The sequence below is a fragment of the Lissotriton vulgaris genome, chromosome 3_1 (assembly GCF_964263255.1).
Source record: "Lissotriton vulgaris chromosome 3_1, aLisVul1.2, whole genome shotgun sequence".
Taxonomy (NCBI): domain Eukaryota; kingdom Metazoa; phylum Chordata; class Amphibia; order Caudata; family Salamandridae; genus Lissotriton; species Lissotriton vulgaris.
In genome coordinates, this window is record NC_141689.1 from 1,742,273,861 (window position 1) to 1,742,562,218 (window position 288,358).

General features: G+C 48.0%; 1 long non-coding RNA gene across 1 annotated transcript; it reads right to left on the reverse strand.

Moving 5' to 3' along the window:
* Positions 1-17,112: 17,112 nt before the first annotated feature.
* LOC147728388 (uncharacterized) lies at positions 17,113-224,198 on the reverse strand. The gene is made up of 4 exons (XR_015309552.1): positions 224,049-224,198; positions 109,764-109,867; positions 41,754-41,844; positions 17,113-17,243 (listed from the first exon to the last, which is right to left on the reverse strand). It is a non-coding gene; the product is annotated as an uncharacterized LOC147728388 (long non-coding RNA).
* Between the last annotated feature and the right edge of the window lie 64,160 nt (positions 224,199-288,358).

The following is a 288,358-nucleotide window of genomic DNA, read 5'->3' on the forward strand; positions in this document are numbered from 1 at the left end:
TTTGTGTGTCGGCAAGGCGGAAAAGTCCAAGGTATCGGGGGCATGTCAGTTCCCAGACTTCAGTTATAAGCAAGGACAAGAAGGGAATTCAGACCCTTTGCCAGCTAATATGAGGGTTAACTTTTCCATCCCCAGTACCAGCCAGAGTCTCTGTAGCCATCCGGAGTGTGCTGGGAGCTGGGCGGAGCACCAGTGTACAGAATATTCTGAGTGGCCGCGCTCAGAGCGATGGCGATCAGTCGGCCCCTCCGGGACTTTAGTGGAAATGTTACAGGATTGGGTAGGCCCAGGAGAATGTATGCAGTAAATAGCGGGAGTTGCGTTTCGAAGTGGGTGTCTATCTCATCAAGAACTTGGGACCAGTATGGTTGAATGCGATGGCAACCCCACAAAAGATGCACAAGAGTGCCCACTTCCCCGCAACCCCTCCAACTCAAGGCACTCTGTCGAGGATCAAAGAGATGGAGGCGCTACAGCGTGTAATACCAATAGGTGGCTACCTTAGTCAGTGTCTCAGTAAGCCCTGTGTGGTGTGCTCAATGTCGAGCCCTATGATAAATGCCGTCCCACTCCTTTTGATTAAGCGTCCGACCCAGGTCCCGCTCCCAGCGTTATATGCGAGTGTAGAAGTTGTTAATAACTGTTCATAGAGGTTGGAGAGGATTTTTCTTAACGGGGGTAAGAGTAACGAGCCACTTCTCATAGGGGGTCAGGAGGCGCTGGGCGCCAGGTTTGACGAGTGGCTGAAGTGCCCAGTGCCTAAGCTGTAAGTAGGGCAGGCGTTCCGATTCCGGGATGCCGTAGTCTGTCTTGAGTTGTGGGAATGGAGGGATTCCTTCTAGGTCGAAAAGGTGGCCTAGGTATCGACATTAAGTGGGACGCCAGGCTGCGAAGGCCTTAGGATTCGTGCCAGGTTGGAATTTTGGATTATTGAATAGGGGCGTAACGGGGAGGGAAATTATGTCAGAGAATGGGTGGTGTTAGTGTGGTCCCAGGTCTCCATAATCGTGCTCGTGATGTATGATGCATAGAGATTGGGTAGCCTATGTGTCTTGAGGAGGAAGGGGATGCCCTGCAGGGGCATGGCTGCCACTGCCTGGTCCGGAAATAACCAGTGCTTCTCTGATTCTAGGCGATGCCATTCCACTGGATACCAAAGCTGCGAGACATAAAAGTAGACCTGTAGGTCAGGGATGCCTACTCCTCCCCTCTCCGGTGGTAGAAATGCAGTAGCATGCTTAAACCGGGGCTTGCGGCCCTGCCAGATAAAGTGTGGCAAGTCTGATTGAGTTTGTTGAATCCAGCCTGCGGGGAAGGGGGGGGGGGGGCGGGGGGCGAAGGGGAAGGGTCTGGAAAATATATAAAATCTGAGGGAGTATGGTCATCTTGGTGGCCGCTATTCTGCCTAGCCAGGAGAGGGTATAGTGCTTCCAATTTCCCAGTTCCTTGCAGATATGTGCACGAAGTCTGGAATAGTTGGTGTCAATTGTGGCTTGTATGGTAGAACCTAATTGTATTCCCAGATATGGGATCGAGGAAGTTGACCATTGTATAGTGTGTTCTTCTTGCAAGTGAGCCAACGTGGGCGGGGAGAGAGATGTTAAGAGCAGTTGATTTGTCCATATTATACTTAAATCCGGAGGCTTGTGCGAAGCAGTGTAGTTCAATAAAAAGGGCATGCAGCGCAGAGACCGGGCTAGAGAGGGAGAGCAGGATGTCATCTGCATACAGGCTGATGGTGTGCACATCTCCAAATTTGATCCCCGTAGTAAGGTGACGTCGAACCCATAGTGCTAGCGGCTCCATATAGAGCGCGAATAGGAGGGGGAGAGAGAGGGCACCCCTGCCTAGTGCTTCTGCCTACGGGGAAGCAGGAGGACGTCTGACCATTCACCCGAACTGTTGCTTTGGTTAAGCGGTAGCAGTTGAGAATTCGCGTGCGCAGTTTCTCACCGAAGCCGAATCTCTGCAAGCTCCAAGTAGGGCCAGTGTACCCTATCGAAGGCCTTCTCAGCGTCAATGGTCAGCAGCATGTACTCCCCTTGTGTACGAGAAGCTTTCTCAATCAGATGTAAGACTCTTAGTGTATTCGCTCATTTGCGTTGCGGAATAAAGCCTGCCTGGTCCGGTTCTACCAATTGGGACATATATGGCACCAGACAGGTGGCGAGTATGCTAATGTAGAGTTTAATGTCCATATTCAGGAGGGAGATCGATCTATATGCGCTGCAATATGCTTTATCTTATCCGGGTTTCAGGATAACTACAATTGATGCCTTCAACATCTCCTCTGGGATGGCTCCAGTTTGTGCAAAAGTGTTAAATAGGTGCCGCAACAGAGGGGCTACTTGGGTGCAAAAGGTTTTATAAAAGGCAGCTGAATAGCCATCTGGTAACTTAAGGCGGGAGAACGCTGCAATAACTTCTTCCGTTCCTATGTCCCTGCCTAGGTGGTCAGCTTGCGCTTGATTAAGAGCGGGCACATGCGCTGCCGCTAAGTAATCGGCGCTATGGTGAGCGTCTAGGGGGTTGCTCGAGTAAAGCTCTGCATAGAAGTCTCGGAAGGCTTCTGCGATTGCCGCATCATCGTGGTAAGTTCGCTCCCAGATGAGAGGATGGTCTGTACGCCCTGTCTCTGCCTTGCTTCACGCAATTTGTGAGCTAAGAGGCGGCCACACTTGTCGCCCAAGTGTAGTGGGAGTGGCGGAGGCAGAGAGCCGCATATTCGGCCCTGTCCTGGTCTAGTGCTGCGAGTTGTTTCCGCTCTACACACAATTGGCGCCAGGCCCTGGCTGCGCCGGTGCATCTGCTCCAGTTCCGCAACTCGCGGAGGGAGCTCGGCCCTTTTTTTTATTTTTTTTTATTGCAAAGTCATATAGAAATTTTCAATCATATTACATAATTGCGCCTACAACCCTGAGGCCGGATTGCAGTATGTTGTACTGATGATCCAGGAGCAGATGTTTTTGGCCTTCTCCGATTGTTGAGGCATTATTGATTACTCAGGATACTTATTTACATGGAACGGATAAAATATACAACGAAATATAATTTGCATTTTGTGTTTTTTGTATAACTAGTAAACTTCACACGTAAGTCAGTATGACCACAATTTATGCATGGTTTGCTATCTGGTATCGACGCTGCCCTGCGAGAGATCAGGTCTGCAATTCTCCCTAAGTTACATCCCGCCCGCACACCCCCCCTTCATTAAATTCCGCTGCATTGTAACCAGCCCCGTTCCCCTCACGTGTGCTGCCTTCCGTTGTTCTTGACTCCTATTCAGTGTCCTCCTCATCCTCAGAGCCATCAAGATCCTCCTCCGGCAATGGCTCACAAATATCCCCTCTGTATGTGTTCCACGGTTGCCAAACCCCATTCCATTTGCGTGGATTATCTCTCAGTTTGTATACTGCCCTTTCCGTTAACATAAGCATATCCATGTTTCTGCTCCATTGCCCCAAAGTGGGGAGTTCCGCTGCCCCCCACCTCTGTGCAATGTCCCGTTTGGCCGTCATGAGGCCTATCGTAGTCCATAGCCGCTCATAAAATGTGAGATCTGTAGGTCCCCATATATTCAATAGGCACACACGCGGGTCCAGTGTGAGTGAGGTGTTAAGTGTTTGAGCGATAGTGCGGAGTACCCGTTGCCAGTAGCCGACAATACGTGGGCAGCTCCAGAGTGTGTGTATGAACGTGTCCTCTTCCCCGCAGCCCCTGAGACAATAAGGATGGTCTGCTCTCTGCAATTTGTGTAATGTAGTTCTCGTATAGTATACCCTGTGTAGGATTTTTAGTTGTACCAGGCGGATCTTGGACGAGATGCCAGCCTCATGCGGAGATGCAATGGCAGCGTTCCAATCGGAGTCATCGAAGTCGCCGACTTCGGCCACCCATTTGTCCTTCAACCTCTCCAGTGGGTCGGGTAAGTTATTAATCAATTTACGATATGTTAAGGAGATTGCGCCTTCCTGCATGAAGTCCGTGAGCAGACGGTCTTCTAGCGGGGAGGACTCTGATGGTGTCTTATTCGGTGGGATCGCCGCCTGGAGGGCATGTCTGATTTGTATATACCTATACAGTTCGTTATCTCCCAGTTCATACTGGTCCTGAAGGGACGCAAACGGGATCACACCCTCTCTAGTCCACATGTCCCCCACAGTCGATATCCCAATGTTATCCCACTGGGTGAAGCCCTTAGTGCGCCGTAGGTGTCCCAATGCCTTGGTGTCCCACAGTGGTGTGAGCTTCGTGATGGTCCCATCCCAGTGTAGCTTCGCTTGCGCCTTGTACCATAGCTGTACGGTATGTTTGGTGGGTCCTATAAGTTTCGCCGCTGTGCCCCGGTGGTATAGAGGTGCTAGCAAACTGTTTGTACCTAGTTGTGCCCTGTCTGACTTGAATGCTGGGTCGTCCTGTGGGGCGTGTACTCACTGGTTGAGGATCTTGAGTTGGGCCGCCCTGTAATACAACTGCATATTAGGCAGTGCAATTCCGCCATCATACCAGCTCCTGTTAAGTTTCGTGTAAGATATTCGGGCTGGTCGGTTTCCCCAGAGCAAACTCGATATTAGTGCTGTTACCCTCTGGAGGAAACTGGCGGGTACTAATTTTGGGGCATTTTCAAGTACGTATAGGAAGCTCGGTAGCGCCATCATTTTAAATAGTGCTGCTCTGCCCAGTAGTGTTAATGGAAGTTCCTTCCAGTGTTGCACATCATTACGTAGTCGAATTAGAGGGGGTTGCAGATTGAGTGCTGAAAACTCAGTGTCGTCTCGAGTGATATGTATTCCTAGGTATTTAAAGGAAGAGGAAGCCCCCTCCAGCAGACAGGAGTCTGGCAGGGGCGGGAGTGGCCCTCTGAGCTCAAAGAGTATCGATTTAGACCAGTTTGTAGCCTGACACTCGCCCGTGTGAGTTGCAGATAGCAAGGAGGTTTGGAAGGCTATTCTCTAAGTCTGTGAGGTATATCAACATATCGTCCGCATATAAGGACACTCTGTCTTCCCACTGTTGATCCCATCTAATCCCCCTAAGGAGCTGCGTACTTCGTATAGTGACCGCCAGCGGTTCTAGGACCAATGCAAATAGGAGGGGCGAGAGTGGGCACCCCTGTCGAGTTCCTCGTCCTAGACGTATGTCTCGTGACGTGTGTCCATTCGCCACTACCCTGGCCACGGGGTCTTTGTATAGTAACCTGATCCACGAAATAAAGACGGGCCCAAAGCCCATGCGAGTGAGCACCGCGAAGAGATAGCTCCATTCCACCATGTCAAACGCCATTTTGGCGTCCAATGACAATATCGCTGCTGGTTCCTTCGACAGTGAGATTCGCGCCAAAACTCCGTGCACTCTACGAAGATTTAAGGCCGTGCTTCTATGCGGCATAAAGCCGGACTGGTCCGGGTGGATCAGCTGACCTAAGCACGGCATAAGCCTGTTCGCCAGCACCTTCGCTATTATTTTGGCCTCTGGGTTCAGGAGCGAAATAGGTCTATAGGACTTACAGTCGCTAGGCGGTTTACCCGGTTTTGGGATGGCGACTATAGTTGCCATCCGTTGATCTGGGGGCAACGTACCTTTTTCTCTACTCTCCTCATACATCTGAAGTAGGAGTTCACTCAGGGATTCCGACATGGTTTTAAACCACTCAATGGGTAGCCCGTTGGGGCCCAGAGCCTTACCCGAGTGGAGGGAGTTAATTGCCAACTGAATTTCATCAGTTGTTAAGGGAGCGTCGAGGTCCTTCGCCGCCTCCTCTGTCAGCGCCGGCAGAGGCACATAGTCAAGGGTGGCTCGGGCTTCATCCTTCGTCACTATTACTGTCAGGGTGTATACTTCACTAAAGTGGTCGGCCAATGCATCTACTATTTCCTCAGGCTGGGTGTGTGCAATGCCATATGCGTCAGTGATTTGCAGTATGTTCCTGCCTCCCCCCTGTTTCTTGTCCAGCCACGCAAGGAGTTTACTGGCTTTGTCCCCAAAGTCATAGACTCTGTGTTTAGTCGCGGCGATGTCCGCCATGGTCACACGCCTCAAATGGTCGTTGAGGCGGTGTTGGTGTATCTGTAGGGCGTGAAGTGTCTTCTGATGGGTCAGCCATATGGGCGGTGTTGGCCCTCTCAAGGCCCAATTCCAGCTCCAAAGCTTCCCTCTTTTGTGCCCTCTTGTGATTTGTTATCGCCGCAATAGCCTGTCCCCTGAACACCGTTTTATAGGCTTCCCACAATATTGAGGGGGAGGCTACCGAGGACTGATTCTCTTCAAAATATAGTCGGGTCGCTTTCTTCAGGTCTTTATTATTTTTGGGATGTTGAGATACCCTGGAAAAATCGGATAGATCCTCCTACGTTTGGTGCCTGTACTAGACATGGTCAGAGTGACCAGCGAGTGGTCCGAAATGCCCCTCGGCTGTATCTTTGCTTCGTCGATGTTAAGGAGGCCGTTTCCTAATGTGAAAAAGTAGTCTATCCTTGAAAGGCTATTGTGGGTTGCTGAGTGGTAGGTGTACTGTTGCTGTTTCGGGTGTAGCAGACGCCACACATCCACCAATCCCTGCGCTTCTAGAAAATTCTGGAGTTTGCTAGGGCCATCTGTGTGTGTTCGTGTGGGGAATCGATCAAGGGTGTTTGTGAGCGTTGTGTTAAAATCTCCGCCAATAAGTAATTCTTCTTCAGGCAGTTCTAACAGGAACTTGCCGAGGTCTGGCAGTGCCACGGCTTGCAGCGCCGGTGGGATGTAAACGGAGACCACGTTCAGTAGTCTACCCTCCCACTGGCCATGTACCGCTGCGAAGCGGCCCTGGTCGTCTATTTTCGTGGATTTAACTATGTATTGGGAGGACTTTCGCAGCAATATGCCTGTGCCCTGTGACCCTGAGGTAAATTCCACGTGTACTATCATGTGGTATCCTCTCCTATCCAGAGCCCATGTGGCCGCCCCCGCCAAGTGTGTTTCCTGCAAAAGAACAAGGGCGGGTTCCTGTCTCTTAATTCCTTGTAGCACCAGGCCCCTTTTGATCTTGTCGCTCAGGCCCCTAACGTTCCAGGACATAATATGCAGTGGGGCTGGCGGAGTGTGACTATTCACCCTGGCCGTAGGAATCGCTGGTGTTGGGGCCCGAAAGAACCCATAGGATGCAATCTCCCTCTTGTCCTACGGAGGAATCTTGATAGGCCGCAAGGCCTTCTCGCTGTGAGTGAGGTGTTGTGTGAGGGCATGCAAGAGGCAGGTGCGACGCTATCGTACCCCCTGCCATCGGGCCTCCCCAATGACATGTGGTGTTGTCCAAAGGCAGTGTCATACCAATCAGCATGTGTGTGTGTCAAAACCATAACTTGTAGGACCAAGTGGTCCCGAACTTTAACCATCCCTTTCCCCCTACCCACCCCCCTCCCTGCCCCCCTGCTATACGGACTCAAAACTGCCCGCCCCCCAACTGAGCAGAGTGCATGTCCCAACCCCCAAACAATGTACTTGCGCGTTGGGGTGAGGGACTCTCCGCAGCCAGCGGTCTCTCAGTCTCACCCCCAGAGGTCCATCACCCAGTGTCCAATGGCGGGTGGCGTGTGGGCAGCACAATAAGTCTAGTAGATTACGAAAGCCCGGAGATCATAGTTCTTCGTTCTCCTCTTGTCCACCTTCGTCTCTTAATGGCGAGCTGCTCTCCGGGCCCCCCCGCGATGCCTGGGAATCCGGATGTCTTCCTACATTACGGCCCTTGGGGGGGTCGGTTGGTCCGCCGAGGGTAAGGGCCCGGCCTCCAACCCTCCAGCCAGTCTTGCACGGCATCAGGGGTGTCAAAGAACCATGTTTTATTTTCTGCTACCACCCTGAGCCTTGCGGGGAAGAGCATGTAATATGGGATTTCTCGTGTTCTTAGTTCTTTCTTCACCTCGAAAAAGGTTCTTCGCCTGCGTGCGACGTCCGCTGTGTAATCGGGGAAGAAGGCCACAGTGGAGTTTTGAAGTCTGATTGGAGGGGACGTCTTGGCTGCCTGCAAGATGGCATCCCGGTCTCGGAAATTGAAAAGTCGAGCAACTATAGGCCGCGGGGACGCCCCTGGTTTCGGTTGACCTCCTGGTACACGGTGGGCCCTCTCCACGGAGAAGAAAGTGGACAATCCTTTTGGCTTAAGTTCATTCGTGATTAGGCTCTCCACATACAAGTCCATGGCTTGTATGTGGATCAGGTGATCAGGTGCTACTGAGTGTGCCACGAGCCAAAAGGGCTAGACTGGGCGGCCGGACTTTTTCAGCCAACGTGACCCGCCTCTGGAATTCCCTGCCTCCTGAGCTGCGAAAGGCCCAATCAGAAACAAGTTTTAGGAGACAGCTTAAGTCGTGGCTGTTCTTGGTGCCTCTCTAGGCTGCAGACTCCCAGATAGCTTTCTTGTTAAGCCCTCATAGCGCCGGGACGCCTCCTAGTTGAGGCAGCTGTTCGCGCTTTATAAATACTGGTATTATTATTATTATTATTATGGCTCTCGTGCCTTCTGACTCCGGTACCCCAATAATGCGGATGTTGTTCCGCCTAGAACGCCCTTCTTGCTCATCGAGTTTCTCACGCAGTACCTTGTTGTCCTTTGCCAACTTCCAGATTTCCTGCTGGAGTTCTGAGACGTCCTCCACGAGGGATTTTGTAACCACTTCCATGGCGTTGACTTTCTCCGACATTTTGTGGAGGTCGGCTCTGAGCAACGTTACATCCGTTGAGATCGAGCCCACTGTCGTCTGTAGCTGAGCCAGTGCCTGCATCACGTCGTCCAGTGTTGCCTTCTTTCCTCCCGGGGCATCTGCAGTCTTGCCCCCCGTCTCTTTCCCTGTCGTGGGGGAGGTAGCTGGCTTGTCGTAGGCATAGCGTTCTATGCGGGTCTGCGTGGTGCCTCTCTTCGGTCCTTTCCCCGCCATACCTCTCGTGACTTTCGGGCCTCTCCACTCCAGCTTGTTCGGAGAGTCTCATCCGCAACGTTCGTGGAGTGTTGGCGTTCTCGCTCACGTGTGAGCGCGATTAGGGAGCTTCCCTGCTGTCCACCGGCACCAATGAGCTGACCCCCCCCAGGCCCCGGAGGATCGTATCGTTCTTACGAACCGGGTGCAGTTAGCAGGGTGCATTCTTGTTCACCAACCGGGCACAGGTAGGGCGCTCCGCAGGGCGAGTTATGCTAGCGGTCTATTGGTGCGCACTGTCTTTCACCGTTCAGAAAATGGCGGCTGTCCTTTACAATCTTGAGCTCTCCTCGGCGTGTGGCCGCCAGACATGCAGTATACGGGTCCGGAGGTGGCGGCCGTGGTGTGCAGATGTCGCCACTCCACCTCAGATTGTAGGCAGTGCCCAGTCTGTCTGCGTGATTACTGGGTCCCGGCCGCCATGCATTACGTGCGGGCACTTCCGGTGCAGGTCCCCCGGAACGGCTTCACTTCCTGTCGGGCTAGTTGATCAGGGAAGGTCCCGGCTCAGATAGTCTGAGTAGGCCAGTCCGCAGCTCCGACGGAGCTCGGTCTCCAGGCATCGGATTTGAACGCCGCTTTCCGCCACTTGCACCGCCCGGTCCTGGGCTCTGGTTCCCTCCTGCAGGGCTTGAAAATTGTGACGGATTACGAGCCGGATAGTCGAAGAGGCCGCCTTAACCGCGGAGCCTGTCCCTTATGCTGCCGCCATGGTCGGCTGCTAGCCACGCCCCCAGCTCGGCCCTTTTTTGACTACGTTCTAGATTGCTGGCTGTAGAGATGGCTATAAATTCCCCCCGTAAGACTGCCTTGAGAGCTGTACATTGTGTCGCTAAAGAGGTGTCTGGGTTGGCATTGAGGGCGAGTAATTTGTGATGGCGGTCTTAATTTTGTCAACTGTGGAGGCCTGGTGAAGTAATGTATCGCGCAAGCGCCAGTGTCTCGGTGGTTGCTGTGTGGGCGGGAACTGAAAGGAAGCAATGACTGGGGAGTGATCTGATAAGGACGCTGTGAGGATTTCGGTGTCAGTTGCAAGCGCTTGTAGTGAGTTGGAACTAAGGAGATAGTCTAGTCTAGCGTATGTTTTATGAGCCCCTGAATAAAAGGTATAGGCCAGACTGTGGGGGTGGAAGTGGCGCCAGAGGTCGATAAGCCCCAGGTCCCGGAGACGGGCCAGCCCTGTTGGGGAAGAGCACCAGCCTGGCTTATTCGCTGTCACGAACGGTCGTTAAGGTTGTCAAATACCAAGTTCAGGTCACCACCCAGTAGCAGGCGCCGTTCCGTATTAGCTGGTGCCTCAGTAAGTGCGTCGTGAAGGAATTGGTCTTGTCCCTCATTGGGGGCGCATACAGATCCTGCTATGAAGGACACCCCAGCCACGAGAAACTGATATGCGAGTAATCGACCCCTAATCTCGGCCACTTTCTGGAGCACTCTACACTGAAAAGAGCGGGAAACGAGGATGACAACCCCGCTGACTTAGTAGGGTTAGAGGAAAATATCTGCGTGGGAAAAGCGCAGAATTTCATCCTATGGTGATCTCTGGGGATAAGATGCATCTCTTGTAGGAGGCAAATGTCAGCTTTGGAGTGTTCCAAGTAGTGAAGGACATCTCTGCGCTTAATTGGGTTATTCAGGCCACGTACATGGAGTGTTAAGCGCAAGCCATGTCATAAGCTGTAGTACTTGCCAAGGGGTGAAGAACTGGATGAAAAAGATCTTGGCCTGCTGTCAAGCGGTCCGCACAACACGAGGGGAGGGGGTGGACGAGGGGACCCATCCCCAAAAAACACTCCAAAAATAAAACACCAAAACGAAAACAGTTCGAACAGTTAAGGTCAGAAAAAATAGTCCGTCATCCCGAGATGCCCAGTCACTCAACAAACTGGGGTCCATAGTGTGACCAAGAGGAGGGTTACCACCCCACACGCCGCCTTGCCCAGGCCCAGCGAGGAAGCATTCAGAAGGTCCAGAGACCCCAAGACATTCTCTTGGTGCTGGAGCCCTCTCCAGTAAGGGTCTCTGATACAACAGTAAGGGTTGCTTGCTGACTCCTGGCTATTTGTGCGGTTTCCGGGGACGCCTCTGTCCGCCCTGCCGCTGCCACCTAGACGGGGATATCTCGGGCCCGACTCGGTGCTACGGTCGTCATCGCTCGGTACAGCGAGGCCCAGCAGTCGGCAAGAGTCTGTAAGTGAGCGAAGCTGGTGGAGTTTGCCATTGTAGCGAAAGAGGAGTCAAAAGGGGTGACTCCAGGAGTATGGTATCCCTTGCTGTCGGGGATGCTCACTCACAGGGCGAAACTGCAGGTGACGTTGAATCGTGATCAGGGCTAAGTTCTGTAATAGCACCAGGGAGTGTCCCTGGAAGGAGATGGGGTGAAGAGATCTCGCTTTAGTGAGAATGGCTTCCTTGGTCCTGAAATCCTGAAAACACACTAGGATTTCTGCTGGAGGGGCATTGGGAGCACGGGTGGCCCAACTCTGTGTCCTCTGTCCAGGATGATTTCAGCTTTGTGGGAGTCGCCTAGAATATGACGAAAGAGGCCCTTGGCAAATGTAAATAGATCTCTAGTGTCCTCGGAAGTCTTTACACCATGGATCTGGATGTTGTGCCTGTGGGACCTATTTTACAGATGTCTTTGGACGTCCACGTGTTGCTCTTGGAGCCCGATTACCTCCTGCTGAAGCATGGTAAGCTCGGTCACAGCAGCGTCGCTCTTCTCCTCTAGGGTGGCCACCCGGTCCCCGACATCATCCACCTCTCTGCGTATCTACTTGATCTCTGCTACAAATTCAGTTTTCACCGTTTGCATATCCACCCTGAGGGTACGGAACAGCGACTCCAGAAAGGCTTTGTAATGGGTTCGTCACCGGAGGTCGTAGAGTGTTTTGAGGTCTCGGTGGCCGCAGCAGCCATGTTGGGGATGGATTGCGAACGACTGAAGATGTCCTTCAAGGGTTTCACCTTTTTGGTACTGGACGTGGTCATGCTCTTCCGTCACCTCCAGACGTGTTATCGAGTGGCGTCGGGAAGTCAGGAGGGCTATGGCTGAGCCAGAGAAGTACCGGCCAAGCAGTGCGGATGGGGCACTAGGTGCACTGCGCGAGCTGCGTCTTCCTACTGCAATCCAGCCTGGGCCCTCCGTGTCCACTGCAAGTTAGGCGTCTCAGAATGGGGGCAGAACAGCACCACCAAGCTCGCTGACCCCTCTGTGCTCCTGCGCTGTATGTGGTCACCGATGGGAAGTGTGGCCGAGGTGCGGTAATAGGAGGCGGGGGCCGGAGGACCCGTCAGCAGGCCAAGCCCCTAGGCAGGGGAGTCACAGGTCTCCGCGGTCCAGGCAGACTCCGCGTCCCCAGGCCCTCTCAAAGTGCGTGGAATCTGTGCGCCACGTGCCCATTGGTCGCCAACATAAAGAGGTAGCCTTCACTAATTCCAAGGGGGCCCTTCTTCAGCGTCACTGCTGGGGGTGCGCTCTTACCGGGAGTCTGCCAGGAGTACAATCCACAGCTTCCAAGCCCAGCTCCATGTGGGCCGCGATCAACAGGTGGTCTCAGGGAGTCGGCCCGATGTTGCCCACCGTGCTGGGGAGAGTCTCACAGTGCAGGCCTGGTGGTCGGGGCAATCCACGCAGCGCCACAGGAAAGAGCCTCGTCTGGGAAGCTAGGGACGCGTCCAGACCACCCTCGCGTTCCTCTGCTCGCTCAATGGGCGCACCCAAAATTTAGGCCGGGGATCTTCGCGGTCTATTGTGCCGTCGGGCTCCCTCAGTTTGTGAGCAGCTCCCAAAGCCGGGCACAGCGAAGGACAGTCTCGGATCTCGAGGATCGTCTGGCTAAGGCTGAAGATGTCCAACTCATCCCCCGGGGGGCCGAGCGCCCGCCGGCAGCCCTGGAAGCAGGTTGGGCCGAGTTCTCGTAGCCGGAGTAAGCACCTTCCGGGGGTCGGTCACAGGTTAATTGCAGCGCTGTAAGGCCCGCGGGTCATCCGGGCTCTCAGTGCGGCTGGTATAAGGACAGCTGGCCTCAGTGGACGGATCTCCGGGCCACCGCGTTGTTGAGGTCGCTGCTTCACTCCATCACAGGGAGGCCGGGTCCGTCACATCGCGGTCTAAGCCAGTCACCCGCGGACACTTCCTTCGCCCGAGCCTCGGAACAGACTCGAGCAGGGTGCAGTCGGGGAGATGTCACAGGGTCGCCTCGGGCTATTTCAGGCCCCGTAGGGACATATTTGCACTGATTTGGGCAGGCGGCGGGCAGGAGCTGAGAGCAATGCGCCCTACCACGCCGCCATCTTGGCCAAGCCCCCCAAGAAAGGATTTAAAGGTAGCACTGTAATAGATGATTTGTTCAGAAGGACTAACTAACAACTCCAATAAAACATGGGAGGCCCAGAATATATTTACATTTTATAGCAACAACAAAAGAAAACCTATGACCATGCCACGCGTGGTCATTGAACCTACACACCAGTCAACTCACATAGGATGACGCTATTGCTGTACTTCTCAATCACTCTTCGGGCGAAGGGGACATGGCATGCTCAGAGATGTTGCTACCCTGTGTCTCGTACTCTTAGTAAAGGCGCCACAGCCTAAAGGGAGTAAGTCTGGTACAGGAGAAGTGTAGCAGCTAACTGGAACACAGGGTAATGGCGGCTATTGTGACGGCAAAGGATGTTTGCCAACGGCAACTACTGAGCAAATCTCCTAGAGCCAAATCAATACGTACCTCTACTCTTAGCATACCTAAGACTGCCATTCAAAGATGCCCACCTTTTTCTAACTACCGTAGGACATAGTGTGGTCTCCCCTGTTGCATGCTCTTAAAAAGCATTAATGGCACAGGAGCCTTGTTTTTCAATGTACCCATGCCACACTGGTTAGTTTTCTAGGTACTGAATGGTTACAGCATACTATCTCGCCAACCATTGCTCACACGATTTCTATAGCACGCATACACAAAATCATCATCACCATCTCTCACACCAACAAAATCTCATTTGACATGCACATAACACCATTCCAGAAACTTGTATGAACTATTATACACCATAACACACACACCATCATATACACCTTAGCATGTAATGCTGAATCCACACACAACTATATTAATATATGAACACTATCCCACACACACACAATTACGGTATGCCACAGACATACACACATTACACCAAAACACCCAACTGCATAGAAAGAGCAAACTGTGAAGGTTGCTAGCTTTGCGGCTGCCTGCTTATTAGTGTTCTGGGTATCTGAAGGGAGCTTGCAGTAGCAATACACAATGTATCTACTCTAGGTGAGAAATGAATGCACTAAGATTATGCCATGACCCATTTTTGCATGTGTGAAGAAGTTGTACTGCTGCTATTTGCTATTGTACCCAGTTTGTGTGTAGACCTTCCAGAGTTGCTGCTGCCATTCACTGCATCTGTTCTTCACATCAGGAAAATCGGCACTCCAGGTCTTACTGTATCTCAGTTGTGTTAGTGAAGACTGGTAAAGGCATTTTCGCTGTAAAACGATTCGATTTCTAAATGCTTTGTCAGCCTGGTGATGCCACAAATTTCCCACACAAAAATGTGTGGAAAAAGTGATTTTTCCAGCTAAATTTGAGGATTGCAGGGATTCTGGGTAAGAAAACTTTGGAGGATCCACACAAGCCATACCTCCCTGGAATCCCCTGGGTGTCTAGTTTTCAGACATGTGTGGGTTTGGTAGGTTTCCGTAGCTGGCCGCCGAGCATGGGCCAAAACCCTGGTGACCCCCCCCCCTTGCAAAACCAGGCTGTTTTGTGATAGGCAATTTTAATATCGCCTCAATAGGTTTTGGGCCCTTGCCCGTCGCAGGTACTTGGGCCTCCCACACGAGTGAGGCACCATTTTTATCGGGAGACGTGGAGGAACGCTGGGTGGTAGGAAATTTGTGTCAGCCCGGTGATGCCACAACTTTCCCACGCAAAAATGTGTGGAAGAAGTGATTTTTTTCAGCTAAATTTGAGGTTTGCAGGGGATTCTGGGTAAGAAAACGTTGGGGGATCCACGCAAGCCATACCTCGCTGGAATCCCCTGGGTGTCTAGTTTTCAGAACTGTGTGGGTTTGAAAGGTTTATTAGGGTGCTAGCTGCGCTAGGACCCAAAATCCAGAAGTAGGCATATTCCGCAAAAAAGTCTGTGCCTAGTGGGCTTTCTGCCACCCTGGGGAGGATGAATATCGGGGGCTATTGACCCTATATGCCCCCAATTGGGGCAGAAAGACTGGCTATTTTGTTTGGGTGGGTGGGGACATTGGGATGCCCACCCTGGCCTGCCCCGCCCCTAACGTTCGAAAAATAAAAATCCCTGGTGCCTAGTGGGCTTTCTACCCCCGCCCGGGGGGTGGGGAAGATAAGGGGCTATTGCCCCATCTGCCTTCCAGGACAGGCAGAAAGACTGTAGCATTTTTCTTTTGGGTGGGGGTATTTGAATGCCCATTCTGGGCGCCCCCCCACCCCTACGTATATATAAAAAATATCCCTGGGGCCTAGTGGGTTTTCTGCCCCCCCCCCCCCCCCGTGGGCAGATCAGGGGCTATTGCCGCCACCTGCCTCCTGGGGAGGGCAGAAAGTCCTATTCTTACTTTGGGTGGGTTAGGTGGGGGCTTTGGCATGCCCATTCTGTGCAGCCCCCATCCCTGGCGTGTAAAAAAAAATCCCTGGGATCTAGGGTTCTTTCTGCCAACCCCGGAGGAGCATATTAGGGGCTACTACCCTAATCTGCCCCCGGTGGGCAGAGAGGCTGTAGGATTTTGTTATTTTGGGTGGGGGTATTTGCATGGCCATTCTGGGCAGCCCCCACTCCAACGTTTATATAAAAGAAAAATGAATGGGGCCTAGTGGGCTTTCTTTACCCCCCCGGGGGGCAGATCAGTGGCTATAGGAAGTCTTATTATTACTTTGAGGGGGTAGGGTGGGGGCTTTGGCATGCCATTCAGGGCAGCCCCCACCCCTGGCGTGTAAAAAAAAATCCCTGGCTTCTAGGGTGCTTTCTGTCCCCCGGGGAAGGGGGCAGAAAGTCTGTTTGGGTAAATAAAATGGAGGGGAAGCAAAGGCTCTTGCCCAAGGGGCCGCTCCGCCCCTTCCTGGTGGCTAGTGGGTGGATCCCTGGGCGGTCCCCAAGCAGGTATCCACTAGGGAAGGGTACCATTGGAAAGGGGGGATCATCCCCTTTCCAATAATACCTCTCCCAAATGCTGGGGCGGCTAAGATAGCCCCACGAGCACCGAAACACAAACTGAAACCAAGTTTCAGTTTTGTTTTCAGTCTACTGACGACAGCGCGCCATGCGCGCAATCGTCATTAGCCTGAAAACCTGTGAGGGCCTCGGGAGGTTAAGGAAGCTCTTCCCCACCTCCCGAGGCACAAAAAAAAATGGAAATCCCTCTGCTGTTTACAGCAGAGGGATTTCGTCATGAGCACAGGAGCACCAGTGCTCATGACGGAACCATTCCGTCATGAGCACCGAAAGGGTTAAAACTTGGAAGCCTGCCCACCTAATTTCGAAGTGCTGCTTCTTTTTGTAAAATTAAAATAAGTAGCAAATTCTGTTTCAGTATCAAAGACTAAAGAGGTCATCAGCGATCTGGAACTTAATGATCAATTTCCAGACAGCAGTACTCGCATTAGCATTGCAAATAACATTTTCAAGTAATTCTACATACACTGCCCAGTGATATAGTCAAGGACTCAGCACACATTTTGCACTATTATTCAATTCAATAATGCTCATTGTATCAAACTTAAAAAAATATACCAATCATTGACAAAGTCAACATATCTGGCATGCACTTTCAGTATTGACTGAAACATTAAAAAACCCTGCTTCAGTAACAAAACAAAACAAAAAAAACAACGCTTTCCTATACAAGGCACCTAAGGAGATGAATATTATTTTGACAAGTCAAAGTGCTTTGAGATGTAAAATAGTACCTCATAAGAGGAGGAATAATACATGAAACAGCATGTAGAGAGTGACTAATAGTCGTATCAAAATTCTGTCAGAAATGCATTAACCTAAGATTGTAACCACATTCCCTAAAGATAATTTGCTTTTATGAAGCCCTGTAATTGAATGAGCTCGTTATTATGCTGTTACCACAGAATGGAATGAAATAAATAAAACATGTTAATAGACACTTTAAATTTATTCACAGAGCTGAAAACAGGTAGTTGACATGAAACTTCTTTGAATAATTAATTATGGCTTTCCATTGAACAGATCTTCAGCGAGTCAATATGCAGGCCAATCCACCTAAAAATGAAACGAAAAGAGATAGGACATGTTACAACTGCTTCCAATAAATGTTGATACAAACATTACTACATTGCAAAGAATGCTCTCTGGTGGGTTCACTAATAGCCAGAACGATGTCAAAAGCTCCAATTCGTTGCTTGACCATTGAAGAGTTTCAGCAGACATTTTAATAAATTGGTGACTATAAAACCAAGTGAGACTTCACCGACTGAACCTTTATTGCGGTTATAATGTTAAGTAGCATGTGAAAACAGACTTCAAATTCATATTTGGGAAAATTAAATATTCTCCTACAAACAGTCAACCTCTACATAATCCCACTGGCAAGCACGTACCCCATATGTGCCAAGAATGAAGTTAGAGTAGTAAATAAATCTAGTTCTTGGGTATGTGGAAAGCAAGTCTAGCCGATTCTAAGAATTAAATATAGGTCAAATTTTTTCTAGGGTGCTATTTATGTATTTTGGCTTCATGTCTCGGGAAAAGATGGATCAAATACTCAGAACTGGACAGAACACATCCTTGTGCATAAATCTGGGAGATCCATATGCTCTCTTGGAAAAACATAATGCAAACACATTAGGTTTCATGAAGGGCACCCGACAGTGGAAAAAGCTTCTATCACAGTTACATTTGTCCAAAATACTAATGGAGTTCAAGTCCTTTCTGATCTCCTCTTTACTGTAAAGACTTTTCCACCTAGACACACAGTTGTTTTCTAGCATCTAGAGATGAATTGTTGCATACAGTAGGCTTTAGAGGTGTTTGGCTAAAGGAAACTCCGCTCCCGAGGCCTCAGCCTACTGATATAACCAGTGTGGTACCCAATGTTGGCAAAGAGCAGGGTTTGTCCAGAGTACCTAAATCGTTACTCCTTGCAGACACCATTATGACAATTGTCTGAAAAAAGCTTACTTGCAAGTTTAGAGAAACAAGAGGTCTTTGAGAACCCAGAGTCAACTAGAACACAGTTGCACAGGAGGGTTTATAATAATGTTTGGGGTTTTATCTTATCCTAAGACATAGGTTTTCAAACTGTGGAATGAACTCCTCTACCCCCCTTGGCGGGGGACTGAATTGTTGTATGGGGCATTTTGGGCACCAGGCTGTTGCCAAGACAAGCTTTTATTATGCCCTTTGGGATCACAGACACATAGCATGCTAATAAATAGCATAGTGATTTAACTGAAGGAAAGAGAGGAGGTGAGCCATTTAGGCAATTAGTAACTTTTTATAGTCAGGCATGCCTTGGATGGGAGTAGGTGTCTAAGTGGGACCTCCATATCACACCAAACAGGTCACACCTCATTTCCGATAAATGATCATGATGGGGATGCTTTTGGAGTGCTTGGTCTAAGAATAGGACATTCAAATTCTAGATTGCACTTTTAAGAGGAATACATTAACATAAATGAAATGTTAGAATTGTTAAACTTGTTCAGTGCTGCCAAGTGGTTCAATTTCTTGGGAAACATCTTCATCCAGTCCTGCTATTTTAGCCAAGAGTGCATTGCATTTAGTGACTTGCAATTCTAAATGCGAAATTACAAGTATGGACTCGATTGATTGTTATTTTACATTCCATATATCTAGTTATGAAAAATGGATAAACGCTACTACAAATCTGCTTGGTCTATATTTGTTACAGTATGTGACCTCCAGCCACAAGACATTATTTAACTTGCTTACAGTACTTAACATTATATTGAATAAATGTGATATTGTTTGCCATTTTGGGGGGATTAACAAATTCATAAGCGCTTTCTAGCACACAATGGAGTGTCCTGTCCACCAAACGCTCAGTCTGCCGACTCATTTAGCTACAGGCAGACCCTACGTTTTCCATCAATGGAACTCACTTTGGACTAATGTGCAGGAAACTTCCTCCGATGGTCTGAAGAAATAGGGGTCAATGGAGAAAGGACAATTCATTACAACCCTGCCCTATCTCGGGTGGATTGGGTAATTCTTTTTTCTTTCTGTCTGTCACCTCCAGGAAAAATCTAGCAGCATGGGACAGAAAAAAAACCATAATCACTCCCCATACCCTGTACCCTGGGTGAAAACTCCCAATGTATGGGTGGGTTGGGGTGAGCCATTAGTTTCTCAGAAACAAACTCGCTTTGGTAGGTTATCACTTAAAAAAAACTATTTCGAAAACATTTGGTGAACAGCCATCAAAATGGATGGTAGCCGTCCACCAGATTGTGTACAATAAAACAAACTGTTCAATGTACAGCGATGATTGCTGGGCTGGTGGTTATCTCCAAATTTGACATACGGTAGTCCGCCAAGATAGCAGAGGTAATGTTTTCAGTTATCCTGAAAGATGGAGAATCGTCCATCAAATTATAATTCAGGCTATTAATTCCTAAATTTAAAGAGTCTGCTCAGTGAAGAAAATCCTTAACTGCCAGAGTTCAAACTAGAGAGCTAAAAAGAGTGGAATGAGATTCTCCAAATTCCATATGGTTCAGTCAGACCCAGGACCATTTGTCTTCTTCAGTGTCGTTTCCCTAGGCCTTCTGCATCATCCAGCTCTTTAAATGTTAATAATCTGTTACCTCAAAAAAGGATTCTCCTTTGAAGACTTAGCTGTTCTAAACAGAGACTCTAAGAAACTGGGTGGGTGCTAGACCATCTAGGCACGAGGAGCAGAAAATCAATCTTCTTTCTTATAAACAGACTTCAGAGTCTAATTCAAACAAATCAGATTGAGGAGTGTGATGCAGCCAACTCTTGTGTAGAGGAACTTGGGGGGATATGTACAAGAAGTGGAGGAGAAAGGCATTAGCCTTCCTGGCTTAACGCATCTCTCCTCCACTTCTGAAACGCAAGGCTGCACCATATATACAGAATGTGGTGCAGCCTTGCATTTCCCCTTGCGATCGTGCTTAGTTTAGCAACTTAGCGCCAACGCAGGCATCCTTGTACCATAGTGCAAGGGTGCCTGCGTGCAGGGGAAGATTGTTTATGTGTAGGAAGGTGTCCTTTCCTGCACATAAACAATCCTAAATTGCCATTCTGTCACTTTCATGTGTGCTGCTTCATTTATTTTCAATATCTTAATTTTGGGGCTGCCTCCTATGTACGCCACCCTTGTACATAGGGGGCAGCGTCACAATGAATGGGTGTTGTGCTGGAACGCCCACCACAACACCCACTGCCCACCCCTTTCACGTTAACCATAGCGTGAAAAGGGGCCTTATGTACAAGGCAGTGTTAAGTCACGTTAAGTGGCTTAACGCTGCCTTGTACATATGGCGCAGCCCCTATCGCCATCACAACGTCACTATAGGTGTCGTTGTGGTGGCTATAGGGGCTTGTACATATGCCCCTTGGTCTTCTGATGAGTCCACAGTACATATCCAGGTTAGATCCTTCGTTGTGTGCGGTTTCACAATGAAGAGCATTCAAAGTTCAGTCCTTTTGTATATAGACTATATTTTCTACAGTAAGATCCCAAAATCATTTGTGGACTTCTTGACCTAAACCTCTGACAGAGCTAACAAAATCCACAGAATTGTTTTTTCCTTGAACACAGAATGTCAAGTCAGACAAAGCATCTGCCATGGATTCACAATGTGGCAGCAACTAGTATTCCATATGTCTGAAGAATTACTGCATCTCGCATCTATACCTCAAAGCATTAAACATTCTCAATAAAAGGAGTCACTGTTTGAGTTTTGATTCAAGATGCAAACAAATCCAATTGCCTCTCTTCTGCAGGTGGAGAGTGGATCCAGTGGCTTTAGGGAGAGATTATTTTGAACACAAAACTGATCACGGTGACGTTCCAAACCTGCAGAGAAAAAGCATCCTGGTTCTATTTACTACACTATGAAAAACCTATGCTTGGCTCCCAATGCACTTAGAACTATCTGCAGCTGCTGTGATTTTTTTCTTCATCCAAATTGCTAGTTCACAACCGTACATGCAAGTTACAGTCTCATTTTTTCAGATTCCTTACAACGGAGAATGTGTAATTTTGGGGTGGTCTGATCTCTTAATAGGAAACTCCAGTCCTTGTTTGGAACTTCTGAGAACTGGGACTTCACAAAGTTTACAAATAACTTTGTAGACCAGGCTGTAGTTGTTGGTCCATAGTTGGTGCATGGATAGGAGGGTTAATCCCATTTCAGAAAATGTCTCTTCGGTTTTACTCTTTCATGGACTCTTGGCCTTTCATGGTTACAGTTCAGCTATTTCCGCTAAACACAATAAAACAGAGAGCAAACAAACTGGAGAACAGCCATTGATTTGTAGATTACTAAACAGTATAAGATTTGCAAAACCCACCATGTTAAAATACACCCCCATTTGGGATATTACCTTGCTTCTACATCATTCTTTTAAACTTGCCAGATGATTATGTTCGCACATGTAAAAAGGTTTCAACCAAACTACCTACGTTCCCTGGTTTTATTTTGTTCAAAAGGGTCTCGGAAGTGAGGTTCTGAATTTTTCTGAAATAGTTTTCTCTCTCTCTGGGCTTCCTTTCTATTACCAGTAGCAAAAAGTAGTTGTATGTATTGTAATTGCATTTATAATAGCGTTTACTACCCCTGGTGAGGAGTCGAATGCCCTTTTACTGCGAGTAGCACGCTACTCCAGAATCCATAAAGGATTAGTGGAGAATTAGTGTAGTGTGAAATATGAAAGTAATTTGAGTGGTGGATAGGTTAGTCAGTTATTTGGATTCAGAAAAATAGTGGAGGGTTAGAGGGGGGAAAAGGTTTGCATTTATATAAAGCTTGCTACCCCTGATGGGGTGTTAAAGCTTAACTACTGAATATTTGTAGGATCCCAAAATATGTATTGTCAGATGTGTAAAAGAATAAAAAAAAAAAACTTCCTTAGGTTAGCTGAACTGATCTAAAGTTCTAGGTTTCAACATTTTATTTCAAACCATGCAGTCCTGCTTTTATGGCAGTTGTCAAAATACTTTCTACAAATAAACAGCTTCTGGTTTTGCTATGAAATGTAGATTTTCTTAATTAACATTAAAAGGAAAGTCCTGATTTTATTAAAGACACAAAGACGACTATTATCTTGTTTTTGACTCTTTCACTGATGATTTCCTGCGTTTTAAGCAAAGCCTACAGCCTATGCTTGTCTGTTTTCTTCTTAGCGCCAACACCTTCCGTTCCAGGAAACCCTTGAGAAGTTATATAATGAAAACAAGGCTGAAACTGAAGTTTGTTTTTGGAGTTTTTCTGTTTTGATTATAGATTCGATTTCAATTAGAAAAATTTAAAGTCCATATGTCACGAAAATGAATGCCTAAGAGGAATATTTAGTATTGCTCAACTTTCTCTTTCTACGTTGATAATGATTCCCAAATGTCCAGGCAGGTGTAGTTTTTTATTTTATTTTATTTGATAGCAGCCCGGGATAAAATAAGGTAAATGGAATAATACCCATATCTATGTCTTTAACAAAATAAGAACTTTCCTGATTTAGGAAAATCTGAATGATGATGGAAAAGACTATAAGGAAATTGGTGGTCAATTTGGAATGGCAAATATCGATGTGCACCAGAGCCCCCAGCACATTTTTACTTTGATATCGACCGCAAAGGGTTCAGATGGTTTGGCTCGATAGGGGCACCACTACATAGACAAGCACTGGCAATGCCATTACGTCTGGCTTTAAAGGATTTTTTCTTTTTTTTTTTTAAAAGACCTTTACTGAATGAATTTACATAGGACATAGATACATACCAGGGCCTACAACCCATCCGGCCGGCTGCCACATACGTATTAAACGTTCAAACTGTTCATTAGTACACAGCCGTAAGGCCGGCAACCCTGGGGTCCGGCGGGCAACATTAAGGTCGCTTCCCATCCATCATCCTCTAAATCGTGTTTTGCCGTTTGCAGGTCTTATCATTTTTATAACCTTTTGTTGTCTGTTTTTCTTGAACATAACTCAAAACTGCGGCTCAAATTGTTATTTGTACCCAACGGCCATTTCCATGCCCGCCTCCCTCCACTGCTTAATGTCCTCGTGCACTTTTGATGTAGCCACCAGTCTGTCACACTCCCAGCTATTCTCTTAAGTCCTTTATGCGGTGCGTCGTCCATCCGCGCCCACTATATATTTTCTCCTCTTCCTCATCTGAACTCAGATCGTCGACCTCAGGAAGAGGTTCACACAGCTCTCCTCTGTATTTATTCCAATCTGACCACACTTTGTTCCATTTACGGGGGCAGGCCCTGAGCGCATATACCGCTCTCTCCGTAAACATCAAGAAGTCCATGCTCCAACTCCACATGGACGTCGTAGGTATGGCTGAGGCTCCCCATTTTTGCACAATGTCTCTTTTTGCTACCATGATAGCTAATGTGGCCCATATTAGTCCATATCTATTTAGGTCATTCGGCTCCCAAATGTTTAATAGGCATTTGCGTGGTTCGGGGATGAGGGAGATTTGTAATGTTTGTGAGATGGTACGCATGACCTGTCGCCAAAATTCTACTATGTTGGGACATTCTTAAAGTGTGTGGTATAGTGTACCCTCTTTTCCGCAGCCACGAAGACAGAAGGGTTGAGTTGCTCTATGTATCTTGTGCAGCATGCACCGTGGGTAGTACATTCTGTGTAGGATTTTGAGCTGTACTAGTCTGAACTTCGCTGATATGCCAACTTCCTTTGAGGAGGCTAGCGCTTCATTCCATTCAGAATCGTCAATATCTCCTACATCTCCCACCCATTTGTCTCGTAACTCTACTGTGGGGTCTTTCAGATTGTTAATCAATTTCTTGTATGTAAGTGAGGTAGCTCCTTGCTGCATGTAGTCAGTAAGTAACCTATCTTCCAGTGGTGAGGAGTCTGGTATTTCTGTGCCTAACGGTATCGCTTGTAGTAGCGCGTGCCTAATTTGAATGTACCTATAGGTTTCGTTCGGGCCTAGTCCATATTGTTGTTGTAGCTGCGTGAATGTGATTACATTGTCTTTTCCCCATAAGTCCCCCACCGTGGAAATACCGATGTTATCCCACTGTGTAAATCCCTTACTGTGTCTCAATTGCCCGAGGGCTTTCGTATCCCAAAGAGGGGTTAATTTGGTGATTTTCCCCTTCCACCCCAGCTTCGCCTGCGCTGCATGCCATAAAGTGATCGTGTGTTTTGTGGGTCCTAACATTCGTGAGATTTGTTTATTGTACAGCGGTGATAGCATTCCGTCCGTTCCCAGCTGTACCCAATCAGCTCTATACGCAGGGTCATTTCTTGGCACGTGTATCCACTGGTTCACAATTTTGAGTTGCGACGCCCAGTAGTATAAGTGTATATCCGGTAAGGCAATGCCCCCTCGTACCAGCTTCTTGTCAATTTATCATGTGCGATGTGTGCCGGGCCATTACTCCACAGCAAGTTGGATACTAACGCTCTTATTTGCTTAAAGTAACGCAGGTATGGTGTATTTTCCAGGGCATACAAAAGTCTTGGTAATGCCATCATTTTATACAGCGCCGCGCGTCCAAGGAGGGTCAATGGCAGGGTTGCCCAGTGTTTGACGTCTGTTCGGAGACGTTCCAAGGGGGGCTTCAGGTTTTTGTCGAAGAAGTCTGAGGCGCTGTCAGTGATATGGATACCCAGATACTTAAAGGAGTCCGACGTAAGTGCAAGGAGGCAGTCCGGCGTGAGCACCGGCTCTGGACCCTTCAGCACATAAATCACCGACTTCGCTCAGTTCAGTGTGTAGCCCGACGTCTTTCCGTGCGTGTCGCATAGAACTAAAAGCGCCGGGATGCTGCTCTCTGGATTAATTAAGTAGATAAGCATGTCGTCGGCATAGAGGGACACTCGGTCCTCCCAGCCTTCCGCCCATCCTATCCCTTTCAGCAATGGTGTTGTTCTAATAAGTATTGCCAATGGTTCCAGTACTAAGGTACTAAGGCAAAGAGCAAGGGGGACAGGGGGCAACCCTGTCGAGTTCCCTGTGCTAGCGGGAAAGTGTGCGAGATGTGACCATTGGCAATTACCTGAGCAACTGGTTTGGTATAGAGTAGTCTGACCCAAGAAATGTACTTGGGGCCAAAGCCCATGCGGGACAGGACAGCAAATGGGTATTCCCATTCCACCAGATCAAACGCCATCTTGGCATCTAGAGAGAGGATCACCGCCGCTTCCGACAGGGAGTGGGCTTGGGCCATCGCTCCATGCACCCGTCTAAGATTGAGGGCCGTACTCCGGTGGGGCATGAGTCCCGATTGATCCGGGTGGATCAACAGTTGCAAGTGGTTCAACAGTATTTTCACCAGTAGCTTCGCTAGAATCTTTGCTTCTACGTTAAGTAGGGATATGGGGCGATATGTGGAGCATTCCGCCGGTGGTTTTCCGGGTTTTGGTATAGCTACGATCGTCGCGGTACGTTGATCTAATGGGAGTTCTGTCCTTTCCAGGTTGTCTAAGTACATTGCCAATAGGGGCTCACTAAGGGTCTCTGACATGCTTTTGTACGACTCAATGGGTATCCCGTTGGGGTCCAGTGCCTTCCCCGATTGGATCGCCTGGATTGCACATTGTATTTCCTCTCCCGTCAAATTCGCCTCAAGTTCTTGTATTGCCTCTGGCAGAAGTGTGGGAATCTCTACGTTATTAAGGGACTCCATTGCCGCCTGCGCTGTGACTTCCCATTCTGGGGTGTATACTTCCTGAAAATGTTCCGCCAGAGTGTGCACTATATCTTCTGGGTGTGTTTGCAGCTGCCTCTCCGGATTATGCAGATGTTGTATGTCTCTACTACCACTTCTCCTTCTGTCTAGCCATGCCAGCTTTTTCCCTGCCTTGTCCCCGATGTCGTAAATCCTATGTGCGGTGCTAGAGATTTTGTCCTTGACTTTCGACTCGAGGTGGGCTCGGTATTGTTGTTGGCGTAGTTTCAGTGCATGTGCAGTCTCCGTTGTGGGACTGGTCATGTGCGTCATGTTAGCCTCTTGGAGTGCCAGCTCCAGCTCCATGAGCTCTTGCTGGTGTGCTTATTTATGTCCTGTTACTGCTGTGATCGCGCGCCCCCGCAGGACTATTTTATACACCTCCCACAGAATCGATGGGGAGGACACCGACGTTGTGTTTTCTGCAAAGTAGTATTTGGTTGCTGTTTTGAGGTCTCATTTGATCTGGGGTATCGTGAGATAATTGGGATATATGGGATAGATGCTCGCGCGTTTCTTCCCTTTAGTGGTGAGGGATAGCAATACGTTATGGTGTCCACGTCTCTCATCCCATCACCGAGGAGCAAAAAATAACCTTTACGGGGCAGACTATTGTGTACCTGAGAGTGATATGTGTATTGCTTCGTCGTGGGATGGACATGGCGCCAGGCACTTCTCAGCCCCATTGCCTCCATGAAACTTGGGAGGGCAGCGGAGCCCGATGCGCGTGCCCTGATGGGAAGAGTGTCTAGTGTGGGGTCTATGATGTCATTAAAGTCCCCCCTATGATCGTATTTCCCATTGGGAGATTCAATAGGAATTCCCCTAGTGCCGGCAGTGTTATGGAGTGGAGTGCTGGAGGAATATATACTGACACTACATTCCAGAGTTTACCCTCCCATTGCCCATGGACCGCCGCGAAGCGGCCCTGATCGTCTATCTTGTGTTGTATCACAATGAAGGGGGAAGAGTTTTTCACTAAAATACCTGTCCATAAGGACCCCGCCGTAAACTCGGCATGCGCCGCCATTTTGTAGCCTAGTCGGTCAAGAGCACAGCATGCTGTCCCCATGAGGTGTTTCTCCTGTAGTAATATTAGTGCGGGGCCTTGGCGTTTAATCGCTTGCAGGCCAGTCCCCTCTTTATTTTGTCCCCTAGCCCTCTAACATTCCATGTGAGTATTGGAAGGGGGGGCACCGCCCTGGAGCGCGTCACATCGTCAGTGACTGTTGTGTGGGTCCGGTGAGCGATCCAGTGATCTTAGGATCATGCCTGGTTGTCGCACCATTTGCGGTGACTTGCACCTGTTGCCGTCTGTGGATCCGCATTGAGTGAGTCTGACATGGTGTACCATAGGGTGCAAAGTTTGAGCCAAAACTAACAAAACTAAACCCCCCCTCTACCCCCTTCCTAGTGTGATTAACTGTGTTCAGTTTTAACTTGCAGTTTGCGCTTAACAACTAAACAATCCCCCCATGCCTCCCTCCTCCCTGCTTACCGGACCCGAAACTGCCCGCCCCCCCAACTCAGCAGAGTGCTTTACCCATCCTATGAACAGTTACTTGCTTGCTGGGGTGAAGTGTCCCCCGGATCAGACTATTCCCCTGCCCTCTCCGGTCTCACCCGGGTCAGTGTCCAAGCCCGGTCCCCCCGATAAAGTCTCTTTAATGTTTCATCTTGCACTGTGCAGGGAGTTCATTATTCCACTCCGTCCTCTGCATTAAGGTGTTCCAGTGTAGGCGACCATGTCGAGCCATCCCTGCCCGAAGCCTGTGATCTCGGTTTGCTGTCTCCTCGTAGGTTCTGGTTCGTCCTATGAGAACGGCGGGGCAATCCTACTTGTCTCCATCCTTCCAGCCAGTCACGGGCCGACTCTTGTGTGTCAAAGAACCAAACCTTACTGTCTGCTACTACTCTCAGTCATACTGGAAACAGCATTGAGTACGGTAATTCCTTGGCTCTCAGCTCCTTCTTGACCTAAGGATAGCTACTACGGGCCGGCTCATTCTGGGAGGGCGAGGGAACAGGGAGTGTGTGAGATACGCATCAGGAGGTGAGTGTAAGGGGGTGAGAATGAGAAGTGACAATTTGAGGGGAAGGAGAGATTTGCGAATCTATGATAGAAGGGGGGAGAGGGCTGACAGTTTGAGTGTTTAGAAGTGAAAAAGTGAAAAAGTGAGGAGAACTGATGTAAAAGTGGTGGATGCGAAGATATCAGATTAAAAGTGAAAGACACTGAGTGAGCGTTAAGTGAGAGTGTGAGCGACGCTGCTTCAGAATTAAGACTGGGAGGGATGGGGAGAGAGAGGTGTCTGAGTGTATAGGGAAGTGAGAAGTCAGATTGTAAAGGATGGGAAAAACTGGTGCAATTGTGAGAGGTGGTGTAGAGACTGGGTGTTACAGAGGGCAGTGCTAATCCAAAGGATGGGGAGAAAGAACTGAAACTGTGAGAAATGAAAAGATATGTAAGGGAGGATAGTACCAAGAAGTGAGACTGCAAGAGGTGGGAGGTAGGAGTTGTGATCACTTTCGCAGCCGTTTGATGTTCTCAGTGGTTGTGAGGCTCACTGTGAACATCAAAGCGGCCGCAAAAGTGATCACGCAGGCTGACAAATGGTTCGCGCGCCCGGCACACATGCACTGTACCCGATCCGCCTGCAGCCTTTGGGAGCACTTTTAAAAGCCCCTTACTTAATATCTCGCAGAGCATCGCTTACGCGATAGCTAGGCGAGACCTAAAAAAGCGAGATGAGCCTATAGAGATAAAGCTTTTGGCTGTACTTTCAAACAGCAAGCATGTTGAGTCTGACGTACATTTATTTACTGTGTAAGATGAAGTCAAAGTACCCGGTCACCTCCCTTGTCACCTCCTCAGCCAAAAAAAAAGCCTTACAAATCTCTATGTTTTCCAGTAAATAAAGAAACCTCTATTCAGTGATCTGTATTTTAACAAGTCCATGCTTTTAATCTTTGACATCATCTTGAAAACTTCAAAATAACAGCACTTAGTGTATGTTTCCATATGCTTTAAGGTTGCGGTGCATATTACCATTAGAAAGCTTAATAATGATGTAAGCAAAGATCTGAAGACTTAAGAAGGAGAACAGTGTATTAGATATTGAAATGACATCTCTGTCTGGCAAACATATATATCCTTTGCACATGAAGTTCTGCCATTACTTGTACACTTTAAAGTGCATATATTTGGAAAAGTCAATTCATACAGCTTTCTGTGGCACAGAGTTTGGAAGCCCTTATTTGCTCCTGGTCCATGCACAGAAAAATAAGAACTGTACCCAGGGCCGGCTCTAGGGCGGGGCGATCGGTTCCACCGCACCTTGCGCTGACTTGGGGTGGGGGCGCCCAGTTTATTGTTTTTAAAAGCACCAGATGCCACATTCCTTGTCCCAGCAATTTTGACCCATAATAGTACAGAAGGTTAAATTGCCTGCTGCAAAGAACGTGTCCCATTTATATCATAAAGTGCATACACTATAAATAGGTCAATGGGTTATCACTTTTGTCAGAGAGATCCTTTTGTTACTTGCAGTTTAAGAGTTAAAATGCTAACATAGAATAGTGAGCTCTTAACTGTCCTCAAAGAGCTGCATGCAAACTGCAATGAATATATTACAGTTACAAACTATCAGGGGTGCTATGTACCCCGGCACAGCCTCCCGACCTAACCTTCTAGCTGTCCAAACGCTGATACTGGATTATTTTAAACAAAGGCCTGCAAACGAACATTCTCCTACACAGTCGCAAAGCACAAGCACTTTACAAGAAAGAGTACCAGAGAAAAGAATGGAAACCAAGTAGTCTTGGTGATTTGAAAGAGCTAGTAGGGTGACATTCTCTTATTGGACGTGCCAATGGGCAACGCCCAATTGCAAACATGATAAGTAGCCCCATGTCAAAAGCTGGCATTTACCTATTGCACTCTCAGATTTTTTTTTACCGCTATGAATTGCGATTTCCTTTTTTAACGTTTTATTGTAATACAACGGTTTTAATTGACTTATGCAAACAAATAAATAAAGTTAGATGTTTTTTGCAGTCTTTTCGAATCCTAATATTGCAAAAAGAGTTAATTTGGGTAGAAATCAATTCTGATTATTAAAGAAAACCCCTAACAATGGTGTTACATTTTAAATTCGGAATTTGTGCTTTTCCAGATCACAGACTCTTAAATTATACTGCCTCCCTGTATGGATGATATGGGAATCCAACACCTTGTAGGCCTCTGTCTTATGTAACATTTCGTGGCGAGGTGGTCATGAGGGTGCCAACAAACATGGTCGCACAGGGCGCCACCAGTACTAAAGCCGGCCCGACTGTACCATCAATACTGTGGCTCATACCCTGCAGAGAGTTAGCAGAAAAGTAAATATTTGAAAGTTTTGCCAAACTGAAGTAACTTTAATAAATCGGTCTTCTAAGTTGTTTTGATTCAAACCTTTCAGTTTAGGTATCGACCCACTATGCAGGGCTTTATTTTTAGTAGTGCCAGCCCTCCAATCTGAGGGAGTACACTGGTTTATAGTGATTAAATATTTATGTAGACAGCAAAGTCTAGCTTGGTAAAAATACAAAAAAAAAAAAAAGCTTGGGGAAGCATTCTGAGTAATCCAAACACGATTCACTGTTCCAAGGGCAGCCAGTTGAGGTTTCTAAGGGCAGCAGAGGCCGTTTTATTTTTTCAGCTGGTCCATAAGTCTTGCAGCCGTGTTCTGCAACCTTTGCAGCTTGGAAATATTATATATTTAGCTATAAACTACTACAGTAATCCAACTCTGAGGAGACACAGATTGAAACCATGAGCATGCATGTTGGGTCTCAAAAGGTCTAGAATAAAATAACATGAATCGCAAACTACATTAATTTCAACACTCCCTGAAAGAGTGTAATCCTAAAAACCACCTACTGTTTTCTTACTTTTTGTGGGAATAGGGGGTACTCTAGTAGGTCAGTATGAATTGTCCCAACAGTCTACATTTCTTCCCAGTAATAGCAGCTCTTTTATATCAGAGTTTAGATAAAGATTTAGGAAGTTATGGGCCATTCAGATTTGCACAGCACGAGGGCATTGGTTTAGCTTATTTGTTGACCTGGAGGTAATAATAATAATAAAAACATTTATTAACCCCTTGCATGCTGATGACGAACCCCAGCCGTCATGCACTACGGTGTTCGTGTGCTGATGACGGCTGGGGTTCGTCATGGCCCGCCCCTGTTCATTTGTTTACAGCACAGGGGCGGAAACAGGCCAGCAGTGAAGGGGTTAAGCGCCTGAATACACTAGAAACAGTGCGTCTCCGCGCTAGGATGCATACCAACACTTACTCCAACCCAAAAATCAAACCATGGAAAAGAGAATAAGGGTAGGAACCCTGAATGAATGCTAATCGTCAGGAAACAGGTAGGTCTTCAATTTCTGCCGGAACCTGGATTCCGACGGTTCCATCCGCAATTCAGTAGGGAGTTCGTTCCAATGTTTGCTGGGCAAAAACCTGAAGGAACGACCACCCATTCGTGCTTTATAAATGCGGGGTATCGAAAACTGCATACTGCCCATAGATCTCAATAGGCGATTTGGACGGTGGATAGTTGACATCCTATGGAGGTAGGTCGTGTGCAATACGATGACTAATGCACATGGCCTTGAACCGGATGCGTTCCCGCATGGGGAGCCAGTGCAAGATCTGTAATGCACGTTTTCCCGAAGACTTCCTTGGCAACTTTAGGACAAGCCTGGCCGCCGCATTTTAGACGCACTGCAACTGATTCAGTCCCTTTTTACTGAGGCCACAGAGCAGTGCATTCCCATAATCCAGATGGGACGTGACCAGGGCATGGATTAGGATTTTCCTTACTGTAATAGGTAGAAGATCCAGGATTTTACGCAGGACCTTCAGTATGCCGTAGCACCTCCCCGCTATCTTACCTATGTGTTGGGAGTATGAGAGGTTGGAATCCAAAAGAACACCCAAGTTCTTCACAGTATCAGAAGGGGAGGGTGTAGGACCCAAGTCAGCAGGTCACCAAGCTGATGTTCAGATTGAAGGAGAGGTACCAATCACTAGAAGTTCGGTCTTATTCCCGTTCAGGCGGAGGCAATTGCTCTTCATCCACGCTGCCAGTGCCACAAGACAAGCAGAAAAATGATCTGCCGTCTCAACCGGGTTATGAGATAGAGTAACCACCAATTGCGTATCATCCGCATATGATACAATACCCACCCCATAAGACTCCACCATCCTGGCCAAGGGTTCCATATACAGGTTGAATAGCACAGGGCTGAGAATGGAACCCTGCGGGACCCCTTGTTTCAAAGTTCGGGCGTGGATCTAAAGGGGGGACAATGTATTTGGAATTTTCTATCCGCCAGGAAGGAAGCCATCCATTTGTGCGCCATCCCGGCAACTCCTATGCCGCTCAGACGGGCAAGAAGTTTAGGGTGCGATACGGTATCAAATGCTGCACTCAAGTCCAGCAATATCAGGGCGGCGGTCTGTCCCTCATCCACTTTCTGGCGAAGCAATTCTGTGGAAAAAAGGAGGGCAGTTTTCGTCGAATACTTTGCCCTAAAACCAGATTGGGAGGAGTGTAGAAGATGGTTATCCTCCACAAATGTAACCAACTGGTTGTTCACCAATTTTTCCACCACTTTGGCACAGAATGGTAGAAGGGAAATGGGCCGAGGTTATCCAAGTGGGAGATACTCAGGTTAATCTTCTTTTTAATCGGGACTACCTGTGCAAGTTTCCATTCATCAGGCACCTGTCGTTCTTGGAAGGAGAGGAAAGCCAGATTACCTATATGGTTCCCTAGGAGGTGAACATGGTTCCTAATAATTTTAGGAGGGATAACATCCGTAGGGGATCCTAACTGGATGCTCATGATTATCTTTATCAATTCCTCCCTCGGGGGCACCGTGAGTTCACTAAGACATACATTCTTAGTAAGCCCTGAGTCGATGTCCCTGGCCGAAACTTTTTCAGCTGGACCCTGCTGAAAAGACACGTATATCTGCTCCACTTTATTAACAAAGTGATCGGCGATAGATTCACAAATCTCAGTGGAGAGGAGGTCTTTAGTCTATCCTAGTAAGTGTCGTGAGCTCCTTATAGATTGAAAAGAGCTCCTTGGAAGAGTTTACGGCAGATTCAATCCTCTCTTTGAAGAATAGTCTTTTCGCCTTATTAATCTGCCCATGGTACTCCTTCAGGCTGTTCTTGTATGACTCTTTACAGACCTGGTCAAAGTCTTTGCGCCACAGGCGTTCTAATTTTTTACATCTAGCTTTAGCTGCACACAGTTCCTCGTTATACCAAGGGGCAGACCTAGTCTTACGTACCGGAGCTTTTAGAGTCCATGGGGCCACCTTGTCTAAAGCCTTGGATATCCATACCTCATACTCCTTCCTCGCTTCCTTAAAAGTTTTACTAAGGGGGGCTTTCCCTGTATTAGCGTAGATTCGAATGTCTCCTGACTAAATTTTTTCCAATTCCTTCGTTTGGGTAGGATAGGACTCTTGGGTATTTCCCTACTGGATCTGCCTGCTATTGTAAATGGAATGAGATGGTGGTCAGACCACAAGATTCTAATAGGGAGAAACACCCTAATCCCATTCCAATTGGAGAATATAGGATCCAGAAGATGACCCGCCTGATGCGTAGGCATCTCACCCGAAAGAGTGAACATCAGGGGTTTCAGAGAGGAGATCATGGATTGGGCCTCTGCACATTTCGCATCCTCAAAATGTAAATTGAGGTCGCCTGGTACAAAGAATTTACTATGGCGTAAGGCCGGTTGGGTCACTAATTCCAATAGGCTTTCAGCAAACTGTGTAGAACCCCCAGGAGGGAGATATATGAGATAGCCCATGATAGTAGACTCAGGGAAGATTTTGATAGAAAAAAGACCAGCTTCACAGTGACTAATTTTTACTTGTTACATTGAGCACTCAAACTTAGTATTATATACCATTGCAATGCCCCCCCCCCTCTTTGGACCCCTCTATCAATTCTCAGCAGACTGTATGCTGGTGGAAGGGCCTCCAAAATCTCAGGAGCCGACGCTTCATCCAGCCATGTCTGTTAAAAACACCAGATCTGGCTGGTGGTCAGTAAGGACATCATAGATGTCTAAGCTATGTTTTTTAAACGAGCGGCAATTTACTAAGAACCCCGTTAGTTGGTCCTCACTCTTGGTTTTCATCAGGGCTAAGGCAGGGTTAAAATGGCACACCCTGCACTTCTGCGCCCAGTTTACAGGTGACATACTATGTATACAGGGCCCGTTCATTACAGGGCGGGGACGAGACAGTTGGTCCGCTGTATACTTTATGATATTTACCGACTTCCCAGAGTTGGTGGCAGGGCCACTGGCCCCTGGCCGCGTTCGGTCGCGGACGGGCGCAGACGTGCTTGGCGCGCACTCGGCGCGCTCGCTGCGCTCGTCTGCTGCGCTGTTGTGGCCCTGACCTCATTATAAAGGGGTCGGCTTGAGAAAACTAGAGCGCTGAGGAGTCAGTAAGTGGTGGATTCCTCACCCTCCGCGCAAACGCCCACAATGGACGCGGCAGACCGGGGCGGGATCAAGAAGGATAGCGTACTTTGGTGAAAAAGCAAGTAAACAGTAAATAACAATTTTAAAATAGATCTATAGATTTTAGCAGCACAATAATAAAAACGAAATATCCATTCTTTAAAATGCGGGCACAATTCACCTCGTGAGCCTCCCCTTCACCCCCCTGCACCGTGGTGGGGATTAGTTTGACAAGCTAAAGGATGTCAATATTATACAAGAAAGGGATGTACTCTGCCACCCTCCAAAATAGACTGTGGATTCCCTTCACATGAAATTGCTCAACTTCACTTCTTCTGTATGAACCTCCAGAAAGGACTTAAACCAATAAAAATCGATGATAGACCGGCCCACCTCCTTCAAACTCTTAATGCACTTTAATGTCCGCCCCCCCGCCGCTCCATTGCCACCGAAATTATATGCGGCGAACCCCAGGGCTCCTCCCTCAGCCCGATAGGGTTTAACATCTACATGGCACCCCCTAGCCCACGTCGCCCGACAGCACGACCTCAAAATCATCTCCTACGCCGATGACACCCAGCTGATCATCTCCCTCACCAAAGACCCTGACACCGCCAAACTAACCTCCAGGAAGGAATGAAGGCCGTTGCCGAATGGATGAGGAACAGCCGACTGAAGCTGAACTCGGACATGACGGAGGTCCTCATCCTCGGCTCCACCCCTTTAGCCTGGGACGACTCCTGGTGGCTGACAACACTAGGAACAGCCCCGACACCCACCGACCACGCATGCAACCTAGGAGTTATCCTCGACTCCACCCTCTCCATGGCTAAGCAGGTCAATGCTGTCTCCTCATCCAGCTTCAACACCCTCCGAACGCTCCGCAGGATCTTCAAGTGGATCCCCACCGAGACGGGAAGAACAGTCACCCAGGCCCTCATCACCAGCATTTTGGACTACGGAAACGCCCTCTACGCAGGAACGTCAGCCAAGCTCCTGAGAGGATTGCAACGCATCCAGAACGCCTTGGCACGTCTGATCCTCGACATCCCCCGCCGCAGCCACGTCACACCCAACCTGGGAGACCGGCACTGGCTCCCCGTCAACAAAAGGATAACCTTCAAACTCCTCATCAACGCACACAAAGCTCTCCACAAGACCGGCCCAGCATACCTTAACAGACGACTCAACTTCTACACCCCCACCCGCCTGCTCCGCTCTGCCAGCCTCGCCCTGGCCACAGTCCCCCGCATCCGAAAAACGCCCGGCGGCAGCAGATCCTTCTCCCACCTCACTGCCAAGACCTGGAACACCCTCCCCACCAACCTACGGCAGGCCCAAGACCTACTGGCCTTCAGAAGACCTGGCTCTTCGATCACAAGCAGCACTCCCCCTTCCCCCCAGCGCCTTGAGACCCACACGGATATTTAGTGCGCTTTATAAATGCCATGATTGATTGATTGAATGTCAAGTAATAATTATACTTTTGGTGCCTTGAAAATATTTTCATCATTTTAAAAAGTAAACTGATAGAGTAAAGGGCAATCACACTTTCTCAAAAATATTGCATACTTTGTTTGGGTGCAGCTATATACATTGTTCGAACGGTTTAAGCTCTTGCTTGAAGTCTCTATTTGTAATTGTATTCTTTTTAGGTCTCGGCCTGCGATGGCTACGCAGACATGCGCAGTCAAGCTGGCGAGATTTAATGACTTAGAGTACGTTTCACTAGTGAGGTTAAGCCCCGCCCCTCTTTTCCATTGGCTGGCGTCAACGTTCATGCTAAACGGTGGCCAGCCATTGGAAAAGAGGTACCAGTGACGTACTTCTTTCTCTTTTAGCCCCATCTCTTTCAGACTGGCTTCCTTGACTTACTGCTGTGGTAAAAGGTTTCTTATCTTCTTTATGGGGCGAAACAGATGGCCCCATAAAAAAGATGATAAACCTTTTAACACAGCAGTAAGTCAGGACGAAGCCGTTCGAGCGGGACAGCTCTGAAGGAGAAACATGGCACCCGCTGTTTACTTTTAAAATGTTACAAGTAAAGCGTGGGTGCCGCGATTACACTAAAATGAAAGAAATAGAAAAAACATCTCTTTCTTTCATTTTAGTATAATCGCGGCACCCGCGCTTTACTTGTAACATTTTGAAAATAAAAGCGCGTGTGCCGCGATTATACCAAAATGAAAGAAACAGATGTTTTTTCTATTTCTTTCATTTTGGTATAATCGCTGCACCCGCGCTTTACTTTTAAAATGTTATACTCTATTATACCAAAATGAAAGAAATAGGAAAAAAAACCTTATTATTAACACTCCAAACAGCAAGCTTGTAGTACAACCAACCCACCGGCTTCCCTACAAACACACATCAGCCCTGAGATAAATATGTTTAAGTAAAAATTTAACATTCAGCAACTGAAAAGCTACTCTGTCCATCACCACATATGCATGCAAAATTGTAATGTTTCTCGAGCCTTCTTTTATCGGGCACAGCCTTAAAAAATTAAGTGGTATCGTCCCCATGAGGTGGGAAGGGGTGGTGTTTTTTTTGTTTTTTACTAAGGAGCCTTGAGAGGCGCTACAGAATGTAGTGGGTAAAGTTGCGAGACAGGGCTGTCACCACCCCGCTGCAGCCGTGGGAGAGGAGGCCCCGGAGGAGCAGGCACGCCAGCTTGCCTTTCAAATGAACCCACGGAGGCAGGCAGGCGTAAAGTGCCCGAGCGCCGCCACCTCCATAATGAGTGCTTAATGAGCCGAGCGGCCGGCCACACTGTTTGCACTCCTTGTAAACAGGCCTCGAACCCTGCGCCCAGCTGGGAGGGGCACCCTGGGCACAGGGGAGGGGCTAGAGAGAGGTGCCAGGAACGAGGTGCCTGGAAAGCCAAGGAGGGGGAGAAGGGCAATAAGGGTGCCAGGCACTGTGGGCATGCAGAGAGGGGGTTAAGCTATACACAGGCGGAGAGGGCCAGGCATTGCCTCCGTGCATACCGAGAGGGGCAACACGGTAACTGGTACTATGCACGCAGAGGCATACCATAGAGGCACGAGAAGTGCCAGACACAGAGTGTGCCCGTAGATAGAGGGGAGCGGGGGTGCATGTAGAGGGGCGGAGGGCGGGAGATGTGCCAGGCACTGTGTGCGTGCGAAAGGAGAGTAGGATACGGTGCCAGGCACTGTGCACGCAGAGGGGAAAGACCCTACGTGCATGTAGAGGGGTACCGTAGGGAACCGAGAGGTGCCATGCTTAGTATGTGTTCGCAGAGGTACACTAGGTGGTGGTGGCTTGGGAGAGGGGGGCTAGAGCGGTGCATGAAACAGTAGGGGCACAGGGAAAGCTGGCCCAGCGATACACAGAAGGAGAATGGTCCGCCGAAGGGGCTCGAGAGGTGCCAGGCACAGCGTGTACGAGCAGCAGGCACCAGCAAGGGGAGCCACGGGGAGTGGGCAGCGGGGGTGCCTAGCTGGACACTGGGACCGTCGGCCTAGAGGATGCCCGGCTCTGAATGTTCACATGAAGGGGTGGGGGTGCTGCCCATAAGCGCAGCCAGCAGCTGTTGGAGGGGTGCCAAGCACGGTAGTGCGCACACAGGAACGCAGGAGGTGCCTCACCAGAGTCTACAAATGGAGGGAATGAGGTGTGGCACCGAGTGGGCGACCACAGATGGACAGGTAGAGAGATGGCCGGAGAAGGGGGAGACACCGGGTGAGTCAAGGCTTCTCCCACGAGTCCGTGCGCACTCACTTATGCATGGGTTCGAGGAGCGCAGGGTGGGTGGGGGTGAGGTCTAGAGAGATGCTCGGTCGTGAGCCGGGCATTGAAACGGCTGGGGCGAGGATTGTGCCAGGCACTCAGTGTTCACACAGGTGGGCACAAAAAGGGCAGCCAGAAGTGCGCCAGTCGTTGGATGTGCGAACGGGAGAAGGGGCTATGCCCACCACCTGAAGCAGGTGCCAGGCAATTCTGTGTGGCGATATAGGACGGGTTCAGTCCAAGGTTACACGACGCCCGCAGGCGGCATCTGGTTACCAAGCTCACACAGGGGGCACGGTGCAGCCGGGCCTGAAGGATCGACAGCATGGATCCCGTTACTTGGTCACTGGCCACGCGTCTTACAAGGCTGCGCAAAAGACTTATATTTCAACATCTCAAAAACATCCAAAGGCTGTAGGAGGATTACGTCATGTGGGGGCTACGCGGACGATAGTGGTACAATTAAATACAGCTGGTGCAAGAGTGATTCTGTGTCACATGCCATCTTCATGGAGAGGTGTGTGAGTGAGATTATATATATATATATATATATATATATATATATATATATATATATATATATATATATTATATATATATATATATATTTCCAAACCAGCCTCGTGGAAGTCTACTCCTGCACATGGGAGGCCTGGAGTACCTCCCCCATCCCCTCCCTCGCACATGACTCGCTTTGAACTCTAGGAGCCGCAGAAGCAGCACAACACTGCCGGGTGCCAATAACTCACCCCCTCCCTCACAGGTGGAAACATTCAACGTCATCGTTTCTTGCTTGTCTATGCCATTACCAAGGTATTTCCGCCCGAGCCATCGGGTCAAAGGGCTTCCTTCCCTGGTGGACCTGGTGTGAGGGCAGAGCCAGCTTGAAGGCGGCATCTGGGGATACAAGTGGCCCACAGACCACTCCATCAAAAGGGCATATGCTGGTACCAGTCTGGGCAAATCCCTGCTCGTAGGCCTGTCTGGGGTACCTGTGTCCCCAGGTGGCCTCTCAGACCTGGATGTCGCGAACCTGCCCACGTATATTACTGCCAGGCTTTCGACGCTCTGTGGGCACGAGGCTCCTTTGGCGTGATGGTACACCGCGGATACCAAACAACCAGACCGGTGCCCGCCATTCACAGAGGCCTCCCTCCCCAGCTGGTGTATTCTGCAGAACATGCCCGGGCGGCTGGGGAAATGTAAGTGTGTGTGTGTGTCTGTGTAGGGGGGGGGGGGGAGATCTATTTAGAGCAGTTACTGCAGACGAGTTGCCCTCCATCGTGGTGTCTGTCAGCGATGGGTATCCCCGGAATGTACATGAAAGGGCTCTCTCTGGAATATGTCTGCTGAGATCCTCCCTGGAATATGCCTGCTGGTGCCCAGCACCCGAATGTGCCAGTCGAGGCCCTCCCTGGAATGTGATTGCTGGGGGCCTCCCTGCAATGTGTCTGATGGTGGCCTTGCTGGAATGGGTCTGCAGAGCCCTCCCTGGAATGTAGTTTTAGGACCCTCCATGGAATGTCTGGTGGGGCCCTCCTTGGAATGTGCCTGCTGAGAAATGTTGTTGCTTGGGTCCTCCTGCAATATCAGATGGTGTGTGTGCCTGCAGTGTGTGTGAGAGAGACAGCAGTGTGAGAGACATCATATGTGTGTTCTAGGGACAGACAGCAGTGTGAGAGAGACAGCAGTGTCAGAGACCTTTTATTTATGTTTTGGTTTTTGAAACATAAATAAAACGCATTGTTATTTGCAATGCCAATACCTCAAACTCGCATAAATATGCGACCTATTGCATTGCAAATGCAATAGGTCTCGCATTCGCGAGAGATTAAGCTATTGGCATTGTAAATGACAATGCCATTTTTTTATCTGTTTTCAAAACCAACACACAAATGAAAAATTTGTCATTAACAATGCCAATAGCTCTAACTTTTGCAAAGGCGAGACCGTTGCATTGTAAAGGCTTGTTTATCTTTACACTGGCATTTTAGCTGGATGCGGTTGGGTATTTTGGATGGGATATCAAAGAAAGCTGAATTAATTTGATTACTAATTATTAATTTCTACGTTTTTAATGATCATAAGTTGTGGTCTTGAAATCACTTTGCAGCAAATGACTTACCATTGCGTTAATTTTTTCCAGGTTAATGATTTGTTAAATCTTTATGCCTCTGTGTCAAAAGAATGTATACAATATGTATTTTTAAACAGGATGTTTGGCGACATAGATGAAAAGTTGACTTTAAAAAGTCAAACTCATTGAATTTTTTTTAAGTTCACCTAGGGGTGATGCTTAAGGAAAGCACGAGGTGGGCCAGAGCTCCAGATAGGTGGAAGGTGGTTAAGACCTTTCTACCCAGAACGTGCATACTATAAAAAATTTAAATAAAATGTATTTGTTCTTGTTGGAAAAGTGAGCCCTGACTAGAAAATAGCGGATTGGGCATTGAAGGAGAGTTACAAACGACTTTCAGTGAAAAATGATTTTGCCCTTTCTTCTTTTTAATCTATGGCTTGAGTTCCACTTCACTTGGAAAATATTAAGCTACTTTTTTTCCATCACTCTCATGTACCCCTAGATGCATCAAAGTTGTCATTTGCGATTCCTTATTTGCGAAAAATAAGGAATCGCAAATGGCAATGCATCAATAATTTCGCAATTTTATTGAGATTCGGTAAAAATCGCAATTTTTACCGAATCCCAATAAAATTGCGAGTTTCAAATAGTGAATTCCCAATTCCCATTCATTCCTATGGGCTGAAATGCCCATAGGAATGAATGGGAATTGCGAATTCGCAATTTGAAATCGGAATGCAACAAAGCCTTTCAAGGGTGGAGAGGGGGGTCCAAAGGACCCCCCCCTGCACCCATGAAATGCACTTTTACATGTGAGTTACATACACACATGTCCTAAGGACATGTGTGTGTGTAACGTAGACGTTTAAAAAATGCATTTTTATGCGTTTTTACACATTTTTGCAAATTACCACGAAGTTCAACTTCGTGGTAATTTGCATTTGCAATTTGTAAAATCGCAAATGTTGTGAGGATGATGCATTGCATTTAAGGAATCGCAAATTTGCGATTCCTTAAAAGCAATCGCATTTTTGGAACTCGCAAAAAATAGCGAATTACCAAAAATGCTTGATGCATCCCAGAAACCAATTTAGGAAGTGCAAACGGCCGATTTTTGCGATTCGCACCGTTTACACTTCCTAAAAAGGTTGATGCATCTAGGCAATAGAGTTTTATTTATTTAATGGAGGGTTTATTTAAGCAAAACATTTTCTAAATATTGGATAGTCATTTTTCTAATGAAATCTTGCTGGAGATATTAAGAGGAGTATTTTATTTTTTTACAAAAAACAAAATACTATGCATCATTTTCAGACTGCAACAAAGAAGCATGCAGATTGTACTGTGTCAGGACAGTTTTCATAGTCAATTAGATAACAAATTCATTAAATTGACTAAAAATGATCAAGATAAACATGTTTTTACCATTGCCCTTTCTTGAGAGAAAATGTTTCAAACACTTACCACGGAGCCAGAGGATAAAGTTGCATTGGGTTTATTCTATTCCATTTAAGCGTTTGTAGTCTGCAACATGTTCAGCATGCTGTCTGAAAAGCTAAAATAAAAAAATAGAATCTGGTGAATAACACACAAGCAATGTAAACGCAATTCTATTTACAAACCTAATTAGAGCTACATAACAAATACTCAAGCTCCATGTGCCAATGCCATTGTTTGCTTCTAAAGGATCTGTCTACACATTCTCTTTATTCTATATGAGAAACCAGTTGTAGTCAATATTGGCATCCTGGTTGTTAACAATCACCAAATAAATTCAAGAGAAACAATTTATGTTAAAGTCACAGGAGAATATGGTATCCTAAATCTGCAATAACAGCCTAGCGTACCAGAAACTAAATATCGTCAGTTCACCAAAGAATTCCAATGGATCTGCTCACAACTTCTTCACCCTCTAACTCTCCTTAAAACAGTGCAAAGGCAAATAAACAAACTAATCTTAGGTATTTGATCCTATGATCTCATTACCGAAATACACAAACCCCTTTATTGGCTCACTATTGTTAGGCATTCTAGCTTCAGGGTGTCCACTTGACATACTAAGGCATTCATCACAGCTCTTTGAGCAATATGGCAAAATACTCATTATCTAGAAGCACGGCCTTGAAACACAGCACTACTACGTCTGGAAACTCAGCCATTCAGAGAGCAGCAAACACTCAACTAGTCCATTGCCAGCTGAGCCAAAAAAGGAAGTTTGAATTTACAGTTGAATTGCGAATTGTCCATCAACATAAAACACTTTATTTCATGAAGTATCTCAGCACTAAAGACTCAGTATCACACTATTGTTTTCTTCGTTATGCCTTTACAATCACAATCCATCTCAGTAGTATGTACTGCTCGATGCACTATGTCATTACTTTTTCTGTTGGGTAAGCCCTCAAACAAGGCCAAAGATACTGCACAGTACTCCAGTGACTGCATCACATAAGGAAATGTTCAAGAAATCAATAAAGTAAAATAGTTGCAGTCAATGGCATGGGTTCACATAAGTTTATGAATGACTTACTATTTTTTACAGTCAATGTGTCTGTAAATGTCTAGTACAAAAACAATACAAATATTTCTCAGTACAGTTTCACGTAAACAGTACAAACTACACAAACCAAGTCAAGAAGATCACAAGATATGAAGATTTGCCTGCTGATTAGAGTAAAAATATATGGATAGTGTGAGCCAATCATCTCATCTTAAAGAAAAATATATTGCCTTCGACTCAGACACTAAAAGTGAATCTCCTTAATTTGTACGTCATCTAGAAGTGGCCAAGAAGAACTCAGTTGAGTGTCACTAAATTTCACTTTAATTGTATTTATATAGCGCTTACTACCACTGACGGGGCGTAGAAGCACCTTTCGACGAGTAGAAAGCTACTCCTGAACCCAAAAAGGATTAGTGGTGGATTAGTATAGAGAAATATGAGTTAATTTGAGCAGTAGACATGCAAGTCTGTGAGTTGGATTAAATAGGATAATGCAGGGATAGAAGAGGGAAGAGTCTAGAAAGTGTTATTTGGGAGGCCGCGGTTGTAAGATGAGGTTTAGGATGAGTCAAAGGAGGGATGCAGGAGGGTAGAATTTAGAAAGTGTTTTTGGAAGAGCAGGAAAATCATAGTAATAAAATGGGGTTTGGGGTGAGCAGAGGAGGGAAGAGTCTACAAAGGGTTATTTTGTAGATCATAGTAGTAGAAAGATTTGAGATGCGTCGGAGTGGAGGTAGAATATAAATTGAGTGGTATAGGGCGAAACATTGAGTAGTGCACTGAAGACAGTGAAAGGTTATTTTTTTCTACAGTAGGAGTAGAGTAATACATCTATAGCTACATAACTAAATAGAAAGGGTATACATGTATAAGGAAGACAATATATTGAGATTTAAATGTGTACTGTATACTCAGAATTTCAAGTGTTGCTGTACTTGGAGCCAATACATTTTTTTTATTTGTATAACTCATTTTTTAAATAAATTTTTTATATTTTCCTCAACATTTCATGTGATGCAAAACAGAATGTGTAAACACGTCGAAATAGGTAAATGAGAAGACATTTTTAACCAAAAACCTGATGTATAAATACTTAAGTGCTGTTGAAATCCAAAAGTCATGATAAAATGGTTAAGTGAACATACGTTACTTCTTTATGATATTTAAAACAAACTGATAAGAAAAGTTTTATAGTCTAAGATTAAAATAGTACATAGCGATGAAAATACTTTCCATGGCACCAAGATTAGGAAACACTGTGTGGCTGAAGACGGAGATCCTAAAAGATTCAGCTGCAGCCAGAGACTACAGTCCATTCAGAAGTAGGTAAGGTAAGCTCTAATGCACTCAACTTTCTAACAGCCAAGGTTTTTCAACCAGTTGAAACCTACATTCTCCTTTATACTTTGTCGCCTCGAGCTACCGTCTAATGGTTGGGCTTTTATTTGATACTGCCTCTTACATGCACCCAGCATTAGGTGAGGTCTGAGCAATCACCCTTCTTCTGTATGTAAATTATTAAAAAATAATAATAATAACAAAAGAAGTACAGCATTATTTGTGCAAAGGGCTGTTCATGCACCCACCCTCACAACGACCTTTTGCAGACCTCTTCCTTCACTGCTGTGTGGTTGAGACTGCCTATAAGGCTCAATCATGAGTAGAGCCAGCAGGGACCTTCTCTTGGAAGGCAGAAGCTGTGTATCCTAACAAGTCCCGCCTGCTGCTGCACTAATTGTTATCCAGGTCTTCAGAAAACAGAGCCTCAGAACTGTCCAAACTGCCACGGGTGTCAGAGGTAAGTTCGAAGGGCATGATTGGGGATAGTGGGCACAATGTGATCAATAGTCAAAACATACTGAAAATCGGCATGGATGGAGAAAGGTAGAAAATGTAAGGAAAATATATCTACTCGTGGAAAATTGGCAGACCATGTAAAATTGTCTACGCCATGTCATAAAACTGCCTCAACATCTACAGCTTTTTAGCGAATTCATGTACCAATTGTGCGAAAGATATTTTCATTAGCCACCCTATTCCCAAACACTTATGTGGGAATGGTGAACCCCCAGGTTCTTGAGACAGGCAAAGCTTCCCAGGAATATCATGGAACTATTAGAATACTACATGAAATTCTGCTTTAAAATGCACCATTAGGTTGAGTGTTTCCCTTAAAATGTTGTAAGGTTTGTGCAGAGGTGATGGAGGACAGCAGTGTGAGGTCAGTGGAGTGGGGTAAATGGGGGCGGTAGCAATCTACACATCCCCGATGGAGGTTATTTGATCTGCCCCTTTACATGGTGCGCTTTGACATGCGTGTTTGCTCCCCATCACCTTTAAGGTTCAAACAGAGTTACTGGTGGTTAGGCAAAATAGAGGTTTTCGTTCTCAAACTCAACTTAAACAAAAGTGACTTCTAAGCATTACAGTGTAGGTAAAACGTGTGTCAGAAGGGTTATGTATGAATTGGCACTACTATAGAATACTCCGGCTAACCACAAGCCAGTACTTCCTAGCTAACCTGGTTACATAAAGTAGTGTGCTGGTTGAATTGTTCCTTATCTGTGGGCTGTAAACTGTAGATTGTACAAGAAGGTGCGATTATCTTTCCAAGTTCTATGCAAGCGTTGCGGGATGATTTACTTATCTTGGAAATAGCCATGTTTTCAATTGTCTTCTGAAGTGTATATGATCCTGAATGCTTCAAATTGTGGCTGTACATATATTATAAAGAACCTGCATACTGAAAATGGTGTTGACATAATATCTCAAAAATATTAAAATCAACCAACATTTAGAAACATTTCTTTCAAGCATGACCATGAAGAGGTATTACAATACTGTATATATGACACCCTCCATGTTCCGTTGACCTACAGTTTTAGGTCGTTGCTGGCATCGGTGAGGCACTGTATCAAGTGACGGGAGTACCCCACCTACTCCTATTAGGGAGTTTGAGGCGTCCTTTAAGCGGGATTACTCTGAGGGTGAATTCTAAATGCACTAGTTTTTAGGCAGCCTCTCAAGCATTGTTGCCCTGTGTCGTTATTACTGTTTGGGAGCATAGGCAAACTGGTCCCTTACTTGCATAGGGCCATGGTACGTGGTGATAAAACAACCCCTTGAGCTCATGCGGCCATAAAATGCATACCCAAGCAAACCACAATACAGAAAACAAGCAAAAGTTAAGTGCCTCTGGTGCCAAAACAGGCACAAACGCTTGTTGCTCCCCAGAGGCTCTATTCAACAATTGGCTCTACTGTCTTTTTATAAGAAAGCTCTTAGTACTCGATGCTCCACAACACACCTGTTGCGGGCTTATCTCTTAGCCTACCACTCCCTCTTCTCTTTATTCAGTTATGTTGTCTTACATAAGAGAGTTTATTTCTACTGTTGCACTGCGAAATAATCTGCCATCCCTATAACAAGGTCGACGCTGAACCAAAGTTCTCTATGTATATATGTATACATTATAGATTTATGATAGGTTTTGATGATATGAAGCTTGTGAAACAGCTAAAACTTTATTTGAGACATCTCTAAATGGAAAAAGTCAATTCATTTTGTGTTGCGATTATACAATGATTTCCTCATACTCTGCAGGAGTGCAACGCTGTTACAGGATAGGTTCCTATTGCGATAAGTCCATTAATTAAGCCACTATAGCCATACACCAATGGAAATAGATAAATATTAATCCTTGCCAGAGTTGAGATCTCCCTTACAGGAAAGATAAAAAATCCTTCCCTTCTCCTCCAAAAACAGCAACATTGAGAACAAAAGGTTAGCTGTACAAAGCCATTTTGCATTTGAGAATCGTGTGATTCACAAAATCACAGGGTTTGTTCCTGCAAATTCGCTTTTTGCTAGGTACTAAACCTATTTCTGATTCATAAAAAAGGTCAACTGACCGATTATGAATCACAATTAAGTATAAAAGCAGCACCCACTCCCAATTGAGATTCCAAATGGTATTTGTGAGTCGTTTGTGACCACTTCGAAAAGTTACCAACTCCTCAATGTAGGTGGCAACAGGTTTGAAAAGGAATCACTTCCCTGTTGGGCAGCTTCCCCTTTGGGAATTGTGATGTATGACCTGGGAGGTGATAAAGGATGTGGGGTAGAGGGGCTTAAGGGGGATTTCAAGAAAGCATTCACTCCTGAGATTTGGCAAAGTGAAGCATGGCTGCATTTTACAAATCCATAGTGAAGGATTGAACACAATTCCGATCTATGCTCACCCTTAACTTATAGAAGTCACTATTTTAATGGTCATGAATTATGAAGCACCCTTTAGACTACAAACTGCCGATGAACTGGAAGCGAACAGGTTATGGAGACGGCGAGGGCATGGGTGGCATTAGTGGACATACTGGACAGCCAAGCGACGACACTGACGTACCCCCCTGACGGTGAGGGCCCTGGGATGGATGATTGAGGGCGTGGGTTGCTGGGTGACCCGGACTGACGCTCAGGTGACCTGACTGCCAAAAGGAGCTCCTGAACAGCGAGACCCCGGTGTGGAGCTACAGCACTGAGAAAGATCAACCCGGTGCGCTGTTACACTACCCAGCATTACCATGCAGGAAATCCGGTGAATGAGCGACATGCCTGGGGGGCGGGGATTTTGAGAGGGGGGGTCCTCCTTTTGGTTTGTCAGCGGATACACAAGGAGCGGAATATTGTGCTGAAGACTACCTATTAAGAGCAGTAACGAGCACCACAGACAAAGATTTTAGGCCACAATAGGGGCGCCATCTTTTCATCACGTTGGTATGAGAATAATACCCCCTTGCGGACTAGTAGCCTGAGAATAATATGTATAATCTGCTAAATTGTAATTGGACTCGGATTGTAACTGCAATCCTATCGTTGCGATGCTATTGCTTATAATATCATAAATAAATACAAATCTATTTTCATAAAAATAAATAATTAATTATGAAGTACCCCTGCATAAAATGCTCATATGCGCTAAACTTTAATGCTCTTGGTACACAGCATATAAACAGGAGATGTTGCGCGAGGTGCTTCACAGTACACAAGGAAATTATGTACACAGTTGTATGCAATTTTACATTCACAAGTTGCTTTTAAGGTACCAGAAAGAAGGAGCCAGAGTATGACAGATATAATAAAGCTCTAAAGTGATTTTTAAACACAGCAATGGGAGTATGTTCAGAAAGATGCATTAGTGGCAGGTGCATAGAGGAGCGATCACTTAAAAGTAGCACAAACAGCCTACAGCGCAAATACCATAGCAAACAGAACAAGCACTGGCGTTGCCAATAGGTCTCGCAGTAGGAAAGTTGGAGCTATTGGTTTTGTAAATGACAAAGCCCTTTATGTATTTAAAATGATAACCAAAGTGAAAGGCATTGTTATTTGCAATTGTAATGGCTCCAACTGTCGTACTGCGAGACCTATTGGCAACGTGAGTGGCGTTGCACGTGTGAGTGGCGTTGCACGTGTGAGTGGCGTTGCACGTGTGAGGGGCGTTGCACGTGTGAGGGGCGTTGCACGTGTGAGGGGCGTTGCACGTGTGAGGGGCGTTGCACGTGTGAGGGGCGTTGCACGTGTGAGGGGCGTTGCACGTGTGAGGGGCGTTGCACGTGTGAGGGGCGTTGCACGTGTGAGGGGCGTTGCACGTGTGAGGGGCGTTGCACGTGTGAGGGGCGTTGCACGTGTGCGTGGCGTTGCGTAGTTGCGTGGCGTTGCGTAGTTGCGTGGCGTTGCGTAGTTGCGTGGCGTTGCGTAGTTGAGTGGCGTGGCGTAGTTGCGTGGCGTTGCGTAGTTGAGTGGCGTGGCGTAGTTGCGTGGCGTGGCGTAGTTGCGTGGCGTGGCGTAGTTGCGTGGCGTGGCGTAGTTGCGTGGCGTGGCGTAGTTGCGTGGCGTGGCGTAGTTGCGTGGCGTGGCGTAGTTGCGTGGCGTTGCGTAGTTGCGTGGCGTTGCGTAGTTGCGTGGCGTTGCGTAGTTGCGTGGCGTTGCGTAGTTGCGTGGCGTTGCGTAGTTGCGTGGCGTTGCGTAGTTGCGTGGCGTTGCGTAGTTGCGTGGCGTTGCGTAGTTGCGTGGCGTTGCGTAGTTGCGTGGCGTTGCGTAGTTGCGTGGCGTTGCGTAGTTGCGTGGCGTTGCGTAGTTGCGTGGCGTTGCGTAGTTGCGTGGCGTTGCATGTGTGCGTGGCGTTGCATGTGTGCGTGGCGTTGCATGTGTGCGTGGCGTTGCATGTGTGAGTGGCGTTGCATGTGTGAGTGGCGTTGCATGTGTGAGTGGCGTTGCATGTGTGAGTGGCGTTGCATGTGTGAGTGGCGTTGCATGTGTGAGTGGCGTTGCATGTGTGAGTGGCGTTGCATGTGTGAGTGGCGTTGCATGTGTGAGTGGCGTTGCATGTGTGAGTGGCGTTGCATGTGTGAGTGGCGTTGCATGTGTGAGTGGCGTTGCACGTGTGAGTGGCGTTGCACGTGTGAGTGGCGTTGCACGTGTGAGTGGCGTTGCACGTGTGAGGGGCGTTGCACGTGTGAGGGGCGTTGCACGTGTGAGGGGCGTTGCACGTGTGAGGGGCGTTGCACGTGTGAGGGGCGTTGCACGTGTGAGGGGCGTTGCACGTGTGAGGGGCGTTGCACGTGTGAGGGGCGTTGCACGTGTGAGGGGCGTTGCACGTGTGAGGGGCGTTGCACGTGTGAGGGGCGTTGCACGTGTGAGGGGCGTTGCACGTGTGAGGGGCGTTGCACGTGTGAGGGGCGTTGCACGTGTGAGGGGCGTTGCACGTGTGAGGGGCGTTGCACGTGTGAGGGGCGTTGCACGTGTGAGGGGCGTTGCACGTGTGAGTGGCGTTGCACGTGTGAGTGGCGTTGCGTAGTTGCGTGGCGTTGCGTAGTTGCGTGGCGTTGCGTAGTTGCGTGGCGTTGCGTAGTTGCGTGGCGTTGCGTAGTTGCGTGGCGTTGCGTAGTTGCGTGGCGTTGCGTAGTTGAGTGGCGTTGCGTAGTTGAGTGGCGTTGCGTAGTTGAGTGGCGTTGCGTAGTTGCGTGGCGTAGTTGCGTAGTTGCGTGGCGTAGTTGCGTGGCGTTGCGTAGTTGCGTGGCGTTGCGTAGTTGCGTGGCGTTGCGTAGTTGCGTGGCGTTGCGTAGTTGCGTGGCGTTGCGTAGTTGCGTGGCGTTGCGTAGTTGCGTGGCGTTGCGTAGTTGCGTGGCGTTGCATGTGTGCGTGGCGTTGCATGTGTGAGTGGCGTTGCATGTGTGAGTGGCGTTGCATGTGTGAGTGGCGTTGCATGTGTGAGTGGCGTTGCATGTGTGAGTGGCGTTGCATGTGTGAGTGGCGTTGCATGTGTGAGTGGCGTTGCATGTGTGAGTGGCGTTGCATGTGTGAGTGGCGTTGCATGTGTGAGTGGCGTTGCATGTGTGAGTGGCGTTGCATGTGTGAGTGGCGTTGCATGTGTGAGTGGCGTTGCATGTGTGAGGGGCGTTGCACGTGTGAGGGGCGTTGCACGTGTGAGGGGCGTTGCACGTGTGAGGGGCGTTGCACGTGTGAGGGGCGTTGCACGTGTGAGGGGCGTTGCACGTGTGAGGGGCGTTGCACGTGTGAGTGGCGTTGCGTAGTTGCGTGGCGTTGCGTAGTTGCGTGGCGTTGCGTAGTTGCGTGGCGTTGCGTAGTTGCGTGGCGTTGCGTAGTTGCGTGGCGTTGCGTAGTTGCGTGGCGTTGCGTAGTTGCGTGGCGTTGCGTAGTTGAGTGGCGTTGCGTAGTTGAGTGGCGTTGCGTAGTTGAGTGGCGTTGCGTAGTTGAGTGGCGTTGCGTAGTTGAGTGGCGTTGCGTAGTTGAGTGGCGTTGCGTAGTTGCGTGGCGTTGCGTAGTTGCGTGGCGTTGCGTAGTTGCGTGGCGTTGCGTAGTTGCGTGGCGTTGCGTAGTTGCGTGGCGTTGCGTAGTTGCGTGGCGTTGCGTAGTTGCGTGGCGTTGCGTAGTTGCGTGGCGTTGCGTAGTTGCGTGGCGTTGCGTAGTTGCGTGGCGTTGCGTAGTTGCGTGGCGTTGCGTAGTTGCGTGGCGTTGCATGTGTGCGTGGCGTTGCATGTGTGCGTGGCGTTGCATGTGTGAGTGGCGTTGCATGTGTGAGTGGCGTTGCATGTGTGAGTGGCGTTGCATGTGTGAGTGGCGTTGCATGTGTGAGTGGCGTTGCATGTGTGAGTGGCGTTGCATGTGTGAGTGGCGTTGCATGTGTGAGTGGCGTTGCATGTGTGAGTGGCGTTGCATGTGTGAGTGGCGTTGCATGTGTGAGTGGCGTTGCATGTGTGAGTGGCGTTGCATGTGTGAGTGGCGTTGCATGTGTGAGCGTTGCGTAGTTGCGTGGCGTTGCGTAGTTGCGTGGCGTTGCGTAGTTGCGTGGCGTTGCGTAGTTGCGTGGCGTTGCGTAGTTGCGTGGCGTTGCGTAGTTGCGTGGCGTTGCGTAGTTGCGTGGCGTTGCGTAGTTGCGTGGCGTTGCGTAGTTGCGTGGCGTTGCGTAGTTGCGTGGCGTTGCGTAGTTGCGTGGCGTTGCGTAGTTGAGTGGCGTTGCGTAGTTGAGTGGCGTTGCATGTGTGAGTGGCGTTGCATGTGTGAGTGGCGTTGCATGTGTGAGTGGCGTTGCATGTGTGAGTGGCGTTGCATGTGTGAGTGGCGTTGCACGTGTGAGTGGCGTTGCACGTGTGAGTGGCGTTGCATAGTTGCGTGGCGTTGCATAGTTGCGTGGCGTTGCATAGTTGCGTGGCGTTGCATAGTTGCGTGGCGTAGTGGCGAGGCGTAGTTGAGTGGCGTGGCGTAGTTGAGTGGCGTGGCGTAGTTGCGTGGCGTGGCGTAGTTGCGTGGCGTGGCGTAGTTGCGTGGCGTGGCGTAGTTGCGTGGCGTTGCGTAGTTGCGTGGCGTTGCGTGGGTGAGTGGCGTTGCGTGTGTGCGTAGTTGAGTGGCGTTGCGTGGTTGAGTGGCGTTGCATGTGTGAGTGGCGTTGCATGTGTGAGTGGCGTTGCGTAGTTGAGTGGCGTTGCGTAGTTGAGTGGCGTTGCGTAGTTGAGTGGCGTTGCGTAGTTGAGTGGCGTTGCGTAGTTGAGTGGCGTTGCGTAGTTGAGTGGCGTTGCGTAGTTGAGTGGCGTTGCGTAGGTGAGTGGCGTTGCGTAGGTGAGTGGCGTTGCGTAGGTGAGTGGCGTTGCGTAGGTGAGTGGCGTTGCGTAGGTGAGTGGCGTTGCGTAGGTGAGTGGCGTTGCGTAGGTGAGTGGCGTTGCGTAGGTGAGTGGCGTTGCGTAGGTGAGTGGCGTTGCGTAGGTGAGTGGCGTTGCGTAGGTGAGTGGCGTTGCGTAGGTGAGTGGCGTTGCGTAGGTGAGTGGCGTTGCGTAGGTGAGTGGCGTTGCGTAGGTGAGTGGCGTTGCGTAGGTGAGTGGCGTTGCGTAGGTGAGTGGCGTTGCGTAGGTGAGTGGCGTTGCATGTGTGAGTGGCGTTGCATGTGTGAGTGGCGTTGCATGTGTGCGTAGTTGAGTGGCGTTGCGTAGTTGAGTGGCGTTGCGTAGTTGAGTGGCGTTGCGTAGTTGAGTGGCGTTGCGTGGTTGAGTGGCGTTGCATGTGTGAGTGGCGTTGCATGTGTGCGTAGTTGAGTGGCGTTGCGTAGGTGAGTGGCGTTGCGTAGGTGAGTGGCGTTGCGTAGGTGAGTGGCGTTGCGTAGGTGAGTGGCGTTGCGTAGGTGAGTGGCGTTGCGTAGGTGAGTGGCGTTGCGTAGGTGAGTGGCGTTGCGTAGTTGAGTGGCGTTGCGTGGTTGAGTGGCGTTGCGTAGTTGAGTGGCGTTGCATGTGTGAGTGGCGTTGCATGTGTGAGTGGCGTTGCATGTGTGAGTGGCGTTGCATGTGTGAGTGGCGTTGCATGTGTGAGTGGCGTTGCACGTGTGAGTGGCGTTGCACGTGTGAGTGGCGTTGCACGTGTGAGTGGCGTTGCATAGTTGCGTGGCGTTGCATAGTTGCGTGGCGTTGCATAGTTGCGTGGCGTTGCATAGTTGCGTGGCGTAGTGGCAAGGCGTAGTTGAGTGGCGTGGCGTAGTTGAGTGGCGTGGCGTAGTTGAGTGGCGTGGCGTAGTTGCGTGGCGTGGCGTAGTTGCGTGGCGTGGCGTAGTTGCGTGGCGTTGCGTAGTTGCGTGGCGTTGCGTGGGTGAGTGGCGTTGCGTGTGTGCGTAGTTGAGTGGCGTTGCGTGGTTGAGTGGCGTTGCATGTGTGAGTGGCGTTGCATGTGTGAGTGGCGTTGCGTAGTTGAGTGGCGTTGCGTAGTTGAGTGGCGTTGCGTAGTTGAGTGGCGTTGCGTAGTTGAGTGGCGTTGCGTAGTTGAGTGGCGTTGCGTAGTTGAGTGGCGTTGCGTAGTTGAGTGGCGTTGCGTAGTTGAGTGGCGTTGCGTAGGTGAGTGGCGTTGCGTAGGTGAGTGGCGTTGCGTAGGTGAGTGGCGTTGCGTAGGTGAGTGGCGTTGCGTAGGTGAGTGGCGTTGCGTAGGTGAGTGGCGTTGCGTAGGTGAGTGGCGTTGCGTAGGTGAGTGGCGTTGCGTAGGTGAGTGGCGTTGCGTAGGTGAGTGGCGTTGCGTAGGTGAGTGGCGTTGCGTAGGTGAGTGGCGTTGCGTAGGTGAGTGGCGTTGCGTAGGTGAGTGGCGTTGCGTAGGTGAGTGGCGTTGCATGTGTGAGTGGCGTTGCATGTGTGAGTGGCGTTGCATGTGTGAGTGGCGTTGCATGTGTGCGTAGTTGAGTGGCGTTGCGTAGTTGAGTGGCGTTGCGTAGTTGAGTGGCGTTGCGTAGTTGAGTGGCGTTGCGTGGTTGAGTGGCGTTGCATGTGTGAGTGGCGTTGCATGTGTGCGTAGTTGAGTGGCGTTGCGTAGGTGAGTGGCGTTGCGTAGGTGAGTGGCGTTGCGTAGGTGAGTGGCGTTGCGTAGGTGAGTGGCGTTGCGTAGGTGAGTGGCGTTGCGTAGGTGAGTGGCGTTGCGTAGGTGAGTGGCGTTGCGTAGTTGAGTGGCGTTGCGTGGTTGAGTGGCGTTGCATGTGTGAGTGGCGTTGCATGTGTGCGTAGGTGAGTGGCGTTGCGTAGGTGAGTGGCGTTGCGTAGGTGAGTGGCGTTGCGTAGGTGAGTGGCGTTGCGTAGGTGAGTGGCGTTGCGTAGGTGAGTGGCGTTGCGTAGGTGAGTGGCGTTGCGTAGGTGAGTGGCGTTGCGTAGGTGAGTGGCGTTGCGTAGGTGAGTGGCGTTGCGTAGGTGAGTGGCGTTGCGTAGGTGAGTGGCGTTGCGTAGGTGAGTGGCGTTGCGTAGGTGAGTGGCGTTGCGTAGGTGAGTGGCGTTGCGTAGGTGAGTGGCGTTGCGTAGGTGAGTGGCGTTGCGTAGGTGAGTGGCGTTGCGTAGGTGAGTGGCGTTGCGTAGGTGAGTGGCGTTGCGTAGGTGAGTGGCGTTGCGTAGGTGAGTGGCGTTGCGTAGGTGAGTGGCGTTGCATAGGTGAGTGGCGTTGCGTAGGTGAGTGGCGTTGCGTAGTTGCGTGGCGTTGCGTGGTTGAGTGGCGTTGCGTGGTTGAGTGGCGTTGCGTGGTTGAGTGGCGTTGCGTGGTTGAGTGGCGTTGCGTGGTTGAGTGGCGTTGCATGTGTGAGTGGCGTTGCATGTGTGAGTGGCGTTGCATGTGTGAGTGGCGTTGCATGTGTGAGTGGCGTTGCATGTGTGAGTGGCGTTGCATGTGTGAGTGGCGTTGCATGTGTGAGTGGCGTTGCATGTGTGAGTGGCGTTGCATGTGTGTGTGAGTGGCGTTGCATGTGTGTGTGAGTGGCGTTGCATGTGTGTGTGAGTGGCGTTGCATCCGTGGCGTTGCGTAGTTGCGTGGCGTTGCGTAGTTGCGTGGCGTTGCGTAGTTGCGTGGCGTTGCGTAGTTGCGTGGCGTAGTTGAGTGGCATTGCGTGGTTGAGTGGCGTTGCGTGGTTGAGTGGCGTTGCGTGGTTGAGTGGCGTTGCGTGGTTGAGTGGCGTTGCGTGGTTGAGTGGCGTTGCGTGGTTGAGTGGCATTGCATGTGTGTGTGAGTGGCATTGCATGTGTGTGTGAGTGGCGTTGCATGTGTGAGTGGCGTTGCATGTGTGAGTGGCGTTGCATGGTTGAGTGGCGTTGCATGGTTGAGTGGCGTTGCATGGTTGAGTGGCGTTGCATGGTTGAGTGGCGTTGCATGGTTGAGTGGCGTTGCGTGGTTGCGTGGCGTTGCATGTGTCAGAGGCTAAATGTAGCACACGGAGACCTCCAGCGGTAAGACAATCAAAAACAACTAAGAAAACATTTCACAGTATGAAGAGATCAAACTCATGAACGAGCGTGATACACCTCAGCTAAAAATCATGATAAATAACAACACACATTAGAAGTGAAACTGCAAGTACAGAAGGACCAGCTTTGCTTGTTTAAAACTCCCACTTCAGGCAGATGAGTGTAATATGTAAAGCGTCTTGTGCACATGAGCAGATCGGAGTCTGGAAGCAAATACAAACAAGAGGAATGACTGAGGCGCATTGGTGTGAAGCACATCAAAGGGCTTCTCCTCCCCTAATTAGGTGAGGAGAAGCCGTTCCGGGAAACTGAAAGTACGGCCGGCCTGTGGCCGGCCATGAATAATTAGGGGAGGAGAAGCCCTTTGATGTGCTGGGCTGGCTGGCCCTGAATGCGCGTGCATGTTATCACGTGGTTCACGTGAACAGCATGAAAACCGCGGGGCTGAAAGCCCTTTGGTTTGAAGAGAAAATAGCCGACTTGAATTCTCCCCATTTCCCATTCCTGCGGAATGGTAAAGGCGAGACCTAAAAACGCTCAACCAATGACAAAACCAAATGTGATATGGAGAGTCATTTGACAAGCGGCAGCCGGGTCTGTTCACATGTCCTTGCAGTGCATTAAACAATGTCCTCTAATACAATGCCCAGCTCATTAGGCCACGCGCCTAGCCTCCTGGGAGTGTGTGTCGCCTGCAAGAGTTACGTGCACCCCAGCATGAAGCTGTGACGGTCTCCATGGCATCAGCTGACTGATTGATTAATTCACCTTCCACGTCTGACCTCAAGAGACAAAGGCTTTGACGAGGCCACCTCCTCCAGGGAAGTGTTTATAATATACCTTAATTTTTTTTAATAAAATCAGTTTTATTGGCATTTTCAACAAATAACAGTACATTAGTAGCCATTGTGAATGAGGCGTAACATCCATTATTTATACGTCTTGTCATGGATTACAGTAACATCTAAATACATGTCACACCAGGTATTGTCATACAGGATGCAATTTGTAGGTCTCGCCTGGCATGCAGCGCATGCGCGGCATGCAGCGCATGCGCTGCACGCTCTGCGAGGGCTTCTTGAAATCAATACGATTTGAGAAGTTGGCTTTCCGCTCCGCCTGTAATTTCCATTGGCGTGCGTCATTTGACATCACCAATTATGCTCAACGGGGTGTAATGATTGTCCAGGAGGCTTTTTAGTCCCTCCTGGTTACCACTCTGTCCACTTTTGGCTCTGCCCACGTGGACAGGATCCTTTACTTGCAGAGGGAGACATTGTCTCCTAATTAGACGCTAAGGCCTTTTTTCTTGGATTACCGCGTTTATAATCTAGAATGGCTGACGCGCCTTTCATTTCTCTGGCGCGGCTTGTTCACATTTACTTTGGAGAAGGAAAAATTTACGAATGGCCTGGGCTGAGGTGGCATACAAATAAAAGACCCTCCCCATATTGCATCTATGGGGTTCGGCTGCTTTTTGTTTGTTCTTTGTTGGGGAAAATCAGAAAGATGTTTGGTGGTTGTTTTTGCCCGAGACAGATGAAAGCAAAATGCCGGCTTTTCACCTTCCCTGCTGCAGGCCCTCTGACACGGTGCACGGTGGATTGGATGCTTTCAGGGAGACAGCAGAAGTTGGCAGCAGAGGGGACCCCGGGAGAGGCAGGCATCCGGCGCTGGGAGGTTCATCCCTCGGGAGGCAGCCAGCAGGCCACGGCCGTTCCCCCCCCTTCTCTCTTCTTGTACATTGATGTTTTTTTTTATTGGTTTTTGACTTTACTGAAATCTTCCTATACCTTGCAGGAGCAGCAGTGGAGGGTGTATTGCATGTTCCCCATCATTAAGCAGGGGTCTTAACATATATATCAAATAGGATGCTTCCATAACATATTTACCTTTTCAGAGAAGGGGTCGGTTAGAGTAATACATTTTAGGCCCCATGAAACTGGAAGCAGAAGTGAACGTTGACCGGTAGCAGTCAACTAGGCCCTTTCTGTATTCCTAACCGGGAGGTGTTTGCACAGGGCTGGCTGCACGTGTAGCGGTGTCTGTAATCTGAAGCTGGGATTACAGAACACAATTTTATTTACTCTTTTACACTTTAGTATGTAACGTTAAGGAGTGGCCTAGCTACTTGCCGTCTTATCGCCTTCTAAGGTTTTTGCGCGTGTTGCCGGTTTTCAGTGATTTATTTACATGTACAGTTGCCGCCAGTGCCTACTGCGGTCCCCGGAGCGCGCATCTCGCTGTCCGGAGAGCTGTGAATATCCGGTGAGGGCTGGAGTCTGCTGCCGTGGTGTGGGGGATGGGCAATGCCGCACTAGAAGGTGGCAGTAGTGCAGCACGTTTGGAAGCACTGCTTTCCTTCCCCCTCCCCTGGCAATAAGTCATGTAAGGTTACTGTGCTGGTTTCCTGGACGGGCTTTCAGAGAGCTGCAGCTTGCAGGAAAGCGCATATGGCAGCGTCCTGGTAATCCTATCCTAGCCGTCCACTAATTTGAGCACTGTATTCCTCATCCGAGGGAATACTATGCAGCTCAACATAAATACGCGTTTGGGATTCTTAACAGTAAAAATAGCTTTTACTGCTCAGGCAAAAAAAAAAAACATATCTAGGTGTGTTAGCTACAAGCGGGACTTTATGTGGGGCGGGTCCGGGTCCATAGCTGCCAAGGTTTCAAATAGGTGTGTGTGACATTTTCATAATTTTTGTGCAATTATGAGTGACATTTCAATGACCATAAGTGACACTTTCTCTCAAGCAAAATAAATCACTGAAGAAGAGGGAAATATACAAATATCAAAATTTAACATACTTGAACAACGAGAAAAAGATTATTTTAAAGTTGCTGTAAAGCACCAGATATTGAAGGGCGCCAATCTAGTGCCATTGCAATCTGGTTGTACTGATGAACTGGGCTGGATGGCCCCTGTGCTGGAGAGATCGTTGCTTTATTCGGCGCAAGGGCATGGCGCCGCCCATGGCGGTATAGTCAGGCAAATTGCATGCAGAGCTAGCATGGTACCCTCTCCCACACCCCGACTTACATTTCAGTAATGTGCACTAACGCGTCACTGCTTAAGCAGAGACACACTGCTGCTTTACCGTACAGATCCTAGAGTACACTTAAGGAAGCCGCTCAGTATGGAGCCACCTTTATAGCCAATGTAATAGCAGTCAAGTGGAACTAGATACCGGGCAGGCACGGGATGTAAAAAAAAAAAATATCTTGCAGCGGGTAAACGACAAGTCATTTAAAATGCTTTTGCTGTAACTTTTGCTTGTTTCGGCAGCACTCACTGGGGAAGGTTAACCAGCGGCAAGATGCTAATTCCCCAGTGGCAATGTGTGTATTTCTAAATTCGGTATTCCACGCACCAGGACGTAGGGCGATCGTACGTGCTGAAGTGCGCAAAATGCAGAGGGCGGGTCACTAAAACAAGTAGGGAAACGTTATCAACTGGCGAGCCACGGCAAGGATTGTTGCGTGAAGGCAACGTGGAGGGTAATTTTTAACGACGTCTTGCAGGGATTGAGACTTCAATCTTCAAGCAACTATTTCTCCCTAGTGCCACGGTGTGAACTTTGCCCCCCCCCTCCCCCATAGTAGTCACTAAATAAAGGTTGTCAGCAGCTACATAGTCCGTGAGAGGTGTATGCCAGGGTGGTACAGTCGTCGCAGCATCACATTATGTTGATTTATTTAAAATTTCAGCACGGCGGTGCGAGAAGGACTGCCATTTGCCGAACAGTAACTGCTGCCTGACCCCCACTGCGCCACAGGCGGCAAAAGGACGTGACATACTTCGGCTATTGAAGGAGTCGGCTGCTAACAGTATCCGTACTCCATTGGGACAAATTATTACATTGTAGCAGTACTGCACGGCTCAGCCAGCCAGCCTGCTGGAGAGGCGAGCTACCTCTCCAGCTTTAACTTTCAGATTATCATTGGAATTAGCAATGCTAGGTCTCCACAGCCCGTGGGCAAGCGCTAATAAGTGATAATGCATTTTAGTGAGGTGATGCGGACCACCTCACTAAAATGCGTCTAATGCGTGATGCGTGGTACTTGGCAGGGCTGTCCGGCTGGTGCTCAGCACCGTACATCGGCCACGCCCCCCTTTCAGAGGCCCCCCCAGTTATTTCATCCTACTTAAAGCCCTGCCTACAAGGATGAAACTTTCGAAGCCCCTAAAAACGCCCTACATTATAAGTGACCATATTGCCATTTTAGTCATCAGCACACAAATTATATTTCTAAAATGACAACTCCTAGTTGCCTGTTTACAACAGCTGTTGAAGTTTTATGCAAAGCTTCTCGGTTTTCCCTAAGGGGTTGTTTGTGTTACTAAATACTTGTAAAAAGGAACTTACTACACCAACACCACCAGCACTTCTAAGAAACATGGTTGTCCATATTATACACACTATCCCATTTTTCTTTGGATTTTAATCATTATATATCTGTTTTTTTCATTAAAACATGTATCCCTATTTAAAAACGTGAGCTACATTATAATAACACCTCATCTGCCTCTGAAAATACAAAACCATAAAAATAAATCTTAATTTCACTGGCGACGTAGGAGGACAATAATCACAAAACTAGAAAACATTTTTATGTTAATTCTTTTTTAATAGGGTCGTTCAGTTGTACATAATATCTTCTGGTTTATTTATAAGTTAACAAATATGCTTATAACACTTTTTATACTAACTTTTCGACATGCTGCACAGCAGCCACAATACTCTACGGCAGAGCTTCAACACAATGGCAAAGCCAACATCTCTAGCTAAACACTTATAAGGTCCCAAAGGCGAGACGTATTGGCTATGCCAATAGTTGTTCTAGAATGGTAGGCAGGGCTAGATATGAGTCCATTGCATGGTGGTCAATGGGCCGTGCCTATGGTAGGTTGATCGCTCTCAGCTTCAGCCCTGTGTATTAAATGGTTCTATATGCCAGCAAATGGTTTAAATGGGAGAACTGGGGTAATATAACTGGGGGTACACCGTGTCTAATGTTTATCACCTAAGATGGGCCGTACAGTATTTCAGAATTCAAAGTAGTGATGGATGAATGCATGGCAAACAAACAAACAAAGAAGACTTATGCATTAATAAAGATGTGTGGCAAAGGTATTGCGTTGTAACGGTTGCGTTGTAAATGCTGTTTCCCCTTTAGAAATGCGCCCACCAACACTGCAAAAAATACTTGACAAGCAACATCTCGCTGGTTATCAAGGGGTAAAAGAAAATTCTGTTAAATTGCCTGAAATTGTCCACAGGTAAGACTGAGGTCCTCATCCCCGGTAGCCAGCCTTCTATCTGGTCACCTGACTGGTGGACAGTTTCTCTAAGTTCTTTTCCTTTGCCAAGCCTGGGATTAAGAATTTAGGCACGTGGTTTAACATCTCAGCTTTGACAGCCAAATCACGGCCTTGGCAGGGAAGTGCTTTGGGATACTGAAATTTCTCCAAAAAATCAACAGCTTGCTGCATCATTTCACCCAGCAGACAGTGATACAAGTTATAGTGATCTCCCAGCTGTATTATTGTATTGTCCTTTATTTGGGAGTTTCCTAGACTCTAGCGGGTTCAGAACGGGCAGCCCAGCTTTTAGGAAATCTCCCGAAGTGGGCTTCCATTGGCTTGGCCCTTGTCAAACTTCATTGGCTCCCAGTGAAGAAAAAAAAACTAGTTTTCAAGGCCCTTTGTATCTGCTACTGAATTATCAAAAGGGAGGTGCAGCCTCCCTGCACCCATTTATCACACCTTACACTCCTTTGAGATGTCTTGTATCCTCTGATGCTTTGCTAGTGCGGGTTCCTGGAGTGGAGAGAGCTCGCATGGGGGTGGGGGGGCTCTTTCAACTTCCTTGCATCTTAGTTATGGAACGCTCTCCCACTTCAGCTGAAGTTATCCAAGAAAGAAGAACATAAGTTACTTACCTGTAAACTGTGGTTCTCCAGTATTGGTGTCTTTCATAGATTCACATGCTTGAATATTCCCCGTCGTCGAAGTGGGAGTCCCACGGTACATAAAATAGCAGTAATATATGCATGTATATATGAGAAATATTATAAATAAAATATACATACATATAATGCAATAAAAATGTAAACTTAAAAAGTACCATAGAACATAATAGGCCCATTGAAAAGCCCAAGGGAGAATTCACTTTAGTAACTTATAGGAGTCATTATGTGTTGGTCCACATTCCAGCCAATCAGGCTGTAGCCTCCTCTAGAACCTTCTCCTCAGAAGCCCAAGTCCTCAGATTTTCGTAGCACAAGTAAGTATAAATGCTTGAGGAGAAGAGAGCCTCTGAGGGGAGGATGGGAGGGTCGCATGTGAATCTATGAAAGACACCAATACTGGAGAACCACAGTTTACAGGTAAGTAACTTATGTTCTTCTCCAGTATTAGGGGTGTCTTTCATAGATTCACATGCTTGAATAAGAATAGAAAGCAGTAAAACATACATTAGTCATAAAGGAAGATACAAATTAAGTTTAGGCATAACTTATCACTTAATAAGCAATAAAAAACCAAAACATGACAATACCTTTATGACTGGAGGCGGGTAGCAACAGAGGCTCACCTTTATCGGAAAAGATTCCGCAGCACCGCTTGACCCACTGCCGCATCCGCGGCATCTGTTGATTGCAGGCAGTAGTGCTTCATGAAAGTATGGCTGCTGGACCAAGTAGCAGCTCTGCAGATTTGTCTTAGAGGTACCCCCGCAAAGAGGGCAGCAGAAGTTGACACAGCTCTCGTGGAATGTGCTCTAGCAGGAGCAGGAAGGGGCTTGCCAGCCCGTTGATGACAATAGGATATGGCAGACGATATCCATCTGGTGATAGTCTGTTTAGTTACGGGTTGTCCTTTGCATACTGGGCCATATGCAACAAACAATTGATCAGACTTTCTGAAGGCAGCTGTGCGTTGAATGTAAAATTTAAGACCGCGCTTCACATCCAGAGTGTGTAAGGAGCGCTCCGCTGCAGATTGAGGTGCAGGGAAGAAAGTCTTAAGAACAATAGGTTCATTGAGATGAAAGTCACTGGGAACCATAGGAATAAAACTGGGATTTGTTCTCAAGGTAACAGCCTCGTTGGAAAATTGCAAAAACGGTGGCTGTATAGTAAAGGCTTGAATGTCGCTGACGCGTCTAGAAGAGGTCAGAGCAAGTAACAGAGCCACTTTCCACGTGAGGAACTTCAGATTGGAAGAATGGATGGGCTCGAATGGAGGCAAAAGCAGCTGAGACAAAACTAGGTTGAGTCGCCATGAAGGTGGGGGCCGACGGATTGGAGGGAACATCCTAAAAAGGCCCTTGAAGAACTGTCTTATGATCCTGGAAGAGTACAAAGATGTTATGCCATCATGACGGAAACGAGAGATAGCAGCCAGAAAAACCTTAAGGGTGGAGTGAGATAGTCCTGATTTTGCTAGCGACAAAAAGAATGGCAAAATTTGTTCTGGCTGAGCACGCATGGGATCTAGTGATCTAGTGGAACACCAAGCGCAGAAACGCTTCCATTTCAGCTGGTAAGTTTTGACAGTAAATTGTGCTCGAGCATTTGCTAGCACTGTCCTACAATCTTTGTCGATATTCATGTGTGCAAATTCATTGTACTCAGGTTCCAAGCATGAAGTTGAAGGTATGCTGGATCCGGATGGCATATTTGACCTTGATGCATTGTGAGAAGATGTGGCAGAGGATGCAACCGTATCGGTTGTGTCAGAGAGAATAGGAGGAGATCTGAGAACCAAGGACGTCTCGGCCATTTGGGTGCGATCAGGATTATCCGACATGGTTGGAATCTCATTCTGTGTAACAGACGAGGAATGAGCGGCAGAGGAGGGAATGCATAACTGAAGGCGTTCGACCAATTTATTGAAAAGGCATTCCCACTCGACTCCTTGTGTGGATGCCGGCTCGCAAACCTTAGACATTTCCTGTTGAGAACAGTTGCAAAGAGATCCAACTGCGGTCGGCCCCACTGTCGGAAGATGTAATCCAACGTTGGTTGGTGGAGTTCCCATTCGTGGTTGTCCGAGAGGGCTCTGCTGAGCGCGTCCGCCAGCACATTGGCCACACCTGGTACATGGATCGCTTGGAGATGTATTTGACGTTGGAGAGCCCAGTCCCATATTTCCTGTGCCAGCTGTGATAGCACGAGAGATCTTGTGCCGCCCTGTTTGTTGATGTAGTGCATGCTGGTGGTATTGTCTGTCTTCACCAACAATGTCTGTCCCTGCACTACTCTTTGAAAGGACTTCAAGGCCAAGAAAATCGCCAGTAGTTCTAAGCGATTTATGTGCCAAGTGCGCTGAGACGCCGTCCACTTGCCTCTCACGGACATTCCGTCGAGATGAGCACCCCAACCTTCTAGGGAGGCGTCTGTCGTCAGTGTCAGTGTTGGTTGTTCGTCCTTGAATGAACGACCTGTTGCTATGTTTGGAGGATGAGCCCACCACTCCAAAGCTCTTTGTATGCGGGGCGTCAGATGGATCTTGTCCTCGAACGACCCTGATACCTGCTTCCACTGGCTGTCGAGTTCTTCTTGAAGGACTCTCATGTGCAGTCTGCAGTTGGGAATCAGTTGAATGCACGAGGAAGCCATGCCGAGGAATGATTTGTACATCCGGACAGAAACGTACTGCCTTGACTGTAGGAACTGAACTTTCTGCAACATTCGGCTCTGACGTTCCTGTGAAACGAACACTTGCCCTAGCCGAGAATCGAGCGAGGCTCCTAGAAAATCTCGTTGTTGAGAAGGGCGAAAGTGTGACTTTAGGCAATTGATGGAGAAACCTAACGTTTCGAACAGGGATATGCAGACTTGTGTGTGTTCTTGTGTCAGTTGGAAAGTCCTGGCTTTTATGAGGCAGTCGTCCAGATATGGATAAAACTGGATGCTCTGTAAGCGCAGGTAAGCGGCCACCGGGGCTAGGATCTTGGTAAATACCCTCGGTGCCGATCGAAGGCCGAATGGAAGGACCTTGAATTGATAATGAAATTGGCCGACTGTAAAACGAAGGTATTTCCTGTGCCTGGTGTGAATAGGCACATGGAAATATGCATCTTGAAGGTCTATTGTCGAAAAGAACTCTCCTGGAATGAGGAAATTCAAGATTTGAAGCAGGGTTAGCATCTGAAAAGTCTTTGACGCGATGAACTTGTTTAGAGCCCTCAGATCCAAGATGGGGCGCCACTCTCCTGATTTTTTCTTTACTAGAAAGAAACGGGAGTAGAATCCCTTGCCGCGTTGACATTGCGGTACCAATTCTATGGCTCCTTTCCTGATCAGAAGCTGCACCTGGGCCAACAGTTCCTTGAAATGGGGAGAAGGTGGGCCCGAAGGCGGGCGAGCGGGGGGAAATTTCGTAAATTCCAGGGTGTGGCCTTTTGAAACTACATCCAAGACCCATCGGTCGTTGGTGATGTTCGACCAGTTGCAGAAGAATTTCGAGATTTGACCTCCAAGATGCACAATCCTCTCACTGTTTTTTGCTGGTGTTCGCACCACCTCTGTAGTTGGACTTCCGATGGTAAGGTCTGGAGGTGGATGAACGATTTTGGGACTGATAGGATCCTCTTTGTATGTTGTCGTAAGTGTATCCTCGATATTGGCCCGTGCCTCGAAAAGTAGAGGTTCCTCCTCCTCTACCACGTGCCCCACGAAATGGCCTCTTTCTGTATTGAAGAGTTGTTAAGGACTTCGCTGTGTCCGTGTCCTTTTTGATGAGTTCCAAAGCATCATCAACGTGCTTACCGAACAGAGACTCGCCATCGTAGGGCAAATCAAGCACTCTGGATTGAACTTCCGGACGGAAGGTTGTTGACTTCAGCCAGCCTTGGCGACGCAAAACTGCAGCACCCGCCAATTGTCGGAAGCCAGTAGAGGCTATATCGACGGCACAGTCTATTATTTCCGTTGAAATCTTTTCTCCCTCGAGAATGATGGCCTGTGCTTCATCCCGGATGGAGTCGGGCATTTGGGGGAGTAGACCAGCGATCTCGGACCACATTTGACGGTCGTATCGACCCAGAATGGCTAAGGCGTTGGAAGCTCTTACCGTTGTCGCTGCCATTGTGGTAAATTTCTTACCAATTGAGTCCAATCTACGGCCATCCTGATCCGGGGGGGAAGTCAGGGGTATGGCTGGATTTCGAGACCTTTTTTGTGCCGCCTGAGTGATCACTGAGTCTGCTTTAGGCTGTGAAACTAAGCAGGCCGGGGAAGTAGGCGGTGCTTTATATTTTTTGTCCAGTCTAGGCAGAACGGCTGGAATGGAGTTAGGACGTTCCATTAACTTTAGACCCTCTTCCCGTATGTGGTCAATGATAGGGATGGTATGAGTTTGACGTTGAGGCAAGTCTTTAAAGTCATACAAAAAACATTCCGCTTGTTGCGTTTCCAACGTTAAGTGGAACCTCCTTGCTGCACGAACCATAAGGCTGTGGAAACTCGCGATATCCACTGGTGGCGAAGTTCTTGGTGATGTTGGTGGAGTAGAGGGTGTCTGTGCCCTATAATTGTCCCAATCCTGCATTTCCTCATCATCAGTGTCATTATCTCCAGTGTTTTGTGGAGTTTGACCCTCATTATCTGTATCAGGAGCAGCACCTAAAGGAGACGTAGGTGCAACAGTCGCTTGAGCTCGAGGCCTAGGTGCTGGAGACTGTGGTTGAGGCACTGGAGACGGAGGGTGTGGAGCTGGAGGCTGGGACCGCTGCACTTGGGGTGCTGGGGAAGGCGGCAGCGATGGTGGAAATCTACGATTGTAGTCATCCAGCATATGTTGCAGGTTTTTCACCATAGACATAGGAATCTGTGTAAAGCGTTCGTAATTTGGTTGTTGTGAGCTATCCAATGGAAAAAGGACATTCCCATCTTCAACGGTATTATCCGCATACTCATCCTCATCGCTGTAGTCCTGACACTTTATGTGTAAATTCGATGGACTGGTTGCTGGTTGATAAAGTTGATCCACTTCTGAATCATTTCCAGATTCCTCTGCTCCAGATTGAAACAATTTCTCCGGAGGTTGAGATCCACTCCTAATAGGACATAGCTGTATAAGTGGGACAGACTTGAGGGACAAAGTAGAAACCACCTTGAAGGTGGTAGTAGATTGTAGAGGTTGTTGTGTCGTCAACGAGCCAGTCGACGAGAGTTGTATAGCTTTAACACCCTCTAGTTGTTTTTTCGTTGGCGCCGCTGCATCCGGCGTAGGATTTTTATTTTTGGTAGACGATGATTTTTTGGTCGTCGACGAGGCAGTCGACGAGGCCGTCGACGAAATTGCAGTCTTTGCCGTCGACGAGGAGGTCGTCGGCGGAGCAGCCGTCGACGGGGGGTTCATCGTCTGAGTCGATGGTATCGTCGACGGGGTTGTCGTCGACGAGGATCCGGTCGTCGACGATGATGCCTTGGTCTTCGTCGACGGGAGAGCCGTCGACGGTGGTTGCGTCGACGATGGTTTCTTCGTCGACGGTTTGATTGACGAGATCATAATAATGGATGAGATGGGTCTCACCTCCTGGCTGCTCGTCGACGAGATGATCATCGTCGTGGCAGAACTAGTCGACATGGAAGAAGTAGTCGTCGACGTTGAAATTGCCAAAACAGACTTCGTAGACGCTGAAGACGTCGACGGACGCGACGGACGCGTCGACGAGCCTGTCGACTAGCCAATGCCCGTTTTAGAAACGGAGGGCATGGTCTTGGGTCGAGACGCCAGAGAACCAGGTCCCGTTGGCGCGCCCTGAAGCAAGTCTTGTGAGGAGACATCCTTGGAAGATCCCAACTTTTTACTCTTCTTAAGAAAAGGAGAGGGGACTTCAGTCTCAGACCCACGCTTCTGAGAGGTTTTCGAAAAACCAGATGACATACTCTCAACATCGGAAACGATGTTATCAGATGATTTCAACTTCTGTAGCCACAGAAGTAGACGAGCCTCTCTGTCCCTCAAAGTATTAGGAGGAAATTTGCGACAGAGTCTGCAGGTAGAGACAACATGGTCCGGATAAAGACAGTAAATACACTTACTGTGTGGATCCTCATGAAAAAGGCGAAGTTTCCCACAGGATGGACAAGCCTTGAACAGAGTTTTCTTTGAAGAAGACATTTTGAAGAGAAATATGAAGAAACTTGAAAGAAACTGAGCAGAGCTCAGGGAGACTCCCTTCACACGACGTGCGGTAGAAAATCTGAGGACTTGGGCTTCTGAGGAGAAGGTTCTAGAGGAGGCTACAGCCTGATTGGCTGGAATGTGGAACACATGACTCCTATAAGTTACTAAAGTGAATTCTCCCTTGGGCTTTTCAATGGGCCTATTCTGTTCTATGGTACTTTTTAAGTTTACATTTTTATTGCATTATATGTATGTATATTTTATTTATAATATTTCTCATATATACATGTATATATTACTGCTATTTTATGTACCGTGGGACTCCCACTTCGACGACGGGGAATATTCAAGCATGTGAATCTATGAAAGACACCCCTAATACTGGAGAACTTCTATTCTGCAAAAAACTAAAAACAAGGCTTTTTAGATAGGTGGCTCTTCTGTTTCATTTACGTTTCATACGTTTCCGTTCGGAAACTTGCCCTTACAGCTGGTAGACTCCTGAAGGAGTAGCTATGCGCTTTATAAGTCTATTTCATTTCATTTGAATAACGCTCCATCTATACATCCCACCTTTAACCTGGCCATCCACACCACATTGTCACTAAATCTGTAATTGTTCACATCAAGGAGTACAATAAACCCGAAATCCTACTCTTGTTGAGCCTACCCTTCTCTCACTACCCTTTGCCTACCTTTCAAATGTGTGATTGCAGCACTGAATCTCAGTTTCCCTATCAGAACTTTCTATATTATCTTTAGTTGAACATTTCAACTTTGAGATACCACTCTTTTTGATTTCCTAGAATGGATTTTCTTGGAACTACACAATTCACCCGCTCTTGCATGAGCAAATGCCATTCAGCAGCACCCTTAGTTTCTAATCAGGTGACCACCCTAGGAGCAATCAAAAAAACTATCAGTCTGCCTTCACACCTTTCGAATATAAGCGTAAAATATCTTCCTGAAATCCATGTAGACTCCATCCATGGTTTTGCCTTAAAACAAGCAGAGACAAATCATTACATAAATCCATTTAGCTTATCATGCATGACCTCTTACAAAACTAAATTACTGTGCAGGATACATTTATGGCCTGTAGAAATATCTTTCTAGCTAATTCTTAATCTCTCTTCTGTGCCATAACAGCAGATGAAGACCACCAGTGGAGCTTTGCGCTGTGGTAGTCTAAACACAAGATATGCTCAGAAGACGACTGCTCAACTAAACGTCATTTCAGAATCCCAGCTTCCTTTACTTGCGCTCACAGGATCATGGCTAACTCATGATGAAGCCTACCTACGAACTATGCAGAAGGATACCTCTTAGCCATTCTCGTTCAGATTGCTAAATGGGAGTTGCTGCACTATTGTTGAACCCTTAAATCACAGTCACAAACAATCCACACATATACTGCACAAAAACCCATATGGAACTGCTCCTTTCATAACAATTCTTGCCAGTCAAAAAAAGCGAGAGATTGAGTACTTACATCACACTATTACAGGAAGTGGACGCTTACTCAAGCCCACCCACCTTCAGGATGTAATCGATACAGTAAACAAGGAACAGCTCATGCCTATTATGGGATTATGTGAATATTATTTATAGGTTCATAATGAATTTTGTGTAGAGCACTGAACAAAATACTGTTAAAGAATACACCATTCATATAGGGGAAGTCATGTCAAAAGTGTTTTTATATCAAGGACGAAATAGCCTTCACTAAAGCCTTGAATTGTTTTAAGCCCAGTTTAAAGTGTACCATCACAGTAGACACCAATGATTACCATGCTGACCTTGTACTAAGCCAGTTCAGTAACCAAGAGGAGAGTACAATCGCATTTGTGATAACAGCATTGAAGCTAGCTGAATGTTGTTATCGAGTGAAAGAAAAAGAGGCAATGCCAGTTTGTATGCGGTAACACAACATAAAACACTTGCATACATTTTATCATCAGTTGGCAAAATGGGTAAACTGCTCTTCTTGTTTGAGGAGGTTAACTGCACACATTAATGAGTGTCAATTTGTTATTTCCCACATCGATGGCAAGAAAAATGTGAGTGCAAGTTCATGGTTGCCTATTAAGTGAGGATGTGCAATTACATGATGATCTTTATGACTGCATTATCACCATTGTGGATGTGAGAGAATGTACAGATGTGTGTATCAGTGAGGATGAAGGGGCCCAGAAAACCAGATCCTCCATCAATTTTTCATCCCTCCTGGAATCATGAATATACATCTCCTTCATCAAGGCCTACTCCATTGTGCCTCTCCTCCGCCCATAAAGCAATATAGGGACACGTCGTACCCCACCGGCTAATTGTTCTGTGTTTTTTTGCCAACACCAAAGAGAACTGTAAAAACCTGTGTGGCATTTTCTCCCCCTTGGGACACATTATAGTGCTCAAAGGGCAGTGGTGCAGGGAAGTATCTAACAATCCCAGTTGCCCATTTCAACCATAAAGTAACATCAACCCAGAATTCTTACACCTTTGGACAGGTCCAAGCTAAAAGTAAAAAGGATGCTCTATCTAACCCACGGCTCAGGTATTCAGTAGATCTGGCCTGGTCATTTTACTCGGCTTGATCAATGTCAAGTGCAATGCACAAAATTAAATCAATTAATTTAAATCAGGCATTACCCGAGACCGTTTTTACCATCTCACAGGTCACTATCCAGTTCTTGTTCAGGTTGGTATGATTGAATAAAGTGGAAATATGAAATGTATTTGTGGAGATACTAAAGAAATCGCTCATAGGACTTTTTCGGGTGATATGATCATAAGGAAGCAGTGATAAGAAAAGTTGGAACTCTACTTTTCAATCCGGGAGCTCCACCATGAACCCAGCTTAATTTCAAGTTGACTGATAAAACAGAGAGGGTTCCAAACAGATCAGAAAACATTAGTATGCCAGTCTGTAGGCTTTAGATGCTTGCTTGGAAGAAATTGGGAGACATGGCACAGAGGTAGTTAGCAGGGCTTACCAACTGTAGTGCACAGCAGCTTAAGGGCACACTACTCTCTAAAAGACTATACATTTGAAGTTGCGAAAAAGTTCAGGTTTGTGGTCCTTGTAAGGAAAAGTCTGACGACAGCTAAGAACATCACCATAAAACATATAACAGTCACTGGAGACAAGTAATAGTCCATTTTTACTGGATTGAGAGTTAATGTAAGAAGGCCGTGCCTCATGCTGAGCAAACAGGTGAACTCAGATTCCCTTTTTACCCACATAACAATGGCGCTAATAAACTCAGATGGAGCAAATGACTTTGTTCTTTGCACAGTCAGCAAAGTGGGGGAGACAAGGTGATAGCCAAGAGCCAAAGTTAACGAGCCTACACACCAGCACTACTGCAAAGGAACCTCTCAAATCTGTAGAGGGCACTGACCGAGTTTTGAAATGGAAAATGGAGTAAACAAAGTCAGAAAGCAAAATATTGAAAGAATGGCAAAATGGTGCAGCAGTCTACTTGTTTAGAGGGAAAAATACAAAGGTACATATTTTAATAAAAATGCAATAACGTTCTCCTTTTTCCACGCAGTCGTAATGAACCCCAGAAAATGACCGGGAACTTCCAACGATGTAAAGAAGGAATGGTTGGCCAAAAAGCATCAGGCATCGAAATCTAAACTGGTGACATGAATAGTCTTAACTGATGCAAGAAAATATGTTTTGTGTACAAACGCAGCATACGCTTTTCTTAAGAAATTGAGGATACAATAAAGCAGACAGAGGGTAAGAATATCAGTTAATATTATACATAATATGTATGCAATTTAATACAGATTTTTTGTCTGCTTGATTTGAGTTTTGTTTCTGCTCCACAATGGCTGTTGGTGAGTTGGAGAGCTTTACATTTAAAAAGTCAGTTTAAAAACATATTTTAACCTCATCTTGCCTCCAATACCCACATTTACTGCTTAGCTTTCAGCGTTGAAATGGCAACAGGAGTCTTGTCATCTCTGAATTTGAGGAGAAGGTTGGAGGGGCTAAAAACTATTGGTCAATCATAGTTCTATAATGAAAATCAGGTTTCAATGGTTGCGATGTTTTTCTGTAGTCAGCCATGTATATTTTATCTTTAATTATATCCAATAACATTATTATTATTTCTACAGCAAAGTATTCACTTGGCACTAACCAGAAAAGAATAATCATTGAAGATCCAGACACCTGCTGACAAGATGTTAGCAGTATAATCCAGATTGAAAGACCATTCAAAAGGCTAGGTGGTTCATATACACTGAAACTAGATTTTTCATGTGAAATAGAAAATATTGCTTTCCCATAAAATCAACAAAGGCTCTGTTTGGCATAGGTAACGATCAAATGTTTGGATTTTCCCAAACGCAGTTTTGAGTAAGTCAAAGTTTATTTAACTAATAATAAGAAAGACCAAGACGGACAATTACATTGGTCTATTTTGGACTTTATGCAGGCTGAAAGTATTCTAGCATGAATGTCTTTGGTAATGAGGTGAGAATTTGGACCTATTAAGTTGAATCCGTGAAAGTAGGATAGGATACCAGTGTTTATTTAAGATTGACAGCAGAAATCCTGATTGAGATGGGTAACTAGAGACTTAATATTCACAGAATGGGAAGGTGGATAGACCGTATATTTGGGCCAGATGTAATATGGCCAGCGATGTTTATTTTATCAGCCAGCCAAGTGTCTCCACTAAGCTTGTAAAAATGACTTGCCATTTTTTTCCACATTTATGTCAGGCCCCTGACAACAATTAATTAGACTTTTGAGTATTATGCCTTTTTTTCCATTTTAAGATTTTGGACCATCTTGAGAATAGGTTGCCATCTTTGATTGGGCAAACTTCAACCGATTATCATTGTTGTATGACCGCATAATTGGTGCTCATTTCCATTTTAAAGTATCAACAGTCATTTTTGTTGTTTTATACAAACAAAGTAAAAGAGACACATTTATGTCTAGTGGTTAGTAGCAACCTCTATAGTATCAGGAGATTGAGCACATAACAATAATCTGGTGATTGGCTGAAATGAAAGAGAATGTGAGCTAAAAAAGTGTATATCTAAACTGTGCTAGGTATGTGTATTATACCGGTATATATGTGAAGCACGTTGTAAGCTTGGAATAACATCCTATATACGACGGTACGCAGAGTGTTTGAATCAGAATCATTCGCAGGAGAATTAGATCTGTTTGGGCAAACGTAAATAAACATTTAAAAATATAACGGGGGAACAATCTGCATATAGCTTGGCATGCAGATATTACCAGATATACAACTTTCCGTAGTGTCCAAGAAAGTAAATGTAAATGTGGGAAGATTGAAGGAAATGTAAAGAAGGGAACGAAAGAAAGGCTGTGACGTTGGGTTATCTGAGGAAAACAAACACTTTTATGTGAACATTGTTTGTGCAACCATGGAGAAGAGTAGCCGAGAGTTTATTAGTCAGCCCATATGTAAAGTTATGGGATATGATTATTGGGATGTTATGATGGTACTTAAGGATCATGGAGATTTGATCTTCTGTAGACCGAGATCGAGTTTGTCTCATAGTTGTTTGGATACGTCGGTTGAGTGCAGGTTTGACAATAGGGTATTGTAGGTGATTCTCGAGAAGCAGAGCCAAGCCCATCAAGTGTGAACTGAGATATTCTTAAAACTTTTCCATTCAATCAAAGGGCTAGAACTAGATCTGCTAGTAGCAAGTTGTTGTAGTTTAATGTGAGGGTTGGAGAGACTGAAGACATGGAGAGCTGCTATGATGAAGTCTAAACCTTAAAATGTTTGAGTATGTACGTTTGCATCTCTTCACAGAAAGATCTGATGAACATACAACTGTTTAGCATGTTTTGGTTAGCATGTTTTGGTGATCCTATATAACTTTATCTCAATTACAGCATTTATTTTTGTCTACTAGCCCTAGTTTGAAGAGTCACGTATGTGGTCCAGAATGAATTATGAATTACAGATTCTGGATTGAGATAGAGAAGGGTGTAATTCTGGTTTTGAAAAAATGTTAACTTAGTTGGTCCAGGGAACTGGAGGGGAATGAAATCAGGCTAAATAGATTCTTAACTATTAATTATTTTTTTAGTAGGCTTGGTTTTCTTGGGTGATAACATTTTATACACGTTGGAAGCCAAGTGGCCAGATATAATGATAATATTGTTAAGGATAGATCGGTCTAGATGGTATAGCTTACCTGGTGGGCTTATTTTCACTTTAATTTTAAAAACTGTAGAAATTCATGTTGGATAGTTGGTGTTTGCTATGGAGATTGGCAAAAGGTCACAGGATTATTACTCGAGCTAAGGTCTTTAACTAGCACGTTCCTTTTTTGTTTTTTGCCCAATATGACCAGTAGAGTATGCTAAGGCTTAATTTTATGGTACAGTTTTGTCAGAAAAGAAATATATGATCTATTTGTTTCATGTTGCATATTTGACAAGTATTTTAAGTGCCTGTACAGTATTATTTACAACAGTGTCAGACTGTTCTATTATAATATAGTGAATTATTACACAGGACATGACATTGAGGGGGTATGATAAGTCTTGATCAGTAAGAAACCAAAGAAATCATGGAGAACAATTATCTCTGAGTCACCAGATACCTTGAATTATACACCGTCTTCATGAAGTTCTCGGAGTGTGCTATGAGGAGAACAAATCCCTTGTAATAGAGTTGATCAGTGGGGCAATCATCATTCTATAATCCTTCCAGCAAGCACCCTCCCTGTAGTAGATTTTGGGTATGTGTCACAAAATTATTCAAACAGGGGGTCCTAGGGAAGATATTTAAAGACCAAACATATAATGTCTAGATTGGGGATATAATACTAACACAAGAAAAACCCGACAACAACATACTAATCTGATTCGATTAAAGGAGTCATTTTGAAGAGGACAGGATCCCATCACCCACCGAGGTGGCATGCTTCATCATCTGGGATATCTTCTTAGTTGCAAACCCTAGTGCAACTAAGGGCTGCAACCTTCTCAACGATAGAAGGGAGCTCACGGATGTTTTTAAAGAGCAGCATAAGATGGAATCTACTATGATCCCAGGATGAGGAGCCTCAATTCTTGATTAGAGGTGATGGTTTGCAGTGCATGTGACAATTGTGTGTGAAAAAAAGTGATTTAAAATTGGCTACCAGGACACAGAACAACTTTAATAGGAGCTATCCTGGTGTCAAAACTAAAACAGTGCGTGTACAGTTTCCAACAAATAACTGTCAGAAGTCCACAATTATGACTGGTCTACATGTTCTACATCTTTCATCCTACGGATCCTCTGATCCAGGCTTTCATCAAGACCTTCGAAATGGAACCGCTACTGCAAATACTGTGCTTAGTGTGCAAAACTGGTAGAATCTCAATCAAAAGTGGTTGGTTCGATACAACCTACAATCACCTGCGAGTCCAAAATGTGGTTCACTGTCACAGGAATATTGGACACATTCCCGTCTTCATGCGGGTGTGCTCCTCACCTCACCTGGCATCCGCTCAGGAAGTGAGGCCCCGCTCTGTCCGTCGGTACCCCTGGCTGGATATGAGCTGGAAGGGGAGGTCAGTACATTTTGGGTACCCAACAGTCAATAACTCTTTCATTTTGTCAGGGTTTGTTTAGTTACAAGTCATTGACTGACACATTGTTGCAAAACCATATACCCAGGTATTTTATAGTTTTACTTTGCCATTTTAATTGTGTAGGTCGTATAATGGACGATAAGCAGAAGTTATATGAAGTGAAGACCTCCATTTTATTCTTGTTAAAGGAGTAGCCTAATACTACAAATTAGCTGTTGATACCCCCCAGTATCCTCAGATTAGCATTTTTAGGCTCCTCAGTAAAGATAAATATATAATTTGCATAAGGAGCAGCAATTAGGTTACCAGATGTAATGGGATACCATGGATAGATCTGCTCTTAGGAGAAGTTTCATTAGCAGAAGAAATAATAAGGGGAGGAAAATAAATCCTTGTCTTGTCCGTTGTGTAAGAGAGAAGGGATTGGAGAGAGTACTATTAATCCTTATGTGTGGCTCTGGCATTGAGTAGAGGGCAAATCCCATGTGCATGACATCCTCACCCAGATTGAAGTTGTTAAGGACACTTTGTTGAGTACCTTTTCCACATACAAGGCACTTGCAACAGCCAGGGATTTCAATGTTTTGGCTTTTTCTATCACATGGCAAAAAAGACATATCATCATATGTGAATCTTCCAAATAGGAATCCCTTTGAGTTCGGTGAATCATTGTGTGTCATACCTTATCTAGTATTGTTGCTAGTATTATAGCAAACACTTTGCATTCTATATCTATAAGAGATAAGGCACTAATGTTTTGCTTCTAGATGGTCTTTAACTTCTTTCGGAATGACTACTATTGTAGCGTTTACAGCTATTTTCCCAGATCCGCCAAACTGGATATAACGGGCCTTAAGTCCTTTAACCGCATCGCTGCTGCGGCGATTTTTGCGCTGTGCGGCTTTTTTTTAAAAGCCGCGTTACATGACGAGCTCAGCTCGTCATCAGCACACGCCACCCGTGGGTGATGACGAGCTGAGCTCGTCATCAGCATCGAAAGGGTTAATGATGCTTATTGAAAATGTTTCATAGAACTTCCGGTTATCCCATCTGGTCCAAATTTTAGTGATTGTATTGTCTTGATTCCTGATGGTAAAAGTAGTTTAAATTTTTTTTTTTTACTCTTTTTTTTATTTATTCATTTTTTAAAATAAATATATGCAAATAAGCAAGGCATGAAACATGTTATACAAAGTGTCAGTTAAATTAAGGGAGGAAAAATACACTGAACAGCATTCGATATAAAGAAAAAGGAATGGGTGGGGACAAGGGTCAAATGTAAAAACATAATAAAATGGTCATAATTCATGGGTCAGGGGGAAGGTGGAGCATCAATGTTATCGACTGCAGGCGGTATACATATATTCCCACAATAACTATTCCAAGGTCCCCACACTCTACACCACTTCCGGGGACGGCCCCTGGCTAGGTACACAGTCTTTTCCCTGAACATACACCAATCCATGTTTTCCTTCCATAAGTCCACAGTAGGAGGCCTCTGGGACCCCCACAACGGAGCAATATCTCGCTTAGCAATCATGGACCCCAGGGATGCCCACTGAGTCTGAGCTACATTATAATCCATAGGTTCCCAGACGTTCAACAAGCAGCGTCTGGCCTCCGGCAGGAGAACACCACCAGTCACTTCCTTCATGACCTCATGGACCCCACTCCAAAAAGCAGCAATCTTGCGACATTCCCAAATAATATGAAGAAAGGTAGCAACCTGCCCACATCCTCACTTACATAATCCCTCCTCAGAAAAGCCCATCTGGACCAAACGGAGGCCCGTGACGTAAATTCTGTGGAGGATCTTAAGTTGTACCAGTCGGAGTCGAGCTGGAATCGCGACCTCCTTGGGAGAGGAGATCGCAGATTGCCAGTCCTCGTCATCCAATTCCAGGCCGTCACGGGTCCACGAATCCTGGAGATGTAGCAGGAGATCAGGCCTATTATTAATTAATTTCTTGTAAACAAGGGAGATGGTGCTGTCAGGGAACATGGCCATCCAACAGCCTATCCTCAAGTGGGGACGACTCCGGAATCACCTCACCCAAAGGGAAGACCGACGTTAAAGCATGGTGAACCTGGACGTAGTGAAAGTACTCTGTGTCACCCAATTCAAACTCCATCTTTAACATCTCAAATGATTTCACCTGGCCCTTCACCCAGAGGTCGCCCACCTTACTCATACCGATAAGGTCCCATCTATCGAACCCCTTGGTTTTCCATAACTTCCCAAGCCTGTCCGACCTGAAGAGCGGGGTTGCTAAGGTTAAACTATCTTTCCACCCCAAGGAAGTATTAGCATCCTGCCACATACGCACCGCCGTCTTTGTAGGCCCGACAGTCTTGACCACCGATTTTGAGTAGAGCGCCCTATAATAATTACCCCCGGGCAGCAGCCATCTGTCCATAGCGAAAGCAGGATTTAATACAGGACCATACATACCATGGTTGATGGCACCCAATTGAGCAGCCCAGTAATAGTGTTTGATGTCAGGGAGAGCGATTCCCCCGTCATACCAGGGGAGCGTCAGTTTGGCAAGAGCAATACGAGGTCTACCGTCCCATATCAACTTCCTCTGAAGGTCTTCGACAGCACGAAAGTAGCTAGCAGGGACAATATCAAGAGTGTTCTGGAGAGCGTGCAAAAAACGAGGCAAAGACATCATTTTAAATAGGGCCGCACGGCCAAGTGGCGGAAGCGGAAGTTTACGCCAACCCGCGACGTCCTGTTTCAATCTAGCCAGAGGTGGGAGAAGGTTCTGTTCATAACAGGCCATCGGATCCAACGAGATAAAGATACAGAGGTACTTAAATCCCGTCAGAGTCACCTGAAAAGGGCAGGTACGTGGGAAAAGAGGGACATCACCAGAGAGAATGTATAAGTAGGATTTCGCCCAATTGATAATCAAACCAGAATTTCTACCAAAGGAGGCCAAGACATCGCTCAGAACCATCAATGACTTCCGGGGTGAGGTCAGATACAGTAATATATCATCCGCGTACAGCGAGATGCGATCCTCGAATTCAGGAGACCATTGAATACCCTTCATCGAGGGTTCCCATTGGATCCAATGCAGCAAGGGGTTCTAGGGCTAGGGCAAACAATAACCGAGACAAGGGACAGCCCTGGAGAGTGCCTCTTCCGAGACGAAACTGAGTAGAAACACGACCATTCACTACAATTTGTGCAAGGGGGTCTTCGTAGAGAAGCCGCACCCAGCCAATAAAACTAGGTCCAAACCCGAACTTAGCCAACACGGCCCATAAGTCCATTCCACGGTATCGAAAGCCATTGTGGCATCTAATGAAGCCAAGACGTCCGGCTCACGCAACGTCGCAGCTCTCGAGAGAACGCCGTGCAGACGCCTGAGATTCAGAGCAGTATTTCTATGCGGAATGAAACCAGATTGATCCGGGTGTATCAATTCACTGATAACGGTGATCAAGCGGTTAGCCAGCAATTTTGCAAGGATCTTAGGTTCAGCGTTCAAAAGAGAAATCGGCCTGTACGATGTACACCTGTCTCTCGGTTTCCCTTCCTTATGAATCACAATGGTCACGAGATGTTTATCACTGGGTAGAGAACCGCACTCCCGAGATTACAAGAACATATCTCTTACATAGGGCGCTATCTTGTCAGGCCGCAATTTGTAAAGTTTAATAGGCAGGCCGTTAGGACCCATAGCCTTTCCCGAACGCAAGGAGCGAATCGCAATAGCCACCTCGTCTGCAGTTATTGGAGCATCCAATAGATGTGAATCTTCCTCCGGCCTATCCGACACAGAGGCATATACTGACTGAAAGTGATCTGCGAAATACTGAACGATCTCTTCAGGGTCAGTAACCCGGCAACCACTCGCTGTCTCAATCACGGGCACCACACGACTAGCCCTATCCTTCTTATCCAGCCACGCTATCAATTTGCCAGCTTTATCTCCTACGTCATAAAGCCGTCCCTGCTGTCTACTCATTGCCTTAGCTGCGTCAGTAACCAGCGCCCTATACTCCAACTACTTGAGCCGCAAAACATGCGTCTTAGCACGCGTAACTTCCCGTTCCAGGCCGAGCTCAAGATCCGCTATCTCCGCCTCAATCTTAACCACCTCCTCGTCTCTCCGTTTCTTAACACCTGCGATTAACGACAGGGCCTGGCCCCTGAGAACAGTTTTGAAAGCCTCCCAAAGGGACACCGCCGACGAAACCGAGCCCTCATTCTCAAGAAAATAGTGATCGAGAGATTTCACCAGGTCCGCACGAGTTTTAGGGTTCCGGGGGTACCATGGGTTGATCGGGGCTACCCGACCCTCCGTCCCAGGACTAGACCCCAAACAGAGCCATAGTGGAGAGTGATCAGAGATCCCCCCGAGCGAGATGCTTGACCTCGGTAACAGAAAGCGCCTGTGCAGCCGGGACCAAAACATAATCAATTCTAGAAAGACTACTGTGCGCACCCGAGTGAAAGGTGTACTGCCGCTGAACGGGATGCAACAACCTCCAACAATCTACCAAGCCCAGAGTATCAGTGAAGTCATGAAGCCAGTTCTGCGCCCTCTTAAGATCTCTAGGTGGGTCCCGATCAGCCATACCAGAAGCCACAGCGTTAAAATCACCACCCAATAGCAATGACCCCTCGGGGAGAGCGAGGACCACCCGTCCAAAGTCCGCGAAAGTAGTAGACTGTAGGCCAGGGCGAACATAAACGAAAACTAGGGAAAGAGTTCGCCCCTCCCACCTACCCGTTAGAGCGATATAGCGCCCCCTGTCATCTAGGACCGTTGCATCGATCTCCAATGGGAGAGAAGTCTTAATCAGAATACCAACCCCCCTTGAGCCGCAGGAAAACCCGGCATGGGCGACCAGAAGATACCCCTTCCTATTCATTTTTTTTTTTTAAATATATCTTATATTCGGTGCAAAGGAGAAAAAAATACAAGCGTATGCCATACAGAGTCTCGATGTATGAAGATTCAATAGTCAAAGAAATGCATACATAGATCATGGAGTAGATCGCAAAGTACATCACAACAGTTCGCTGAGAAAGTCAACGTTCAAACAGTGCGTGATCATGCTGTCTTAGTTATTGTATCCTGCCAATTAAGCAACTTCAATAAAAGCGTAACGGGAAAGGGGTATCAAACTTGGGGTCGTGCGGCGTGCGGTGCAACAGTTGGTGGGGTCTACGGAAGGGGGGGGCGAGGAGAGAGGGGGGGAGGGCCCGGTAGTAGTGCGTCAGCAGATTCGTGTCTGTTCTTGTATGTTCGGGAGCTATGCTGGCGATGCGGGAGGGTGGCAGCAATCCTGGCGCGTCAGCAGGGCCGGGGGGGGGGGAAGAAGAGGGGGTGTCTAGGGGTCAGGTGTATGGGCGTTATGTCTGTCGTCTGCGGCGTCTGGAGTGTGGTGGCCATCACTATGTTCCCCATCTGGGGGTGTCTGTCTCTCTGGAGTCTCTGGTGCCTGGGGCCCATTGTGGAAGGAGCGGATCATGTCGTCCCAGAGTGCCGCTATGGGGTATTTACACAATCCCGCCGTCTCCTCATTATGTAATGATATGCTTTCCGCTTTCGCCCAGTTATCTAGCGAAGCGCGCCAGTGTTCCGCCGCTGGTGGTGCCGCCCGTTTCCAATGCTTTGTGATGAGTCTTTTGGCCGTGATGAGGCCAAGATCCCAGAAGCGGGAAGGCACCCTGTTTAATTTGGTCCTATGGAAGAGGCCCAGTAGGCACGCCTCCCACGAGAATGGGATCGGCATCGCCGTGCATCGCTTCAGTAGCATTAGTATCGATTGCCAGTATGCCTGAAGCTGGGGACAGTGCCACAGCATGTGGAGGAGGTCTGCTCCCTCCGTGTCACATCTCGGGCATTTGGCTCCCGTGCCTGGGAAATACGAGTTTATCTTGTCCGGGGATAGATATGCGCGGTGTAGGACATAAAATTGGATCTGTTTGAAGCGTGCATTACGGGGAATATTGCGGGGGCCTGAGAGTATCACCGCCCACTCCTTGTCCGTCCATGCCTTCCCTCTGTCCACCGCCCATTTGTCCCGGAGAGGTTGCAATGTGGTTTGAGTGTGCGAGAGTAGCGCCTGTGTCAGCCAGTGTACCACATGCGTCCCGTTGCCCATCACGTGCATGCACTGAACTAGCTGGTGTGTGGGCGGTTCGTCAACGATGTTCCCCCATTTCTGCGTGAGTGTCTGCAGTATTGAGGCATGTTGCAGGAATTGTCCCGCGGGCAGTCCCGTGTCAGCAGTCAGTGCCTCGAAGGAAAGTAAAGCGCCATCCGCATACAAATCTGTCATTGTTTCTATGCCCGCGCGTGTCCACTGTACCAGTGCCGCCTCTGTCACTACTGACTTGGCCTTGGGGGTACCCAGGAGTGGCAACGCTGGCGCGTATGGTATGGTGGTTCTGGTGAGGCGTAAGCATCTGTTGTAACATTTCGCGGCCACAGCTACATGCAGTTGCGAGTGTTTCCTAGGGCTCGTCAGTGGGTGGAACAGGGTATGTATCTGCAGTGGGGAAAGGATGTCTGTGGCCGTAGCCGTGTCCTCGAGGTTCCTGCCTGAAATCCAGGCCACCGCCCATTGCACCTGTGCTGCTAGATAATAGAGCTCTAGGTTCGGGACCGCCATGCCGCCTTCAGTGACCGGGTTGTAGAGTTTCGACAGTGCTACTCTTGGCCTGCCTGTGTTCCAGATCAGATCTCTGAGCATGGACTCCAGCTCCCTGAATATACGGACAGGGATATAGAGTGGGAGGTTGGCAAAGTAATACAGGAGTCTGGGGAGTATTATCATTTTCGTTAAGGTCACCCTGCTTGGCACATTGATGAGAAGAGTTTTCCAGAAGGCGACCTGTGTTCGAACAGACGTTATGGCCCGTGTCAGGTTGCCGTCCAGAATGTCCGGGGGCGTCCTATATATATGAATGCCCAGGTACTTGAACGTGGTTTGGTACCATGGCAGTCGTTCATTATTGATGTGGAGTACCGGGTCCGGAGTGTCGGGGGTGAACGAATATGCCCCCAACTTGGCCCAGTTGACTTTGAGGCCTGACATCAATTCGAACGTGCGGAATATGTCCGACAGTTCCGGCGGCACATTATCAAGGTCTTTGATATACAAGAGTAAGTCGTCTGCGTATAGTGACACGACATGCGTGCCGTCTGCTAGCGGGATGCCCCATCGTGCACCACTGGCGCGCAGCCGTTCAGCTAGTGGTTTGATCGCCAGGGAAAATAGTAATGGGGAAAGCGGGCAGCCTTGTCTGGTGCCTCTTCTGACATTTATGGACTCTGAGATCAGTTTCCCAGTGCGTACTCTCACCTCAGGCTTCCCATATAGCAGGCCCACCAGTTCTATAAAGTCATCACCCAGGTCAAACTTACGCAGCACCGCCGATAAATAAGGCCATTCGACAGAGTCGAACGCCTTCTCCAGGTCCAGCACCAGGCAACCCGATCTTGGCCACATCTGGGCTGCGTATTCCTGCACCCGGAACAGCCTCCGAATGTTCTGGGAGGTGCATCTCGTTGGGACAAACCCGTTCTGGTCCTTGTGCACCAGGGCCGGTACCAGGGCCGCTAGTCTACGAGCCAATGTTGATGCCAGGATTTTGTAGTCCGTGTTGAGCAGGGCTAATGGCCTATATGACCCAAGGAGCGTCTCTTCCCTGTTTGGTTTGCGAAGCGATACCAATATTGCTTCGTTCATGGATGCTGGTAAGGATGAGTCGTCTAGAGCTGCCGAATATGTTCTGAGCAGTTCGGGGATGATGATGTCAGAATATGCTTTGTAGTATTCTGCAGGCAGTCCGTCCGGGCCTGGGGTCTTCCCGTTAGAGAGGGCAAATATGGCCTCACGTAATTCCTCCGCTGCCAACGGCGCTCCGAGTTCATCCCGTTGGTTGTCAGTCGGGGCGGGAAGTGTGAGTTCCTCTAGGTATGCCTGGATGTCTGGTTGCGGATTGCCCATTTGTGACCGGTATAGTGTCTTGTAATGTGCCACGAAGGCAGCATGTATGCCCGCTTGGGTGTATACCACGGTGTCTGCGGTAGGGCTAATGGCCGTTACTGGGGCGGAGCGGTCTTCTCGCCTTATCAGCCAGGCCAGTAATTTGCCCGGCTTGTCGCCGTAGCGGTGTGTGCGTGCCGAGTGTGCAGTGAAATTGACCTGTTTCAGTCTGCCTATCAGTCTGTCGTGTTCCGTCCTAGCCTCAAGCAGCTCTGTATCGTCCCCTCCCGTCGCCTCTTGTTCTTTTTGCAGCAAATCCCTTTCTAGCCGTTTCAGGTCTGCTTCCAGCTGTCGGCGGGTGTGTGCTTGGGTGCCGAGGCATAGCCCTCTCAGGACCACTTTGAACGCGTCCCATTCTAGCTGGGGTGTGGAGGCAGTGTTGTTGTTATCTTCGAAGTGCTGTGCTGTTTGTGCCCCTATCGAGGTTCTGAATGTGCCGTCAAGCAAGAGGTCTGGTTGTAGTCGCCAGGTGGGGATTGGCGGTCTCGGCTGTTCCCAGGCGAGTGTCATGAGGTGTGGGTTATGGTCCGAATGCGTGCGGCCCATGTATTGCGTGTCTCTGATCGCCGGCAGTAGGTCTCTAGATACCATGTACCTATCTAGGCGTACATGCAGGTTGTGTGCCCCTGAGTGGAAGGAGTAGGCCCTGGCGTCTGGGTTGTGGCTGCGCCATGCGTCTTGTAGGTCCCATTGCACGGACCAGTCTAGGAGGGCTCGCGCTGCGTGATGAGCTGGAGAATTAGGGAGTGGAGGACGGGAGCGGTCTAGGGAAGGGTCCAGCGTACAGTTATAGTCCCCGCCCAGTACCCACTGTGTGCCATGCCATGGCGCCAGGATGTTGGATAGTTGTGTTAAGAAATCCTGTATCCCTGTGTTGGGTGCATATATCGAGGCTAGCACTATCGGGTTCCCGTCTATCCTGCCCCTGACCGCTACATGTCTCCCCCCGGGGTCCACCAAGGTGTCCTGCACTATCCATGGGGTGCCCGGGCGTATCCACACCAGCGCCCCCTTAGCGTAGGAGGAGTGGTGTGTGGCATATAGGTGGCCACGCCATCTGCGGCGTAAGGTGGTGACTTCCCTTGCACAGAGGTGCGTCTCTTGTAGGAGAGCAATATGTACGTTGTGGCGTTTGAGGTATGAGAATATTTGATACCGTCTGGACGGTGTGTGCATCCCTCTCACATTCCATGTGCATATATTGATCACAGACATTGCATTGTATTGACGGTCTCCCCAGAGCGGCCTCCCCGCCCCACCCCCCGCCCGCCCGTTGTTCGTAAGGAATATTGTTTGACCCACACGCCATTGCAGTATTGTGAAGGGGGAAAACAGGCAGTTAACTTGGCCAATAGAACAGTTAGCCAATGAACATCGCAAACATGCGAAATACCAAAAGGTCGGTGGGCAAACGTGCTCCCGTCCATGCTCTCAAGGAGAGTAACAAAGTTTAGTTCAGTTCTGGGGGCGGCCTTGCAGTGCTAGCAGTAGCAGCTGGTTAAGTGTTTGTAGAGTCATCGTATAGGGGTTGCTCCCCTTCCCGGGGGGTGTGTGGAAGCCTAAGTCAGCCTCAATCTTAAAAGTTATAGGTGCAAAACCAACATTTAATGCCATACATTACGTGTCTTGATTAGCGTGCAGCAGGACGGCTGGCCACAGGAGTGGGGGGCCGGCCGCTCAGCGTTCATTGGGTCATCTCCAGGGCAAATCGTAGCTCACCGCTTTCCAGGGGCCTCGTCGGGCCAGGTGTGTGCAGTCTGGGCCTGCGATCTCCTCACGGATGGCCTTTCGAGTGCCTTGTGGGAATCCCGGTGGATACGTTCAGGGAGTCAGTTAGCCGATGTATTCCGATGTTTGGGGGGTGACATCCGGTCCAGGATCTGTCACAGGAGAGTCCGACATTCCGTATATTGCTTCGTCGTCGCTTGGGAGGTCTTGTGTGCCGCTGCCAGTTGGTTCGCTGGGCACTGGGGAGTGGCTGAGTTCCCGCACAAGTCGGAGGGCTTCTTGCTTTTCTTGCTGCGTAGCGTCAGTAGGGGGAGACATCTTCCGTGGCCCGCTCGTATGCCCCTGCGCCCGCTGCTTCGGGCGGCGTCGTCTCCTATTCCCGCCAGGTTGGCGTCCATTTGTGCGGGCTGCCGGGGTCCTGGGGGCTGTGTCTGTGCCGCTGTCCAGCCATGCCTCCACTTCATCTGGGTCTGTAAAGAAATGGGTTTTCTCTCCGGCTATCACTCTGAGTTTCGCGGGGGAATAGCAAGGAGTACTGTAGGCCCTGCTGGCGCAGGCGTTTCTTCGCCGCTAGGAAGGATTGTCTCTGCCTCTGTACTTGTATGGTGTAGTCCGGGAAGAACATTACTTTGGTGTTTTCGATTCTCACCTCATCAAGTTTGCGCGTTTCTCTCAGTATGGAGTCCCGGTCTCTGTAATTCAGGATACGGAGAAGCATGGGCCTTGGGTTGGAGCCTGTTGCCAGGGGTGTGGTCGGAACTCTGTGGGCGCGCTCCACCACGAATTGAGGCGAGAGTGAGCCCTCAGGCAGGATGGATGTCAGCCATTTTTCCATGTGTTCCTCCGGCTTTCTCCCTTCCCATTTCTCCGGAACGCCGACCAGGCGTACATTATTCCTCCGCGCCCTGCCTTCTGCATCCTCGGCCCGGTCTTCTAGGAACTCCACTCGGTTCAGCAAGTCCTGTATGTGGGTATGTGTCTGACTGGCCTGGGGTTGGAGCTCCTTCACGGTCCCCTCCAGCGTCGAGGTGCGGTCAGCAAGGGTTTTGTGGTCTGCGCGGAGATGCGTGAGGTCTATGGCTACTCTGTCGATCTTAGTGGCCAGGGAGGTCCGTGTGAGTTGAATAGATTCTTCCAGCCGCTCCATGGCTGCTAGCATGGTATCGAGTTTCGCTGCCGTTTGGTCCTGGTCCGCGGTTTTGCCGGTTTTATTCATTTCGCCTTTAGGCCTCGCGCCCCCAGTGCCGGTCCGCGCCCTGGTCCCGCCAGACATCGGCATCCGATGGGGAGTCCGCCTTTCTTGTCCCGGCTTGGTCCTGTCGAGTCTGGCCAGTGGCGGGTGGGTGGTTGAGGGTCGTCGGCTTCCGGTGGGGACTCGGCAACTGATGTCGGTAGATTCTGCTTGTGTGGTGATTGCGTGGCACTAGTTCACCCCTGGGAGGATAGACAATTGTTGGGCGCCTCGCTCCTCGGTGTAGCGCGGTTTGTCTGGGCGTCGCTGAGCTTACAGCGTAGTTCCACGTTGTGCCCCCAGTGAGTCACGAGCTTGTTTGTGGCAAGGGGCTCAGGCTCTGTGTGCATCCATGTGGGCTGTGCGCTGTGCCGGCGTGGTGACTGGCTCCGTTCGTGTGGCAGCCGCTCGGCGTCCAGCCTCACTCGGGGCGCAGGTAGTGCAGGTCTTCGTTCCCTCAGGTCGGATTCAGCACATCAGGGCGTCGCTATTCCCACTGTGCGTGCCCGGGGCAGCGCCGGTGGGTTGCGGGCTGCGCTGCGTTGTGGAGCCAGGACTCTATGTGTGCCCGTGGGTGCTGCCGGCGACCGGGGTCCCGTGTGTCAGGTCTTCGTTCCCTCAGGTCGGGTTCAGCACACCAGGGCGTCGCTAATCCCACATTGCGTGCCCGGGGCAGCGCCGGCGGGTTGCGGGCTGTGCTTCGTCGTGGAGCCAGGACTCTATGTATGCCCGTGGGTGCTGCCGGCGACCGGGGTCCCGTGTGTCGTGCGCCTTGTTTCTGGCGGTCGCCGGTGAGTGCCGAGTAGCATGCCCCAACCTCCACTGTCCTCCAGCTCCCCAGGTGTCCAAGGCCCAGCCGCTCACCTCTCCGCTCCGCTGTGTGTTTGGGTCTGTGCAGCTCCCGTCGCAGGAGAGACGCGTCCAGGCCTAGCGGCCACCGCCAGTTCCAGGGCACTCCCGCCAATCCGCCCTAGTAGGCGCGTGAGGTGTCCGGCCGTGCTAGTGCGGTCGCCGCACCCCCGTGCCTGTTCGTCGTGGGGGGCGGACGGCCTCCGGTGCGTCGATGTGTGGTCCGCTGGTGATTGGTGTTGGCCCCGTTTTCGGGCCTACCGCGTCTTCCGGATCCTCGGCGTTTCCTGGGTCCGCGCCCGGGCTGGTGGCAACGTTCTCTCGGCCGCGGGCGGCCGGCACCTCCCGGTGCGGAGTTACAAGCCCGATCCGCGCCAAAATTGGACAGGCGCCGCGTCGGAGCTGGTGGGGCACTCGCCGGTGGTTTTCAGCAGGCTTTGTGCAGAACTGTCCCGGATAACAGCGCCGGGAAGGGGAACTCAGCGCGGAGCTCTACTCACAGGCGACCATTTGCTTCGCGTGCTAAGCCACGCCCCCCGATACCCCTTCCTATTCATGGCATGACAAGTATTACCTATCAAGTGAGTCTCCTGAAGAAGGACTACATCTGGGGAAAGACGTTTCAACAATTGCAGCACTACCCCGCGTTTAATCCTATCCCCCAACCCGTTCACATTCCAACTCATCAATTTCAGCCCTCTACCCACCATCCGAAAGTGAAAGTTCCAACCCCAATGAGAATCCAGCACTTCGATCGGAAAGTCTAACAATACATTGCCTTGCAGAAAAACAAACACACACCCCAACAAGAACCCCCCACCAACATCCTGTTACAAACCCCCCCCACCCTGCACCCCTGCATAAGACTAAAAAGCCACCCCAACTTGCAGTGTGCCTGTCGCCCCCACATCAACTAAGCTACAAAAAAGTAAGTCAGAGGAGGAAAGAGACCTGCCAATAGCCCCGCAACCCCCCCGGATGTCACAACCATTCATATTACAATAGTAGCGAACCACATTTCGAGGCCAACTGGGGGACCCCAGAAACCAGGCAAAGGTGTTTATTCCTGTTCCATCGGTCCGCCTTCTGCCCCTCCGGATTGTTCCTCTGGTGCAGGATGGTTCAGTAGAGTGTCAAGTTAGTCTGCCACTGCATCAGGCCAATCGAAAAAATAAGTGCGCTCAGCGTGTTCGATTGTCAACTTGGCCGGAAAAAGCATAGCGTACTTTAGGCCCATATCACGCAGTCTCCTCTTTACCCCCAGGAAACTAAGTCTCTGCCTTTGAACAGATTGGGTAAAGTCCGGGTAGAAGTTGATTGTAGTGTTCTCGAACTTAGTAGGTCCACTCACCCGCGAAGCCTGCAGAATAGAGTCTCTGTCGCGAAAGTTGAAAATCCTTGTGATCATAAGCCGCGGTAGGGCACCCACCTTTAGCTTACCACCCGGCACTCTGTGGGCCCGCTCGACCATGAAAAATTTACTTAGTCCCTTGGGTGCAAGATGGTTAACAACCAAGTTCTCGACGAAGAGGTCAGCTGCAGAGTCTTCCGCCTGCTCCGGGACATTGATAATGCGAACGTTGCTCCGCCGAGCACTCCCTTCAGAATCCTCCAGACGACGAATAAAGATCATTGGAGGCCCTCAGATTGCGGACCTCCGTCTGCAGGTCAGCAACATCGCTCGTCAAACTGGAGGTCTTAATGTCCAACGACTTGACTTTCTCGTTAGTTTTTGTCAGGTCCGTACGGATCAGATTAACATCGATCGCCACAGTGTCGAGTTTATGGGCGAGGGTCTCCATTTGTTGCCCAAGGGAGGACTTGATCCCATCTATGGCGGCCATAACTTCTTGTAGGGTCGGTTCGGTTGCCGAAGTCGGAACATCTCTAGTGTCCTCTAGCGTTCTGCCCGGTCCGCTAGGAGATCCCTTAGTTTGGGCATAACGGTCCATATTGTTGGTCTGGGTATAGCCAACCCGCCTGGTTGTCTTGAGCTTCTGCTTTTCACCCTCTGGTTTCCCCGCCATTGCGGAGTACAGACAGACGTGAGGCAGATAGACTAGGTAGGAAGATGGCGGTCCAGGACCTCGGGACCGTGGCCCATCGTCACTCAGGAGGGCACACACCAGGTATCAAAGCAAGAGCCTCAAAGCGGTGAGGAGGTACACTCAGATGTAGCAGAGAATAGCCGACCTCGGCACTAAGGGGCCGCTTGCTGTCGAATCTCCCTCAGGGAAAGGCCAAATCGAAAGTGAAAGTCAACCAGACCAGTCGACCCCACCACCTCAGGCTGATGTTCGACTGCAGCTCGGGCACTGTGCCAACTCAACAGCTGGGCATCACGGAGGCGTAGGCCGCAATCTTCAGAGCACCACAACTCCGGTCCCCGGGGTCCGATTCGGAATCTGAAAGCAAATCTCGCCTCACCCGTGGTTCATCTTCACAGATATGTCAATGAAGGACAGGATAAACAACAGGATAGATGTGGGAGGCTACGTGGGTCTCTGGAGCCCTGTGTTCACGCGGCCATCTCCTCCTTTTTTTACTCTCCTAATCTAGTGGGGGAAGTTAGATCCTTATAAGATAATTGCTTGCGATGTGCTTACCTTATTTGTTATATAAATTACTGTAGCATTGGAGGAAAACCTCTAAGATTTCTTTAGTTGAAGAGTGAACTTTACAACTGTTATCTTTAATGCCGTCAATAGATATTTAGTTTTCACTGTATTTTTAGTTTTCCAGCATTTTGCCATCTCGATTGCTCTTTCAGAATTTAAAAGTCCTATTTCTAGTCACGAAGCCATGGGCTTTCTTACTCTGGACTTAATTATAGTCATATCTGAGTTTTATATGGTCTGAGAGTTTGTCCACACCCATGGTGTGTAGAGATTTGTGTTCTGAGAGCTTATCTTGGTCTCAACCACATTAAGCACAATAATTATAGCTGTTCTAATTGTTGCTTTTAAGGTTTCCCCTAGAAGTTGCTTGGGAGTATCAGCCTTTTTGTTACCCACAATTACCATGCAGTACGATTTCTTTTTTCCCCCCCCCAGACTTCGCTATTCTCATTCTCTAATAAACTGTTTAATCTCCATTTCTTAAGCTTTGGTCCAATTCATTCTAGTTTATATTCAAATGACATGTATCAGTGGTCAAAGAAAGTAATTGGTTTAATTTTTGAGATGTGAGCATTGGCAAAATGTGCCCCGTTAAAAGATAAATCTGTCCTAGAGAATGTGCTGTGGGAGCTAGAAAAAAAAATGAAAGTCCTTAGAAGTAGGATTTTGGAGTCTTCTCTCCACACGAAATACACCATTTGCCAGTGTCATCTGCTAAGTCCTAACTTGGCATTCTAAATCCTTTCCAGAATACCATCCATAGATAAACTGAAGACACCCCCCAACAATCATTCCAATGTTGTCTTAAAGTTCAGTGATAACTTTAAGATCTAGTGAGAAGGTGGGTGCGTATCAGTTAGCAGCACAGACGTTAATCGCAAATATGTCTGTGTTATTCTTTTTCACCTTTGTGATTAACCATCTGCTCTCTGTAACCTTTTAGTTCAAGATCATCCGTAGGCCGGATATTATGGAGATTAGAGTCACTTATTTGGGGGGGGGGGGGGGGGTGTTTGACAGTTTTTTTTTTGGGACTGCTGAACATGTAGAATCCGCCACCAATAATGATCACATATGAGATGCTGACCTGTCACTAATACAGCCCCTTTGAAGGAGGACTATGTCCCCTCTAGGTTTGTACTCATTCAATTTCCTGTTCCTAACGGGCTGGTTTAGTCCGTTTGTGTTCAGGGAAAGCACTCCTACATTTTGGCTAGCCATTTTCGTTTAGATGTTATGTTACGTTACTGTACAGACAGGGCCAGCTGTTTGACGCAAACTTATTTGGTACAGCAGGTCATTCACGACTCGGGTCTACTTTGAAACAAGCAAGCTCTCTCCCAGTGGAACTTCATTATGTTAACATGTCTCGCATAGAAAGTGTGGCTAAGGGTTACCAAGACAATGACAAAGAACAGTAATAGGGATAACCTGGTTGTTTCAGCAATAAGTCTTTTCCTTCCCTGCTCGGTTTCTCAGGACTTATTAGGTCTGTTTTTTCTCCATCTGCTCTCCTCCTCGTCTTGTGAGGATCCATCAGCGCCGGGACACTCCTCGGAGTAGCCGTGCGCTATAGAAGCACCCTTTTAACATAACATAACATAGATAAAGGCTACGAAAGAAGAGCATAATTGAGAAGAGTTTCATGAACAAACAAAATAGTTGGTTGTCACCCCCACAGCCAACCCATGGCAGTCTGACACTCCAATGACATTTATCTAGCGAGATGAAGCTCAGAGCAATATTTTGAAGACAACAGGAAATAGGAGCAAGTAATATTTATGCACATATCAATAACTTTTAAACCATATTGAGAATGAACTGAGCATGTTCATAAAGGTGAACATCTTACTAGAGCTATTGAAGCAACAAGTACCTCACAATCAGAACCTCTTGTCTAGCCAAGTATGAGATTAATGAAAAAAGATAACTTATTAGTGAAGTCACTGATCCCTTGAGTATAACTTAGTAAAATGCTTGTCCTAGAATCCTGGATATAACCTAAGAACTGCATAGCAATTGCTTAAGTAACAGGCTGGCCTGACAATGTCAAGATCTGGGCAGAAAACCTGTAATGGGAGATGTACCTAAGAAATCACTGAGAAAGCTTAAGATAATCTGGAAAGTTCTTACTTCATGACAGAAAAAGGGCTGGTATTTCAGCAAGCGTTGTTTAAATCCTAATGTTCAGGAGTCCATATTGGACTTTGATAGATTTGTAGCTCTTCATAATCGTGAACAATCAAGGCTCTCCCATTATAGATTATTCTGACTCTAAAGGAGCCTATGAAAGAAAAGGAGGTGGAGCGGTCCTTCAGCACATTCTATAACATCAAAAAGCCTTTCCTCCGGGCAACTGTTTCTTTGGCACAGTATTGCGTGATTCCAGTTTTTGCCTCATTCCAGCGGAGGTTTTGAATGTACGTCATGAAATTTAGAAACATTGAGTTGCTATGTGAAATCACAGATCGTAACATGGAACCTGTTCAGGGCACTTGTTTACTGCACTGGTTCCCGCATACCTCTAAAACAAAAGTGACGAGCAAATTTATAGATTTAGGCATGTTATTAGCTAAGAGAGAGATCACTGCACACTGGAAATCAGCAAGAGGGCCCAGCAAGGGGAGGTGGAGAGCGGAATTACTCAAATGGGCGCTGAGTGAAGGTACACTCAGATTACAACAGGCCATAGGAACTAATAATGAGAAGGCGCTGGAAGCAGCAAGGGCGTGGGAAACCTTGGATGTTGCACTACAGGCGCCTGAGATAGCCTTGGAGGAGGGCTCGACTCTGGATGGTCCAGCAGGTTCGCCTGGCTCCACAGGAAGTGCTGAGTAACCCTGGCTGCACTCTACGGAACGATTATTGGGCTCCATTACTCTTATGTTAACCTGTACTGTACTACTGTTGTTGACTAGACAGTTCCAGGAGGGTCAGATGTTTCTATCTTTTATCGTTAAAAGTAGTTAAGCCACACCGGTGGTAGGGTAGGGGTGGAGAGGGAGGGAGTGAGGGGCCGAATGGTTTGAGACCTTGTAAGATGTTACACAGTTATTATAACAGAGATGGTACATGATTGCTCACTGGAATTGAACCCACAGCTAAGCTGAATGTCAAGTACCAATCAGCTAGGGACGGCTGTTCCTAAACGATGGATGTCAATGTAGTTTTTTTTTTTATTATTGAGAGGCCGGGAACGGGAGAATGGACAGGTGAGGCAGTGGGTTCATGGAATGGAAAGTCGCAAGCTGTCGTACTTGCCAACTTATTTGAAAATCAATAAAAATACATTTAAAAAAAATGAAATTGAGGAACATTTTGGTGTTTGTAGCATAATGGTTTCAATATTAAAGATCTGGCAGTCTCATCGATTTTAGCTTGTCGTGTGACATCTCTCCCAAGGCTACTCTATAAGCTCTCTTTCTCTCAAAATCTATCTCAATTGAGATGACCAAAGCTTTTGGAAGCCATTTTCTATAAATTCAGCGAAGTAGCTTTCGCTATCCTCAATACCTTCCAGAAGGTAAAAAATTCACAGGTTTCCCTTGTGCTTTCTGTCCTCAAATTAATTTAGTTCGTTTTCAAACCAAGTAACCTTCGTTAAGGGCCTTGGTTTGTTTCTTAGTAAAGAGTTCCTCATCCTCAATGCGACTGATCTTGAAGTCTGCTTCTGTGACTCTTGTTGTGAGTTTCTTAAAATCCTTCCTGATGCCTAAGATTTTATTTCACATCAAGTGCATATTGGTTTTTGTGCTTTAGGCCAACTCATGTAAAGCAGATAGTCTGTGTAGGATTAGGTCCAAGTTAGAATTATCTAATTTGGATTTAATTTGGCAAGTGTGCAATTGGTGGGTCAGACAAAGTACCCTTCTGGCCTGTCTTGATGTCGTAGGGTTCTTTGTCCTTTAAGTCTGCCATGTGTGCTGGGGTTGTGCAAGCCAGTGTCGGGCAGCGTTTAGAGTCACGAATGGCACAACAGCATAAGTAAATCAGCATCATTTAGATATCCACTGTGTGAGAACCCAAAACATTTGCTCAATTATTTGGTGTGATTCAGGCAGAATCAGCAATCAGCTATTCTTAGTCTCCTGCATCTGGGTTTACTAGACAAAGAGTGAGCTTAGGCGTTGTTAGCCGAGACAGCGCTATTCAGTGGACCTATTTGCCTGAACATGGTCCGAGTTAAGAAAGTAGAATTGCCAGTGCTGTATACGAACAGGCCTATAATCAAGTGCAGGTAGCCATTTGTTAATACTTTGAGAGTTCTTTGTAGCAGAACACTTTATAGTATGACAGCCAGACTTTAAGAAGCCGCCAGCACTCTGGTTTATTTCAGCAGGAGCTTTTAGCTAAATCTGCTGCAGTATGCACATGGCCATTTGAGTTACCACAAAACTCAGGTCACGGGGCGAGCAGGGAATAGCCTACCAATAGTGTCCCACCACCAACATCCTTGGAGGTTATATCCTTGCTAGTTGATGACTGATGTCAGCATTGTTAAACAGGTGTTGTTGCATTGCAGCTTTCCAGACTCAGTGAGTGAGTGCTGAGCAGAGTATAAAGATGTTAGGCGTGTCTTAAGGGGAACTAGGTGGTTCCAACATGCTGATGGCAAGTATCAGCTTTATTTATTTATTTTAAGAGTTTTATATAGCGCTGGCTAGACCCGTAGGTATCAGAGTGCTTTACATAAGGATCAACAATGTTACAACAATGATATCAATTACATGTTATATCAAATATATGCGACACCTTAAAGAGGGAGAGACAAAATAGAGCAGAAAGGGGGCGAGGGGGAGTGAGAAGGGAGAGGAAGAGGGGGTAGAGGTAAGAGACGAAGAGAAAGCCTGCCCAATGACCGACTAGGTAGGTGACAGCCAAGGAGGGAATCAACAGCCAATCACCCCTATAGCTCTCAAGGTAGCTCCATCGGGAGAGATAGATAGATAGATAGATAGATAGATAGATAGATAGATAGATAGATAGATAGATAGATAGATAGATAGATAGATAGATAGATAGATAGATAGATAGATAGATAGATAGATAGATAGATAGATGACAAGAAAAAAAGCAGAGTTACAGTAAACGATGAGGGGAGAATGGGTGAGACAGAGAGACGGGGAGAAACTGTGCCCAAAGTCCGGCTGGGTAGGTGACGGTCAAGGGGATGAACCAAGACCGATCTCAATAGCTGAACAGAGCAGCTCCAGCGGGCGTCGGACATAATTCTCGGACTCCGCTGTCAGGCTAGGCATCGATCAGATAGATAGACAGATAGATAGGAGGAGAAGGAAGAAGCAGAGTTACAGAAAAACGCTGAGGGGGGAATGAGCGAGACAGGGAGACGGGGAGAAACTGTGCCCAAAGTCCGGCTGGGTAGGTGACGGTCAAGGGGATGAACCAAGGCCGATCTCCTCAATAGCTGAACAAAGCAGTTCCACCGGGCATCGGACATAAAGCTCGGACTCCGCTGTCAGGATAGGCATCGGCTAGATAGATAGATAGATAGATAGATAGATAGATAGGAGATAAGAACTCAACTGTCAGGGTAGCGATCAGGTGTATTCATAGTATGTCAGATTATCCAGACGCCATCTTGAGATCATGCAGAGACCTGGAAGGGTTATGTAAGGAAAAAATCAGCTCGGGAAAGCAAGTTATCCCTGGGGGCTATGTAAGGGTAAGGAACCCATCACCCTCAGCTTCAAGTAAATAGTGGCCCCAAGGACTAGAAGGAAGCCCTAGATATACACCGGCATCAAGTACTATGGAGCCGACGGGGGAGGGGCCCAACTGTGTGCTCCGAATGGAACAGTCTGCTGCACACCTTCACTGGCGGGGGCCGGGCCTCCCTCTCTCCCTCACCTGCATGCTTCAAGGGGACACCTGACGATTCACAAGGGGGAGCCTCACCCACAGTGGGCCCGAAATTCTCCGCAGTTGCGACCAGCATCCCCACCAGCACCGGCACTCAAGCCTCATGGTTCACAGACTCACCGGATGCCAGAGTGGGGCCGTTGCAGCTCACAGGAGGAGGTTCGTCCGCTTTCGCCGGTCCGGGGTCCACGGCTTACCTCAATTGGCAATTTCGCTATCAAGCACTGCAGGCACACAGTGGGGCACCAGCGCTCATAGCAGCAGTCCGCTAGGGCGCCACTCTCCATGACGCGAGGTGCGGGAGCCGCCGTCTTGATCAGCAGGGTCAGACAGAGTCTCCGTCCCAGGGAGCCGCCATTTCAGAGTCGGCCAGCCGAGATCAACCGCATCTCAATCCTCCCGCCTCTCGTAGACCGCGCCACGCAAACCTGCCGAGCAGCATCAGCTCTCCACTCTCTCATAGCGAAGGTGCAGCAGGCCGCGCCAGGGGTCCTCACGCCGTTGTTAACCCCGTGGGCTCGGGGGACTCCCCTGAGCAAAATGGCTGCCTGCCTCTCGTTGCCCCCGCCCGGCCTCCGCAGCCCGCGGCGGGTTTTACCTCTCCATATCAGTTTCAGAATGAACGTCTGAGCCTCTATGTATTTTAGCGGGCGGAGGTGTCTGATAATAGGTTTGAGCATAGAATGGATGACCATTTTAACGTTTACAGCAAAGTGATTTGATTATCAGATTTATAGAGCGCACGAAGGAGGAGGTTGTCTTGGCGCTAGAAATGACTGACTGACTGAGCGGGAAAGCGTTGTGCGTACACCAAAGCCAGAGCTAAGCGGAGAAGAGCCAGGTCTTTAGGTTCTTTCTGAAAGATAGCAAAGATGGGTGGGCTGTTTTTTATTTCTGCTGGAAGTTTATTCCAAGTTATCGCTGTGTGCAGTAGAAAATCCCCCCCCCCCCCCCCCCCCCCCCCGACATCTAAGTTGTTTAGCACTGCTGGACCTTAGCGTCCTAGGTGGTTCATACTGTACCATGTTGGTTTTCAGAAAATGCGGGACTGACCGATGCAAGGCTTTGTATGCCAGGCAGGCTGACTTAAATTGAATTATTTTCTCAACCGGTAGCCCGTGTAGACTTCTGAGTCTGGAGGCCACCGGCTCGAACCTGAGGATGTTCAGTATCAGCCTGGCAGCAGCGTTCTGTAGACGCTGAAGTTTTAGAAGTAGCTGTTTTTGAAGCCCTGCGTATAAAGCGTTCCCATTATCCATTTTGGACAGGGCCAGCATAGTTACCAGTGTTTTACAGGTGTCAGATGGGATATATGGCAATAGTTTTCGAATCAACTTCAACGTGAACCAGACGGATGAGGCGAGTTTATTAATTTGGGCCTTAAACGTGAGTTTAGAGTCAAACATGAATCCCAGGTTCCTTACGCTGTCCACTGGTGACGGGCAGCTGCCTAAACTGTCAGGCCACCAATTTGGTGACCAGATATTGATTTCGGCACCCAGCAGCATGACCTCAGCCTTATCGCCGTTTAATTTCAGGCAGTTTACTTGCATCCAGAGACTAACCTGATTCATGCAGAGCCGGAATTCATCATCCGTCTCTGAAGTATTGTTGGATATAGCCACCACTATTTGTGTGTTGTCAGCGTAGGATATTGGAAGGAAATCGTGTTTTTTGATAATATTTGCTAAAGGGGCAGTGTAAATATTGAAAAGGGTGGGGCTTGGAGAGGAGCTTGGGGATTTGAATGATTTTGAAGAGAATTCCCCAAGCTGCACCGTGAAGGATCTTTCTCCCAGAAAGGAAGCCAATAGTGCAGTCGCGGATGAGTGAAGCCCTATTTCTTCTAGACGGGACAAGAGTATATCATGATTGACGGTGTCGAAGGCTGCTGACAGATCTAACATAATCAGGGCAGCCTTCCCACCTGCGTCCAAGATCCTCCTGACCTCCTCCGCCGCCATAATCATAGTGGTTTCGGTCCCATGTTCCTCCCGGAACCCGTATTGTGATATGTCGAGCGCCTGGGAGTCCTTAATAAATCTTGACAGTTGGGAGTTCAAGTGTTTTTCTAGAATTTTTGCCGGGAAGGGGATTCTCGAGATCGGTCTGAAATTAGCTGGGATTGAAGGGTCAAGGTTAGGCTTTTTGAGGAGTGGGAGAACGGAGGTGGCTTTCCAAACCTTAGGAAAACAGGTGGTCTCAATTATCCTAGTGAAGAGCAGCCAAAGTTCCTTACTGAGCAATTCTGTGAACATGTGGAGAACTTTGGGAGGACACGCTTCCATGGGGCCCCCTGACTTAGTGGTTAGTATGAGTTGGAAAACCTGTTCCGCTGAAGGGGCTGAAAACTGAAACTCTGATTTAACTGGCTCTGCGTGTTTTCCTGTATCGGGCTGCGAGTCTCCTAATGTGTGTGTGTCATAGTTGGGGATAGAGATCGAATCGTCGATGAGCTTCACTTTATCCGTGAAAAAGTGGCCCAATTTATTGCAAAGCCCTGTACTGCCTTCTATCAGTTTTGCCGCAGTCTTGGTGAGTTTTTTGACCGTGGCAAAGAGCTCTTTACTGGAGTTATTGGCCTCCCTAATTTTCTTTTCAAAGAAGGCCGATTCAGCTATAATTTCTTATAGGTGGCTAGTGTCTTACAATAGATATCTTTCTCCATGTCCTCATAGTTAGCCCTCCATCGTCTTTCAGCCCGCCTACATGTCTGTTTTTGTAATCTGAGCTTCTCTGTGAACCAAGGCTCGGAGATGTTTCTCCTCTTAACGGGTTTAGTTTTAAGAGGTGCGACTGACAGCATTGCCGCTTTGATCCAGTTATTCACTTGGTCCGTTGCAAGATTGCTATCCTGGGATAAACCGGACACCGTCGCGTCAAGCTGCGCGTGAAGTGTGGCAATATCAATTTTGTCCCATTCTTGGAAGGAGAATTGCTTGCCCTGGTGGGCCCTAGAGGTACTGGTCTGGCTAATAGTTAGGGTAAAACTGACGACTTTGTGGTCCGATCAGGGGAACGGGATAACGTTGACTATTTTGATATTGGGGTTAGAGGAGAAGATCCCATCTAAGGTGTGGCCAGCGGAATGAGTTCCTTGTTGGACCAATTGGGACAGACCACAGCTAGCCATAGTCTCGGAGATGAGTTTCGCGTTATTATCTGTGTCTTTTTCAAGGTGGATATTGAAGTCTCCCATGATGGTGTAGTCAGCCCCTGCAAGTCTAGATTCAAGAGCAGGGCCTAGGGATTGTGATAGGGGGTTTCTAGCCTTAGGCGGCCTGTACAGAAAAAGGCAGTCAAATGTCTAGTTGTTTGTGATGCCGATTTTAAAAGGAAAAGCAGAGAACTAGGATTAGGCGGACATCTTGTTTTGGCATCAGCCAACCTCCCCTGCACTTAGCCATGGGCAAGATACCAAACTGCTTATATGCTTGGGCCAGAACTCCCTACACTATAGTGTAATGCAATTTCAATCTCAAACGTGAGCTCAAATCCAGAGGAAAAAAGTGTAACACTGTCTCACCTTTTGTCAGGTGGTTTCAGCAAGAAAGAAATGCCTAAAGGAGGGGTTCTTTACCGTTTGACTTGTGTGGATGTCTACTGTATGGAAACAGTGTTGATTTAATAGTTTATAATGTTGCTCCACCTAAGAGCCTAAGCCAAATATAATAGAGACCATATGACAAGTGACTTGCCCCTTACTTTTAATAAATGCATCTCCATGCAGTGATACAACGTGATGGACTAAGGTGAAATTCCTCCACATGCTAAAGAAATACACTTACTTGAATTTTGAAGAAACGTTATCATTTTTGCATGAAGCTAGTTGTTTGATTTACAAGCCAAATATTTTCAGGCTCGGATTGTTCACAGGCACTTAGTGCCCAATGAGACCCGTGGCTCTGCTCACCCTATTATTTGAATTTCTAAACGCTGCATTCCAGCATCTAATGTACATTTTTTTTACTCCAAATGCATGCTTTCTGGTTACTAGTGTTTACCAGTGCTTTAACTAGTGCCAACATTCGTCCGTATTAAATTACTTTTGCTGTACTTGCACTGATCCCACAAATGAAGCTATGGTTTTCAACGAAATTTTTTAATCCCTCAATTTGAAATTCCTTATAACAGAGTTTTAAAATGTTCAGTTTTGCTTTGTTTTGTTAATACATATTCCTTTGATCTGCTAATAATACTTAATTTGCGAATCAATCACGAACCCCCTTGGTAGGCATTGCAGAACCCCAGGCGTCCAAGGACCACACGGGAAGAATCACTGCCCTAAAGAATTCTGTGTATGTGTTGTGTGGAACAATCAACCAGACAATTTTTATCAGAGATAACATTAATTGACTCACCTGTGAACAAGAGGAATCAACTCTCTGGGTTTGTCAAGATGTAGGCCATACCGTTCAAGGTTAGTAGCTTGCTATTTAGCCCGGCATTATGGCTAACAAATGGTGGCCAAATCCCAGTTCCCAAAACTTGCATTTAGCTAGCAATCAAACCCCTGATATATTGGCTGGCAAGAACAGCTAGTTCCAAAAGCAGGATTCTGCTAAATGTTAGTAGATGAAATGTACAGTCAGTGGATTCAGCTTCTTTAATCACTTGGCAATGGCCTCATGGAATAGTTCACAGTTATAGGGTGGTCAGCAGGTCTAAGTAGTAAATAAGTAGATCATGCCCTTTAGAGTAGCTATGAGTTTATAATCCAATAGGAAAGGCAATTAGCAGAAGAGATCGGTAATGATGCACCCTTTGGAAAAGGGACTCCTGCATAGTTTTTTCTGGATATGGTTCAACACAGCACCCACTGCATAAAGACAAGGAAGTATAAAGAAGTTTTAGGAGATTTAAGATATGGTTGACTGAATAGATAGCAGCAAGGAGTTGTGTGCAGTAGGATCGGCAGGTAGGATTAAATGAATTGGTTTGCATGAGTGACCCTCTGGAAAATTGAGCAGAAGAATGAGGCCTATTTCCTCAGCAGTAGTGAAACCAGAAGAACTTTAAAGTGGTTTAACGTGAAGCAAACAGCCAAGAGAGGGTAGTACTCACTCTGGGATCACTCTACCTTAACTCTACGTTTTAAGTATGGAGATCAGATGCCCGCCCCTCTCCGGGGGCAACTAAACTTCTGACTTATGAAAAAGTAAGGGTGGATACATTAACGGCGCTCAGCTCCTTCCTGGAAACCAATGAACTCCCTGAGACGCCCATACATATTCTTTGGGAAACGCTAAAGGTGGTTTTGCAAGGACACTCAAGGTATATCGGCCGGTTTCAACAGAGAGCGAAGGGTGAAGTGAGAAAACCTGGAAGCACAGATCAAAGACATGGAGTCGGCACATGTCAGGACAGGTTCAGTGGCAATTTGCCGCCAGTTGAACGCAACAAGGAAACAGCTGGAGGCGCTAGTTATGGGACATGCTGAGTATGCCCTTTTTAGAATACATTAGACTTATTATGCAAGGGGAAATAAGGCAGGGCGCATGTTGGCCCACCGCCTTTGCGCCCATGCGTCGGATCGGAGGGTCCCCGAGGTGCGGTCTGCTGATGGCTCCCTTTGTTCCTCTAACGCGGAGGTGGCGAACGCCTTTCGAGATTTCTATCAGACGCACTCCCTTGCGGAGCAGCTCCACGAAGTAGACATTGCGGTGTATCTAGACCCGGTGCCGACCAGGTGCACCTTCGAAGCGTTGGAAAAAAACATAAGCAAGCCGGAGGTCCTCCTAGCAATTCAGAAACTAAAGTCTATCAAGGCCCCTGGCCCGATGGTTACGGAGCAGAGTTTTATAAACTCTTTGGGGTACAGTTAGCTCCTATCTTGTAACAGGTGTACAATTTACTGAAGGAGGGGGAGACGCTACCGGAATCAATGCTTCAGGCCAGCATCATAGTGATCCTGAAACCAGGGAAAAATCCTACGGAGTGCGCTTCTTATCACCCAATTTCGCCATTGAACGCTGACGCAAACATCTTCACCAGCATCCTGGTGAGCAGGTTGGCCCCCTATGTGCAGGGACTGGTGGATTCTGATCAGGCCGACTTTGTCCAGGAAAGAGGATGTAGCAAAAACACCAAAAGATTGTATCATCTACTGGACAAAATTCAGCGCACACAGGCCCCAGCCCTTGCGTTCACTATAGATGCTAAGAAAGCATTTGACTGAGTTCACAGGCCTTACCTAAACAGAGTCCTGGAGAGATTCGGATTTGGGCCCAGGCTTCGGGGTTGGGTCCACTCCTGCTACTCTGCCCCCCAAGCGAATGTACAAGTTAATGGTATTAAGTAATCCGCCTTCCCTATTACGAGAGGGACCTGACAGAGTTGTCCTCTGTCGCTACTACTTTATGCGCTCTACATGGAGCCATTCGCTGAAAGAATAAGGCTTAATCGACTCATCTCTGGGGTCGGAATGGGTGGCAGGGAAGATGAGATAATAGTTTATGCTAATGATGTGCTTCTCACCCTCACGGACCCCAACATTTAGCTGGATGCGGTTTCCACTGAGATGGAGAAGTTCTGTGTGGCCTCCGGCTTCAAGATCAACCCTCAGAAGTCCCTGCTCCTAGGCCTAACCATCCCGGACGTAGAGCGCACTCGACTGCAGGGCATATACCCATACCAATGGGCAGAAGATACCATACAGTACCTCGGGCTCCGCGTGCACTTTACAACTACAGCCACCGCTGCTTATAACAATGGGGCCCTCCTAACACTTGCAAGGCATGACCTCGCCAAATGGAAGACGCACAAGATTTCATGGCTGGGCCGCCTTGCAGCAATCAAGAGGACACTCCTGCCTAAGCATCTTTACACCATGCAAACACTGCCCCTCCAGCCCCCTCCACTGGTCTTAGATATGATAGAATCCCACCTGTGGGGGCAAGAGTGCACGTTTATCCAAGACCCACGCTTACCTCCCCCTGCCTGCTGGTGGCTTGGGCATTCCGAACCTGCGGTGTTACTATCAGGTAGCCCAGCTCTGGTACATGGTGGAATTGTCCCGTCCACTCACTGAAAAGCATTGGTGCTTCATCGACCAGGCCATCGCAGCCACCCACATTTGGAAGATACCCTGTGTTAGACTTTGCATCTTTGGCATGGTTTCCCCTGACTTTTTGCCTCTACCACCTGTATTTTTGATGCTGTGCTGCATTTCGTTTTTCTGGCTTAGATGCTTTGGGCACTTTGCCACAGTTGATCAGTGTCAAAGTGCAAGTGCTCCCTGTGTAAATTGTTGTTACAATTGGTTCTACCCCATTGGCATATTTGATTTACTGGTAGGTCCTTACTAAAGTGCACTAAGTGTGCCGAAGCTGATAAATCAAATACTACTAGTGGGCCTGCAGCACTGATCGTGCCACCCAAATGAGAAGCTCTGAAACGGTAACTCAGACCTGCCACTGCACTGTGTGCGCAGTTGTTATCTGCCATGTCGACCTGGCAAGTGCACCCACTTGCCAGGCCCTAACCTTCCCTTTTCTTTCTTACATGTTAGTCACCCCTAAGGTAGGCACAATGTACCCCTGTTGTCAGGGTGAGTAGTGTAGTTCCTATATTCCGAATAGGCTCTGCGCATTGGAATAACAAACAATAGTTTAGACGTAGGATTGAGGTCGACTAGGTGAACATGTTAGACTTAATTGTGTGTGCAAGCTAGCACACAGATCAGTAGAAACTCTCGAGTAAACAAGAAGGTGTTTAGCTTTCCTGAATAGACAAGAAGGGATTAGCTTCTGACAACCGCATAAACATGACAACTTTGCTCCCTCCAGAATAAGGAGTATATCTCCAGAGTCGCGGAAACAATAGATAGCTATTTTACTCAGTCAATCGTGCATGCTTCGTTTCACCAGAAATGCAGAGAAATAGAGAGACAGGCGTTTTCAATAAAAGGGTTATTTATTGAGCAGTCTTCTTTCTCATGCAAGAGAAATGAATTGCCACAATTGCAATACTTGTCATAAAGTAAAGTGCGTACAGTAAAAGGAGTATTATGAAATAATACTGTAAAAGCATTTATATGGTTGCTAAGCCATAAGATACTTAAAATGGATAAAATACATACAATGATAAAATAATGACTAAACATACTCAACTGGTGTTTCTAAGAAACGCCTACCCCGGTGTACCTAACCTAAGCCTAGTACGTGGGAAGGAGTAGATGAGTTACCGTTTTTGCCAAGAATCTGAATCAAGAATTCTCTATGGGTTTAATCAGCTCCGTACCTTGGGTATAGAATGAAGGAGGTCTTGTATCTCTTTCTCAGGACTCGATCTCCCAGCAACCCACGAGGGTGTCAGGGAAGCACTGGAGCTGGATTTCTCGGCAGGAGAAAAGACAGCTTCTCTTTCAGTGCGTCAGCAGGGAGGGTCGGCTTCTTTCAGCACTCGCATCAGCAGGGTGTAGGGCAAGTAGAAAGCCGATCTGCTCCAAACCACCATGTGTTGCTTAAGGCAGATGTTGGTATATTTATACCTGGAAGGTGCTGAGTTTGACGTAAGGTTGGACATAAGACGTCACTAAGAACTGGCAGTTCTTTCAGGACTCCAGGAGTTCTAGGACAAATCAAAACAGAAGCAGGGGGAATTCCCGGGTTGCTGGAGGCTTGGTTTGTTTAAGACTGCATTGGCTATGACTTAATATGGATATGATTCTTATGCCTTTATAAGGATATGATTTGTTATAACCACATAAGGGCATAAACCGGGAATGTCTTAATTAGGGTCCTAGATACATTCACAACAGGTGCAGTGTATGAGAAAGGTAGGACATACCCTGATGTGTACGGCATGTCCTGATAGTGAACTACTGCCAATTTAGTTTTTCGCTTTTGCAAGGCTATCTGTTGCCATAGGATAGAATGGGGAGTTTGTTTATATCATCGTATAAACATAACTACCCCTGGGAACAAGATAGGAAAATACAGTTTAGTATGCCTGAATTTATAATGTTAAAATGCATCTTTTAGTGAGGGTAATTTTTACATTCTGTGTTTGAAAATACCACTTTTAGAAAGTAGGTATTTTCTTACCTCGCCATCCAGTGTGCCTCTGCAAGGATGTGGATTCACTCACTGGGTTTGGAGTATCAGTGGGTGGGAAGGAGCAGTGGCAGAGCATTTAGAATAGGGGGGGGGGAAGAGATTTCCTCTCACTTGAATGGGACTGGTCTGCCTTCCACAATGATATCTCCAGCTCCTGCCAGGCAGCTTCACCAGAGCGGACAGAACTGGGGTTGGCTAGGCACAGACACCCTCTGCCTTCAGAAAACAAAGACATTTATTGTATAAAAAGAGGGGCTCAGACTACAGAACTTTAGACTACCTCTGGAATCAAGCGGAAACGTTGCCAAGGAGAAGAGCTGGAGAAACTGAGGAGAAGAGCTGGAGAAACTGAGAAGTACTGCCCTTGCTGTGTTTCTGTGGTTGGCCTGAAATTGCTGTTTCTGCCCAGGAAAGGAGAAGGACTTTGCTGTGTGCTGTGTCTCCTGCTTGTGGAAAGTCTCCAAGGGCTTGAGTAGAACTTCCCTCCTGTTTAGAAGTCTCAAGAACACAAAGACTTCACCCCCAGCTCCCCTGAACTTCCTTGCTGGGAGTTCTGACCTACCAAGAAGTGCCTGTGACTGTGTGGGGACTCTGGAGGATGTTTCTGGTGGTGGGAGCTGGAAAAGCAATAAGACGACGAGAAAATCGACGCATTGCTCTTTTTCCGACAGTTTTCCGACACAGCGCTGTAGTGTGTCAGAGTCCACTTGCTTACCAACGCTATCCTTTTGAAGACTTGCAAAGGAACAGAAGATGCTAGCTTCCCAACTCCCGCTTCCAACCAATCAGAATGATATCATGACTCCAACGGATTAGAAAGGGGGAAGGGGGAAAGTGAATAAAATAACAAAAGAGGTAACAGAAGAGACTGGTCCGGACCCTCTGGTGTTCCGCTGGAATCTTCTATCAGCTATCGATCAGCCTCTCGAAGAGCCCTAGGAATACTAAACATATGCAAGACAATAATTTCGCTGAACCTGTAATCTACTCTGACTTCCCTAGCTTTTCTTCTAGGATAACCTACCCGAGGATCAAGGATGACCTGCTGCTCTTCTTATTCCTGAAGTGTAGTTCTTGGAGTTTTGACTGCCTATTCTGTGTTTCCAGATATACAGCTCTATCTCCTAATTTCCTTCTTGAAGTTGATCTTGTCGTTGTAGGAACTAACTTCTGTAAAGTAATTGACTGGTTATTATCTCTTACTCTATACCCAGAACTATGTATTATTATTATTATTATTTCTCTCTTAACCTACCAGTGTTGTTTTAACGTTGCCTTATAATTCTCTCTCATATACTCTTCTTATTTACAGGGTGCTTTTCCTGAACTAGGTGAATTAATCTCATTCCATTCTATTCAGGTAAGTTTTCTTTCCTTCTTCTTCTTCTTCTTATTTACTGGTACTGAACCCTCTCTAACACTGTCCCTATATCTTTCAAGGTTGTGATAGAAACTCCACTTAGCAAGGCTCAGAGAACTGTTTGTAACATAACGGATGAGCAAGTCTCTAAATTATCTCCAAATGTTCAGTTCATTTCCTTGTAGCCTTTACGTTGCTTTAAACAATATTTACAGTCACTCACTAAGCACAGTTAACAGAAATTTCTCCACTTAGCTCTGGCTTCTTTTCTGCTCCAGCCGTTCTCCCAAATACTCTCTCTCCTCTTATCTGTAGAACGATTGACTGGAATTTTCAGCTCCGGCTCTGTACACCTCGCTGACACGTTTTAATGACTGAGCTCAAGTTTCTATTTCAGAAACGAACCCTGCCTGGAAACGCTCGCCGAGCCTCTCTGCCGTGTCACACCAAGGTCAAGACTCCGAAGCCTCAAACACACACACTTCTCTTGCTGGCAGACGTTTTTCTTTGAATTCTTTCAGAAACACTCTTCAAACGCGACCTCTGTGACAAGATTCTTCAGTGAAGTGCGCAGTTTTGAAAGAGCGCGCGCTGCACCTGGACTCCTAATCACGCACTGGAAGAGACTAGACTGCTAACCTAGCATTCCACGCATTCCATAAACGGGACCACGTGATGTCTCGGCTGGTGCCCCGTTTACTTGTTCTTAAGCACTTTGAATCAGTACCATGCTTACAGGGAGGAGGGATCCTGACATAGTGTGAGAAGAACCTCCATGCATCACCGCGCCGCTGCTGAAACCGATGCAGTGTCTGTCACCGCTGCAAGAATCGACACATCGAGGGATCACGGCTGAAGAAATCGATGCAGCGCCGCCAGACACCGCCGCGTTTGCCGACGCATCCTGGATTTCCAAGCATCATCCCTGTGCGGCAAGTTTTCTCCGACGCATCACCCGTGAATCGGAGTCGTCTCAGAATCGACGCATGTTTCCCCCTACAGACTGGACCCGATGCACCGCTCCCCTGTGCCCAGCGGAACTGTTGCATCCCATTCACGAAGGTCTCAGGAATCAATGCATCTCTGTTTTTTGACGCTTCCTATCGCTGCGGCGGTTTGGCTTGGGGAATTTTGTGCAACGACAGGTACTTTGCAAGGAATCACACATCAATAGTTCTCTTTGGACTCAGTTGCTAAAACCTTTTGAAAGTCATTTTTCTTAACACTTGTATGTTGGATTTCTGGTGTTTTGGTCTTGTTACGTTTAGATACAGATACTTTATTTTTCTAAACCGGTGTGGTGTCCATTTGAGTTGTTATCACTGTATTACTGTGTGTTTGGAGTACAGATACTTTACACATTGCCTTTGGGATAAGCCTGTCTGCTCATGCCAAGCTACCGAGGGGGGGAGCAGAGGTTATCTAATGTGTATCCCCCTTTCCCTGACTAGAAGCAAGGATCCCGATGTGGACAAAAGGTACCTATCTCTGCCAACTAGAGGCACCCATTTCTAACAAGCTGGTTGCCGAAAACACACATACCCATGGGCGTGTATGTCTCCCCAGTCACGCGGGCCACAGTGGGGGTGTACGGCAACAAAATCGTCTTTCTACTCAAATATTGGCACAAACTTCCTTGATTGGAAACCCATATTTCCCACCAGCACTCACAGGGGCAGTGTTCAAGTCCTGGCAGGAAGCCAGCTGTAAGCGTATAGGCGACATGTTTGACGCCAACGGGCCTATGTATTTCGGTACTTTGCAAGCTCACTTCAACCTATCACACTCGACACAGTGGCAATACCTTATGGTGGCACACTGGGTTTCTCAGCCCCGCTTCTGGGTGCAGCGAAACAACTCTTGCTTGCCAGATGGGGAACGGACATGGTGCCAAAGCACCTGGATTGGCTACACAAGGTCTGGGACATACTGGGCATGGAAAAGCCGACTGCTATAGCCACGCAGCAATTGCCTTGTTTCAATAAAATGTGGCAACCCTGCATACAATATCTGTTGGATGAATTCCAAGAACTGTTCTGCCCTCAATACTTCAAATTATACGCCTAATGACACAGACACCAGAGGCGGATACATGACGCACCACAGTCAAAAGGGAGCCATAAGGTAGACTCCACTCCCGTGACAGCCCCATCTCCCTTCTTCCGTCTTAGGCTTTATTTTATTTCACTAATTCTTTTCAATGTTCTTAAATGACACCCATTGTACGTTTAAAGTCCCATCGCCGCCGGACTGTGGATGTAGGCGGCTCGTAATGTACGCAATGTTTCAAAAATAATAAAGAGATGTTAATCTTAAAATAGTGATATAGTTACCAGGCAGTGATGAACATTGTTGAGTCTTAGTATGGCTAATATTGGAACAACATCAAGGGCTTAGCCAATAGTGGCAGATACTGTAGATGGGGTTATACAAAATGTTAGCTTGTCAGACCAGATATGATATGATGAATGAAATAATTTGTTCCAAATGATTTGTCTAATATTGTTGAAGTGAGAGAAATGGACAGTGGTGTACCATAAAGAACGTTCAGTTGAGTTGTGCTGCCTGGTAGACTATATCAAGGATTCAGCATGGGTGACACCTCAAACAAGTTCATCTGAAAGCCCTATCAGTTACAACAATCGGTCAATGTAGCCAGCGATATCAAGTGTGCTGGTCTATTCTGTTGATGGGTCTTTCCAAGGTTTGGGCAAATGGTGTGCCGGTCGTCGAGTCATGCAGACTAAAGCCAATTAACTCATGACATTTCTGATATTGATGGCAGAACCTGTGGAACGGTTAGTTAGATCGTCTTGCATGACTGAAAGGGTTGGAGGGACTGCTTCTACTGTAACAGTCCAAGCTAAATGCCTCAGAGAAGATGCACATCTCAAAGAGTTGTCTGGAGACATGATATGTACCTTACTCACACATTTGTCTGCTCTGAGACGCACACTAGACCTTCCACCAGCTGCTTTGCCTCATCCTCACACTATTCCCGGAGGACAACACACTTGCAATATTCCAAGCTCACACAGAAACATGGTTATTCCAACAGGTTATTAGGAATATTAATGAAGTTATTTTGTTGTCTATTAATTTTCCTCCTAGGTACTGATGCACAAGAACATAAACGAATAAACTACCCTTTCTTTACATAAAACCAATTGTAACACTGGTTAGAAAAAACATACATTAGTGAGTTAGCCACTTGTGACTTTGAAATTCAAATTACAGGCTAGAAAGCGAGCCACTTGCGAGTCGAAAAATAAAACTATGCGCTTTATAAAAACATTTTTTCTCTAGGTAAGAAAACGAACTTTTTTTATGTATCCAGCCACAGTCAAAACATTAATTCTCTCCAGAAATAACGTTTGGAGAGCATTAAACAAAGACAAACTTAACATAACCAAAAAACTGTAGTAATGTTAAAGGTATCCGAATTCAATAACAATCCCAATTAGGTTTTCCAATGGTTTGTTGAAAATCAATGAAGTCAACACCATTGAGGCCAGTTTATATAATCTGTGAATTTTTAACATTGCATGCCTAGATTACAAAAAATCCCCCAAAAATCCAGCTTTCCGTAGTTATGTCACTAAAAGTTACTTTTTTGTGTGTTTTTTTTTAAATATCGTTGGAGACCAACAAGCAGCGAGCTGGATGTAAAACCCAAATACAACATAGAGGAAGAACATTAGCTGTTATCAAATAAAGTCCTCATATAGTTAGTAGTGATCTTAGTACCTTAGTACCGGTCCTTCAATGAAATCTTGTAAATAAAGAAAAACTGAAAATGTAAACTTTCCTGTAGGTAGGGTGATGGAATCCTAAAATTGCTCAACTGCCACACTGACCACGCCATTCAGTATTAAGCATCTGGTCTGATATTCTGACAAAGCATAAGTCCACATTAAGCTAAGAGGAAGCTCTTCACACATACTTTGGAATACTAAGGGATGAACTGATCCAGTCTGCAGACAGTGGACCACACATAGGATATCACAATTTTTTGTCTGCAAATTTCCTATAAGTTAATGGGTTTAAGAAGTAAAATCTTTTCAATGCGAAAAAAAACAAAACAATAAAACAATATAAACAATTTAAGAGTAAAAACAATATCCGATTTTACTGTTTTATCGGTCTTCTTTAAATGCTACTCTTTTTCCCCTCGACTCCTTAAGTTTTGGCAATCCTTGTAGGTTTGTTGATGCAATACTTACCAAAATCCAGAGAGCTGCAGTGCTGCCCAATGCCAACCCTACTCGTAGCCAGTTTGGTTTGGTGGGATCAGGTCTACGTGCTGTATATGCAGACCGTGTTAATGCTGAAAGAAAGTGTAAAGAAAAAGTGTATGGTTATTAAAGACGGGTAAACTTCTCTCAATTGTTAAGTAAAAGTTAAAAAAACAGAGAAGTCCACCGGCCTCCATTTTGCCTCCCGAATTCCCGACTCATATCCTGCTTAGTCTTTAGTAGTGTTATTTGCTTTAACACTATTACTAAAATGTGTTTGTTCCATTTATTTTTTTAAACATATTACTGATTTCAATACTACCACTCATGCTGAACAGACGTGTCAAGCAAATATCTTTTGGTGAAATCCACCCCCTGTCACACAATTTTCTATAACCCACTGTTCTAGAACCACACCTCACCTGGAATGCCTTACTTTCTTCTACAGGTTTATCCTTTAATCATACAATGAAGGTGCCTCCCGGAAAATATTTGACTTTGTCTCAACTCAACAGAAGTACCAGCTTCCCATTGTGTACTTGGTACCCTAATCCCTGACTTATCATACGTGCAAGACAGAGCCAAGTTGGCTCATCTGGTCCCTAGCAGTTTAAAGTTGGTGGTTCCAGGGGCAGTATTATACACCATTTCTGTGAGTGGCACTGCTATTTTTCACACCAGCATGCATGGACTCTGCATATAACTACTAAAGATGGCATGCATTTGGCGTGCAGAATACATAATCAAAACAATATTATTACGCTTAGGTACCCCTTTGTTGCAGGTTGGTAGAGCACAGGAGAGGATTTCAATAACGCATGTGAATAAAATCACTCTGCACCAAGCCGAATAAGTGGGCACTCTAAACCGTCTTGCCTTCCTTCAACTTTCTCTTTTCCTCCACAGTTCAGGTGCACTTTTATCTCAAATGGTCCTTCCGATTCATTTGCTGTGAACTACACGTTATTTTGCAATACTAAAGTTGGGAGAGGAAATATAGAGCACCTGCACTGAGAAATTGCTAGACTTTACACAACACTACAGCCTAGAAGAACCCCAATAAACCTGTGCCCTATTAGTTAGCAATTCTTTGCTTGTATATATGTATTTATCTAACTTGTACTACACAAAACTAACTACAAAGCACTGATACCCTGTACAAGTAAGGAATACTACAGATTAATTTAAGGACAACCTTAAGCAGGATAGCACCAAGCAAGGGGGTACAAATTGATCAGGGAGACTAAGAAGGGCGTTCTGGGGAAATGGCAAGTGGACAAGGAGGCAGGAATGCATGTAGAAGAGGTGTGGTTGAAAGTGTGGGTTAACTAACGAGTGTTTAATCGCCTTGAGGCGTTCCCTGCTTCTGTTGGAAGCTTTGCTGAAGAACTTCTTGTAATAGGAATCCTTTGCTTCCGATATGAGCCACCTGTGCTTGGTGTGGTGAGTGTCCAGGGTAGTCTGATCATCTGGTGTCTCTGCTCACCTACATTTCTATCTTTGTCCTCTCATTCTGCGGTTGCGGTCATCAAGCGCTTGGCTGTACATTAATGGTGAAAAATGGTATTGGTGCAACAGGGTTTGATTGGGAATTGGGTGTCTTCTAAGCTGCTAAACATAATTGAAGTATCAGAGCAAAGAGGGAATTAAGCTACTACCTCAACATTGGGCAATGAAAGACTTTAATAATAGCTGCATGCCTGACCGTGATCCATTACCTTCCTCTGGCTCACTGTGTCATACAGGATACACATTTAGCAAGGTTAATCTTCTAACCTTACGGATGTTAAACATTATAAGCAAAGCATGGTTATGTTCACAATCAGAAAAAAAGGGTTATATCCCGAGCTAAAAACAAATATTCAAGTCCATCAAATAAAACTCCATATGTTTATTAGTCTCGATTTATTTTCCAATCTTCATCAAAGGAAAAACACACTAGCCGCCAACACGTGTTTCGTCTTGGTCTGGTAACCAAATGACTTCTTCAGGGCTAGAAACATTACAATAAATATAATCAACACACAAAAGATCCAAAGTATATCTAACAAGATAATTAAATAAGTCTGGAGGTGATATAGTACATGCAAAACCCCAAAATCCAAATTTCAAAAGCAGTACACAAAGTGGCCTGGAATAGCGTCAACTGTCAGCTGTTCATATTAAAACATTACCCACTCATTTGTATGGTAGGTCCAAGACAGATGAAATAATCTTTGATATGAACCTTAATTTTAACGAATATTCATCATCCCCCTTCTAACATTTGAGAGTTATTACTCTAAGAGGATTGTCTGGCCAGTTGTTACTTATAGATAAACCACCAGGAAACAGAGAAGAGAAATAAGCCACACATGTGTCTATAAAGTGAGCGAGACAACATGCAGCTTGGATTCATAAAAATCGATGCAGACACTGTGATGTCAAAAACATGTGATCATAATCCCATGGATATATGCAAAACATGAGAAGAAAAAGAAGAAAGTAATCTGAGAACCAAGGGGTTAATAAAGAAAAGGAAAAAAAAAAAGAAGAACATTTTAAAAAATATTGTTGGCTCACCTATAGCTAGGCTCGGTATATGATGGAAAAAAGGGCATAGAGGTAGGCCTTTTTTAAAAATCTCAAACGCCACCACGACAATCTAAAATAAGATATGTTGATAGTCATTGTACATGATGTATATAGAAAAATATATTAGCAGGGTTGACAGAACAGGAGTAAAATTGTGTGTTCACTATTTAGCCAGATGGCTGAGAAAGACCGTACACTCACTATTGATATGAAGAATCTTTAGTCCTTAAAAAATCTCGAATAATAATAATAATTCCATAGGTGCCAAAGTTCGGCCAAAAAGTATGTTTTCATCCAATTAAGGCGCTCTGTATAAACATCGTCCTGGAAAGGTAAGATAGTATGGACAATTGGGAGTGTAATGTCCATGATTAGTAAACGGGTTTGTAACAGTATCAGTTGTTACATCTGCTTATTTAATCTAAAAAAACATCAGGCATATAGCAAGGCCTGTGTTGAGAAAACTGCCTCTTTACGGATGACTATTATGTGTACATCCACGGGGCAAAGTTTGTGTGTGTCCAAAAGTACATCTATTATTTTAAAATAATCCCATCTAAAAAAGGTCCCCAGGCTTAGAACACGTACGTAAACTCACCTTCAAGTACGAAGTTCACGGCGTTCACAAGACAGGGAGAAAAAAAAACGGCGTTAAGCGCCCACGACATGTTAGAAGCAACCTTATTTTGGGTTGCTATGGCAATCAATATGGAAGAGGGACTATTTCCGTGGATGTGTTGCTGCCATTCGCCGATGGTTAAGATGAGCGCCATCTTATAATATTCAGTGAATAGCGCATTTTAGCATGCTATATTATAAAACAGATCATAAATCAAATAATGAGCGTATGTAACCAAAGATATTAGTGAGGTGTCCAAGGCCATAAATTAATTGGTTAGTTGCAAACCGAAATACATTCAACTACTGAAAACGTCTACTGTTACAAAACAGCCATGTAGTCACTAAATTGCAAAAAAATGTAAATAGAATTCGTCACCATTAATAAAGATAGATAAAGGAAAGAGAAAGCATCAGAATTAATACTGAGTAGTTACAGAGAAACCATAGGTTAGAACAAAAAAATTATATATGCTTATACCGCCTATGGAAGAATAGTACAAGGGTTAATTAGCTGGGCATAGTGAGAAAATACACACATCAGAAATCGAATGGGCAGTATTGTAAACGACAGTTGTATAGCACAAAACATGGAGCACATCAATACTCATGTAAAACGTTTCCTATACATCCTCAGTTCTCATATTATATTAGTCCAAAAAGTTATAATGGAGCACAAGGTTATAATATGGGCGATAACAAAAGCGGGGCCCTGGTTAACAGTGTTTACACCGAAATAAGCAACATTATAAGACCCTATTAAATATACAGACTATATTCATTTTCGTTAGTATGACAAATAACCTTATACAACATATTCGATTTGTATCTCTAATTAGTTGGTCTACCAGGTTGTTCTAAGTCATGAATACCTCAAAAGATGTCCATATTGAAATAATTTAATTTGAAAGGGTTCATATGAGTTGGGATAAGGGTCAGACGATGAGGGCGTATACATGCATTCTAGTAGATATTCAACCTAAGAAATATTGCATCTCATTAAAATTCAAACCCCGTTCCACCGCATGTACCCTCATGATCCAGCGTACCTCCTGTTGTCTAAGTTTCAATTCACGGTTTCCGCCTCTTTCATCCATGGACACCATCTCTATACCGTGGAATGACATTGTTAAATGATCAGTCTGAGAATCCCACTTTAAGGCATGTGCTGCTATTGGCACTCTATCATCTCGATTTTTTAGAGCCCTAAAATGTTTGGCAACCCAATCCTTTAATCTCCTAATGGTACTTCCAATATATACCTTCTTACATTTACATAGGATGGTATATATAACATAGGTGGTGTTACAATCTATGTGCGTTTTGATGTGAAAAGTGTCAGAGTCATTCTATTCAAAAGATCGGGTGCCATGGAGAGATAGTCTGCACATACTGCAATTCCCGCACCGAAATGAACCCTTAATCAGGGAATGTAACCAAGATGGTTTGCGATAAATTTTAGGGTAGCTAGGGCTAATCATATTCCTAATAGTCAGGACCCTGCGATAGATGATCGATGGATGGGAATGAATGTATTCTTTCAACGAAGGGTCGGAGGTAAGCATGAACCAATATTTATTTAAAATCTGATAGATCTGTGTTTACCAGACACTATAGCCTGTAATGAGTCTTATTGGATTCTTAGATTTACTTGAATCCATCTTCTTTGATTGCAGAGTCTCTGATCTCTTCAGTTTAAGAGTTCTGTTCTTGGCCCTAATTACCACATCATGCCTGTACCCTCTAGATAGAAATCTGTTTTCAATATCAGAGGCACAAGTTAAAAAGTCAGTCCTCGCTACAGTTGCGTCGCGCTCTGTAAAACTCCCCATAGGGGATTGCATTAATTTGGGACTTTGGATGAGAGCTGCTCCCGTGTAGGACAGCGTTACAGGATGTCTCCTTCCTAAATAGTTTGCTGCATAATCTACCCTCATGTACATAAAGTGTCAGATCAAGAAAGACTATCTCAGTGTGGTTATAATTGATGGTAAAAGTCATATAGTATGAGTTGTTGTTCATATATGCAAAAAAATCCAGAAGTTGTGTCTCACTGCCTGTCCAGATGAGTAGAAGATCATCAATATACCTTTCATAATAATTAATATATTGATGCCAGCGGGCACCGCCAGAGCCCCAGACATGCACAGTCTCCACCCACCCCATATAGAGGCAGGCAAAAGACGGGGCAAATCTAGAACCCATGGCGACCCCACATTTTTGGCGATACCATCTGTCATTAAAAAGGAAAACATTATTGTCCAGAATAAGTGTTGACATTGTCAATAGCATGTTAGTGTGGTCTAATAATTCCACTGGTCTTCTATAAAGAAAATGTTCCAGTACTAATATACCCTTTTCATGTCCGATGGTGGTGTGCAACTGCGAGACATCCATGGTAACCAATATCATTTCCAGATCCCAGGTAAACTCATTTAAAATGTTAAGAACATTCTTTGTGTCTTTAATATACGATGCCAGACCCAATACATAAGGATGTAAAAAAATATCCACAAACTCCGCTAATTTTTCTGTTGGTCCCCCTATGCCCAATACTATAGGTCTCCCTGGTGGGGAGGCTGCATCTTTATGTACCTTTGGTAAGGTGTACAGGCATGGGTAGCGGGGACGATCTACCGTCGGATATTTAAACTCATCAGTTCAGATGGTTTCTTGACGGCATTGTTTTAAATAGTCATTGATTTTAGTAATGACAGAAAAAAATAGGATTGGATAGTAATTCAGCATACCAGACTATTGTCTAATTGGCTAAGAATCTCCTGGTCATATTTAGATTTGTCCATCACGACAACATTCCCTCCCTTGTCAGCCTCTTTCACTACAAGGGAGGGATCTTCTGCCAGTGTCTTCAGTGCCAGTTTTTCTCGGGAGGTTAAATATGGAGGTACGCTGGATCATGAGGGTACATGCGGTGGAACGGGGTTTGAATTTTGACGATGAGATGCAATATTTCTTAGGTTGAATATCTACTAGAATGCATGTATACGTCCGCATCGTCTGACCCTTATCCCAACTCATATGAACCCTTTCAAATTCAGTTATTTCAATATGGACATTTTTGAGGTATTCATGACTTAGAACAACCTGTTAGACCAACTTATTAGAGATACAAATCGAATATGTTGTATAAGGTTATTAGTCATACTAACGAAAATGAATATAGTCTGTATATTTAATAGGGTCTTTGTTATCGCCCATATTATAACCTTGTGCTTCATTATAACTTTTTGGACTAATATAATATGAGAACTGAGGATGTATAGGAAACGTTTTACATGAGTATTGATGTGCTCCATGTTTTGTGCTATACAACTGTTGTTTACAATACTGCCCATCCGATTTCTGATGTGTGTATTTGCTCACTATGCCCAGCTGATTAACCCTTGTACTATTCTTCCATAGGCGGTATAAACATATATCATTTTTTTGTTCTAACCTATGGTTTCTCTGTATCTACTCAGAATTAATTTTGATGCTTTCCCTTTCCTTTCTCTTTCTTTCTTAATGGTGACAAATTCTATTTACATTTTTTTGCACTTTAGTGACTACATGGCTGTTTTGTAGCAGTAAACATTTTCAGTATTTGAATGTATTTCGGTTTGCAACTAACCAATTAATATATGGCGTTGGACACCTCACTAATATCTTTGGTTACATACGCTCATTATTTGATTTATGATCCGTTTTATAATATAGCATGCTAAAATGCGCTATTCATTGAATATTATAAGATGGCGCTTATCTTAACCACTGATGAATGGCAACACCACATCCACGGAAATAGTCCCTCTTTCATACTGATTGCCATAGAAACCAAACATAAGGTTGCTTCTAACATGGCGTGGGCGCTGAACGCCGTTTTTTTTTTTCTTGTCTTGTGAACGCAGAGAACTTCGTACTCGAAGGTGAGTTTACGTACGTGTTCTAAGCCTGGGGACCGTTTTAGATGGGAATATTTTGAAATAATATATGTGCTTTTGGACAAGTAAACTTTTCCCCGTGGATGTACACATATTAGTCATCCGTAAAGAGGCAGTTTTCTCAACACAGGCCTTGCTATATGCCTGATGTTTTTTAGATTAAATAAGCAGATGTAACAACGGATACTGTTACAAACCGTTTATTAATCATGGACATTACACTCACAATTGTGCATACTATCGTACCTTTCCAGGACGATGTTTACACAGAGCGCCTTAATTGGATGAAAACATACTTTTCGGCTGAACTTTGGCACCTATGGAATTATTATTATTATTATTCGAGCTTTTTTAAGGACTAAGGATTCTTCATATAAATAGTGAGTGTATGGTCTTTCTCAGCCATCTGGCTAAATAGTGAACACACAATTTTACTCATGTTCTGTCAAACCTGCGAATATATTTTTCTATATACATCATGTACAATGACTATCAACGTATCTTATTTTAGATTGTCGTGGTGGCATTTGAGATTTCTAAAAAAGGCCTACCTCTATGCCCTTTTTTTCCATCATATACCGAGCCTAGCTATAGGTGAGGCAATAATATTTTTCACAATTTTCTATTTTTTTCCTTCCTTTTTTTCTCTTTTCTTTATTAACCCCTTGGTTCTCGGATTCCTTTCTTTCTTTCTTCTTTTTCTTCTCACGTTTTGGATATATCCATGGGATTATGATCACATGTTTTTGACATCACAGTGTCTGCATCGATTTTTAAGAATCCAGGTTGCGGGAGGAGCTACGACACCAACCAAGATGGCCGCATAGTCTCCCGGCTCCGCTGACCTCCGTCCTACGCTCTATTATCCTGTTGCTTATCCTGCTTACCTGCACCGGATCCGTTTGAGTGATCCGACCCGCATTCCATGGGTGCAATCCCGGAGTTTTTCTGCCGTTGTGGAACGGAGCTACGTCGAGTGTCGCATTGAGGCCTAATCCAGCAGGGAAGCCGGGGTCTCGAGTGCTGGTTCTGCCGGGTCCGAGTAGAATAACAACGGACTGCTGAATGTGGTTGGGTCCTGTCTCTGGAGCACTCTGATTTTTTTGATCGTTCCGCTACTATCAGCTGCCTGGTGCCCTACAGTAGGTGAGGTGACGAGTGACGCACGGTGCTGTGTGGGGGGTCCCTGACCGGGGGCTCGGCATTCACATCGCCGGTTCCCCCAGGTCGGTGCCTCGCTGCGTACTACTGCTCGTAATCGTCAGTCCCTCATGGCTTACTCCTGCTCCGCCTAATATTGCCCCGGAGAAGGCGCCTCTCCGTGGGGACCACCATGTTGGAGGATGAAAGGCATCTAGCGGAGCAGGCTCGAACTGGCCCGTCTCTGCGAACGGTGCTGGAGGCACTCATGGCACTTAAGGGGACTATTGAAGTCCAGACTTGCAGTTTGTTGCCTGCGATGGATGGACTCACAAGCCCGAGACCGGATCCTGACTCGACACTCGCGACCCGGCAACCAGCCCGCTTTTCAATAGACGTTTCGGAGATGTATCTTGACCCGGCCCTGGAAGCAGAGTTTGCCCCTATTGTATTGGATCTACCTGAATGTATTATGCCTGGCCACCCACTGGAACCGTTGGAACCCCCGATTGTGTATCTCTCGGAACATTTACATGTCGTCCCCATTTTGGAACTTTCCACTTTCGATCTTTTGCTGTTTCGGACCGTGTCGTCTCCCCTCCCCCGTCTGTCCTTCAAGATGGCGGATGGGGTAAAGCTTGGCTTCGAAGGCAGGGAGGGGCAACATTGGTACCAGCCATCTGCATCGGGACCTGCCGTTCTTTTCTCATCTGTGTACTCCTGTTTTGTAGCCTTTTGCAGTACTTTGTGGGAATGGCTTTACTTAATTGACGACTTCAGTGAATTTGATCGACGGGGCCAGGGTTGAGATTTTTATCTGGGTATCTCATTGTGGCACTATGTTTACCGGGATTGTTTTTATTGACCTAACTGAGTCCGGGCGGGGCTGGCTATGACGGGGGAAGGAGACCGGGAGTCCGTAGAAATATGCCCTCCTCCGCTTTCCCTCATCGAGTGGGGTTCTTTGCCTTTTCTTCTCTTTCCCTTCCTTCTATATTTCGGGTTCTGGTTACTGGGTGACAGGCACGCTGCGAGGGGGTGGCCGTAGTCATCAGCAGGGGTGCAGGGTGGGGGGGTAGGGGGATGGGTGTTCGTTATTATTTTTGTTCTATGGCCTCTTTTTCCTTCTCTTCCCTTTTCTTCTTTTTCCTTTTCCGGGTTAGTATAGTGGGTTCGGCTTTCTTACATCCTTGTTTCTACATCTGTACCTTGCCCCTTTTTTGAGGTTTTGGTGCTATGGGGCGGACGATAATGATGGCGTAGACGAACAATAATGTGCTAGCTTATCCTGAGGCCGTATGTCTTAACGCCGTTGACTTACATTATAGCGAGATTATTTTGGACACGTTGTTCTTTTGCTCGCCCCCCTTTGTGATCCGAGACACTGTACGATACCTGATCCTTTCTACTTATTTTTTTTTTAATTAAATTTGTACTTTATTACACCTTCACATTGTGCACACAGCCTTTATCGCCTACAACCCGGAGGCCGGCGGCTACAGTAGTTCACACCCAGATCCCTGAGTAGAGGTCACACACACAGCCACGACGCCAACAACCCGGAGGCCTGGCGGCGCAGTGGTAGGAGAGAAAGAAACATGAGTTAATATCGAATTATGGAAGCAACTGATGACTGACCTCAATATGACAAAACAAAACCCAACCAGTAGCGTTGGTGTTGACACTTCATATCGCAGTTCAGTGTGCAAAGATAAATCAATCTGAATATACATATTAAACCAACTTCATGAAGACCTGAGGATAAAGTCTCCTGGTAGGGAGAAATGGAGAGGTGTAGTAAACCACTAAAAACCCACCCAAAAACAAAACCCCCACCCCACGAACTAGCCAGACTACCTATTCCCGTGTCCACTCGCCCGCCCCCACCAAGTACCACGTCTACAGTCGAACTCAGGACCCATGACTACTGACCCAAGAGCCCAATGGAACGATGCAAGGTTTGAGAGAGACTGAGCGAACCACCACCCAGTACAGCCGTCAGAAGTATCCACCCAGCACACTGCACAGGCAAGACTTAGGCGGGATCCCCCACCCCCCTTCAGCACGAGAACACTCAACCACAATTCTCATCAGAGTCAACCATCATCACCCCACCCTCCTGCAGCTCATCCAACTCCTCCCCCTCAGGATCTGACTCACTATCCCCTTGCGCGCTCTGGAATTCCTTAAATAACCCCCAGAAGTTCTTGGGGCGACTTTTCGGGGGAAGCAGTTCACTGTACACCTCCGACTGCGTGCAACAGTAAAGCAAGTCTGCCTCCCAGCGCTTTTTAGTAGGAACCAGCCCCCTCATCCAGCACAACGCAACCAGACGTTTGGCCGTCAGCAGCGCCATGTCAGTCAGGCGTCTCAAGGCCACTGGCAGCGGTTTAGAGAAACCCAGCAATGCCAGCGCCGGGCAGGGCAAAATTTCCACACCCAGGATAGAGCTAAGTTCCGTGAAGACCTCTCCCCAAAACTTATGGATACTAGGACAAGTCCAGGACATGTGGAGAAAGTCAGCCGTAGGGAAATGACAGCGCTCGCACTCCGCTGACTCCCGCAGCCCATACCTGTGTAGTCTATCCGGCGTGTAATATACCCGCTGCAGGTACTTAAAGTGAATTAGGCGGTGCCTACTGTTAAGCGAAATTTTCCTAGTGTTCGCGCAGCAATAACGCCACATCTCGTCCGAGATAGGAGACTGAAGGTCGGCCTGCCAGGCCAATCGGGCCCTGGAGGGGGGGCACTGCCGGTGCCCATCACCTAGTTTCTTAGGAGCAGTGATCAATTTACGGGAAGAGGGCGTCTTAATTACATACGTGAGCTCAGGCACTTCCTGCGGCTCTGCCAATTCCAGGCCCGGTGTTACCAGCGCCGCTCTACGAACTCTGTGGTACTGAAAGCTATGCAATAGCGTCGCCCCAGGGCAGGACTGGAGAGCCTGCTGCGACGTCTTCATAGTACCATTTAAGAAGAGATCCCCCACCTTGTCGATGCCTAACTCCCGCAACGCTTTCAGGACGCCCTTCTCCGTTAGCGGGGCTAACCATACTGCCCACTCCACTCGCAGTAAGGGTGAGTACAACAGTTCACTCTCTCGGGAGCGAACCATTGCATGCCAAGCGTGGTTTGTGGCAGCAATGGAATCCAAGTTACCGACCCTTCGATCGGCTGGATAGCATATCGTGGCCGGGAGAGGGGTAGGGTCTGCAAAGAGGCGCTCCAATTTCACATGTGGGATGCCAGGGTCCCCATGAATCCAAGTATGAAGATGTGTCCCCTGTGCGATCCTGTAGTACCACTCCAGGTCCGGAGCCCCAAGACCCCCTTGTTCGTAAGGGAGAAGGAGCGCTTGCCATTGAACCCTCGGCTGTTTGCCCCCCCATGCAAGTCGTATAAGCGTTTGGGTAAGCTGCCGAAAAAAGGCCTTAGAGAGGACCACAGGTATGTTCGTGAAGAGAAAGAGGAATCTGGGGAGCACCACCATTTTCATGAGCGCTATCCTACCCATAAGGGACAGCGGGAGCCTGCACCACACCTCAACGTTATCCACCAGTTTGGAATAGGCAACCCCATAATTCTCTCTTATCAGGACCTCAGGGTCAGTGTGGATGCGGATCCCCAGATAACGTATGGAGTCCGTGGTCCATTGCAATGGGTACTCCGAGTCGAATGGGAGCGTTACCGGAGTCAAAGGCAACGCCACTGATTTATTCCAATTGACCTGAAGGCCCGACAAGGCCCCGAACCTCACCACTTCCCGCAATACCGCCGAAAGATTTGCTTCCGGGTCACGGACATACAGCAGAGTGTCGTCTGCATAAGTCGAGATACCAATCTGATACGATGGAAAGTTGATTCCCTCGAACCTGTGATATTCTCTTATAGCGCAGGCCAGGGGTTCTGCCACCATGGCATACAACAGCGGGGAGAGGGGACAGCCCTGTCGGGTGCCCCTGCTAATCTCGATCGGGGCAGTGACCAAATTCCCTATCTTTAGTCGCGCAGTGGGTTTGTAGTACAGAGCTCCCAGCATCTACAGAAATGGTTCTCCGAGCCCATACTTACGAAGGACTCTGAGCATGAACGACCACTCTACAGAGTCAAAGGCCTTTTCCATGTCTAGGAAAATGGCCACGGCCTTATTTTCCTGCCGGACATGCTGAATAGTACCCAATACCGTGCGGATGTTATAGGTTAGGTTACGCGTCGGGACAAACCCGGCTTGCTCCGGGGCGACTAATTCCGGAACCAGAAGCGCCAAACGTGTCGCTAGAACCTTCGCATACAGTTTCGCGTCCACGTTAATTAACGATAGCGGCCTGTGAGAGCCACATTCATTGGGGGGTTTGCCTGGCTTCGGGATGGTTATGAGCAGCGCCTCCCTCATAGATTTCATCATGCTGCCTTGTTGACAAATATCGTCAAAAAGGAGCATCAGGTACGGGACCAGCTTATCCTGAAAGGCTTTATAAAAAGCCACCGTGAGGCCATCCGATCCAGGAGCGCTACCCGACCTCATACCCTCTAGCGCCTCCGTTATTTCCTCTTTCTGGAATGGTGCCATTAGAAACTCTCTCTGCCAGTCGGCCAAGAAGGGCATTTGTATGTAACTCAAGTAGTCGTCGATTTCCTCCTCAAGGTGGCCGGACTTCGACGAGTACAGTGCCGTATAGTAAGTATGGAATTCCGCCAGGATATCCTGCTCCTCCGTCACCACGTCACCCCTAGCCGTCACCAACTCCCCGATCACTAAGGGCGGCCTGCTGTTGCGCATCAGTTTGGCAAGAAGAGAGCCGGGGCGGTCTCGTTCCCCATACGCGCGCGCCGTGGCATATTTACCCATGTGTTTTATTTCCCTGTACGCCTCGTCATAAAATTCCTCTAGCAGGGGTTTAAGTTTGTCCGTGACTTCAGCAGAACCCGTACCTCCCACCTGCCGTTCCAGATCAGCTAGCTGTGTCTCAAGCAGTTTCAACCGTTGCCTGATAGCCTTGAGTACCCCTGAGTGTTTAGCCATCGTCATCCCTCTGATATATACCTTAAATGTATCCCAGAGCACCTGGACACTATCCACCGACCCCACATTAGTTGAGAAAAACACCTCTATGTCCTCAGCCAGTTCCCCTCTGAAGGCTTCATCTAGGAGGGAATATGGGGGGAATCTCCAGGTAAATGGGGGAATCCTTCTAGCTGGGGCAACCAGGAGCAAAAGTAGGGGCGAATGATCAGACAGCGTGCGAGGCAACACAGTGCACCCCTTCACCGAATCAAGCAGGGATCGGGAGATGAACCAATAATCAATCCTCGTATGGAGGTTATGGTAGGCCGAGTAATGAGTGAACCCGCCCTGCCCTGAGTGCCTATGGCGCCACACATCTAGCAGGTCAAGCTTCACAAGTTCCGTTAACAGGAGCAGTGCCGAGGCAGCCGGGGACCTGGGGGGACCCGCCGACCTGTCCAATTCTGGGTTCAAAACTAAATTGAAGTCCCCCCCCCCCACAGCATCCTAGAGCCCACATACAGTCTACAGCTGTCTGCCAGCGAGGCATAGAAAGCAGGAGAGTCATAGTTGGGGCCATATACATTCACAAGCAACAAATCATGTCCTTTCCCCACACAACGAGCAATCACATACCGACCCTCCGGGTCCACAGCTACCTGCTGAAGCGACAACTGAGATTTAGGATTAGCCCAGGTGATCACCCCTCTTGCATGCGTGGTGAACCCTGCAGCAACACATGCGGTCCCCAGCCCCCTCGTCTGCAACATAGGACTGGACAAAGGCAGGTGGGTTTCCTGCAGCAAGGCGAGATCAATCTGGTGTCGCTGCAAGTAGGCCAGGACCTTCCTAAGTTTACGAAAGTCGTTAAGTCCTCTCACATTCCAAGATAACAATCTCAGAGAGCCTGGGCCGCTCTCCGGCCCTAGAGACTCAACATTCGCCATTGTAAGACAGAGAGCTCATCAGAGTAGAGCAGACGGTACGGAGGACACACTCCAGTAGTTGGCTCAAACAGACCCCCCCCACAACAATCCCCGAACTTCCCACAATGCATGAGCAACAATAGAAGAACAGGACAAACGTCTACCCACCCACAGCCGACCAACCCCAACCCGGTCAGACAGAGCACGTCACCACCCGCCCTGAACCCTCCCCAACACACTACAAACCCAAAGACCCTCTAGAGAGTCAAGAGCCGAAAGCGTAGGGGCAGAGGTTCCCAGCCAGACAGCAATTCGATCAAGCAAGGACCATATACCTCTGTAGCCCCCCCACCTCACCCCCTAGTATCGTTCGGTACCCCCCCCAAGCCCTAGAAAAAGCAGAGTGACAAATAACAAGCCCCTCAGTCGTAGGGTAGCACCCCCAATACGAAAGTCAATCAGTAAACCATGGTAATATCACATCCCTGCAGCACGTCCCAAGCAGCAAAAACCACACTCCACAAAGTCAAATAAGGAGGTTCATAGGACCTGTAGTTGTAACGCGACATGCACCGGAGACCTAGCCAAGCCGGGCACAGGGTCGTAGGGTGGATCACCCCTGGCCGTCCAAAGAGGCGGCGGCCTCCTCGTCTTCACGTTGACCCCTCGGGCTGTTACGTTGTTCCTTGGCCCATTCCTTGAGAGATTTTTTCAGGTCCGCTGGGTCCGTGAAAAAATGCGAGTGCCCCTGCTTATTGATCCTGAGTCTCGCTGGGTACAACATGGCGTAGTTTAGCCCCATGTCTCTCATCTGTTTCTTATAAGGGGCAAAGCGCTTTCTTTCCTCCTGCACTCTCGCCGTGAAGTCAGGATAGAGGGAGATGTTCATGCCCTCAAACTGTAGATCCCCTTTCTCCCTTGCCAGCCGCAGTGCCAAGTCTCGATCCCTGTAGTTCAAGAGTTTTGCAATGATCGGCCGCGGTGGAAGGCCAGGTTGCGGCTTCGGTCCCAGGGTGCGATGGGCCCTCTCGACGATGAACATATGGGAGAAGACATCCTCCCCTAACAGCGTGCGGAGTAACTTTTCCACAAACAGCTCCATCTTGCCAGTATTGGTAGACTCCGCCACTCCCGTGATGCGGACGTTGGAGCGCCGTGAGCGTGCTTCCAAGTCCTCGGTCTTGTCTTGTATGACCTGGAGCAGGCGGCTAAACTGTTTTCGATCCTTATCCCATTCCGTCTGGGCCTCCTCCGCCTCCGTCAGCCGCCGCTCCGCCATATCCAGCCGCTCAGCATGTTTGTCCACCCTCTCAGACATGCGGTCCATCCTGAAGGATAGAGCGTCAATTTTCGTGCCGATCGCCGACATACTGTCCTGTAAGCCCTTTTCCATGGTGCAGAGCATTTCGCGGATGTCCGCACACAGCGAGCTATCAGCAGTCGCAGACTTCGTGGAGTTCTCCGGAGGCGCCCCTTCAGCACCCCTCGGCTTCCGCAGCTCGAACGAGAGTTTCGGTTGGTTCCTATCTCCCTTCCCCATAGCGTCGTTTATGGGCCGTTGGCGAGGCACCCCAGTCAGTGCCGGCGTGGTGTAATGGGGGCGCCGGGGGAGCGAACTCCTTGGAGCAGGTTGTTGCGTAGCAAAAAATGAAGCCGGGGGGCGTGGCCGAGACAGCGATGTGAGCGGACGCGTCTCGTGCGAGCTCCGTCGCCCGCTGTGTAATCAGCTTGTTTTAGCGACGTCTGGGGGGGGTTCTTTCACCTGGGGGCCCCCCGACTACTGCGAGCCCTGCCAGCGACATCTCCCGGAGGCGAGTCCTGATTGTTGGGAACCCCGCTGCAGACGCCCGGAGCCCCGGGATCTCCGCGATCGGCCCCTGGCCGCCATCTTGCCGCAGGGTCTGCTGCTGAGTCCCCTGGCCCGGCTCTCCCGGAGCGGAGCCGATCACCGACGCTGGCGAGGAGCTGGTGACTCCCTGAGCCCTCCACGTGGCGAATCTCCCTCCGTGGTGCAGATCGCTGCCTGGGCGCACCATCGAGGCTGCTGGCGCCGGGCTGCCCCCGGCTGAAGACGCTGTGACCGCCCGGGCGCTACGATCACGAGAGGCCCCGGCTTGGGCGGGAACGAGAGGCCGGACCCGGAGAGGACACCGGAGGCTTTCCCCTCACGAGCCACAGCTCCAGATCCTACATCCGCCGCGGGACACTCCTGGTGAGCTGCAGCCTCCGCGCCGCCCCCTCCCCCTGTCTGTCCCTGGCGGGGTCTGGCATCAGGAGGGCCTTGCTTCAGCCCTGACCGCCATCTTGTTCCCCTGATCGGCTGCTTGTGGGGCTGCGTCTGGAGGCGGGTGGCCAGCTCGCTCGCCCACGCGATCCCCTGCCCTCGAACACCCTGCTGCCCTAGCGAGTCTTGACGGAGGGCTGTGGGACTACCCGGGCACTGCACTTGGGGAAGGCCCTGACCTAGGCGGGAACGGGAGGCCGAGTCTTGCCACAGCCATCGGAGGTTCTCAGCCTGTGGGACCCGGACCCTGGCCACCGCGGGACGACTGCTGATAACGATCCTCCACCACTCCCCCTGCCTGCACGCCGCCTTGCCTCCCCGGCAGAGCCATCTCACTCGCTCACGCAGCCCCCCTGCACACTGGACCCCTGCTGCCCTGGCGTGCCTTGCAGACTGACAACGGGCCAGCCTTGTCTCAGGCTTGTGGAGGCCCTATCACACCCCGCCATCTCCTGCCTTGCGGTCTAGAGCCCCTGATCGGGGGCCCTGGGTTGCTGGATCACTCGGGCACCTGTGAGACCTCCCTTGGACTCTCCTCCACCGCGGACCGGGGGCTACACGCAACAGCTTGCCCTCCCCCCCGCTATCCCTGGACGCCCTGAGTGGACCATGACCCGTGGCAAAGGGAACAAGCCGGACCCCCCAACGGCGACGACCAGAGGTGCGTCAGTGGCTTCCATGTGGGGCAAGGCGGGCTCGCCGCCATCTTCCGGGGGCCCCTCAACATCAGGGGGGAAGCCTCTGCCGCCTGCCGACTCCCACCCCCCAGTGACTCAGGCCTTCATGTCCTCCTTCATGGCTGACTTAAAGTCCGAAATTGGGTCCCTCAGGACGGAGGTCCACTCGTGCGTCAAAGAGCTGCGCAAAGAGGTCACCGACCTCGGCGACCGGGTTGACGGTCTGGAGAAGACGGTTGACTCCCGCACCGAAGACCTGGAGCAGATCTGGCAGAGGGTGGCGACCCTGGAAGAGCAACATATCCAGCTCCAGATCAAGCAGGAGGACCTGGAAAACAGGGGGCGCCGCAACAACCTCCGCATACGGGGTTTGCCACTCGGAGAAGAGGGGACTGATACCATGGCCTACGTGGCCCTACTCCTGCACGTGGTGTGGGGCGAGGAAGACGCCCCCCCGCCGCGCCTTGATCGCGCACATCGAGTCTTTGGAGCGGGGGGCAAAGCGGGCCTCCTGCCCGACATTGTCACCAGGCTCCACTACTTCACGGAGAAGGAGGCCATACTAAAAGCGGCTAGAGACAACCCGGACCTGCGGTATGAAGGCCACAAGATCCAGATCTTCCACGACCTGGCTCCCACCACGCTCCACAGGAGGAAAGTCTTCCGCCCGATCACGGAGAGACTCCGGGCCCTCAACGTTTCCTATCAGTGGGGACACCCTTTTGCCCTCATCTTCAGGTGGGAGGGCAAACGAAGGGCCCTCCGGTCCTACCGAGAAGCGGCGCAATTGCTTGATATGCCGGGGTCCCCGGACCACAGCCCATCCCGCTCTCATCACCCGGAGAGGGCCCCTCCGCGCCCAGACTGGTCCACTGTGCGCAAACATCGCCGGTCCCCCCCAGTGGATAGCCTCTCCGCCTCGCAGACCAAACAAGACATTATCGCTCACATTCGCTCCCTCGAGGGCGACCGCGAGGAGCAGGCCTCCCAGCTTCTCGCCTCCGGCACTGAGGGAGGGGACCGTCCTTCAACTCCAGAAGACCACTGAACATGATTAACGAGACTCATGCTGCCCTAAATCTGCACTCGTCCCCTGGGCACCTGAACCTGTCCTACCACGCCTCGGTGACCTGACCCTGCTGTTCTTGGGGATGGGGTTCCCCTCCTCTCTAGAGGGCCGCCTCCGCGGCTTCCCCCCCCCCTGTGGGGGTCAGGGGGAGCGGACGATGGACTTCGCCCCTTTCGGGCCCTGCATCGCATCGCCGAGCTTCAGTGCCCTCTTGGCGCCTGGTCTGAACTTGAGGGCCCCCCGGCTCGAACCACCCCCGGACTTCCTTGTGACAGCGGGGTGGACGGGCTGCGAGACGACCGGATTTCATTTCACTCACCCAGATCTCCGCTCCCTCCCTTTGCCCCGTAGGAAGTGACATTCCTGTGTTCATCCGAACCCTCGGGTAGAGGATGTCCGGTACCTGGGACAATGTACAATGGCCCTGTTGGCCTGTTTTAGTTGTATTTCTTCTCTACGCCCTTTATCTTCCTTCTCTCCCTTTTCTTCCTACTTTTCTCTCGCGCTACTCTTTCTTCCTGTTCTCTCCCCGCGCTTGCAGAGGGGTGGCATGGTGGGACCTATGGGGGTTGGCACGCTGGGGGCGAGGTGAGGCTGACACTGCCCTGTCTGCGGGGGGGGATGCTTCATTGGTACTTGCGCAGCTCCGCCCCCCCTTAGTGCGATGACAGCGAACATCCCCACGCCCTTGAAGGTCCTATCACTCAATGTCAAAGGGCTCAACTCCCCCAATAAACGGAATCAGATATGGCGCTATCTCCTGCATCACTCCCCTGACATTATCCTCCTCCAGGAGACGCACCTTCTAAAGGGGGATACCAGGCGCATGGCGCACCCTAGATACCCCACATAGTTCTGGGCCTCCTCTGACACTAAGACGGCGGGGGTGGCAATCCTCTGCAGGGCTGGATTCAGACGGGGACCCACGAAACCCTTCAAGAGTGCTGACGGGCGTTTCCTCCGAGCCACGGTGCAGATGGGTTGTGCAAAGTTCACCCTGGGATGTGTATACGCGCCCAACCAGTCGCAGGACAAATACCTCCAGGCGCTCCTGCGAGACCAGTTCCCATCAGGCGACCCTAGCGTGATCTTGGGCGGAGACTTCAATCTAGTGTGGGACCCTGAGTTAGATCGGGCGGGGGCCTCCTTTAATGGCACGGGGGCAATGTCCTCTACCCTTAGAACGCAGCTTACAGCCCTGGGACTCGTGGATGTGTGGCGCTACTACAACCCGGGAACCCGGGACTACTCCTTTTATTCACACTCCCATAGGACATACTCCCGTATTGACTATCTTTTCACCTCCCTTGAATTGGCCCGAGACTCCTTGACTGCCGCTATATCCGACATTTCCCTATCGGACCACGCACATGTGGAACTTTTGCTACAAGATCCCCTGGCCCATGCCCCTCGTGAGCGGAGGTGGGTACTCCCGCCGAGTATCCTTCGGGACCCGGAGGATGTTGCCAGCATCCGTGACGCCATAGACTCGTACTTCGCTATTAACGATACCCCTGACTTGCCCTTCCATACGATCTGGGATGCCTTCAAGGCCACCATTAGGGGCCACATTACCTCCCTGGCGGTGGCGCGGAGGAGGGAGGCGTTTAAGCTGGAAACCGACCTGGCTAGTGAGATCAAACAAGCGGAGGTTCGGGACAGGGACTCCCCCTCACAGGCGTCTAAGAGAACGCTCGCCAACCTCAGGGGGCAACTCCGCACGCTGCGCACCAACAAGGCAGAGCGCTCCCTGCTGGCGCTCAAACAACGCTACTACGAGGGCGGGGACAAAGTTGGACGCCTGCTGGCAGGCAGGCTGCGAGCGCGTGCAGCCAGGGCCCACATCGCCAACGTCAAGCGGCAGGATGGCACCTGCGCCACTTCTGAAAAAGCCAAGCAGGAAGCCTTCGTCACCTACTACTCCTCCCTGTATGCTGAGGAGCCTACCTCTGCGGAGGCGCGGGAGGCCGTTCTTACGGATTTTGAGGGGTCTCCGCTGTCCCCGGCATGTGCAGCTACACTAGAAGGTCCCCTTCAGGAGGAGGAAATAACGGAGGCCGTCAAGGACCTCCCCACTGGGAAAACCCCAGGACCAGACGGTCTACCGTTGGCCTTCTACCGCTTATTTCTGACCCAGCTCCGCCCGCACCTGCTGCGGCTGTACGGTTCCTTCTCTGACACCACTGGCCCGTCCCCCGATATGGGCCTGGCGGAGATCGCCCTGATCCCCAAGCCTGGGAAAGACCCTGACCTGTGCGCCTCCTATCGCCCCATCGCCCTCCTGAATACCGATCTTAAGATCTACACCAAGATCCTGGCCAAACGGCTGGACCCGTACATGCCGGGATTAGTAAACCCGGACCAGGTGGGATTTATTCGGGATCGACAGGGGGCCGACAACGTGCGCAGGCTGGCACACTTAGTGGGGAAGGTCCGGCATTGGGATATACCGGCCTGCCTCCTCTCGCTAGACGCAGAAAAGGCCTTTGACCAGGTCGACTGGACCTTCTTGCGAGCGGTCCTCCAGAAACTTGGTCTTGGCCCTAAAATGATCTCTAGGTGCATGGCCCCCTATCTCGGACCACAGGCCAGAATTCGGGTCAACGGCCAACTAACACCGCCGCTCTCGATTCACAGGGGCACGAGGCAGGGATGCCCGCTCTCGCCGCTCCTGTTCGCCCTAGCGGTGGAGCCGCTGGCGGAGCTGATTAGGCGCACTCCTGACATTCACGGAATCCCCCACGGGGGACGTGCCAACAAAGTGGCGCTGTTCGCGGACGATCTGATCCTTACTCTTACGCGCCCTCGGGACTCCCTCCCGGCGGTGCATGACGCCCTCTCCCTATTTGAACGAGCATCTGGCCTTAAGATTAACCACACCAAATCCTGGGCGCTTAACTTCACCATCCCTGAGGAGGAGGTCAACTTCCTGAAAGAGGTTACACCCTACCGTTGGGCGGAGAACCACATCAAATACTTGGGTCTGGACCTAACACCCCACCTGGACTCATGGTCCGTGCAGGAACTGGGCATCTTGCTGCAAAGAAGTCCTGGCGGACCTGCGGAAATGGAAGCCCTTGATGATTTCCTGGCTAGGGCCGCTCAACGCGGTCAAGATGTCGGTCCTCCCCCGTATTCTATATGTTTTCCAGTGCCTACCCACCCCAATCCCGCTCCACTGCATTAAGAGTCTCCAACGCGACCTCACGTCCTTCATCTGGGGTGGTAAGCGGCCCCGGTTTTCACAGAAGGTCCTCATGGAACCGAGGGACAGGGGTGGCCTCGCCTGCCCGAATCTTCTCCACTACTACTGGGCGGCGCATCTTCGGTTCGTCATAGAATGGGGTGCACGCGAGAGCGACAAGCACTGGTTCCACATGGACCGGGTGGTCACGGGGCGCACCATATGGGACCTGCCTTGGCTACCGCGCGTGGCGCGATCCAGGAGTGCATACATGGCGGTCCCGACGAAAACAGTTCTTGACGTCTGGGACAGGGTGGCGGTGTCCAAGGGCCTAACCACGTTCCCCTCTCCACACACCCCCATCGCTGGTAACCCGCACTTTGCCCCTGCAGCCCGGACCCGCGCTTTTGAGAGTTGGACACAAGGGGACTGCACAGTTATAGGAGACCTCTTTCTTGGAGGGGCACCTAAATCATGGCCCGACTGCAGGGAAGAATTCGGTCTCCCCTCGACCGCCGGCCTACAGTATGCCCAACTGCGCCATTGGACTATGGGAGACGACATGTATCGGGCTGCCACCAGGGCCTACACGTCATTCGAGAAACTGGCACGCTCCCTCGGGGGGCTGAAAAGACTTATCTCCCAGATCTATAACATCCTGCAGCACCCCATCGCTCCACCCGCGCACCCCTACCAGAGATAATGGCAGTCGGTGACCGGCGCCGATATCACGCCTTCTCAGTGGGCCCGGCTGTGGACGGACATCCCTAAAACCTTTCGCAGCATTCCGCAGAGGGAAAACGCATGCAAGATGCTAACGCAATGGTACTATACCCCCCTGAGACTCAGCAAAATGTTCCCTACTTCCTCGCCGCTATGCTGGAGGTGTGGCACTGCGACTGGCGACTTCGTACACATCTGGTGGTCATGCCCTACTCTAGCTGTCTTCTGGAAGGAGGTCCTCAGTCACATTAAGAGGGTGTTGGGTTTCCCCCTACCTGAGGAGGTTTGCACGCTCCTGCTGGGCATTCGACCCCCTGCACTTAGGGCCCTCACGCGCAGCGGCTGGATCCTCACACTTCACATGTTAGGCGCTGCCAAGCAACTCATTGCTCTGTACTGGAAGCGGGCTGAGGCGCCGCCGATAGCCTCCTGGTTTGTGCGCCTCTGGCAGGTCCTGACTATGGAGCTGCTCACGGCGCGGATACAAACGAGGGGCGTGCGCTTCAAGGCAGTGTGGGAACCCCTCGTGCGCCATCTGTGCTCCATCAGCTATGCCCGCCACATGCCCCCCAGGCTTCGTGCTCTGCAGTTATTCGAGGACGCCCTCATCTCTGCTGACCCGAGCAGACTAGGCCCTTAACTGCTCCCCCCAGCGCAGGCGCTGTTGCGCTCTAACACACCGCACACCCGCTTGCGTTTTTGCCCCCCAACCGGCGACTGATATCTTCCCCCCTGGCCCCTCTCCCTCTCGCTACTGCTCAATCTTTTTCCGACTTTTTCTTCCTTCCCACTTGCCACTCTGGCTTCCGCCCCCCTACGGGGCAGTTTGGGCCCCGTTGGGCCTTTGGAAAGCGTGACACTACAGCTCTTACTTCCATACGCGCCTCCCCCGCACAACGATGCAACATCCACACATGACCACCTCTTGCTATCACTACCCCTAAGCCACGCGGCCGGCCCCTTCTGGGGGTTGTAGGCAGGGCGCTGTGTTAATGCTCCAACCCCCCCCGGTTGCTCACGCCTTCAAGTTCTTCTATGCGCGGCCGGCCCTGACACGGGGTTGTAGGCTTATCGCTGTGTTCACAATAAAAATAGATTTGAACAAAAAATGAAGCCAAGATGGCGGCCGCAGGCAGCTAGCTTCGGGCGGGCTCAGGAGACGACGAGGCCCTTCACCGGGCACGCACAACCGTGTAGATCTCACTGATGACGAGGGGATAGTACCAACACACTCCAGCACACTTCCCGGCCACTGTGCCACGGCGGCCCCCGAGGCGTCCCAGATGGAGGTGTCTTCCGCCAATTGTCTTCGGGAGGATATAGCTCCCCGCCACGGGGTTCCCGGGCCTCGCCGGCGTACCTCCAGGCCACAGCAGTTGGGCCACAGTAAATGCACCTCAGTGAGCAGTGCGACCACATCCACTCTCCAAAGCACAAGTTAAAGTCACTCAGCAGGAACCACAGGATAGTCGCCAATCCGGTAGACCGAGTCCACACCGGCACCACTCGCCGCACGCAGCGTGACGCAGGCCGGGCAGCTCCTCAGGATAGTCCGTGGTCTGCGGCCTGGTCCGTCACTCCGACCTCCGCCGGCCAGCGGGGCGAAACCACAACCGATTTCGATCGGGGAAGGTGCCCCCGCCAACACAGGGGGCAGTTGAAGCGATACCCACAATTTTTAGGGCCAGCCAGGTGCCAAAAGGATAGTTTTGTCGGATATTAACAGGGCTCAGGCGAGGAGCTCAGCGCTCACACGTCTTTCATGGACGCCGGCAAGCTCCGCCCCCGCCAATCCTTTCTACTTATTATTGTAAAATGAAAACCTCCTATCCTGTTTTCGAACTGAACTGCTTTTGCAACTGACGCGCTTTGTGGTTGGGGTTCTATGCTCCCCAGGGAGGCGGGTTCGAAGTTGGATAATAATAACGTACTGAAACGCTAGCGGCCAGCCCTGGGGGTTGTAGGCCCTTGTCTGTATCTGATTGCAAATGTTAAATAAAGGTTTAAAAAAAAAAAAAAAAAGAATCCAGGCTGCATGTTGTCTCGGTCACTTTATAGGCACATGTGTGGCTTATTTCTCTTCTCTGTTTCCTGGTGGTTTATCTATAAGTAACAACTGGCCAGACAATCCTCTTAGAGTAATAACTCTCAAATGTTAGAAGGGGGATGATGAATATTCGTTAAAATTAAGGTTCATATCAAAGATTATTTCATCTGTCTTGGACCTACCATACAAATGAGTGGGTAATGTTTTAATATGAACCGCTGACAGTTGACGCTATTCCAGGCAACTTTGTGTACTGCTTTTGAGATTTGGATTTTTAGGTTTTGCATGTACTATATCACCTCAAGACTTATTTAATTATCTTGTTAGATATACTTTGGATCTTGTGTGTGTTGATTATATTTATTGTAATGTTTCTAGCCCTGAAGAAGTCGTTTGGTTACCAGACCAAGACGAAACACGTTTTGGCGGCTAGTGTGTTTTTCCTTTGATGAAGATTGGAAAATAAAATCGAGACTAATCAACATATGGAGTTTTATTTGATGGACTTGAATATTTGCTTTTAGCTCAGGATATAACCCCTTTTTTTCCTGTCTGACAACTGCGATTTGCCTTCAAGTCACATTGTTTGGTTCATGGTGGGTGACCAGGACCTTATCCTTCGAGCTGACCAAGATATCGATCTTTAACTTTGTTTCTTCCCAGCGCAAACTATCACTCAGTCACCTGTGTTCGTTCCTAATGTTCAGAAACAGGCTCAGCATAAAAATTATCATCTTCCTGGAACACCACCGCACTGTGCATGTACTTCAATAGAACATTTCAGTTTAACATTTTCAATAAATTTTATTTTTTGTCAGAGTAATACAGCAATACACGACACTCTAACGTCCACTTGCCAAACACAAAGCACACCAACACCATATGGATTGTCCAGTGATAGAGAAAAATTGAAAAATAAATAAATAAATCTTACAACAATTCAGACAACTGTCTCTGCACAATAATTCTGAAAGCACGCAAGTTCACCCTTCCCTGTGCCACATTTACCCTCATATCCTTTATAACCCTTGAGATCATAACAAAACACTGCCCACACTAGACAGATGGAAGGCTCAAAGAAGGCTGAAACTCTTTCTACACTAGCACTTCTAATCCCCTTTAAACTTCCACGGAACTTTAGAATTTTAGCATTTTGGCTTTTGATATGTCTTTCAAAGAACGTTTGTCACTTTGCAGAATCAATCTGCAATTGCCCTAGAGCATGATTTGCACATTTCTTTGTACAATTTTTATTTTCTGAGTTAATGCAATACCTTTATCATTCAAAACATTAGCAAATGCATAAGGCAGAAGTTTATATACCTCTCTTCCAAGGAGTGTCACTGTAGTCAGTCTTCTTATTTTTGTTAAGTGTAACACTCAATAACGTATTGAAATACCACACTTCACTTAAGTGTGCGGCCCACCACTGCAGAGAACCTCATATTTCTTAATTTTTCCTTTACATATAATCCTGCTATAGGTCCAGTACTGCCAATCTAGCATCAAGTGTATGCTTATTTCCATGTTACATTAATCAAACCTACCCATTCCTAAATCCTCCATACTTATGGGCAAACACACAGCATGTGCAGAAAGGGGCGGGGTGTAGACATCCCCTTGGGATTGCTCTACACCAGAATGAAACCAGCATTTGCAATGCAATAGGTCTCGCATTTACAAAAGTTTGAGCTATTGGCATTGTACATGACAAACCTTTTATCTATGTATTGGTTTTGAAAACTGATAAATAAAAGGTATTGTCATTTACAATGGCAATAGCTTAAACACTCGCAAATGCAAGACCTATTGCATTGCAGATGCTTGTTCATAAAATGCTGCTGTGTGCTTTACATCCTAATGCATTTTGTAGTACAAACACTCCGAATTATACCAGGCTCTATTAGAAACAGAATATATTTAACTTGATAAGTTTCGTTTTTGGATAACAGTTGTAAATGAAGATGATATGCATAAACATCTCTCCAAAACTTGATTGGCCACATACCAGCACCGATATGGGTTATAGACAGGGAGGGCTACTGGAATTATGTGATTTTTGTGTTCAGTGCGTTTTCCGCATAAATTATTAATTTAGCACACAATCCATGATCTTCTGCATAATCTGCAGATTTTGTCAAAAAAGTGTTGCTAGATAAAGCAGATCAAAAGTTACTAAAAATGCAGCAACCCAGGGGCAGACAAGCCTCTAATGGGTATGCTAAACAAATCTAGTATTGGTCTATGTTGCATTGATCCACGATATATTTTATTATTTCATATGTTGCGGACTTGGTTCTTTGCAATAAAAGAATAAATAAAACAACAAAAAGCGGTGACATGTGTTGCTTTATTTGGGTGTTTAACTGATACTGATGAGGTAAAACATTTGCCGAGACAGTGTTAACCGGAGGACAAAGGACAAAATAATGAAGTAATACCATCACAAAATGTGCTGCAATACGCCACTCCATTCGCCGTTTTTGTTGCGTATTTTAGTCAGATCTGCTGCATAATTTGATTGTCCGCTGCTGCATAATTCCACAGGCCCTGGTTATAGAGGAATGCATGTACAGGCAACACATGCAGCAAGGGATATATAACAGTCACAGTGACACTGAATATACTAATACTTGGACCGAGAGCACACTGAAACTAGGTCAGAGAATACACTGGTGGAGGGAGGGTGGGGGAATAGGCTGATAAATGGAGACAGACACTGGAAAAGGGATGTTAAGAAATCGGCGCATGGAGGGACATATTGAGACCAGGAACACCCGTCACTGTCCTACTGACACCGGAAGTGATGTTCTTCTCGACCCAAGGGTTTCCACGCTCTATGTGCCACAAAGAGTGCCCACAGACCTTCCTCCTTGTACAGTCCTCACTAACTGCAGGGATCCCACTTGATGGGCCGAGACACTGACTGTGTATGCCCGCACTCAGTGCACGGAGCCCTCACCCACTGCTCAGGGAAATGCTGAATACAGAGTCCTTGGTTACCAGCAAATTAGGAGTTCGGATTTCCCTAATAACCACATTGCCACATGCCGTTTTTTTTTTTATTTCAATTTTTGCACAAAATACATTTCACTTTATACTATCTACTTAAAAGCTTGGCTGGAAAACTGTTTTCCACGTAATGATACAGGACTACATGGGCGATATTACATATTCTTACCGTATTTATGCTTGTAGCGTATAACAGTCCTCACAGAAAGCATCATGTGTGAACACCTAATTTTAACCTTAATTTGGTTGGTAAGCATGCCCTTTCCCTAACAGGAAAGCACGCTCAATGTACCTCACATTATCCCCCTCCAAGGGCATGCAAAGGCTGTGCAGAACCATATTGCGGGCCCTCCCCATGCCGCCCCCCACACAGCACAACACACCTTCTGGCCTCTGGGACTGCAGGGAGAGAGCTAATGCCAGGGCACTACCGGCAACAAAACCTGCGCCAGGCCAGCGTGTCCCGTGGAGAATGACACCCATACCATAAAGGGGGGTTCACTGCCAAATGCGCCGAAGTAGACTACTGACCCGACGTGTTGGCGGCACGAAAGGGCCTGACCAGACGGCGTGGAACCTATGGATGCACACTACACACGCCGATAGACCGAGGGCCGAGCAAACCGCCCCAAGTACCACTGCAAACCTCCTTTTCGGCCAATACAAGCCCGAGGCTCGGAGCCCAGTGCACGACTGGCAAGTCTGTACGCCCCTGGCTAAGATGATCAGCAGCCAAGAAAGCCCGCAAAGGTCCTCCCTGCCCCACAAACTTACCGCGCACGACGCCAACCACTTGGTCCTGGGTACATGCCACCAGCGGAATACTGTAAACACAGCGTGTCCAGCGGGGGCAAAGGAGGTCGACACAAAGCCAACGAGGCCAATCACCGACCGTATCGGAGATAAAACCAGCACGGCGCAAGACCAGATGACGTGTCCGGTGCGCCTACACTTGTGGACACTAGGGGCACTATTGCCCCGGAGTCGATTCACATGGGGGCGGTGTGAAAAAGATGGCACGAAGCCCAGCAAAAGCCGGACCACGAGAAAAGGGTTCCTGCGGGTAACATGGGTTCCCTGGGCAAGGAGGTCACCGGTCGCACAATAACCCGGGATGGCGGGATCAAACTTTGCCAACCGTGCAGTGTGCCGGAAAAGTGTAAAAGGAGAAGCTTTCCCCTCAACATAATACTAATGAAATCCAGCCAGCAGCCCCTACCCAATCTAAACCTTAGACTCTTCGTCTGCTAACCTGTACCAGTCAAAGGGCCACGAGGCCACTAGTTAGTGCTCTGCATAGAATTTAGAAGGCTATTCATTCCCTTGAGATCAGTACTGAGTTTTGGCCTGCTCGACAGGTCCACGTTGTTTCCTATGCCACCTAATAGGAAATGTCAATGGTGAATCAAAGAAGCGGACCACATTCCCGATGCTTGTGCCCCCTTAGTACTGCCGCGCTCTGAATCTTCCTCCAAACCCTGAAAGAATGGAGCTGGGGGCGGCCCCCGCTACGTATGTTGCACCTGAGGCAAACACCATGCCATACACAAATCTCATCAACAATGCCGGCACTGCGCATGTTGCGCATGCTGCGCATGGTAAAGTGATTGCTCACAGCTGGCTTGCCGCAACTCCAACCACTCGTCTTCAAGCATGACAAGACAAATGGGTCATACAGACACAAGTAGGAGCAAAAGCACAGACAGGGCTGCGAGCCCCCATCATGCTGTTGCTGATTAATAAAGGTTAAGGGGGGGAGCAGCAGAGAACGCCGGAACCGACTTCTGCCCAAATAAATACCCCTCACTCACTTCACGGGTGAGAAAGCTGGGTCCGTATTAACGAGATTCAAACTTGTTAACTCCCCCTTAAGAGCTGTCATTAGCTTTAACCTTGCCAGCAAAAAATGGGGCCCGAAAGGGATCGAACTTGTGACCTTTGCGTTAGTAGCACCATGCTCTAACAAACTGCGAAAATATATACAGGAAAATGCAGCTTAACTGCCATTGTCACAAACAGTTTGTGTATAAAATAGTACTGAACCAACATATAAATACCACCAAGTTACGCAGAGAGTGCAACATCCAGTCCAGATGGGCGAGCCGAAAAGGAGACAGGGAGAGAACAAACAAGTTTCACTTCAAATAGAAAGAGAGCGTTTAGCATAAAGTGTGACGCGTGCAAATAAAAAGCATGGGCGGAGCTTCCACTCAACTTCCGAAATCACCTAGATTACAATAGATTTTGCAGAGCGAGCCGCGCATGCGCTGCAACGCTAGGCAAGACCTAAAAGAACTAAATCCAATCAGAAAACAGTAAACAAGCTTCCAACACACCCTCCTACATCACGTGAAACAAAGATGGCGTGGGGCAGTCAAGATGGGCCGTCCCAAAAAGCAACAGGGCGGTAACCAAAAAGCCCGATTCCCAATCACAAGCCAGCGTTTACCCTAAACTATGACGCCAGCCAATTGAAAACCTGTACAAAGAAATAAAGACGGAGATCTAACATTTACAGACCCTAAACAAGCGCACCTCGGGCCCTTCTGTGTGCGAGTGTGACCACCAATATACGAAGCAGTCTAGATGGGCCGTACAAAAAGAATACAGGGCGTGCGCGGCTAACACCAGAGCAAGCACCGAATGCGTGCTGCAACGCTAGGCGACACCTAAAAAGGGCTGTGACACCATGGGAGGCGTCACCAGTAGCCGCTAAAAGCCCTACAGCCAAACCCCATCTATTTTATATTCATGCAAGACTTGCCGTACGATAAAAATACAGTGCGGTAACAAAAAAGCACAAAATCCAATTAGAAAACAGTAAACAAGCTACCAACACACCCTCCTACATCACGAGAAAGAAAGATGGCGTGGGCCTGTCCAGATGGGCCGTCCCAAAAAGCGACAGGGAGGTAACCAAAAAGCCCGATTCCCAATCACAAGCCAGCGTTTACCCTAAACTATGACGCCAGCCAATTGAAATCAAGGGTGTGGCTTAAAGTCCCCTTCTAAAATACTGATAACCAAGGCTCTCGCAGATCGAGCCGCGCATGCGCGCAAGACCTAACAATTAGGTTTACAGAATGGTTAAAATCCTCTAAGGCTTTTCTTTTTCTATATACTAGTGTTCATGGTTACCGTGAGAGATTATTTAGAAAAAGACCAAAGAGCCTACCTATATGGCACAGTTCCTTAAAAGTGTTTGCAAGCTCCTGGTATTTTAAGATTATCACAAAGGCCATGCTCTGTGAAATGGTGCATGCAGTGGGTTCAACACGCCCTGTAAGCAGGTCTGCTGTTTGTAATCTTTTTTTTCTTCTAGAATTTAGGTTATGCTCTGAAAGGAGACCATGCTATCCAAAGTATTTCACCCCATGCAGTGGCAGCATCTTTGGTCATAGGTATTACATACATCACTGACCCAAGAACAGTGGTGCTGGAACAATTTTCAAAGTGGGAGTGCTATTAATATTACACCACACATATGGATTATGAAAAAACAAGCATCAGACAAAGAATAAGTGTAGCAAAGTAGCCACGTCCATTCAGAAGCCGAGCAGTAAGGGTATGTGTTCAGAGGTGCATTTTGGAGTGCGGTTTTGCAAACATATTACTAAAACATGGTTTTGCATTACCCAATAAATGTGAACAGACATACAGTTTTACCGATCAAACTTGACTGTGCACAAACTATAATGTTCAGAAAACGTGTTTCAGCGAATATTTATCATTTGCGCATTCCAACTAAAGTGCAGCGAGTAATTTTGAGCCTATTAAAATCTTCCATCAAAATTCGGAGTTGAAAATGGTCATTTGTGGAGTAGGAGCTTCGCCGGCGATCAAGATGGCCGCGTGAGCTCGGAGCTCCGAAGACCTCCCGATCCTCCGCAATAATCCTGATGCCTATCCTGTCCCACAATTGTGGGAATCGATTGCTGAGTGGGTCCTGATCCGGCGCCCGCTTTCGGGGTGAAAATCGGACATTCCTGGACCCCGTTAGCTCGACGGACCTCGGTGGCTCCGCCCGTGACACTGGTCTATTGCTGTGGTGCGCAGCGGTGCTCCCATGTGGGCGCTCCTTTGTCTACGCCTGGATCCTGCGGTGTGTGACTCCGATATCTGAACTCCCTGAGACTCGGTTGGTGTATCGGACCCTGGCAACATCATTGAGTGTGTGGCGCACCTCCCGCTGGACTTCTTGGTCCCTGTTGATCATTCTGTTGGACGCGCCAATATGGCGGGCAGGGGGGACCTGGATAAAGGCAAGTCCCAACGAGTCAACAGAAAGCCGACCCAGTCCCAATCTACCATCCCAGAGCGCTTCTCCCAGTCGAAAGGCTCGCCGGTTCTGGCAGGCCGTGCTAAAGATCCGACTAGGGATCGATCGCCGGAGGATTCTGAGATAACGCTTCGGGACGTTATGGGTGCTATCACGGGAGTGCAATCAGAAATGCATACTCTCCGAGAGGAACTGTCCAGTAAGGTCGACTCCCTGAAGATTGAGTTGAACCTCATCAGAACTGACCTCGGGAAAACCAACGACCGGGTCAAGTCGCTGGACCTTAAGACGACTAGCCTGACCACTGATGTGTCGGATATACAGACGGAGGTGCGTGGCCTGAAGCTGGCGAACGGTATGCTGGCGCGCCGGCTGGATGATTTCGAAGGCCGTGCGCGACGCCAGAATGTCCGCATTACTGGGGTCCCGGAGAAGGCCGAGGAGGACTCGGTGGAACTTTTCGTGGAGGATCTGGTGCTTAAGAACTTGATGCCCGGAGGCTTAGGTAAGTTCTTCTCGGTGGAGCGGGCCCACAGGATACCGGGGGGACCGCCGAAGTCAGGCGCCTTCCCTCGCCCTATTATCGCACGGCTCTTTAACTTTAGGGACAGAGACGCTATCCTGCAGGCATCGAGGACCGCGGGCCCGTTGCGTTTCCAAAACTCCGAAGTTAACTTCTTTCCGGACTTCACCCAGGCTGTGCAGAAAAAACGTCAGAGTTTTACTGGGGTGAAACGGCGATTGAGGGAAATGGGCCTGCGGTACTCCATGCTCTACCCAGCCAAGCTTCGGATTGAGCGTGACCACCGGACCTTGTTTTTTGACTTTCCGGATGAGGTGGGACACTGGCTGGACACCCTTCCCCAGGAGCGACAAGAACCGGCTGACCAGACGGAGGAGGCTACCGGAGGCGCGGAAGCACAGGAGTGATGGTTTTCAGTTTGACTTTCCGCTAGCTGGGTGACCGTATGGGACCTCAACTTCAGACATTGCTGCTATTGGTTTTGACTTTTTTGTCATTAATATGGGGGATGACGGGGGGCGATAGGATGTCTCCTTTCTCCTCTGTAGACTTCTTGTAGATTAGTTAAGGGGCGACAGGCACACTGCTAGTTGGGGTGGATTATAGTCTAATGCAGGGGTGCAGGGTGGGGGGTAGTTGGGGTGTGATTTTTCAACTTTCTTTTCTGTCTTCTTCTTTGTTCTGGCTGAGGGTTCCCTGGACTGTTATGTCGTTGTGGTGGGCGCCATTACGGGGGGTGGGGAGGGGGTGGAGCTTCCTTGACGATGGGGGGTAAATCTTTAAACTTGTTGAGCTGGAATGTCAACGGGTTAGGGGACCGCATTAAGAGGGGTGTTGTTTTGCAGATGCTTAAACGCTGTTCGCCTGATGTCATTTTCTTACAGGAGACCCATCTAGTGGGACACACTTGCAAAGCACTGAGCAGACGTGGATTTAAAATGGTGGCACACTCGGGGTTCTCCTCGGGATCACGAGGGGTGGGCATCATGGTGCGCATGTCCCTCCCGTTGGAGGTGGAGTCAGTGACTGCGGATGAGAGAGGCAGATATGTGGCTGTGGTGGGCAAATGGGAGGGCCGTACTCTGGTTTTGGTTTCAGTTTACATTCCCCCGGGGTTACAGGAAACTACTTTTAGGGATCTGGCTGCCGCCATTTTGGGACTCCCCGAGGGCCTGTTGTTGGTGGGTGGGGACTTCAATTCTGTTGTGTCCGGGACCCTGGACCGCTTCCCATCCAGAGACCTGCGTCCTTCCCAGTCCTGGTAGCCTGACTTTTTGGGTTCGATGGGGTTGGTTGATTGCTGGCGGTTGATGCACCCCTCCCAGCGACAGTACACGTTTCTCTCCGGCGCACATGGTAGCCTATCTAGGATAGACTACATTCTCACCCCGGCTGCCCAGGCGCAGTCCGTATCCACGGCGCGTCTCCTGGCTAGGGGTATCTCGGATCATTCCCCAGTTTGGGTTTCCTTTGATTTTCAAATCCCGCGTCATCGCGAGTGGCTCCCATTAACCCGTGGTACTTCCGTGACCCGAAGTCCAGGTCGCTACTGACCAAAGCAATGGACCGGTACTTTGCCGAAAACACTGGCTCAGTTGACTCAGCCGTCTCCCTCTGGGAGGCTTTCAAGACCGTGCTGCGCGGCGAGGCCTTCTCCTTGATTGCGGAGGCTCGCCGCCGGCGGGATGAGGATGTTGTTCGGCTGGAATCCGACCTTGCGGAGCTAAACTCCCAATTGGAGCTAGACCCATCTCCCGAACTGCTTCACACGCTCTCCCTTAAACAGTCCGAGCTCCGCGCGTCTGCCACGGATGCGGCGAAAGCCCTGAGCAGGGAGCAACAAGGTAGGATATACGACGCGGGGGACAAGGCTGGTAAGCTCTTGGCGTGGCTAGATAGAAGGGAACTTGCGTCTCGAGTGGTTCCGGAGTTGGTGGGCGCGGAGGGCGTCACCTTGACGGACCCGGCGGCGATAGTTGGGTCCTTCGCGGACTATTTCGAGGAGGTCTACGCCTCGGCGGACCCTCTTCCGGAGTCTGCGTCGGCCTCCTTTTTGGAAGGTATAGAGCTTCCCTGTCTCTCGGACCTTGAGCGAGACGACATGGACCGGACGCTGACGGCGGACGAGGTGGCCTTGGCTATCAAATCCTTGCGTTCTGGCAAAGCGCCGGGGCCTAACGGCATCCCGGTTGAACTCTACAAACTCAGGGCTGACTCGCTTGCCGGACCTTTGTTGAACATGTTCCTCGAGGCCCGTGCTGTAGGAGAACTCCCCCCAGACCAGCGGTTGGCTACCATCGTAGTGCTACACAAGGAGGGGAAACCGCGCGACCTTTGCCGGTCTTACCGACCCATCTCCCTTTTGAACGCTGAGCCTAAGATTCTGGCTAAGATACTGGCTAACCGACTAGTGGGCGTGATCTCGGACCTGGTCCACCCGGACCAGTCCGGCTTCATACCGCACCGGAACACTGCGCTCAACCTGAGACGACTTCACGCAGTAATGGCACGTGTGCACCTGATCCGTGAGCCTGCTGTCCTTGCCTCTCTCGACGCCACTATGGCTTTCGACTCGTTGGAGTGGAATTACCTGTGGGCTGTACTGGCCAAGTTGGGGTTTGGACCCGCATTCATTGGCTGGGTCCGACTACTGTACTCTGCACCACTGGCCAACGTGGCGGTTAATGGTCGGCTGTCGGCCTCTTTCGCGCTACGCAGAGGCACTAGACAGGGTTGTCCGCTTTCCCCGCTTTTATTCGCTTTGGCACTGGAGCCATTGGCGGCGTGGATTAGAACGCACCCCGATATCTCTGGCATATCGTGGTCCCCGGGGTTTGAGGACCGGGTGTCGCTCTATGCTGACGACATCCTTTTGTACCTCACTTCTCCCTGTCACTCCCTCATAGTGGCTTTCGATCTCTTGAGGACCTTTGGAGCCCACTCGGGCCTGGTGATCAATTGGGCTAAGTCCTCGCTGTATGTACTGTCCGGAGATACGCCGCGTCTCCCCCGGGGATGCTCAATCCAGGTGGCCCAACAGGGCTTCCGGTACTTAGGCATCTACATGTCGCGGGACTCCCGAGCCCGTTATTTACACAACCTCCTTCCACCGTTGGAGCGGCTGCGCCGGGACGTCGAGGGCTGGCGGAAGTTGCCGATCTCCCTTATGGGCAGAGCCGCCCTTTTTAAAATGATGGCGCTACCTCGCTTCCTGTATGCCTTGCAGAACACCCAGGACCCTGTGACAGCTAAATACTTTGCGCGAATCGAATCCCTCCAACGAGCGTTGCTGTGGGACGGCAGGCCGCGGATTTCGCTGGCCAAGTTGACTATACCGAGCTATGATGGGGGTATTGCGCTACCCGACGTGCGGCGATATTACTGGGCGTCTCAACTTGCGGCAATCAATCATGGCCTCTACGGCCCAGCGGTTAACCCAGGCTATGCTATGGATCGGTGGCTCGTGGGGGACGGGAATTACTACAGAGCGTTATACTCTAGGTCTCTGGATCGGAAGCTTACGGGTCCCACTAAGACTATGGTTCATATCTGGCGTGCAGTTACTAAAACTTTGGGCTGGCACAATAGGGTTACTTTGGCCACCCCGCTGTTTGACTCGGACGTACTGGGGAAGCTGTGGCACACGAAGGGCTTCGACAGGTGGGACACCATCGGGATATCCAAAGTTGGGGACATGGTGGCCAGGGGTAGGGTCAAGTCTTTCGATGTGTTGCAATCAGAGTACCAACTGGCGGCAACGGAATATTTCCGACATGCTCAGCTTAGCCATGCTCTTTCCCCTTATGTATCGGGGGCGGAAGCGATCCCCGAATCATCTCCCCTGGAGGATCGGGTGTTGGACGGCCATATGCCGGACAGCGCTATCTCCCTAACCTACAAAAAGCTTATTAATGTGCGAGTTGACTTGCTGGTGCGATTGAGAGAGCTTTGGGTGCATGATGGACTTGAGGTGGATGATGAGGATTGGCAATCGGCGATTTCCTCCCCCAGGGTGGTGGCAATTTCGGCGCGTCTCCGCCTGGTGCAGCTGAAGATACTGCATAGGGTGTATGTCACCGGCCCCAGACTAATACACATGGGGCTGTCAACGGATGGCATGTGCCGAAGGGGTTGTGGAATGCTTGGGACCTTCCTACATATCATATGGGAATGCCCTTGTGTGACCCGATATTGGGCGCGTGTACATGCCGTGATGGAAGAAGTAACTGGTGTGACCCTGCCGGCTGAGGCCCGGAGATGTCTCCTTAACATCTGGGGCCCGTCTGATTATAGTGTCGCGCAGACTCGGTGGGTCACCCTGGGCTACATGGTGGCCAAAAGGGATATCGCCCAGAAATGGGGTGCGCCAGCTCCCCCCTCGCTCAGCCTCTGGGAATCAAATATGGACTGGTGCATGCTGCGTGAGAAGACGGTGTATGTGGCTAGGGGTAAGCCTAGAATGTGGATGTCTGTGTGGGGTGCCTGGAACTCCTATAGGGGCGACATCTGCGACCCCCCCGTGGAACTCGATTCCGAGACCCTGCCTTCCCCGTAGTACTCCCTACCCGGGACTCCACTTTGTCTCCTGCTGTGCTACCCCCCACGTAATTCACAGTTGTCATTCTTCTTGTGCACAACCTTGGGTGTTGAACCTCCGACCCCCTCCCGCTACAAAAGCCCGCCATATCTGTACTGTCCTCAGCCTTCTTCTCTTTCTTTTCCGCTGTTTATCGTGCTTCCTGCACGCATTTTTCTCTTGGCCCTTTCGGGGCCTTTCTATTTCATGGTTTATTTATTTTTAAGTTCACTCTTATTTAAAAATTAAACCTGATTGCTTCTGATTATTGTTTTGTGCGCGACCTTTCCTGTTGACTTCATGCTGCCTGGCCTCCGGGATGTATGGCTGAATAGCGGTGTACTTTTTCTACAAATAAAGGTTTTCCAAAAAAAAAAAAAAAAAATTGTCATTTGTGCTTTCCTTGCTGTTGATATATTTTGAAATAATTGTACAGTTCATTTGCATGTTTTTAAATGTGCTAGAAAAAGAAATGACATTTTCCTTTTACACTCCCCGTAACCCAGAAGACTGTCAGATAGTTCGCTTTACACAATCTTTTCACTATGGAGTCGGAGTTAGAGAAGTAAACACCAATACCCGTTGTAAAAGAAGGTGCAGCAGTCTGTCAGAAGAAGGAGCCTTAAATTTGAAAAATGCAGAAGAAAAAATATGAAATATGAAGGCATCTTTATGGCTCATTCACTTCTTGAACTCCAACAGGATTAATTTGGGGATACTGCAGGCTACCCCTCTGCCACGCTTCTATTTCCAACGGCTGTGCACCAGATAGTAATGAACAGCAACGGACACACACATTAAACATTAATGGCCCCAACCAATAAAAATCCTCAGTGGTCCCAAGCAGTAAGAAATGACAATGACACCAGGCAGTGATGAGCATCAGTGGGCCACACACTACTTACTGAACATCAATGGCACCGGGCACAATTAAACATCAGTGGCACCTGCTGACAAAACGTGGAAACTGTTTTATCTATATTTTTTGGAGTGTATACCCTGTTGAAAGGGGTGACAAAAAATGTCAGTTAATAATCCTCTGAGAAATTCCTGTTGTGAGCCCTACACAGAAAGTTTAGGTAGAGTGAGGGTAGTCTCTGTTGGTGGCTGTTTAATACAGATGTCCTTCGAAGTGGAACGTCCTAGCAGTGTGAACGATGGAAGCAGGTACCCCCCATAAAGGGCGCAGGAAATGGAGAACTGCCAGGGAGCACGTGGAATTGTCATCTTTAGAGTCAGTGCTCACACTGAAGAAGTTGAACGCAAAGTGGAGGTCAGCTTACTGCCCTCTGGTGCCAGGATATTTTGGCAATCTGCGACAAATACAAGTCATTTGAAGCGCCTTTCAGAGCTTCAAATTTGGAAATAGCACAGGTCTGACTCGGTATAGAGTTAGCTGCTTTGACCTTAACCTTTTCATTATCCGACAGTCCAAGTAGAGCATACCCCCTCGCTCTACTCCCCCGCACTTTCTATCTGGCTATATATGCATGTATTTGCTATTGTCACTTCCACGAGAGCCACCACGCAGTTTCTTTGACTGCTAAATTCGTTTTTTGCTGCGTAATAATGTAGAATTTTGCTTTAGAAGAGCTTTTTGCTCCAATTCACTTCTTTGTGGAAAAGCTGCAGATTTTACTGTGTGAGCGTTAACATTTTTTATCTGGATGTTTATGTTGACAAATGTGTTGTTTTACAAGTTTCCAGCATCTGCTGCAGGCGACGTTTTAAACTGGCTGGTACTCACCAGTGCTGCTGAGTGCTAGAACTTTTTTTTAATTTTTTCCTTTGGAGTACCAGTATCTCTTGTCCAACAAGGAGAAACCAGTACTCATAGGGACCTTGTCAACTGGGCACGGAGGCAAGAAATGTTACTGTACTTCTCGCCTCTGCAAGCAGAACCAGGTGTCCGAGTGAGAGAGGGCTTAAGCTTCAGAGGCCCACTGTAATCAGTCAATTAGAGAGCAGATCTATTCTCACACTAACGCAGACGCTGTGCAGACCAACGTAGCGTGGAGCAAGCCAACCATCAGCTTCCGCTGCCCACCGACTGATTAGTTCAGCTGGGGTGTGCCGAGGGACATGGCAGCCTGCTATGCTCGCAGCATTTGGGTGGCTGTGCCCACCTCTGCTCGGTCTCAGTCTGTCCTCATACTGGCCACGCTTCCATGTAAGGTGTACCAGCTGCCATGAACAACTTATCATCCCATCCCTCACACAGGTCCATGGGAGACATGATGAAAGCCATAATATAAGCAGGGCACGAGACCTTTGTATAGCTGTATCTGTGTAGATGCACTGGGTTAGCTTTGCTCTAAAAGTCTTGTCATCAATACAAATGGCATTAAAATGGAGCACGAACCTCATGTAGAATCAGGATAAAGAGGCAACTCTTCATAATTCAACAAGCATTTACAATGCAATGGTCTCGGCATTATTAAAGGTAGAGCTATTGGCATTGCGCATGATTTTTTTTTTTTAATCATAAAGCATTGTCATTTACTTTGCCAATAGCTTAATCGTTAAATAAATGGCATTGTCATTTACAATGCCAATAGCTTAATAGCTCGCAAATGCATGACCTATTGCATTTACGCCCACACAGAGCCACACACACAAAGCCACCCACACAAAGCCACCCACACGGTCATTCACATAGAGCCACCTCCACAGAGCCACTCTCACACAGACAGAGCCACCCACACATAGAGCCACCCCCAAAAATAGCTATCCACACAGAGCGCCACACACACACACAGAGCCCGCACACACACACACACAGAGCGCCACACACACACACAGAGCGCCGCACACACACACACACAGAGCGCCGCACACACACACACACAGAGCGCCGCACACACACACACAGAGCGCCGCACACACACACACACAGAGCGCCGCACACACACACACAGAGCGCCTCACACACACACAGAGCGCCACACACACACACACAGAGCGCCACACACACACACACACAGAGCGCCACACACACACACTCACAGCCCACACAGCCCACAGCCCACACAGCCCACACAGCTCACACAGCTCACACAGCCAACACAGCAGGCACAGCGACAGTTCGCTTTAGCCCCTCCTCACACTTGTTTGGTCTTCCCCTCTCCCGCCCGCCTCTTACCTTGCCTCCCCTGGGCAGGGGGCCTTCGGAGACGGCCAGAGCCCGGTACATGTCGCCCGCTTTCCAGCTCCCCGGCGGGCGGCTGATCTCAGAGTCCGGGTGCTGCGATGAGGCGAGCCCCTGAGGCTGCTGGCGGCGGAGGGTCATGGAGGGCTGGAGTTCCGGGGTGGGGTGCTTTATAGCGGGACGAGGGTCGGTCCTGAGGGGAGTTACAGGCAGAAGGCAAGAACGAGGAAGCCCGAGTTTGTGCCTCCGACGCCTGGAGCTCGGAACGGGGGGAGGGAGAGCGCAGGGCGGCGGAGGAGGGCAGCAAGCGCCGCCGAACGCCGCTTCATGAGGCGAGGGGGCCCGTGCTGTACTTGTGCGTCTCCCCGGGCTGAGAGATCAGCTGATGCGTCAAGCGCACGACAGCCCATAGTCGTTTCCAAACGAAGGACATCCCTCACCTTAGACATTTCTCAGTTTTACACACTGGTCAAACACACCGCACATCCCGATGTAGGTGTCACACTCTCCACTTAAACCTAGTGAATATTTATGCTTCGGAAGGCTGTGTTTTAAATTACATTTTCACAGTCCACCACTCGACCAGAACAAACCCGACTCGGACCGTCTGGCGCAAGACATTAATGATCTTGGGGTGAAGATACAGTGCCCCATCATTTCGTGTGTGGTGTAACTGAATGAAAAAGCTCATCTTTCATCCATGGCCAGGGCACAACCCGCGCAAGACGGAGGTGGCCCCTGACCAACTAGCTCACAGGCTTCTTTCACTTACCAGCCAAAAACGCAGCCACCACTATTAAACAGTGAATGAGCCTCTCCATTGCCGCAGTGATACTAGGTTTCGCCTTCCTGATCCACCACTGCTCTTCCTTCAAGCAATAGCAATGCCTGCATTCAGCAAAGCACTGGCCAGGGTGACCCCCATGCCACCGCAGCCAATCACAGTCCACGCAAAGAGGTCCCGGAAGATGAAACAACCAATAGAAAAGTAAAGGTTTCCATTCCGAACCTGGTGTCGCTATAGAAATAGAGGAAGGGAAAATACCTAGCCACGGTTTCCAAATAAATACAGTGGCCATCTTGAAGGAGTCAGAAATCATTACATAGGTTCCAAAAATTATTAATTACAGAAAACACATGAGCAGAGGCGAACTTTATGTAAGAATTCAACCCTTTTACCTAAATTAAGGCATGTGCGGAAAACAATAAATTTACCAAAGAATTGAAAATGTAATTTTAATGGCACTCGGAAGCGCTAACATTTGTCTTTTGATAACATTACCACCGAAATGATCAACATTTTGCCTTTAATGGTAGTGGTGTTGATATCTCTCCGTAGGGAAAGGTATTTCTATGAAAAAAAAAATTACTCCATTTTCAAAACGGACGCCAAGATTACCAAACTGACAAGAGTATCAGGAATCCTTGTAAAACAAGAAAAAAAATGGCATCCGCAAAGCTCCGCAAATTTCAGATTCGGGGACGTGGCTTAAAAGTGGAAAGAACAGCACGAACACGCCCCCGAATCGGATAGAGACGGAGCTTCTTTCGAGGGACGCCTCTCTCCTCCAATGGCTGGCCTCCGTTTAGGAAGCCAGCCAATGGAGGAGAGACGAGGAGAGAGGCGGGTTTAAAGCACCCACTGAAAGACATTAATTCTCCGACTTCCGGCTGGCAAGCCAGCCGCCGGTCCGAGACCTAAAAAGGGGTCATTTTTTAACATGCGAAAGCGTTTACTTTACTTAGTACATTAGTCATTATCACCTCATGTAGTGCCGTTTATCAGAATTTTCATGACCCTCATTGCAATGCCATAAAAGAATCAAGAGGCAAGTCAGTTGTCATGTGCTCAGCTTCACAATGTGATGATGGAGGAAAAAAGGGCACATTGAAATAAAGTAGCTGCTCAGGATCAAACAATTTGGTCAAGCAGGGAAGCTGTGACAGATCCCAGGTTTTCTGGTTTCACTGTTACACACGGGCACACGTATTCACATGACTTGTTTAGAAAAGTGTTTCTTCTCGCACCTTAGCGGGCACCATGTTATTGTTGTTGTATGAATCTTTCCATCCTGCAAACACCGTTCTGACTCCTAGAAGATTCTGAACAGGAGAAGCAGCTCCCCAACCCCCCCCCCTCCCCCGGCCAGCAGACCAGCAAGTCTGAGCCCTCCTCTCACACCTGCCCAGGCCCCTTACGGCCTTGCTGGGTGCACCCCAAATCATTCTCCTCCATCTTGTGAATTGCAGCCTACCTGTGCCCCAGATTGCAGTGAGCAGAGTCCAGGAAGTGGTAAAGAGACAGACTAGTGCTGTCTCTTCCCAAAAACAAAAGTTGTTTAAAAAACGATTTTCCCTTTCTGTGATTACTGTCTTTGCATGTGGTTGTTACAGTTTAAAATTGCAGTTGTGACCTGCCTGTGATTGCATATTTAATCACCTGTTTTGTGTTTCAAACTTGTGGTTTTCTCTGCTCGTGATTGCTTGCATTTAACGTGTTGAATTGTGGGATTTGCAGTCCAACCTCTGTAGTTTGCCCCTCTCATTCCTTGATGACAAATCTGTTTTCCCTCCAAATTTCTCCTTTGCTCTGTGCTAAGACCTGTGTGTTAAAACAGTGCACCCCCAGCCACCATTTTGTGTTCACAAGCCAGTGAGGCCAGCCCCCCTGTTTCCCCCCCCCAGGCAACAGGGATATTCTAAATCAGAGGGTGCTTCTGTGAGCCGTTTAAACTGTATTTACTGGGACCTGTGCACTTCGTTGTTTGGCCAGCAGGGGGCATAACGTTTTTTTCAAACAGTATTGTTAGATTTAGTGAAGCCTTTACCTGCAGAAGTCCAAAGTGTGGATTGAGCCTGTCTGTGTCCTAGGAGATTCTGAACAGGAGAAGCAACTTCCAACTCCCTGGCCAGCAAACCTTGTCTGAGGTCGCTGGGACCTTATATGGCCTGCTAGTGGTTGGTACATGTCTACACTGATTGGTGGTTGTATCTGGTGTATCTATTGGGTTAGGGTTAATGTCCTCATTGGTTGGGTATTTGAGGGTTCTGATTGGTTTCTGGGTCTGTGATTCAATCATTGTAGGGTTGAGGCTAGGGCTAGGATTTCTATTGGAAGTAGGGACTAGGGCTTCCTATGTTATTGGTTGTTGGGAGTATGGTGGGACTAGGGCTAGGGTTAGACCTTTAATTGGAAGTAGCTATTTCTGGTGTGATTGGTTGTTGGACTAGTTGTGGGACTAAGAGTAGGGTTAGGCTTTCGATTGGAAGTAGGGACTAGGGCTACCTGTACCGTTGGCTGCTTGGACTTGGGTTGGGACTACTGGTAGGGATAAGGCCTTTATTGGACATAGAGATCAGGGTTTTTGAACTGATTGGGCCCTTGGACTAGGGCTAAGATTGGCAGTAAGGTCCTGGTCTCCTATTGGTTCTAGATTTTTGGGCTAGTGTTGTGATTGAATAGTGTTAGGGCTAGGGTACCCATTGGCTGAAGAGGTCACCTGATTACTAGGGCTATAAAAAAGGCCAGGCTTATGGCGTCTCAGCCCGGGCGGAGAGGCTAAGGGCGGAGAGGACAAGGGTAGTTGCCTGTTTGAGCATGTTCGAGACTGGTCGGGACTAGGGCCAGAAATGCTGCCCTTTTTCTCATTTAGCGATACCCAAAACTCTTTTTTACTCATCCAAAATCCTCCTCCTATTGCTAAGACCTAAATAAAATATATATAAATTTCACTCTTTTATCCCTCCACTATCCTTTTCAATCGAAATTAACAGACTAACATGTTCACTTCTCAAATTCCATATTAAACTATACTAATATACTACCTAAATAACTGAATAACATATCCACTGCTCAAATTACTTCATATTTTTTTTTCACTATAATAACTTTCAACAGTAATCCTTTATGGGTTCCGGAGTGGCGTGCTACTCGCCAGAAAAGCTATTCAACACCCATTAGGGGTAACAAGTGCTATATGAATGCAAATCTTTCTTCCCCTTTTATCCCTCCGCTATCCTTCTGTATGTATAGGCATTTATATAGCGCACTACTTACCCGGAGGGTCCCAAGGCGCTTCGACCGCTGCGAAACCCTTCCTGGCTTCCCTGAGAGATGGTCCCTTAATGGGTATCTCCAGGGTGAGACCAGGCATCCCCGGCGGTCTGGTGGGGCCGTTAGTGAAGATGAGGCAAGCTAATGCCCAGAGTTGCCGAGTGTGATCGCTGATCAGAGTGGGCACCGAGGCGAGAGAATTATCGAGTCCGCTGACCCTGGTCCAGAAACCTGCCGCGCCGGGAATCGAACCCTGGTCCCGGGCCGTCCTCTGCTCTCGGGTCTGCCGCCTCTAACCAGTGAGCCACACTACTTCACCACATACTACTTCTCACTCCAAGTAACTGACTAATATCCACCACTGAAATTACTTCATATTTCACCATATTAATTCACCACTAATCCTTTGTAGGCTTCCTGAATAGTGTGCGTCAACAAGCGCTACATAAATACAAACCTTTGTCCTCCTCTATCCTTCTGCTATCATTCCAAATCCAATTACCTGACTAACCTATCCACCACTTAAAATGTACTTGCACGTTTCACTATACTAATTCAACACTAATCTTCTATGGGTCCCGGAGTAGCGTGCTACTCGCTGAAAAAGCGCTTTAACGCCTCGTCAGGGGTAGTAAGCGCTATATAAATGAAATACAATACAATACTCGTGCCTTCAGCACGGCCACCGACTTTCCTGTTTGGACAAAACACGCACGTCTCAACGACAAATTGGCTGGATACTGCTGCCAGTTTCTTCTGCTTACCTTTTAAGTGGAGCACTTTGTTAACCTTTCTTTCTGATTGGAGGCGAGCGGATTACCCTGCTCCTCTGAGGCTAGAAACCCCGATTGAGTGCATTAAGGAAGGGCACCTACGAGGCAGTTACGCTGGTTCTGTACTTGGTTTTCTACAACCTCTCACACACGCAATCATACAAATTTTCTTGGCTCATTCAGCTATTCTTCACTTACTTATCAGATGGCACCACAGTGATGTATAAAATGTGACTTTTAGTGTGCATGCTTGGACACACAACTTTCTTCAATCGCCTACCCCTCGAGACATAATTTTGAGTTTCACTTTTTACTCATTAATTCCTATTCTCATATTATTAATTCCTATTCTCATATTACAAATGTCTCGAGGAAATAATTCACACCAAGAACCTCCAACATTTCTAGACAATCCTGGGAATCCTAAATTGGAATGGAAACAATAGATTAAAGTGTTTAAAAACTAGTAAGTGGCTATTGATGGTGTGGAATACATTTCAGCAAGGAAACAAGCCATATTATATACGGTTGTTTGGCACTGAAGGGCAAAAGGTCTTTGACAATCTTCCTGTTATTCCTGCTCCCGGGGAAGAGGCTGCTGGTGATGCCTCAAAATGTTTTTGTTGAGGCTGAGAAAAGACTAGAAAAGCAATTTACTGCCGAACCTAAAGATGTTTTAGTTTGTTTAACATTTTATTCCAGGAAACAAACTTCTGAAGAGAGCATTGAACAATATGTGGCTATTCTGCGAACTGTTGCTGTGAGAATGATAGTGACCAATATTTAAGGGATCAAATTGTACTTCATTGTAATTCTAACCCTACCCTGGAACAAACTGCTAACATTGCTCAAGTCATAGAGCGCTCGGTTACCTCGGTTACAGCTTTATCTTATGCATCCCCAGTATCTAGTATTGCAAACAGTACAGAAGTGAATGCAGTAAAGAATATTAGAAGTAATAAGGTTAACAAACCAAATGCTTGTTACAGAGGTGGCTCTTATAACCACCTGGGTAATAATACAAGTTGCACTGCTATGGGAAAAAGGTGTAATAAATGCAGGTAAATAGGTCATTCGATGAAAGTATGCAGGAGTTCCGCTTCCAGAAGTGGAGAAGTGTGGCTCAGGGGTTAGAGGCGGCAGACCCGGAAGCTGAGATCGGCCCTGGACCAGGGTTCAATTCCCCGCCTCGGCGGGTCTTGGGCTCAAAAATTCCACGGACTCGATAATTCTCGCTCCGGTGCCTTCTCGACTCACAGGTTCACACTCTGCGACTCTGGGCAATAGCTTGCCTAATCTCCACAACGGCCCCTCGCGGCGGGATGCCTGGCTTTCACCTTGTGGATACCCTGCCGGGGTTATCTCACAGGGGAATACCAGGACGGGTTCCCTAAGCAAGCGCCGGGAAACCCTTTGTGGGTAGCTGTGCGCTATATAAGCATGTCACCTATAAAAGTGAGGAAAGAGTTAACAATGTTGCCATTGTAACTTTAGAAGCACATTTTCTAACGTTACTACTTCCATAGTTAACCAGGATGCTGCAAGTGTTGCAAGAGAAATTGATCATTTTGCAAAGTCCTTATAGGTACGGTGAGTTTACAGATTATGGTGGATTTGGGTTCACCAGTAACTGTGCTTTCTGAAGAAACATTTAAATTGCTTTGGAGTAACAAGGTACTGGAAACTCCTGATATCAAAGCTGTAGCCTATGAGGAATCTGAAATCCTTACCAAGGGGTACTTTGTGGATGTCTTGGAATTTTCTGGGAGGTCAATTTCCACAAAAATGTATGTCGCTGTTAATAAACGTGATATAATGGGCTGGATAGTCCAAAGGAGGCTTGGCATTGTTCTAAGACCGGGTAGCACTGTGCTGGTTATGATTGTGGAGAGTGTTCTCTCAGAAGTTTACAAAATTCTGCAAAAGTATAGTGAAGTATTTTCTGACAGCATTGGTACGGTTAAGAATTTTGAACACAAGATTGTTTTGAAACCTAATGATGTACCAGTTAAACAAAGTCAGAGATGTTCCTCTTTTGATTAGACAGGATTTGAGATTACATTTATATCAGTTATGTGCAGGAAAAATAATTGAACCTGTCAATGCTGCTGAGTGGGTCAGTGCTGTCGTTATTGCTTAAAAAAAAAAAAAAAAAAAGGAAGAATTCGTCTATGTGTGAACTCACATGCTTTGAACAAAAATATTCTAGTAAATTGCTGTCCCCTCCCTAAGATAAATAAGTTAATTTCTACACTGGATGGGGCTACTGTTTTCAGCAATATTGACCTGAGAGTAGCGTACCATCAAGTCATACTTAAAAAAGATTCTCAAGCTCTTTGAACTTTCATCACACCTTTTGGAGCTTTCAGATATTTACATTTGCCATTTGGTCTTGCATCGGCGGCAAGCGTATTCTAAAAGCGAATGCTTTCTTTGTTAAAGTATGTGCAGGGCGTTTCGGCTTTCCAGGACGACATTCTGATTTTTGTCAAGGATATTTGTGTACACAACTGCATTTTGGACAAAGTGTTGAAAATGTTGTCCAACTATGGAATGACTGTGTCAAAGAATAAGAGTACGTTTTTGACGGATAGCGTGGAGCATTTAGGTCACCACATAACTGTGCAAGGTATTAAACCAAAAGAGGATCTAAGCAAAGCCTTGAAAGATGTTCGTGCACCTAGTAATAAGGACAAATTAAGGTTCTTTTGAGGATTGAATGAATACTTAGCCAGACTCGTTAACGGGTATGCCACTCTCATGAATCCATTAAAAAAATGCTAGGGAAAAGGAGAATTTTAGCTGGGGTTTGTTAGAAAAAGGTGTATTTCAGGAGATAAAGACTATTTTATCATTTTATCCAATGTTCCTGCTTTGAAATCCTATGAGAGTGGTCATAAATGTATCATAACTATAGATGCTAGTGCTGTAGGTTTGGGAGCAGTCCTGTGTTAATAAGTAGGTACATCTGAAACCACCGCTGCTTTTGCCTCCAGAGTTCTGACCTCGACGGAAAGGAAGTATATCACTATAGAAGGCGAAGCACTTTCTTGTGCGTGGACATTACAGAATTCATAACCTATGTTTGGGGTACACCTTTCACCTAATGCACAGATCACAAGCCTCTTATGTATTTACTAGGGATAAAAGGAACTTCTTGTGCTTTTTCCAGGCTCATCAGAATTATGCCTAAATTACAAGAGTATAACCTAGATGTCATGTATATACCTGGAGCTACCAACTCCAGGGATGATTGCTATCTAGGTTGCCCACTCATTTAGAAGGAGCTAAGGACATTGACTTATATGAGAATTAATGCATTGTAGCTAATGTAGATATGGTGCAGCTGTGCAAAGGTAATATATCTGAAACAGAGTGGGTCACAGATTCTAACAAATATGCTATTTTAGGCACAGTACAAGGGTTTGTTCAACAGGGTTGGCCTCATGTTAAGAACCTCAAGTGGGACCAGTTTGTGTTTTTGCCAACTAGCTGACCAACTTATTTTTGAAAATGACATCCTTATGAGGGGTGCGAAAGTTGTTGTTTCTAATCAGCTTAGGGCCAAAGTTCTTGAGTTAGGCCTCAAAGGTCATTTTGAAGCTACTGCTACCAAGAAACCTTTGAGATGTTATTTTTGGTGGCGTACTATGGACTCAGATGTGGATAAATGTGTAGACAATTGACAGGAGTGCATATTATCTAATAAACACTGGAAGGCTCAGATACCCTCTTGGTCACAACATCTCTACTCCAAGGTCCATGGCACAAATTAGCTCTTGATTTAGCTGGTCCTGTAGTGTCCCTACCATTTGATAACAAGTATGTGATTGTCGTCATAGATTATTTCTCAAAGTGGCTATATTATGACTTTGTGCAAGAAACATCCACAAAAGAAGTTATCAGATTCTTGAACTGAATTTTTCCTTTGGAAGGGTATCCGGAGTAACTTGTCACAGACAATGGTGTGCAACTTGTGTTGGAAGCTATGGAATCCTTGTTAAGGAGTAGAGGAATTAAACACTACAATGTACAATTTACCCTGTTATAATGGAGCTGTTGAGAGGGCCAATTGATTAATCAAGGAAGGTATTCAAACTGCTCTCAAATGCAACAAAGATGTGTGCATGTTTCTCCAGAACAAAATTTGGGCATACCATAATACCCGCATAGCGTCACTGGTGTTTCACCATTTTCACTGTTACGTGGCAGACAGACTCACACTGGTTTGTGTCCCCATTGGCTTAAAGATGAAGCACCAAATAGATTAAGTGAGGTAGTTCATCTCAAAGAAGTGAAACTAGAGTACAAAAGTCACAAATGAAAACCAAAATGTTTCATGATAGTAAAAAGAATATTATTACACCACGTATCGAGATTGGGTCATGGGTCATGTTGAAGAAGGGGGGCGTGGCTTGGACACCGACTGGGATGGCGGCGTGAGCCTATAGCTCCGTGCCAGATCCCGTATTTCTCCTGAGATTCCTCGCCTCTAAGCCGGCAAAAAATCCGAAAGTCTGCCTTTCACGTCGGACCGACCAAGGCACACTCCGGAGAACGAGCGGTTGGCCCACGGAGGTGCGGGGAGCCGACGCTGCGGTCCCGGACAGCTGGGGACAAAGACTTAAGATGGCGGCTGCCCGGACTGGCGAAAGCGGATCGGAGGAGAGCGGCGCTCTGTGAATGCGGTGAGGAGGAAGCCGCTGCCTACCGGGAACCGCAGTGAGGGAGCCTGCCTCACGGAAGCAGCCGGCGGCCGGCAGCGGAGGAGGACGGGAGGGTTCTCGGCCGTGACACGGCCCTGCGATCAGGGAGCCCATCCCCCCCACCGCGGACCTCGAAGGCTCGCTGGAAGTGGAGCTGCTCAGCGGCTTAGCACGGCGGGGACAGAGGCGGCGCCCAGACGCTGGCGGACGAGGAGAGCACCGAAGCTCCTGAAGGAGAGGCACTGTGGGCGGGTGCAGACCGGCGTGGAGCTGCAGGGTACGACCTAGACCCGGGAGGGCTTGAGGGCTGCAGCACGGAGTGCACCCGGCTCCTGCGACGGACGGGGGCAGGCGGCTGCCGTCAGAGCGAAGCTGCTGTTGAGCTGTATAAGGAACGGGACAGGCCTGGGTGACACCGGCGCCCGCAGCACTGGGCGGCTGAAGACTCCTGCACTGACTGGGGGGCCGGTTAGAGCTGGCACCTTCCTGGTCGACTGGGGTCGTCTCACTTATTTTCCCCGCTCCACGCCCCACCACTGAGCCGACAATTGGTGAGAGACAATCCTGCACCTGACACAGGAGGCGGAAAGGTTGGCCCGAGACTGACCGGTGCGGGACTACAGGGGGGGCTCCCGGGAACGGGCAGAGCCGGGTGGACCACTCCCGGAGGGAATAAACGGAGGTCGGCCATTTTAGACACAGGCGCAGAACCCCTCAGGAACGTGCACTCTGCACTCCAGAATGGATGGCCGCTGCCTGGAAAACACGTGGTGAGGAGCCTGGGAGCACGAGTGGCATCGCTGCCTGGAGCATAAGCACCACAACCGCGTAATACGCCCGGAGGCCCTATTGGGACACTGCACGTGGGGCTCGGGATGGCCACAGTCGGAGGCGCAGCAGAAGCGGAGCAGAAGCAGGGCCAGGCAACTATGCCGGACATGGATAGCACTTTCCAGGAGAGCCCGGAGACGTCAGCACAGGAACGCAGATTGAATACACGCCTGGACAGCATATTGGAAGCGATTACTGCGACCAAAGAGTCTCTGCACCAGGACATTGCGCAGGTGGCTACAGGACTGGGCCTGCTGAAAGCAGACCATGCCAAACTTTCTGATAGGGTGAAGGAGAATGAGCAGCTGCTCCAGGAACTAAAACCGGCGGTGGTCACTGCAGAGCATAAACTGTCCGATATCCTTACCCGACTGGCAACGCTGGAGAAACGGGCGGAGGATTCCGAAAGCCGCAACCGTCGAAACAACGTAAGGGTAGTAGGCCTGCCGGAAAAAGTCAAGGGGGACGATGCAGTGGCGTATATGGAACAATGGTTCAAATCAGTGGTTGCTCCGGATGGCCTGTCTCCCTTCTTTTCGATTGAAAGAGCACATAGGGACCCTGCCCGCCACCCATGCAGGGCCGGCCCCCCAGACCGATGGTAGTCAGGCTCCTGCATTTCAAAGATCGTGACCTACTGATACAAAGGACGCGGGCCATGGGACCCTTCCAGGTGGACAATAGCTCGGTAACGGTTTTCCCGGGCATCTTTCCTGGCAGTGAAGAAAGAGCTGAGAGAGGAGGGGATACAATACTCGCTGCTCTTTCCGGCTCGACTGAGAGTGATCCTTGATGGCACGACCCAATTTTTCCAGACCCCTGATGAGACATGGTCCTGGCTGGAGTTATACCGAGCGGGTTTGGACCGCCAGAACAGAGGGGGAAAGGAGAAGCAGAGGACAATTCAGGTTTGTAAGTCTCAGCGCATCCGCACACGCAACAAACTTAAGAAGGCAATGAGAGCGGACCTGATGGCAGCGGACCGCAAGGGAGCGCTAGCTGCAACGGCGATTATCACGGGGTCACAGCAGGAGAAGTTGTTGGAGGACTCTGATTCGGAGGAAGGGGAGAGAAAATCTGGAGAACTTTCGGAGGTTGATAGCACTGCAGGGCCGATGGTCACACCACAACCGCGGATGATCTGTTTAATGAATAGTTTTGGGGCGTGATACTGGCTCTATTGGAACAGACAATTCCTGATGCTTGGCGACTGGCAGGTACTCTGTTGTGATTATTATGTGGGATCAAGGGCATGGGGTGAGGGCTGGGCGTGCCCCGGGTCGGCCCTGAGACACACCCCCGCTGCCCTTAAGGCTTTCTGTGGTGACTACCACAGGATAGTGCACAGTGTGTGATGTTACAGGTTTGGATGGGGGCTACAGCAGTGTTGTTAGGTCCTGTCCTGGGGTGTGGGGTTGGGGTAGTTTGTTGGGGTGTTTTGGGGAAGGGGTACTGCTGCATTGGTGCGGGATGTTTTTTCATATTATTGAAGTGGGGGGGTGATGGATGCGATGGGGTCGTTACCTGATTTGAAGTGCCTCACATGGAATGTTCGTGGACTCAGGACTATGTCTAAGAGATACAAGGTGCACGCTTATTTGGTGAGGAGAGGCATCCAAATAGCGCTGTTGCAGGAAACTCATTTAACCAAACTGGAATGTAGTGCATTGCAGAAGAGATGGCGTGGACAAGTGTTTGGCACCTCTTACTCGGCGTTCGCGAGAGGGGTGCTGATATGGGTCAGAGCGGGGGTCCCATTCCAAGTCACGAGTCAATTGGTGGATCCTGGGGGTAGGTTTGTGATGGTGGAGGGGAGGCTATATGGCAGGGAGGTGGTCCTATGTAGTGTTTATGCCCCCAATGTTGATCAGGCCCGATATTTTGATACTCTTACGGGCTCGCTGGCTCACTTCCTGACGGGCCCCATCATACTAGGGGGGGGGGATTTTAATTCTATCACGGATGTGACATGGGATAGATCGCACCCGCCGCTGGCCGACTCCCCTGTGCGTAGGCTGGCAGCACACAGGAAGGATTGGCAGGAGAGATGGGGCCCGATAGACGTGTGGAGGGAACAGCATCCTAATGTTAGAGATTACTCCTTTTTCTCAGCACTGCACGCACTACATGTCAGAATTGACTCCATCCTCTGTAGTGGCCCCCTGGCTGCCGTGGTGTCGCACACTGAATACCTCGCTAGGACCATCTCGGACCACAATCCCTTATTGATAGCGATACGATGGCAGAGGGCAAGGTCAGCGGTCCCAACATGGAGGCTGAGGCCTGATACCCTTGAGGACTCAGTGTTTAGTGACGGGGTCCGCCAGGGAGTGGTGCTTTACTTTGAAGAGAACGAAGGGTCAGCCGCCACGAGATCGGTGGAGTGGGATGCAATGAAAGTGGTGATGAGGGGGGCTTGTATGGGCAACTTCTCAAATGCGAGGACGACTGTCTTGGCGGATCTGGGGAAGGCGGAATGTGTGCTGAGAGACCTTGAACGGAGTAGGCCTGAGAGGCCGGATTTGCAGCATCGACTGCTGGAAGCGAAAGAACTGGTGGCGAAAGAAACGGAGCGTCTGAGATGCTCTGATTATAAGCTGTATCTTACTAAGGTGCATGCGGAGAGAGATAAGGTGGGCACACTGCTTGCGAAACTTGCTAACCCGGAGCCTAGGGGCAACCCGGTCATGGGCATTAGAACTGAGTCGGGGGAGGTGGTCCACTCGCAAACGGCAATACTGACGCGCTTTCAGAGGTACTATATGAGCCTCTATGATACGCAGTTGGAGGCGGAGCCGGCCTCAATAGGAGACTATTTACGCACTGTGCAGCTTCCGGTGTTAGAGGAAGAAACGGCGAAGGCTTTAGGCGGACCAATCACTGGAGATTAGGGGGGCTATCAAGCAGATGGCTAGGAACAAGACACCGGGGGTGGACGGCCTCCCAATTGAATTCTACGTGAAATATGTTGACGTGTTGGCACCTAGGCTGCTGACGGGTGTACTCAGAAGCTGTAACTCTGGGTCAACTCCCGAGCTCCATGAGGGAGGCACTGGTGGTGCCGCTGTTGAAGCCTGGTAGAGATGCGCTAGATGTGAGATCCTATAGACCCCTCTCCATGCTGACTGTCGATTACAAGATCTTGAGCCGCATCCTGGCCACCAGGTTACTGCCACACATGACCACGCTGGTGCACGACGATCAAGCGGGGTTCATTCCTACCAGGAACACAGCTAATAACACCCGCCGGCTGATCCGCATTTTACACGACGCCTTAGGCTCGGACCAGGCCTCGGCTGTACTATCGGTAGATATTGAGAAGGCCTTTGACAGCCTTGAATGGTGTTATCTAGATGGGGTGTTAGAAAAGTTCAGACTAGGTGGAGGCTTTGGGCGGTGGACAAGGGTTCTTTATTCTGCTGCAACTGCTAGAGTGAGATTGGGGTCGGTCGTGTCACCCGCCTATCCGGTACGCAGAGGAACGAGGCAGGGGTGCTCGTTGTCTCCCCTTCTGTTCGCTCTTGCAATGGAACCACTGGCGGCGCAGGCTAGAACGGGAGCTTCATTTAACGGTATTAAATATAATGAAGATACCCACCATATCTCGTTATATGCGGAAGATCTGTTGCTGTATTTGGAGGACACAGGGGAGGCTCTCGGAGGAGCCATGGAAATGCTTTCATTCTTCGGCGGATTGTCAGGACTTAGGGTGAACTGGGCTAAAACATGTGTTTTCGCATTGCGAACGGATATGCAATATCCCCCTCTGGCAGTGGATGTGGTCTGGGAAGACAAGTGCTTCACGTACCTGGGAGTCAGAATCTACCAGGATGCCGGGAGTCTCCTAGAGGGTAACATAGGTCGATGCATCAGTGGACTACGGGGATGCATGTCCTTCTGGGCCTCCCTCCCTCTATCGGTGCAGGGTCGAGTGGCATTATTAAAAATGGTAGCTCTGCCGCGACTGCTGTACTATTTTAGAACCTTGCCAATCTGGATCCCCCAGCGGATCTATAAAGACCTGAGGTCAATGACCATTGATTTTCTCTGGGGACATGGCAGACGCAGGGTGGCGTTGCACAATATGACCAGACCCAAACTCGAGGGAGGGATGGCGGTGCCCGACTTTGAATTATATTACCTGGCGGCCCAGCTACAGGTTCTGACACAGAACGTTGCACGTGAATTCAGAGGCCCGGACCAGGCCCGGGGGAAGGGTATCCAGAGGCACGTCCTGTCCTATATAATCATGCATCAGAAATTGGACTTAAGAGAGCTCGCCATGGAGGAGAAAACCCTCCGGTTGTGCTGGCATAGGAGCCTGAAGAGGGCACGGGTCACACGACCTTATGCTCCGGAGATCCCCCTAGGGATGCTGACGGGGCTGCCACACGGGGGTGACTGGTCTCCGCTGTTGGAGTGGGAGGAGTTGGGCCTCCAAGTGATTGGAGATCTGTATGTGGAAGGGCAGCTGGCCCAATTTGGGGTGCTGCAGGAACAATTTGGTCTCCCGGACGGGGGGTTTCTCTTACACGCGGCGATCTCTGCAGCGATGCAAAAACACTGGAAGGTAGGATTGATGGAACCGGAAACGACTATGGCATGCCAGTATGTGGTAATGGCGGCGGGCACGATCAAGGCAGTCACTTGTCTTCACTCACGGATGCTGAATGAGGGGCTAGAACCACTCACGACGCTGAAGGCCAAGTGGGAGGACAGCATAGGCAAGCCCATCCCGGACACGGTCTGGGGCCACATACTGGGGCGAACGTGGAAGGGTAGTAGGAACGGCAGGTTCCAGCAGGTGCACTTTTTCATACTGCATAGAGCCTATTTGACCCCGGGGAAACTCCGACGGCATTTTCGGGTGCAGGAGGCGGCATGCCAGAGGTGCTCAGCGCCTGGGGTTGATCTGGATCATATGTTGTGGAGCTGCCCGGGGTTGGGTACATACTGGCCGGAGGTGGGTGAGCTTCTGAACGCGATTACAGACAGGGAGGTGGAGTTTGATATGGCGGCATGCCTGCTACTTTGGTTTCCCCACACAGCAAAAACGAAAATTACAAGCAAGTTTATCGATCTAGGGCTTATGCTGGCCCAGAGAGAGATTACATGGCGCTGGAAGTCCAAGGAGGGCCCTTCTATTAGGAGATGGACGAACGAGTTGTTGAAATGGTCTAGGTGTGAAAGTGTGCTGAGAATGCGACAAGCCACCAGTACGGGTAATGAGAAGAGCCTGGAGATGGCTAGAGCTTGGGAGATGATTGTGCAAGCTTTGTGTGACTACTTGACGGAGGATGAGGATGAGAGACTTCTTGCGCATGGGCTTCCATGAAACCAGGGGCGTTTAGATGTAATTCCTATTGATAGCGAGCCATCCTGTCCGGAACCCACAGTTATTACCCGCATCAGCAGCAGCAGGGGGGAGGGAGGGGTATAGGGGAGTTATTGCATCACCCAGATAGGAATGGGCCAGACACCGATAACAAGTACTGTAGTTAGCGTCCGCAGGAGGGGTTACGGGCACACTGCAGGGACCCTCAGGGGAAACCGGTTGGTGGGCGTTACCAGGTGGTCAACTTGGGGAGGTATTAGCGGAGACCGGCTACATTGATCCTGTGGGTCAGAGCGGTGCCCACAGGGGGTACACGATTCTGTCTAGGGGCAATTGGGGCAGGGGGGCGGGGGGGGGAGTTGTTGGGGGGCAAAAAAGCAGGTACTACATTGTGCTGATGGCCGGAAACCACTCTGTAACACTCATGACGACCTTATGTTGGAACTCGTTGCTGCGCCGCCCGGCCTCCGGGATGTGGGCTGAAGGGCCGTGTACAACCTTGAGAATGTATAACGCCTTGTACCGAGGTGGTGAGGATGGTCGTATTGTTGCAATACTTTGTTGATAATTCTGCAATAAAAACACATTTAAAAAAAAAAAAATGGGTTATGTTGAAGAATATGAAACCAAAAAATCTAAAGTAGAATTCAATTTCAAGGGCCCTTTCAAAGTTGCTAAGGTTGCTCGCTCGGTTGTTAATAACTGGAAATCCCCTGTCTTTTCTCTTGGTAGGGGCACCTGGCAAGGTTCCCCCCTGTCGCCGCTCCTCTTTGCCTTAGCTTTGGAACCTCTGGCAGCATGGATCCGTCAGGAGCCCGCCATTAGTGGCCTTTTGGACATATGGGTGGGAGGACTGCATATCATTGTATGCCGACGACATCCTGCTTTATCTCCCCTTTCCGGTGGCGTCTCTCAATGTGGCGATGGATATATTCAAAATTTTTGCCGGGTTCGCAGACTACATGATCAATAAGTCCAAATCGGCGCTCTAACCCCTTCCCTGTTCGGCACATTCCCCTGCTGTGCTGGGGGGAGGGGAGGGGGCGCGTGCAGCGCTCCCAAGCTCATGATGAGCTCAGCTCGTCATGAGCTACAGTGCTCCTGTGCTCATGACGAGCTGAGCTCGTCAAGGCCGCACCCGTTTCTTTAGAACGCTCAGCACAGCAGGGGAATTAGCCCAGCGTGCGAGCGTTCTAAAGGCCATGACGAGCTCAGCTCGTCATGAGCACCGGAGCACTGTAGCTCATGATGAGCTGAGCTTGTCATGAGCATGCAAGGGGCTAAGTTGTTAGTGGGCGTCGACCTCGTCTTCCCAGTGGTTGCCAGCTGATGGAGGCCGTTGACTGCTTTAAGTATCTGGGAATCTGGGTATCTAAAGACCTGTCGCGATTTTATGACACTAACCTTCGGCCGCCACTTGCACGTCTTAAATCTGACATCCAGCACTGGCAATAACTCCCCTTGACCCTCCTGGGACGTGCGGCCCTATTCAAAATGATGTCCCTCCCCGTCTCTTGTACGTGCTACAAAATACGCCCCTTCCAGTCGCTGCGCCATACTTCAGAGAACTGGAGGGTACAGTGTGGATGTGCTATGGGAGGGTAAACCACCCCGCATCACCACACAAACTCACACTGGGGTGGTTTGAAGGGGGCATTAGGCTCTCAGACATGAAAAGATACTACTGGGCCTCCAGCTCGCTGCCATTAATCAATGCACTTATTGACGGCATGATGACCCGGCATTTTGGATCGATCATTGGCTCCTCCCCGGGGGTGGGTTTGAGGGTGCGTTGTATACAAAAAAATAGTTTTGTCCGGCCCGACCAAACATGGCGTGTAAGTATTGGAGGACACTACTAAAAGCCTGGGTCGGGAGGGCAAGCTCACTCAAGCTACGCCGCTTTGGCGTTGTAACCAGCTGGTTCAGCTGTCGCGCTGCTTGGGTTTCGACAAATGGGATATCATTGGTATTTCCAGAATTGGGGACCTTTGGAAATCGGACAATGTCATACCCTTCTCCCAATTAAGTCAGAAGCTTGAAATGGCCAACTCTGAGCAGTTCCGATACTTCCAAATTAGGCACACATTGCTTGCAGTTCTCCCTAAAGGTACAGTCCTCCCTGATTCCTAGTCTCTGGAGGACAGGATCCTAGATGGTGATTTACCAGAGAAAGCCCTATCTCTCATATACAAGAAGCTTATTAACAACATGACCGATCCCCTAACCCGCCTAAGAGGTAAAGGGGATCAGGACGTCGCTGGCTTGGAGGATGAGGAGTGGCGGGCCGCAGTGGCTTCTTCCCGTGAAGACTTCGATTGGTCCAGCTAAAGATCCTCCATAGGACATTTTTGTCCGGACCCTTGTTGGTCCATATGGGCTACGCCAAAGACAGTGGCTGTGTACGACAATGCGGGCAAGAGGGCACCTTCATCCATACACTCTGGGAATGTGTGACAATTCAGAAATTCTGGGAGGGGGTGGTACTCATGATGGAGGAAGTATTGGGGCAGCAGATACAGTGCAACATCAAATTGATTTTGTTGAACATATGGGACCCCACTGACCTTACCGCCAAAGAGAGGATCTGGGTCACTTTGGGTTTCATGGAGGCCAAGCGGAATATCGCACGACTGTAGAGGGCTCCGAACCCACCGTGTATAGCTGACTGGGCCAGGGATATGGATTGGTGTATAGTGACAGAGATACCTATTTATGTTTCCAGGGGATGCCCGAAGAAGTGGTCGCAAATATGGGGTCCATGGAACACTTTCCGGGGGGAGATATATGTGCCACTGGGGAGTCGAGATGATGTTGATAATGTTGGATAATGTGGAATTCCCGAGGACAATCATATTGTACTGTGGTAAAAGGGTCTTGATGTCTTATTGCACTGTGTGTTACTGATTATATGTGAAATGCTATGACCTTATTGTCTACATGCCAAACTTTTTCAATAAAAAGTTTAAAATGAAAATAAAATAAAAAGGTTGCTCACTCATCGGTATTATTGGAAGATGGGCGATGGTGGGCCATAAAAAAATTGGTTCTGTTGAGTGAATTTCAGAACAAAGTTGTTAGGAGCCATTTACAGCAATCTCAAAGGGATGCTTTATTTTTGCCTCCCTTAGACTCATGTTTCACTGAGTGGGGTGATGTTCACTCTGATGTTCAGCAGCTGCAATCTCAAGTTGTAAGTGACCAACAAACTGCTAATAATGTGTGTGTTAGTTCCCATGTGGGTCCAAGCATTGTTGGAGGCTCTGTAAGGCCATATCTTGCAAACAAATATACCACTAAAAGTGATAGAATGTCTAAAAAAAACTTTGTATTTACAGGATTTGGCCACGTAATGTATTTATTTACTGGTTTGTTATATATATTTTTTTTGTTGAAATAGGGGAGATGTGTTACATGCTGACACACGCTTTCATGCGACTTCTTTAGTGCAGGTTTCTTCTTGCGCCTTAGAGGGCGCCACGTTATTGTTGTATAAATCTTTGTATCCTGCAAACGCCGTTCCATGTTCTGCAGGCCCTTTGCTGAATCGGTTGTGTCTAATGCCATTCAGTAATGGAGCTGTAAGGGAGTTCTTGCCGAGGTGCCCGAGGAAAAGGTGGAGGAGAGGAGCGAGGAGTGCACGCCATTGAGGCTCCACACAGCCACGAACCACTACGAACTGCGGGGGCCGCGGCGGACACTGTAGGCATCTTATCCCCCGCCCCTCCCTTCCTTCCTCGAGAAGACGCAGTCAAGCGGCAGCGGCAGCGGTGACACTGGACTGAGCCGCGAGCTGCCACCTGCGAGGAGCTGCGAGGAGGGAGCAGCCCTGCCGTGGGGAAGGGGGGGCCACGAGCGGTTCGTCTGGACCGCGAGCGCTGGCATCGGCAGCTGGGACACCCACCCCCACCTCCACCGCATACCTCCAACACTACTCCCACAGCTCAGAACGCTGAAGCCGGCGCCTCTGCTACTGGAGGCGAAGTGCTCTCTTGTGAGCTCCAAGTACCCCGCGCTGGGCTGGTCACTTTGCAATCCCCTTCAAAGGAGCCGCAAATCATTTCTCAACACGGCAAGAATCCCTGGGCCCGTTTGAGCGCGGAAGTTAGCTGCTGAGCTGCGAGCTGCGAGTAACCCCACAGTGCGGCGGAGAGTCACCCCACAGTGCGGCGGAGAGCCGCAATCTGCCACACAGCGACACAGTGAAACCCACGGGAGGCAGAGGTCTGGCTTGAATGACCAGCTGGGATAGCCGCCTGCTAGAGAACCTGGGACACGAAGAACACTCCAACTGACCCAGGTACGTGGCCACACGACAAAGCTACCCCAGTAGGAAAGCATTTTCTGCCCTCCACGAAATTGACAAAGAACACTACTAATCAGCTGCTAATTAACTGGATGTAGCCTTCAAACATCTAACTGATCATTTCATCTCTAATGAAATTGCAATCTGAAGTAGCCCACACCCACCGTCACTCACCTACCAAACAATCCAAATAAATAAACTGCCACGGGTAAATAGACTTATTCTCTTTGATTCACACGCAGTGGTGAAAAAGAATTCAAGCCAAGACCCCCCCCCGGAGCAATGAGATCCGGTAAAGAAAGAAAGTATACTGCTCCCAAGCGAAGGAAGTCCAAACAACTAGACGCAGCTGGGGCTCAGGGCCACGTCAAGCACACCCTAAAATCTCAGAAACTCAAGAGCCTAACTCTACGGGATTATTTCAGAAAGACCCCGCTTAAACCCGCAGAATTAACACAACAATCAGAGCAATACCCGCAAGCCTTGGAGGCAACCACCTTTACAACCTCTGATCCCCTAGGGTCTGACCTTAAAGCATCACCGAAAAATTGGGTATTCAACACAATGCCAGCAAAAGAGCCGCCAGATATTTATTATTTCGGTTCCACCTGTACCAACCAAAACAGGGAAATCACCCAAACAGTTTCTCTTACTCCGGAGAAGCCCTCCACCCCTCTGGCAGACGATAACGGGACAGCCCTTCCACTGCAATCACAGCTGGGAGACATAATGCATTTAATAGAAGCCTCTCCCTTGTTGCTACAACTTCCACATTTTCCGATCAAGCCACTCACGGGCTTCCTACAGCAAACAACGACGGCCCAAATCCATGGGCCACCGCAATTTAATGGTAGCTGCCAACCTCCAAACTCGCTAACTTCACCAACAATAAAAACATTAACAGAACCAACAGACGCAAGTCCATTACACAAGTTATCTCCACCCTTCGGCCAAACAAGAACTCTATGTCAAAGCAAATCAGCGCAGAAGGCAGCAAAGGATCAATCCACGCCGAATCTGTCACTTTTCTTTAAAACCACCTTAAATTCCCCAAACCCAAGTCTCACTCCAGATGACAAACCGAACACAGAAGAGGACACTACGACCAGCGCTTGGCCCCAACTACTGCAGACCCTCCAACAAATTGTGACCGCTCTTAACTATCATTCAATAAAATTAGAGGTCCAAGTGGATCTACTAAACACCTTGGCACTCTTTACGTCAGGGATTGACGGCAAACTAGATCAATTGAATTCATTAATCTTAAGAGCGCAAGCTTCCGCAAACCTTGCACAACCAACGTGCTGCTGCACTCCAATTATCAACTCCCTTTCCCTGCTCCCAGATTGCCTCTCCACAGTTACCCGGGAAGTAAAGCAGCTGAGGGGGGGTAACGTGTCAGCCATATTGCAACCTGCTAAACATCAAGAACAGGACAAACCACTGAAGGACTGTGGAAACAAAAACACAAAAACCTAAGGAAGAAGAAGCGGATACTAAAAGATCCACTAACCGCCTTCCATCAACGAACGATCATTCCCATAGCGCTCCAATAAATCCAACCTTGACGGTTGAAAACTGCACTTTTCCATCATCAACCGGGCCTACAAACCAGCATGCCAAATCCGAGGACGGACGAATCAACAGTCCTGATTCTTCGCCCGTTCCATCAGTCCTGGTCTCTCCCAGGCCGATTCCCCCCTGCAGCAAAAGAGAGCGCAAACGCCAACGAAAAGCAAGGAATAAACTCAGGCCTAACTCCAACTTGGCCCATCAGAACCTCTTCCCCATCTTCTCGATAGCCGAAAACAAAAAATCCTCTCCAGACTCCAACACAGAGGCACCGACAACAAACCCAACAACAACCTCAAATGGACCAACTGTGGACTTACCCATCCAACAACTGGCGAGGAGCCCTCAGAGCCCAAGTTCATCAACAATTGCCCCGGCAATGAAAACAGAGGGCAGTGATCCTGCAACAAGCACAAGGGTGAGTCCAGTCAGGTCAAGCACAAGGGTGAGTCCAATCAGGTCAAGCATCACTGGGCAAGAGACAGCGGCAGGAAAATCTCAGCCTTTAATGGATCTCCGCCCTTCTGAGAATGAAAAAACAACGGCAAAATTGAGTCTTACTAAAACCATTTGCAATGATATAGCTGCCCGGATCAGACATACTTCACAATCAAAACAGGCTCCCTCGGGGGCGTGGCTAGCAGCCGATCATGGCGGCAGCATAAGGGGCGAGCTCCGCGGCTGAAGCGGCCTCTTCGTCGATTCGACACAAAATCCGTCACTTTTGCAAGCCCCACAGGCAGGTACCGGATCCCAGGACCGGGCGGAGTAAGCAGCGACAAGATCCGACATACGCTGCCAGAGATACGTCGAAGCCTCGAACCGGCCTACTCACACCTCCAGAGCCGGGACCTCCCCTGGTTGTTAACCTAGCAGGAAGTGCATCCTGACCGGAGAACTTAGACCGGAAGTGCCCGTGTGGCGGTGGACTCAACAGATCGACTGCAATTCGGAGAGTCGGAGACAGCGATCCACGCGGATCGAGGAAGTGGTGCTTGACGGAGGGGTCGCCGGAGTCCAGAAAGTCTCGAAGGTCATCACCAGCCGCGCCGAAAGCCTGGACATCGACAACGGAGTGGGCGACCGCCATCTTTTGATCGGAACAGTCGCTACGCACTTGGCGACAACCGACGCACCTCTCACCCTGGAGAAAGTCGCTGGACCTGATCCTTACTGAACCGGACTGGCCGGGGGTCCACACCGATCCTCCCAACCTGGAGCGTAGGGGCACGAGGAGCACGACACTTGGCGGCATGGCGGGGAAAGGCCCTAAGGGAGGCGTCACACAGACTCGAATAGACCGATTTACCTCCGACAAACCCACCGGGTCCCCGGCAGGAAGGGAGCAGGGTGGCAAAACGGCCGACTCCCCAGGGGGGAAAAAGGCCACACTGGACGACGTCATGCTCGCACTGGCCCAGCTGCAAATGACCGTTGGCGGAATCTCCACGGACGTCACCCTACTTAGAGCGGACCTCCACAAAATGTCGGAGAAGGTAAAGAACATGGAGGTGGTCACGAAATCTCTGGTGGAGGACGTCGCAGAACTCCAACGTGAAATGGGAAAGATGGCGCAGGACAATAGAATGCTCCGGGAGAAGCTGGATGAGCAGGAGGGGCATTCTAGGCGCAATAACATCCGCATTATAGGGGTACCGGAATCAGAAGGCGTGAAAGCGATGGATCTCTTCGTAGAGAACCTGATAACTAACGAACTGAAGCCGAAGGGACTATCCAACTTCTTTTCGGTGGAAAGGGCCCATCGAGTCCAGGGTGGCCAACCGAAACCGGGAGCTACCCCGCGACCCATAGTGGCACGCTTGTTTAACTTCCGTGACCGGGACGCAATCCTGCAGGCAGCCAGATCCTCCCCTCCCCTCAGGATCCAGAATGCCACCGTTGCCATCTTCCCTGACTATACAGCGGAAGTCGCCCGTCGGCGACGAACATTCTTCGAAGTGAAAAAAGAGCTAAGGTCCAGAGAACTGCCGTACTCAATGCTATTCCCCGCAAGATTACGGGTGGTAGCGGAGAACAAGACCTGGTTCTTCGACAACCCGAAGAACGTACAGGAGTGGCTCGAGGGATGGAGACCGGGTCAGAACCACAGACTGACACATCGCTCCAAGAAAGATCGGACTGAAGGCCAACGCCGGGACTCCCAGGCCTCGGGAGGGGGACCGGACAACAGTGACTCTTTGGGAGCTGAAGGCGGCAGGGAAGAGTTCGAGGAACAATGACCACTTGGAAAACATTCATATTCGCTTTTGTGATGAGACTTTTACGCTGCGAAGCACTTCCCGCCATTGGACACTGGGTGAAGGGCCTCCGGGGGTGTGAATGAGAGACTGCCGGCTGCGGAGAGTCCCTCACCCCGACGCGCAAGTACACTGTTTGGGGGATGGGGTATGCACTCTGCTAAGTTGGGGGGGCGGGCAGTTTTGAGTCCGTGTAGCAGGGGGGCAGGGAGGGGGGGGGGGGGGGGGGAGTTGGGTAAGTTTGCACTACGGGACTTTTCGGTCCTACAGGTTTATGTTATAAGCACACTTTTGTATCTGGGCATGTCTTATGTAACTGGAAACTTCTGGTCCACTCGGGGCACAGGGAGGTCTGATTGGGAGTATCAACCACGCCTGCCCTACGCCTGCCACTGTGTGCAACATCGCCTGGGGCGAGGGGGCTCCATGGCGACTCACTGGCTTTTCTATGGCCGCAACGGATAGTCAAACCACGACGAACCCACTGGTTGTCATGTCCTGGAACGTAAGGGGCCTAGGGGATAAGATTAAGCGAGGGCTGGTCCTGCAGGGGATAAGGAGACGGGGGCCGGCTCTCATTCTCCTACAGGAGACACACTTGACGGGAGCGGCCACGAAGGCCCTAGATAGGAGAGGCTATCATATGATAGTGCATGCTGAGTTCACCTCGGGGTCCCGTGGCACGGGCATCCTCCAGAAAAAATCGTCCAAATTTATTGTCAAATCTACTGCAACGGATGACCATGGCAGATTTGCGGCAGTACATGGCCAGTGGGAGGGGAGGCTTTTAAACATAGTTTCTGTTTACATACCACCAGCCCTACACTCTGAGGCCCTGCCGGATCTGGGCAAATTCCTGCTGACCCTCCCTGATGGAGAACTGCTCATAGGTGGGGACTTCAACATGACACTCACGACCACCATAGACCGTTTTCCCCCACGTACACACGTAGAAGGACCCAACAGGCTCCAGACATTTCTGAATGCACAGGGGTTGGTGGACATATGGCGCGCTCTACACCCTACTCAGCAGCACTACACGTACTACTCGGCCACACACAGTCTTTCTAGAATAGATTATTTTTTTGCTTTGATCAATGGTCATCTTACTGTAGCGGAGACGGATATACAGCCACGGGGGGTCTCAGATCACTCGCCACTCACTTTGACACTCACCACTACGGCCATGAAACGACACAGGTTATTCCCGATCTTCCCTGGCTATCTTAAAGTGCCTCAGATCAACAAGGACCTGAAGAGGGCAACACGGCTCTACTTCGAGGAAAACCGGTCCTCGGTGGACTCCCCCTCTATATTATGGGAGGCGTACAAGACAGTATTCAGGGGTCAGGCCATAGCCGTGATCGCGAATCACAAGAAAGCGCACAGACAAGAGGCCCTAGATATAGAGTTGGGCCTCGAGAGGGCCAACACAGCCCATATGGCTAATCCCTCGGAAGACACGCTCCATGACCTCCAAGTCCACCAGCGCCGCCTTACAGAACACATGCGCAAGATCACGGCGTCGGACATTGCGGCTACACAGCATAGGGTGTATGACATTGGGGACAAGGCCAGTAAGTTGCTGGCATGGTTGGACAGGAGACAGGGAGGGGGGAAGAATATCCTACAACTTACGGACTCACATGGCAACAACCACACCCGCCCCGACGAGATAGTGGAAGTCCTCGCCGATTATTTTACCGAAGTATATAACCCAGAGACAGTGGTGAGAGAGGGTGAGGTCCGGACTGCTCTGGCGCACGTTCCCTTATCAGAACTGACAACAGAGGTATCCAAGGAAATAGACGCACCTCTTACGGTGGAGGAGATTCAGCTGGCTATCGGCGCCCTCCATCCGGGTAAGGCGATGGGCCCCAACGGGATCCCCATTGAATGGCTGAAAATTATGACCGAATCCCTAAGCACACCCCTACTCAATATGTACGAGGAATCTAGAGTGAAGGGTACGCTGCCGCCAGATCAACGGATGGCAACTATTGTGGGGATACCGAAACCTGGTAAGCCCCCCAACGAATGCTCGTCTTATAGACCAATCTCCCTTTTGAACCCGGAGGCCAAAATTATTGCTAAGGTGTTGGCGAGCAGGATTCTACCGTGTCTGTCCCACCTGATCCACCCGGACCAGTCCGGCTTCATGCCACATCGTAGCACTGCTTTAAATCTCCGCAGGGTGCATGGAGTATTGGCGCGAGTTCCACTACTGCAGGAACCGGCTGCCATCCTTTCCTTGGACGCCAAGATGGCGTTCGACATGGTGGAATGGAGCTATCTTTTTGCAGTGCTTGCGCGTATGGGTTTTGGCCCGGTGTTCCTTTCATGGATACGCATGCTGTACAGAGACCCCGTAGCCAAGGTGACGGCCAATGGCCACATTTCGAGGACCATCTCCCTAGGCCGAGGTACACGACAGGGATGCCCGCTCTCGCCCCTTCTCTTCGCTTTAGTTTTAGTTTTAGAACCACTAGCGGTTACGATACGTACCACCAAACTCCTGAAAGGAATACAATGGACCCCGTTATGGGAGGACAGAGTATCCCTCTACGCAGACGACATGCTGATTTATCTTACGGACCTAGAAGAGAGTCTACCTAACCTCCTCTCTCTCTGTACAGCTCATGGGCGAATCTCGGGTTACACCATCAACTGGGCCAAATCCATCATTTTTGAACTGCGGGGGCCGCTTCCGCCTCTCCCAGACTCCTGTCCACTAGAAATGGCGCATTCGTCCTTCAAATATCTGGGGATTCATATCACCCGAGACGAGGCGGACTTCGCATGACTGAACTTACAGCCCCCCTTGGTACGGCTTCGTGGGGATGTACGCCATTGGAAGGACCTCCCCCTAACGCTACTAGGACGGGCAGCGCTATTTAAAATGATGGCTCTGCCACGTTTCTTATATGTACTGGAAAACGCTCCGCATTTGGTGCCAGATAGCTTCCTCCAGAAAATAACGGCACAGATCTCAGGCCTGTTGTGGGGCAATCAGCCAGCCCGAATTTCCCACGCCAAATTAAACAGGGGGTGGTACGACGGGGGAATTGCACTCCCAAACATACAGCTGTACTACTGGGCGGCTCAGCTCAAAATCCTTAACCAGTGGATACATGCCCCGCAGGATGACCCAGCGTTCAAGGCAGACAGGGCACAACTGGGTACGAACAATTTACTGGCCCCTCTGTACCACCGTGGAGTGGCGGCAAAACTCACTGGGCCTACGAAACACACAGTTCGCATATGGTACAAGGCACAGGCAAAGTTGAAGTGGGATGGCATCATCACGAAACTTACACCTCTATGGGACGCGAAGGCGTTGGGCCATTTGCGGCGCTCCAAGGGCTTCACACAGTGGGACAACATCGGCATCTCCACGGTGGGGGACATGTGGACGAGGGAAGGGGTGATCTCCTTTGCCACTCTGCAAGAACAATAAGAGTTAGGGAACACAGAGCTCTACAGATACATTCAGGTCCGACACGCGCTACAAGCAGCGATCCCGCCCGACACCTCCCCACCCGAATCCTCCCCTCTGGAGGACCGTCTACTTACTGACTACTTGCAGGGAGGGGCGACATCGCTAACATACCGTAAATTGGTTAACAATATGCCTGATCCACTGGGGAAACTGAAGGACAAATGGATGTTGGAGGTGAGTGATCTAGACGAAACTGATTGGAACGCAGCCATGGAATCCCCACGTGAAGCAGGCATATCCTCCAAATTTCGCCTAGTGCAGCTAAAAATCCTACACAGAATCTACTACACCCGCACGATGCTTCATAAACTGCACAGGGCTGATCATCCGTACTGCCTTAGAGGCTGCGGAGCAGAAGGAACCTTCATACACACGGTGTGGGAATGTCCACTGGTTGTCAGTTACTGGCAACGGGTAGTACGCACAATGGCTCAGGCACTTCACACCACCCTCACTCTAGACTCACGGCTCTGCCTGCTGAACATCTGGGAGCCGACTGACCTCACCTTTTACGCAAGGACCTGGGTTACAGTGGGGATGGTAACAGCGAAACGGGACATAGCTCAGAAGTGGGGGTCGGCTGATCTCCCCACACTGGCCCAATGGATCCGCAACATGGACATGCTTATGTTTACTGAAAGGGCGGTGTACAAACAGAGGTAATCCACGTAAATGGAATGGGGTGTGGAAACCCTGGAACTCCTATAGAGGGGATATCTGTGAACCACTGGAAGAGGACGACCTCGACGGATCTGAGAGTGACGAAGAACCTTGATTGGGTGTGTGCATGCATGTAGGGTGTGCGATATGGATTTGGGCGGGACCTAATTTCGGGAGGTGGTGGGGGGGGGGGGGTGTAAGAGATGGGGGGCTTCGATACAACTGATTGCTCTCTTTACAGAAGGACTGTGCTGCGAGTTACGAAAGATATTACTTCAAGTACGTGCCGGACTAAGTGTGCTATTTTTACTGTTTCATGTTTGTTGCAAGAAAAAAGGCAAAACTCGGACGAATAGTAATCAACAAAACACAAAATTGCAAACTGTATTTCTACGACACATGTATATTCCTATTCATCACGTCGCCGAGGAGGCCAGAAGCGCATTGGAACTAATGTGGGTAGTCTACGTTTTATCATTTTCTGTATATTGTATGACCTCATTCACCCAGTAATTATATATGACTACGTGACTGATGATGATGTAAATGCCATCTTTGTTTTGCACCAAAAATAAAAAATTAAAAAAAAAAAAAACAGGCTCCCTCCCAACCACCACAGAAGCCATATCAAAACAGATTTGATGCAACAATCAAAAAACTGATCCCCAATCACACAACTGCCCCTGAGCCGCAAAGCGAAAACCAATCGTGTCATCGGACTTTATTAGCCCCTGAGTACAAATCTAAGGGGCGGCACGACATTCTCAACAGATCAAATCTGCTGAAATTAGCGGAAGGCATACCGGGGCTAGTGGGACTGGATACGAACAACATTGAATCCATTGAATTCCTTCCCCCACGAGGAAATCAACCCTCTGAGGTCACTGTTGTTACTTTCACGCAGGCAGGCTGGGCAGGAGCCTTCCTCGAACACAAGGCCACACTGCGGAATTGGGGGATTAGAGTGCACCCTTACTCAACGCCAGGGTATCCAATCACACTGCTATCAGGAGCAACTACAACCAACAAGCCGGCCTGCACCAAAAATTCAGAGAATGGGAGGCTGTTTTCTGTTCTAAAAAACGCCTCAGGGCCAGACACAGAACTTAAATACCCTGAAAAAGCGGCGACAAACAACGAACCAGATCACGCCTGGGGATGGCTGCCAGCTGTGCTGGCCACCAAAAGCAGAAACTGACCACCTGCGACAGGACCATCAGCAAAAACACACAAGGCACTAAAACCACTCCCTCCGCCAGGGGTACAACAGCACAGTGAGGCCAGTGGCAAGGGGGAACCACTTTTCTCACTGTGCTCATGGAACATCTGCGGCCTACACCATAAAATCCAAAACGAAGACATCATGTCTTTCCTGGGGGAACACGTGGCAATTGCCCTGCAGGAAACCTGGGAGCTAGAGGGTCGCCCCATTGAAGGATTCATTGAATATCGGAAGCAGGCACTGAGGGATAGCCGCTTCGGCCACCCTAAAGGCGGGCTTTCCATATACATATCCAACGACCTAAAAGGTGAATTGAGTCAACTTAACCTGAAAGAAGACTGGCTACTGGGGGTCAAAATCAAATTACGGAACAGACAGCGATTGCTCCTACTCATAAATGTGTATATCAATCCTAACACCCGCACAAAAAAAGACCACCTGGCCAGATTTTTTATTTTTTTATTTTATTTCCTCATATTGCGAAAAACTTTATGTGTATGGAAAATTTGGATTCTGCCTCTCAAGCTTTTGTACCGTCACTGCCCCATGTTCGCTCTTGTCTGGGGAGTTTACCCTTATCTTGCTCAGTCAGAGGAGTTCCTTTTGCCATTTACATATAAACATATCTGTAGTCGAAAGGAGGGGAGCTAGCCACCTTGGCTACTCTATGAGTATCATACTCATTTATCCAGATTATGCTTTCGCTTTAATCATAGGACGGTGTGTTCCTCAGAGGTCAGATGTTTTTCCATAATCTCCCAATATTTATACCTCTTGCTAGTTTTTCCCCTTCTATCTAGTTTATTTGTCTTAATAGCTGAGTTCATCCACTCTCCATGTGACAGAGGTGATGGGCCAATCCACTTAATGCAGATCTCTCTTCTCGCAATCACCATTAATACAAAGAGTAGCTTTGCTTCCATTACCGTTAATTTTACATCCCCTATTGTGTTACAAATACCAAAGAGAATAAGAGTTGTACTTCCTTTTAGATGTTTCAGAAATATTGAATTTAACGTCTTACCAACTTCTTCCCAGAATATTCTTAGGGATGGGCAGCTCCAGAACATATGGACATCATCTGCCCTTTCTTCTCCACATTAGGGCATTTTTTTATACCTGCATTTTTAAATTTTGAAAGTTTTTTCGGTGTCCAATAGGCTCTATGTAAAGTGTAAAGATGATTCCTTTTCAACGCCGCTGATTTTAGTGTTGACCAACATTTCCCTATTGAGTCTTCCCATACATTTGTTAGATCTTCTATAATCAGGTCTTTCCCCCAGATTTGATTTGCAGTCTGGGAACTTTCATCTTCTTCCGTTATCAGGGACCAGTACCACTTGGCTGTCTCCTTGTTTATGGGTAGGATTTTAATCATTTCTTTTTCTAAGGTCTTGCTATCTTTGTCATGTGTTGGTATTGTTTTTGCCCAACTACTTAATTGGTAAAACTTAAATTTTGATATTGATCCATTTGAGATCTTATGCATTTCTTCCCATGAGATTAATGTAGACCCGTTTAGAAGTTGACCCCAGTGGTTGATATTGTTTAGTTTTCAAGGGGTGGCCATGGCATCTTTTAAACAGTCCGGTGTTCCGGGGGAGTTCCATATCGGTGCCATTGTACTATAATAAGGGATTTTTAGGATTGTTCTAATTTGTATCCAAAGTTTAACTGCTTCCTTTATTGTCTTTAGCTTAATTTTCTTGAAGTACTTTTGGTGACCAAATTTGAAAAGAAAGTGGTCTTCAGATTCGGTCATTGCTTGCAGGTGTTCCGGGTAGTACTGGTGTATTTTTAGCAGTGATCGTATGTTTTTAAATTGAAATGCTCTATAGTATTCTGTTAAGTCTGGACTTGCTATTCCTCCTTTCTCCTTCTTAATTTTTTCCACGAAATTCTGGTTCCCTTGGAAGCCCATATAAAACTCGCGAGCTCTCCCTGGAGTTTTTTTAGTGCGACTTTAGTGAATTCCAATGGGATATTATTGAACAGAAAAGTATATTTTGGGAGTATAGTCATTTTTATAATGTTAGACCTTCCTATAAAGCTTAGCGGAAGGCTAGACCACACTTTAAGCAATTGTCTTACCTCTCGAGCCACACTATTTAGATTGTTTTGTGCAATTTTATCTAAATTTTGGTTTACCAAGATACCCAAGTATTTTATCTCTTGTTTTATGTTGGGGCTGTTAAATTGTGTGTTTCATGTCATTATTTCTGTTTTCATGTGGTTGACTAGATATCCTGACACTTGTCCGAAGTTATTTATGATGTTTTCTATAGCTGGCTTAGATTTTACATAATTGTCAGTGAATAGCATCAGATCGTCTGCGTATAATGCTAACTTTTTTACCCACCCTTGATTTTTGAATGAAGTTATTTCCTTACAACTTCTAAGTTTGTTTGCCAAGGGTTCTATGTATAAATTGAAAAGTAGGGGAGAGAGTCAATCAATCAATCAGTGACACTTATAAAGCGCGCTACATACCCGTAGGGTCTCAAGACGCTGGGGGGGGGGTGCCGCTACTGCTCGAACAGCCAGGTCTTCAGCTTCTTCCTGAAGGAGAGGTGGTCTTGGGTCAGGCGCAGTTCGGTCGGGAGGGAGTTCCAGGTCTTGGCGGCCAGGTAGGAGAAGGACCTTCCTCCGGTAGTCGCTCTTCGGATGCGGGGGACGGCGGCGAGGGGGTGGTTGGCTGATCGGAGGTGGCGTTTGGGAGCGTAGAAGTTGATCCGGCTGTTGAGGTAGCTCGGGCCTTGGTCGTGTAGGGCTTTGTGTGCGTGGGTGAGGAGGCGGAAGGTGATTCTTTTGTTGACGGGGAGCCAGTGGAGGTCTCTCAGATGTCCGGTGATGTGGCTGGTTCGTGGGATGTCGAGGATGAGTCTGGCTGAGGCGTTCTGGATCCGCTGGAGTCTCTTCTGGATCTTGGCGGTGGTACCGGCGTAGAGGGCGTTGCCGTAGTCCAGTCGGCTGGTGACGAGGGCCTGGGTGACGGTCTTCCTGGTCTCGGTGGGGATCCACCAGAAGATCTTCCGTAGCATGCGTAGGATGTTGAAGCATGCCGAGGAGACGTTGTTGACTTGCTAGGTCATGGAGAGGGAGGAGTCCAGGATGAAGCCCAGGTTGCGTGCATGGTCTGTCGGTTTGGGTGCGGTGCCCAGGGCGGGGGGCCACCAGGAGTCGTCCCAGGCGGAGGGTGAAGAGCCCAGGATGAGGACCTCCGTCTTGTCAGAGTTCAGTTTCAGGCGGCTGATCGTCATCCACTCGGCTACCTCTTTCATCCCTTCGTGCAGGTTGGCTCTGGCGGAGGCGGGGTCGTTGGTCAGGGAGAGGATCAGCTAGGTGTCGTCGGCGTAGGAGATTATGCTGAGGTTGTGTTTGCCTCCGATGGCCGCGAGGGGGCTCATGTAGACGTTGAAGAGAGTGGGGCTCAGAGATGATCCTTGAGGGACGCCGCAGATGACTTCGGAGGCCTCTGACTTGTACGGTGGTAGGCAGACTCTCTGTGTTCTTCCGTCGAGGAAGGAGATGATCCATTCCAGCGCCTTGTCCTGGATTCCGATGTTGCTGAGGTGCTGTACTAGGGTGCGGTGGCAGACCGTGTCGAATGCCGCGGAGAGGTCTAGGAGGATGAGGGCCGCTGTTTCTCCATTGTCCATCAGGGCTCGGATGTCATCGGTGGCGGCGATGAGGGCGGTCTTGGTGCTGTGATTGGCTCGGAAGCCGGACTGTGAGGGGTCGAGGGATCCGTTCGTCTCACAAGGCGGCCATCTGCTTGTTGACGGTCTTCTCGATGACTTTGGCTGGAAACGGGAGGAGCGAGATGGGGCGGTAGTTCTTGAGGTCGGTGGGGTCCGCTGTTGGTTTCTTGAGTAGAGCGCTGAGTTCGGCGTGTTTCCAGCTCTCAGGGAAGATGGCGGTGACGAAAGATGTGTTGATGATGTCTCGCAGGTGGGGTGCGATGACAGTGTCGGCCTTGTTGAAGACGTGGTGAGGGCAGGGGTCGGTCGGTGATCCGGAGTGGATGGAGTTCATCGTGCGGATGGTGTCTTCGGTGCTGATCGGGGTCCAGGCGTGGAGGGTGGTGGTGGGGGGTGGTTGTTCGGTCATGGTGTGCGTTGGTTGGTTGTTGAAGCTGTTGTGTATGTCCGCGATCTTGTTGTGGAAGTATGAAGCGAGGGTGTTGCAGAGGTCTTGCGATGGGGTGATGTCGTTGTTTCCTGCGCTGGGGTTGGAAAGCTCTTTCACGATGTTGAAGAGTTCCTTGCAGTTGTGTGCGTTGTTGTCCAATCGGTCCTTGAATACTGTTTTCTTGGCGGCGCGGATCAGCTGGTGGTGCTTCCGGGTGGCAAGCTTGAAGGAGGTCCTGTTGTCCGGTGTCGGTTCCCTTCTCCAGACTTACGAGGGCTCGGCAGTTCCTCTTGGAGCTCTTGAGTTCGTCGGTGAACCACGGGGCTTTCTTGCTGCCGGGTCTGCTGGGCGGGGTCCTCAGCGGGGCGAGCTTGTCTGCGCAGATGCTGATCCACTTCGTGAGGTTGTCGGCGGCCTGGCTGGGGTTCGCTGAGCTGGCAGGGGGGTGTTGGCTCAGGGAGGTGGCGAGCTGGTCTGCTGTGATCTTGTTCCAGCTTCTGCGGGCGGCCTGTTGCTGGTGGTGGTGGGTCGTCGTTTTCTTAAAGGTGAAGTGGACGCAGCTGTGGTCCGTCCATTGAAGCTCTGTGGCGTGGCTGAAGTCGATGTCTGTGCTGGAAGAGAAGACTGCGTCGAGTGTGAGAGTGGGCACCCCTGTCTAGTGCCTCTGCCAATTTTGATATTACTCGCAAGGCTGCCATTAACCAGGATTTTTGATCTAGGGTTTTTATAGATTTCTCCTACTGCGTGTTGAAAGGAGTCCCCCAAGTTATTTTTAATCATTATACTATTCAGGAATGCCCAGTTTACTCTATCGAATGCCTTTGCAGCATCGACAGTTAATATTGTGAGAGGGATGTGTTTTGATGTGGCTATGTCTATAGCGCTAATGAGTTCGTGTGACAACTCATGTAATTGCCTTCCTTTTGTGAAGCCCTTTTGGTCTAGATGTATGATTTTCGGAGTGAGCTTTCCCAGCCTTTTTGCCATTATTTTAGTAAATATTTTGTAATCTGCGTTGAGCAGAGATATCGGCCTGTATGATTCACATTTTTTGGGGTCTTTACCTGGCTTTAAAATGATTGTTATTACTGCATCGTTCCATGTATCTGGCATCTTTTCTTTGTGTTTAAAAGATAAGTTTATCAGCTCTGTTATATGTGGAACCAGGGTTTCCGATAATGACAGATACAGTTCATTTGGCAATGCATCTGGGCCTGCAGCTTTCCCTTTCTTCAGGGTTTTTATTATGTTTTTAACCTCAATTTGTGAAATTTCTATATTTAGCTCGTTTTTCTCCTCTTCAGATAATTTCAACATTGGCGTGTCTCTTAGATATTCCTCTATCTGTTCCTTAGATGGGTTGACGTCTTCAGTGTACAGTTCCGAGAAGAAGGTTTTAAATTCGCTTCCGATTTCTTCTTCCGCTGAGGTTAGGCTTGTTTGATCTTGTTTCCTTAAGGTTTTTATCTTGTTTCTTACTGCATCGGTTTTCAATTTCCATGCAAGCCATTTTCCACATCCCTCTCCGTATTCATAGTTTGCTAGCTTGCTTGCTTCCCATTTTGTTCTTGCCCGTTCTTCCAAAATATCACTTAGGGAATCCTTCTGTCTTTGTCTGTCTTTTAGCAAGCTTTCCTTTTTGTCGGGATCTTTTTCCACTAGTATTTGAGTATCTAGAGTGTTTATATTTTTTTCTAGATCTGTTATTTCCGGTTTCATTTTTTTTGATCTATGTGATCCAAGGTTAAGCAGCTTGCCCCTTAATACGGCCTTATACGTATCCCATACAATTTGTTTTGATGTTCCTGATTTATTGTTTTCGAAAAAAAAAATTCTGTTTCTTCCTTGAGTGCTTGTACGATTTCCGGATCTAGAAACATGGCTCTTTCCACCGTAAACCTTTTCTGTATGTGAGATACTTTAGTTTTTAGTGTTAGCTGTACGGCGGAGTGGTCTGATAGGTGGGCTGGAATGTGGCACAAGTTTGTTACGCTTTCAGAAAGGCTTCTGTCTATTAAAAAGAAATCAATTCTAGATCTGTGTCCTAGTTTTTTATTATGTAGTGTGAAGGGTTGGCTCTTGTCTCCTTTTCCTTTCCATATATCTGTAAGCTCTAGATATGTCTTATAAAACCCAATCCACTCCCTCATTATTGGTAGATTAGGGAAATTGGAGTTTCTTCCTGGGGGAGACCTATCAGTTTTTGGATCTAAAATGAGATTGAAGTCTCCTCCTAGGATTATTGGAGTGTTGGCTAGTAACAGATGCGTATACAGTTTCTGTAAGGGTTCAGGGTCATCCAGGTTGGGGCCATAGTAGCCTGCTCTTGTGAAAGCGGAGTTCCCTACTTTTATTCTTGCTATTGCCCACCTACCTTTACTGTCAACCTCTGAAAATTCCATATTTGCATTTAGGGATTTTTTAAAAACAATGGCTACTCCCTTGATGTTGCATCCTTGATTTGTGCAAATATGCATATCCACCCATCCTTGATTTTTCATTATCTGATCCCACTCCTCTTTCACTCGGTGTGTCTCCTGTAAAATCAAGATTTCACTTTGAGATGTCTTTAGGTATTCTAGTATTTTGTTCCTCCTACTTTTCGTTCTCATGCCATTTACATTCCAGCATAATATTTTAATGCTTCTGCTGGTGTCTCCCATTAATTTTATTTATTTTTTGTGCTTTTAACCTTAACCTTAATTTAGGTTTGTCGGTTTTAATGACTTGGATATTAAAATCTTGATGTTCCATTCTTTTCCATTTTTTCCCCAAATTTGAGGATTATTTTTTTGTTTTTTTCCCCCAGTTTGCTCCCCACCCATTTATTATTTTGTGAATTTTTTTTACTTTTTTGGTTTTGTGTTTCACTCTTACCCTCCCCGAGGAAGCCTCCTTTTCTTTTCCTTGGGGTTCTCGTCTTGACCCCTTTGGGCTCCTCAAACTAGACCTGGAATGACTATTTTTAATACTTTGCGCCGACGTCTAGTCGTGACTGTTTTACGAAACTTTGCTGTGTTTTCCCTTTCTTGATCTTTGCTACCATATCAGCTTATAGGGTTTTCCATTCGGACATTGTCTCTCATTAAAGTGAGCAGATTTTTCACTTCATCCGGGTCTCTAATATTTCGCATTTTGTTGCGCCACATGATTCGAAGGGAGGGTGGAAATTTCATTTGTACTGTTGCCCCTAATGATTGTAACTCTGGCATGAGTTTTCCCAATTCCCATTGCCTGTCCTGGGATGCTTTGGACATATCAGATCTAATTCTGAAGGACCATGAGCCTTTACTTAAATTTCCTTTTTTCAACGCCTCACCAAGAATCTTCTCTTTCAATGTGTACGTCTTGAAATTTATAAGAATCTTCCTTGGAGTTTTCCTCTCCCTGGCTTTTCCAAACGGGTCTCTGTGGACTCTCTGTATGTCTTCTTCCAGAACTTCAGCGTCACACCCTGGGAAATGCTCTACCAGGAGATTTACAATAAATTTCTTTATATCGGGACCTTCTTCATTTTCTGGAACATTTAAGACTCTTATATTGTTCTTCCTTGCCTGATTTTCGAGAGATTCCATTTTCTCACTCATATGTTTTCCCTCCTGTCTCAAAGTGCATAATTCTTTCCTGTTGCTTTCCACCCTGGTGTTCAGTCTGGTTATTTCCCCCTCGATAGCTGTAACCCTCTCTCCTAAAGCATTTAGTTTACAGTCTAATTTTTCACAGACTTCTTGAATCTTATTTTGCTTCAGATATGGCGAATTTTTCTCTCATTTCAATCCATATTTTCTCCAAAAGCTCATCAGTAGTGTTTTTAACTCCTGTTTTTCCAGCCCTCCCGATTTCCTGTATATCTTCTGTTTCCCCTGTTATGATTGTTGTGCCGGTTGTTGGGGCTATTTCATCCATGTTTTGGGGATAGCAATGGTTTCTGGACTTTTCAACTTGTTTTTCTGCTTGTTCTATTTCTAGATTGAAATTGTCTGTTGATTTGGAGGGGATATTGAAATAGATCATTGGGTTTTTACACTGTAAAGTGGGGGGGGGGGGGGTTCCGCTTTACGAGATTGATCTTTCCTCCCCTGTGGTATGGCAAGCTCGGGCTTACTCTCTAGTACTCCAGGAAGGGCTATGTCGTCCTTTTTGTTGTATGTCTGTTGCTTTTGTACCTTAAAAAAGGTTCTCAATGAGGGTGTAATCTTTATTTTTGGAGGCGAGTCAGGTTTGTCTCCAAATAATTTCACCTTGTCAGTTGGCTTTTTTTTGGGCTCAAGAGATGTTTTTTTTGCTTTCTTCCGAGTTACTTCTTTAAGGGTAATGTTCCTGGGGTATTGTTCTTGTTTTAGGAAATTCTTGTTTCTTAGGCTATAACTTGAGACCACAGTTACCATATATTTCTTTTTATCTTTATTGCTCTGTTTGGCAGGATTTTGTGCTCCCTCGCTCTTTTGATGGAATTCTATATTTTTATCCTTGTCCTTATCCTTATCCACTCTGGTCGCTCCAACCTCTCCAACCACTCCAATTGCTCCCCCCTCCTCTAATGATATTCTACTCATGTGTTGCCTCGCTCTATCCGCTTGTGCTTGCTCTGAAACTCTGAGCTTAAAGCCACAAAGGCACTGTTCTTCGCCTAAACGTTTTTCCTAAAAGAAAACTTTGAGAGGGGTTCTCTCACAGATCCTGATATGGGCTGAAAGGGAACACTGCTCACCTCTGTCTTTACCGCTGCTGCCGCCGCTAATCCCCCGGAACAGAAAACCGAGCCTTCCAGACACTCTCCTGTGGGCTGCTCTCGCTCTTCCTGCCTCCGCCCAGATCCCGGTGCAGTTTGCGTTACTCTCCAAAGCAGCAGCTGAAGCCTTTCTGTTTCGTTCGTAGGACCTTTCTTGCCCTGAAGCACCGCCAAAGCCTCCGAAAAGTGAGTAACCGACCATTCCGGTTTTTCCGGGCGTTTGTCAGCTTTTTTTTTTTTCAACCCGCTAGTATCCGCTCATGACTATCCGCTTGTGTGCATACAAACACAGTCTGATCATGCCTCCACGAAGTTTTCGGTTTTGCTCTGCTTGCTCTGCTTGTTTGTGTAAACCTTGTGGGAAAAACCATTACGTTGTGTTGGCGCCGTTCGTACCGCACCCCATGTTGTCCAGGTCCAGGTCTTTTCGTTTGAGGAGCTCTCCGACCGAGCGTCCTACCCGGCCGCCATCTTCCTCCTCAGTCCACCTGGCCAGATTTTGCGAAACAATGAACGATATAGCCACAGAATATCCCAACTCGGACCGCATCATCACTGGAGATTTTAACACGAACCTTTTCCAGGGGAATATAGCAGACTCAGACGGATCTAATCTGACCAGCATTATTGAGGATGTTCCCCAATCTAAACCCCCCCATGCAAACTTCCAATACATTAGGCGAGACCACCGTGTTGAGACTTTACAACGCAGAGTATCTGGTGGTGAATGGAAGATCAGCAAGCGATTCCCCCCCAAACTGGACCTGGTCAAATGGAAGAACAAAATCCTACCTGGATTTCGCTATTTGCAAATCGGAGTTCCTGTCCAATCTGGCCAGCTTCTCCGTCCTGCCAAGACTTGAGAGCGACCATAGGCCATTGGTCGTTTCCTTTGCCACAAATGTAGTCCTCCACAAAAAGGCACCATTTACATACAAAGGAATACATTCCGACAACCTAAAACGTCTGAAATGGAGTGAGTCCAACGGACAGAGCATCCTAAAAACAAGCAAGGATTTTATCATGTGTGCTCTTGACCAAAAGGCCTCTCCTACAGCAACATGGTCGCAGCTATGTACATATCTGATCAGACTATATCCAGCGACAAGGCAGGGTCCAAACCGTACACCACCAGTAGGAGTAACAGCACTCCCCATGATAAAAACATTAAAGAGAACGAGAAACAACGCACTGAGGTTGTTCTTAAAATCTCCAGAGAACAGCAGCCTCCTCGACACATATCGTCAAGCCCAAAAGGCATTTAGGAGGGCAGTTACCCAAGAGAGAAAGGATCAGGAAGCTCGATTCTGGGTTAAACTGGTATGGGAAAGTAAACAACAAAATTCAAAGTCATTTTGGTCACTCATTAACAATATCGATCGGAATACAACATCCTTCGGATCAGCGAACATCCAGGAAGCAGACTGGATCTTGTACCTAACAGAGCACTTCCAGGCACAAGACAATCCTGATTGCCCTGGATTAACATGGGTCTCTGACACTGGCACAGGTACAACACTGAATCCTCCACTCGATCAAATGCAGGGGCCTTCCTCACTCGAGGTACTGTCAGAAGAAAGAGTAGTCAATGCCTTAAATGGAGTAGAGTGGTTCCGGATGATTTTCTGCTCAAAATATTGAGTAAGTGCATGAGTAGTTTTTCGATCTGGTTTAGATGAACTTGCTTTACTCCTGAGGCGGAAGCCGGGAGATCACCCTTTTAAAACTTGTATTTCTTGTGTCACTATTTCGCCGAATAATTGATTTTAATCTGCACTCACCTGCCTGGCTCCACCAGAAACGGGCTATAGAAACGCCTAAAACAGCGATCTTCGCTGCAACAAACAATTGTCAAAGCTAACTTTCCTGCCGCCATTGACGGCGAGGACTCGAGGCCACGCCTACCCTAGGCCCCGCCCACCCGCCCAACCCAGTATAAAACGCTGCTTTCAGCGCCACGATAGCAGAACTTGCTTTACTCCTGAGGCGGAAGCCGGGAGATCACCCTTTTAAAACTTGTATTTCTTGTGTCACTATTTCGCCGAATAATTGATTTTAATCTGCACTCACCTGCCTGGCTCCACCAAAAACGGGCTATAGAAACGCCTAAAACAGCGATCTTCGCTGCAACAAACAATTGTCAAAGCTAACTTTCCTGCCGCCATTGACGGCGAGGACTCGAGGCCACGCCTACCCTAGGCCACGCCCACCCGCCCCTTTCCTCGCCCTCAAAAGATGTGCAATCACCGGACGCGCAGCGGACGGGCGCAGCGGGCGCGCCGTCAGCGCGCCAAAGGCGCGCCAAAAGCAAGCCCGTCTGGGCCCGTCCGGGCCCAGACGGCCTTAGGCCTAGCCACCATGCCCAGTCTGCAAAATCGCATCTCATACTCCAGAGGCTCACTGCTTGCCTGGAACCCGGAAAAACATCCCCAGTGCAAATACGTCCTCAAGGAAGACACCCCTTATGTAGGATGCATCCTCTGCAATAGACCCGAGGAAACGGAACGACACCAAGGGCTCCGGCTTGGCCTTCTGAATTGCAGATCCTTAGTGAAACATGCCCACGAAATCAACATCCTCGTCCAGGATTCGAGGTTAGATTTACTGTTTCTGACGGAAACTTGGCTGACCCCGCATAGTGACTTCGATGTGGCCAATGCAACACCCCCCGGTTACCAAATATGTTGCCTGAATAGACCTATCGGTAGAGGTGGCGGCCTAGCCATACTCTACAAAGACCACCTCAAATGTAGAATCGAGTCCGGAACTGTTAAAGACTGCGAGAACGGCCACTTTACAATCCAGATCTCACCATCTACCTCCCTTTCGGGACTGCTAGTGTACCGGCCACCAGGCTCCCTAGGCGAATTCACCAGTACTTTGATGGACCACATCTTACTCAAGACTATCTCAGTCTCTAACTTTCTCCTCTTAGGGGACCTGAACATGCACTTTCTGGACCCCACGGATAACGCCGCAGCAAACTTGCTCGCGGATCTCACTACAGCTGACCTCCATCTGCAAAACCCCAAAGCCACCCACGAGAAAGGTCAACTCCTGGACCCTATCTTCTCCAACATCGGGAACATGTACGCCCAGGACCCCACTCCCCTGCCTTGGACAGACCATATGCTGATCCTCATGCACTGGTCACTCGAAATGTCACCAGCGCCCAAACAGAAAACAAGGATACAAGCCAGACGATGGCACAGGTTAATACCAGAGGAATGGGAGGCCAAATTACGCGATACCATCGCCCCCCTGTCCACGGACCCAAACACCGCGGACAGAGAATTCATGGATTGGCTAGTCCGACCCTTAGATAGCTCCATTCCACTGACTAGCACTCTTAAACACGTGAAAAGAATCAGCCCCGCTCCCTGGTACACACCCGCCCTCACCGCCCTTAAAAAACAATGCAAAAAGTCAGAACGTACGTGGAGAAAAAACAAGTCAATAGAAGAGAAAAGTGCTTATCAATACTCCATGAAAGCATACAAACTAGCCCTACAAGACGCCAAAAGGGCTTACTATGAGGAAAAAATAAAAGGCTCCTCCTGCTCATCCAAGGAGACCTTCTCCATTCTCAAGGAATTCCTCCATGTCCCGGACCCCCCACAGAAACCCATGGACCCCAAAGCAGCGGAGGAAAAATGCGTCAAGCTGGCCTCCTTTGACGAAAAAAATTAAAAAAATTCTTACCTCCCTCCCGCCCACCAACGCATACTCCATAGAGAGAGCCAAGGAGCAGCTGCCCCCTTCCGACAAGCCCTTTCTGGAGTCACTTGGCCCAGTTACAGAAGAGGAAGTAAGGGTCATACTCACCTCAACCAAGAGCGGAGCCCCTAGCGACCCAGTTCCCATACGTTTCGCTAAAAACATCCCGCAGACCATAGTTCCCCAATTGACAGCCCTTCTTAATATTTCGCTGGAACAGGGAGAGGTCCCTTCAAACTGGAAGGAAGCTGTCGTCAAAGCGCTTCTCAAGAAACCGTCGCTTGACCCTGCAGACCTTTCCAACTATAGACCTATCTCACTCCTCCCTTGGATAGGTAAAGTCGCCGAAAAACTTGCGAATAAAAAGCTGTCCCACTATCTTGAGTCAAACCATCTCCTCAACGACTCACAGACAGGCTTTAGACCAGGTCAGGGCACGGACACTGCTCTTCTCGTAGCAGTAGAAAGAACTAGGGAAATCATCGATACAGGAGGATCAGTGGCAGTGGTCCTCCTAGACCTAAGTGCGGCCTTTGACACGGTCAGTCACCAGGTCCTAACCCAACGTCTCGGGAATATTGGGGTTAAAGGCAGAGCGCTGAAGTGGCTATCGTCCTTTCTCTCCCGACGCTCCTACCAAGTATGGGAAGGCGAAAGCCGCTCCCCCTCCAGTGCGGCGTGCCTCAGGGCTCTTCCCTGAGCCCCACGTTGTTCAACGTTTACATGGCCCCGCTGGAGGAACTCGTCTCACCCTTCGGAGTCACTATCGTCAGCTATGCTGACGATACACAACTGGTTGTGACACTCTCCCACCCCAAGCTAGAGCCCTCCAATCTCCACGACTGCCTCTCCATCGTACATCAGTGGATGAGTGACTCTGCTTTGAAGCTAAACGGCTCCAAAACAGAGATCCTGCTCCTAGGACAAAAATCCACGAACCTCCCCTCTAACATCTGGCCCGCCTGCATGGGTGAACCCCCCACTCCCAAGAAGGAGGTCAAGAGTCTCGGAGTGTGGCTGGAGACCGACCTTACCTTCAGGACCCAGGCAAGAAAGACGGCCGGCATATGCTACGGCCTACTTAAATCTTGCAGGAAGGTAATTCCACTACTACCTTTCCCGTCGCGTCTCATGCTGATCCAGGGCCTAATTTTATCCAGGCTGGACTACAGCAATGCCATCTACCTGGGCGCCCCAGAATCCACTCTTCAAACTCTGCAAAAAGCCCAAAACGCCGCAGCCCGACTCCTAACAAACACCCCAGCCAGATCATCTGCCAAGCCCGCTCTTAGGAAGCTGCACTGGCTCCCTATCAGGGAAAGGGTCATTTTCAAGGCCCTCTGTCTTGCCCACAAGGTTCTCCACAACACCGGCCCTCCCATACTAAACAACTGGATCACCCCCTATAGACCCACGAGAGCGCTTCGCTCGGAGCACGGAAACCTCATTACGAACCCCAAGGTGAAAAAGGCCCGCATAGGTGGACGCCGCTTCTCGGTCAACACTGGAAACAAGTGGAATGCACTCCCTTTGAGCCTCAGAACAGAACCCAACCTCCTCCGGTTCAGAAAAGCCCTCAAAACTCTACTCTTCCCCTAAGCTGTCACTCCTCCTGACTACACCCCTTCGTGAGTAAAAAAGGTTCAGCGCTGGGATACCCACTGGGTGACTACGCGCTCTACAAAACTATAAATAAATAAATAAATAAATAAATAAATAAATAAATAAATATGCAGAGAGTAGCGAAATAATAACCCATTTTAATATCATCTCTAGCATAATTAAGGAAGCACTGTGGGTTGCCAGGAAAAATTCCCTAAAGTCCAATAGGAAATGGTTTGATAAAAAGTGCACTAAAGCCTTAACAAATCTTAGACATGCAATTCACAAAAGACCACGGGATGTAATCCTAATTAGAATTGCAAGGAGGGATTATAATGTAGCATTGAAGGACAGGAAGGCCTCGATAAAAAGGGAAGCATGGGACAACTTATGTGCGGCGTCAAAATCAAAGGATCCGGCTGCTTTCTGGAGGGTCATTAACACCCCCCTCCTACATGAACAAAAAGCACGCATGGAAATCGCTGTTTCAGAAGATGAGTGGGTGGCTCACTTTTCCTCCCTCTATAAGGTTGTGGAACTAACCCTTGACACAGGCCAGGACGCAGTGTTGCTAAATTTAGATACATCTAGAACCCTGGTTGTAACCCTTCCTGAAGTTATTGCGAGCTTGAAGGCGACTAAGGGGGGTAAGGCGGCTGGACCAGACGGCATACCAGCTGACCTCTATAAGGCTAACATCGAACTATGGGGGCCACTGCTAGTTCAGCTCTTCAATGCCGCTTTGGCAAATAGTCCAATTCCTACTTGGTTTACATCGGTAATAGTCCCAATTTTTAAGAAAGGGGATAGGCTAAGTTGTACTTGCTATAGGCCAATTTCCATATTGGACTCTTCCATAAAATTTTTGGGGAGAGTGATTTTAGCTAAATTGCAAAGCTGGGCTGAAGATAATGGGGTGCTAAGCGATTTTCAATTTGGGTTCCAAAAGGGTCTAGGGACCATAGAGCAAGGATTGAATCTTTTCACCTTGCAACAGAAGTATATAAAGGTCAAAAAACAACGTCTATACCTCACATTTGTTGATTTATCATCAGCTTTTGACTGTGTGTCACATATTAAACTATGGTCAATCATGGCCGAATTGGGGGTAGACAATGCCATTATATGCTTTCTGAGAGATCTATATTCCAGGGCCACCGCAAGTGTCAGATATGGGAAAAATGGTGAATGTAGCAGACAATTTGGGATTGGTCGGGGTGTGCGCCAAGGGTGCGTTCTAGCCCCCTTTTTATTTTTGTTATATATAAATGGAATGGAGAAGCACCTCGTGCAGGAGGGCAGGGACATGCCTATGGTGGGAGGTAGGCCTGTCCCTGCCCTGATGTACGCTGATGATGCTGTTTTGATGGCACGCACCCCAATGGCTTTACAAACTTTGGTCACATCCTTTAACAGTTTCATGCTTGGTTTAGATCTGAAAATCAATTGTTCTAAAACTTTGTCTATGTATTGTGGGTCAAGAACAAGCAAGCATCTGAAGCCAATTTTTATAAATTCCAATCCCTTAGAAAGGACCCCCACCTTCCCATATCTGGGGATATTGTTTCATGAAAGTGGCTCATGGACTACTGCAATCCATGCTAGATCTTTGTTATTTTCTAAAACTATTATGGCCCTAAAATGCTTTATGAAAAAAGTAGGGAAAAAACCCATAAAGGAGATTTTAACTGTTTACAATGCGACTTGTATATCTGTAGTCACCTACGGTGCAGGATTATGGGGTTACTCAAATATTAGCTCAATTCAAACCATGGAAAATAAGTTTTTATGCCACATTCTTTCCGTGCCCGAAAGTACTGCAACGATGATATGCCATGCTGAATTGGGAATACCTTACGTTACTGATACTATTAAAATTCAGCCAATCCTCCTTTGGCATAGGGTTTGGACAAATGATGAATGTGTTGTTAACCGGGCTATTTTAAAGGATATTTTAGCATTGGACATTATCAATGACTTTAAATGGATATGCTACGTCAGAAACTTTCTTGAAAAATTAAGTGGCCCCCAATACTTTGAGGACCCACAATCAATGGAATACATATCTAGAAGAGATTTGAAAAATCTGTGTATGGCGTACCTCAGGGAAAAAAGACATATAGAGGAGGCGAGAAAAAAAGACTGTTTCTGCCCACCAGCACATTTTATGCGGAGAGAAATTGCAGCCATATTTATCATTGTACATGCCCAACCATGAACGCTTCCTTTTGACCCGATTTAGATTTAATATTGTTTTTAGGACATTATCGTTCCCCGTGATGAACTGTTGGTCGAAGGATTTATGTCTTTGTCCATGTGATGATGTATCCCAACAATCCGATATACATATATTATTTTTCTGTAAATTTTATACTTATTTCCGAAGGAAACTTATCATCCCTATCCTCAAAGATTTAAATGTATATAGATGTCGCCTAGCGTTTTTAGAGTGCCAGAAAATGGAAACTGTTTTTATGGTAGCCTCACTTGCTGAATTTTTAAAATCAGTTTTTAAGTGTCGTAAATCAATTCAAATGGATTAATTCTCTATATTGTACACATGAATTTAATTTTGTTGTTTTCTTTTTTCTGTGATTTTTAAAAATGATTACTTGACCCCTTGTAAATTGTACCTTTCATGCTACTTTTATGGTTATGTTGCTTTTATAACCGAATAAAGTACTTTTGAATCTTGAATCTTGAGTAGTCAATGCTCTGACCAAAGGGAGACAAGATGGAGCACCAGGCCCGAATGGCCTGCCGCAGAGGCTATTCAAGTCCGATATCCCTTTCTGGTCCAAAGAGCTATCAAATCTTTTTAACTACTCCCTAACCCACCAAACCATCCCGGATTCCTGGAGAGGTGCTATTATCCATCCCATCTATAAAGCCGGACCACGAGGTAACCCAAACAACTATAGATTAATTGCCCTGTTGGACATAGAAGCAAAACATTTTGCAGGCCTCATCCTGGAGGATCTTAGACAATGGGCAAAGGAAAAAAATGTGATTCCTTTCAAATCAGACAGGGTTTGTTGCCAAATCAGGAACATTGACAAACTTACTGGCAACCTCCACCATCATCGACAAAGCCCTCACAAATTCCAGGTCGATTTTTTGCTGCTTTGTCAACTTCAAAGCAGCTTTTGACAGGGTGCCTAGGGCAGCGCTGTGGCAAAAACTGAAGCAGTGGGGAATCCCAGACAACATCTTGAATCCCATTATCCTGCTGTACTCCAATACATGGGTCCGAGTGAAGCTAGGGTCTGGCGCGCATCTCTCCCGGAAAATCGGGACCTCTCGTGGTGTCAAGCAAGGATGCGTGCTGGCTCCCCTTCTCTTCAATCTATTCATAGCGGACCTATCAAGCACGCTAGAGGAAGTAATTAGTCATCCACCAAAAGTAATAGGCACGGCATTATGCAATCTTTTATATGCCGATGACTTGGCATTGTTCAGTCTCACCAGAGTGGGGCTACAGAGACTTCTGGATGCCTTAATGCAATACACGGTCAACAACCAATTAGAAATAAACATGAAAAAAACTATGGTTGTCCCGTTTGGCAAAAAACGCTACAGCGGTGGAGGCTGGACAATAAACAAAGAAAGCATCTCAATCGGCCAATCATACAAATACCTAGGGGTCCATTTGGACTCCAGGGGCAGTTTCACCAAACAGAGTACTGTGATTGCAGCCAAGGCAACAGTGTTAATGATATCCCTGGCTATCGAGGAGACTCTCAGGCCCCACGGTTTTGCCCTTACTGGAAGTGCTTAGAGCAAAGATCGGCCCCACACTTTCGTACGGTATAGAGATCTTCAAGGGAAATATGAATAAGTCTCTAAACAAACTGACAACCAAACTCTATAAGAAACTGCTCCACCTGCCGAGTTCCTCCTTGCCAGCACAGGTCAGACTAGAGATGGGCTTAACTAACTATGAATCCTCTAATGTTGGCATTATCTTAATCTGATCCACAAATTAAGGAAGGCAGAAGCTGGCACCTTGGAATTCTTGGTCTGGAATGAAATTAGTGTGAGCAATCCGGGAGGAACATATGGCCGCCTCCTAAACGATTACATCCAACAAACGTCTGCTGCGGATCTCTGGGCCCTCAACCCAAGCCAGACTGCCTTCAAAAATACAATTAAAAAAGTTATAAGACTGAAATCCCTGATCATGGACAAAGCTCTCCTTGCGAAAAGTAACCATGCTTGGGCAGTAGCCAACTCCTATAAACGACTTTATCCGGCCAATTAGCTTTCGATAACATTCTCTTATCATCTAAAGCGATGCCTGATCGCCCTAAGACTTGGAGACTGGCGCTTCCTACAAAATCTCCCTGTAGGGCGCCAAAAAAGGGCTGACCAAACGTGCAGAGGGTGCGGGTCAGCTAATGAAACTTTTTTGCACGTGCTCTGTATATGCCCCTTCTTCATGCCCCAACGCAGACGCCTACTCAGGCCGGAATGGAACAGGTTGGGAGTTCGGACTTGCAGACATGCCATTACTGCTGCTCTGTCCTTAGAGAACACTGACTTAAACATAAAATTGGCTAAATTCGCTCAGTATGCCTACAGGCTTTTAGAAAAATTGGACCACTGTGCAGAATAATGTGCACCTAACCCCACCGGCATTGTCTGGGAGTGCTAACCTTTAAATTGACATGCTGCAGTAAGCACTGATAAGAAAGCCACATTGAATTCTGTTTTTATTCTCTTTCATCTTTTAAATCATTTTTAAGCTGTAAGACTGTATTAATGTGCTAGAAGAAACTTTTAAAGATAGGTTTTATATATCTAAATAAAGATGTTATATATCAACATCTTCAGTGAAGGTCATTACATGCATTATTACCAAAGCAAAGTTCTGGGCGAGCCTACGGAGTTCGCACTATGATTGTGAAGGGCAGAGATCAGTTGCCCGCAGTCTTTCACACAGAACCCACAACTTGAAGCGTTTGATTCTTCATTTCACCCAGGGTGCAAGGCAGCAGGATATATGGGCTGACCATCAAGAACCTGTAGAGTGCTGTGAAAGTTCTCGTAAAGGGACATAATGTACAGGACTTTTCAAACTGTCTGCTCTAACAACAGACTGATTATAAAATCATTAGCATTGCATCCCTCTCAACACTTACACAAGACATTCGGCTGGGTCTACTCTGCCAGCCCTTCAGAAAAACAACCACAGCTCTAGGAAGCACATACATATTACTCTAAAGTTGTCAGAAATGTCTCAGTTGCACACCAAGAAATCCCTGATTTTATTTAGTGTCTAGACCCTAGCTCCATCCCTTTCCTGCCTGTGGCACTGCCCTAAATGCCACCCTTGGTTCACCACACAGTTTGAGTATCTGCATTTCTTTTTTCCCCATTTAAAGCAATGGCCCTGGGCCATGTTATGAATAGCTAGCCTGACCCTTCTGAGAATGTCATGTGACAACACGGTTGCCTTGTTTGCATTTCCAAGGGTGTATGTAGACAGGATAAGCCCACCCAAATTATTAAAGTTGTGCTTCATCAAGTAAGATTCTCCAGAGACCCCATCCACCAGAGGTCCATCCTGTTCCACTCCAGCTAACCGCTCTCAGGTTTGAGCATCAACATTCTCAGCTGGAGTGATCATACACAGTTCTCATTCTATATTTAAAAGTTATACATCACGTGCATATACCACACACGTCCCCCATAATAGTAAATAAAGATAAACCGTACATGCTCTACATAGAAAGCAAATGACAAGGTAACAAGCAATAAATACATATATATACATATATATATATATATTCCTGTATAACAAATGATAAACGTGGTACAAGAATAGACAAAATCTTGTAAACGAGCCAGCCTCCAATACACACTTCCGCTCCTCCTTTTAGACAACATAAGATCCTCTTTGTCTTCTGTTGCAATTGCACTCTTCCTTTTAGCAGATGGTCTACCTTGCAACTCCTTGGAGCTTTTAACCAGAAGCAACACCATTCTTCCCCGATTTCACACAAGACGCTTTCTTCCACAAAGCAACCCTACCAAGGTTCCAAAGGCGATGAGCCCATGTTTTCACAGCATTACGAAAGAGCTTGGTAACTCTTATAGGCTGAGTGAACTTTTCTAACAAACCAACCTTCCTTGAGTTTTTTTTTCTTTTAAAAACATTTTTATTATTTTCAGCACCTGGAAAGAAGTACAGAGCAAGTACGTCACTGTCAAGCAAAAGGCCCCACACCTCCCTTCACCCTCCACCCTACATATTCCAACAAAAGGTAGAGTCTACCCATCAATAATCAAATGCAGTAATTGTCGATCAATACTTTTGTAATACATAGTCTCTCGAGCTTGCGCGGCTTTCTTGTGCGCGCCTCCTAATTACACAGAATCGGCAAGTCTCATAGTCCTCCGTCCAAAACATGGTAGCACCTCCACTTGCCCCATACTCTACGAAATTTCTTCGGGCACCCTCTCGCCCTATACGTGACCCTTTCAGATGCCATGTACAAATCCATTCCCCCCCTCCATTCTCCTAGTTGGGGTGTATCCAGCGCCCCCCATTTCCTGGCCATGTCCCTCTTGGCTACTACCAGCGCTAAGGCTAAGAAGATCAGTAGTGGACGTGGCAGGTCCACATCATTCGACATCCCCAAGAGAATGAGCTTCGGGTCCAGTGGGATTTCCAGCTCTAGTACCTCACCCAGTTCAGCGGTGACCTCCCCCCAATAGGTTTGTATAATTGTGCACGACCACACTATATGGAAGAAATCTCCATTTGCCATTCCACATCGCAGACAGCTAGGGTCAGACACTCTCCCCATCTTAAAGAGCCGCAGTCTGTCAAAGTATACCCTGTGTAGGATCTTAAATTGTATTAAGCGAAGTCGCAAATTAATCGCCACCTCCCTAGGGTGCATCAACACTACCCCCCAGTCTACATCATCCATCTCTCCCACTTCTCTCTCCCAAACGGCTCGAAGTCCAATCAGCCTGTCCGGTTTATTATTCATGATTGACTTGTATGTCAGGGAGACAGCCTTTTCCGGGATCTGTTCCTGTAACAGGCGGCCTTCCAGAGGGGCATATTCAGGGAGTGCCTCTTGTAATGACCTTTCCGCCTGCCAAGCATGCCTGAATTGTATATATTTGAAAAACTGTGAGCGGTGTAGCCCAAATTCCGCCTGTAGGGACTGAAATGACTTCAGAGTCCCGCCCTTTACCACATCTCCCAAGGTGGAAATACCAATATCATCCCATCCTCGGAAACCTTTTAACTTACTGAGTTCTTTCAGCCATGAGCAGTCCCATATCGGGGTCTGCCTCGAGGGTCTATGTGTCCATCCCATAGCTCTTGTGGCCTTCTGCCACGCTCCTATTTTGAGTCTAGTGGCCGGTAATAGCCGGGCTCGTCCCTTCCCCTCATATGTCGTGCAAGCAATTGTGTGTGCCCATAGTGTGTCCTGGGGTGCTTTCCCAACCATAAGTCTGACCGCAGTACCGCATGCACTTCTGAAAAAATCTTGGGCTGTAATGGAAAATACTCGTTTTGAAATGCATCAAGAAATGTCAGTAATGAGACCATTTTGAACATGGCCGCCCGCCCGCCCGCCCAAGAAGTGTCAGGGGGAGCAATTGCCATCTACTTGCATCTAGTTTAAAGTTGCTAGCCACACGGTTAATATTGCGGTCATAGGAGATATTCCTGTCCTTTGTTATAAATATCCAGAGGTATAGGAAACCCACATCAGTCGTCTGGAGTCTTTCTGGTAGCTCAGGCCATTCTGTCCATCCCCGGGGATCGTAGAGTGTCGACTTATGCCAGTTGATTTGGTATCCAGATCTGGCTCCATACTGGTCTAGTTCATAGGAGAGCGCCGGTATAGTAGTCTCCGGCTTCGTTACATACAACAGCACATCATCAGCATAGAGGGACAATTTCTCCTCTTGCAGCCCTGCCTGCTCCACTTGGAAGCCCGTCACCCTAGGGGTTTTGCCTAATTGCGCATGCCGCGACCTTGATAGATAAGGCAAACGGGAGGGGCGACAAGGGGCACCCCTGCCGGGTTCCCCTCGGTATGGGAAAGGCCTTAGACAGCGCCCCATTGACCCTGACTCGGGCACTAGGGCCTGAGTAGAGGAGGCGAATCTTGCGTCTAAACTTGGGCCCAAAGCCCAGATGCTCCAGGACTCCCTCTAAGAAGGGCCAATGCACTGCATCAAACACCTTCTCAGCGTTTAAAGACAGGAACCAGTGAGGCTCCGCCCAGCCCTCCACTTCACATAGCCAGTTATGTGTCCTACGGAGATTGTATCGTCGCCCTTCCCGGGATGAACCCAGTCTGGTCCATATGCACCAGGTGCGGTATGACTTGTCTTAAGCGAAGCGCCAAGACCGTGGCATAAAGCTTTGCCTCAACATTTAGCAAGGAGATGGGACGGTAAGATGCGCATTCATCCGGCGGCTTTCCCACCTTATGAATAGGGACAATCGTGGCCTGTCTGAGGTCTAGGGGGAAGTGGCCCTCCTGTTCAGCATCCCGGAACAGGCCCAAGAGGTGTTTAGTTAAAAGGTCTGCCATCTTTTTGAAAAACTCCGCGGGGAATCCATTGGGGCCTGGGGCTTTACCCGCTCAAAGTTTCATGAGTGCTATTCTAACCTCCTCGAGCGTAATATCGGCCTCTAAGTCCTCGCAGTCTGCCTCGTCAAGCTTTGAGATTTCAATAGTCGCTATATAGGTCAACGCATCTTTCTTGGTCCCCAAATCACGGGCCTCATAAAAAGCCCCATAGTAGTCAGCGAAAGCGTCTGCTATCTCATCATCAGTACATGCCCATGTATTCGAACCTACCCTGACTGTCCACCTATCTCTCTTCCTTGAGTTTTTTTTTATCTTCACCCAATCCAACCTTGGTGCTCTTCACAGCCATCCTTGCATAAAAGCCTTTCTTCCTTTTACACAAAACATTTTTCTCCTTCATTACTCATATTCCTGTTTAATTCTCTCATCCACATTTGCGGCTGTAGCGCCTTTCTATGTAAACTTGTTCACCCGTGCTGGACTCACCATGTTGTTAGGAAATCTCTTTTTTAACAAGAAAGAAGTGACACCCATTGACGAATGAAGAGTTAGCCTGTACAAGCAAACCATCCTTTTCAACTCTTCCATCCAATTTAGACCATTAGCTAAAGCTTGCAGCAAGCAATCTTTGGCTACTTAAAGCGTCAAAGTGCTCGATCGTGCCTTTTGATTCAGAATAATATAGAGCCGTCTTCCTATGTCGAATGCCTCTTTCTATCAAAAACTCTCCCGTAGCATTCAAGGTCAGTTGGACCCCATTGTCAGTCAGCAAGGAAACCAGAAACCCTTCTCTTTCAAATAACTCTTCCAAATCCCATCCTCGTCACCAATGTAGAAAAGATAAGACCACCCGAAGTATTCAATGAAGTTGTCCTTAATGGAGTAAGATTCTCCAGAGACCCCATCCCCCAGAGGTCTGTCTTGTTCCACTCCAGCTAACCACTCTCACAAGTTTGAGCATCAACATTCTCAGCTGGAGTGGTCATAAACAGTTCTCATTATATATTGAAAGTCCAACATTTTGTGCACATGCCACAGAGTCCTATAGCCGGAGCATCCTTTGGTTAATGGAGCTTACTGTAAAAAGTTTAATTGAATACCCGTTTTGTGCCTGGGAGGGCCCGGTACCAGAACTCCTGCTCTTGAAAATGCAAGCCACACCACTCAAACAAGAATCAATAAGAGCTACTACTTAGTATGGCATGCTTACACTACAGGATAATTATCGATATTGTAGTTATTTAAAATGCAGCATTGTATCTGCTGAAATATGAACTCCAACCAGTTCATGTGGCTATTGGTTATAAAAGAAAGACTGCACACCTACATTATGGTTTTCACTACAAAAGTACTTGTTGGTTTGATTAATTGTTACAAACACTTCATATGGGAAGAAATGTACTAACATATGTAAAAAAAAAATGGTATTTAAAGCAACTACTAAGTCCACAGATGTATCTATGGGTAAGCTTCTGTTTCACAAAGAGAACATTACATGATAAAAACATTGTTAAACGACCAGCACAGAATTGTTTTAGCTGGCTCAAACACATGCATTTTTAGTAAAGTACTGGTTTAGAAAACTATTGTTTTTGCCAAGCCGGAAACCAAGAAACATTTAACGTTACAAGCAAAGTACTCCAGCTTGTGAATTAGTAAAAATACTATTGTGGCACAACCGAAAGAGAGTAAAAGCCACTTCCCGCAGGTGTTTCGCTCACAGACCTATCAAAAGCACTTCAACCAGTAGTATTGAAACAAAAACGATGGGAAATGTAGTGTCTTCTGAGTTAGAAATGATGGACTCCGCAGAACAGTGACGTAAGTGCGTGGGTGATAGAATGTATAAAGACGTGTAAAATCCGTTTTTGTGTGTGGCATGATCATTTGCATGTACCTAGGCTGGGGAGGACGCTACAACTGGCGACGAGATAGGGAGATTACATAAACCTCACGCCCCGAAAAACAGAGTGCTCTGCCAGAGAGTTTGCCATTGTCTAGCAAACTGCTTGTGCGTGAAACGCGTTCCTCAGTTTAAGGGAAAAAAAATTGAAGTTTGTCAAATGTGGAGTCAAAGAGCCACTCCAGGAGGAGCCAAGATGGCGGCGGAGACGGACGTGTAGTCGCCCGGCTCCTCAAGCCTGTGATTCCTGCGCCACTATCCTGACCTCAATCCTGCCACGGCGCTACTGCGGGAGGACGAGAGAAACGCGCTGTTGTCGGGGGTGTTTCCCCGGTGCCCCTACCTGCCCGCTAGCTGACGAAATCGCGGTGCTGACGCGATCGCCATTGCCGAGCCCTGAGACCGGACCCAGTGTTGCTTTGTTCTGCCGGGGACGGCGGACCCCCTGAGGGTCGACGGCGGAGCAGCTTTGTCATCCCTCCCCCGCCGGCCTGGTGGTTATGACGGCGTCTGCTTTGGCCCCCCTCTACTGGACAGTGTGCTTCGACCGATTGTGGGTCTGAATTGACGCCCCTCCTCGGTGCGGCGCCGAGGTGAGTCGCGCTTCTCCTTTCCTGGCCGGCACGGACCTGGCCGCTTTGATTTGCTTTGCGCTTCTCCCTGTTGGAGCCCGCGCGAGGGGGGCTCTTGTGTGTCGGTACCAGCCGGTGGCTGACTTGCGTTCCGCTGGGGACGCCTTTGCACTGTCCGTGTGGACTTGCCAGGGGGACCGGTGAACTCATCAGGATACCTAACATGGCGGCTGCTCCCCCTACAGAACTGGCGGAAGGCATCATGGCTCCCGACTGGACTGCCCCGCACAGTCTCGAGGGAAAGGTGGATCATTTTGGTGCACCCAGGATTGTGGAGACAGTAGAACACCAGCCTGCTTTCACCTATGCCTCCGTTCTAGCCGCGATTTCCGACTTGAGGGCGGACTGGCGCAAGTGTTCCCAAGCGCTTGGGGCAAAATTGGATGGAGTCGCTACTGGATCGGGGAGTGTTCTGGATGTTGGCTCTTCTTGTTGCACCGACCAGCCCCCCCCCTGCATCGACGGCGATACATTGTTTCCGCGGAACTGTACAATGGAGCAGCTTTCACACAGTGCTTACTCCAACGGACCATCGTCAGCTTCGCCTGTGGAGGCTACATTGTTTCCCGTCCTGCCACATTTCACGCAGTCGGATACTGTGTCGCTGTGTTTGTGCAAGGCTCTGCTGGCAAGGCAACTGTTTTCGTTGACTGTGGTTGTCACGCACGGTGCACCCTCACTGAGTTACTTTTTGCTACCCCAGGCTGACATGGAATGGTTTGTTTTTGGTTTGCCATCAATGTGTGGGATAGGAGGGGTCCATTTTGTGCTTGGGGAACTTTGTCTTGTCGAGGGCGGCCATCTTACCCCTTTGTCCATGCGGGGGCGGGACTATTTTCGAAGCCATGCTCAGGGGGTCGATTGAGATCCGGCCAGGGTTAGGGAGGTTCTCTCTGGTGTACTGTGACTGAGGGCGGAGTGGGGACCCGGGTTGGGACGCTTCCTCAACGCGCGCTGCTGTGCTGTGGATTTTCTCTCCTTATTTCCTATAGTTTATGACGATCCTGTTTTCCTCGTTCTGTGAAGGGTGGGGGGTATTCAGTGGCAGGGGATCACGGAAGTCTCTGTGCTTGGCCCTCACCGGGTATTTTGTTGTTGATTGTGGCAATTCCTAACGTGGGGTGGGGGTGGGCACGACCTGTTGTATGCTTCACTGAAGGGGTGGTCATTCATGTGCCGACTCGGTAACTTTGCCGTGATTACTCCTGTTCCCCCCCCCTTTTTTATTGATTGTATGCCTACCGATTTCATTGCTCCGCACGGCGTAGGGGTTGCGTGGGCTGGGGGACCCGGGTGATTCGATTTTGGGTGGGCTCCTCCCCGCCTTCCCTTTCTTTTAGGGAGTGGTAGAAGGGTTTATTCTTTCTTCCTCCCTATATTTCAAGTGTGAACTTCCTTTTTCTTTTCATCTTCCTTCTCTTCTCTTCCTTTCTTGGTCTATATTTCGGGTTCTTTAATGGGCGACAGACACACTGCCGGGGGGGGGGGGGGGGTAGGCCGTAGCCTCCGCATTGGTGTAGGGTGGGGGGTTATTTTTAGGTTTCCTCATTTCATGTCTATGGGCCTTATTTTTTCTAATTTTCTGCGCTTTTCTTACCTTGTTTCTGTTTTGGGTCCGTGATAGGGGTTAGCAGGGAGTGGGTGGCGCTGTGGGTGGGGCGTAAATACTGATTGAAGTTCTTGTTGTTCCTTTACGCCGCCACATTGCCCGGGGTTTTAAATTTCATTGTTGTTCCATTGCTGATGCTGCCTGCTCATGTTGTGAAACTAATGTACGGACTCAATTCTCCTGCGTTCCTACTCTTCACTGCTTATACTTTGACCGAAAAAAAACTTTTATAAAATTAACCTTCACTGCTCCTTTTCCTCGGCGGCATAATTTCATTCTGTGCCATGTTCATTGATAGTAGCTAAATCACCTGATGACGCTGGGGAACTGTATTGCTTGCACTTGTGCTTCAAATGTATCGCGGCCGGCCTGACGGTTGTGGGCCCGTATTTGTCTTACTTATGCACAATAAAGGTTTTCAAAAATTTAAAAAAAAAAAAAAAAAAGAGCCACTCCAGCCAGTGCAAGGCCTGTGAAGAAAGTGAAGACCTTATAGAAAGTTGGCTTGTGTCGTTATTAGAAATGGGGTCTCTAGTTGGCAGAGGTTTACACTGTCCAAGTAGGAACCCTCACTCTAGTCAGGGTAAGGAAGTCACACGGCTAAGATAACCCCTGCTCACCCTGTTGGTAGTTGGCACAGAGCAGACATGCTTATCCCAGAGGCAGAGGCAATTTTTAAAGTATTTGTGTGTGTTTGTGTCCGCACACACACAGTGAAAACCCTAACAAAAGGACAACACACCAGTTTAGACAAATAGCCATTATTTATCTGAATACAGCAAGACCAAAATGACAAAAATCCAACATACACAAGCAAATATATCACTTTTAGAAGAGTAGGTATAGTCCATAAAAATCAATGGATGCACTTGTTTAGGACAAAGCACCTGAGATGCGTCAAAAATGTAAGAAAATACAAAACACAGGGGATGTGAAGCATCGAAAAAGCAGGTGATGCGTTGGTTCTGTACTGCTACAGGGGAGGTGAGGCATTGGTTCCTTACCACTAGGCAGGGGAGGTGATGTGTCCATTCCTTACTGTTACAGGGGACGTGAGGCTTTGTTTGCGGATAAGATGCGTCGGTTCCTTACTGCTGCGTGGAGTTGAGGAAAAAATAAGCTCCCAGAGACAATGCATTGAGAAACCAGTCGTGCTACGTAGGTCCCACAGCAATGAGGCAGACGCTGCGTCAAAGTCAGAACGGTGCGTCGCAGTCTTCAGTGATGTGGTACTCGAAACTCATGCAGCAGCAGTTCGTCTGATGAACAACAATAAAAAGCTGGGGCCTGCGTTGTAAGCCTCGGTCATTGCGTTGAGTGGGTATCATGCTCAAGTGCTGGCAGTGGAGATTCATCGAGTTGATCAGCGTCGGTTCAGAATGATGCTGGGAGTCGATACGTGGATTTTCTTCTTACTATTACCAGAATTCACTACCAAGGGCCCAGGAACTGTATTTGGCACCACTTGGCAAGTCAGGACTCTCAGCATAAGAGCTCAGGTACTGGCAGGTGAAGTCTTTGATGACCCTGAGACTTCTTAACAGGAGGCAAGCGCAACTCAAACCCTTGGAGAACCTTGGAAGCAGGATACAGAAAACAAAGTTCCGTCCTTTTATACTTCCAGGACAGAAGCAGCAGGCCAGCACAGCCAAGTGGCAGTCTCTCCTGAAAGCAATCCAGCTCTTCTACCTGGCAGAATGTCCTCAACCCAGAAGTGTTCTGAGCATATGGAGTCAGAGGTCCAGTACTTATACCCATTTCCACCTTTGAAGTAGACAAACTTTAAAGGAAAGCCTTTGTAGTGCATAAAACCATGCCTTTCCCTGCCGCGCTCCAGACATACTTCAGGGGGGAGGAGACTGCTTTGTGTGAGGAGTGGACAGGCATAGCCATATTCATGTGTCAGTGACAGGTCCACCCACCACTCTAGCTCAGGAATGCCCATCAGCCTGGTAATTGACCATCAAGATATGAAGCGCACACCTCAGCTACCTTTGTGTGACTGTCTACATTGAATGCACAAACATCCCAAATGTCATACTAACCCAGATGTGTATTCAGAGACAGGCAGAGGCCCAGAATGGTTACAGTACGAAAATGCCCACTTTCTAAAAGTGTCATTTTCAAACTTGCATTTTCAAAAACAACTTCACTAAAATATATATTTCAAGAGACACAAAAATAATTTTCTATCGGCTCCCAATTGGCAGATACACTTGTAAGATGTTATAAGGCAGAGACAATAATAACCTATGGGAGAGAGATAGGCCTTGCTGTAGTGAAATGCTAAATTAGCAATATTTCACTAACGGGACATGTAAAACACAACAGTACATGTCCTACCTTTTAAATGCACTGCATCCTGCCTATAGGGCTACCTTGGGCCTACCTTAGGGGTGAGATACGGTCAACCTAAGGTTTGGGCCTGGCAAGTAGGTGCACTTGCCAAGTAGCAATGGCAGTTAAAAAAAAACACACACACACACACACACCTACTTGTGTGGGTAGCACAATCAGTGTTGCATGCCCACTAGTAGTATTTCACTTACAGGCCCTGGGCACACATGGTGCACTGTACTAGGAACTTACTAGTAAATGAACTGTGCCAATCATGGAGAACCCAATTACACCTTGTTTTGGAGGAGAGAGCATATGCACTTCAGAACTGGTTAGCAGTTGTAAAATGCCCCCAAGTCCTAAAGCCAACAAAAAGAAGGTCAGAGGAAGACAAAATGCTTGGAGAGAACCCTGAAAAATGGCCAGATCCAACATTTGGCTAGAAATGTGCTGGTAAAGTTGAGACAATAGATACTGCCCCACAGCCTAACACAGAGCAGTCATTCATACAGTACTACAATGCTGAAGGCAGTGACAACCAGGTACGGAAAGTGCAACGAGTTACGACAACCAGGTGCAAGGTGTGAGTAGAAGCAAATAAATGCAGAGAAACACTAGCAGCTGTGATAACCAGGTATATAGAGAATACGATCTTGCTTACCAGAACCAGAGTATAGACAGTGATCCGACATCAGCATCAGGTGCCACAACCCAAGCAGAAGCACAGGGTTGGGCTCACGAGGCTGGTGAATAACGTTGGACTGACTGAAAGACAAGGAGTGGTGGTTGAAATAGTGAGATTTATTTTCTAATTAGCTGCCCAACAAAGCATGAAAAAACGGCACCTTCTTTTGGCCACCGCTTCTCTGTGATACTGCCGAATAGCAAAATATTGGGAACAGATTTATTTATTTATGAAATTTGTTGAGCGCGAACAATTGCCCATGGGCGTCTCAGCGCTTTGGGTGGGGCAGAAAGAAAGGAAAAGCGGGATTGATTTATTGATCAAAGAGCCATGTTTTAATTTTTCTTCTGAAAATGATAAGAGTAGGAGCAGACCAGGTCTCTAGATCAAGAGAATTCCAGAGTTGAGCGGTTTCAATGTGGAAGCTGCGATCTCCCCATGCAACTGTTCTGGTGCGAGGGACTGTCATGGTGAAGTTGTTCATGGAGCGAAGTGATCGATTGGGGACATGAAACGTGAATGGATCGATAAGAAAGTGCGGGCCTTGTTTATGCGCAGCTTTGTAGGCCATACAGCGTGCTTTGAATTTTATCCTGTTGTTGACTGTGAGCCAGTGATAGTTTTTTATAGTGTTACCAATGGATTTGAATTTGGGGGTGCCGGAAAGTATCAAATTAATTGGAGCCTCAAGGGGATGGAAGAGGGAACAGGCCGCCCCTCACTCAAAACTGTAATAAACAACAAAATGGCCTCTCCCTCCTGACACATTTATTATTCCAAATTTATATACAAGAAATGTAGTGGTAAACAATTTCTACTACCACAAGCCCACCAATTTTAGGCTATTCATAACTGTATATGTGTCAGAATTTATTAAGGTGCCGGAAAGTAGTCTGGCCGCAGCTTTTTGTATAGATTGTAACCTTTTAATGACCTTCTTTTGGGCATTCATTAAAAGTCTGTTACAATAGTCCACCGAGGACATAACAAATGAGGTGACCAGGGCTTTACCAGAGTTGGGGGGAAGAAATGGAAGAATCTTTTTTATAGCTTTCAGTTTAAAGAAGGAAGATGACACAGTAATATTGACATGGGCTGAATAGGAGAGTGTATTATCTAAGGTTATACCGAGGTTTTTAACCTTGGTGACAGGGGGAGGGGGGCCTAGATAGTAGGCCACCATGCATCTGACCATGAAGGAGTGAGTTTGCCAAAAGTCATAATCTCTGTTTTGTTAGAGTTTAATTTAAGACAGTTAGCTGACATCCAGTGACTGATGGCTAGCATGCCCTGTTGGAAACTGGCAGCTATTTTTCCTCAGTCTTCCTTGATGGTGAGAACCAGCTGGGTGTCGTCAGCATAGGATGTTAGGCTCATCCCCAGTCCTTAATTACCCTTGCCAGATCAGTGACGTAGATATGAAATAGGGTTGGACTAAGGGACGAGCCTTGAGGAACACCACAGGGTAAGGTCAGTTGTTCTGATGAAAATGTGTCTAACTGAACTGTCTGAGTACGACCTGTTAGGAAGGATCTTATAAGAGCTTTGGCTTGGATGCCAATGGCATTGACACGGTCGATCAAGATGTTGTGATCGACCGTGTCAAAAGCCACTGTGAAATCCAGCAAGATGAGGACCGCCGCTCCTCCAAGATCAAGTACTTTCCTAATCTCATCGGTAGATTTGATGAGTGCAGTCTCAGTACTGTGAAGTTAACGTAAGTCGAATTGACTATCGTCCAATAGAGAGTATTGTTCTATGTATTGTGATATTTGGAGATTCATCAATTTTTCGACTGCTTTTGCTGGAAATGGCAGACTGGCTATTGGACGATAGTTATTGGTGTCCTCCGGGTCAAGGTGGGATTTTTTGAGAAGGGGTTTGAGAATTGTATCCTTCCAGATTGCGGGGTAGACTCCAGTGCTAAACAAGATGTTGAACATGTTAGCAAGTTGGAGTGCAATGAGATCTGAAATGGGAAGGAGAATGGAGACTGGACACGGGTCCTTGGCTGATCCGGAGTTGATGATTTTCATGGTTTCGACGACTTGAATAGGGTTGACTTTGTGAAATTGTGAAAAAATGGGGTGATTGGTGGGGGCGGGGTTAGGACAGGGGTCAGACTGAGTTTCTTGTGAAAATTTGGCATAGATGCGGTTTACCTTATCGTAGAAAAATGTGGCTAGGTTGTTACAAAATGCCTGAATCGGTTTAGGAGTAGTTTGTGGAGGTAAATGTGATAATCTGGTTACTACTCTGTAAAGTTCTTTATTTGGTCTGCCTAGATCGAAATCTCGATTATTTTATTGATTCACTGGAAGAATTAATTGATAAAAAGATTAAATATCTAAAGAATTTGGAAGATGAAGAAGTAAAAGAAGTGATAAAGGAAATACCACACAGTGGTGAAGTGATGTACAGTCAAATCAAAGAGGTGCTGAACATAAAGTTCAATCCAATGCCAGATGTCTACTATGAAAGGTACATCTTTAACCGAGAAAGGCAGAAAGCTGGTGAAACACTGGATTAGTTTGTAGAAAGACTTGATTTTCTCATCAAGTTCAATGATGAAGAGGCCATGCATCTTGGAGTAATTAAATGGTTGCCTTTCTTATTCCATCAGACGACGAATACTGAAAGAGACACTCAGCTTGGAGCAATTACTCATGGCTGCAGGGGGCAGGAAGAAAGAGCTGCCAGGCAAGCAGCTAACATGGAGGCCAGATTGGCTCAAAATAAAATCAGTGCTAAGTGTTAAATGTAAGTTAGAAGGCCATAAAGTAATGTCTCCAAAGAAAATTAAGTTGTCTTTTCAATGTGGATTTTCCTCTCCACCTGAAGGTAAATGTCCTGCCATTTGACAGGGATGCAAAGGTTGCAAGAAAGCGCACCATTCTGTAAACGCTTGCAAAGAGAGGGAAAGATCAAGTGCAGCACATTGAGAAAACAAAATGGATGCTAGAAAGTTCAAAAGATGTTCCAACCACACCAACAAGGCCAAGCAGCAACAACAGTTGAGGCAAGAAGAAACTAAACGAGGTCGATTGTCGTCAAATTCCTCCTCTAAAAGTTAAATCACTACCATTGTCAAGCAACAGTGAAGAAGATGGGTGTGCGATGTCAATGTTGACTGCTGGAAAACATGCACATGTAGGATTAGCTTCTTGCAAGGAAGACTGCCTGCTGAAGCTAGATCGACATGAGGAAGTGCGAAATTCATTTGGACTCTGTCCCAAAATCAAACTTAAAAGTGAATGGGTACTCCATACCTTTTATCATAAACAGTGGCACATCGATAAACATTATGCCACTGGAAAAATACAATATACTGTTTCCAGTGCCCTGTTTAACCCTGTCGAAAACCAAAGTGTATACATGGGCTGCTTTGACGCCACTGCAAAGTCAAGGTTCATTTATAGCAACTGTGAAGCACCAAGAGACGAAAGTATAAGCACCAATTCATGTACTACACAGCACTTTCCTCAAGTAAATGTTTACTCCATTTCAGCACTGCTACTGGCATGGGGCTGATTTCTGTAAACTATAAAGTCAATGCCTATCATGAGATAGTGAATCAGTTTTCATCCTTGTTTCATGGACTACGAAGACGTAAAACAAAGAAAGTGCAACTTCACATAAATGAGGAGATTCGTCCTGTTGCTCGATGACATCATTGAATTGCATATCATTAACAAGAGGCAAAAGAGAAAGAACTTGAGACACTATTAAAGCATAACATCATTGAGGGATCCACTGGTCCGACGTCCTGGGTACCACCCATAGTGGTAATGCCGAAGGATAGTGGAGGAGCTGAGCACATCTGTGTTAATATGCGCCAAAGGATTGAAAGAAAACGACAACCAGGTTCAAACATTGCTAACATGATTACGCCGTTGAAAGGAGCTAAAGTCTTTTTCCGCCTAGATTTGAACAAAGGGGATCATCAACTCAAACTGAAGGAAAATTGCAGGTACATTACTACCTTTTCGACTGTTTATTTAGATATAAAAGGCTATGTTTCAGAGTGTCATCAGCTGTAGAACTCTTTCAGGATGTAATTGGTCGCAAAATACAGCCAGTCACAAATGCTTTCAATTATAGTGATGACTTACTAGTTTTTGGAGCTAATCGAAAGGAAAACGATAAAGCTCATACACAAGTGTGTTGTATGCTTGTCGATGCAGGTCTTATTTTGAATGTTGCTAAGCGCGAGTTTCATAAAACCAAATTCAAGTTGCTCATATCTTTTGTGATGGGGCGAATGACTCTGGATCCAGATTATGCTGCGATCCTTTCTTGGTCTGGCCAGTTACTGCTCAAGGTATATATATGATTTTGCCACTGAAAGGGCCACATTGAGAGTCTTAATAAAACAAAATGTTCCAATTTGATGGTCACGTGAATGTAAAAAAAGCTTCAAGAAAATCAAGCATGCAATTGAGAATGCCACTGAAATGATACTTTGATCCGAAATCGCAGACGGAAGTTGTTGATGCACGTCCAGTGTCAAGTGAGGTTGGGAGCCAGCCTTGTCCAGCACGCTAGTCATTCCAATGTCCCAAGACATAATGTGGTACTGCTAGCCAGAATTTGTCATTGGCTGAACGTGCCTATCCACAAGCTGAAAATTAAAGCCTCGCTGTGGTGTGGGTTTGTGAGCATTTTCATGTTTTCCTGTATGGGAAGCAGTTCACGGAAATGCAAAAATGTACAGGAAGAACTTTCAGTCACCCCAGAACACATTTTACAAGTATCGAGAATTGTCATACCTTAGAATCTGAGACAGCAAGTCATTCAACTGGTCCATGAGGGACATTGTGGAGTTGTTGCTACTAATCAAGCTCTACGGGAACAAGTGTGGTTCCCTCATGTTGACCTAAGAGTTTAAAAAGAGTTAAGTGCATGTCATTTGTGCAACTGCTTGTAATTCAAAACAACCCTGCATCTGTTAAACATATCTGATCTTCCAAAGTAAGCATGGGACAAGATTGAAATTGATTTCTTTGGACCCCTTGACAATGGACATAATCTATAAGTAATTGTTGATAAATATTCACAATTTTCCCTTGTGGACGATCTGTCGTCAACTCAAGAAAGTCATTGAAAGATTGGAAAGTATTTTTGCAAAATGGGGTGTTCCTTCGATTTTGAAATCGGACAGTGGCCCGCCTATCAACGGTCAAGAACACCTCTCTGACCACAGGCAAATGGTTTTGTCAAGGGGGGCGTGGCCAACTGCCGAACATGGCGGCAGCTTAACTCGGGAGCTCCGCAAGGCAATCCGGCCCGCGCAATAATCCGCATGCACATCCGTCTACTGACCTGCCCGAAGGGGTGAAATCGGCTTCGGGAACCGAGCGGCGCACAACGAGCCGCCCCCGGCGCAAATCCGACGCCGGGAAGTGCTCCATCCGCCGACAGCGAGACGAGGCCTACGACAACTCGGCAGCACCGGCCTACAGTACGGAGGCAGGCCGACCGGAAGCGCACCTTGCCCGGCCGGAAGAAGTCAGCCTCAGCCGGCGCCCGCACCTCCCCGCCTGGCGCCAAGCTCCATCACAGCGCTCTCACAACGCCACACTTGGGAGCGACCTCCGGTCCCCCTGAGCCACGACTTCACAGATATCAAGGGCGGGCGAGGCCCCGCACAACGTCGAAGCAGTCCTGGATCTGCGCTACCGGGCGGACGCCCAGACACATACGGCAAGGTAGGGCGAAGAACGCCTGGGTCGACACGGCTCCCCCGCAGCTCTGAACATTACTCCGGACCGCCGTTGGGCAGAAGGGCCGAATACACCGTAGTGGCGCCAGTCTCCGGCTACCCATTGCAGCCCTAGAAGGCGGCGAGGCGACCCACGTGGAGCAGGGAACATTACGGTATGCGAGAGATGCACACGCCGCCAACAGCACCACGAGAACCCTTCTGCTGACTCCAACGGCAGCCACAGTAAGGCTAAACTTCAGGCGGGGATAGACCTGGGCCCTGCGGTTCCCGCTCCTTTACCGGCGACTTCGACGGCGAACATCAAGGGGAAGGCCTACACGGTAGGTGGCCGGGCCGGGAACAATTGAAGGACCGGACACTGTCCACCCAAGTAAGCCAACATGACGGGCAAAAACACAAGGAGCATGACAACGACGCAAGCAAAGCTTGATAAATTTGCCTATGCCCAGAACGGCCACTCACAGGGACCTGGACGACATTCCGCCGGTGCTTCCGCCGGTGCCTCCTCTGACGCCAATGGCACTGGAAAAGTCACACTGGAAGCCATAATGAGAACTCTCACAGACGTCCAGGCGACGGTAGGCACCATCTCCACTGAGGTGAACCTGCTACGAGCAGATTTTAAGAAAATGTCGGAGAGGGTGTCGCGAGTGGAGGTAGTCACGAAATCCCTCATTGAAGACACTTCGGACCTTCAGGTGGCGATGGAGCGACTAGAAAGGACCACTAAACAACTACAAGAAAAATTGGATGACCAGGAAGGACGCTCGAGAAGAAATAACGTCCGCATCCTAGGCCTTCCGGAATCGGAGGGGAAGGGGGCCATGGACCTGTACATCGAAGACCTCATTAAGACCAAACTGCAGCCTAAAGGCCTGTCCGCCTTCTTCTCCATCGAGAGGGCTCATCGGGTCCCGGGGGGTACGCCCAAACCAGGAGCCGCGCCGCGACCGGTGCTGGCCAGGCTCTTCAACTTTAGGGACAGAGACGCCATTTTGCAGGCGGCCAGGGTGGCGCCGCCGGTGAAAATCCTGAACTCCACGCTGGCGTTCTTCCCAGACTACACGGCCGAGGTGGCCAGGCGTCGAAAATCCTTCAATGAAGTCAAGAAGACGCTGCGTGACAGGGAACTACCCTATTCAATGCTCTTCCCCGCCAAACTGCGGATTGTGGCTGAGGGGAGGACATGGTTCTTCAACAATCCTGAGGTGGCACGAGAATGGCTGGATGGCTGGAGACCGGCGGGCAAGCCTCACCGCCCACACAAAGACCGCCAGGACCGCCGTACTGAGAGGACGCCGGAACACCGTGCGGCCAGCCCGGCCACTGAGCAGGGCGCGGCCGGGGGCCTGGAATCCGATCTCGAGAGGGACCCGTTTGACTCAGGTCAGCCTAGCAGGGGCTGAAGGACTACGATGGAAGCACCAAGATCTGGACACAGCCCTTGGGACCTTGGGCCGATGGATCTGAGTAGGGCGGGTTTTGGCCGGAGCCTGTAGGGGACTCACCAACCCCACAAGCAAGTAAGACTAGATAGGGGGGGGACAAAAGCACTCTGCCAAGTTGGGGATGCGGGCGGGAATTCGTCCGTGGTGCAGGGGAGCAGGGAGGGGGTGGAGGGATGGGAGTTACGAGGTTCAAGTTAAAGTTAAGTTTTATGGTCATCATCATTGCAATCTTACAAACCACAGGAACACTACTCACTATGGGCGGCATGCGCCGCCTCCGCGTTCTGGCTTCCTTATCCTGCTGCACATAGAGAACACGGTTCATGCACTCAAATGGCACGACATGATCGAGCTACACCCGCATTGGGTACCCCTGTAACGACAGTGGTGCCTCCACTGAAGCTCCTTACATGGAATGTCAGGGGGTTGGGGGACAAAATTAAACGGGGTCTGGTGCTGCAAACTATTAAACGTAATCGATCAGACCTAGTGCTGCTGCAAGAAACACATCTGGCAGGGACCACCTGTAAGGCTCTGAACAGGCGTGGGTACACCATGGCAGTACACTCCGAGTTCACCTCGGGTTCCAGGGGCACCGGGATACTCCTCAGAAACAATTCCCCCTTCCTGGTCACTGGCCACAAGACAGATGATCAGGGACGGTTCGCAGCACTCTCAGGCCAGTGGGAGGGGAGGGCCTTGAATGTGATATCTGTATACATCCCCCCAGCACTGCATGCTACAGCCTTGCCAGCACTTAGCCGATTCCTTATTGATCTCCCAGAGGGGGACATGATCCTGGGGGGAGACTTCAATGCCATCACAGACCCCCTGCTAGACACCTTTCCCCAGCGGGATCGCCAGAGAGGGACTGCCACACTTCCGGGATTCTTGTCAGCTATGGGCCTCACAGACATCTGGCGTCATCTGAACCCTACAGCGCAGCAATACACACACTACTCTGCACCCCACAATAGCCTCTCACGTATTGACTACTTCTTCTTTCTAGGGGTTGGGCTGAGCTCTGTGGATAGTATTGATATCCTGCCACGAGGAGTCTCCGATCACTCCCCGGTCTCCCTTCACATTTCTACCAAAGATTGTAAACGGGCTAGGCTGTACCCGATCTATCCCAATTATCTGCAGGTCCCTACCATTAGGAAAAAACTCAAGTTAACCACCACACACTATTTCACTGAGAACACAGGGTCGGTCACCTCACCCTCAGTTCTGTGGGAGGCTTACAAGACGGTCCTCAGAGGGGCGTCCATATCAGCCATCACTGGGTATAAAAGGGAGTCTAGGGCTACACTGGCCAATCTGGAATTAGCATTACACACGGCACACACGGCACACACGGCGCACATGGCAGACCCCACCCCTGAGACGGTTCATGAACTACAACTCCGTCAGCAGCAACACCAGGCACACCTCACTGTGATCACCAAAGGGCACCTCGCGAACACGGCGCACAGAATCTATGATGTGGGCGATAAGGCGGGGAAGATGCTGGCATGGCTGGACAAACGGGGTGGCAGTAACAAGGGGATACACGGGCTCTACGATGCGGCCGGCGTGCTGCAAACTCACCCGGAACAAATTATCCAGACTCTAGCTCGCCACTTCGAGGGGATCTACACACCGACACGGCAAGTCACTGAGCGGGAGGCCACAGAATCACTTGGTCACATCCCTGTCCCCGTACTCACACCTGAAGCACAGCAGGAACTTGATGCAGACCTGACAGAGGGAGAGGTCCAGTTGGCAATACAGGCGCTGCAGTCAGGCAAAGCCCTAGGCCCAAACGGAATTCCTGTGGAGTGGTATAAGACGATGGACTCTGTGCTGGCCAAGCCCCTCTTGGATATGTATAACGACAGCGCAAAAAAGGCGCTGCTTCCACTCGACCAACGCACGGCCACCATTGTGGCCATCCCCAAACCAACCAAGCCACCAACAGACAGTGCCTCATACCGGCCCATCTCACTGCTCAACGCAGAGGCAAAAGTCCTGGCGAAGCTCCTGGCCAGTCGCCTAACCAAACATCTGAGTACCCTGATACACCCTGACCAATCGGGCTTTATGCCACACAGAAGCACAGCGCTAAACCTACGGAGGGTCCATGGGGTACTGGCGAAGGCGCATCTTCTTACGGAGCAGGCTGTGATACTTTCCCTAGATGCTAAAATGGCATTTGATTTGGTAGAGTGGGAATACCTTTTTGCTGTCCTAACCCGCATGGGCTTCGGGCCCCAATATATGGCATGGGTACGGCTGCTCTACGCCCAACCGATGGCACAGGTGGTTGCAAATGGTCGTATATCCTCGACCTTTCCACTGGGGAGGGAAACTAGACAGGGGTGCCCGTTGTCGCCCCTGTTTGCGATAGTACTGGAGCCACTGGCAATCCTGCTTAGATCGACGCCGCTGTTCCGGGGAATCACTTGGAGCGACGGATGGGAGGACAAAGTCTCCTTGTACGCTGACGACATGTTAGTATACATGACCGGCCCAGCTGAGGGGGTCCCCGCCCTATTGGCAATCTGCGATGAACACGGCAGGGCCTCGGGATATACCCTGAACTGGTCCAAGTCTATACTCTATGTCCTTACCGGCCCGGCGCCGGTACTGCCGGCTAACTGTCCTCTCACAGTAACCACTTCCTCCTTTAAGTACTTAGGTATTTATGTGACGAGGGACTCTAAACAGTTTTATATCGAAAACCTGCAGCCGCCTCTGCAAAGATTGCGTGCTGATGTCCAATACTGGGCGGCGCTGCCGCTGACCCTCCTAGGGCGCGCGGCGCTCTATAAAATGATGGCTCTCCCGAGATTTCTGTATGTGCTAGAAAACTCCCCTTATGTGGTTAGCCCACAGTATTTTAGACGGGTAGCGGCACTGGTCTCCAGTCTGTTGTGGAGTAATGGTCCGGCGCGGATAGCGCAGGCAAAACTGGTGAAGAGCTGGTACGAGGGGGGTATTGCATTACCCAATCTCCAACTATATTACTGGGCGTCACAGCTTAAAGTTATTAATCATTGGATTCACGCCTCACGGGAAGACCCCGCATATAAGGCGGACTGGTCGCAACTGGGGTCTGATGGCATGCTCTCGGTGCTGTACAACTACCCGCAGGTAAAGACCCTGCTAGGCCCAACATTCCACACAGCGACACTCTGGCACACGGCACAATCACGCCTAGGGTGGAAGGGTAAAATCACCAGGCTGACACCGTTATGGGACACTAAAACACTGGGTAACCTACGGACCTGTAAGGGATTTGCGAGGTGGGACGACATAGGGATCTCGGTAGTGGGGGACCTCTGGGACAAGGGCACGGTTATTCCCTTCCAACACCTCCAGCAACAATACGGCCTGGGGCCCACTGAAACGTACCGCTATGTACAAATCCGGCATGCACTACTGCAAGCGATCCCACCAGACACCACACTCCCAGACTCATCGCCACTTGAAGATAGGCTACTCACCGAATTCATGGAGCAAAAAGCGACCTCACTCACGTACAAAAAATTGATTAACAACATGCCAGATCCCACACACAAACTTAAAGAGAAATGGATGGACGAACTGGGCGACATGGATGAAACGGAGTGGAATGAGGCGTTGGCCTCGCCGAGGGAAGTGGGAATATCAGCCAGATTCCGCCTGGTGCAGCTCAAGGTGCTACACCGCACCTACTACAATCGCACATTACTCCACAAAATACAGAGAGCGCCACACCCATACTGCCTCAGGGGATGCGGGGAGGAAGGGACTCTCCTACACACGTTATGGGAATGTCCACAAATCAGGGAACTATGGCGTCAGATTATGCGCACAGTCTCTCAGGCCATCAATGTTTCTGTCCTACCGGAACCTCGTAAATGCCTGTTGAACATTTGGGACCCTACGGACTTAAACAGGTATGGACAACTGTGGGTCACCCTAGCAGTGACAGTGGCCAAACGAGACATTGCACAGAGGTGGGGCGCTCCAGAATTGCCGACGGTGGCAGGGTAGATAAGAAACATGGACCTTCTCATGGTAAAGGAGAGAGCAGTATATGTATTAAGAGCCTGCCCCCGCAAATGGAATCGGGTGTGGATGCCATGGAACGCATATAGGGGTGACCCATGTGAGGCATTGCCGGAGGGTGAGGACTCAGAATCGGAGGACGACGAGGACTAGTGGCTATGGATGTGCTAGCATAAACAAGGGAGGGGCCGGGTGGCGGAGGGAATGCATCGCTACTGCAGACGGAATGCTGAATGTGTAGGCCTGTGGGATAGTATATGTGAACGTACACACTTCTTGGTACAATGATGACCGCTGTTGGATTTTTTGACTTGTTTTCTTTGTTCTTATATGTCCCCGCTAATACCATGAATGGGAGAAGTCAGCCTACTGTTTCGAAATAGGATGGGCGTTAAGAAGAAGGGGTGAAATTGGGCTCTGTGACACATATGTCTGTTTATTCACTTCTTGACTACTGGGCCTTACATGGAAAAGATAACTGTTGATACAATTTGTGTTAATTCCTTTCCCCACCAAGGGACCATAATGCTGTTATGTTACTTCAACTGCAAAATGCCGATATGAATATGTCTTCTAAACTCCTGACAAAGAATTTTCAAAAAAAAAAAAAAATGGTTTTGTCAAAAGATTTAGGAGCATCAACTCGCTGGGCTGCAAAAGGTCAGCTCCCCATTCTACCACGGCCGAAAGCCATGCCACTTTATTGTTTGGAAGCGCCATAGGAACCAAATTACCACAATGGACCAATGAAAGATCTATTGACATTGATAAACTTCGCACTACTGATTTGTCTCACAAACGCAAAATGAAGATCTATGCAGGCAAACCCTGCTGGGCTCGGAGCACTGTGCTCAAAAGAGAAGACCAAGTTATTGTCAGGCAGAAATGGAAATGCAAGTCTAAAGCACCTTTCGATGCTGACCCACTGAGGGTTGCGACTAGTAAAGTGCACATGAGGACTGCTCACTGTCCTGAAAACTCCATTACACGAGTTACTTTGCATTTCAAGCACCTGCCTTGACTTTCGCCAACTTCCGATGTCATAAGTGAGACTTATCCACCTGAGAACCTGGAGAGCCCAACAACTGTACCAGTGTCTCTGTCGCCAGTGCCAGTCATGGAAACTTCTCCTGTATCTCCGCAGCCTCACATGACAATAGTTGGGCAATTGATTTTAGCACCAAAACGACTGATTGAAAAGTTGTGATGTAAATAATGTATCATTTGTACTTTTAATTTAACAAAGGGGGAGATGTAGGTTCTTGGGAGTTGAAAATTATGGGTCCCTTTTGGTTCCTGATGGACTCCGTAGAACAGTGACTTAAGTGTGTGGGTGATAGAATTAATGAAGTAGAATGTTCCGTTAATGGTTACACACTGTGGAATAAAGGCATGTAAAACCAAGCTCCATGTGTAGTGAGATCATTTGCATTTACCCAGGCTGGGTAGGATGCAACAGGATGCTTAGTGATAAACTCTGGGTTAAGCTCTTCAAAATGGAATACTACCCAAAGTTCCCACTTTGGGCATACATCTTTAAAATCACTGTGGATTTGAACAGAATAGAGAGATGCTGGTTCTCAAGCTAACATATTACTTTACGTGGAAAATGTGTGCACATGGCCTCAGTGGTTACTTTCGAGGTTTGAATCATCAGCTTACTGTGCACATCTGAAATACTATGCTTGGCCTATACTATTACTTTATGAAACACTGCGGGTCACATTTAAACGTTGTTAACACTGCTTAGTATTTGATGTATTTTATAACCTAATATGGAGGTCCTCTCTTAAGAGAAAAATAGGATTTTGACTTTAACATTGTCGTTATTCAGCTTGTGTAATAAACCACACATTAAAACTGTCAATGCAAAGAACAACCACCACTGGCAAAGCCAATAGATCTGTTCTTGGCAAGCTTGCATTTTTTTTGGTCAATATATGCAATATGTAAAAAATATTGGAGCAAGAAAGACCACTCCTATGTTTTTTGTGTTTAATAGCAGCCCAGGCACTCAAATGTACTTTTTTCCAGCAGATAGGATGAGAAAAAGCATATGCAATGATTGTTTGAGGTATTGGCGTTGAAAATAATAATGCAACGACAATAGCTCATACTTTCAGTAAGGTGAGGCCTAGTGCCTTGTAAATGCTTGCGTAGTAAGCCAGGAACCAGCACTGCATGTCTTGGTGCAGTACCGCAAGCTGCTCCTAGAGGTCCCTAACAAGCAAGGCACCAGCACTGCATCTCTAGGTGCAATACCGCAAACAGCCCCTTTAGGTTCCTAGTGAGCAAGGCACCAGCACTGCGACCTCTTTTGGTCACATATGGTACTGCACCGTGCAGAAGATATGGTAAATCCATCCAACCCATAATGCATTGCACATAAGACAGTACTACAAGTACATTTAAACAGCTATGTCCATTTATACAATTAATAGCTTTGAAATGTGACAATATAATTATATTAATTTCGGATTAGGTTGTACTCTGTGTGGAGCTGATGAAGAGTAATTTATAGACTTCTCATATAAATGTGAGATGTTCTAGTAAGTGAAGTAACCACTGCCAGTTTAGCTTAGGAACAAGTGTTTGTCTTGCCTGAAACCTTTTAAGAAAATAGTGCCTTGAGGCTATAATTAAAACCTAGGGAGTAACAACAGGGGATTGTCTTCATGGGAGGTTACAAGAGACAAGGTGGTACTAAGGAGGGACTACTAAGCCTATTGACGAATGAAAAGCAACCATTTACAAAGGACAGGGACAAGAGCCAATTAAGAAGACGAGCGGAAAGTGGGCGGAGTATTATGCCAATATTATGAATACAAAACAAACAAGATGATGGACGGAATGTTGCACAATGGCAAACCATTCAACCCCAGTCACAGATCTGGGTTTAATCCATCTTTATTTTGCTCACCAAGCCACCCCAGTTCAGACATGGCCATATGCAAATCAGTCTTGACACTGTGCCACATGGGAACAGTCCAGCCCGAACTGCCAAGCCATGTCTACCCTGGACCGGAATTAAGCATCCTAGGACCGGTTTCTGGCTATCACCCGTCTTCAGCCAGGATAGCTTGACTCCAGTTGCGTAGTGAGCAAGGGACCCACGTCTGGGCATACCCTTCCCACATAGGGTGAACAGCAAAACGAACAAGACGATGGACGGAATGTTGCACAATGGCAAAACACTCACCCCCAGTCACAGATCTGGGTTTAATCCATCAATATTTTGCTCATACCCACTGGCCCGACAAGGACGCCATGCGGAGGGCTGGGCTAGTTGATAAGGCCTGTGAAGATGACTGTCTCCCTGCTACTGTGCGAAGGACCAGTTGGTTTCTGCATGCCCGGACCCACAGCGAGAAGAGCGATGCCCCTGGGGGATCCAGGGGTCAAGGACCTTCCCCGAGACAGAAGGTAACCGGTCCAAGGACCGGCAAAGGAGCGGGGCCCAAGCCATGACCCCAGCCCGGGGATCCAGCATGCTGCTTCCGCCTACCACCACCCGGCCTTTTACCCCTAAGGCCATCTCCACCTCCACCTCGGGGATCCATACGGACCCAAGACCACCACCCCTAATTGCAACACCACCTGAACTCCTAGCTGAACGACGGCAAGAATTTCATGCTCTGTAAATACGTAATATATAATTGTCCAACCCTAATCGCTTTTTAAAATTTAATCTTGAGTGATTTGAAACTTGTATATATGTAATTCTAACCACTAGTACCTGTAATAGACGTATGTACTTACTACTATTCTTTTGTGAATTTAGAGTTCTTCTCTTTGTATCTTTTCCTGGAGTGAATTTTTAACATATACATGCAACTCTAACCACCAATATCTGTAGTAGACGTTTGGACTTACTACCATTCTTTTGTGAATTTGGAGTTTTTCTGTTTGTATCTTTTATGTAACTCATGTACTCCGAAGTCCTAACGTAATGTAACTGGTCTTTTTGTAAAGCGCTCTGACACCTTTGGGTAAAGTTCGCGCTATATAAAATCGCATTAAATACAATTATAATTAAAAAAAATACAAGGGCAAAGCTGCCTGAACTTCAGTTTACCAGAGCGCGACCGGTCTGCACACTTCGACACAATCACGGGTGGTGGAAATACAGCATGAAAAGCGGATTAAACAGCCACAGACAGCAAGCTCCTGAAGGTCACCACTCCTCCCAACCAGCAAGAACTCACCGGGACGCAGCCTTGTGGCATAGAGCAACCGGGAGTAGAGCTGGGTGTGCATCGTTGCTGGGAACCTTCCTGACGTGAAACACTGGTTTTAAGTAAGGGTCAAGAGAATTCGAATGTTACCATCTACCGTATACGGCACACTAGACAGAGTCATAGAGAAAGAAACAGGACTAAACAGCTCGACCTGCTTACATGTCCACCTCCGGCCGCCATCTTGCAAGATATCCATCTCTCTGTTGTTGCATGCGTTCTGGCGCATCGTGTACAATTGTTTTAAAAAAAATGCTCGATATTTACTGCGATCTTTTCCAGTTATTCAACCGTTTATCGCATACTTTCCGAAACGTCATATTCAATTGTAGGCAGATTCCGTTATTGTTCATCTTATTTCGTACATCCTCAAAATCTGGGAAAGTCCTACAGGGAGAGTATTTTTTTAGACAAAACGAGGGAGAATTATGTTTACCACTGACTGACATGAAGTTATCGATATTTTAGGGGAAAGAAGTATAGCTGCCAAGATTTCTGTTTGCTTATTGTAGTGGTCTAAACATAGTAGGACTTGCTGCTCAGCCAGAGTGGAATGAGTGGAATGTTGGTGAGTGGTTAGAATGCAGTGTTTGAGTGTCTGAGCGTGAGGATCAGTTGTGAACGGGCTGAGCAGCAAGTGGCTGCTCCTGGTGGGGTTCTTATCTGGAAACTTGCCATCTAACTTAATAAAGAGTTCTACACTCTCTACACCTCGTCTTCATCCAATTAATCCATAAATCCTACCATTACATCTGGCGACGATCTGGAAGAACCTGTCTGTGCTGCTGCCTTAATGGATGGTTGAACTGAAAAGGAATTGTTTAAGGTAAACGTTATTCGACTTGAAGATCCTGACACCGAGACCCCACCAGTGACCATCATCTGTCGCCCGCAGTGTCAGGAATCTAGTTTCAAGCTATATGCGGACCTGCGCTGTCAGTTTTGGTTGCCTTCTCTGTAAACCACGATCGTGGGAGAACTACGAGGAGAATCAGCTGATGTGGTTACCTGCCGCTCTAAGGAGGGTTCAACTTCAAGGTAAACTGGCAGGCATCAAAGAGATCTCAATGTTTTAACTGCTGAATGGATTTGGCAGGCGTGTGAGCGATCGCATCGTTTTGGCAACTCTAAGAATCAAGTAATTATTTGCAGATCGGGAGTGTATAAAGGGTTGGTTGCTGCCATATACTGGATTCAAATGGAACTTTTATTGACCGGAGGTGGATCCTGAGTACAAGTACGTTTAATACATTCGAGGAGGAAAGCTACGTGATTTTGTTGGCTGTGGATTTTCACCTACGTGAGCAGTTTGTTTATGTTTTATTTATTGACATCGCTGTGAAACGTTTTGAGGCAGTCCCCTGTTTGAATTCAGCGCGAGCCATGCTCAGAGTGCTCACGCGAGTTATGCTTAGAGTGCTCGAGCGTCCACGAGGCGTCTTTGTTTCCATGGTGACCAGAACTGCTCCTGGACGCTCCTGGGTGCGGACACACGGTGAACCACCCGGGATTGCGTCAAAAAGCGTGCTTCCATCTTGGCTGTTCCAGGATTCTCTTCAGACGGCTGTTAGAAACGCCAGTGGATATTTTACTCTGATCTCTTCTTTAAGGTATGCGGTTCCGTGTAGTGGAAGGCAGCCGGCAGTGCATCTCTCAGCTCTTAATTTGGTGGATCATCACTCCGCCTGCAGTGGATTCGGGTGTGACATCGCTTACCAGGAAGGCCGGACTAGATTTTGGAACTGTTTTATCTTTTTTTTTTTTTTTTTTGGTGTTGATCTATGTTTCATTTTGAATCATATGGCATTACTGTATCTGTACTTCTAATTTAAGTTAATTTAAGTTACAGTACCTGACTGCTTTTGGTGAATTTTTGCAGTTTTTATCTTTTTAATTCATTGAGTCAATATGATACACGTTATTACATACTTAACTGGTGAAATTGCTCATGTTGCAACCACATAGCGAAATCTTTATTTATTTGTTGAGGTTTCCGATCCTGAGGGTTCTAGGCTTGATTTGGTTTCTTTAGGGTATTCATTGTGTTAGAGCCAGTCTCTTCACTGTCTGGTAATCTACAGTGTGGGTAGTGCACACCCTATACACTGATTCTACCCTTCTTGGTTTCTTTTGTGCCTAGCTTTAACTTCTTAGTCTTTCCTTGTTTAGCTATATGGATGGTGGTTTGCTCGAAGTTGAGTTTCACAATGAATTGCGTTGTATTGGATTTGGCGCAGTGACCATATTTTAATTAGTTAAGAGGCCTGTGTATCCATACTTTTTGAGGAATGCTTAATGGTTTGTAGCCCATTTAATGCTCAATGGGCCGGTTTCATATACTTTAATTGGTCATGGGCAATTTGTAATGTATACTAGTTTTATTGCACATCGGGCTGTGTACCCACATTTGTTTTATAAATGCGCAATGGGCTAAGTACCCATCTTCTTGGGGGCAGTTTACCCATTTTTGTTTTTAGAAATGCGCAATGGGCTAAGTACCCATCTTCTTGGGGGCAGTTTACCCTTTTTGTTTTTAGAAATGCGCAATGGGTTAAGTACTCATCTTCTTGGGGGCAGTTTACCCATTTTTGTTCTTAGAAATGCGCAATGGGCTGAGTACCCATCATTTTGTACAGTACGCCCATATTTGTTTTAAGAGATGCACAATGGGCTGTGTACCCATCTGTAGTGTAATGTGCATGGGGCACTGCAACCTTCATATTTTGGAGCTCTATACACTCAATTCTCTTACTTTTTCAGGTTATAGCTGAAATTGGCTTCAGCTATGGGTCTTCCACCATCAAGTGGATTTCTCATCTATTGCTGTGTATGGTTGTTTAGTTGTAGGGGTTGTTTTATTCATGGTTTGACGATGTTCACATTTGCGTGGACAGTTATAAGCTTTCGGGCTTTGTGATATGCACTGGGATGTGCAGATATCTCTTGTTAGATTTCTACTTCTTGCTATTTATGTTACTGGATTTTTATTCACGGTGTGTAGCATCTTCAATCTGTTTCTGAAACGTTGGACTTATTTTAAAGTCCAACAGGGTGCAATTTTCACCTGTCTTAATTTATATATTACAGTCTTTCCTTATTTTATTATGAATCGCTTCCTCTGCCCTTCTTCATTTGCTCTGTTAATTGGGATCAGAATTGCTTTGCATTTTCTTTCATGAATTATTACTTGTGTTTTTTTTCCTTCAGACGCAATGTTAACAATTTTCAGACTTGTTATGTATTTTCTTGAATAAATCATTACTGGTCTTTTTCCTTCTTATGCAATGTTAACAATTTTTTTGCCCTTGATTGATTCATTTTATTATTGTAATTGCATAATTCTTTTGTTCTGTTTAAAAGGGGGAAGGTGATGTAGTGGTCTAAACATAGTAGGACTTGCTGCTCACCCAGAGTGGAATGAGTGGAATGTTGGTGAGTGGTTAGAATGCAGTGTTTGAGTGTCTGAGCGTGAGGATCAGTTGTGAACAGGCTGAGCAGCAAGTGGCTGCTCCTGGTGGGGTTCTTATCTGGAAACTTGCCATCTAACTTAATAAAGAGTTCTACACTCTCTACACCTCGTCTTCATCCAATTAATCCATAAATCCTACCATTACACTTATGTGTGTAACATTTCTTTTCAGCGTCCCATGTGTGACCTTTCAGCGACACTTGGAGTGACATGTTATAATGAGTGGATAAGGATCAACGCAGAAGGGATTCATTTCAGAAAATACACCTTTTCTGAAATGCTCTGCCTAAAAGGGGCCTTAAAAGTGTTATATACTGTTAGATCTATATTTAGTATTGTGGGATGTGCGTCTCGAGGCGTAACGACATGATAGCTGCCAAGTTTTCCAGGTCCATTTGTGATGTGCTGTTCCAGTTCACGGTTTTTCTTTGGTATGTGGGATTTGTAGTCCTGTTTTATAATGCCATAAACAATACTACAAGTCCCAGCATTCAAAGACAAAAAAACAGAAATGTACTGCCTGTTTGATAGCAATTAGGAATTCTTGAGGAGGAGGATTCTATAACAATTGTAAGTGTATTGACAAAGGAGCAGGATGCTGATAAGAGCTGCATTGATTATCATGCCAAGTTACTATCAATAAACATACTGTCAAATTATAATTCTATGTCAGGACAGGAGGCCCTGATTATGCTTTTCTCATTTCTTTATAATGAAATGCTCAGCAGCCAATAATAGTAACAAAAAACTACATTTCCCATGAACACTAGGGAACAACCATAGAGTATACAGTATAAAAAGTCACAATGTTAGTCTTTCTTCCTCTTTCTTTGCTGCTCTGCAGCCAGTTAAGTGCTTTTTTCAGTATTTGCATGTCTTTACTGTCATTGCGCTGATACTGTGTTCTTTCACTTGCTTTGTAAGCATTGACTTTTGGCACTTGCAGCGCGCTGTGTTTGCATTTCGTTGGAGCGCTCCGGCTCCGGTTGCCTACTGTGCCCGCTGCCGTTTTCCTTTCGCTTTCGGCCCGTTCTTGTGGCGTGTTTTCACGGGAGCGTGTGTTCACCTCCCTGAGACCGGGTGCCTGTGTGCTGCCTTGTTGCTGTGTGTGGAGTGGGAGCAGGGGTTATCGGCTCGTTCAGAGAGCGCGAGCGCTCTCGAGCCGTGTCTTTGCGTGCAGCCGTGTCGCTCTTGCGCATTGGCATATTTCCGGTTCTGTGACATTCTTCACAGCGCCGGTTAGGAGAAAGTCGTTTTACACGTCAACGCCCATAGCTTGCTTGAAGATTAACCCCGTATGACGCCGGAGCTCAGTGAGAGCTGCGGTTGTAACTTTGTTGCATAGGCTTTGCCTAGAGTGTGTTCTTGGTTTTGGCAGGCTTATCTCCCTCCACTTTCTACTTCACTTTGAGTCAGGTTGGTGCCTGCTCTATTGGCCTGCTGTGGGGTTATCACACTCCCCCTGCATAGTGTCTTTGGCACTCCATATTGTCTTCCAGTCATCTTGTGGGCTCTTATTTACTACACTTTGTGTATCATGGAAGACTATTATTGTGATGAGGATGACTATTATTATGGGGATGATGATGATGGTTCTTTGGAACACAATTTAGTGGAGGAATTGGACAAGGGTGTCCAGCAATCTGTAAATAAGGCGCTAGTGCGTGCCATTAATCCACTCAAACGCCATTTGAATAAATATGCGCAGCAACAAGGTTGGTTGCCAACTGCTAAGAAGTCCTCACAATCTCCTGTCAATCCCCACAGGTCAGACTTCCAGAAATTGCGAAATCTTTGGCAGCTGAAGCCTCAAAGTCTTCTGCACCTCACGATACCGACAAATCTGTTCATGTTCGTTCTTCAGCTTCTTCTGATCATGATTCTCCTCCACCTAAAAAACGTGTCTGCAAAGAACATTTTGTTGACGCTCCTGAGCGTCCCCCAGTGTTGACCTTTGAGCCTGCAGATATCCTTCACCCTAATTCGTCATCTTGGTTGCCTTCGCCTGCAGTTGCAGCATATGTTCAGGCTCACATACGTCAGCCTTTTGATACCAATGTTAGAGCCAGACTCCGCTCAGAATGTCCGAGGCCTGATCTCGTGGATCATTTGGCGGACACGCCGGAGGTCGATCCAATGATGGTCACCTATTTAAAAAAGTACGCTAAGGACCATCAGAAGGGCCTTGACAGGTCTTGGCGGTCTTGCCAAGACAAATTGCTTGACTTGCTTGGTCCTATGACCAAAATTCTAGATCTTAGGTTCTAGGCAAAGGAGGCTTCGGATCTTGTGAACCATGATGAATTAATTGAATGGGCGCAGAGGGCTGTATGTCAATTGGGAAACGCCAATTGTGCTGTATCTTCAGAGAGACGCCGATCTATTCTCTTAAAATTAGACCCTAAACTGGCGGAACTATCGACCTCTGAGTCGGGTCCGGAGGCGCAAGGTCTTCTATTTGGCCAGCCTTTCTTGAAAGAGCTAGCCAAATTTGTTTCCACCTTCAGTGGTATTGACAAAACGCAGGCTTCATTGCGCCGCGCTATGCGTCCGTTTTTTGCCAAGGCCGGACGACATCGTAGACGCTCGTTCGGCCGAGGTTCACATCAATAGTCCCACCGAGGTAACAACTCCCAACGTGGAGGAGGCCAAGACTCAGGATTTTCCACCAGAGCAAACTTTTATCCTTCCCGCAAGGGTAGAGGGAACTATGAAAAGGGCCGTTCCGGAGGACAACAGGGCCATTATCAAGACTCCAACATTACAGGTGAGCATGATTCATGCTTGCGATGTGATTTTGGGGGGCAGAGTACAGTTTTTTCTCAACAACTGGCGCATGATCTCCAGCGATGCATGGGTGCTGGAAACCGTTCAAGGGTTCAAGATAGAGTTCTACCAACCCCTGCATCAGACCCGTCCTCCCCCTCCTTTAAGTTTTTCCCTTCACGATCAGGCTTGCCTCTCCGACGAAATCGACGTTCTTCTCAAAAAAGGGGCGATTCTTCCAACTGTCCGTCATCCGATGGGGTTTGTCAGCTCAGTGTTTCTGGTCGAGAAAAATGGGGGCGGATCACGCCTGGTTCTCAACCTGAAAGACTTCAACGGAGGGGTCGTGTACCGGCACTTCAAGATGGAGGGCATCCATCTCTTACTGGATCTCCTTCGCGAAGGAGATTGGATGGTCCGTCTGGATCTCAAAGACGCATATCTGTCGATTTCAATATTCAAGCCCCATCGTCGGTTCCTCCAGTTTCAGTGGAAGGGTGTTTGGTACGAGTATCAGGTTCTCCCGTTCGGCCTCTCGTCGGCACCATGGTGCTTCACGAAGCTTCTGAGGCCGGTTGTGGAACATCTCCGAGCTCGGGGTGTACGTCTGATTATTTACTTGGACGACATTCTCCTTATGGCGGATTGTCCTCTCAGGCTCCTGACTCATCTGGAGTGGTCCATCGATCTTTTGCAATCTCTCGGTTTTCTGGTCAACATTCAGAAATCAGTTTTGGCACTGACGCAATCAATAGATTTTCTGGGTTTCAAGATCGATTCGGTTGCCTGTCAGCTTCTCTTGCCCGGCCAGAAAATGTGTTACATCAGAGGGAGTTGACATCTGTTATTTCCAGACAGAATGTGTCATTGAGATCGTTGGCACGTGTAGTAGGTCTGTTAGCATCTTCCATTCAGGCGATCTTTCCGGGTCCTCTGCATTACAGGGCAATGCAGCGTCTGAAAATCCAACATCTCCGGAAAGGCCTCAGGTACTCAGATCAAATTCCTCTGTCGTAGGAAGTGAGGTGGGAGATGCAATCGTGGCTAGACCACATGGAGGCCTGGAATGGTCGAGCCCTCTTCGGTGCGTCGCCGGAACTAGTGATAGAGTCCGATGCCAGTCGCTGGGGTTGGGGAGCCTGGTGCAGTCCTGTCTCGACGGGGGGTCGTTGGTCTCCTCAGGAATTATCTCTCCACATAAACTGTCTGGAACTCCTTGCGGGTTCCTTTGCGATCAAGTGCTTTAAACCCCATCAGTCCAACTGCTGCATACTTCTCCGGATGGACAACGTGTCAGCAGTCCGCTATGTCAACAAGCTGGGCGGGACTCGGTCCAAGGTGCTTGCGGAGATAGCCAAGGACTTTTGGCATTTTTGCCTGCAGCAGAAGATCACTGTTATTGTGGAGTATCTTCCAGGTCGCCACAATCAGATTGCGGATTGGCACTCAACACATCTTCGGGATTTCAGCGACTGGAGGCTTCACCCTCGCGTGTTCCGCTCCCTTCTTCGGCATTGGGGCCAGTGTCACATAGACCTGTTTGCTTCTCGCCTCAACACGCAACTTCCGCTATTTTACAGTTGGAGACCGGATCCGCTAGCCCTAGCCACGGATGCCTTTCTTCAGGCTTGGCCGTCGACTCTGTGCTATGCGTTTCCCCCATTCATGATGATCCCCAGGGTTCTGGCTTACGCCAAACGGTATCGAGCGGATCTGATTCTGATTACTCCACTCTGGAGGGCTCAAGCGTGGTTCCCGGTTCTCCTGGAAATGTGTTGTGAGGCTCCTCTCCTTCTTCCCTAGAAGTGGAATCTTTTGCTGGATCCTCTCGAAGATCCGCATCCCCTGATTCTGTCCGGATCTCTCCAGTTGCTGGCGTGGCGGATCTCGGGGACCGCTGGACGATCCCAGGCATTTCTAGCGGCGCTTCCAGATTCATTAGTGAGGCCTGGTCTTCCAATACTCACAAACGATACAAAGGAGCTTGGAAGCGTTGGTGTGATTGGTGTGTTCAACAAGAAGTTGATCCCGCTTCAGCAGATGTCTCCTTGATCATTAATTTTCTGGCGTCCCTAGCCTCTTCAGGTCTAGCTTATAGGACAGTCAACAATTTTCGTTCCGTTATTTCGGCTGGACATATCCAGATTGATGGTAAGCCTGCTGGTGAACACCCTTTCATTTCCAAATTGCTTAAAGGTATTCGTCTCTCGAAACCGCCAATCCTAAGTATGTCTCTTTATGGGATGTTTCCATCGTTTTGCGGTTCTTGGAGGCTTGGCCCTCTAATCCGTTGTTGTCCCGCAAGCAGCTGTCTGCTAAGTTGACCATGTTGTTGTGTCTTGTTTCTTGTAAACGTGTATCGGATGTCTGTGCATTAGACCTTGCGGGTCGCAGTTTTACGCCAGACGGCGTTACATTTCGTCTTTCCAGACGTACTAAGTCTAATACTGCTTCGATTACGTATCCTTCTTTTCCCACTCATCCCAACCTTTGCGTTGTGCAGTGTCTCAAGGATTACGAAGTAAGTACTGCTTCTTTACGTTCAGATATGCAGGGTCAATTGTTAATTGCTTTACAGAAACCATTTCGCCCTGTGACTCCTGCTACATTAGCGCGCTGGGTACGATGGCTCATGTCAGAAGCTGGCATTGATGTGTCTGTGTTTGGTGCACATTCTGCACGTGGGGCGATGGCTTCTAAAGCTTTCTCCATGGGTGTCACTCTTTTTGACATTATGAAGGCCGCAGATTGGTCTTCTGATTCAGTTTTCAAAAGTTTTATTATAAACCAATCGATCATATTGCTTCTGTGGTGGTGGATCAGCTTTGAACAAGCATAATCGGAGCCTCCTGTCCTGACATAGAATTCAAAATTTGCAAACATACGTGACAAGAATTTTCAATTCTATTAAGGACAAGGAGGCGAGGATTATCCCACCCATTGTAATTAATTTGCATTGTTATTTGCTGTAATCTGTATTGATGATGTTGCAAAACTCTCTCATGCCTTGTTTCCCCCCCCTGGTTTACATTCTTATTCTCTTGCACTATTTGTGTATTACGGCTATATGCCTCTTTTCAGGTTCTGACCCGAAATAGAGTTTGCTGGTGCCGTCCGCCTGCGTTTTCCCTCTTTCCTGGTTCTGGGATCCAGTGTTCTTCTACAGCCTGCTTCCAGTTCCTTTGGACATCTGCGGCGTGCTTTGTTCTGGTCCTATTGGTCTATGTTGGATTACCTTATTGGACTTGAGCTGTTTCCTCAACAAAGAAAGAGGAAGAAGGACTAACATTGTGACCTTTTATACTGTATACTCTATGGTTGTTCCCTAGTGTTCATGGGAAATGTAGTTTTTTGTTACCATTATTGGCTGCTTAGCATTTCATTATAAAGAAATGAGAAAAGCATAATCCTCGCCTCCTTGTCCTTAACCACATCGCCGCTGCACCAATTCCCCCCCGGTGCTGAACTTTTCAGATTTACATCATTTCATGACGAGCTGGGCTCGGCATCAGCGTGCGAGGAGGCTACGCCATGACGAGCCCAGCTCGTCATGAGTGTGGAAGGGGTTAATAGAATTGAAAATTCTTGTCACGTATGTTTGCAAATTTTGAATTGTGTAAGGATTTACTCAGTGCTTGAAATGGAAAAATAGAAGTGCAGGTACTCTGTAGCAGAGCACCTGCTTTTTTCTGAGAAGTGCAAGTACTTTCCAGGCGTAACGACATGATAGCTGCCAAGTTTTCCAGGTCCATTTGTGATGTGCTGTTCCAGTTCACGGTTTTTCTTTGATATGTGGGATTTGTAGTCCTGTTTTATAATGCCATAAACAATACTACAAGTCCCAGCATTCAAAGAAAAAAAAACAGAAATGTACTGCCTGTTTGATAGCAATTAGGAATTCTTGAGGAGGAGGATTCTATAACAATTGTAAGTGTATTGACAAAGGAGCAGGATGCTGATAAGAGCTGCATTGATTATCATGCCATGTTACTATCAATAAACATACTTTCAAATTATAATTGTGTAAGGATTTACTCAGTGCTTGAAATGGAAAAATAGAAGTGCAGGTACTCTGTAGCAGAGCACCTGATTGTTTCTGAGAAGTACAAGTACTTTCCAATTAAAAGTATTACGTCTCTCTTGAGAAGTGCAGGTACTCTCCCTCTCAAAATAGAAAAGTGCCAGTATTCGATACCGACCAGTACCGGCCCATTTAAAGCACTGGATTTACTACAAAAAGAATTCGCGACGATCTGACCTGGTACGAGGACTAGCGTCCTACGACGTGAGGTGCAGAAGCGGTGTCTTTGTTTTCTGAAAATCCGACATCACAAATTCTCCGGAGTCACATTTGAAGAGAGTGCATACACTTACAGTGACGTGGCTGCAATCAGCAAGTCAACAGATCAGAGATTCCGTTCTGCCTGTGAGGAGAACTGGTGCCGTGCCGCATACTAAAGCAGGCTGAAAGCGGAAGATATGGCAAATGAGCAGAGCGAAGCCCCTGCTATGCAGGTGAGGTGCCAGAGTGCTGAAGGTGAGCTGCTGGAGTGCTTCCCATCATGCAGGCTGCAAGCAGAGTACTAGCACAACTGTTCAAAAGAAACAGGGCAGTCTGTTTGCAGAGTTGGTAGGCGGACCGGAAGCAGGTGTCCACCATTTGCCTGTACATGCCAGTCAGACAAGCAGGAGGCAGTGCGCATTTAGGAAAAAAAAATGAGTAAGTCCACTGTATAGAATATCGAACGAGCCAAAAGACGGGGGACAATGGAATCCTCACCTCACTATTTCGTTCCTTGTGTGTCAATGTTTCAATCTTCCATAGAAGTGTGCACAACAAACCCAGCACCTGCCGTCATTTGGCGATACTGCTGCGCAGATCAAGAATCTTGAGTATTTGTCTGCAGGTCCTATCGCCCCATTTCTCTTCTCAACGTTGAGCCCAAGATTCTGGCTAAACTGCTGGCCAATCGATTGGTCGGGGTTATAAGCAACTTGGTGCACCCGGACCAGTCTGGTTTTATTCCTCGCCGTAATACTGCCCTCAACCTGAGACGCCTGCACGGGGTTATGGCCAGAGCTCACACCCTTACGGAACCAGCAGTACTGGCCTCCCTCGATGCCACGATGGCCTTTGATTCCTTGGAATGGAACTACCTATGGGCGGTGCTGACAAGACTCGGGTTTGGACCAGGTTTCCTGGGCTGGGTGCAACTTCTTTATGCTAGCCCGCTGGCTGCTGTCACGGTTAACGGCCGCATGTCTGCCCCCTTTGCGCTCCAACGCGGCACCAGACAGGGCTGCCCCTTGTCTCCGCTACTGTTTGCGCTGGCTCTGGAGCCTCTCGCGGCTCTGCTGCGCTCGCACCCTGACTTGCATGGGATCTCCTGGTCCCCGGGCTTTGAGGACAGGGTTTCCCTGTACGCAGACGACATCCTGCTCTACCTCACCTCCCCTTGCAAGTCGCTTATTGTGGCGTGTGATGTGCTCAGATTGTTTGGGCGCTACTCAGGCCTGATTATTAACTGGGCCAAATCCTCCCTTTACATCCTTAAGGGTGACACGCCGCGCCTCCCCAGAGGTTGCAACATACAACTGGCCGGGCAAGGCTTCAAGTACTTGGGGGTTTACATCTCGAGCAGCCCTAAGGCGAGGTATGACCACAACTTACTCCCCCCGCTCCACCGGTTGCGGAGGGATGTGGAGAGTTGGCGTAAGCTCCCTCTCTCTCTCCTGGGCCGGGCGGCATTATTTAAAATGATGTCCCTGCCCAGGTTCCTGTATGCCTTGCAGAATACTCAGGACCTTGTTCCGGCCCGCTACTTCAGGGAGGTTGAGAGCCTGCAGCGTGCTCTGCTTTGGGATGGTCGGCCTCGTGTCGCTGTCCAGAAGCTCACCATGCCATGGTATGACGGGGGCATTGCGTTACCAGACGTGCGGAGGTACTACTGGGCCTCTCAACTTACCGCCATCAATCATGGTTTTTACGGTCCTGTTGACAGCCCGGGCTATGCTATGGATCGATGGCTCTTGCAAGGTGGGAATTACTACCGCGCTCTCTATTCTAGATCCTTCGATCGGAGCCTCACGGGTCCGACCAAGGCGGCGGTCCACACGTGGCGAACGGTTAATAAGATACAGGGTTGGCAGGGCAGACTGACGAAATTCACCCCTCTATTCGATTCCGACATTTTAGGCAAGCTCTGGCATACCAAGGGCTTCGACAAGTGGGACCTCATAGGGATTTCGAGAGTTGAAGACATGCTGGCCAGGGGGGATGTTAAGACTTTTCCGCAGCTGCAGGCAGAATACCAACTGAGTGGTACGGAGTTCTTCCGGTATGCCCAACTTAAGCACGCAATAGCCGCCGCCAGACCGGAGGAGGGTGACATCCCCGAGAGCTCTCCCTTGGAGGACAGAGTACTGGACGGGCATATGCCGGATAGTGCCATCTCTCTGTCCTACAAGAAGCTGATTAATGTTCAGGTCGACCTCCTCCAGCGCTTGCGGGAACAGTGGGTGGCCGATGGGCTGGAACTGGACGACGAGGACTGGCAGAGTGCTGTGTCCTCCCCTAAGGAGGTCGCCATCTCCTCGCGTCTGCGGCTAGTCCAGTTCAAAATCCTTCACCGGGTGTACGTCACCGGCCCCCGGCTTGTGCGTATGGGCTTCTCGCCAGATGGCCTTTGTCGTCGTGGCTGCGGAGCCCCTGCTACCTTTCTGCATATATTGTGGGAGTGTCCCGTTATTGCCCCTTACTGGGAGAGGGTACACCGAGTGATGAGGGAGGTGACTGGAGTGGGGTTGGTGGCGGAGGCGCGTAGGTGCCTCCTCAATGTCTGGGAGCCGAATGATTATAACACGGCACAGACCCGGTGGGCTACACTGGGCAACATGGTCGCTAAACGTGACATAGCGCAGAAATGGGGATCCAATGTGGCCCCCCTGGTGGTACAATGGAAGGCCAACATGGACTGGTGTATGTTGCGTGAAAAGACTGTGTACACTGCCAGGGGGCGGCCTCAGACATGGAATAAGGTGTGGGGTGCTTGGAATGCTTACAGAGGTGATTTGTGTTTGCCACCTGAACCGATGCCCCGCGATGAACGACTATCCCCGTAGGCGTTGACAACGGCTATGCTACTCACGTTCTGTTTCTCCTGTTCTTCCTTCTCCCCCCCCCCCCCCTTTTTTTCTACATCCTACTTCAGTTCTTTCTGAATCTTCTCTAGCCTCTGACGCCTCCTACTGACTCATAGTCATTTCTCCTTCCATTGCCTTTTCCGCGCCCTCGGGCGCTTCTGTTCACGTTTCTGTTTTGTATATAAAATAAAAAACAACCTGCATTGTTCTGTCATGAATCGCTTGGCACTATGACCGTTCTGAGACTTTGCTGCCTTGCCTCCGGGATGTTAGGCTGAATAGCTGTGTGCTTTACTTTAATAAAGGTTTTAAAAATTAAAAAAAAAAAAAAAGAATCTTGAGTATTTGGAATGGTGCACCACTGAGTTTCTCTTCCAAGATTCAATAATGCAATTAGTAATGGCAAATGTTACTTTCTGGTTTCTCCTTTATTAGAACGGAACAAAGTCTCTGCATCAATGTACAACATCCAGCCGACACGTTTCGTTCAGTTGTCATTGAACTTCATCAGGGCTTTAATATTAACGTATAGGACAAAAATTTAATTTGAGCGGCAAGAGTATTATCACAGCATATGTAACTTGGATCAATTCTCCATACACTCGTGTATCACGACCAGAGCTAGTAGTTTTCAATGAAAACCGCCCCCATGTCAGGCTAACACGGGCCGGTTTTTATTGAAGCCTACAGTAGTTTCGGATGACAATGACACAAACATGTGTTTTAAATATCACAGAAAATTAGGGTTCGGGTGGACAAACCTCGGATAAGCAGACATCTCCAATGCTTGGAAAAACCAGAGATAAAAAAAGAAACCTCTCTGAAATGAATTTTGGGGGAGTCAAATTACAGATAGGGGCTGACTCAGAGTCTTCTTATACTATTGTAAATAGAGATGTATGGTATAAAAACGTGTACCTTCATTAGGAGAATACTTAGAACCAATTGATGTTTTTCCTAAACGTTTTACAGGAGATGATATAGAGATTGCGGGATTCAGGAGGTTAATGTTTAGATTTAAGAACAGAAGTGCAGAATGCAAATTGAATGTATCAAAAGAGGGGCCATCTTTTTTGGGGTGTGTCGTAAATATTTAATTTACCGTCTTAATTTCAATGCAGGTAAGTACTTAATCAATAATAACTCAATCGGAAAAAGAAAAAAACAGAGTCCGTGGTGTTAGAGTTCTTAGGAGTTTTATTCCTTAAAAAGGAATCGTTCCGGAACGGGATATCATGTTCCTGCAACCACAAGGGGTTCAGGAAGGGATAGAGCATACGCTAACATTTTATTGACAATACATAGCTTATATACTTGAATCACATCATAGAAGCCAATATAGTAGGCGTAACAGCTGAGAGAAGACAAGATAACAGCATCCACGTGTTAGGAGTACGTAATCAGAAGGCGTGAACTAGGCGTGAACTAGGCGTGTGTGCTAGAAACGTCACAGGTAGGTGTCATAAGTGGGTGGCACAAAACAGAAATGTTGCAATGTCAGCAGAAATTGGAGACTTGGATGCGCGCGCAGCTGCATGACGTATGAATGACGTGAAACTGAAGGGTGCAGGGGACTTGACATTTACACTAGCGGAAAGAGACAGAAGTCTGGCATGTCAGATCAACTCGTACTTCTATCATATCTGATATCTGATGTTTGGGAACCATATTATCTAAACGGAAAAGGTCTCTGGGGCAGAAGCTATTCTATACTGACTGTGAGTGCGTGTATAAGCGCCTAAGTGTCTGCATGAGAAGCGTGGGGGCATGGGCCTTCCATGGGAGCATGGTAACAGGGCTATGAATTACTTGCACGGAGACAGTGAGGCCGGCCCTTCTGCTCTGCAGCTGGGGCAATGTTTACTTAAACTAGTAGGCAGGAATGTATTTTCGAGGAGCGGAACAGATAATTCGAAGGTTGTAGTCAGTCTTGGCAGGCAGCAGGCTGAGCTAAGCGCGGTGGGCCGCGCTGGAAGTAAGTCAGAGTTCACGGGTACAGAGACAGCCTGGGCTGAGGCTTTCAGAGTCAGAAACCAGAAAAAGGCTCGATGGCAGAATTTCAGGGCCTACTTTGCCAGAGCAGAAAAGCGTGTAAAGTACACTACAAAAAGACGTTGGCATAGCATACTTAGGAACAGATTATTCAACCCATTCAGGGTGGGTCTGAAAGAGGACATGTTAACGTTGGACGCAAATGTATTTGCATCTTCATAGCTGGCACAGGAGGGAAGTTACATGCACTTTAAGCTGGTACATGGAGACGGTGGGGTACATGCTAGGGAACACAACTTGACCATAAAATTTATACTTCCTCATTCCCTCCTTGTTCCCTACGGACCCTTCATGATATATCGATCCTCATGAATCGATCAGTTTGTTCTTGTAACATCATTTGTTCATCTTTCTTTCTTTGACGTTGTGAGAGAAAACTGGAATGTTCAATGCACGATGTGGCGCACAGTCCACAAATCGCTGGCCCACACTGTAGGCACAGGCAACAACTGAATACTATGACTAGGCCAATACCTAGGAAGGATAGGATCTTCCATCCCCAAGCAGTTAACGTTGTCCAGAACCAACCGGACCAAGTCCAGGTGCCTGGATTCTGATGTATCAGATTGGCAATTTTATGAAGACGTGTAATAGCTTTGTATACAGATGGCGCATTTTCTGGAATGAAAACACAGCAACTTGACCCGATGACCTTACAGGCTCCACCTCTATCTGCCAAGATGACGTCAATAACAAGACGATTCTGAAGGACAACAACCCGCATGGCGGACTGCTCTTCGGTTAAGTTACCTAGGGCGGAGGCAGTTTCATTTACTACTGCTTCAAGTGTTCTAGTTAATCTGCGTATGAGCTTACTATTTTGGACGGGGCCTAAGAAGAAAAAGAATCCTTTATTAAAATCGGTGTATTGTTCCCATGCCGTTTCTGTGTAGTCGACAAGCGGGAGATCTCTTCGGAGTCTATTCTTTACTAGATTTGTATTTCTGTGATAATCAGGAGGGGCTAGAAAAACAGGTGGCAGAAGGAATGCAATATAACAGGTACCATCCCAATCTGGAGGTAGACGTATGTATGCGGTATGACCACAAACAAAATAGGAATGACGGGTAGCTCTAAAGGACGATTTACCTTGATCACTGAATTCGACCACAGTAGTACATTTACTATGACCTAAGTGTACTGAACCTTTCTTACTGACACATAATTCACCAGTGACTGGTAATACTGACATAGCGGGGAGAACTGGTGCAGCTTCGGATTCAACAGTAAGAATCATAAGGTTAATTGTGTAATTACCTAATCCATATACTTCATTTTCTAGATCAGTTCCTATTCTAGTGGGGAGTCCCTTCTTGTCAGGGTAACAGACATTGAGCAGAACTAAGTTCAAGTTTCCCCAAACCCAGCTCCCTTTGAAAACAGCAATATCTGGATCTAAGGAATTAATTATTTTAAACCATGCACCACAGGAGCCATTGTGAGTGAACGGGTACGGGAAGAGGGGCAGAGCTCCCTTGTATTTCTGGTAGGGAGGGAGTCGGCCACATATCCAGCAGTTTGTAGCATTATTAGTCTGATGGGAATGATGTAACATACTAATGAATGTGTTGTTGCGCAGCGCGAGTCGGTAAGAAAGTTCATGTGGAGGTAACTCACTAAAAGAATGTTCAGCAGAAACATTGTAAGCACATTGTTCACGCTTGAAAATAGGGTAATAGATAGGAAGCAGTATACTTGCAACAATAATCAGAAGACTTAGAAAAAACATAATTAATAATGTCACTATACAGTGACTCCGCAGTGATTTGCAATATGTATGTTTCTTGAATTGTCTCTCTCTCTCTCTATCTCGATCTAGGGGATACATGTCAGAAACTATTTAACCGATTCACCTAGGGGAGGACTTAAACAATTAAACTGTCTGACTTGCTAGATCGGAGTTTTAATTTATACTCCTCTTGGGGAGTTTTCTCTCGTTTGGAAACTTTAAAGTCACTAGGCTCAATACAGTCTTTGGAGGGGGTGGACGAGTCTGGGTCTGGTTTCAGTTCGTTGCATTGTTTAATATGACTCGTGTGTAACCACCCCTTTCTGCCTTCCACCTTTACTGCGGTCCTCGTAGTAAGAAGGACGGTCTTCGGCGCTTTCCAGCGGGGCTCCAGCGGACTTTTCCTGTCGAAGTTCCTTATTAAGACCAGATCGCCGGGACGGACATCATGCGGCTTTACATCAGTGTTGTCAGGGAAGGCTGCGGCAACCTGTGAACGACATGATTGGAGTGCAGACATCAAGGAGGCAAGGTAATCTGTCAACATGTTACAATCAACATCAGTAATTTTCTTAGGAATGGGCGTCCCCCACATATTCGGTGGTCTGCCAAAGACCACTTCGTACGGGATAGTCCTGATCTCGAGTGGGCAACCATTCTCATGTAGAACAGTGCAACTGGCAGGGCGACTATCCAGTCGACCCCTTTCTCTTGACATATTTTAGCAAGGCGGGTCTTTAGTGTCTGGTTATGCCTCTCTACAAGACCTGCGGCTTCGGGATGTCGGACACAATGGAATTTCCACTGATATCCTAGCAGCAAGGAAACTTGTTTCATTAATTCGGATGAGAATGGCTGTCCGTTATCTGAGTACACGACACGAGGCAAGCCGTACCGTGGGAAGAATTCTCGAACCAGCTGCTTGGCAGTGGTCGGAGCAGTGTAATCTGGGACTGGATATGCTTCGGTCCAACGGGAAAGTGCACAAACAATTACGAGGACATATTTGAATCCTCGACAACGGTCCATCTGGATATAATCCATCTGGAGGACTTCAAAAGGGTGATCGGGAGGATGAAATCCACCTTGCTCTACAGGGACGCTTTTACCTGGATTGAACTGACAACAGATCATGCAAGTACGCACTTTCTGTTTTGCTGCTGCTCGTAAGTGTTTATTGCTCCAGAGATTTTGTAAACTGTCTAACATTGCTTTCTCTCCTAGATGTGCAGGACTATGTGCTGTATTGATTATGACTTGAACCATAGAGTCAGGGAGAAACCATGTAGATTTTCCCTTTGTCATCCAACCTTGATCTGTCTGGATCCCTCCTAGTTCAGTCCATTTCTTTATTTCATCTGCAGTAGCATGTGTCTGAATATCGATTACATCTAGTGTGGGATCCCTGACTGTCATACAATTTGTCGGTACTATTGCCTTTGTCACGTCAGTTATCTGGATGTGAGTCAATGCTGTATGTTTTGCTGTCTGGTCTGCCAGGTCGTTACCCTGGGAAACAGAATCTGTAACTTTAGTATGTGCTTTACACTTCATGACGGATATGCCTGAAGGCAGATGTATTGCTTCTAACAGTGCTTGAATGAGGGGACCGTGTTGAATCTTGGCACCATGAGAGGTCAAGAAACCTCGTTCTTGCCATAACATTCCGAAGTCGTGTACAACTCCGAACGCATAACGGGAATCAGTGTATATGTTGACATTTCTGTTCTTGGCTAGTATACAGGCTCGGGTCAGAGCAATAAGCTCTGCCGCTTGAGCGGACAGTGTGTCAATACGATGTGTTTCTTTAACTTCAGTTTCAGTGGTCACTGCATACGCGGCCACTAATTCTCCTGTACTTGTTCTCATACATGAACCATCCACATAAAGTGTCAGGTCTGGATTTGTCAATGGAACATCTGTTAAGTCTCGTCGAGGCTTTGTTACTGCATTAATGATCTCTATACAATCATGCGGGCTGGGTCTGTCATAATTGTAGGTAACACGGTTGCGGGGTTCAGAATGCTGCAGCGTCTGATTTCTATGTGTGGCTGAAATAGTGTTAATTCGTAACCTGTCAGTCGTGCTATAGTCAAGTGTTGAGTCTGGGTTCTGTTTAAAAGAACCTCTACAGAATGTGGAACTTGTACTGTTAATTGGTGGCCTAAAACAATTGAATCGCTCTGTCTGATTGCTAATGCTGTTGCTGCCACTGACTTTAAGCACGCAGGGAGTGCCTGGGCTACTGAATCCAATGTACTTGAAAAATAAGCGCAAGGCTTATGTGAACCTGCTTGGTCTTGAGTGAGGACAGACAATGCTGTACCATCACGTTCTGTAACAAAAAGTGTAAAAGGTTTGTTGTAACATGGTGTCGCTAAAACGGGTGCTTGGCATAAGGCTTTCTTTAGTTCCTCAAAGGCTTGTGTGTGTTCCTGAGTCCAAGGGAGGACAGCCGAAGTCGCTGCCTCCTGTGTCGTTAACTGAATGAGTGGTTTAGCTAGAAATGCATATTGGGGAATCCATTGTCTGCAGTACGAGGTGAGGCCTATAAAGGCCCGCACTTCCTTTTGTGTCTGGGGTTGTGGCATATTTACAATCAACTGAATGCGATCGGGAGTGAGCTGTCTCCCCACTTTGGACAGCAAGTGACCCAAGTACACAACTTGCTGAACACAGAATTGTAGCTTCGAAGGAGACACCTTGTGTCCCTTGTCGGCCAGAAAATGTAAAACTGTCAGTGATGCTTGTTCACATTCGGGCTCACTTCGTGCGGTGATCAGCAGATCATCGACGTATTGCAGTAAAGCGGTGTTAACTGGCATTTGAATACAATCTAGTTGTCTTTTCAGTGCTTGACTATAGATGCTGGGGCTTTCTGTGAATCCTTGAGGTGCGCGGGAAAATTTGAAACTTCGTCCATTTAAACTGAATCCAAAGAGGTATTGGCTCTCTGGATCAATGGGTACACTAAAGAAGGCGTTCTTGAGGTCAATTACAGTGAAGAACGTTGCTTCAGAATCAATAGCAGTCAATAGGGAAGAGATATCGGGGACCACAGGGTACTGTGGTACAATGCATTTATTCAGTTCTCGCAGATCAATCACCAGCCGATATACTGGCGGTGCATTGGGATCAGTACGTTTAAGAATCGGAATGATGGGTGAATTACAGATATTGGAGTCGGTCTCTACGACCACTCCTTGGGCAATGAGCTCTTCAATGATTTCCAGTAAAGCCACTACAGCATCAGGTGGTAACTTGTATTGTCTGATTCGGGGTAAAACAACTCCTGGCTTGAGTGTAACACGGTATGGTGTGATATACATACAACCTACATCAGTTGGGCCTTTTGCCCACAAGTGATCTGGTACATTTTTCAATCTGACATCAAACTCTCGTAATACATAATGACCCTTGAAATCCCGCAGAAAGAGTCTAACTCCCTCCGGGGAACAACATATTATGGCTCCTAGAGCCTTCAATGTCTTTATTCCTAACAGATTTTCTGGACATGATTTCGTAAGTAACAAGTCTGTAACACGTGATAACGGACCCACAGCCAGGGGGACGGGTTCTGATACCTCATTTACAATGGGCTGTCCTGAAAAACCAAGGGAAACATTCTGTGAGCCTGAGAGGGGTGCCCCTGGGACTTCGTCATGGCTTATTGTGGTGTGGCTTGCCCCTGTGTCAATTAAAAACTTTCTGTCTTTTCCCAATACTTGACTGTGTACATAAGGACCTTCTTGATCTACAGGAATTTCGATAAGAGGCAAGCCCAACTCCCTCTCTAGGCTGTTTCATGCGTATCGTTGGTAATCGGGGTAAGCAGATTGGGCATACTGGTACATCTGTTGGGAAACTTGTTGAATCGCGGCAATGGGCTGTGGCTGTGATACCGCTACTGTCTGTGCTGTATGAGATGAAGCATGCATAGGCTGCGTATTCTGCATGGGCTGTACGTTCTGTGAGGTCTGTTGCTGGGCCTGGTCTTGTCTCGGTGGATGCGGTCTCTCTTTAGTTTTACCTGTCGCTATGTTATGTTTCAGAACTGGACATTCATGTACGTAATGACCTGGCTGCTTGCAATAGTTGCATGTCCCTTTAACGGGAGCTGCGGTGTGGCTTGTCTGGGTCGTACCCTTTCTCTGGCTGTCAGCTGGAACTGATTGGGCCACTAACATTTTCATTTTCGTGTCTTTCATACGTTTCTGTTCATGATCTTGTTCTTCTCTAATTCTGTTCTGATGGTATTGTAACATTTGTAACATCTGTGATGGCGTATTTGCTTGCCATGTACTCTCAACCTTGTATACACGGTTTTTAACTGCTAACAGGGAATTCTCGACTAACTTTGATACAAAAAGATGCGGGTACGACTCGCTACTTGGTTTAAGACCACTATTAATAATAAAACATTTCTCGAATCTTGAATAGAAGTCACTAGTATCTTCATCTGGCTTCTGTTTACATGCTGAGATTGCGTCCCAGTCTTCCTTTCTAGTTGTCAATAATCTTGGCAGAACCTGTACTATCAAACCTGGTAATGCTTTAGTTTTCTCCCCAAGGCCTACCCCTGGGACACGTTTGTTCTCTTCGTCTTCTATTTCTGCCCATACAATCTTTTTCTCTCCCACCTCCCATTCTTTTTCCTTGAGTTTCTCGTAGATGCCGGTAGGCAACAATACCTTTAACATTTTCATGATATCTTCATATGTGTAATCCCCCATCAGTAACATGTCTTTAAGTTCTCTGTGAAAACCTGCAGGGTCTTTATCATGACAGGGTACTAGTTTCTTCATTTCTAACAGTTCTAACTTAGTCAGAGGCGTGTGTACATACACACGTTTCAAGTTGTGATCGGCACCCATAACTGGATGTACTTCTCGTAAGGAGTTCTGACTTTCAATGCCATGCAGACGTTCCATATGATACATTTTTCTTTCTGGGGGCGGAGCGGGAACATATTCGGAGCTTACGAAAGTGTTATATCTATGTCGTTGCTCTAGAATTATTTGTATTAACTTGGTACTTAGACCTCTCCATCTGTCCATGAGTAGTGCTTCTAATGTATCGTGTAAGGGACCTGGATCAGAATGTTTGTTTCTGTATAACGTGAGGAGGTGCTGAATCATGTATACACCTGCTAATTTCTGCTCATCTGGGGAAAGGTTCAGGAATGTCTGCGCTACGGTGTCATCATTGTATATATCCGGATTGTCAGCCCATAATACTGCTGACCGGGCTAGTTCTTGTTCATCCATAGAATTGAGTACATGGTACCCTATTCGGTCTCGAAGCCTTTTATCAGTCTCCTGGAACTGATGTTCAGGAGAATTCGGTTTTGTTAAGCCAGAGAGAAAAACTCTCTTGCTTTCTGGACGAATGCCTTTCCTAAGGTAAGTTCCCTTACCTACATACGCTATCGTATCTGTAGTCTTTTCTGGTTCTTCAAGTTCTTCTTCCTCCTCGGAGGAAGCCTTTTCTTTCTCTTTTTCGTGTATTTCTATCACTGCTTTTCTTATTCTCTTGTACATACTGGCTATGCAAGTCCCCTTATCATGTTTTCCTTCAGATATATTTTGGCCCCACTTGTTGAGTGCCTCCATTTCATCCTGTTCTGTCCCAGGCCTGTCTCGTTCTCTGATTAGGCAATTTATAAAAAAGCGTAGTATATATGCTTGAATGTCAACTTTCTGATGCTCCATGGCATCCTTAATACTTTCAGGGTCTTGCCCAGTCTGGACAAAGTGATATATTCTATCTAGGTGCTCTTTCATTCCTGAAAATGACAGTAGGTAATCTGCAGCATGTCGTAAACGTAGTGATGCCATCATCATTCTATCGTCTTTGCCGGGTACTGGATCATATCTGCAAACTGCAAGCGGTTCTTTGAGTATGTCGAGACGGGGTGATTTGAACGTAAAAGGATTCTGCATATCCCTAAGGTGTAACCTGTGTGTTAATGGCGGGGTCCGAAGACCCCCTACCGCACCTCCTGAGGCGGAAGCTTGGACATTATCTCTCTGTGGAGTCTGTATCTGTACTTGAATTTGTCTTTTAGTAGGGTCAGGTAGAAGCGGTTTTGGTAGATCAGTTTTAAGTGCGGGAAGTGGTGGAGGTGGAGGAATGGTGGGCGGTCGAACGGGGAAACCTGGTTGCAGTTGTGGCGGGTTTTGGTCTGGAGGCGGGTTGACACCCCCGTCACCGTCAGTAGGCGGGACGCGAACAGGCAGATTGGTGTAAGCGGGTGCTACATCCTCTAGATAGGAATTCAGAAATATGTCTTTAGTAGTCCTGTGTTTTACTTTAGTTGGGACCAATGGTGGCGGCAGATTTTTCGGTATTTCTGAAGTGGCCTCAGGCGAACCCTCGGCCACAAGATACATGCCATTTACGAGATTGTTTCGTGCGCGGTCTATTTGCTCTGATTTTACTCGGATCCCTTCAGTAACTAATTCGTTTTCTTGAGCTTTATCTGATTCTTTAAGTCTGTCTTCTCTACGTAGTGCTTTTTCAGCACGCTTATGTGATTCCTTACGCCAAAACTCTATGGCGTCTTTCTGAGATTGTCTGGCTTTCTTTTTCCATAGTGCTTCTTCTACCTTCATGATGCACTCGGCATCCCATGTTCCGGTAACAGGCCATCTGTGTCTCTCGTCTAGATGCTTAGTATAATCGGCCCATAAATCTAGATACAATATGGCATCTAAGCCATGCTTGTGGTACATAAAATTTCCAGGAGTGTCCCTAGGGGGAATAGGAATTTCTTCCTCTAGTATCCCTTTCCTAGTTTCTATCTGCTTTAGCTTGTTGAAAAACGGCATCTTGTTTACTTAGTACTGAATGCTCAATCCTAGCTACTTAATACTGAATACAGCTAGTCATACAAGAACACAATAATGCACATTAAAAACAGTCACACTCATACCACGACATTAATCACATGAAAAGACATTTGAAACATATATGACTACCCCCTATACTGGATGTACTGCTAAACAGCACAGATACACTGCTAAGAACAGTGCAAGAACTTGAAATAACTGATGTACTGCTAAACAGTACAGATACACTGTCTAAAACAGTGCAGACCGGACTTGTGTACCCAAACCCGTCTAGATACGTCCCAGCAATGGTACTCACCGGGAAGCACGGAAAACAGAAGGCCTCAGAAAACTCGACTGGACTGGACCGGACTCGACTCGACTCGACACACGTGGATACTTCGGAAAACTGGTGGGCCTCTTGACACCTCGGACCTTGCTTCTTTCGGCTAGGCTCTGGTCGGGATCCTCCGCACTCCTCACCGCCTCGTCTGGGTGCTGATCGCAGTCTTCGTCACCTCCGTGGGCCAGAGGGAGATACAGGAAATCCTGCCAGTACGCGTAGTTTCCGTCTAACTGATGGCAGGGGACAGAGCTTGCAACGCACCAACCGGCGTGTGGGGTGGGGGAGGGGTCCCTGTTCGGGCGCCAAAATGTCGTAAATATTTAATTTACCGTCTTAATTTCTATGCAGGTAAGTACTTAATCAATAATAACTCAATCGGAAAAAGAAAAAAACAGAGTCCGTGATGTTAGAGTTCTTAGGAGTTTTATTCCTTAAAAAGGAATCGTTCCGGAACGGGATATCATGTTCCTGCAACCACAAGGGGTTCAGGAAGGGATAGAGCATACGCTAACATTTTATTGACAATACATAGCTTATATACTTGAATCACATCATAGAAGCCAATATAGTAGGCGTAACAGCTGAGAGAAGACAAGATAACAGCATCCACGTGTTAGGAGTACGTAATCAGAAGGCGTGAACTAGGCGTGAACTAGGCGTGTGTGCTAGAAACGTCACAGGTAGGTGTCATAAGTGGGTGGCACAAAACAGAAATGTTGCAATGTCAGCAGAAATTGGAGACTTGGATGCGCGCGCAGCTGCATGACGTATGAATGACGTGAAACTGAAGGGTGCAGGGGACTTGACATTTACACTAGCGGAAAGAGACAGAAGTCTGGCATGTCAGATCAACTCGTACTTCTATCATATCTGATATCTGATGTTTGGGAACCATATTATCTAAACGGAAAAGGTCTCTGGGGCAGAAGCTATTCTATACTGACTGTGAGTGCGTGTATAAGCGCCTAAGTGTCTGCATGAGAAGCGTGGGGGCATGGGCCTTCCATGGGAGCATGGTAACAGGGCTATGAATTACTTGCACGGAGACAGTGAGGCCGGCCCTTCTGCTCTGCAGCTGGGGCAATGTTTACTTAAACTAGTAGGCAGGAATGTATTTTCGAGGAGCGGAACAGATAATTCGAAGGTTGTAGTCAGTCTTGGCAGGCAGCAGGCTGAGCTAAGCGCGGTGGGCCGCGCTGGAAGTAAGTCAGAGTTCACGGGTACAGAGACAGCCTGGGCTGAGGCTTTCAGAGTCAGAAACCAGAAAAAGGCTCGATGGCAGAATTTCAGGGCCTACTTTGCCAGAGCAGAAAAACGTGTAAAGTACACTACAAAAAGACGTTGGCATAGCATACTTAGGAACAGATTATTTAACCCATTCAGGGTGGGTCTGAAAGAGGACATGTTAACGTTGGACGCAAATGTATTTGCGTCTTCATAGCTGGCACAGGAGGGAAGTTACATGCACTTTAAGCTGGTACATGGAGACGGTGGGGTACACGCTAGGGAACACAACTTGACCATAAAATTTATACTTCCTCAGGTGGAAGGGCATTGGAGATCTTGGAATAGTTTTAGTTCTGAACAGCGAGAAACCTGTCAGAGTATGAGTTTGAGTTGTCAATTAAAAAATATTTCCAGAGGGAGGAGCCAAGATGGCGACTGGTGAAGACGTGTAGGCTCCCGGCTCCGGCAACTACCTTTCCTCCGCACCGGTATCCTGACTCCTATCCTGTTATTTTTGACGGCGGAATGTGCGCTACGCTGTGCTGACTTCTTTCATCTTTCCCGGGCCTCTCAGCTCACCCGGCAGCCGAAGATAAGCGATAGACGACTTTGAGCCCTGGCCCCGGAACCACGCCACCGGCCGTCCCCGAGTCTGGGAGGCGGAGGGGCGGCCGTTTTGCCCGCGATCCGCTGACACCGACAGGGTGGCAATCTCCCCCCGAGTCGGGCTCCTGGTTGTGCTGCCTGCTGTGGAACGCCGCGATCAGCGCTCTGTGGTCTATTACCCCTCAAGACGCTTCGCAAGCAACGCGTCTTTGTTTGAGGCGGGTGGCGAGAGATAAGGAGTACACGGCCATGTTGGGAAGACGTTGGATGCCTGCTCCCATGTCCCGGTGCGACGACTTGTAGCGCTGCAGTCCTCAGTCTCGACGGCCCGACTTTCATCGATTTCACGGGCTTGGAGCCCTGTGCTGTTGACTGCTCGCGCTGCACTCGCCTTGCAGTTTGCTCTGTGTCTCGCTCATCAGGATGGGGTCTATTGCCTCAGAGACTGGGGGCAAGCACCCATCCCTGTCTGCTGGTTATGTCGCCCGACGAGCACTGGGGGCCAGTTTGCTCGTTCCTTTCCGGGAACGTGAATGCGAGAGGCTCCAACCACCGCTCTCCTACGAGACTATCCTGGCCGCCCTATCTGACCTTAGAACGGAAATGCGTGCGGGTTTTCGAGCGCTGGGTGATTGCCTCGATACAATGGCGTCTGATCTACGCAGAGATCGTAATGTGGAGGGCCAGCCAAATCTGGGTCTATCTTCAACCGAACCGACGGGGGATGCAGTGCCTTTCATTCCTGGCGGTGAAGACGTGATTGCCTCTGCCTCTACGGACGCCTGCCACTGACCGACCAGTGCATTTGCCTGTGATACTTTGTTTCCCTTGTCTCCGGGACTTGTCACTCTGCCGCCTGCAACAGTGTTACTGCCTCATGCCCGGGACTTGCAGCAGCTGGCCCCCTCGGTGGATTTCCCATTGTTGCCTTCATTCTGCGCTCCGGAGACCCCATATTTCCCCGATGGCCCATGGAACTTAATTGTGAAGGAGAAAGGATTTACTGGTGACGTTCAATGGCCATTTTGTGTGAATGGTTTACTCTCCTTCGATGTGCGGCCATGTTGGTTCTTTGTCTTGGTGGGGGCGGGCCTTCTTCATGCGCTTCATTTTGGGGTCTGTCCGAGGTCGGGTCAGGGCTAGGTTCTTCTTATGCTGTCGGTTGCTTGGCTGGTTGGACCGGGATTGGAAGTGGTACACACTTGTTTAAGTCGCACGAGTTATAATGTCTTTCCCTAACTGCTTTTGTATTAATATCTGGTTCTCAGTAATCGCAAATTGTGTGGGGATTGTGTTTCTGACCGGGGTACTGGGAATGTTTTGATTGGCTCCTCCTCCCGCTTCACTTGTAGTTTTTGAGAGTCGCAGATTAGAATGGCCTATTCTCACTCTCTATATTTCATAGTAATATTATTATTATTTTTCTTCCTTTTTCCTTTCTTCTGTTCCTTTACTTGAACTACATTTCGGGTTCTTTATGGGGCGACAGGCACATTGTCGGGGGGGGTAGGCCGTAGCCTCCGCGTTGGTGCAGGGTGGGGGGGTAGATTTTATTTTCCTTATTTAGTTTCTATGGGCCTTTTCTCTTACTTTCCTGCGCTTTCTCATACTGTTTTCCTTTCTGGGTCTGTGATAGAGGATGGTTGGGAGTGGGTGGCGCTGGGAGTGGCACGAGCGTTGTTCCTATTGTCCGCTGTGTTTTTCTACTGTACTGCCACTCTGATGGAGTGCTTCACGTAATTGCTGTTATTTCTCCTGCTGCCTACTCATGTGGAACTAATGTATGGACTCGGATCTCCTTTACACCTATCCTTCATTGACTTTTATTTAATCGGAAAAAACTTTAAAATTTAACCTTACTGATCCTTCTCCCTGGCGACATGTCTTTTCCAGCGTAACTGTTATTAATTGTTGTTGTATCACCTGATGCCGTTGGGGAACCGTATTGCTGGCACTTGTGCTCAAAAGTACTGTGGCCGGCCGGATGGTTGTAGGCCCGTATTTGTTTTTCTGCAACATGCACAATAAAGGTTTTCAAAAATTAAAAAAAAAAAAAAAAAAAAAAAAATATTTCCAAATGTATTCTCGGATGTGATTGGAAAACTTGATGGATTCCAACACAGAATCATATTGAAGGACAATGCTATGCCTTGCATCCACAAAGCAAGGAATACACTAATAATGGTAAGAGAAGAATTTTCTAAAGAGTGAGATAAACTACAGACTGCAGGAGTATCAAACCAATCAGATCTTCCGTTGAATGGCATCATTGAAAGTAGCGAAAAAATCCAATGGAAAATTTAAATTGTGTGTAGACGGACTGTTTGATGTGAGGCTCAAGGCATGATAAAATTACGCAGAGCCTCTATGATGTCAATTAGGAATTCTACGGGAGAAGGATTCTATGATGGTTGGGAAGTGTATTGACAGAAAAGAAGGAGGCTGTTAAGAGCTGCATTGGTTACTGTGCCGGGTTACTATCAATAAATATACTTTCGAGTTATAATTGTGTAAGAATTTACTACAAAAATAGGTGATAAAGGTATACAATTAATAGTACTCAGATGGAGAACATACCCTTTGTGGCAGCTCATTTGTAGTATTCTTAGCCTGGGACAGTTAGACACACGATCAGTCCAACAGTATATCAGACTTACAGAGTGCAACAATTGAGAACTTATGGCCGCAGGTAGTACCAGTATGTATGATAATAAACTGGGATTCTTTCCTGCTGTATCTAGTCTGTAAAGTGTCTGACAGAGAAAGAGATAACGGTGTGGCAAGGAACCATGATTCCTAGTGCAGGGAACAACAGTACGCTTTCTTGGGTAGTAACATCCCACAGTAATCACAGTTCCTCAGTAGTTGGTGCATCTGCACCTGTTGCGCCATTGATAGCTACACCCATTGGAAGAGCCCTGAAGCCACTTTTCACACTTGTCCACCAGCATTATTTCCTCTACCCAAATATTGTCTGTGGAAAGAAAGTCCACTGGTGGACTGCAAACTACTCTTCATATTGGAAATGTACCATCATTTAAGCTCCTAAAGTGTTGGGACACAAAGTGAACTAAAATATGTAGAAGACACTATCTTTCATTCTCTTCTTGTTAGAGGTGAGGAAATTCTCCATTATTTGTAATCCTTTTTCCGCTCGTTCCCTACTCTACTTCTCTAACTCTCATCTCCTTCCTTCTTTACACTTTCTTGTTGCCTACTTCGTACCGTCTTCTCCCTCTGTCCTTTGCCTTCTCCATTGTACTTTTGCCTGTCTCATCCCTTCACATCACCATCCTCTAACACTATTGTACTCTTGCTTTGTTTCTCACACTCTTTGTATTTTTCCCTTAACCCCCTCTCTTCTTTGTCCCTCCCATCTCGATGGGTCCTTTCAGGCCCCTCTCTCTCTATGTGTATCTTTCACTTCCCCTTGCATCCCTTTCTTCACTATTTATCCCTATTCCTTTGTTTCTCTCACCACTATACTCCTGATGACTCAAGTGGAGGAGCATTATCCCTTCACAGGTGCTTTTGAAACTTTATGAAGAACAAATTAAGTTGAAATGGATGGGCGTTTGTTCAGGTGGCTATGAAGGGCAAACTTTCAAGATGGTTGGATATTTTCATATAGTATCGAGGACATTTTGTGGTAGGCAAGGTACACATAGGCCTGAAAGGGAATATTCTTCTGGGATGGTCCCACCAGAGGGTGCCAATCTCCATGTGTGTGTGCGACAGGTGTCGGATGAGTGAGATGACTTTCCTAGTTGCTATCCTGCAGTTTCTTACTTGCAGGTAGGGTGTCTCTGTAATTACACCCACAAACTAAAGCTTGAAAACACAAGCTACTCCGCTTAAACGTGTGTGAGGACGCGGGACGTTTATTCATCTAGCCACGGAGGACAGGCAGTGGTTTTGACTCGTGAAATCGAAGTATACAAGGAGTCACGTCTTGCACCTACCAGAATGGAAATGTATATGTATTAGTATCGTACCGCGTACCGGGTCTATATTATCAAAGCTTTGTCCTTCAGCTATAGTGCTGGACGTGCTACGATATACGAAAGTTGGACTATACCTCAGCAACTATTTTAAAATAGAGTATTAAAGGATATTTCGCTGGCCGAATATCTAAGCAAAGGATAAGGAGGAAATATACCCCTTATGATGCACTGATATATTTGTTTTATGCCCGAGAAATATTGGGAAACAGGTATATATATACCCTGATGAAGGCGGTCATACTCTGTTCATACCGCCGAAACGCGTCGATGCTCAAGGAGTGAATGTGGATTAAGAAATTAAGGAAAATTCGAAATAATTTTGTTATTTGAATTTAGTCCTTTTTCCTGTAGCTCCTTTTTATTGGAATGTTTTTATTTATTATTGTTCCGTCCTGTGTTTGTTTCCCAATTTTTAATCAATATAATGTATGTCAATAAACTGTACTAAGTTTTGATTCTATTATAGTGTTTTCACGTGTTTGAATTTTCCGTATTTTCATTGCTTCCTTGTTACGCCTATGTATTAGTGAGTCTATTGTTTGTAAGTACCTTTGTATTGATGTTCACTTGCCCAAAGGGAATTTACTTTTTGACTTGTGTCTTTTGAGTAGGCCAAACCACAACCGCATTCACCTGATCTGGATGTATATGAATTCCCTGATCATATATGACAAAGGACAATTTAGTGGTCTCAAAGTTGTATATTTCAGCTCTGGCATAAAGAGTTCTGTCTTACTCAATGTATAACTTCTCTAAGATGTTTTCAATGTTTGTGTACATTATCTTTGAGTACAATCAATACAGGTATAAATTCTATTGTAAATATTCCTTCAGTATCACATCTTCTGTGGATGTTAATGGATATATTCTCCCATGTGGAATCTGGGCTGCAAGTTGAAGGTCGATTGCACAGACATATACACGATGAGGAGCTAACATATGTGCCACATTCTTGCTGAAAACATCTCTAAAGTCATGATTTACAGGAGGTAACTTTAGATCTTCTTGTGGTTTTTCAAGTGGTTCCTCATAAAATGGGAAATATAGGAGATGACATTTCTATATGCCCATTCTTTATGGCCATCAGTAAGAGTTTGTTTTCCCACTCTACATCTCCAGAGACTAAATGTGTTACATCAGTTCCAAATACCACTTAGGGTAGAGTTTGTTGAATTTGTGGAAAGTATGTTTTTCATAAGACAATTTGCAAAACAGTTTGATGCTCCACAGTCTATCAATGCTACAGTTTTCACAGGGCCTTGATGCGTGGCGATGCTAAGTTGGATTCAGTGAGTTCTTTTGGAAGCAAACACTTTTGGTGCCGAAAAGCTTTGCTGAGGTTTGCTTTTCAGAGGAGAGCTTGTTAGTTTCCCTGCAGTACATGGCAATTCCATATGGAATGGCTGCATTGATCACAATGTAAACACAATATTTTCTTTTCCTACAACCTCTTTCTTCCACAGACCAAGTCCTGCATGCTGACTCAATCTGTATTGGTTCATCACTGGTCTTTCCTGAATCAGATGTCCAGGATAATTGGTACTGTGCTCATACCTGTAGCGTTAAATCAATTAACGTCCCACATTCCGATAAGTTGAGTTGCTACTAGCCCCAACCGAAGGTTGTGATCTGTGTCTCAGCCCTCAGCCATCGTCACCCGAAAGTAGGCCAGAGAGGACTTTTTTAAACCTATATGACAACCGAGAGAACTGCACGGAACCAGTCACATGGGGTGCCTGGTGACAGAGTTTTACAAAAGAGGAACAGGTTCTCCTGAAATCTATTGCGAACTTGCATATGGCTGAAAAAACAAGCATGATTGCAATGAAGTTGAGAAATGTGGAAAAGAAATTGGAGGACATGTGTGACAAGTGCTGATTTTGAAAAAGGCAGCAGAGATGTTAGAAGGAAGAGTGCACTACCTAGAAAAATCTATCATGACAACTACAAAATAAGCAAACAACATGAACAGCTTTAAGAAGTCCGCAAGTGCAGAAATATTGAAACTTGAAGAACAGATCGAAACATTGGAAGTTTGGAGGAGACGTGCCGACATAATGGTGCCTGGGGTCCTAGGAGAGATTCCTTCTGAGTCCCTGCTGGAGTGAATGGACAAAGTCGTCAGAGATCTGCTAAAGACCTCTAAAGACAGTGTCCCATAACATAATCTCATATTGTCGCAACCTAAGATTTTTTTAAAAAGGTTTTGAATGCGGTGAACTTTAAATGCTCTAAAAATCAGTAGCAATAAACTTTTCCTATCTCTCCCAAAGGTCACACTGAAAACCAAGTGAGCAAGTGTCAGTGGGAAATGTTTACAAAAAGGGCAAAAAGAAATGTCCACACTATCCTTACTAGTCATCCTCTGCTTAATAAAGGCTGGCACCTGTCCAAGCCTATCCTTCAATAACCATCTTCTTACATAGATGTTTTTTACATCACACAAATAAGATTGTGGAGCACCCCTATAATCCGTTTCCAATAACTGGAGCAACTTTTTTTTTTTTTAACCACATTTTCTAGATCACAATTTCTAGATTTGTCTCTAACTACACCTTTTATTACTCTCTTCAGTTGCCCAAGGATACACAGTGGATATCAAACAATGACAGTACATTTAGTCTATCCTTGATAATGTGCAAATTTGTACTCCATGGTGCTGTTATATGTGTTTGTAAGTAATCTTTAATTAACTGCCTTAGAAAACCATCAGCTGCATTAGTAAGATAGGTCCAGTAATTAGGGATCCTTTGTTGATACTTAAATATTATTTTGGTATAGCCAAACGGCAGTCTCAATGCCTGCACTGTTAACAGTACCATTCTGGAGGCCTAGCCACGTTTTCCAAATCTTCATTTCAATACCTGGAAAATGGATGATATTTTTTCTAGGAGGACTTCACAGCCATACCAGAGCAAATGTACACTTTTTTAGTTAAAGGCTTCTTTAAGAACATCTACAGATTTATTCCCAAGCTCTAAATCCACTCTTTGGAAAACATCTGCTATTGCCCTTGCTCCTTACTCCTATTTTTTATGTGTTCTTTAAAATTAATAATTATGTTTAAAAAGGAGACTCAAATACCTATATTCCTTCACCACCTCTAATTGAGCACCATTTACCCACCCCTTCTGGTTACATTTCCATATACGTCTGCTGGAAACCACCATCACTTTTGTTTTAGAAACATTTATTATCAAATCAATTACACTACAGAATTCTGAGAAAGCATCTAACTGCTTTTGAAAGAGATCGAATAAAACTGTATCACCTGCTTTAACATAGAGAACAAATAATCTCCGTGCCTATTTTTGAAGGAAATGAGCGAACCTGCCTTAAAGCTTTTGGTGCAAAGGTAATATATATACAAAAAAGCAAAGTAGCTAATATGCATTCTTGCCATAAGACATTAGGAGTATATATCATCCTTGTTATTGCCCCATTACTACCCTTTTCCACTTTTGTTCGTAACCGTTGTGAAGTTGGATTATGAAGTTTAATAATCCAGGCGGAATATTTCAATTGGCCATTTTTTCACAAAGAAGAGCCCAATTAACAGTATCAAATTCCGTAGACAGACCTATGTATTAACATAAAGAGGCCGGTTTCTCTTAAAGGCATAATCCTTAGCCAACAGTTTTAATAATAGACATCCATCTCCTGTAGAGTAACCCCTACAAAAATCCAGGTGTACCTTGGAGAGCACTCCCTCGTTTAATATCCACTCCCCCAACGATTGTAAAAGATATTTAGCATAACTTTTACTTAAAATGTCCAACAAGGTAATCACTTGGTAACTCTTGGGAGATTCACAAGGCCTCTATTTATGAAGCAGAATCCTTATACTTCCTTTCCAAGATTCAGGTATGTCGTTACTACTTATTATTGACAGACCTGCACGGGTCAAAGCTTGGGGCCACAGACTAGGAGTAAGTTTTATTATATCCTCAAATAACCCTTCTATCCCTTGAGCATGTGAGCTTTTGAACTTTTTATGATATCTTGTACTCCTTTTCCTGTGGGAGTTCTTATTCGTGTTAGCATCTTTTATCTTGTATATATACTTAACCCACTCCTCGTCAACTACCGGGGTTGCTTCTGGTCTTTTCAATTATGCTAAAATATCACCCACTCCCTCCCAAAAGCCCTTCCTCATCCCTCCTGAAGAGCCATTATAACCTTCATCCAAGCTACATCTTTCTCTTTCCATGTAATTTTCCTTATTTCTTTTTTATACTCATATTGTCTAATTAGGGTATCTCTATTAACACCACCTACTTTGTAGGCCAACCATATTTTCTTATTAGTGCGAACTTTGCCCACTATTTTGGTGATCTTGTTTTACCCATACAACCCCTTCAATTCTTTAGTGACATTAATGCAATCTCTTTTAAAGAGGGTATTAATTTATCATACGTTTTGAAAATGACTTGCAGTATTTCATTAAACTGATCCAGCAAGAGTTTGTTAATCTCATTCACTGTCTAATGTTTCAGTTTTGCAGATTATATTATCCTTCGCTTGTTCTTCCAACGTATTGGCAAACTATTCTGTCAGTAGCCCCTTAAACATACCCAACTGTGTAATTTGAGAAAAAGAGGCTTATGGCCACTGCCTGTTAACTGCCCTATCTAAAAATCTTTTACCAAGCTGAAATCACCAGAGGAAATGAAGTGTTTTCCCCCAGCTGATCACCCTTGTACCTTCCATTAATTAAGTGTCATATTAAGGCTATCAATATAGTCAACAATTTTCTACCTTTCCAATCCCCGAGATCTTTGGCAAGAACCTAACTTGGGATCCCCAATGCATTATCATTTTCACAAAATACTTATATTGTTGTCAGCCAAAGCAAAGATGATGCCTCGCAGGGCACCCAAAAGGCGCATAGACTACGACAAATATGAATATCAACGTTTTCAACAATGACATGATATGGATAAAGAATGAGTTGCAAAAAAGGATAATGACAGAAAAGAAAAAACAGATAACTGTGCCACATGTCCTCTAGTCGACCAACAAAGATGTCTCATAAATATGGAGAGTCCTTGCCACCTGTAGCCACATCCAGCATGTATACCACATATAGTCAGTCCACTGGATTCATAACAATGGTTCTGTAATATCAGACAGGGGGAGGAGGCTCTAAATACAATCCCCTATAGTCAGCCCACCTTTTCCAGATTTTGTAGTGCTTCCGAGGGCACCCCTTGCTTCGAAGACTGGGATTTCCAGGTCCATAAAGAAGTCCAAACCCTTTTTCCATACCATGATCAGAGGTGGGGATTCATCTTTCCAGGCACGGGCATTATCGCTCTTCGCCAAAGTGAGCCTTAAAAATAAGAGGTGACACTTGTACCTGTTGCCACCCTGGTCCTCTGTAATATGTAGCATGGCCAACCTTGGAGAGGAGGGGATGTCCCTCCCCAAAACCTCAGATAGACTGTAGCAGGGTTTCCGTTCTCCCACAGAACTGTGCATAGAGATCTAGAACCTTAGTGAATTAGGATGACCCAAAACTCACCTTAGTATCCGAAATCCCCTTACCGAGCTAGCTACAGTGTCTCATTGGTCATAACAAACTCCCAATGACTTAGACAAACCAGAACACGAACTTGGGTTACCTCAGGTATCGTGGAACACATGAACACTCTTTCGTTCTCTAATCATTTCAAACCACAACGGGGAGTAAAAGAACACACGTGCAAGTTTGAAATATTTATTTTTCAATGCAAGGTTCTCAAACGCAGTATCTTATATAATACAAGAATACATATTATAAAAATCAGAGTTATCAGCATAGTCACTAATCCATAGTAAGCGAACGGTGATAGCATATTATAATGCAAAAGTCTATATAAATCTGTATCACCTATATTTTGCGCACCCTATTTAGCATACTATATTATATCTAAGAAGGTCTCATTGGGTTTTAGCAGGGCGGGCCCATACCTCTAAATGTCAGTAGGAGAAGATCACATCATCAGCTACCAGCTCTCTTCATGCGAAGCACCATCAAGTGTGTTTTTGCATTCTCAGTAACTCTATCTTAAACCCGCTTAGAGCCCAATGTTGGCAGCAACTTCATTTGTGTTATGTCTAATGTGGTGCGAGGATCAGGCCTCCCAGCAACCTTGTGTTAGGTTATTCTTAGAGGGTTCAGCTCTCAGTGTGCAGACAGTGTACCAAGTCTACCAAGCACAAATGATATCAGAGCAATAACATATTATTCTCAAATAAATCACATCTTTCGTCTAGGTTGAAAGCTACAATAACAATTATGTGTCGTGTGCAAACTGAAGCCGAAGGAAAATATGTCGTTTAAACATTTAATAAACTCATGCTAACTTAACACAATATATAGAAAAGCCGTAACTATATGACACCCCCCCAATGATCCGAGGCCGGTCAAAAAAACAAGCCAATAATATAATAAAGGCATAACATGAAAGCAGAGTTCAACAATATTGAGCCAAGCTAAATGTATGTAGATGTATATAAAAAACAACAATACAAAAATATGTATGAATGCCTATAGTAGCCAAACAAAATGTAATAAAAGTCTTGAACTTGAGGCCAAATAGAAAATAATAGGCCTAGAACATATGAAGTTGAATGTCGTAAGAAAAAGGCACCATTCAGAATTACTAAAAAGTCACGTGCCATTATAAAGAAAGTCTCCAAAGCACTTCATGGGTGGATAGAATATGCAAAATAGGTAGCAACAGCTTCCAACATGAAATCACTGTCATCATCCGAAAACAGTTCAGCCATCCAATTAAGTAATGGGAAAGAACATACGTGCTCCTCCAGCACCGGACCCTCTAGCAACATCAGAGGACAACTCGGTGGGTTCTCAAGAACGCTATGTGCCAGAAACTCATGCGCTGCTGCGGGTATGTCCCACTGACCCATTAGTCCATGCATCGCTGCCAAGGCCATAATCATTTCGCCAGAACAAACCAACTCGTGAGCAACTACGGGGCCCATCGGGTGATTAAAATCGACTTCAGGAGATAACGGCAAGCAGAGACACAAATCAATGGCCCAGTCAAAATCGCAGCTCAGGCAATGAAACACAGGCTGGACACATGTGAAATAGGAAAATCGAAACGTTAATCCAAATGCCGTGCTTAAAGTCGCAAGCGGCAGGATGCCATAGTAATCAAGCATCCGGTTACGAAACAGTGTCAGAAGGGGCTGAGCGGCTTCTTGCGCAGGATGGGCATCCATGTTTTAGGAAGCAGAATAATATCAAAACGCCTGCAGCCAAAGCCAGCAAAACAGGGAATCCTCCAAACAAACTTGAAAATATTGAATGGAAGAAAGCGGGGATGACACCAAAAACCTTTTCAAATGTAGTCACAAGACCACTGCTAACCAATTTAAAAAAATGAGCTAAGCCAGACGTGGAGGAGGCATTAAAGATTTGATGAACTAAATCGCAGAAATGAAACGGCAAGTCAGCATTTAAAAGTGCCTGCACCTCTGTGCGTGTGTTAGCTATGTGAAGGCCATAAGTTTCACGGGCCGAGCTCAGGGCCACTTCCTTTTGAGACAAAAGAGCCCTCATTCTGCTCATGCCATTGAACTGCGCTTTCAAGGTTGGGATGCGCGGCCAGATGGAAACATCTGAATTCCCATGCGTGGGTGGATATAGAACATTTTTGCAACACACCACACGTTCTGATACAGTAACCACATAAGCGATACCGACCATTAACCCACAACATTCCTCGTTATTTAAAAGTAAATAACTCCCGTTTGTCAACAATGTAAATGTGGGAACTATTGCTGGAACCGGCGTGCCTTTTAAAACACAGGCTAAATTAGGCCGGTCCTGATTGCAAGAACCATGCAACTGGATGTGTCTGCATATCAGTGAACGGTCAGGCGACTGTGTGCATTCTTCACCATTCAGATTCACTTCCTTTCCATCCTTCAGGCATCTGTACGTGTATGGTAAAGACCATGCCTCATGGAGGAAAGCACTGCCTAGTGGTTCATATCGCCCTATTGCAATATACCGCATACAATTAGTAAATTTGTACAAAGCAAATGGTAACGTAATAACACCATGGATAAGCCATGTAGCAGCAGCTGCTTCAGCTACAGAAAAGGGCAAAGATTCTAACTTTTCAATGTGTAACATGGAAAATGATGCATCTCGCATGGAAAGCATGCGCTGCTTGTCAGTCAAATTAAATGGGGCAAATAGGGATGACACGTTCATGTAACTCCAGGCCACGCGACCCGCCTTAAGAGTCTGTAGTGTCCATGCAAACTGCATTACAGAATGCAAATGATTCTGACCATGGTACAACACAGATACCTCATCATTCACAATGTCAACTACAGAAGAGACAATATTGTTCAACGTGTAAATTCGGGAAGAAAGCATGTTAATACTGTTATCGACAACTGCAAGCACTTTTTCCAAATTTGCTTGGTCAATCGCCCTTAGGCGCTTAGCAGCCTCAATTTGCGAAAATTTCCAAATGTCATTGTAAACCACATAAATCCACCGTTTAGACCTACCCTTAGCGGGGCCTTTTATAAAATCATTTACGTCCACATTATCATTTAACAGAGACAGATGTAGTTTAACTGCTGCTAACGTGGAATGTTGTAACCAAGTCTGACACAGTTTCCCCACAGAGTAAGTAGTGACAGTATAATCAGTTGCAAAACGGGGATCAGGTCTGACTTGTGTGAACCCTTCAGCCAAACCCAGAAAACGACGTTGGCAAGAATCAGCACTTCTATGCCACATCAGCCAACCCTTCGGATCCAAACTGGATACATTAAAGGATGAATTGTGCAATAGAGTTTGTAACTCACGAATGGACAAATCAGTATAATTACCCCAACCTGAATATTCTTCCAATTCGGGGATAATTGGTGTATTTAATTTTTTAGAAGTACCCAATCCAAAGCATGTTGTTTGGGAAATAGTAGAATTTAGAAACAACATGTGATTCGGGATGAGACATGCACAGTGCAAAGCCTCAGTGCCTTGTACCTGCCAATGTTTGGTACCCCAAACCGATTTAAGGTCAATTGTTCCTTTCCATAACTCGTAGCCATCTACAGCTAGCCTGTCTAGAAAGGACTTCGAATACAGCAATTTTGTATCGGTAAGTCTAACTTTGGACATGGACTTTTGTGTCATTTTGAAATAAAAATGACTCAGGATTTGATTGATTAAAGTCTGTAAAATAAGAGTATTTTTTCAGAAATGTATTTGAGCTGCCTCCCAATGGAGCTGGGCAATGTTCCCACTGTGTGTAATTTACAGCAACCCTCCTGGAATTTGTCTTATGCAGAAAATGATTACCATAATGTTGGAAGCAAAACAAATCACCATAATTAACAGAATCTAAGTATAAATCCTCAGCATCAAATGCAGCATAGTATTTCAAATCAGAGAATAATGCTTCTACGGCCTGAATATCCCAATCATCAGAACGTATATTTTCTTTAATCACATCCCCCATGTTTACTCTAAGCACATTTGGAACATTAATCACTTCAGTGGGGCCATGTATTTGAAATCTAACTTCATCCCACACAATCCCATCAAGGACAGGCCAAGCAGTAATGTTGACTGTATTCAAGTCTCGTTTCAGTCTGTGTGCTGAATGTGAGGAGGAAAGAGGGGCCAATGTTCCATTAAGGTACCGAATTCCTGTTCTTTCTTTGACATAGTGGCCATCGATCAGGCGGAAAAAATAAAACACAAAACCAATTGACATAAAAAGGTAAAATCAAAATAGAATCAACCAAATGTATGTCCAAGGGGGAATTAAAATATGTTTTTTAAATAAAGTGGCATATTTTGCAATAGTTGAGGGTTTCTTTGAAAGTTCCGAAACAGAGTCAAAAGAGAATCTGGACTGGTCGGCCAAACGAGTCTGCAAATCTGGCATTGATAAATCAGCAGGATAGGTGTAGTTCAGCTCATCAATGTTAGTAACAGGAATAGTATTTAATAAAGGACTGGAAATAGCAGGCATCTCGAGGGACACCTCAGGTTCTGCACCAGAAGTAATAGCCAGCACAGAGTGCCTCACCATGGAAGGACAGGATACAGCCGGTGTCATGCTATGAAGAATCGGCCACCCTGTGTGTCTTGACATTGTCAATTGAGATAAATCTGTTTTCCTTACGACCTGGAAGTGGTGGTAATATGACTGTTCTCGTGCCCTTCACTCCAAGAACTCGAACCGGTGCACGATATGAGGGACCAAACTCTTTCTTGTTATCGATCTTCTCTCGAACCAGTTCTCCAACTTGGGGTAGCCAGCCAACTACTGGGATCTGCAACGCATAATCGGATGTGGAGGGCAAATGTTCCTTTGCTAGACTGTCTCTGGTCTTTTGTAGATCCTGTAAAACATTGCAATGTTCATCTACGTCAAAGGCCGCGGCCTGGGCCTTGCAGTCTAGACCGTCGAGGTCAGGGACGTACATCTTGACACCAAAGAGCATTTCGTATTTGGTCCGCCCACCCAGAGACCTTTTAGGGAGGTTATTAAGCGCACGCTGCACGCCATTGAGGTGGGCTAACCAGTTTCTGCCAGTGCCTATAACTTGAGCTGTCAAAGATTGCTTTAAGTCACGGTTCATTCGTTCCACTACACTGTTTCCCTCGGGTCTGTACGGAGACGAAAACTTGACTTGGACCCCCAACGAAACCATAGCATCCTTAGACGTCTTAGAGGCAAAAGCCGGACCCTGATCCGAATGGAAGGCACCACAGGCAAAAATCCCTACAAAGACTCGCAAATCCTTAATGACAGTACGTGAATCAGCGCTCCGATGAGGCCATACCCACACAAAGCGTGTGCATGAATCAACTGCTACTAAGATGTACTTATATGCAGTATCAGAAGAAAAAGGACCGCAGTGATCTAAATAAACGCATCCCAGTGGTTTATTAGAAATGTACAACTGTGTCTGAGGCAGACGCGCAGCAGTTGAAGGCTTAATCTGCTGGCAAATGTCACATTGAAGGACATAATCGCGCGTCTGTTTGTACAGTCCCCGCCACCAGAACCTCTGTTGTAGCTGAGTTACAGTGGCCGAGACGCCCGCATGCGCAGACGCCACACCTTCATGAGCCGCTGTAATCAAAGTAGCTCTGCGATCCAAGTTGGGAATTAAACGTTCACCAACATCAGGAATTTTCACATAAGGAACCTTATCGGGACTTAAGTGATATGTGTACTTCGAAGGGAACCCCGAAGGATATTTACCTCCCTTCTCAGTGGCAGCAACAGCCGCCAAGATGTCATCATCTATTTTACTTTTGGACCTCGTGACTGCTGCAACTAAATATTTAGAAACTGCTGACTTCGCTGCTTCATCAGCAAGCGAATTACCGACAGCGTGGACTCCCACGCGCTGATGGCCAAGAGTATGAATCACAAACACGAGTGGCAACTTTTCTTTTAGTTCCGCCACTCGGACCCAGATCATTTTATGTTTTATTGTACTACCTTTGGAATCACGAAATTCATTCTGAATCCAAAAGAACAAGTTTTCATTGTAAGACTGGACACAGTAGTAAGAGTCACATATGATCAAAGTCGTCACACTAGGATCCGCGTACTCCAATGCAAGCATCAGAGCACGAAGCTCAGCCAATTGTGCGGTGCAGTCCCCAAGTGTCTGCGTGTGCACGACACTGGACTTGAACTCATCGTTCACCATGGCACCGACCACAATGGCGCAAGCGGAAACGTAGGCATGTTTAGAGCCATGCGCAACCTGCGCTGAACCATCAGTGTAAATGATGCAATGGAAATCCTCCAACGGCCGCATTGCTAAAGGAGCAGGATGAACAAACTCATACTGTAAGTACTCCTGCGACCGTAAAGTGGTGTCAAAAATAAACGTGACATCCTGGGATGACAAGGATGCAGCCCATTGAATCCACCGAGGGTGCAAAGCTTTGGAATTTGGTACACTGGCTTTCGTAACTGCCTCCAAGGCAGGACATGGGGTAACAACCAACATGCGTTTTCCCTGTGACAGGGCACGTTCCTTGAGAATTGCCATCTGCACAGCCGTTAAAACTTTCTCCACAGTGGAAAAGCGCATTTCAGCCGAAGTGTACAAGTGTGACTTGTAAGCCATAGGTACTGTATCTCCTTCATTAAAAGTTAGGTACGTGAAACCTACTGTCCCCGGGACAATTCTTATCACCAGGTTGGTCTGGTTATCACGAGTCTGTAAGTATTCAGAAGCGAGCAAATCAGCTTGCAAAGACTGCAGAATAGCTGAATGCTCAGGCAGCCAGCATGATTTGGAAAAAGATGGTTGTATCAAGGCATATAAAGGCTTGATACGCTGGGCATATTCCAGAATGTATGTTCTTTCGAAATTTAAAAAGCCCAGTAAAGATTGTAATTTTTTCAGTGTTGTTGGAGATCGCAATTGTGCGCATTTCTCCAGGAAGTGAGGAGCCAAGCCTTTTCCCTCATTTGTTAATTCATAGCCTAGAAACAACACTGTGTACTCTGCAATGTGCGATTTTGCAAAATTAAATTTGTAACCCATGTCTGCAAAGTTACAAATAATACTGTTCACACGACACAGATGCTCCCAAAGTTCGTCGTCTGTGAGATAGATATCATCCACATAGGAACAAGCATCTGGGTCGACCCTCTCCAACAGAGAGACAATGCGGGCGGAAAATACTCCAGGACTATTCTTATAGCCCATCGGGAGACGCCGAAACATTTTTTGGACACCGCCGCATGTGAAAGAAGTCCATTGGGAACTTAGACTGTCCAATGAATGGGCATAAAAACCATTGGAAATGTCAAGCGTGGTTTTGAACCGCTTACGCACAAGACTATTTACAAGGGCAGAGCTGTGAGTATTCTGTACTGCAGAGTTACGGCAATGCGAGTTTAAATGCCGGTAATCCAAAACCAAACGGTAAGAGCCGTCGGCTTGTTTACAGTAAAAAGGGGGTTATTCATCGGTGACACACATGTTTCAATTACACCCTGATATTCCAATTGTTCAAGGATCGCTGCGACTGAAGTATGGGATATTGAGGTTGAGGCTGCGGCTGAGACCGTAAAGGAATCTCGTGGCTTGGGGACAATTTATCCCAGCCACACTGATTGCGGTACACAGCCGAAGCAAGTGCCAGAGCCCACTCTTCTGCAAAGTGCAGCACTTCCACTCCCGAAACAGTGTTCGCGAAACTGGGGAGGATTACCTCCTCCCCTCTCGGAGCTGCGAGCACAAAAGGTGGGGGCCAGTCAGCCTCCGAAAGCAAAATGTCATACATAGACGAAAGATTTTCCCAAAATACCCCTTTTATGGTACGCTGTATGTCACCTTCAATTAACAGGACAATTTCAAAAAGTCTATCAGGGGGAGCAACTCTTGTATCAGCTGTTTCAATCACAACATAAGTGTCAGTCGCTGTCACCTTCAGTAGTGGACGGAGGGCCTCTCTCACTATGGTAATCTCCGCCGCGCTGTCCAGCAAGGTCAGAGCCCACGTCAGATTCCGAAGCCGCGTTCTCACAATCTGAGGCATATCGATGCTCCGATAAGGCTGCGACTTTCTGTTAGGATTCGGTCCCCAGTCCTCTTTTGATGACCATAGTTCATACCATCACATGACACGCCAGATGTATAAAAGGGAGTCCTACCATAGTGTCGTTGCTTGTTATTGCAAACCTGTGGGTTCCTGCTATTTTGGTTCCTGTGAAGCTGTTGGTTGTTGCTGATTCTCACGGGCTTGTGAGATTCGTTGGAGTATTGCCCTTTTCCCGTATCCCTTGCCCTGAGTCCCGCTGTTGTTAACTACCTGTTCCCTTCCTTCTGTCCCCTTGTTTTCCCTTCCCGTGTCCCTATAGTTAGTTAGTTAGTTAGCTTACTTGTGTCATTTTTTCCCCCATCTCTTGTCAGAGATTCGCCAACGACATCCAGGGGCTCCTGTTTGTCAGACACTATTTAGTGTCTTTTTTTTTCTTCTGTACCCGAGACGTTGTAAGATCAACAAGTACGGACGCTAGGCGTTCGTATCGTATACAAGTCTTGTGGTAACCGTTCGCCTCGTTATGGGCGGATCTGACGTTTGAGCTGTATCCCGGCTGGGATTGCTTTTCACTCATTCACCCGAGAGACGAGTTGTTATCGTTTCTCAGAACTTTAGGATATTCCGCTCACTTCCCTTTTTTGAGACACAGGGGTTTTTTGTTCATGCACGTTCTTTTGGCATGTTTTTTACCCTGTGAATCCCTTCACGCCCAAACCTAAACACCTGAATAACTAGTCTTGCTTTTGCAAGATAAACCCCCTCGAAGCAAAACCTGCATTTGTTTCTGGTAAGTGTATGTGTGGTGAACTGCTGGATATGGTCTTTTGTTACAGAGGTAGGATTGGGGACTGAGGTTTATTGTATGGTGTATCTTTTTGTTTCCCTGTCTATGCAGGTGCGGAAGCGAGGAGGAGGGTGTTATTTGACTCTACGCTCTACAGGGGTGGAAGGTTTGGTGCCTTTATTTCCACCCCCTTTTCTGGTTCATCGGTTTACTCATCTGTACTTTCCAGTGAGTGACCGGTGAGTCGGAGAAGTGGTTGGGACACGCCTCGTTCCTGCAGTGTGTGGGTTGGGCTGGAGCCTAACACTTTCTTCTTGGCAAACTGCGGTCTCTGAGGCGTAGAGCCCTCCTGCTTGTCTGCACCGTTGCGCGGGCGGGGCTGACCACGTCCTTGCTGGCCACCCCGGCCCCTGCCGCCCCCTCCACCACCGGTTGACGGAGCCGATGAGTCCTGAAAGGAATGAGGAGAGCGTTGGTCAGAAGCCTAAAAACGTTCAGGTGATTTAATCATCGCGCGGTCGTGCAAATCATAAACTCGTTCCGACTGCGCAGGCAACGGAGACGCAGGGCGCGAAACCTGTGTTTGTTGTTGTTGCTGTTGCTTACCCTGATTCTGTTTTTTAGGCCAATTTTGTTTTTTGGACTTGGGTTGAACGTCAGATTCCGAAGCCTGTCCCTGGGGCTTATTACCCTTACTATTGCGACCCACGGTTTTATAAGCCGCCACAATTATCCTTGCTAACTGTCGGGGTTTCTCGGCATTGGGAACCAGCGCCAAAGTGTTAGCAACCTGAAAGTTCATTGCATCCCCCTTGACATTCGCAAGGATCAGATCGCAAACCACATCAAAGGAGCCACATAGGCGCATACCCAACTCAACAGCCGATTCCGGCCCGTGATCATCTTGAACACGTTTAAGGACCGTAGACAGATTGGACACAGACGGGGAGCCAAAGCACCTCGAATAGACAGCCGCAAAAGTCTTACCCCAGGTCTCACAGTCAATAAGTTCAGGGGCCAAATCTTTCGGCAAACTAAGCGTAAGAATCCGGTGTTTTCACAAGGAGTTGTATTAGGAAACACCGCCTCCAGCTGGTCAAATTTCTCGGCAAGCCAGAAAGGAAAATCATCCTTATCCTGGTGCTTCTTGCCCATGACGGAATTCACCATGACAGGACTGATTTTCAAACCAGCCTGCCCTGCCGGAAGGGCTGAACCTCTAGGGGCTGCACCCTGAACATTCCGACTCGTGTAATGTACAAGGGCTCTAATCACGGCAATAGCGACTACATGAAGTCGCCTAAGGTCACCCACGTTACAAGTGGCGTGATTAGGGTGAGGCGTAAATCCACCCAAAGCGGGCCAATTTGCGCCCGGAATGGACAAAGGACCTAACCTCGGAGCGGTTAGATAGTGGGGGAGGGCGCCACCAAACCAAACTCCATGCTGCCAAACATCAATAGGTACTTCCTGTGCTCTGTACGGAGCATATTCAGCAGGCACAGCTGACGCAGTGTACGAGTGGAACACACCAGAATTTGCGTCCACTGCCGGAAATGTCACCCACGAATAAAATAGTTCGTATGGGTAAGCATGTTCCGCACTCACCACCAGAACCACAGACAAGCCTTCAGCAGGTACATCATAAGTCCGCAAATGATCACGCACCGCAATGCGACTATGCAGCGGGATGTCCACGGCTTGTGCCATGACTTCACAGGAATATGAAACAACAAAGAATACTTTGTAGCACAACTGGGTAGTGATTCAAGGAAACCGTTTTAGATAAATTCAAGCTTGAAAAAACCTATTTCAAAAATAGGTAGGTTTTTCCGACACCACCGTTTTCCGGAAACGGGAATGAAGGGGTTAAGGTTTGAATGATATACTACTTGAGTGTCATGATATAAGGCCAACAACGTTGGGCGCCATGTAGCAGGGTTTCCGTTCTCCCACAGAACTGTGCATAGAGATCTAGAACCTTAGTGAATTAGGATGACCCAAAACTCACCTTAGTATCAGAAATCCCCTTACCGAGCTAGCTACAGTGTCTCATTGGTCATAACAAACTCCCAATGACTTAGACAAACCAGAACACGAACTTGGGTTACCTCAGGTATCGTGGAACACATGAACACTCTTTCGTTCTCTAATCATTTCAAACCACAACGGGGAGTAAAAGAACACACGTGCAAGTTTGAAATTTTTTATTTTTCAATGCAAGGTTCTCAAACGCAGTATCTTATATAATACAAGAATACATATTATAAAAATCAGAGTTATCAGCATAGTCACTAATCCATAGTAAGCGAACGGTGATAGCATATTATAATGCAAAATTCTATATAAATCTGTATCACCTATATTTTGCGCACCCTATTTAGCATACTATATTATATCTAAGAAGGTCTCATTGGGTTTTAGCAGGGCCGGCCCATACCTCTAAATGTCAGTAGGAGAAGATCACATCATCAGCTACCAGCTCTCTTCATGCGAAGCACCATCAAGTGTGTTTTTGCATTCTCAGTAACTCTATCTTAAACCCGCTTAGAGCCCAATGTTGGCAGCAACTTCATTTGTGTTATGTCTAATGTGGTGCGAGGATCAGGCCTCCCAGCAACCTTGTGTTAGGTTATTCTTAGAGGGTTCAGCTCTCAGTGTGCAGACAGTGTACCAAGTCTACCAAGCACAACTGATATCGGAGCAATAACATATTATTCTCAAATAAATCACATCTTTCGTCTAGGTTGAAAGCTACAATAACAATTATGTGTCAGGTGCAAACTGAAGCCGAAGGAAAATATGTCGTTTAAATATTTAATAAACTCATGCTAACTTAACACAATATATAGAAAAGCAGTAACTATATGACAAGACATGTAAACACCCTCCTCCAGAACCTCGATAATGTGGGGCAGGACCACACAGTATGTAGGAAGGTGCCCTCCACGGACCCACATCACAGACAATGTGGGGACGCGATAAGCCCCGCACGCCACAGTCTGTGCCTGGTATAATAGGCTTCATGTAAATATTTAAACTGGATAAGACGTAGGCGATCTTCCACCCAATCACCCTCCTCTAAGGGACCCAGATCCTGTTGCCATGACTCTCTAGTTTTATGTAAAGTGGTAGGTGTGTTATTGATATGTGTACGTGTAAAGTCGGCGTCCTTACCCGTCGGGAATGGTGGAGCCCGACCCCTACTGACGTAAGTTCAGCCCAGAGTGTCGTCAGTTTCTCAACAAGGGACCACGCGATAGGGGGTGGGGGCATAGACACTACCCAGAACAATGGGTTCCCCATACAATGTCCCGCATATTACCACGAATCTACCCTGAGGGTCCGACCACGTCTGACTGTGAATGAAGAGGACACTACGGTGTATAAGAATTGCGACCCCCCGGGAGCCTCTAGTGAAGCCAGCATGATAGATATAGGCGAATCCAAACCTCCCCAAGCAAGGTGTCTTAGTACCTGCTAAGTGGGTCTCCTGCAAGATGAGAATGCTCGCCTTGTGATGCTTAGCTTGGCACAGCACAGCTCCCTGCTTAACCTTATCAAGCAAGCCGTTTGTGTTCTAGCTAAAGACTCGGAGCTCCCTACACTCGAACCCGCTCTAAGTCTTGTGGCATTACAGGTAGTGGTATATGAAGGCAGAAGTGACGTGTTTTATGGCCGTGATAACCCCAGAATCATACACAGCAAAGAAAGCAGTGGCTTAAACAAAAAACAGCAAACAACCCTCATGATATCCCCAACAACACCCCCCACCCCAATACCTCACAGAAGGGGAAGTATCTGTAGCTGCGATGTCCAGGCCAAGACCCCAACAGGGGTAGCGGCGAGGAGCAGCCAATGGATCCCCTGCAAGAGTCCCCTGCCCACAGAAGAACAAAGAATGGAGGGTTAGGGGCTATTTAGACGATGCAAGCCTGCAATAGAATGTACAGTTAGTGACATATGGCAGTTGTCGGAGCTACTTCATTCAAGACACTGAATGTTCTGGTTAATCTTCAAGTAGTCTCTTGGCGGATTTACTGCGACCCTTGGACCTCTTCTAAGATTGCGACCGACGACGCTGACTGCCACCCTCTCCCAGGGGATCACGTCCAGGACCAGTAGGCGATGCGTTAGAGTCAATCCTGGGTGGAGTGTGGGGTTTAAGCAGAACCGTCTCTTCAAGCCACTAAAACACTTTCTCCGGGGACTCAAAGAAGTGGGTGCGTGATTTGTATACTACCCGCAGGAGCCTTAGCCTCAAGGAAGGACTGTCTGCGCTGCTGTACGAGCCTTGTATAGTCCGGGAATGTAAGAATGCAGTGAGATTCTTGTATGAGAGAGTCCTTTGCCCTCGCCTGCTGGGAGTTACACCTTTATCCCTATAGTTAAGAAGATGGGCGATGATGGGGCGGGGTCGGGCACCCGGAGGCGGATCCTCCAGCAACACACGGTGGACTAGCTGTAAGACAAATCATGATGAAAGCGAGTCAGGTGCGAGCCAAATCCTGAGCCACACAGCGAGGAATTCCCTGCATCATTACCTTCGCACCATTATGGAAACCCAATAAAGGGAAGATTATTGCAGTGGGCACGTCCCTCTGCATCTTCCACCCGCATTGCCAGGCCTTGTGTAAGTGACTCAAGAGCAGACACCTTCTTCTTAAGTGTGCCCACCGTGTCTTCCACCACCGAAATGTGGGATTCTGACTCCGTGATGCGCTGCATGGTGTTTCGGAGATCCTTCCAAAGCACCATGACGTCCACACCACCCACTCCTATCTTGGATTCCAATGTTTCCAGTGACTGCGTGATCGCCGCTGATAGAGCGCGCAGGTCGCCCGACTATTGTTTTCACCAATTTGTACGCACTTGGGCCCATTAACGTGTTTAGCACTGTACTCTTGTGAATCGGGTGAGCATACACATCACTATCAGTAATTCTTGTGTTTCTTTTACTATTATTTCCCGTTGTACCTGACTTACCAATCCTTGTCACAGGTACCTATGTTCCTGATGAATCAGGAGCTAGCAGGGGTAGGAGATAAGACTAACCCGACTACCTTGTTCATTTGAATAAAGTTTAATACAATTGTAATAACCACAGACACCTGAAGGGTTTTCAAGACTTTATATAGTAAAAGTTAGATTCAATATGCCATGAGAATAAAGTTTATACAGATTAGAATATCAATAACTAGAATCAGGACTATAATGTAACTATGAATGAGAGTGAGCACCATTGAGTGCGAACAAACTACAGGAAAAGGGTAACAGGGAACATGCTATTCAGTTTACAAGCTTATACTAAGGCAGGTAATTTAGGAAAGAACATACTATTTAGTAGAGTTCCAGAATTTATCAGTGATTTAAAACAGACCTTATTCTATCTACTATTTAAAACATAGATTCTAAATGTCAGACTCCACGCTGCCGGATCCGATTGTTGCACATATAACTCCACCTCCCGATCTCACCAACACGCTTGTACTAACAACACAGCGTGTTCGAGTGATAGGGCGAGGGAAAAAAGGAAACAAAACAAGGAGGGGACGGAAAGGGACTGCAGGGAGGGGATAGCTGAAAGACAAGAGAACAAGTATACAGGTTATAAATGCTCACAGGGAAAATCCTACTCTCATTTCATTCTCACTACGTATGATTAGAGATTCACCTTTACAGAAGAAGTGCGCTCCACCTCCTCCCTGTATCTTGAATATAGGTAACAGCCACACTAGTCCCTAAGGAACACAAACACCGGTTACTCTCAGATATCTCATAGAACCAAGATTCAATACTCTCTAGTGGTTTTGTACATACCCTGCCTTGTGTTAGAACTGTGCTCAAAATATAAACGTGTGTATATCCCACAACCTTTGTGAATCCAAAACAAAATCCGTCTCTTGAGACACTCGTTCTCCTTTTAGGAATGTACCAGTTCAATCCTTTATGGAAACGGCAAGACGTAGCTTCCTACTACAGTCTTCCGCTCTCAAATCCACAATCACAGTGTCCTTTAATAATTCCGCTCCAAACACGGCAAGGTGTAGGCTTCCCCCACTACCTTCCGCTTTGGCAATTGATTCGGAAGACACTAGTGTCTAATTTCGTAACGGTAGTAAGCTCTCACAGTATTCCAGAAACAATCAGTCCAATGCGAAACTCTGATGCGCATAAATTACTCTTTGCCGGTTAACAGATTGCCGCCTGTGAAGAACGCTTCAATACTGTTCCAGCAACGCGTTAAAAGTCACGTCCTGCTCGAAAACTCACTGTGCTTGAGCCGTGTAGTCCCGGTCCGTTCTTCCTCCGCTCGAATCTTCCTCCAGCCACCTAAAAGGTGCTGACAACAGGAACGCCAGAAAAAGAAAACCAGACGGAAAGCGCAATCCACGCGCTACTTGATAGAACCCAGAACACTTTAGTACAAAGCGCGTTTCCTATTCCCTGCGCGCTGGAAACGATTGGAAACAGGAACTAAACTCTCTCTGCAGTTTCCAGAGAGAAGACCAACACAGCACACCTCTCAAGTAACCAAAAAACACTACTGTTTAACAAAATCACGAACAGAGTGTAGAGGGTCCGCCCTGCTTATATAGTACCACGCCCCCTCTCAGGAATTCTGGGAGATGTAGTTCAGTAATTAGGTAGGCGCATTTGGTAGATCCTGACACTAAAGGAGAGTAAACATAGATCACACTTAATAAGTAAACAGTTCAATGATATCCTACAGGTAAAGGGAAAAATGGAACATAACTAATAAAACAATTTGCATGTAAAATCTTTTAGAAAAGACAGGGAAAATAACATAGGCAATGATGCTTTATTTAACAGGAGGAGAGGAAAGAGAATAGATAGACGGACACCAACAGTTATATATTTACCTAGGACGGGGATGAGGACTAACCCTGGCCACGGGTCAGTTTGGGAAAAAGCGAGGACAAGGACCCTCAAGGACTTAAGATGCCAGTAGGCGAGCAGGTACAGCTCATGGGCCGTCAAGACAGGATACCCCTCAGGATTTGGATCAGGACTGGGCTCATCAAAGGGTACAACCAACACCTGCAGCTTCGGATGCAACGCCTGCGCTACTCCCTCTCTGCCAATAACCCCGATTGGGTTTTCGAATCTCTCAGCAAAGTGCTTCGCCAGCACTTAAAACTGTTCCATCCCAGTGAGTTTGTGGAAATTACGGACAGAGTGCTCCGCAGCTCTCTGTATCAATCACCTATAGAGTTCGTAGGGTCAGTGACAGGTCAGCTACTCGGACAAGTCGGACAATTTCTCTAGCTAAAACTAGACTAGTTATACTGTTTTCGGGTCAGTGGACCACCCACAAATGTTGCAAATGACAGGATCCCCAACTTCGGATTGGACAAGAGAGGTGGTTAGGTCATTGTCACTACCCAGAATTTAGTGTTCCCACAATTAATATTCATTTTTCGTACCCACCCCTTACATTCCAGTTCCCATGGCATATGAGTTAAAGAGAACAATAGGACGCACAGTGGACTAACAATTTTGTATCATTTTTAGGTGTAATACAGCTTCTTCTCGCTGGGTCAGAGTGCAGGTTCCCAGGAGCATCTCAGCTTTGGCAGCCAGCTGGTTGAGTTCCACTGATGCAAGACTTGGTTCTCTTGTCACGTGGTCAGTTCCACACAGACTTCCAAGATGGAGAGGCTCCCCACTTCCAGGCCCACAGATACGCGGTACATGAAAAGTAAGCGAAAACAAATTAGAAACACAGGAAAAATGTAATACACTGTATACCATGAATAGCTTCACTACACCCCTTACTTTTTAATATCTAGAGCGTTAGGAGTTATGCAGAAAAAAACAGCTGAGCCAAAGTGGCGGTAGCAAGCAGAGAGCGTGTAAAAAACAAAGCGGCCATGTTTGCAATGATGCGCATGTGCGAAAAAATTCCTCCAGAACTACGAGTGCGTCACATCACATGGGTATGACCGACGCATGCGCAGACTGAAATCCCGCATAGCAGCGACCAGTCAGTGTGCAAGCTTTGTTAGGATAAGAAAACACATAAGCAAGCGTCTCTGGGACACCCGCGTGTAGTGTGAAAGTGCGATATTAATGACAGAACAGGTTGGTTAATAACGTTATTGAATATGCGAAGTTCTTGAATTCAAGCAAGTCGCATTACATGCGAACCCTTGCTCCATCAATCCCCTCTTTGATGATATTTACTATCATCACTAGGGGGGCGTGGCTTGGACGCCGATCGGGATGGCGGCGTGAGCTCGCAGCTCCGCGCGGAATCCCGCTACTTCTCCTGTTTTCGGGACCCTAGGCGACCCGAAGACGACGTTCCTGCCCTCTGAAGTGTACGGGGACAGCTGGGCGCAATCGGGGAGTCGCTGGGGGACTGCTGGCCCCGAGAAGATTGAGAGAAGAAGCGGCCGAGGTGTTGCTGAGGGTGAGAACAAAATGGCGGCGAGGAGGTCGGACGGCTCCGAACTTTAGCCCTGAACCAAGTTGTCGCCGAGTGGCAAGAGATCCTGCACTGGGCAGCCCGAGGCACTAGGATTGGCGGTGCTGTGTCCTGAGACCAGGGGACGCTGACCTGATTCACCCAGGAGCTCGGGGACCCTCGTTGGCCACCGCCCTGAGACTTATCCTTCCCCCCTCAGGCCGGAGGGGGGTGACGGAACGGAGCTCGTCCACCTGGCCATTGTCCCTGAGAGCGTCGGCGGGGACATTGAGCTGCCTGGTGCCCGGAGACCGGCACAAAATCACGGGCGTGCCCGCAAGAAGGGCGACAGGACTTGTGACGCAGCACCCTGGCATGGCGGCGATCGGAGGGCCGATGCCCGGGAGTCACGAGGGGGACTCAGCGACATCAACTCGGCTGAGTGAGAGTCCCTCCCCGGAGCTTGATCAGGAACAGCGGCTGAACCGGCGTTTGGATGCCATCCTTGATGCGATCACCTCCACTAAGGAAGCATTGCACAATGACATTGCCCAAGTGGCCACGGGCCTGGGGCTGCTTCGCGCGGATCACGCGAAGCTGGCGGACAGGGTCAAGGACCATGACCAGCTGTTGCTGGACCTGAAGCCATCGGTGGTGACCGCGGAGCACAGGATCACGGACATTTTGGCCCGACTGGACTCACTGGAACGGAGGGCGGAGGATGCCGAAGGCCGCAATAGACGGAACAACGTGCGGGTCGTAGGCCTGCCGGAACGGATTGAGGGGGAGGATGCGGTGGCCTACATGGAGAACTGGTTCCGCACTGTGGTGGCACCGGAGGGGCTTACTCCTTTTTTCACTCTGGAGCGAGCTCACCGGGTGCCTGCTCGCCCGCCGGGGCTTGGCCGCCCCCCCGACCGATGGTGGTGCGGCTCCTCCACTACAAGGACCGGGATCTTCTCATCCAGCGGGCCAGGATGTCGGGCCCGTATGGGGTGGAGAACAGTAAGGTAACGATCTTCCCGGATTACACTCAAGCGGTCCAGAAAAACAGGGCATCGTTCCTTGCTGTGAAGAAGGAGCTCAGGGAGGAAGGCATCCAGTACTCCTTGCTCTACCCAGCCAAGCTGCGGATCATCATGGACGGTACTACGCACTTCTTCCAGACTCCGGACGAAGTTTGGCATTGGCTCGAGTCATATAGAGCGGGGACGGACAGATCACACCAAAGTAGGCGAGACCAGCCCAAGCAGCCCCGGGTGAGGCAGTCACAACGCATCAGATCCCGCAACAGGCGCCAGCGGGAGAAACGGGAGGCTCAAATGGCGGCGGAGAAGATGGATGCGCTCGCAGCGACGGCGGCCATTACAGGGTCGCAACAGAACAGTGAACGGGCTGAAACGGACTCGGGAGGGGAAGGCAGCAGAACAGGAGAGGAACTTTCAGAGGCGGAAAGTTCGAAGGGGCCGATAGTGACCCCACAGACATCGGATGGTATTTTCTGCGGCTGAGGTAGAACTGGGACTTGATCGGGACTTCATGGTAGGGTGATATCCTGTTGATGGAGGGCGGGTTGCCGGGAGGGGGAGCTGTGTGCTTTGGAGGGGATGAAGGCGCGGGGTGCGGGCTCCGCTAGCTGGGGTCGGCGGCGACTCACCCCCCTTGGGCCCTTAAGGTCGACTGTGGTGGAGACCACAGGGTAAGAGTGTGAGAAGTTGGTTCAAGGTTTGGATGGGGGCGGCCATTGGGTTCGTGTGCTCTGTCCTGGGGAGTGGGGTTTGGGAAGAGTTTCAGTTTTGGGAATGTTCGGGGGGGGCAACTGCAAAGGGGGGGCCATGGACTTTTATTCTTTGATTCGGACTGTACGAAGTTGGCATGGGGACGTTACCTAACTTGAAATGCCTAACGTGGAATGTCCGGGGGCTGCGGACCATGGTGAAACGTCACAAAGTACATGCATATCTGGTACGCAGGGGGGTTCAGATTGCTATGCTCCAGGAGACTCATCTCACTAAAAAAGAGTGCGCTGCCTTACAGAAAAGATGGCGGGGCCAGGTGTTTGGCACCACTTACTCAGCGTATGCCAGGGGGGTGTTGATCTGGGTGAGGGCGGGGATACCCTTTCAGGTGCTGAACCAAGTAGTAGATCCGGATGGCAGGTTTGTGGCGGTGGAGGGGAGGTTGTATGGACGGGATGTGGTTTTCTGCTGTGTCTATGCACCGAACACTGACCAAGGCCAATACTTTGATAATCTCTCGGGGTCCTTGGCCTCGTTCCTGGCGGGTCCGATAGTGTTAGGGGGGGACTTCAACTCGATTACGGATGTTGCTCTGGATAGGTCCCATCCCCCCCTGGTAGACTCTCCGGTGCGCAGGCTGGCCGCGCACAGGAAGGACTGGCAGGAACGATGGGGGTTGCTGGATGTCTGGCGGGAGCGGCACAGGGGAGCCAGGGATTATTCCTTTTATTCCGCTCTCCATGATCTACATGTCAGGATCGATTCGGTGCTTTGCGGGGGATCCCTGGCCCCATTGATTACCCATGCGGAGTACCTGGCTAGGACTATATCCGATCATAACCCCCTATTGGTGCATATTCAGTGGCAGAGAGAGCGTTCAGTGATACCAACATGGCGGCTTCGGCCGGAGACGCTAGAGGACTCTGTGTTCAGCGATGCGGTTCAGCAAGGCATTGACAGTTATTTCGGAGTGAACGAGGGCACGGCTGCGAGTAGGTCTATTGAATGGGATGCAATGAAAGTGGTGGTGAGAGGGGTGTGTCTGGGTAGGTTCTCGAATGCTCGTACGACTGTGCTGAATGACCTAATGAAAGCGGAGGAAACTTTGAGGGACTTGGAGCGCCGCAGGCCGGCTAGGCCAGATCTACAGGCCCAGTTGCTGGAGGCGAAGGAAGTGGTTGCCACCGAGACGGAACGTTTGAGGTGCTATGACTATAGGCAATACATCATCAGGGCACACGCAGAAAGGGACAAGGTGGGTACCCTCTTGGCCAGATTAGCTAACCCGGAACTTAGGGGCTGCCCGATTCTCGGCATTAATAATGCGCAGGGAGAGATGGTGTACTCCCAGGCAGCGGTGTTGGAACGATTTAGGGGGTATTACGAGGAACTATACCGGAGTCAGCTGGGAGTGGGGGTTCAGGACATCGCGGAATACCTGGGGGAGAGGCAGCTCCCGGTCCTGGACGAGGACGACGTGAGGGAGCTGGGTAGCCCGATCACGCTCACGGAAATACGGGTGGCCATCAAACATATGGCCCGCAACAAGACGCCCGGGATGGACGGACTGCCAATTGAGTTCTATCAACAATATGTGGACAGCTTGGCGCCCAGGCTGCTGGTGGTGTACACGGAAGCCTTCGAGACGGGGGCACTGCCGGGGTCCATGCGGGAGGCCTTGATTGTACCGCTCCTCAAGCCTGGCCGGGATGCCGCGGATGTGAGGTCTTATCGCCCGCTGTCCATGCTGACGGTGGATTATAAGATCCTGAGCCGAATACTGGCCACCAGGCTGGCCCCGCACATGACGGGTCTGGTACACGGGGATCAGGCCGGGTTTATACCCACGAGGAGCACGGCGCTGAATATCCGCCGCCTGGTGGGAATAATGGACGCCATCTTGGACGGGGAGGGAGTACCGGCGGTTCTGTCCGTGGACATCGAGAAGGCCTTTGATAGCTTGGAATGGCCTTTCCTGGATGGAGTGCTAGAGAGGTTTGGCATGGGCGAGGGGTTTCGGAGGTGGACGAGGGTCTTATATACCTCGGCGACAGCGAGAGTACGATTGGGCGGCCTGGTCTCTGCGGCGTACCCAGTGGGCAGGGGAACACGACAGGGATGTTCTCTCTCCCCCCTATTGTTTGCCCTGGCGATGGAACCCTTGGCGGTCCATGCGAGGTCAGGTGACCGATACGCGGGGATAGTTAGTGGCGGGCAGTGGCATTATATATCGCTATACGCGGATGACTTGCTTCTGTACCTAGCTGACACCTCGGGGGCATTGGTTGGAGCGATGGACCTGCTGTCTGAGTTCGGCCGGCTGTCGGGCCTTAAGGTCAATTGGGCGAAGACTTGTGTGTTCCCGCTGCGAGCGGGTTCGCCAGCCCCTAGCAGCGATTTGGGTGTAGTATGGGAACCCTCTTGCATCACCTATTTGGGTGTCCGCATTTACCACGCGGCTGCGGACCTGTTGGAGGGCAACATCGGCCGCTGTGTCCGGGCGCTGCGGGGAAGCTTGTCTTTCTGGTCAACCCTCCCGCTGTCAGTCCTGGGCAGGATAGCACTGTTGAAAATGGTGGCGCTCCCCCGCTTCCTCTATTATTTTCGAACGCTGCCTGTCTGGATTCCCCAGGGGGTGTTTAGAGAACTGCGGTCAATGATAATTGGCTTTCTTTGGGGGCACGGCCGCCGTAGAGTAGCCCTGAGCACGCTACTTCGCCCCAAGCCAGAAGGGGGCATGGCTGTGCCCGACCTCGAGCTGTATTATATTGCAGCGCAGTTACAGGTCCTTACACAGAACGTAGCCAGGGTGTTCCGGGGCCCGGAGGAGGACCGGGATCGGGGAATGCAACGCCACGTGCTGTCCTACATCATCATGCAGCAGCGGCTCGAGTTACGGGCCCTCACTATGGAAGAGCGGACGCTCCGGCTGTGCTGGCAACGGAGCCTTCGAAGAGCGAGGGCATCGCGGCCTTATGCCCCGGAGATCCCGATCGGGATGCTGACGGCATTGCCGCACGGAGGAGATTGGTCCCCGTTGCTGGATTGGGAGGAGGCGGGACTGCAGGTGGTGGGCGACTTGTACATAGATGGGGCTTTGGCGCCGTTCGAAGTGCTCCGGGACCAGTTCGGGCTGCCTGCTGGGGGCTTTCTCCTACACGCGGCAGTGGTGGCTGCCATACAGAAACACTGGAAGGAGGGGCTCCTGGAACCCACGACGACTATGGCGTGCCAATATGTGGTGATGGCGGCTGGTACGTTTAAAGCTGTGACGTGCCTCCATAATAGGATGCTGAACGAGGGGTTGGAACCACTCCAAGGGCTCAAGGCTAAATGGGAGGTGAGCATCGGCCGGCCCATACCGGATACGGCATGGGGTCACATCCTGCGACGCACGTGGAAGGGCACTAGAAACGCGCGTTTTCAGCAGGTGCATTTCTATGTGCTCCATAGGGCCTATTTAACTCCTGAGAAATTACAGCGGTACTTTCAGGTGCCGGATGCCTGTTGCCCGCGGTGTTCGTCCCAGGGAGCGGACATGGACCACTTGTTTTGGGGGTGCCCACAACTGGGGACCTATTGGGCGGAGGTAGGGGAACTTCTGAATGGAGTGACTGACAGGGAGGTGGAATTCGACATGGCGGCGTGCCTATTGCTCTGGTTCCCGCATACTAAGCACACCAGGGTGACAAGCAAATTCATAGACCTGGGACTGATACTGGCACAGAGGGAAATCTCGTGGCATTGGAAGTCCAGGGGGGGACCCTCGCTGCGTAGGTGGAAGAATGAGCTGCTGCGGTGGTCTGACTGCGAGAGTGTGCTCCGGATGAAGCAAGCTGTAAAGTTGGGGAATGAGAAGGCATTGGATGCGGCGCGTGCATGGGAGTTAGTGGTACAGGCTATGCGTGATTCTTTGGTAGAGGATGAGGATGGCGAGACTTAAGCCGCTGGACACCGCGGGGCGAACACAGAAGCATAGCATCACGCACTGTAGTGGACCAATCCAATTCGACGGGACGAGGCACACACCTTAGCAGTTGCCAGGGGGGGGGGGGTTTGGGGGGGTTGGTTGTTGGGTGTTTGGGGAGGGCCGGAAGCCATTAGAGGGTCGCTTGTTAGGGCCTTGGATCTACTGGGACGGTGGTTACTATGTGGAGGGTAGAATGGCTGGGTAGAGCGGCCTGGTGTGACGACCCATGGCGCCTAGGGCAGGTCCCGACAAGGGCGACATTACTGACTATCACTGGGATGGCTGACGGGAATGTTGTTGTGGGTGGGGGGGTAAAAGCAGATACGCAAAACGATCTTTCAACCAGGGTCCCTATGGGACGTGCACTGTGATATGTTCCTCTTGAGCGATATAATATGCCGCCCGGCCTCCGGGATGCGGGCTGAATGGCTGTGTACGACTGGGAATTTTTATTGGAAGGGGGGATCTCACAAGTGTACTGGCTGATTAATTGTATCCTGTGGTTTATAACTCTGCAATAAAAATATATTAAAAAAAAAAAAAATCACTATTAATGGAAACAGATGCCAACTTTCTCTTTCAAATCTCATTCATCTCAATCTCCACAAACTTGTTGTTGAGCCTCTTCTCTGCATCCTTATTAGGATGGGAATTCTTGGCTTTTTTGTAAATCTGTTTTCTTATCTCTTCTAATTCCAGTTCATCAACATTCCTTTTCACTCCTCTCTTATTCACAGTATACTTCTTTCTGCATTTTTTTTTTTTTCATAACCAATTTTATTATGAGTTCAAGCAAAGCTCAATACAGCCCTCCACAGTCAGGAGGAGACTGTCAAAGACAGATAAAAAGAGACATATCATTAGTACAGCATCAAACCCATCGTTATACAGTAAATGGCATCGAACTACCCCACCCACCCAACCCCAAAAACACCAACCAGCCCCGCCCACAGCTACCCACCCCTTATCCCACCCTAACCCAGTGCACGCGATCACAGTCCAGCAACTTGGGACAATCTACAAAGGTGGAGCCGGCCAGCGGCCTAGAGTGCGGGATCCACATCCAGCTGTAATGCATCATCAATGTCCACAGGGGGGTCAAGGAGCAGGCCCCGGTAATCCGCCCACCGTTTCCAGATTTTGTAATGTTTGCGGGGACATCCCCGGGCTTCAAAAACAGGCTGTTCTAGACCCATGAGTAAATCCAGTCCCACCCTCCAAGCCCCGAGGGGGGGGCGCGCTCGCTCTTCCAGGCCTGCGCCAGGTCCCTCTTCGCCACCACCAGCCCCAGTAACAGCAAATGGCGCTTGTAAATATTGCCTCCAACATTCTCTAGAACATGAAGAAGGCCCAGCCTGGGGGTACGGGGCAGGTCCCAACCCAACACCTCTGACAGGCAGTCCCACACCCCAGCCCAGAATCGAGTCAGTCTCTCACAGGACCATACTGTATGAAACAGGGTGCCCTCTTCAGAACCACACCTCAGGCATTCGGGAGACGCGACAAGGCCTGCCCGCCATAGACGGTGTCTAGTATAATACGCCCGGTGGAGGTATTTGAACTGGATGAAGCGAAGGCGGATGGCTATAGCAGCACCTCGGGGAGATTCCAAGGCCTCACGCCAGTCGTCATCATCCAGTGGACCTACATCAGCCTCCCAAGAGGCCCGCAGCGCTCCGAGTGAAGGGGAACAGTGAGTGACCAGAGAGCGATATATCTGCGAGACCTTCTTGTCACCCAGGTCTCCCATAAACAGTTTAGCTTCGATAGGACTAAAATCAGGGAGCTGTTCCAGGCCCACCAGACTTGGAGTAAGTGCGTGGCGGAATTGAAGGTAGCGGAAAAACTGGGTCTTGGGCATGCTAAATTCGGAGCTAAGCTCCCGAAAGGACTTCAGGGTAGTACCAGAGAGGACATGACCTAGGGACGAGATCCCAATCGCATCCCAGCCGTCAAATCCGGACAGAGACGCCAGCGCCGGTAACAGACCATTTCGCCACAACGGGGTTTCGGCTGTAAGCCGACCCCACCAGCCCACCCGATGCAAGGCCCGCCGCCAGACAGTGAAGACCACTTGGGTGACTTGCGGAAGCAGTCGCCTCCGCCTAGCCGAGTACAACAGGGTGTGAAGGGAGGCGCCACCCATCAGGGAATGCTCAAGGGCATAAGCCGGGTCACTACGGTCGCCATACCACCACTCGTTGAGCACAAGGAGATGGGAGGCCTGATAGTAAGATAAAATATCCGCGGCCGCCAAGCCGCCGCAGTAGGTAGAGAGGAAGCATGTGCGCAGCGCCACCCTGGCGGCACCGCCAGCCCACAGAAACCGGCCCAGCACAGAATCAACAGTACGGAACCACTGCGGGTCAACCTGGAAGGGATGATTCTGCAGTTGATATAGCAGACGGGGCAAAGCCACCATCTTGAAGATGGCCGACCGGCCGTAGATATTAAGTGGCATGCGCGACCATGTCTTGACGTCCAGTTGGACCCGATCCCATACAGGCAGAATGTTCTGGTCCCATGCCACTGCAGGCGAGGCAGAGAGGAAGACACCCAGGTACTTCACACCTTCAACTGCCATCTGAAGGGATGCAGCCCACGGGCAGTCCACTGCGGCACCCCCCAGCACCCACATGGTCGATTTGCGCGGGTTAAGGAAGAGCCCCGATGCCCGACCAAACTCCTGCATCAACTCCAGGACACGAGGACCCGTACGCTGCAGGTCGGTCATGAAAAATAGCACATCATCCGCATATAAAGCTATGCGGTCCGAGTGATCCGCACCCCAGACGAAGCCACGGTAGAGCTCATCGCGGCGCACCCTGGCGGCCAGCGGCTCCATGGCCAGTGCGAAAAGGTAAGGGGAGAGCGGACACCCCTGACGCGTGCCCCTGGACACCGGAAAACGAGCAGACGTCGTTCCCGAGATACGCACCGAGGCCGTGATCTCAGTGTAGAGCAGCCTGATATAGGAGAGGAACACCGGGCCGAGATTCAGCAGCGGCAACAGGGCAAAAAGAAAGGTCCAGCTGACCGAATCGAAGGCACTATCAATATCAGCCAGCAGGAGCGCCGCCGGGTCCTCCGAAGACTCAATCGCTTGTATCGCGGCCTGCGCCCGTCGTATATTGTGTCTCGTTGCCCTGCGCGGCATAAAACCCGCCTGATCTGGGTGGACAAGGGCCGAAATGTGTGGGAGTAAACGGTTCGCCAGCGCCTTTGCCAGGAGCTTGGCCTCGAAGTTGATGAGGGATATGGGGCGATAAGAGTCATGGCGATCGGGGGGCCTACCTGGCTTCAAAAACACCACGATTTCGGCATGACGCCAGTCCGGTGGGAGGCGGCCACGCTCTCGTGCCTTTTCCAGGGCCCGCAAGTAGTGCGGCCCGAGCTGCAGATGGAACTTCTTATAAAATTCGCTGGGGAAACCGTCCGGCCCCGGCGCCTTGCCTACATTTAACTGACCCAGTGCATCACCCAGCTCCTCAGCCGACAGGGGAAGGTCCAGGGCCTCGCGTACCTCATCAGATACAGCAGATGGGGGAACCGAAGCAATATAATCTGCGATAATGGCAGGGGAGAGAGTCTCCCGAGAGGCATACTGGTGCCCATAATAGCGCGCAAAACTCGTTGCAAGAGTTGCCGGATCTGTGATTGCCACTCCTGCACCATCAACAAGGCCCGTAAGAGGCTGTAGGTTCTGTTGGCACTGCCTATGGAGCATGGTGCAAGACTTGTCGCCCCACTGGTAGACCCGACTACGGGTGGCTAACCACGCCTGACGAGCCTCATCCAACAGGACCGAGGAATAAGACTGTTGCGCCTGCAGGAGTAGCCGCAGTGCCACATCATCATCATCGGGTGCCTCGCCGTGCCGAGCCTCGAGCTCCTCCACCCGCTCTGCGGCCGCAGCAATGCCTCCCAGTCGAGTCCGGCGAGCAGATGCACACCAAGCAATATCTATACCCCGCAGGGTGGGTTTCATAGCCTCCCAAACTGTCACCGCATCCATCCCTTTGGTAAGGTTGTCCTGCCAATAATGGGCGATCGCGCTACGCAAATGTTGGGAATAATCAGGGCGCTGCAGATGCCACGCGGACATTTGCCATCGGAAGGGGGAGCGTGCTTTGCACAAATCAATTTGTACCGCCACTGGGGAATGATCAGAGAGCCCGCGGGGCCGAATCGCTGCCCCCTTCACTCTGTCAAGGAAAGCCCTCGGGACAAACACACAGTCCAAACGCGAAAGGGAGCCATGGACAGCCGAGACAAAGGTGTACTCTCGCCGTTCCGCATGCAAATGCCTCCACACATCCACCCAGCCCAGACCATCAACCATAGCCCCCAACCGTGTAGGGGAGGATACAAGTGCCACTCCTGGCCCCCTCTGCCGGTCCAAAGCCACATCCATCACATCGTTCCAGTCTCCGCCAATCACAGCCATGGAGCGGGGGAGCTCGGCCCATACAGCAAACAAACGTTCAGCTAAGGCCCACTGCAAGGGGGGGGGGCATACACACAGCCAAATACAACCGGCTCCACCCCGACCTTCCCCTGTACAAAGACAAAACGGCCCTGGGGGTCAAGCCACTGACGCTCATGTACATACGCCAGCCGTCTATGAATAAGAATGGCTACACCTCTGGAGCCCCTGGTAAATCCGGCATGGAACACTTGATGGAAGCCAAAGCGCTGCAAGCTCAGGGCTTTCGTACCTAGCATGTGCGTTTCTTGAAGAAGGAGCAGATCTGCCAAGTCCCTCTTAGCCCATCGAAGCACCGCTCCCCGTTTAATCTTGTCCAATAATCCCCGTACATTCCAGCTAAGGACACGCATGGAAGCGCCATTGGGCGCCAAGTGAGGAACATCAACCATGATCACAATGCTCCCAGCCCCACACTCCCCGACCCCCGGCCCACGTCCCAGACCCCACAGTTGCAAAATACACAGAGACCACGTGCACCCCCAGAACCAGAACCCCAGACCCCACAAATCCCGAAGCCCCAAACCCTACTACCCCTCCGACCCCGACCCAACCCACAAGCAACCAAACACCCAGGTTCCCCCCACCCCCACCCCCATACTTCAAGGAACAATGAAGTACCTGTCGCGGTATACGGTACTTCAGGCCCAAAACACAGCACCCAAAGCCAGCCATACCAATGGATCCCAACTAGTCCCCCCTCTAACTAATCAGACACACCCAGAACCACCACCCAGTCCCAACAGGAGGAGGCAGCCCAAAGTACGTGCCCTGAACCCCAACAAACACACAGTAGAGTCATAAGCATAGCACCACAAGAAGGTTACAGCCCATGAAGGCCCCGGCATTCGCCAAGAAGAAAGCAATACTGCACCAGCCAATGTATGTCCCATCGACCACAGCTCAGCCTCCGCCAGATATAGTCACATATAGAAGGCAAGCAGCAGACAGTCCCCATGACGGGCGATCAGGAGCCTCCATCAGATTGATCCGCATCAGGCTGTGTGTCCCCCAAGAGGGGGTCCCGGGACAGGGACCTCCGCCGGGAGCGGGACTTGCGATGACGTTTTCCTTTGCCAGACGGGTTGCTCCTGTCCTGAGACGAGCCACGCGATGATCCAGAGTGCA